The sequence below is a fragment of the Pan troglodytes genome, chromosome X (assembly GCF_028858775.2).
Source record: "Pan troglodytes isolate AG18354 chromosome X, NHGRI_mPanTro3-v2.0_pri, whole genome shotgun sequence".
Lineage (NCBI taxonomy): Eukaryota > Metazoa > Chordata > Mammalia > Primates > Hominidae > Pan > Pan troglodytes.
The window spans coordinates 76,309,626-76,597,983 of record NC_072421.2 but is presented as its reverse complement, the minus strand read 5'-3'; the positions used below and the strand labels follow the sequence as shown (position 1 = coordinate 76,597,983).

The following is a 288,358-nucleotide window of genomic DNA, read 5'->3' as shown; positions in this document are numbered from 1 at the left end:
ATTAATTCCTATTTTATTGAGATTTTTTAGCATAAAGGGGTGTTGAATTTTCATATACAGCCAAACTAAGCTTCATAAGTGAAGGAGAAATAAAATCCTTTATGGACAAGCAAATGCTGAGAGACTTGGTGACCACCAGACCTGCCTTACAAGAGCTCCTGAAGGAAGCACTAAATATGGAAAAGAAAACTGGTACCAGTTGCTGCAAAAATATACCAAATTGAAAACACCATCAACACTATTAAGATACTGCATCATCTAACAGGAAAAATAACCAGCTAGCATCATAATCAAATTCACACATAACAATATAAACCTTAAATGTAATTGTGGTAAGTGCCCCAATTAAAAGACATAGTCTGGCAAACTGGATAAAGAGTTAAGACGCATTAATGTGCTGTATTCACGGGACCCATCTCACACGCAAAGACAACCATTGGCTTAAAATAAAGGGATGGAAAAATATTTACAATACAAATGAAAAGCAAAGAAAACCCCAAAAACAAAACAACAAAAACAAAAAAACCCGGGGTTGCAATCCTAGTCTCTGATAGAACAGACTTTAAGCCAACAAAGATCAAAAATGACAAAGAAGGGCATTACATAATGGTAAAGGGATTAATGCAACAAGAAGAGCTAACTATGCTAAATATATGTGCACCCAATAAAGGAGCACCCAGATACATAATGCAAGTTCTTAGAGACATACAAAAAGACTTAGACTCCCAAACAATAATAGTGGGACATTTTAACACTGCACTGTCACTATTAGACAGATCAACAAGACAGAAAATTAACAAGGATATTCAGGACTTGAACTCAGCTCTGGACCAAGTGTACCTAATAGACATTTACGGAACTCTCCACCCCAAATCAACAGAATATATGTTCCTTTCAGCACCACATTGCACTTATTCTAAAATTGACCACATAATTGGAAGTAAAACACTCCTCAGCAAATGCAAATGAGTGGAAATCATAACAAACAGTCTCTCAGACCACAGTGCAATTAAATTAGAACTCAGCATTAAGAAACTCACTCAAAATCACACAACTACATGGAAACCTGCTCCTGAATGACTACTGGGTAAATAACAAAATTAAGGTAAAAATGAGTAAGTTATTTGAAACCAATGAGAACAAAGATGCAACTTACCAGAATCTCTGGGACACAGTTAAAACAGTGTTTACAGGGAAATTTATAGCACTAAATGCCCACAGGAGAAAGTTGGAAAGATCTAAAATCGACACCCTACCATCACAATTAAAAGAACTAGAGAAGCAAGAGCAAACAATTTCAAAAGCTAGCAGAATACAAGAAATAACTAAGATCAGAGCAGAAATGAAGGAGATAGAGACATGAAAAGCCTTTCAAAAAAATCAGTGAATCCAGGAGCTGGTTTTTTGAAAAGATTAACAAAACAGATAGAATGCTAGCCAGAATAATAAAGAAGAAATAGAGAAGAATCAAATAGACACAACAAAAATAATAAAGGGGATATCACCACTGATTGCACAGAAATAGAAACTACCATCAGAGAATACTATAAACACATCTATGCCAATAAACTAAAAACTCTGGAAGAAATGGATAAATTACTGGACACATAACACCCTCCCAAGACTAAACCAGGAAGAAGTCCAATCCCTGAATAAGCCAATAAAGAGTTCTGAAATTGAGGAAGTAATTAATAGCTTACCAACCAAAAAAAAAAAAAAAAAAAAAGCCCAGGACCAGACAGATTCACAGCCAAATTCTACCAGAGGTACAAAGAGGAGCTGGTACCATTATTTTTGAAACTACTCCAAACAACAGAAAAAGAGGGACTCCTCCCTAACTCATTTTATGAGGCCAGCATCATCCCGATACCAAAACCTGGCAGAGACACAACATAAAAAAAATTCAGGCCCATATCGCTGATGACCATCGATGCAAAAATCCTCAATAAAATACTGGCAAGTAGAATCCAGCAGCACATCAAAAAGCTTATCCACCACGATCAAGTCGGCTTCATCCCTGGAATGCAAGGCTGGTTTAACAGATGCAAATCAATGAACATAATCCATCATATAAACAAAACCAATGACAAAAACCACATGATTATCTCAACAGATGCAGAAAAGGCCTTTGATAAAATTATTTACCTTTTTAAAAGCATATTTATTTGAGAAACATTAAAACATGACAGAACACTTCATGGGATATTTTACACAAGTAAATAAGCAATATTAATATACATATTTGTACAAGTATAAACACTCAGGTATAATGACAGTTGCACAGGTATAACAGTTATAATAAGATAAACTGGATTAAAAATAGAGTCAAAATTGAAATATATAAATTTTTATTATTATAGTTGGTAATTGTTTGCACTCAATTTTATAACTGCCATCATCTGAAATACTCTGATGTATAACCTAAGTCTTTTTATTTCATTTTTAAGTTCTAGGATACATGTGCAGCATGTGCAGGTTTGTTATATAGGTAAACGTGTGCCATGGTGTTTTGCTACACCTATCAACCCATCACCTAGGTATTAAGCCAAGAATGTATTAGCTATTTTTCCTAACATTCTCCCTCCCCCTGCACCTTGATCCCAAGAGGTCCCAGTGTGTGTTGTTCCCCTCCCTGTGTCTATGCGTTCTCAAAGTTTAGCTCCCAATTATAAGTGAGAACATGTGGTGTTTGGTTTTCTGTTCCTGTGTTAGTTTGCTGAAGATAATGGTTTCCAGCTCCATCCATGTCCCTGCAAAGCACATGATCTTGTTCTTTCATATGGCTGCAGAGTATTCCAAGGAGTATATGCAACACATTTTCTTTATCCAGTCTAACATTATTGAGCATTTGGGTTGAGTCCATGTCTTTGCTCTTGTGAATAGTGCTACAATAAGCATACGTGTGACTGTATTTCTATAATAGAATGATTTATATTCCTTTAGGTATATAACCAGTACTGGGATTGGTGGTTCAAATTATATGTGTGATTCTAGACCTGTGATGAATCACCACTCTCTCTTCTACAATGAACTAATTTACATTCTCACCAACAGTGTAAAAGTGTTCCTATTTCTCTGCAACCTCTCCAGAATCTGTTGTTTCTTGATTTTTAAATAATTACCACTCTGACTGGCTTGAGATTGTATCTCCTTGTGGTTTTGATTTGCATTTCTCTAATAATCCAAGATGTTGAGCTTTTTTTCATATTTTTTTGGGCACATGAATGTCTTCTTTTGAGAAGTGTCTGTTCATGTTCTTTGCCCACTTTCTAATGGGGCTGTTTGGGTTTTTTTGTAAATTTGCTTAAGTTTTTTGTAGATTTTGGATACTAGACCTTTGTCAGATGGACAGACTGCAAAAATTTTCTCACACTCTGTAGGTGACCTGTTCACACTGATAATAGTTTATTTATTTATTTATTTATTTTTCCCTGTGCAGAAGCTCTATAGTTTACTTAGTTCCCATTTTTGCTTTTGTTGCAATTGCTTTTGGCGATTTCATCATGAAATATTTTCCCGTGCCTATGTCCTGAATGGTATTGCCTAGATTTTCTTCGAGGGTTCTTATAGTTTTGGGTTTTACATTTAGGTTTTTAATCCAACTTGAGTTGCTTTTTGTATAAGGTGTAAGTAAAGTGTCCCATTTTAATTTTCTGCATATAGCTAGCCAGTTCTCCTAGCACCATTTATTAAACAGAGAATCCTTTCCCCATTGCTTGTTTTTGTCAGGTTTGTCGAAGATCAGATGGCTGTAGATGTGCAGTCTTATTTCTGAGATCTCTATTCTGTTCAACTGGTCTACATGGCTGTTTTTGTGCTAGTACCATGCTGTTTTTGTTACTGTAGCATTGTAGTGTAGTTTGAAGTCAGGTAGCATGATGCTTCCAGCTTTTTTCTTTTTGCTTAAGACTGCCTTGGCTATACTAGCTCTTTTTGGGTTCCATATGAATTTTAAAATATATTTTTTCTATTTCTGTGAAAAATGTCAATGGTAGTTTAATGGGAATAGCATTGAATCTACAAATTACTTTGGGCAATATAGCCATTTTCATGATATTGATTCTTCCTATCCATGAGCATGGAATATTTTTACATTTGTTTGTGTCCTCTCTGGTTTTCTTGAGCAGTTGTTTGTAGTTCTCCTATAAGAGGTCCTTTGCTTCCCTTGTTAGCTGTATTCGTAGGTATTTTATTCTCTTTGTAGCAATTGTGAATGGGAGCTCATTTATGATTTGGCTTTCTGCTTGTCTGTTGTTGGTGTATAGGAATGCTTGTAATTTTTGCACAATGATTTTCTATTCTGAGACTTTGCTGAAGTTGCTTATCAGCTTAAGCAGTTTTTAGGCTTAGGTGATGGGGTTTGTTAGATATAGGATTATGTCATCTGCAAAGACACTTTGACTTCCTCTCTTCCTATTTGAATACCCTCTATTTCTTTCTCTTGACTGATTGCCCCGGCCAGAACTTCCAATAGTATGTTGAATAGAAGTGATGAGAGAGGGTATCCTTGTCTTGTGCTGGCTTTCAAACAGAATACTTTCATCTTATGCCCATTTAGTGTAATATTGGCTGTAAGTTTGTCATAAATGTCTCTTGTTATTTTAAGGTGTGTTCCTTCAATACCTAGTTTATTGAGAGTTTGTAACATAAAGAAAGTTTGAATTTTTCAAAGGCCTTTTCTGCATCTATTGAGAAAATCATATGGTTTTTGTCTTTAGATCTATTTATGTGATGGATTATGTTTATTGATTTGCCTATGTTGAACCATCCTTGCATCCTGGGTATGAAGCCAACTTGATCGTGGTGGATAAGCTTTTGGTGTGCTGCTGGATTCAGTTTGCCAGTTTTTTACTGAAATTTTGTTGCATTAATTTTCATCAGGGATATTGATCTGAAGTATTCTTTTTCTGTTGTATCTCTGCCACGTTTTTGCATCAAGATGATGCTGGCCTCATAAGATGAGTTAGGGAGGAGTCCCTCCCTTTCAATTGTTTGGAATAGTTTTAGAAGAAATGGTACCAGCTCCTGTTTGTACCTCTGGCAAAATTCAGCTGTAAATCCATCCAGTCCTGTGCATTTTTTGGTTGGTAGGCTAGTTACTACTGCCTCAATTTCAGAACTTGCTCTTTTTCTAGTCAGGGATTCAAATTCTTCTTGTTTCACTCTTGGAAGCATGTATGTGTCCAGGAATTTATCCTTCTGTTGTAGGTTTTGTAGTTTATGTGCACAGAGGTGTTTATAGTATTCTCTGATGGTTGTTTGTATTTTTGTGTGGTCAGTGGTGATATCCTCTTTATCATTTTTATTGTGTCTATTTGATTCTTCTCTCTTTTCTTCTTTATTAGTCTAGCTAGCAGTATATGTATTTTATTAATTTTTTTTTTCAAAAAAAATGCTCCTGCATTTGTTGATTTGTTGAAGGGTTTTTCGTGTCTCTACCTCCTTCAGTTCTGCTCTGAGCTTGGTTATTTCTTGTCTTCTCCTATTTTAGGGGTTTGTTTGCTTTTAGTTCTCTATTACTTTAAGTGTTATGTTAGGATGTGGATTTGAAATCTTTCTAGTTTTTTGATGTGGGCATTTAGTGCTATAAATTTCCCTCTTAACACTGCTTTAGCTGTGTCTCAGAGAATCTGGTTCGTTTTCTCTTTGTTCTTGTTGGTCTCAAACAACTTCTTGATTTCTCTCTTAATTTCATTATTTACCCAGGAGTCATTCAGAAAAAGGTTGGTTCAATTTTCATGTAGTTCTGTGGTTTTAAGTGAGTTTCTTAATCTCGAGCTCTAATTTAATTGTGCCATGGTCTGAGAGACTGTTTGTTATTTATTCAGTTTTTTTGCGTTTGCTGAGTGTTTTACTTCCAATTATGTGATCAATTTTAGATTAAGTGCCATGTGGCACTGAGAAGAATGTATATTCTGTTGTTTTGGGGTGAAGAGTTCTGTAGATATTTTTCAGGTCCACTTGATCCAGAGCTGAGCTCAAGTCCCAAATATCTTTGTTAATTTTCTCTCAGTGATCAGTCTCATAAAGAAAGTGGGGTGTTAAAGTCTTCCACTATTATTGTGTGGGAGTCTAAGTCTCTATGTAGCTCTCTTATAACTTGTTTTATGCATCCGGGTGCTCCTGTGTTGGGTTCATATAAATTTAGGAATGTTAACTCTTCTTGTTGAATTGACCCCTGGGCCATTATGTGATGTCCTTCTTTGTCTTTTTTTTATCTTTGTTTGCTTAAAGTCTGTTTTTTCAAAAACTAGGATTGCAACCCCTGTGTTTTTTCTGTTTCCCATTTGGTTGGCAAATTCTCCTCTATCCCTTTATTTTGTGTCTATGTGTTTCTTTGCACATGAGATGGATCTCTTTAATACAGCATACTAATGGGTCTTGACACTGTATCCATATTGCCATTCTGTTTCTTTTGATTGGGGCATTTAGCTCATTTACATTTAAGGTTAATATTGTTATGTGTGAATTTGATCCTGTCATTATGATGCTAGTTGGTTATTTTGCAGACTTGGTTATGAAGTCGCATCATAGTGTCATTGGTCTGTGCACTTCAGTGTGTTTTTGTAGTGGCTGGTAGTTGCTTTTCCTTTCCATATTTAGTGCTTCCTTCAGGAGCTCCTGCAAGACAGGCCTGGTGTTGATGAATTTCCTCAGCATTTGCTTGTCTGAAAAGGATCTATTTATCCTTTGCTCATGAAGCTTAGTTTGGCCAGATATGAAATTCTGGGTTCAAAATTATTTTCTTTAAGAAGTTGAATATTGGCCCCCAATCCCTTCTGGCTTGTAGGATTTCTGCTGAGAGGTCTGCTGTTAGTCTGATGGGCTTCCCTTTGTAGGTGACCTGGCATTTCTCTCTGATTGCCCTTAACATTTTTGTCCTTCATTTTGACCTTGAAGAATTTGATGGTTATTTATCTTGGAGAATTTGATGGTTATTTCTCATGGAGTATCTTACTGGGGTACTCTGGATTTCCTGAATTTGAATGTTGGCCTGTCTTGCTAGGTTGGGAAGTTCTCCTGGATGATATTCTGAAGTTTGTTTTCCAACTTGATTCCATTCTCTCCACCTCTTTCAGGTACCCCAATCAGTCAAAGGTTCGGTCTTTTTACAACATCCCATATTTTTCAAAGTTTTTTTTTATTCCTTTTATTTTTTTCTCTAATTTTGTCTGCCTGCCTTATTTCAGCAAGATAGTCTTCAAGCTCTAATATTCTTTTCTTCACTTTTATTCAGCTATTGATACTTGGGTTTGCATTGTGAAGTTCTCATGTTGTCTTTTTCAGCTCCATCACGTCATTTATGATTCTCTCTAAACTGGTTATTCTAGTTAACAGATCCTGTAATGTTTTATTATAGTTCTTATCTTCTTTGCATTGGGTTAGAACATACTCCTTTAGCTCAGCCAAATTCATTGTTACCCACCTTCTGAAACATACCTCATTCTGTCAATTCATCCACCTGAGCCTCAGCCAAGTTCTGTGCCATTGCTAGAAATTTGTTGTGATCATTTGGAGGAGAGGAAGGGCTCTGGCTTTTTTAGTTTTCAGCATTTTTGCACTAATTCTTTCTCATCTTCATGGGTTTATCTACCTTTGATCTTTGAGGATGTTGACCTATGGATGGGGTTTTGTGTGGTCTTTTTTATTGATGTTGTTGTTGTTGCTTTCTGTTTGTTTTTCTTTTAACAGTCAGGCCCTTCTTCTGTAGGGCTGCTATGGTTTTCTGGGGGCCCACTCTGGACTCTATTTACCTGGTTTCCTCCAACACCCAGAGGTGTCACCAGTGGAGGCTGCAGAACAGAAAATGTGTCTGCCTGCTCCTTCTTCTAGGAGCTCCACCCAAGAAGGGCACCAACCTGATGCCAACTGGAACGCTCCTGTATGAGGTGTCTGGAGACCCCTGTTGGGAGGTATCATCCAGTCAGGAGGAAGGGGATCAGGGATTTAAATAAGCAGTCTTACTGCCCCTTAGCAGAGTGGGTTTGCTGCACTGGGGAAATCCCTTCCTCCAGGCACCCAGACCCACCAGAAATGAGAGGCAGAAAAGACTAAGACTGCTGATCCATGATGCTGCCGCCTCCCCTCTCCCTATGGCCTCGTCCCAAGAAGATCAGAGTTCTGCCTGTAAACCCCTGGGGATGCTGAAAATCCCACAGCGAGGCCCCGCCCAGTGAAGAAGGATGGGTTGGGGTCCCACCTAAAGAAGCAGTCTGGCCACGATCTGTCACAGCCACACTGTGGAGAATTGCTTCCAGTTCAAACCACCCAGTCTCGTGGGAACCTGCAGTGGGAAACTGCCAGCTGGAGCCACAGTGGTTGTGGCCACCACTCCCTTGGGAACTCGATTGTCTTAGGCAGTTTCCAGCCTGCTGCACTGGCCAGTGGGGATTAAAAGCCAGGGGTTTTAGCTTGTGGGGTTCTGTGGAAGTGGGGCCCGCTGAATGATGCTGCTTGGCTCCGTGGCTTCAGCCTCATTTTTTTTTTTTTTTTTTTTTTTTTTTTTTGAGAGGAAGTCTCGCTCTGTCGCCTAGGCTGGAGTGCAGTGGCGCAATCTAGGCTCACTGCAAGCTCCGCCTCCCGGGTTCATGCCATTCTCCTGCCTTAGCCCCCCGAGTAGCTGGGACTACAGGCGCCTGCCACCAAGCCCGGCTAACTTTTTGTGTTTTTAGTAGAGATGGGGTTTCACCATGTTGGCCAGGATGGTCTCGATCTCCTGACCTCATGATCCACCCACCTCGGCCTTCCAAAGTGCTGGGATTACAGACGTGAGCCACCACGCCCGGCCCAGCCTCATTTTTATGGGAATGGATGGATTTCCTGCCTCGCCAGGGTTTCCATAACTAGAGTATGCAAAAACTTCTGTGTCTCAGTGCCTGCTCAAGTGGTTGCCCACTCAAGTGGCCGCCACGAGTGCACAGCTCTTTGCTTGGGACCCAAGGCCTTGGTGGTGTGGGTTCATGAGGGTACCTCCTGATCTGCGGGTTGCAAAGATCCATGGGAAAAGTGTGGTTTACCAGGTGGGTAGCACAATCACTCACCACCTCCCTTGGCTGGGGAGAGGGAGCTCCCTTTGCCCCTTGCAGATCCCAGGTGAGCCCTGGCTCCCCGTGCTTTTTCTTACTCTCCTAGGGTTGTGACAACTACCTAGTCAGATCCAATGAGAGAACCCGTGTACCTCAGTTGAAGATGCAGAATTCATTTGCCATTTTAATTCTTCTTGGTAGGAGCTGCAGATTGGAGCTTTTTCTATTAGATCATCTTGAACCTTCCCCTCACCTAAGTCTTTTGATAAGATCAGTGAAAAACTGACATAGGTCACCACCACACATGCAGTTACCCAAAGAGACAAGATCTTGAAAACTGTTTTCTTTCACAAATGCAGATGGAAATAAAAGGACAGCTCTTCATTTATTGAGGAAGTTTCAATGTTTTTTACATATATGCACAAAACTTACAAACGAAGTCAACATTGTGATAATACACTTTGATGGAGTCAAATTTGCAAACATGCATAACATGAATTTGAAGTTGATAAAAGTCTTTATAAAATGTATACATCCAGTATTGCAAAAGATGCAAAGATAAAATATGTAGCATAGCAAATTATTTTTTTAAATGCTGTCAATTTAAAATAGTGAAAAAAACTAAAAAGAAAATTCAGTAGGTGAAAAATGTATTACAGGGATAGATTATGGACAATTACATGGAGATAGTCCATAAGAGATGGCTGACTTTCACCATTATTAACTATTTTGAAGTCTTGCATCACAATAAATAGCTGCTTTTGTTCTTTTAGAACATGATTCTCAGAGAATACCTTCACATTTACTTTCTATGTGGTGTTGCTTTTCCTGAAATTCTATGATTCCTCTGATTGTGATTTTTGGGATTTTAGGCATGAAGTATTTTAGACATTAGAGATTTAGTTTTAGGGATTTTAATCTGTCAGTATTTCAACATTTGGTATTATGGTATTTGGAATTGTATTTTTTGGCATTATGACCCAAGCCTTCCGTACATGTATAGCTCTCCCCCTTGTATTCCAGGGCTGTATTTTTATATCTAACAGTCCCATAAGAATTTTGAAACTCAACAAATCCAAAACAGCACAGGTGATCTTTGCTATCCTTTAAGAAGCCTGGCTTTTCTCCTATATTGCAGATCTTAATAAATGGCCAACACTAACCCAAACCAAAAACCTGAAGTATGCTCAACCTCTTCTATTCCTTCACCTCTCCAATAAAGTTAGTGACCAAGTTCTGTCAATTCTGTAGATCTTTTGTATTTCAAATCCATGCGAACTTACTCTTTTCATAAATACTACCAGTGTAGTATCACCTGGTTGGGCCCAAATGAGGCCTATTCTACTCTTTACAAGGCAACTTCTTTAGAGAATTGTCTATTCATTTCCTTAGCCCAATTTTGATAAGATTGTTTGGTTTTTTTCTTGCTGATTTGTTTGACTTCATTGTAGATTCTGGATATTAGTCCATGGTCAGATGTATAGATTGTGAAGATTTTCTCCCACTCTGTGGGTTGTCTGTTGACTCTGCTGACTGTTCCTTTTCCCATGTAAAACTCTCTAGTTTAATTATGTCCCTGCTATTTATCTTTGCTTTTATTGCATTTGCTTTTGGGTTCTTGGTCATGAAATTCTTGCTTAACTCAATGTCTAGAAGGGCTTTTCTAATGAATGTTATCTTCTAGAATTTTTATAGTTTCAGGTCTCATTTAAAAATTATTTATCACATGTGAACATTTTTTGGCTTCCTTACTGGACTTTGAGTGCCTCCTGGGTAGAGCCATTATCAAAATAATCGTTGTATTCCCTGACATCATTAGCCTGCAGCCTAACTGAGCGCAATACACTTGCTCAGTGTGAGTATGTATTTGAACTAAAGTAATGGCTCAGAACTCTTCTGAAAGGAAAGAAATAATTTCCTCCATAGAAAATGAGTTTTTATTGTTCCTCAGTTTGTAATATGAATTCTTACTTCCTTGCACAGAGGTGTAAAACAGCCTGATGTGAGTGGACAACTATAAGCAATTTTGTACGACTGTAGCACAGAGTGGGAGGGGAAAGCTCAACTCATAACAACAATGAAAATATTATCCCCAAAGATTCTAAAGCTGAAAAGATTTCAAATTGTGCTGCTATAATATTTATATTTATATATATGTATATATGTGTATATGTATATATGTATATATGTATATATATGTATATATGTATTTATATGTATATATGTATATATGTGTATATATGTATATATGTATATATATTCAAATTGTGCTGCTATATATATGTATATGTGTATATATATAGATATATATAGATATTTATATAATGGAATAATACTCAGCCATAAAAAGGAATGGATCAATGGCATATATATATATATAACATATATCACAGTTTGTTTATCCACTCATTGATTGATGGGCATTTGGTTTGGTTCCACGTCTTTGCAATTGCAAATTGTGCTGCTATAAACATGCATGTGCAATTATCGTTTTTGTATAACGACTTATTTTCCTCTGGGTAGATACCCAGTAGTGGGATTGCTAGATCAAATGGTAGTTCTACTTTTAGTTTGTTAGTTTTATAAAGAATATCCACACTGTTTTCCATAGTGCTTGTACTAGTTTACATTCCTGCCAGGAGTACAGAAGTGTTCTCTGTTCACCACATCCATGCCAACATCTATTTTATTAAATTTTTTTATTATGGTCATTCTTGCAGGAGTAAGGTGGTATTGCATTGTGGTTTTGATTTGCATTTCCCTTATCATTAGAGATGTTGAGTATTTTTTCATAATTTGTTAGCCATTTGCATAGCCAAAGCAAGACTAAGCAAAAAGAACAAACCTGGAGGCATCACATTACGTGATTTCAAACTATATTACATGGCCACAGTCGCCAAAACAGCATGGCACTGGCATAAAAATAGGCACATAGACCAATGGAACAGAATAGAGAACCCAGAAATAAACCTAAATACTTACAGCCAACTGATCTTCGAGAAAGCAAACAAAGACATAAAGTGGGGGAAAGACACCCTTTTCAACAAATGATGCTAGGATAATTGACTAGCCACGTGTAGGAGAATGAAACTGGATCCTCATCTCTCACCTTATATAAAAACCAACTCAAGATGGATCAAGGACTTAAATCTAAGACCTGAAACTTCTTCTACACAATATGTTTCACCAATGCTAATCTATCTAAGTGAGGATGCTAAAAATTTTAGGTGATTAGGGGAAAGGAAGATCACTTAGGGCAAAATGACTCCAAGATAGCTTCATAAGTCAGTAAGTTGCTTTAGACAACACATCTTTGTGGTTCTCTTAACTTATCTTCCTTTCTCAAGTCTAAAAAACCCTGAAGTTGGCTGGGTGCTGTGGCTCATGCCTGTAACCCCAACAGTTTGGGAGGCTGAAGCAGGTGGATTGCTTGGAATCCCTATCTTAAGACTTTGCTTGAGCCCAGGAGTTCAAGACCAGCCTGGGCAACATAGGGAAGCCCCGTCTCAATTAAAAGCAAAAATTAAAATTAGTTGAGCATGGTGGCATTCACCTGTAGTTCCAGCTACTTGGTTGGCTGAAGTGGGAGTATTGTTTGAGCCTGGGAGACAGAATTTGCAGTGAGCCGAGATAGTGGCACTACACTCCAGCTGGGTGACATAGTGAGGCCTTGTCTCAAAAAAAAAAAGACACCCCCCAAAACCTGAAATAACTTGTAGAATGCTGTACATGTGTATTTTATCTAGGGAGAATCCACCGCTTTCATCATATGCTTGTAGAAGAGCATTACTTAAAAAAGGTGAATAATCACAGCTCAAAGTCTTAAGGTAGGAATTTCTAAGAGCATTTTTTCAGCTTGATATAATTTTATTACCCTCCACAAAATGTTTTTCCTGACATCTGCTTGAGCACCCATCATGAAGAGTAGAGCCATGTGTTCCATGCTTGATGCTTTGCAAACATTGCCCATATAATGGGAAGGGGAGTCAATTAATGTAAAGAAGGTGAACAATAGAAAGAAGCACCCAAGATTCTAGTTTTGATTTTGACATACAATAATCCAGTCACTAAACTTCTCTGGGTTCCATTTTCCTCCCCCAAAAATAGAAGCAGAAAAAGGAAAATAATAACCTTCATCTTCCTACCTCACAAGTTTGTTTTCAGGATCCACTGAATTATATGAAAAGAGCTCAGGATTTGAAGTCACCCAGGCCTAGGTTTTAATCTCATTGCTGACATTCTCTAGATCTCTAGCTCATTGGATGTAGGCAAATTAATCATCTGAACCTCCACTTTCTACTCTTTAGCACAGGCATTATATTGTTTACTTAGTAAAGCTTGGTGTCTTGATGAAGTAATATACATAAATAATCTGTTACAGTGCTTGTGTTTAATTACTGCTCCATAGGTATGTCCCCTTCTCTCACTTTCTTCCTCCCATTGAATCCTGCTCTTAGGAAAAAGGAGCAGATGTCTTGTACAGCTCATTTGGAATAAGAGTCAGTTCATGTACTCCCTATCTTAAATGTTTATGTCTGGTATGTGTGTAGTGTGATCTCCATTATAGGCCTAGAGAAGGAGGGAAGAAATTTGGAAAAAATCTGCTTAAAATCCTAAACATCTAGAGTTGAAATAAGAAGGGACTAACATTTGTGAGATTATTACTATTACTATCCCCATTTCAAAGATGAGGAAACAGCTTCAGTAAAGTTAAGTGTCTTCCCCAAGTTTATGTAGTCAATAAGTGAGAGGGCCAGAATTCAAACCTACATATGCTTGATTTCTAATCTCTTCACTTCCTAAACTTATAGGCTATCTATACACATTTTCCATGTTGAACAGGTATATCCTCTATGATATTCCTAGACTTAGCTTTTCTACTCCCTTGCGGTGTCTGCTGTGTTCTGATGCCTTTATTAATCCTCATTTGCTTCTCCCACTCTTTCTTTCCAATGTTCATCCTTTGGATGAGCCTTCGTTTGAAAGCTCAACTGCTTGAAACACCACTACTCATATCTAAGCTTTAGCTGTATAGAGCACCCCAGACAAGGCATCTTTTCCAAGGCTAAGAAATAAGCCACAGCCATAATGAGGCTCTGATGACTTCAGCCAGCTAACTGGTCACACTTGAGAATCATTTGTTTGTACTGTAATGTCACTGAAGATGAGGCAGTATCCAACGTGTGCTAGATTTTCCCTCTTAGGCAAACAAACACATCACAGCAAAGAATAATGAAGATTCCATTCCTCACCCCAATTTAACTATTTTACATGAAAACCTTAAAAAAAAAAGAATCCCAAGCATCTGGCAGATCCATTCCAAATGCCTGGGAATATTATGTTTTGTGCTTGAAACTAGAAACAAAACCCAGATGGCTTTCACCACAAATAGTTCTGTCATCTTTACTTTTTTTGGCCCTAATTTGGCCCATAGTTGTAAGAGGTACTACCTCCAATGGACAAGGCAGAGGTATTTCAATCATTTCTCTGGCTGATGTTTAACTGACTGTTCTTGTCATGCACTTAAAGGCTGATATAATACAGAGAGTCACCTCCAGAAATCATGGTGGCCTCTATTAATTATGATTATGCTACCCTCATCTGCTAAAAAATGCTGCTGCTCAAATGTTACTGGAGTGCTTTTCCCAGTCTTGAGAATGATCAGTACTAATCCATGGACATTCATGCTGAGTCTTGCCTTGAAACTTGTATCGTTGAAATGGCTGGAGGAAAGAGGGGAAGATTAATAGGGTAGAGACTGTGACCAGGAAACAAACAAAACTAATTTGCCCATACGGTAAATGACAATTGCAACTTGGCCTCATTAACTTCATACTCTGAATTTTTACCCAAAAGAGCCAACATACCTTCAAATAGAATGAAAAAAATGCTTAATCCATAAAAACATAGCAAGTCATTCCTACAGATTCAGGAATTTTTTCACCATGGGTAACTGATACAAAATGATGCCAAGCCAAGGCAGATTCAATAACTGATCCATCTTACCAGAATCTTTCAATGTCAAGTTGAAAATTACCTGGAAGGATTATTTTGTCCAGGCCATTTATTTTAAAGATGGAGAACCCACAAAGATGAAAGAGCTTGTCCAAATTATACATCCAGTTAGTGACAGCACCGGGACAAGACACAGGTCCCTTAGCTCATACTTTAATACATAAGGTGTATTGCATTGCAGTACAATGATTCTTTATTCTCATAGGACAGAGAGTGATTTAGAAACATACATTAATTTCAACTGTGACCTGGAAGACCAAAAGGTATTCCAGGAAGTAGTGAGGATCCTGGAGTAGCCAGGCTGCCTCGAGGATCCTGAGGAATTTTGCTCGTCCTTATTCTGTACCTCGTGTAAAATGAGATGAGGACAAAAACTTGAGGCTAACTTCAAATCTAAGGGTACTTTCTTTAAATTTTAGGTTTGGGAGCACATGTGTAGGTTTGTTACATGAGTATATTGCATAATGGTAAGGTTTGTGTTTTTAGTGGATCTGTCACCGAAGCAGTGAACATGGTACCCAACAGATAGTTTTTCGACCCTCAACCACTTCCTACCTACACTTTTTTGGAGTCTCCAGTGTTTCTTATTTTCATCTTTGTGTTCATGTGTATTCATTGTTCAGCTTCCAATTGTAAGTAAGAAAATGTAGTGTTTGATTTTCTCTTTCTGACTTATTTCATGTAGCATAATGGCATCCAGCTCCATCCATGTTGAGGCAAATGACATACTTCCTTTTTTTTAATTATTATTATACTTTAAGTTTTAGGGTACCTGTGCACAATGTGCAGGTTAGTTACATATGTATACATGTGCCATGTTGGTGTGCTGCACCCGTTAACTCGTCATTTAGCATTAGGTATATCTCCTAAAGCTACCCCTCTGCCCTCCCCCCACCCCACAACAGTCCTCAGAGTGTGATGTTCCCCTTCCTGTGTCCATGTGTTCTCATTGTTCAATTCCCACCTATGAGTGAGAATATGCAGTGTTTGGTTTTTGTTCTTGCGAGAGTTTACTGAGAATGATGATTTCCAATTTCATCCATGTCCCTACAAACGACATGAACTCATCATTTTTTATGGCTGCATAGTATTCCATGGTGTATATGTGCCACATTTTCTTAATCCAGTCTATCATTCTTGGACATTTGGCTTGGATCCAAGTCTTTACTATTGTGAATAGTGCTGCAATAAACATACGTGTGCATGTGTCTTTAGAGCAGCAGGATTTATAGTCCTTTGGGTATATACCCAGTAATGGGATGGCTGGGTCAAATGGTATTTCTAGTTCTAGATCCCTGAGTAATCGCCACACTGACTTCCACAAGGGTTGAACTAGTTTACAGTCCCACCAACATTGTAAAAGTGTTCCTATTTCTCCACATCCTCTCCAGCACCTGTTGTTTCCTGACTTTTTAATGACTGCCATTCTAACTGGTGTGAGATGGTAACCTCTGCAGACTTAAATGTCCCTGTCTGACAGCTTTGAAGAGAGCAGTGGTTCTCCCAGCACACAGCTGGAGATCTGAGAACGGGCAGACTGCCTCCTCAAGTGGGTCCCTGACCCCTGACCCCCGAGCAGCCTAACTGGGAGGCACCCTCCAGTAGGGGCAGACTGACACCTCACATGGCTGGGTACTCCTCTGAGACAAAACTTCCAGAGGAATGATCAGACAGCAGCATTCGCGGTTCACAAAAATCCGCTGTTCTGCAGCCACTACTGCTGGTACCCAGGCAAACAGGGTCTGGAGTGGACCTCTAGCAAACTCCAACAGACCTGCAGCTGAGGGTCCTGTCTGTTAGAAGGAAAACTAACAAACAGAAAGGACATCCACACCAAAAACCCATCTGTACATCACCATCATCAAAGACCGAAAGTAGATAAAACCACAAAGATGGGGAAAAAACAGAGCAGAAAAACTGGCAACTCTAAAAAGCAGAGCGCCTCTCCTCCTCCAAAGGAATGCAGCTCCTCCCCAGCAACGGAACAAAGCTGGACGGAGAATGACTTTGACGAGTTGAGAGAAGAAGGCTTCAGATGATCAAACTACTCCGAGCTACAGGAGGAAATTCAAACCAAAGGCAAAGAAGTTGAAAACTTTGAAAAAAATTTAGACGAATATATAACTAGAATAACCAATACAGAGAAGTGCTTAAAGGAGCTGATGGAACTGAAAGCCAAGGCTCAAGAACTACATGAAGAATGCAGAAGCCTCAGGAGCCGATGCGATCAACTGGAAGAAAGCGTATCAGTGATGGAAGATGAAATGAATGAAATGAAGTGAGAAGGGAAGTTTAGAGAAAAAAGAATAAAAAGAAATGAAAAAAGCCTCCAAGAAATATGGGACTATGTGAAAAGACCAAATCTACATCTGATTGGTGTACCTGAAAGTGACTTCTCAATAAATTAGGTATTGATAGGACATATCTCAAAATAATAAGAGCTATCTATGATAAACCCACAGCCAATATCATACTGAATGGGCAAAAACTGGAAGCATTCCCTTTGAAAACTGGCACAAGACAGGGATGCCCTCTCTCACCACTCCTATTCAACATAGTGTTGGAAGTTCTGGCCAAGGCAGTTAGGCAGGAGAAGGAAATAAAGGGTATTCAATTAGGAAAAGAGGAAGTCAAATTGTCCCCGTTTGCAGATGACATGATTGTATATCTAGAAAACCCCGTTGTCTCAGCCCAAAATCTCCTTAAGCTGATAAGCAACTTCAGCAAAGTCTCAGGATACAAAATCAATGTACAAAAATCACAAGCATTCTTATACACCAACAACAGACAAACAGAGAGCCAAATCATGAGTGAACTCCCATTCACAATTGCTTCAAAGACAATAAAATACCTAGGAATCCAACTGACAAGGGATGTGAAGGACCTCTTCAAGGAGAACTACAAACCACTGTTCAATGAAATAAAAGAGGATACAAAGAAATGGAAGAACATTCCATGCTCATGGGTAGGAAGAATCAATATCATGAAAATGGCCATACTGCCCAAGGTAATTTATAGATTCAATGCCATCCCCATCAAGCTACCAATGACTTTCTTCACAGAATTGGAAAAAACTACTTTAAAGTTCATATGGCACCAAAAAAGAGCCCGCATTGCCAAGTCAATCCTAAGCCAAAAGAACAGAGCTGGAGGCATCATGATACCCGACTTCAAACTATAGTGCAAGCCTACAGTAACCAAAACAGCATGGTACTGGTACCAAAACAGAGATATAGATCAATGGAACAGAACAGAGCCCTCAGAAATAATGCCACATATCTACAACTATCTGATCTTTGACAAACCTGACAAAAACAAGCAATGGGGAAAGGATTCCCTATTTAATAAATGGTGCTGGGAAAACTGGCTAGCCATATGTAGAAAGCTGAAACAGGATCCCTTCCTTACACCTTATACAAAAATTAATTCAAGATGGATTAAAGATTTAAACATTAGACCTAAAACCATAAAAACCCTAGAAAAAACCTAGGCATTACCATTCAGGACATAGGCATGGGCAAGGACTTCATGTCTAAAACACCAAAAGCAACGGCAACAAAAGCCAAAATTGACAAATGGGATCTAATTCAACTAAAGAGCTTCTGCACAGCAAAAGAAACTACCATCAGAGTGAACAGGCAACCTCCAAATTGAAGAAAATTTTCACAATCTACTCATCTGACAAAGGGCTAATATCCAGAATCTACAATGAACTCAAACAAATTTACAAGAAAAAAACAAACAACCCCATCAAAAAGTGGGCGAAGGTTATGAACAGACACTTCTCAAAAGAAGACATCTATGCAGCCAAAAAACACATGAAAAAATGCTCACCATCTCTGACTATCAGAGAAATGCAAAGCAAATGACATACTTTCATTCCTTTTAAGACTCCATAGTATTCCATTGTGTATACATATCACATTTTCTTTATCTAATCATACTTGATAGACACCTAGGTTGATTCCATGGCTTTGCTACTGTGAATAGTGCTGCAATAAACATGCAAGTGCAATTGTCTTTTTGATTAAATGATTTATATTCCTTTTGGTAAATATCCAGTAGTGGGAGTGCCAGGTCAAATGGTAGTTCTATTTTTAGTTCTGTGACAAATTTCCATACTGTTTTCCATAGGGGTTGAAGTAATTTGTATTCCCACAAGAGTGTGTCTTGCATTCTGTGTTAATTTTTGTATATGATGAGAGATAGGTGTTAGCTTCATTCTTCTACATATGGCTAGCCAGCTTGCTCAGCACCATTTATCGAATAAAGTGACTCTTGCTTGTTTTCATTTTTTGTTTGTTTGTTTTGTTTTGTTTTGAGACCAAGTTTCACTCTTGTGGCCCAGGCTAGAATGCAGTGGCGCTATCTAGGCTCTCTGCAACCTCTGCCTCCAAGGTTCAAGTGATTCTCCTTCCTCAGCCTCCTGAGTAGCTGGAATTATAGGTGGCTGCCACCATGTCCAGCTAATTTTTGTATTTTTAGTAGAGACAGTGTTTTTCCATGTTGGCCAGGCTGGTCTCAAACTCTTGACCTCAGATGATCCACCCACCTCAGCCTCCCAAAGTGCTGGATTGCAGGGTGAGCCACCACACCGGGCCCATTGCTTATTTTCATCAGCTTTGTCAAATATCAGTTGGTTGTAGGTGTGTGGCTTTATTTCTGGATTCTCCATTCTGTTCCATTGATCTGTGTGTCTATATTTTTACCAGTACCATGTTGTTTTGGTAGCAATAGGCTTGTAGTATTGATTGAAGTCAGCTAATGTGATGCCTTCAGCTTTGTTCTTTTTGCTTAAGATTGCTTTGGCTATTCAGGCTCTTTTTTTGTTTCCATATGAATTTTAGGATTTTTTTTCTAATTCTGTGGAAAATGGTAATTTTTTTCTTATTGCTCAGGAAAACTTTGGCTATTCTGGTTGTTTGTGATTCTATATAAATTTCAAGATTTTTAAATTTTTATTTCTATGAAGAATGTCATTGATATTTTGATTGATAGGAATTGTATTGAATCTGTAGATTGCTTTGGGTTGTATGGACATTTTAATAGTATTTATTCTTCCAATCCATGAACACAAAATATATTTACATTTTTGGTGCCCTCTTCAATTTCTTGCATCAGTGTTACATAGTTTTCATTATAGAGATCTTTCCCTTCTTTCATTAATTCCTAGGTATTTTATTTTATTTTTGGCTATTGTCAATACAATTACTTCTTTTATTTCTTTTTCAGATTATTCACTGTTGGCATATAGAAATGATACTAATTTTAGTATGTTGATTTTGTACCTGCAAGTTTACAAAATTTGTTTATCAGTTCTAATAGATTTTGTTGTAGTCTTTACGTTTTTCCAAATATAATAAGATCATGTCATTTACAAACAAGAATAATTTGACTTCTTCCTTTCCAATTTAGAGGCATTTTATATTTTTCTCTTATCTGATTGCTCTATCTAGGATTTCCAATATTATGTAAATAACAGTGGTGAAAGTGAATACCCTTGTCTTCTTGCAGATCTTAGAAGAAAGACTTTCAGGTTTTCCCCATTAAGCATGATACTAGCTGTGGATATTTTATATATGTCTTTTATTATGTTGAGGCATGTTCCTTCTATACCCAGTTTTTGAGTGTTTTTATCCTTAAGGGATATTGGCTTTTATCAAATGCTCTTTCAGCATCAATTGAAAGGGTAATGTGTTTTTTTTTTCCTTCAGAATGTTCATATGATGTGTCACATTGATTGATTTGCATATGTTGAACCATCCATGCAACCCTGGGAAAAATCCCACTTGGTCATGATGTATGATCTTTCTTATGTATTATTGAATTTGGTTTGCTAGTATTTAGATGAGAATTTTTTGCATCAATATTCATCAGAGATATTGGCCTGTAGTTTTCTTTCCTTTTGAAGTGACTTTGTCTGGTTTTGGCATCAGGGTAATACTGGTTTCATAGAATATAGTTTGAAAATATTTCCTCCTCTCCTGCTGTTTGGAATAGTTTGGGTAAGGTTAGTATTAGTTCTTTTTTAAGCGTTTGGTAGAATTCAGCAGTGAAGTCATTGGGTTCCAGGCTTTTATTTACTGGGAGACTAATTACAGCTTCAATCTCGTTACTTGTTGTTATTGGTCTGTTCAGGTTTTGGATTTATTTGTGGTTCCATCTTGGTAAGTTGTATTCATCTAGGAATTCATCAATTTACTCTAGATTTTCCAATTTATGGGCATATAGATGCTCATAGTGGCCACTAGTGATCCTTATAATTTCAGTAGCATCAGTTGTAATGTCTTCTTTTTTATGTCTGATTTAATATATTTGGATATTCTACCTTTTCTTTTCACTAGATTGACTAAATGATTTTTAACTTTGTTTATCTTTTCAAACAAGTGACCCTGTTTCATTGATCTTTTTTATTGTTTCCTTCATTACAATTTTACTTATTTTTGCTCTGATACCTATTATTTATTTTCTTCTATTAAATTTGGGTTCTCTTTACTCTTGCTTTTCTAGTTCTTTAAGATGTATCACTAGGTTTTTTTTTTCTTTTGTCTCCTCTGATTTTGTATTTTCAAATAGCTTGTCTTCAAGCTCACAAATTCTTTCTTCTGCTTGATCAGTTTTATTAAGAGACTCTGATGCATTCTTCAGTATATCAATTGGATTTTTCAAGTGTAGAATTTCTGCTTGATTATTTTTAATTACTTCAATCTCTTTGTTAAATTTATCTGATAGAATTCTGAGTTCCTTTCTGTGTTATCTTTAATTTCTTTGAATTTCCTCAAAACAACTATTTTGAATTATCTTTCTGAAATCTCACATATCTCTGTTTCTCCAGGATTTGTCCCTGGTGTATTATTTAGTTCATTTTTGTTAGATAGTATTTTCCTGGATGATTCTTTGAATCTTATTGATGTTTCTCAGTGTCTGGGCATTGAAGTTAGGTATTTATTTTAGTCTTCACAGGCTGTGCTTCTTTGTTCCTGCTCTTCTTGAGAAGGCTTCCCAGGTATTGAAATTGACTTGGTCCCCAAGCCCAACAACCCTATGATTTTTGCAGACTCATAGAAGTAACACCATGTGGTCTTGGATAAGATCTGGAAGGATTCTCTGGATTATCAAGCAGATATTCTTGTTCTTTTCCTTTGCTTTCTCACAAAGAAATGGAGTCTCTTTCTTTGTGCTGAGCTGCTTTCAACGTGGGGTGAGATGATGCAAACACCCCTGTGACCACCACCACCTGGACAATACTAGGTCAGACCTGAAGCCAGCAGACTACTAGGTCTCGTCCATGGCCAACTGTAACTAGTACTTGGTTACAACCTATGTTCACTCAAGGCCCTAGGACTCTATGATAAGCTGGCTTCAAAGCCTGCCAGGTTTGTGTCCTTCCCACAAATCACTGCCCACAAATCAGGGCAGTGATTTCCCCCAGGTCCTAGGAGCATCCAGAGATACTGTCTGGGAGCTGGGGATTGGGTTCAAAAACCTTAGAAATTTGCCTGATGTTCTATTCTACAGTGACTAAGTTGGCACTCAAACCACAATACAAAGTCCTTCCCACTCTTTCCTCCCCTTTCCATAGGCAGAGGAGCCTCTCCCTGTGGCCACTACCACCACCAGGTGTTTGGGTCACAGGGCCAGATATCTCTCAAATGGCTTAGTGCTATTCTGACAGTAGTAAGTTCATTCTTGCTCTGATGATCCTAGATTAATCCTCTCAGGAGTGGATTAGGTCTCATGAAATTGGGTTGTGGCAAAGCCAGGATGCTTTTCAGGTTTTGCTCTTCCTACATGCCTGCTTCTCTTTGACTTTCCACCATAATTTTATGCAGCATGAATGCCCTCACCAGAGGCCAAGTGGATGCCAGCACTATGTTTCTTGAACTTCCCAGCCTGAAGACCATGATCTAAATATTATTTTTTCTTTATAAATCACCCAACCTCAAGTACTCTGTTATAGCAACACAAAACAGAGTAAGACAGCGTTTTGTTAATTTTATTCACAGTTCTAGTATCTAGATCAATGATTGCACTCAATTCAGTGCTATATTAATATTTGTAAAGAATGGATTAATCGAATTAATGAAAAATGAATGGACCTATTTATGTGTTGTAGCCTTTCCAAGGTGCATTTGACAGGCCACCTTGCTAAAATTTAGAGTTTTTAGAGGATAATAATAAAAAAAGGGTGGGAAAGAAAGTGGGATGAAATAACTGACTGCCTTTATGGACAGGCTAAAGTGAGATTTTTTTTGTCAGTAGAAAGTTATCAGAGTCACTTGATTTAGAAAGTAATATTATCAAGGCTGTATTGAGAAACATTTTCTGGTAGTAATTCAGAGTATATATGGTAAGGAGAAGTAATTAGGGACAGAGAGATGTCAGAATTATAAACTATTATAGTTAGAATGGAGTTTAGCATTATCTAGTCCAGTCTTCCAACAAGTGCTAGAATCATATTTACTACTTCCCTGACTAAAAGAAGGTCACCTTTTTGCGAAGATAAGCTCCATGAACACAATAACTTTTTATCGTATTCACTTGTGTATACCCACAGTCTGCCACAGAGCTTGGTAAACAGTAGGCATATAATAAATATCTGTTACATGAATGAATGAATCTAGTCAGTGCTTACATACTTACAGTAAGCATGTTCACTAGTTCAAAATTATTCCACTGTAAAGTATCTATGTTAAAAAATTAATCTACATTCCTTGACAAAAGCCTGTCTTCCCAATAGTTTACACCCAATAACTTTACTTCTGCTCCCTCTAACCTACATAAATGACAGTACTAATTACTATCATTTTTGAAGGTATAGAATACACCTAGCCTTACAATTATTTTGGCTTGGAAATGGGTTTCAGTAAGAAGTGAGGCAAGATATGTTAAAATGATTTTAAGAAGTTTTATGAAAGCAGGAAACTTGTCAGTGATTATATCAACTGTGCCTAGCACAGAGCTGGCACATAGTAGATATCCAGTAAATATTTTAAGTGTTTATTTTATTTACTAACAGTATGAGGGAGTCCAAAAAGAATAAGTTGGGGAATCATTTCAAGTTTTTGAATTTTGATGAATGAAGGCACCATTTCCAAAACAGGGAAGTCATGAGGAAGAAGTTAGTTAGAGACATGGGGGAAAAGTGATTAGTGAAATTTTATGAAATGCTGTTTTGCGATAATAGCAGGATCTTCCTAGTTCGCAGTGGTTGTTACAAATGATGCTTAACATTCTTTGCAACAATTAGACTTGCTTGTCTACATAAGGCAAGAGACAGCAATTTGAGATTTATCTACATAGATGATAATCAAACTGTGAAAGTTGATATGTCATTCAAAGCAGGAAATTATTAGAATTGAAGACAAAGTGTTTTAAACTGAAGGTAGGGAAATAGAAAGTGGAACTTACATAAAATATCAAGGAAGAGCAATAATAAAAGTAAAAGGGAAATCCAAATAGTGTGGTGTCACAGGAAAAGAACAGATATAGATGCACTAAATAGACACTATTGGACTGGACTGAAAGGTTACTGATCTCCAAAAGTGTTACTGGGAGACAGTACAGCATAGTTGTAAAGAGCATCAACTCTGGAGCCAGACTGCTTGGATTGTAATCCTAGTTCTACCTCTTACTGTTTGTGTGACTTTGAACAAGTTGTTTGACCTCTTCATGACTATGTTTCTTCATTTATAAAATTTATAGGTGTATTAGTCTATTCTCACACTGCTATACAGAACTACCTGAGACTGGGTAATTAATTAACAAAAGAGGTTTAATTGACTCACAGTTCTGTAGCCTGAAAAGGAAGCATGGCTGAGAGGTCTCAGGAAACTTACATCATTTTAAAAGACGAAGAGGAAGCAAGTACATCTTTACCATGGCAGAGCAGGGGAGAGAGAGAATGAACAGGGAAGCGCTACACACTTCCAAACAACCAGATCTCGTGAGAACTCTATCATGAGAACAGCAAGGAGGAAGTATGACCCCATGATGTCGCCTCCCACCTGGAAACTCCTTCAACATGTGGGGATTACAATTCAACATGAGATTTGGGTAGGAACACCGAGCCAAATCATTTCAATAGGGTAATAATAAATAGTACCTACCACATGGACTTATTGTGAAGATTAATAAGTTAAATTATGTAAAGCATTCACTAAATATTAGCTATGATAACTACGTGGGCATTGAGAAAATGGAAGCAGTAAGTATTTTGGAAGAGTGAGCAAATGGAAACAATGAGTATTTTGGCAATGAAAGAATGAAGACAGCAAACAAGCAAAGGAGCACAAGAAAATATTTGGAGGTGATGAATGTATTTAATAAATTGATTGTGGTGATGATATCACAGGTGTATGAATATGTTCCAAATTATCAAGTTGTATACATTTAAATATGTGCAATTATTTGTATATTCATTGTACCTCAATAGAGCTCTAAAAATAATGAAGGGAGCTAGCCAGAAGGAAGAGGGAAGTAAGAAAAGTGAATTTTTTTCAGGATGTTGAGCATGTGCAAAGAGTAGAGGCCAAGAGGTTTGTGTTAAGGAGAGGGGTAGAATCAAGTATAGGATGTGATTAAAGATTCAGCTCAATAGATTATCCTGAAAGAGGAGGAATACAGATAGAAGAAAAAGGGAAAGTGCTAGGGTAATTTAAAAAGTGAGCATCCATTGAAAGGTAGGTCAATGAATAAGCTTATAGCGAATGGAATCAGTTTTCCCCAAAAAAAAAAAATTAAAAAAGGTTAACTATCAAAGAGAAAGGACTAGGCCCAGGTGCCCAGAAGACACCACAACAAAGGAGGAATACACTAGACAACCACAACAAAGCAGCATTACATTAGAGAATCACAGAGCCTCTTGGTATACCCAACTTACAAAGAGCAGGCTCTCACACACTCATGTTTTGATTAAGTGGAACTTTGAGTTTGCATACTCAGAAAAAAGAGGACTGTGCAATGGCTGGAAATATAAAAAGATATTCTTCATAATTTTTACCTGTATAGTAACTTATTATGTATGTCAAAGTAAATCTCAAGCCAGCCCAAGAAGACTCAATTAGAACTATATGGCTCGGCCAGGCATGGTGGGTCACGCTTGTAATCCCAGCACTTTGGGGGGCGAAGGCGGGTGGTTCACTTGATGTCAGAAGTTCGAGACCAGCCTGACCAACATGGTGAAACCCCATCTCTACTAAAACTACAAAAATTACCTGGGCGTGGTGGTGGGTGCCTGTAATCCCAGCTACTCGGGAGGCTGAGGCAGCAGAATCGCTTGAACCCAGGAGGCAGAGGTTGCAGTGAGCCGAGACAGTGCCACTGCACTCCAGCCTGGGTGACAGGAACTACATGGCTTAAGCAGTACGAACTATATGGCTCGAGCAGTAAGAACTATATGGCTCAAGCAGTAAGAAACACTTGGCACATTTTCTTAGTGAAATGCAGGTGTGTTAATTACCCTTTTGGGATCTGTGCCAGTGTGACCAATTCCTAGAGGAATACTTTGGAGGACATGTCAAAAGTTAACTGAATGGAAATATTCATGTCTTTTTAAAATTTCCTAATTGCTAGTAGATTGTTGCTATTTTCTCTCATTTCCTAAATCAGGTTTTTCTACCTGTGTCATCTCTTACCACTCAATCCTAGAAAAAAAAGACACAACCATTATGCATTTCTATGGCAACAACTTTATGGAAATCAATATGACATGCCTGGGTTTGTGTGGGACTACAATGCAAATGTTTCTTTCAGGGAAGGATTTTTATTAGACCACACCAGCATGCAAAGGCAGGATGACATTATGGCTTGTGCACACAGTAATCTTTTCCATTTTATAAGGTGCAGAATCAGTGGCTTATCATAAACTCAGTTTAATCAGACCTGATGAAAATAATCTCTCTAGTCAATATCAATGTCCTGCTCAAAAGCATTCAATGGCCTTCTACACCCAAGGACCTTAGCCTGGCAACTAAGGGCCTTCACAACCTGGTCCCAAACCACTTTTCAATCTTGCCTCACACTGCTCCTTCTCATCCTGTACACCACCTAATCTAAACTAAAGTATTCAATACTTTCCAAACATTCTCCAAACTTGTCCTTCCATGGCTTTACTTAGGCTCTTCCTTGTGCCTCAAATCTCATGCCTACCCCTCCATCGCTGTTTCTGCATGTCCAAAGTCTGCTATAATTTATGACACAACTCTATTGTCACCATCTACCTAAAGCTTTCTCTCTCTCTCTCTCTCCCCCACTGCCCCCCCTATTCCTTCCCTCCCTCTTTCTCTCACTCTCTCATCAGGACTTCCAGAGCACTTTTGCCATATTTCTCTTATAAAACTTAGCTTTTATTCCTTGCATTATATGGCTTCTCATATATGTGCCTTATAAAGCCTCTTTGAGGACAGGATTGAAAGCGATTCATCACTGAAACTCCCACAGCATAATTCAGCATAGTGGTACATGGTAGCTTTAAGAAACTATTGGTGTCTGCAAACAGGGACAATTTGACTTCCTCTTTTCCGAATTGAATACCCTTTATTTCCTTCTCCTGCCTGATTGCCCTGGCCAGAACTTAAATCTAGAAAACCCCATTGTCTCAGCCCAAAATCTCCTTAAGCTGATAAGCAACTTCAGCAAAGTCTCAGGATACAAAATCAATGTGCAAAAATCACAAGCATTCTTATACACCAACAACAGACAAACAAAGAACCAAATCATGAGTGAACTCCCATTCACAATTGCTTCAAAGACAATAAAATACCTAGGAATCCAACTTACAAGGGATGTGAAGGACCTCTTCAAGGAGAACTACAAACCACTGCTCAAGGAAATAAAAGACGATACAAACAAAAGGAAGAACAGTCCATGCTCATGGGTAGGAAGAATCAATATCGTGAAAATGACCATACTGCCCAAGGTAATTTATAGATTCAATGCCATCCCCATCAAGCTACCAATGACTTTCTTCAGAGAACTGGAAAAAAACTACTTTAAAGTTCATATGGCACCAAAAAAGAGCCCGCATCACCAAGTCAATCCTAAGCCAAAAGAACAAAGCTGGAGGCATCACACTACCTGACTTCAAACTATACTACAAGGCTACAGTAACCAAAACAGCATGGTACTGGTACCAAAACAGAGATATAGATCAATGGAACAGAACAGAGCCCTCAGAAATGACGCCGCATATCTACAACTATCTGATCTTTGACAAACCTGACAAAAACAAGCAATGGGGAAAGGATTCCCTATTTAGTAAATGGTGCTGGGAAAACTGGCTAGCCATATGCAGAAAGCTGAAACTGGATCCCTTCCTTACACCTTATACAAAAATCAATTCAAGATGGATTAAAGACTTAAACGTTAGACCTAAAACCATAAAAACCCTAGAAGAAAACCTAGGCATTACCATTCAGGACATAGGCATGGGCAAGGACTTCATGTCTAAAACACCAAAAGCAATGGCAACAAAAGCCAACATTGACAAATGGGATCTAATTAAACTAAAGAGCTTCTGCACAGCAAAAGAAACTACCATCAGAGTGAACAGGCAACCTACAAAATGGGAGAAAATTTTCGCAACCTATTCACCTGACAAAGGGCTAATATCCAGAATCTACAATGAACTCAAACAAATTTACAAGAAAAAAACAAACAACCCCATCAAAAAGTGGGCAAAGGACATGAACAGACACTTCTCAAAAGAAGACATTTATGCAGCCAAAAAACACATGAAAAAATGCTCATGATCACTGGCCATCAGAGAAATGCAAATCAAAACCACAATAAGATACCATCTCACACCAGTTAGAATGGCGATCATGAAAAAGTCAGGAAACAACAGGTTCTGGAGAGGATGTGGAGAAATAGGAACACTTTCACACTGTTGGTGGGACTGTAAACTAGTTCAACCATTGTGGAAGTCAGTGTGGCGATTCCTCAGGGATCTAGAACTAGAAATACCATTTGACCCAGCCATCCCATTACTGGGTATATACCCAAAGGACTATAAATCATGCTGCTATAAAGACACATGCACGCGTATGTTAATCGTGGCATTATTCACAATGGCAAAGACTTGGAACCAACCCAAATGTCCAACAATGATAGACTGGATTAAGAAAATGTGGCACATATACACCATGGAATACTACGCAGCCACAAAAAGTGATGAGTTCATGCCCTTTCTAGGGACATGGATGAAATTGGAAATCATCATTCTTTGTAAACTATCGCAAGAACAAAAAACCAAACACCGCATATTCTCACTCATATGTGGGAACTGAACAATGAGAAGACATGGACACAGGAAGCGGAACATCACACTCTGGGGACTGTTGGGTGGGGGGAGGGGGGAGGGATAGCATTGGGAGATATACCTAATGCTAGATGATGAGTTAGTGGGTGCAGTGCACCAGCATGGCACATGTATACATATGTAACTAACCTGCACATTGTGCACATGTACCCTAAAACTTAAAGTATAATAATAATAAACAAAATAAAATAAAAAATTTTTAAAAAAAGAAACTATTGGTGAAATGAATGACCATCCTTACAGACTAAGTGTTCTAATCCAGCAGTTTTAAAAGTTTTACTTTAGAAGCAGAGCAATTATGCAAATAAAATCTTACGTGCAAAATCAGTATATAAAATTGATACATTCTCTGGATGAAACTGAGGTAGTGGTGGGCCTTATCCCCTGCCTCCCTCTCACTGATATACACAGCAGCTTCTGAAGTATCTATGCAGAATTGCCATAATTCACCTGAATGCAGTTTGAGAAACATAGGTCTGATTCATGATTAGCTTTATTGTTTTACACACAGGTCCAGCCTTGTAGGTGCCACTGCATGTGACATGAAAGGAGCTTGAATTCCCTTGGATCAAAAATCAATCTCGAAAACAATCCCTCAATGACCTTCCTTATTACCTAATACTCTCACCTTGAAGGGTTTCTAAGAAGCCCCTGTAAAAATACAAATGTTACTATAAATCCCTTTAGCAAATTAACTGTGTTTGCTGCCTCAAATAATGGAATCTCCATTCACCAATTGTTCAAGCCCAAAACCTAACTCCATTCTCTGATCCCTTACAACCAATCAGTCAATAAATACTTTTGATTCTACCTTCTAAATACCTCTCAAATATGTATTTATTTTTACTTGCCCACAATAATCACCTTAGTTGAGATTGCCACTGGCTCTTGCCTAATTACTGCATTGGAAGCTTTCTGATTTGTCTCTGTGATTCCACTTATGACTTTTTCCAATTCATCCTACACGATATAGCAGAAGGAATATTTCTAAAACAGAAATCTAATGATTGTCTTAAAATGCATCAATGCCTTACTGTTATAAATGTAGCTTCCAAACTTCCTAACGTAGCCTACAAGTCTGTATATAATCTGGCCCCTGTCTCTCAAGTCCCATCTGTTGACACTGCCCTCTTCATACTCTTTATCCCAGTCACATGAAAATACTTTTAGTTCCTTCTATGTGCCACGATTTTTTTTTTTTTTACCTCTAGGCCTTCACATATACTAGTTTCTTAGCCTAAACATTCTCTCCTCTCCTTTCCAGATCTCAGTGTTTTACCACTGGCTAATCTGTAATTAATAATTAATCTGTAATTAATCTGAAATTAAGTATCAATTGTTTCAAGAAGACTTTCTTTATCTCAATCCTTTCATCCTTCCGGACATTGGATAGATGATTCCCCTTCCTTCTCCCATAGCACGCATACTTCCATGCTAACAGCACTTAACTCACTTGCTTAAAATTTTTCATTTTCATTTCTTCATCTTCTACCTGAAGGTAAACTCTATGAAAGCAGAGTCCGTATCTCTCTTTTTCACAGTTCTAATTCTAGTTAAAATCAAAGTACAAGCGTGTAATTCTGGCATGTAGTAGTTGCACAATAATCTTTTGTTGGCTGGATGAAGAAACTAGCAGAAGTTTTCTCATGATGGAAACCAAAAAGATGGGACTTGATATAGGAGGGAGAAGATGGGTAGCAAAAGTCTCAGGTACTACATTAAGTGGGATAACCTCAGTAGCATGAGGCCATGAAAACTGGTTTCTTCAAATTAACCATCTCCTTGTATTAATTAAGGTTGTTTCTTTACTACTAGACTGATAGAACCAAAGGAAAAAAAGCCCCCTTTATGGCATACTGCAATCCAGCTGAAGAACTGGAGATGGCAATTATCTACTGTCAAACAGTGTTTTATGTCACTCCCTTTCAGCCTCTTCTTGTGAACAGTACTTTAGTCTCACTCTGAGAGCTAATTGATGATGGATGCAGACACACAAGTACTTAGGTCTTTTTTCCTGCCTCAGGTAACTTTTCTATTCCTCTTTCTCTTCTACCCAGAGCTTCTTTCATCTTGAATAGGTACCCAATACTCTGTGCTGTATAATTTATCATGTTTATCTAAGCCTATTACCTAGTCAAGATGTGACTATAAGCCATTTAAATATTAACATAAATAAAAATAACATCTCACATTGTATTAAGCAGATACTATAAATGAGGCCCTATAGTAAGTGCTTAGCATGTAAAAACTCTCTCAATTCTCAATAACACTATTAGGAAGTTACTATTATCCCTATTTAACAGAGGAGAGAAAAGGGACTTAGAAAGATTAAGAACTTTTCTAAATCCACATATCTAATAAGGCAGATCTGGGATTTTAACTCGGGTTTATTTGACTCCAGTGTTTTAAACAGAAAATATTACGTCTCCCACATAAGATTATTTTAATGTTTCCCAGATCTAGGGATGTGCTTGTGTGACTGTTCTCGGCCTCCTGAATAAAACAAAATGGCTTCATAGAATAAGAAGCAAGTTTAGGAAGAGCAGGAGAGAGTTTTGGAACTACTCAGACCATATATAGCTTATGCGCAGACCCTGCCCTAAAGACAAGAACTTCTAGCCTAAGTCTAGGGCAATGAGAGGGATCATAAGTGAAACACACCAATTCACTTAGTATAAGGGCTTCTCAGGTGAGTAAAGTATACATAGCGTGGGCACAGGGAAGAATTTTATGCAGTGGCTTTGGTCAATTAACCCACAAATCTCTATTGTTAAATCTGCTTTAGTGCCAGGTGTTGGGGTGAACACAGAAGGTAAGAACCATCCCTGGTTACAAAAATTGCATTGAGAAGATATCACTAACAGGGGAAAACTATTAACAAGTACCTCTAGAGTTCTGATGATGTGTTCAAAGTTTCATTGAGCAGGGGAAGATGTAAGCAACACTGGAGTGTGGATTAGACTTCCTTGAGAAGGCAGAGTCTGACTTAAGTCTTGAAGACTGAATTGGGCTGACTGGAAGAGAGAATAAATGAGGGAGTAGAGAGAATGTAAGAACTTTTGAAGGGGAAGGAAAAAGGTTAAAGAAACTACCAGAAGTAAGGGTAGAGGAACAATAAAAGATGGGGGAAGGCTGGAGCTGCGCCTTTTGGGAAACAGCAGGGAAAGGCCAGAATTGCTTGCTGTGTTCCCCGTACTTTTTGATTCAGCTCATTCTCCCATGTGTTCAGATCCCCTTATTTGTCCTCTGGGCTCTGAAAAGCAGCAGCAGACAAGGTTGGAAAATCCATTCGTATGCTATGTAAACATACTGCTACCCACATAAAAGATTCATAGTAGAAATAATGAATGGACTCTCATATGTTCTAAAGAATAGCCCACTCCCCCTCAGTAGCCTACATGTGGTTCCAGCCAGCGCCAAGGCATATGTACTTTCTTAATTCCAAAGCAATAAGAGACTTTCTCACAAAGCACTCTAGTCAGGAGATGTTTCGTGATGTTTCTAGGTAATAGGAAACTATGCCCAAGATGTGCAAGCTTGCTTGAGATAGCATGATATGGAGTGAAGAGTAGCAGTTCATTGATAAGAGAAAGGGAACCTCTAATTATTGAGTGCCTAATCTGGGCCAGCTTCCATGTTCCCTACCTTTACAACCATCATCTTGTTAATCTATCATAACATTGTGAGAAATATATTATCATAATTTTATTAATTGATCAAACAAAATCTGAGAGAGGTTGAAAAACTTACCTAAGATAAAATTCCTAGTAAGTTATAAATCAGAGATTAGATTTGAATTTAAGTCTATTTGGTGAAGGATATTATGGCAATCAATTCATACTGGATTGTTCTGAACTATTCTGCTTTTATAACTGAAAGTTCTGTATTCTGAAAATTCCACTGGTCCCAGATAGACTGGGATGGTTGGTTACCGTAGGAGAGGCATAATATTATTTACTAACCCTGAGAAAGTCACATAGCTTCTTTAAACCTCAGTTTTCTTCTATATGAAATAATGAAATACTGACAGCAATCTCTGCCTTATGTAACTCAACAAGACTGTTGTAAAAATCAAGTGGATAATGAATGTGAAAAGCATTTGAGTATCATAAAGAACTAGACAAATAAAAGGAATCAATATTTTTTTTCCTTACTTTCATCAGAAATAACTAAAAACAACTGAAAATTTTAAAGAGGATTCTGAACACATGCACACACACACACACACATAACACAGAGTATCCCTTCTCCCTTTAAAATACTGGAATTATGAACTAATAATATCCACTTTACAGCCTTGGATGTTGGATCAGGTTTTGCCCATATAAAAGGAAGCATATTTAGGGAAATTGAAGCCTATAAGAATGAAGATTCTACTCAATGTGATTTATGATCCAATCTTGGCTCCACACTTTTTTCTTTTCTGGTCATTTTATTGACATTCACAACATTTGAACAGAAAGAAATTCACATCCCATAATTTCTGTTACTTGAGCTTCAAATCTATGTTTATAACTGCCTACTGGGATTCACCACCTGAATATTCTACAGGCAATTCAACATTAACAAGTCCCAAATTGAACTCTCTCTCTCTGCTTCCATTTTCTCTCCATTCCAACTCTCTCTCCACAAACTAGAAGACTGCTTCTTCTGGATTTCTCGGTGCAGTGAATTGCAATCTGCATTTCTCTCTCTCCTTTAATTTGCCTAAGATGTGATGTCTAATAACTCATCACTAAATCCTACAGCTTCAATCTCCATAACATGTGTCGTTGCTATCTCCCCTTTTCATCCAGTTCAGACCTTCAACATTTCATTCTTCTGCCAGAATGATTTGAATAAGTCACCACTTCTCTGTCCAGGTACATTCAAAGACTTCCCATTGATGAAAGTATGAAATTTTTTCTCTTAAAATGGTATTCCCGGCCTTTCATAAGCTGACTCCTGCCCACTTCCAGCCTCATGCTTCTTTAGTTTTTGAAATAAATTATGTTGTTTCACATATCCATTTTATGCATTTACGCCTCGTGTGTGCTGTTCCTTCTACCTATAATTCCCTTTTCTATGTGTTTGCCTGGAAAATCTCTACTTATTCCTCTAGACTCAGCTTTAACATTATCTCCTCTATAAACCTTTCTTGACTCTCTTGATCTGCCAAACAGATACGATTGATCACTCTTCAGTGCTAGCACAGAACATGGAAGGTCTCACCATCTCTTTGTTGTTTGTATCTATGATGAAACCATGAATTAGTTGAAAAAAATAATTTTCTTGCTTACCATTAATTCCCAAGGCCGAGCACAGAATCTGAAACAGAATATATGTCTAGTAAACGTTTGTTGCATTAAATTTTAATTTAATACAATATACAACATTGTTTTATTGGGAAAGTGCCTTCTAAATTCCAACTTTAAAAGCCAGAAGTATATCTCCATCTCAACCTTGCCATAGAATGAAAATTTCTGGGGCCATCCCTCCAAAAATAACAGAGTAGCATTTTTGATCAATAGGTGCAGGGACTCTATTAAGTGGGCCAAACCAGAAATAGATACCAAGGCACACACCCACATGAGCTTTCACCATCTATAGTGGAAAAATCACTTGCCAAGATCAGTCATTCCTGGAATTCTAATTTGGAAAATTAAAAAAAGGCAGCTTGGGGAGCATCCAGTTTCTAGGCTATAGGATCAAAGTGGCTGCCACTATAAATATCAGCTGTGAGTAGAAACTGGCTAGGTAGCTATATTCTTTGATTATGAGTGAAATTATGTAAGCCCTAGAGTAGTATCACCATATATTCCAACAATAAATATTTATTGAACAACTTTTGTGTTCAGGCTGTATTCTAGGTACTGATGATTCAGTAGTGAATAAGACAGAAAAGAAACCTACCTTATATAACTTGTATTTTAGAGAGTAAAAAGTAAAGATTGGAAACAAATATAAAAGCTCCCTGGTGGCCAAAACCACCAGGCTATAGCAAAAAGCATGGTGAGATACTTCCATGTTCATTGCAGCATTATTCATAATAGCCAAGATACGAAACAGCACTTGTGTTGTTCATGAACAACACAAACAGATGAATGGATAAAGAAAATGTGGTATATACATACAACAGAATATTATTCAGTCTCATAGAAGAAGGAAATCTTGCCATGAGAAATGGCATAGATGAACCTTGCAGACATTACGCTATGTGAAATAAACCAGTCACAGAGGGGCAAATACTGCATGGTTCCACTGATTCAAGATACCTGTAAATAGTCAAACTCATAGAAGCAGAGAATACAATAGGGGTTGTCAGGGTCTGGAAGGTGGCGGAAATAAGGGATTCTTAGTCAATGGCTACAACATTTCAGTTATGCTGTATGAATAAATTCCAGAGACCTGCTGTACAATATTATCGTTAACAGTAGTTATAAGGCACTTTTACTCTTTGCTGGTGGTGAGTCAGAGAAAGCCAAGAGGCAGTACAATGTTGTGGTAAAGCACCTAGGCTTTGGCATGTATCTGTATCCATGACCCTCATCTACCACTTATTAGCTATGTAACTTTTGTAGTTAGTCACATAACCTCTCTAAAACTTAAATTTCTCTTCAATAAAATACCTAACTAATTGGGTTGTTGTGAGGATTAAATAAAATAATCTGGACTTTTAAAAAGGAGGAGAGAGTCTTACATAGGCTTCTAAGATGTGCTATTTTGTCAAGTTGGTCAACTATCATCTATTATAACCATCATTTTATTCAAAAGTTACAATTTTAGCACCAAAATTTGTGGACATAAACCCAGATTTTAAATATTAACTTTTTTCTTTCTGTTTTATTTCATTTTTAACATATTTATTAAGGTATAATTGATCTACAAAGAATTGCACAAATTTAATGTATACAATTTTATGAGTTTGGACAAGTGCATACACTGTGATATCATCACCATGTTTAAGGTCATAAACATATTCAACAACTTCCAAAAGCATTTGGGTCCCTTTACTTTGTTTTGTTCTGTTCGTAGTAAGAACAGTTAACATACGATCTACCCTCTTAAAAAACTTTGATGTGTGCAATACACTGTTAACTATAAGCGCTATGCTGTATATCAGATCTCTGGAATTTATTCATATAGCATAAATGAAATGTTATGGCCATTGATCAAGAATCCCTTATTTCCCCCACTTTCCCCCACCTTCCAGACCCTGGTAACCACTCTTGTATTCTCTACTTCTATGAGTTTTACTATTATAGATACCTCGAATCAGTGGAATCATGAAGTATGTTCCCTTCTGTGACTGGCTTATTTCACTTAGCATAATGTCTTCGAAGTTCATGTATGCTGTTTCTAACGGCAAGATTTTCTTATTCTATAAGGCTGAATAATATTCCATTGTATGTATATACGACATTTTTATTCATTCATCTGTTCATGTTGTTCATGAACATTTGGGTTGTTTCACATCTTGGCTATTGTGAATAATGTTGCAATAAACATAGGAGTGTCAATATCTCTTTGAGATTCTGGTTTCAATTCTTTGGGTAAAAATCTAGTGGTGGGATTGGTGGATAATATAGTAGTTCTATTCTTAATTTTCTTTGAAGAATCTACATACTGTTTTCCATATTGGCTTCACCACTTTCTATTCCCACTGGCAGTGGACAAGGGTTCCAATTTCTTCACATCCTCATCAACACTTGTTATCATTTTAAAATGATAGTCATCCTAACAGGTGTAAAGTGTTATCTTATTTGTAGTTTTGATTTGCATTTCCATGAAAATTAGATGTTGAGCATGTTTTTATATATCTGTTAAGTATTTGTATGACTTCCTTGGAGAAATGTCTGTTCAAATCATTTCCCTATCTTTAATCGAGTTGTGTGTGTGTGTGCATGTGTGTCTGTATGCTGTTGAGTTTTAGGATTTCTAATAAATTTTGGAAATGAACTCCTTAATAGATATATGATTGGAAAATATTTTCTCTAATTATGTAAGTTGCCTTTTCACTCTGTAAATTGTTTCTTTTGCTGTGTAAAAGCTTTTTAGTTTGGTGTAGGCCCACTTATATATTTTTGCTTTTGTTTTTTGTGGTGTTTATGTTACATTCAAGACATTATTGCTAAGATCAATATGAAGAGAATTTTTGCCTATGTTTTTTCTAGAAGTTGTACAGTTTCAAGTTTTATGGTAAGTCTTTATTTTGAGTTGATTGTTGTGTATGGTATAAAGGAAAAGTTCAATTTCATTTTTTTTGCATGTGGATATCCAGTTTTCCCATCAACATTTATTGAAGAAACTACTCTTTCCCTTTTGTATATTTTGGCACCCTTGTCAAAGATCAATTAACCATATATGTGTGGATTTATTTCTGTGCTCTCTCTTCTGTTCCATTGGTCTATACATTTGTCTTTAGGTCAGACTAATATTGTTTTGTAATTACTGTAGCTTTGTAATAAAATTTGAAATGAGGAAATATGAAGACTCCAGCTTTGTTCTCTTTTTGCTAGTTCACTTTGGCTATTCTCAGTCTTTTTGTTGTTGTTGTTCTTATATAAATTTTAGGGTTTTTTTATTATTGCTTTAAAAAAATGCCATGGAGACTATAATGGGGATAGCATTGAATCTGTAGATCACTTTGGATAGTATGGACATTTCAAAATATGAAGTCTTTCCATCCACAAACATTGGATACCTTTTCTTTGTTTGGGTCTCTTTTAATTTCTTTTTTCAATGTTTTGTAGTATTCAGTGTACAGGTATTTCACCTCCTTGGTTATCTTTATTCCGAAGTATTTTATTCTTTTTTATCCTATTGTAAATGGGATTGTTTTCATAATTGTCTTTTCAGACAGTTCACTATTGGTGTATAGAAAAGCTTCTGATTTTTGCTGTTGATTTTTTATCCTGAAACTTTACTGAATTTGTTTATTAGTTCTAACAGTTTTTCTGTGGAGTCGTTATGGTTTTCTACATAAAGAAATAAATGAGAGGACAAGAAAGAAAATTACCTTCCTGTTTCATTTTAGATAATTCCCATTGACCAGAAAGTTTACTGATTATTTCTTCAGCTGTGTCTTATTTGATGGTAAGGCTGCTGAAAGAATGAATCTATAATATCATAGAATTTTGTTGCTTTGTTTTTATCATATTAATTAATTTCTCATAGTTTCCCACTTTCTACTAAAATTCACCATCTGATAATGCATGTGATCCATGTTTCCACTAAATGCCTTAATATATATTCATCATTACATTTCATACAATTTTTAGGTGAAAAATAATTCACATCCCATAAAATTCACTCTTTTAAGATGTGCAATTCAGTAGTTTATATTCACAAAGCTATACACAATTATTACTATCTAATTCCTGTATATTTTCATTATCCCCAAAAGAAACTATGTAATATTTAGTAGTCTCTTCCCAATCCACCTCACAGTCTCTCACAGCTTCTAACAGACTTTGAGTCTATGAATTAGACTATTCTGGACTTTTCACATAAGTGGAATAATGCATTATGTGGCCTTTCGTGTCCAGAATTTTTCACTTGAAATGAATTAGCACTTCATTCTTTCTTATGGTTAAATATGATTCTACTATATACATATACCATATTGTATTTATCAATTCATCTGTTGATGGTAATTTTGATTGTATCTAATTTTGGTCATTATGAATAATGTTTCTACAGAAATGTGTGTAAAAGGCCTTTTGTAGTTGTTGTTTATTTTTATTTATTTTTTTATTTTATTTTATTTTTTTTGAGACCGAGTCTCACTCTGTCAACCAGGCTGGAGTGCAGTGGCACAATCTCGGCTCACTGCAACTCCGCCTCCCAGGTTTGAGCAATTCTTCTGTCTCAGCCTCCTGAGTAGCTGGGACTACAGGCACATGCCACAATGCCTGTCTAATTTTTGTATTTTTAGTAGAGATAGGGTTTCACCATATTGGTCAGACTGGTCTTGAACTCCTGACCTCAGGTGATCTACCCGCCTTGGCCTCCAAAAGTGCTGGGATTGCAGGCATGAGCCACCACACCCAGCCCTAAAAGTTTTTTGGAGGACTAATATATTGAATACCTTTGGTACACACTTAAGAGCAGAATTGCTAAGTCACATGATCACTCTATGTTTAACTTTTTGAGAGGCTACAAAATGGTTTTCCAAAGTAGCTGTACCATTTTACATTTATGTCAGTAATGTAAAAAGGCTCCAATTTCTCCACATTCTTTCTTTTTTTTTTTTTTGTGATGGAGTTTTGCTCTGTCACCCAGGCTAGAGTACAGTGGCCTGATCTCGGCTCACTGCAACCTCCGCCTCCCAGGTTCAAGAGATTCTCCTGCCTCAGCCTCCCGAGTAGCTGGGACAACAGGCACGTGCCGCCACACCCGGCTAATTTTTTGTATTTTTAGTAGAGACAGGGTTTCACCATGTTAGCCAGGATGGTCTCAATCTCCTGACCTCATGATCTGCCTGCCTCAGCCTCCCAAAGTGCTAGGATTACAGGTGTGAGCCACTGCACCTGGCCTCCATATTCTTTCTAACACTTGCTACTGTATGCCTTTCTTATCATAGCTATCCTAATGGGTGTGAAGTGGTATTTCATGGTGCTTTTGGTTTCCATTTCCCTAATGACTAAATGATACCCTGCATACTTTAATATGCTAATTGGACATTTATATGTAACCTTTAGAGAAATGTCTATGCAAATTATTTTCACATTTTGGGTTTTTTTATTGTTATATTGGAATAGTTTTTATATATCTTGAATAACAGTTTCTTGTCAAATATAGAATTTATAAATATTTCCTCTCATTCTGTGGGTTGTCTTTTTACCTTTTCTTAGCATCCTTTGGAGAAAAAAAATTTAATTTTTTTTTTTTTTTTAGACGGAGTGTTGCTCTGTCACCCAGCCTGGAGTGCAGTGGCACGATCTCAGCTCACTGCAAGCTCCACCTCCCGGGTTCACACCATTCTCCTGCCTCAGCCTCTCGAGTAGCTGGGACTACAGGCGCCCGCCACCATGCCTGGCTAATTTTTTGTAATTTTAGTAGAGACGGGGTTCACCGTGTTAGCCAGGATGGTCTCGATCTCCTGACCTCGTGATCCACCCACCTCGGCCTCCCAAAGTGCTGGGATTACAGGCATGAGCCACCGTGCCTGGCCAAAAAAATTTAATTTTTATAAAGTTATATTTATATATCTTTTTCTTTTGTCACTTCTGCTATCTAACAAACTATTACCTAATCCAATGTAATGAAAACATTATTCCTAGGTTTTCTTCAAAGATTTTTATAGTTTTAGCTTTTATATTTGAATCTTATATCCATTTTCAGTTAATTTTTGTGTAATGAATGAGACTGAGATACAAATTTGTTATTTTGAATGTGGGCCAATTATTCCAGCATCATTTGTAATAAAGGCTATTTTTCCCAATATAATTAACTTGACATTTTTGTCAAAAATTGATTGACCATAATCATACAGCGGTATTCTGGACTTTCTTTTTTTAAACTTTTATTTAGGTTCAAGGGTACATGTACAGGCACTTGTGTCACGAGGGTTTATTGTACAGATTATTTCATCACCCAGGTACTAAGCGTAGTACCAAATAGTTTTTTTTTTTCTGCTCCTCTTTCTCCTCTCACTCTTCACTCTCAAGTATGCCCCAGTGTCTGTTGTTCCTCTCTTTGTATCCGTATGTTCTCGTCATTTAGCTCCCACTTATAAGTGAGAACATGCAATATTTGGTTTTCTGTTCCTGTGCTAGCTTGCTAAGGATGATGGCTTCCAGTATCATTCATGTTAATGCAAAGGACATGATCTCATTCTTTTTTTATGGCTGCACCGTGTTCCACAGTGTGTATGTATCACATTGTGTTTATCCAATAGGCCATGGATGAGCATTTAAGTTGATTTCATTATTTGCTATTGTGAGTAGTGCTGTGATAAATACATGTGGGCATGGGTCTTTATGGTAGAAAGATTTATATTCCTTTGGCTCTATACCCAGTAACGGGATTGCTGGGTCAAATGATAGTTCTGTTTTCACTTCTGTGAATTGCCACTCTGCTTTCCACAATGGTTGAACTAATTTACACTCCCACCAACAGTGCATAAGTGTTCCCTTTTCTCTACAACCTCGCCAGCATCTTACTTTTTGACTTTTTCATAGTAGCCATTCGGACTGGTGTGAGATGGTATCTCATTGTGGTTTTGATTTGCATTTTTCTAATGATCAGTGATATTGAGGTTTTTTTCATATGCTTACTGGATGCAGGTATGTCTTCTTCTGCAAAGTGTCTGTTAATGTCATTTTCCCACTTTTTAATGTGATTTTTTTTTTCTGGTAACTTTTTAAAAGTTCCTTTAACTAGATATGAGAACTTTGTCAGATGCATAGTTTACAAATATTTTCTCCCATTCTGTAGAGTGTCTGTTTACTCTGTTGATAGTTTCTTTTTCTTGCAGAAGCTCCTAAGTTTAATTAGATTCCATTTGTCAATTTTTGCTTTTGTTTCTATTGCTTTTGATGTCTTTGTCATGAAATCTTTGCCAGTTTCTATGTCCAGCATGATATTGCCAAGTTGTCTTTCAGGGTTTTTATAGTTTTGGGTTTTGCATTTAAGTATGTTTTCCACCTTGAGTTAATTTTTGTATGTGGTGTAAGGAAGGGGCCCAGTTTTAATATTCTGCATATGGCTAACCAGTTATGCTAGCACCATTTATTCAATAAGGAGGTCTTTCCCCATTGCTTGTCAGTCTTGTAAAAGATTGCATGGTTGTAGGGGTGTGGCCTCATTTCTGGACTCTCTATTCGATTCCATTGGTCTATGTGCCTATTTTTTGTACTGGTACTATGCTGTTTTGTTTACTGTAGGCCTGTAATATAAAGTAGGGTAACGTGATGCCTTCAGCATTGTTCTGTATGCTTAGGATTACCTTGGCTATTCAAGCTTTTTTTGTCCCATATAAATTTTAAAATAGTTTTTTATGCTTTTGTGAAAAATGTCATTGGCAGTTTGATAGGAATAGCACTTAATCTGTAAATTGCTTTGACATATGGCCATTTTAATAAGATTGATTTTTCCTTTTCATTAGCATGGAATGTTTTTCCACTTGTTTGTGTCATCTCTAATTTTTTTAAGCAGTGTTTTGGAATTCTCATTGTAGAAGCCTTTCACCTTCCTGCTTAGCTGTATTTCTAGGTATTTTGTTCCTTTTGTGGCTACTGTGAATGGGATTACATTCTTGATTTGGCTTTCAGCTTGGATGTTGTTGGTGTATAGGAATGCTACTTATTTTTGTACGTCGATTTTGTATCCTGAAATTTTGCTGAAGTTATTAATCAGACAAAAACCACATGATTATCTCAATGGATGCAGAAAAGTCTTTCAATAAAATTTAACATGTTAAAAATCCTCAGTAAACTAGATATTGAAGGAACACCTCAGAATAATAAGAGCCATCTATGAAAAACCCACGACCAATATACCAAATGGGCAAAAGCTAGACTCATTCCCTTTGAAAACTGGCACAAGACAAAGATGTTCTCTCTCACCACTGCTATTCAATATAGTGTTGTAAGTCCTGCCCAGAGTAATCAGGCAAGAGAAAAAAATAAAGGGCATCCAAATAGGAAGTCAAGCTACACATATTTGCATATGACATGATCCTATATCTACAAAACCCCATTGTCTTGGCCCCAAAGCTCCTTTAGCTTATAAGGAGAAGTTCTCTATCAGGTGAGAATTTCCTGGATTACCAGGCAGATACTACTGTTTTCTTTCCTTATTTTCTCCCAAACAAACTGATTATATTTTTCTGTGCTGAGCTGCCTGGAGCTGGGGAAGGGGTGACACAAGCACCCTGTGACCACACTACTTCAACTGTGCTAGGTCATACCTGAAGCCAGCACAGCACTGGGTCTTGTCCAAGGCCTGCAGTGACCACACTGGCAGAACATCTTGAGTCAGGGGCTTCCAGATCATAAGTAGATAATGTCCCTTGCTATTGCCTATGTTCACTCAATGCCCAAAGACTCTACAATCAGCAGGTGGTGAATCCAGCCAGGCTTGTGTCCTTCCATTCAGGGTGGTGATTTCCCCTCGGTCCATGGCTGATCTACAGATGCCATCTGGGAACAAGGGCCATGAGTCTGAAACCCTAGGAATCTACCTGGTTCACTATGCTAGTGTGGCTGAGCTGTCACCCAAGCCACAAGTCAAAGTCTTTCCTACTTTCTCTCCTGTTTCCTCAAACATAGAAGTTTATTCCCTTAGTCACCATCACCCCTGGCTTACAGCAAGTACTGCCTGGCTACCACTGATGGTCAAACAAAGCCCAAGAGTTCTCCTGTCAGGTTGGAGTAAATGCTGCCAGCCCTGAGTGTCTCAGTTCTGGGCAGTTGGCTCATCTTTGGCCCAAAGCAGGTCCAGACATGCCATCCGGGAGCCACAGCCTGGAATTGTGGATTCCAGGAGCTCTCTCAGTGTTCTCCACATAACTATGGCCAAGCTGGTACCCCAAATGCAAGACAAAGTCCCCTTTATTTTTCCATCTCCTTTCCTCAAGCACAGGGTGTCTCCACCATATCTTCCACAGCCAGAAATGTGCTGGGTCACACCTGAAGCCAGCATGACTCTGTGACTCATCCAAGGCCCACAGCAAATACTCCGTGGCTACTACTGATGATTATTCAGGGCCCAAGGGCTCTTTGGTCAGCAGGTGATGAATTCTGCCAGGGTTTTTTTTTTTTTCAAGGCCGATGGTTCTCTTCTGACCCAGGTGTGTTTGAAAATGTCACCCAGGAGGTAGGTCCTGGAATGAAGGCCTCAGGACTCTGCCTGGTACTCCATTTTACTGAGACTAAGCTGGTTTCCAAGTTGTAAGACAAAGTCCTCCTTACTCTCCCCTCTCCTCTCCTCAAGCTGAGGGAAGGAATCCTGGTGTTTATAAACCAAAAGTTATCTGAGTCAGGTCTCAATCAATTTAGAAAGTTTATTTTACGAAGGTTAAGAATGTGCCCATGTCACAGCATCAGGAGGTGCTGACGACATATGCCCAAGGTGGTCAGGGTACAACTTACTTTTAAATATCTTTGGGAGAGATGAGATATCGATCAATATGTGGAAGATGTACATTCGTTCAGTCCAGTAAAGTGGAACAACTTGAGGCAGGGGCTTCCAGGTCATAAGCAGATAAAAGATAAATGGTTGAATTCTTTTGAGTCCTTGATCAGCCTTCCACTGAATACACAATTTAGTCTGGCTCAGTGAATCTACATTTTTACATAAACAATAGGGCAGAGGAAGCAATCAGATATGCATTTGTCTCAGGTGAGCCTCAGAGGGATGACTTTGAGTTCTATCTGTCGTTTGTCCGCAAAGAATTTCATTGTGGGCAAATTGTGCATGAGGTATGTAGCTTTTTATCTTTGTAGCTATCTTGTTTAGCAATAAAATGGGAGGCAGGTTTGCCTGATGTAGTTCCCAGCTTGACTTTTCCCTTGGCTTAGTGATTTGGCAGTCCTGAGATTTATTTTCCTTTAGCAGGTTCAGGAGGGGTGACACAAGCACTCCTTCAGCCTCCCCAGCTGATATCTCACTAGGTCACATGCACCCCAAGTCCACTGGCTCTGAGCCCAGCACAGTATCCAGAATTTGCCTAGGATTTGCAGTCCTTGTGGCCTAGCCTGCATTTCAAGTTTATTTACAACCCAGAGCACTTTAGTCTGCATTAATGGGTCATCTTCTGACCACAGGGATGAATGATTAGCCTCTGGCTAGGGCTTAGCTAAATGCTGCCTCTTTAGGTACCAGCTGAATTCTGCCTGGTGTTGCTTTCTGCTATAACAGGGCAACAGAGTTCCAATGCAGTGTCCCAGTCACTGCACTCTCCCTCCCCAGAACACACAGATTTTCTCTTCCTGTGCCATGTCATACTGCCAGGGAATGGAGAAGTAGTGTAGACAGTTCAAAACTGTATTTCCTACCCTCTTCAGTGCCTCTGTTCTTAATATGATATTAAAGCCTGGTATTGCAATTGCTCACTATTTTTGGTTCTTATGAAGGCACTTACATGTGGGTAGTTATTTAATTTTATGTTCTTGCAGAGGAAACAATTACTGTAGTCTTCTATCTGGCCATCTTGCTCCATCTCCAATATTCTTCAGCTATTATTGTTGAATTGCCGATTTCTCCTTTCGATTCTTTCAATTTTTGCTTTATATATTTTGGAGCTTTCTTATTAGTCCATTACGTGATCTCAATGGACTAAAATTTTATCCATATTTAATGTCTATTTTTTAAACCTCTGGTAATACATTTTTTGTCATAAATTTCTATAACCACTCAAATTCTCTTTTAGTTATGGTTTGAGTCATGTATGTTTTCCCATCATTTTTATTTCATCCTCTTTGTACCTTTTAATCTACAGTGTGTCACTTGTGGACAGCACATATTTGGGTAACGTTTGTTTTTTCTTTGTACCCATTGGCCAGTCTCTGCCTTTTCATTGACATGTTTCTTGAAGCGGAACAAGACCACGGAAAGAGACTCCTTTCATAGCATAGGTATGTACAGACTAATAAATCTAAGGGTAGAATAAGAACCATGAGAAAAGCCTTCTTGAACCACAGATCTATGCAATGATACCTAGGATCAGCTCTCACAGAAGTACAGAAAGTGAATTTATAGGATGCGATTAGAGGGGTCAAAAATTTGGCACCCTGAAGAAATGCTCAAACTCTGTTCTGAATTTTACAGGATGGAGCATACTGGTCCCTCGTGTGCTCTCTGTGATGGGGAGGGGAGTGAGGTACTCTTTGCTCATAAACTCTTCTTCAAGCATCCCTCCATTTTTCACCTTTGGATCCTTACTTTCAAGAAGCAATTATAGTCTGGTTGCGGTGGCTCACACCTGTAATCCCAACACTTTGGGAAGCTGAAGTGGGCGGGCAGATCGCTTGAGCTCAGGAGTTTGAGACCAACCTGACCAACATGGTGAAACCCCGTCTCTACCAAAATATGCAAAAATTAGCCAGGTGTGGTGGTGTGTGCCTGTAGTCTCAGCTACTCAGGAGGCTAAGGTGGAAGAATCACTTGAATCCAGGAGGCAGAGGTTTCAGTGAGCTGAGATTGCCACCACCACCACTGCACTCCAGCCTAGGTAACATCGTGAAACCCTGCCTCCAAAAAAAAAAAAAAAAAAAAAAAAAGAGAACAAGAAGAAGAAGGAGAAGGAGAAGGAGAAACAGTTACCTTCACCATATAGATAAACACTATGTGACTTTAGTTATATCTGATGTGTACTGTTATCCCTATGCTATTATAATACCTTTGGCCATAAGGACAAATTTCTTTAAGAGATATGCAAGTTTCTTTACGGGTTGAGCCTTGTCTACCACTCCAGCCTCATCTTTCATCACTCCCCACCTTACACTCTAATCATATCAAACATCTTGTAGTCCCTAGAATGCATCATGTTATCTCATGCTCTCCCTCCCTTTGCACATTTGCTTGGAATGCCCTTCTCTCTCAAGTTTTTAGCTGCAGTTGACTCAAACTTCACTAGTTAAATGAGTTAATATGAAGATAAAACAAAGTAACTTATGTTAAGCACAAGGTACAGTACTTGATCTTCATTTATTTGCTTATTCATCCATTCAACAAAAGAATACTAAATTTCTGCCATATGCATATAATTGGCCTAGATGCTTTGACTACAGAAATTAATGCATTCTGGTCTCTGCCTTCAAGTAGCTCAGAGGTTTCGAAAATAATCTAACAGGTTAATAAATGCAACAGGATAAGACATTATTTCTGTGCTACCTCTTAAAAGGTGAATAGGAGATTGCTTAAAAACAGATTATAGGGTGTGAATTAAGAGGTTGGGTGGAGGGGTGGACAGTGATTCCCGGCAAAGTGGGTAGCTTGCACAAAAGCCCATTGATTAGAGAGGGGCATGGTGATTTAGGAAACTATACCATATGTAGTATGCATGTGTGGAACTTGGAATAAAGGAGAGTTAGAAACCCGTAATAGGCATTTAATATTCTAGTTTCTTTCTTTCTCTATCTCTATTCCCCCCTCTCTCTCTTTCTGTCTCTTCTTCTATCTCCTTCTTTCTTCCTCTTTCTTTTTGTTTGCTGAATATCTCTTTCATCATGTTACCTCAAAAACCAATGTAACTCCCTATGCATATTCTTCTGATTGCTTGTTAAGTTCCTTCATAATTTGGCTCCTCCTTAACTATCCATTATTTTCTCCAGTTACTCCATAACACATACTCTCTGCTCTAGACAGGCTGGTCTCCTCACCACCTTTAAATGTGTATAATCATTTCAACTCCTGCACATTTGCGTATATTATTTACCCTATGTAAAGTACCGTCTCTGCTTTCACCTACTAGGGATGGCAAACTCTAATGCTTACAAAGATCAGGCAGGTAATATAAATGAGTACAGCTGACCAGGTATAATGCAATAGGGGCTATGGTAAGCTTCAGTTTTCTAATATTTTAAATGGTACTGTAAAATCAACCTAACAGGTTTTTCTTGAGGTTAAAATAAAATTATGAAGGTAAAGCAAGTGATTCAATACAATAATACCAAAATATTTAATAACTGGTAGTATTTATTTTTTGCTGAGATGTTCTACTTTTTATTTGTTTGAAGATAAGTTGTAATTGTTTTTTGAAGCATTTATCACAGCTACTTTGAAATCATTGTTCACTATGTCAACTATCAGTGTCTATCTCAGTGTTGCTGTCAGTTTTTTCTTTTCTTATTCAGGTTGTGATTTTCTGGGTTCTTGGTATGACAGGTGATGATTTTAGTTGTATCATAGACTTTTTGCCTATTATTTCAGTATTCTCTGGGACCTATTGAACCCTTTTATTTTACTAGACAGTCAACCTGTGTAGGGTTAGCATACAGGTCCTGGTATAGCTTTTTGAGTTCTGGTTTCAATGGCACTTTAATTGTCTTAGCCTCTGCTGGATTATTTTGGTCTCCACAGTTTAACTGGTGCTGCTACGGCTCCCACTGTTTCCTGCTGGTGCTGTCTTAGGAGATGGAAAAGGACTAGCCAGGCTGACCCTCTGAGGGGGGTGGCTCTCTACTGAATTCCCTCTGCTGATGCTGCAGTCTCTCTGGTCCAAAGTAGATAGTAGGAGAATCATGACCCAAAAAGACAAAGGGACTTCCCAGGCAGCCACTTGTTTTGGCTATGTCCCTCCCACAAGTTTTGCGTACTATGCCTACCATTCACTGTGTCTCTGGGTTTAGGAGAAGAATCTTGGGGTTGGGGGCGCAGAGTCTTCCTGGACCAGGGTGCATGTGTCTGCCAGACTCAATATCTCTCTGTAGGGGAAGACAGTCTCAGGCCTGGCAGGAGTGTCTCCCCTGGCCTCTTATGTTTGTCTGGGTGCTCATTTGATACTCCTTTTTGGAAGTGTCACATGGACTCCAGATTTTTTTTGTTTCTGTTTTTTGTTTTTTTGAGATGGAGTTTCACTTTTGTCACCCAGGCTGGAGTGCAATGGAATGATCTTAGCTCACTGCAACCTCCCCCTCCCAGGTTCAAGTGATTCTCCTGCATCAGCCTCCCGAGTAGCTGGGATTACAGGTGTGTGCCACCATGCCCGGTTAATTTTGTATTTTTAGTAGAGACGGGGTTTCACCATGTTGGCCAAGCTGGCCTCAAACTCCTTACCTCAGGTGATCCACCCGCCTCAGCTTCGCGAAGTGCTGGTATTAAAGGCATGAGCCACCATGCCCAGCCTGGACTCCACTTTTATCCAAGAAAGGAATGAGCCTACGAGGGCTACCTTCTGTTGCTAGGTGGTAGACAGAACAAAACCAGGTCTAGATGACCTTCTTCTATTGGGTGGTGAAACACTAAACCCTGTTTAATTTCATCTTATCATCTTTCAGAGTTACTCTTTGTTTCTCTTTTTGGCCATTTGGGGGTTTATAATTTTATTTATTAAGGAGAACGGGAAAATAAATATCTATCATTTTATTAGGACAAAAAAAACACATTTCTTCCCAACAAAAGCATAAATGAAAGAAAAAGTAGTGTAGACTGGGTGACAGGATTAATGATAATATTGAGGTTTTTTAGTTGACAAAAAAAGTTATAGTGTACAACATAATATTTTGATATATGTACATATTGTGGAATGGCTATATTAAGCTAATTAACATACACATTACTTTATTTTTCTATTTAAGTAAACTCGAAACTATAAAATTTGTCATCCCAGAAATAATATGATATATTGGAATAAGGTTTGGAATCCTGAATTTGGTTTCCAGCTCTATCAATTCTTGGTGGGGTAATACTGGGCAAGTGGCTTAATTTCTTTTAGTTTCACTTCCCTGGACTTAAAATCAATCTCTTTTTTAGGACTTTGTGGGTATTAAATGAGATAATGTATGTACTGTATTTCGCACAGTGTCTGGTCACTATTCACTAGATGGTAGTTATTGAACTATTTACGTATAATTAACATTACTTTTCTAGAACCTCATTTTCTTCTAGGAAAAGGTCAATTCTTTGACCACTAAGTGACTTTTAGAGTAATTTCTCCATTCTTGAGGTCAAAATTAAGTAGCTTCTTCCTAAGGATAGCCAAATTCCAGCCTATGGGCTGTCTCTGGCCAAGACAGTATATACTGTACTGTATATATCTGTACAAGCACTTAGTTTTTCTCTCCTTTGTCTGCTGAAAGCAGGGATCATCATTTCAGAGTGACAACAGATGCTTCTTTATTAAAACTATATTCAGTGAGAGGAAGGAAAGAGAGACAGACACACACAAGAAGGAAAGAGGCATGGGTCATAGCACCACATTTATTCAGAGGCCACCATGTCAGAAAAAAATGTGCACACCAATTGTAATTTGTTTTTTCCGCTTTATTTGATTTCTTTCAAGTAGGAATTTCTTGTTGCCTTAGATACTAATTAAATCTCAGTTACTGAGAACTTCCCAGTGGACTTTCAATGCTGTGATGAATGGAAAAATACTATATTTATTATACTCCATAGCAGGAAATTTTATAGAGAATTTTGGTTTCAGTGAAGTGGCTAGTTTTGTCTTCATTTGTATGTGCTTGTTTTGTGTTCAGTGCAATCAGAAACATACACCATGGGAGAGATTAAGCTTAGGGTAGTTGTTTGTTTATTTTCATATTTTGGTCTATCTTGTAACTTTCTTATATAATAAGATTATTAACATAAAACTGGTGCCCTTTTAAAGATAATGCTCCATGTAACTCACTATCTTAATCTGTAGATTGTATTTAGATTCATATTTGCTCACTGTTCTCAACTACCATGTTCTAACTCTAGCTGCCTCAACACATTATAAGAACACACCAGTTGAAACAGGAAAAATTTAGTCAAACTAGTGATTGGATATCAAACAGAATAAAAACCCATTCCAAACTGTCTACTTGGATTGAGAATTGTTTTTGCAACTGAACTCAACCACTCTCTTCAGTAGGAGAATGTAAAGACTGGAAAGAAAACTGTGTTGAGAAAAATTTCTGGAGAACTAACCAGAAAGTTAATTCTGTCTGGCACTGAATTCAAGTTCCATTCCTTTGAGGTGTTTGGAGTTTGAATGAGACCAGGAGTAATACAGATCATCCTGGTTAAGTTAACAACTATGCGGCTTAGACATGTATGTAGATGATGAATTATTGAAATATTTGCTAAGCAGAAAGCCAAGTGCTCAGTTGTCCCTCATTAACAAAGACAACCACCTTTAAAAGAGATGTGGCGGCACAGAAAGAACAGGCCTTTGAAGTTAGGCAGACCTGACTTTGAATCGCAATTATTATTTATGTGACTTTGAGGTGGTTACATAATTTCTCTAGATCTCAGTTTCCTTATGTATAAAATGGGGATAATCAAATCTTTCATAATTCAGTTTATTGGGAAAACACTAATAACCTCAAAGGAAAATGACCAAAGAAGACAAGCAACTTATAGAAGAACAAAATATGAATAACCGAAAAGCAAGTGTGAAAAATTTCCAACTCACTAAAAATAAATACACATTAAATGGGATGTCATTTTTCTCTCTATCAAATTAGCAAAGATTTCAAAAATAATAATGCAGTGTTGATAATGATGTGGTAAATGAGCATCCTTGTATACTGCTGGAATGTAAATTGGCCCAATATTTCTGAAAAGCAATTGAAAAACATATCAAAATACTTCAAACAGTTTATGATGTATGACATAGGAATTTCCCTTCTAAGAAGTTGGTCGAAAAGAACAGTAAAAAACCCAACAAATATACAAAGTCATTCATTGCAGCATTATTTATAATAGCAACGTTGAAAACCTACAGGAGCAACAATAGAAAAGAGATCAAGTAAATTATGATGTATCATCTTCAAGAAATATTATGCAGTTTTCAAATGGTATTTAAATAATATTTAATTTTATGAGAATACATTCATAATATGAAGACAAACTATATATATATATGTATATACAGCGTTGCTCCAATTAACAACTATACCTACACTCTTCATGTATGCATGTGTATATCTACAGATATACACATATATATATGAAATAATAAATGACTGGAAGAAAGGAAATATTTCAAATAGCTGGCTGTAAAGAGATTACAAGTCATCTTTTTCTTTTTTGCTTTTATTACACTTTTCAGTAGCTTTCAAAGTCCCTACAATGAACATATTTCCACAACTAGAACAATGTAGCATGATAGCAGGATTGTTGTGAGGATTAAGTGAGTTACACTTTGTCTAGTGATTTACATATAGCAGGTATGTAATTGTTTCTTTTAAAACATTTGTTTATCATTTTTTGTTTTATTTGACTCATATATGTAACTACAGCCAGAATGTTGACATATTCCCCACCTTTTGCTTCCAGTTTCAAATCCTGCACATCTTTCCAGTTCTGACTCAGAGCTCATTTATCTCAAAACTTACCTGTCTCTACGACTCCATTTCATTCTTTCAAAATGTATATATAACATGAAAAGTTGTCCATAAGGAATCTGGTAAACGCAAATTAAAATTACAATTGGATATCACTACACATTTATCAGAATGACTAAAATTTATATTAAAAAATAGTGGCAAAACCACATGCTAGCAAAGATTCAGAAAGCCTATATTATTCATACATTGCTGGTGGACATGTAAAATTGCACAACTACTCTGGAAAACAATTTGGCATTTTCTTTTAAAAGTAAATGTTCAATTACTCTACTACCCAACAATTGCACTCTGGGGCATTTAATCCCAAAGAAATCAAGACTTAAGTTCTTTATTAATATGTAAACCAATATTTGTAGCTAGCTTATTTATAATATCCAATCACTGGAAATAGCCATGACTTCCCTTGATAGGTGAATGGTTAAACAAATAATGTGTATCCTAGGTACACGGTACACCCATACCTTGAGATATTACTCAGAATTTTAAAAAGAATGAACTACTGATACATGCAACAACTTAAATGAAATTCCAGGCTGAATGCTGAGTGAAAAAAAAGACAATATCAAAAGGTCACATACTGAATAATTAGATTTATGTAACATTCTTGAAGGGGAAAAACTATAGAGCAGAGTAGATTAATAATTGTCAGGGGTTAGGAATTGGAGTGGGTGGGGCAAAAAGGTGGTAGGTGTGGCGATAAAGAGCTAGAATGAGGGAGATTTGCTAGATATTTAACATGATCATTTTCTATCTTGATTTTGAGGCAACTCTTGATAAAGAAACCTACATAAATGATAGCACTGTAGAGAACTTCACACTCATATACACACACACACGCATACACACACACAGAGGTACATGTACAAAATGAGTACGAGTAAAACTGGGGACTCTAAATAAGACTGGTGGATTACATCAATGTAAATTTTCTAGTTGTGCTCTTATAGGATAGATTTGCAAAATGCTACTATTGGGGAAAACTTGGCAAAGTGTTCAAGTGATCTCTCTGCATCATTTCTTACAACTGCATATGCATCTATAATTATCTCAAGAAAATTTTCAATTAAAGAATGTATATATGCCCTAGACCCTGCACTATCCCATATATATCTTGTTCCCATGTAGACATTTGTTTCCTGTTTGCCACAACTACCTTTGGGCAGACAGTGTCTTCCATTGTTGTATCATCAAAATTCCTAACACCAGGTTGAATCCATCAATTTCACTGGAAAGCAATAACACTCTGCACCTCAAATATTTTTATGATAGTGATAGAACTTGAGATATTTTATTTTTCTTTATATTCCAACAATTCAGTAGTGTTATTATAATGCTTCAATAAATATTATAAGGGTGTTTTGAGCACCTACCATTCCCTGAAAACTGGTAGAATATTGATCTACCAGCAAAAATACCAATAGATATTCTCTACCTTCTAGACATTATTGAAAGCATTGCCGCATAATGATAAAAAGTGATCAAACTGACCTGATTTGAAGTCCCAGCTTTGCCCCTCACTAGCCTTTGGGTAAGTTATTCAACTTCGTGTTTTTTATTCTATAAAATGATAACAATAATAGTATCTACATCGTAAGGTTGTTATTGACAATTAAATGAGTGTGCAGAAGAATTAGCATAGTGCATGGAATGGAGTAAGTGCTCAATGTTATCTATTTTTCCTATTGCTGATATTCTTCTGTCAATGCCCAGTTTAGATGCTACTTAAGTGCTAAACCGTGTGATACAGGCAAGAGGTATACTAATGTATTAGTTTCCTATGGCTGCCATAACAAAGTATCACAAACTTGGTGGATTAAAACAATAGAACTTATTCTCTCACAGCTCTGGAAGCTAACAGTCTGAAATCAAGAGGAAGACTGATTCCTTTTGGGTGCTCTAAGGGGGAATCATTTCCGTGTTTCTTTTCTAGTTTTTGGTGGTTGCCAGTAATCCTTAGGGTTCCTTGGCTTGTGGACTCATTACTTCAATATTTGTCTCCATCTTCACTTGGTGTTCCCCTTGTTTGTCTCTTCCCTTGTTCTTAGAGAACATATTCCCCTGTTCTTAAAGTAAAACCAGTGATGTTGAATTTAAGGCTTATCCTACTCCAATATGACTTCATCTTAACTTGATTACAACTGCAAAATTTCCAAATAGGTTCACATTCAGAGGTTGCCAGGGTTAGAGCTTCAACATATCTTTTTGGGAAATACAATTCAACCCCAAACACGATTCATAGGAACTAGAAGCGAGGATAATGACAGAAGACTTAAATAATTAATAAAAGTTTTCTTTTTCTTTTTTTTTTTTTTTTTTTTTTTTTGAGACAGAGTCTCGCTCTTTCTCCCAGGCCGGAGTGCAGTCGCGCGATCTCGGCTCACTGCAAGCTCCGCCTCTCCGGTTCACGCCATTCTCCTGCCTCAGCCTCCCGAGTAGTGGGACAGCGCCCAGCTCTTTTTTTTTTTTTTTTTTTTTTTTTTTTTTGTATTTTTAGTAGAGACGGGGTTTCACCGTGTTAGCCAGAATGGTCTCGATCTCCTGACCTCTTCATCCGCCCGCCTCGGCCTCCCAAAGTGCTGGGATTACAGGCGTGAGCCACCGCGCCTGGCCAATTAATAAAAGTTTTCTTTAGGGTGTGGGACTAGAGGTCTTGCTTTGAGCAGGAAAAGAGAGGTAGTCAAGGGAAGGGAAATAATGTCATGGACATAGACGTAATTAGAAATTGTTCATATTATAAACAAATTAACTACTTCATTTTATCTTTATTTAGGCTCTAGGACTCCAGTTGGGCTTATATTAGCCTGCATGTTCCTTACTAGATTGAGAGCCTTTGGTGGATGGGGATAGCTATTTCTTACCTGTCTGTCTCATCTGCATTGCCTTCCCCAGGGTTTGGCATAAAGTATGCAATCAGTAAGGGCTTTCTGAACTGAACTTGTTTGATTAGCAAGGAGTTTATAATTGAAGCAGTCTTCCAATTAATGCAAATAGCCTTTTTCTTATGTAAGGCTCACCAAAAACAAATAAATCTGTTTAAAAGATCAGATTCATATACTATGCCTTTCATGAAGATGCAATAGAAAGAGATCTGAGAGGCTGAACCCCTAACAGATGTATAACTTCTCTCTACTATAAGTGGCTGCCAAACTTCTCTTTAATGCCTTCAAGAATGGCCAACTTAGTACTTCCCATAACTCTAATTGTTAGAAAGATTTTTGTTCTTTGTTTGTTTGTTCACTTGCTTGTTTAACTATTTAGGTGAAATGTCTATTTCTGCAATTAAGGCTCACTGGCCTTACTCCTGCCCTCTAGGAATATACAAATTAAGTACTATTATAAAACCATAGTCCAAGAGTGATATTCAGTGCTGAAAGCCAAGGTAGAGAAAGGGCAGTAATATAATCGGCATCCCCAGAGTAAATAAATTCCACTTATATCTCTGATAACTGCACACAAGCATTTTTCTTACTCTGTCCTTATGTCTTTGAATGTGAATTGGAAGGCACAACAGACAAGATTTCTGTTTGATTTGACTCCAGGATGTAGGATGCACAAATATATTTTTACTCATAAGATGGTTAACTAGGTCAGTAGTCTAATATCTGAAAACGCCCGCTTCCCTCTTCCACTTTCTCAGGGCTCCCGAGCACTGAAATACAGCAGGAAACAGGATTGAGTTCCTACCTAGGGGGTGTAAATCATGCCATTTCCTTTTAGGGGAGTCCAGGCAGCCCTCATTTACACACTACCTTTTACTGGTGAGTACATATTACAAGTGAAGAAACTGAGGCTCAATGGGTTAAATGAAGTGCTCAGGTCACAAAGCTGGAGTGGTAGTCTTTCCTAAAGTCCAGAATTCTTTTTAAGTGGATGCTGTAAATTGAAGAATGGGAAGGCATTGTATAGGACAAGAAAAGAAAGTTAACTGGGCAATTTTACAGTGAACCAGCCGTAATCAACAAGCTGCTGACCTTGAAAGTTTGTCCCAAAAAGTTTGCCCAGTCTTTGTTACTGTTTAATTTTTAGACACATTAAACCTGAGGAAGAGTGGACTCCCAGCCACACTAACATTGGGCAGATAAATCAAATTTCATCTTCTTTCTAGATGCACCATCCTATAAATAAGACCCACTGGCTCTTCCCCACAAAGTTTATGCATTCTATGTTGTACACCTAACCTTAGCCTGCCAGTCTAGTACTTATTTTTCCTTAAGGATTGCTATACCATTAAAGGAAAAAAAGGTGTGCTGTGTGCTCCTTTGGTCACTTGCTTGCTTTCTTGAAGGCACAGCAACCACTGACAGAGACTTAGTCTACTGGGCCACCAGCAGTCTCATCTATATTAGTCATTCTCTTAAAAAAAGAAGTGAAAATATCATATAGCAGTACTGTGTTTTCATGACAATTTATAATAATAATCATTTGTAGCTTTACCTGGGTATTCAATAATGTAATCAGGTTTGGTGACTTTTGAACTCAATGCCTGCCTGGGTATCAAATAAAATAACAGATCAAGATTATTTTATTGCTATCCACAGGAAGGAAGACTTAGTTCTTGCTTCCTACTGAAAGGCATTCTCCCCTTTCCCTAGTTACATTCCCATTTTATTTATATATTCTTTATGGGTTTTGTCAACACATTGTAAAGAAGAAATTTTTAAAAATCAGCATTACATGATTTCTAAGAGACATTTGCCTAATAGTCACAGAGGTCAACATTCAGTATTCCATAACTTTTACATTTCATTTGAGGTTATATGAAATCCATTTCATGAAATGAGAATACCAGACTGGGGGCATAATCAGAATACTCATCCTCAGAACAATGACACACAAAATTAGGCCATTGAAGCTTCTTTCTATAGGAGGATTCGATGGGACTTCTTGGGGAGGGGGGGAAGTAATTACGAAAATTTTGGCACTAAAAGTTAGACCATAGTACACTGGAATTTTAACTGTAGAACTGAAAGGAGAATAAGATAAACTTAACACCTCAGGAGTTTATTGCTGTCTAGGAAGATCACCTTGGGTTGATAGTATGTTGTATCATGCAAATGTTTAGTCCAGGGACTTCTTTTCCTAACTTCCTCAAGAGATATTCCTATAAGAAATGAAGGTAGCAAAGCCACTTTTTACAAGAGCCCAGTAAAAAAATTTATTTACTTAGATGATATAGCAAACTGGAAGAAAGTCTCTCCTCATTCTTTAGGGAGCCTAGTAAGGTTTTAAATTTTGGTGGAAAGATACTCTTACTCTTTCTACAAGAAAGTAACATCTCTGGTAACACAGCCAGAGACAAATAAGAAGGCATGGACAGGGCCATCAACATGAGTAGCATTAGCAAGGTTAAATCCCCCAGTAACAATGTCAAAATCCAACCATCAGGTACAAGTATCAGAGTCTAGAAAATCCACAAGATAACAAAGCAGAGATGGCAAAAGTGGACATAACAGGATAACTTGGCCACACTGAGATACATTAATCTGTCTGTGGCACTACCATAGAAGGGATGAACTTGAGAGCCCTGGGCACGCAAAAAATTCTATGTGGAAACTCAGAGATAGAAATTCCTTTTGTTCCTAATAATATGTTTAGTCACATCTCCTTCTTCTTGCCCAGGTCTTCAGTCCATCTAATGAACATAGGTGTACAAACGCACTTCTCAGGAACAACCCACATCCCAATGACAGCTCTTTGCCAAGAGACCACTTTGTGATTCTTTATACCAAACGATATAACATCATGGTATAGCACCACCTAAAATCTTTGGCAATTTCTCTAGGATGACCTCAGAGGAAAAAAGTGAGACGAAATGTCAATTCCATCATCTTTCCTTAAAGACATCTCCATTTGATCTATTTTGTACATTTATTTTTATACAAATTTTGTTTCAAGAGAAAAAATCTGCTTCTAAAAGTTTAAGACTACTAGACTAGTAAAACTCTTTTGGGCATCAGTCTCTTTTCTAGTAAAACTGTAATAATAATAATACTCTACAACCTAAAGCATATTACATTATATATTTTTACTAATCTGTCTCTAACCAGGAAATAAAAGAACTCCCTGAGAGGAGGTAACTGTCATTCATTTATAAGACAAGAACACATTGAATATCTTTTTGTATCAGGCATGGGGAATAGGCAATAAGGGATTCATATGAGCAGACTCTTGTCTTCGAGAAGCTTACTCTCCAATCATTCCAAAGACCTTACAGCAGCCTAAAAAGCCCTGCATGATAGTCTACTCAATCTTTCTGACCTCATTTCCTGACACTCAACCCCTTGTTCTTTGTGTTCTAGCCATACTGGCCTTTTTACTATTTAATGAATAATTCAGGCATGACCTAGCCTTGGGACCTATGCATTAACTGTACCCTTATCTGGAATATTTTTTGCCTAAATACATACATGGTTAACTCTCTCTTCTCTTCAAGTATCCTCTAATGTTACTTTCCCAGATTAAGCCTATCGTGACCAACCAATTTACAATTCTAACAAGAAAGATTGGTCTTTCAATGTCTGCAAGTCTGACAATAGAGCAGTATCAAACCAATTACCAATTAGGCCTAATTTTGAGAAAAAAGATGTGTTTTTTAAAAATTAGGTATCCTCTGGAAGAAAACTCAAGCTGATTCTGAAGATTAGCAAAAAATTGCAAACTGAGAATCTCATTCTCATTATCTAGCTGATGGAATCATTAAGTGAAATATTTTCTTCGGCTAGGTCTCCCATGTTAAATTCTTCAAAATTACTTTAGAGTACATTATAGCCTTCAAATAAGTAACAGCTACAATGAAACTATGTCCACCTGGTTCTCTAGACCAGCCGCATATGCTCTTAGTGACCTCTATCTTCCCTCGTCTGTAAATTGCTACCTGCTTGGATCTCTAATTTACCACAGAAATTGCAAATTTTACCCTAATTTTCTTATAATTAAATTTCATTCATTCACTTATTCATGTAACATACACTCAATAGGCGTTATATGCTGGGCCGTGGAGATGCAAAGACATATGAAGCCCAATGATTTCCAAGTGAAAAAGGAGTAGGAAAGAGCATTCCAGATAAAAGCACTAGCAGATGCAAAGGCTCAGAGACATAAAACCTTTAAGTTGTTTTGAAAAGCTGAATGTTGCAGGAGAGCTAGGCAGAGGTTTGTGTAAACCATAATAGGAAGCTGGAACTTGTGGCTATATAAAGTTATCAATGAGCTTTTTGTTTGGTTGGATAATGTAGAATTGTTCATTGGCAAATAAAGTTATATATAAGATATTGTTAGGTTAAAGATAAAATTATAAAATAGTAGATACAGTGTGATCCTATTTTATAATAAGAATGACTATGTATTTTGACATGGAGAGATTCCTAAAAGAATCCAAAATGTAAATAGTGGTAGGATAAACACTGGATTATTGATAATATTGTATTTTCCCTGTACCTCCATACTATCTGAATTTTTAAAGTAATAGCATTTATTTGATTTATTATTTTCTAACTTAATAATCATTTTTATTTTAGAAAATATCAAATGGACATTAAAACTACTATTTTTCTGTCACAAAACTTCATTTGAATAACTACATTTGGCCTATAATATCCAATTAGAAAGTATTAGAAGCAAACTTGATTTGTGAATGCAAACAAAAATGTTTGCTTATATGCACTTTGATGCTATTTCCAATCATAGTGGGCCTCTAATAAAAATTATTTTAATTATCCTTTCATTTCTGTGTCACAATATTTTATTTTTCTGCTCATAGTTGCCTATTAAACTATTATCTCTCCTCTTATGCACTTTCAGACTCAGGATACAGAGAATGAAATAGTCCTCATTTTTTTCCATCTTATCCTTTTTTAGCTGAAGGTCAAGAACATTAAAAGGTGGCAGATGTCTGAATGAAAAAAAATGTCAGATGTTGCTAAATTTAAATACTTACCCTCTTTACACGAAACAAGTTTGCTAAAGTGTTTCTTTCCGGCAAAACACCAAAATATTACAAAAATTCTAAAAAGTTTGTTCATTATAAACAAACCCCTTTAATGATCTTACTGCTTGTAAAACTATAATTATTTTATATGATTAGCTCATAGGTTTTCTGTTTTAAAAACATCAATTTGTGTAAGAAACTTGTTGATGGTCTGTGAATATACTCCAGTATATCTTTTTTTTTTTTTTTTTTTTTGAGACGGAGTCTCACTCTGTCGCCCAGGCTGGAGTGCAGTGGTGCGATCCCGGCTCACTGCAAGCTCCGCCTCCTGGGTTCATGCCATTCTCCTGCCTCAGCCTCCCGAGTAGCTGGGACTACAGGCGCCTGCCACCACGCCTGGCTAATTTTTTGTATTTTTGGTAGAGACGGGGTTTCTCTGTGTTAGCCAGGATGGTCTCGATCTCCTGACCTCGTGATCCACCTGCCTCGGCCTCCCAAAGTGCTGGGATTACAGGCGTGAGCCACCGCGCCTGGCCAGGTATCCTTTAAAACAAGTGGTCTCTCAGACAACAGGAAGAAATAGGCAGCTTTATATATATATTTAAACTGTGGAACTCTTCTAAGCAGTCCAAAAAGAAAGTGAGGAATAATGGACAAAATCTTTTTGCTTATTATGGGCATGATTCTAGCTGCACATACTCCATAGTATTACTCAGACTCAGAATAGAGCATAGCTGCGTTCTGTGGCCAATTGTGTGCCACCATTCCTAAGCATGCCCTTAAATCACAACTATCTTTTCCTTTGTCTATCCTTCTCTATGTCTCCATGAATTTGTAGGCCTCTGCAAACTTCACCTAGTGCTTTGATCTTTTAAAACACATCACCTCTGGGGTTAAGGCTGTTTTTTGTCTCTAGGATATTAAAAAACTATCACTGGAATTTCTCATTGGTAGAGTCCATAACCTTCAACTCCCAAGTATGGAAAGTCGGGATGCATGTAAGACACTATTGAAAATCTCCAATTTGACTTCTTGCTTTTCCTTTATCTCCCTTTTTGTTTTCAGGATTTGTGCTGGAAACATATGTAGAACACTTGGGCTGTAGTATTTGCATATTTCTAATGCAATCATGATGCCTGCACACAGCCTAAATTGGGACGAGTATGGGGAAGCCATCCAGTATCCCTTTTTTTCTGGGCTGCTCTACAAGAATGCACATTTCAGTGATGCTTTCAGCAAGTAGGAACATGATTTTCATTGCACCATCATTGGGACTCCCTGAGTATAGATCTTTGCCAAACTGGTTTGATTCTTTTCCAAAGTCAAAACACAAGCATTTTGAAATTTTTCTAAGTATGCACTCCAGGGAGCAACATTTTGGGGGAAAAAATTACAAACACTTAGGGGCAGGGATAGTAGAACCTTCTTTCCTACTGTCAGAACACCAGGAACTTCATGCTGTCTGTATTTTTTCTACTTATCATGAAAATTGCTTTCCTAGAACCATTCCTCATAGCTGGCATTATTGATCTAGGTGACCTCTGATTTTGGCACTACTCCCCATTCCTAGAAGGAACCCTCCTTTTCCCAAATAAACAGGATCTCAATGAACAGTGGGCAGCTTTGTGCTCTGTTTCTATCATGGTGGAGATGTGAGGATTACCTGCTGGCTATAGGGAATTTTAGTAATATATATTCAATGGGAAGGAGCAACCTCTGCAATCCTCAGTTATCATGGCAGTCTTCACCCTTGCTGTCTTCTCAGATCTCAAGCCTTGCTTCAGTGGAGACAGAGAAAGGTAATGACATAGGCAAAATTTTAGAAAATTTTATGTTCAATGTTGGCAGAGGAACCTCACCACCACTATCACTACCAGCACCACAGCAGGATTCCATCTACAGACACTTGTAATTGTTCCAAATTCTCTTGTTGAGCTTCCTCCAAAACCCCTGCTAACTTGGGCCACAGGCTTGCCCACAACCTTTGACTCTTTGACCATGCTCCAATTTGTCATCTCCTTCTCTGCAAGACTGGTAGCTGAGACTGACCAATCTTCAGCTTCATTTTGGCTCCACATCTTGAATTTCAACATCCTGTCTATGCCTTTCCAGGACTCCCACCTCAGGCTGCTTCTATTTTTTTGCTTCAACAGTGAGCTGATGAACAGTTCAGCTAACTACACATCTGTGATAGAATGGGTTAAAAATAAATCCCTCTGAGATTTAGGAAATCATCTGGAAGCAGAAGCAAAAAGCAAATGATCTTTTACAGACCCTCTTAGAACAAAGAGTATTTTAGGAGAGAGAGAGATTAAACTATTACATATTTATTGTAAATCCAAAAGTTTGAAAATATCTCATTTGTTGTCAGAACCCCTGTACTTAATGCAGTCCGCTATGGATTTATATAATGTTTTCTGACTGCTTTGTCTATTCTTAAACTCACTTACAAAATCCATGAAGGCAGGGATCATGGTGGCCCACATTTATCTTACTAGTTTTAGTATTTGGATCCATTACTGTACAATTCTCAACCTCACACATAATTTCTTTAGAGTAATTAACACAAATTATCACACTCTCCTCCTGGGAATTGTTACTTTGATTTCCGTGATATCATTCCCTTTGGTTCTCTGCATCTCATTCTGAAAAGTCCTTCTTTATCTCCTTTAATGGCTCTTCTTACCTTGCATATCCCTTAAATATGTTGTTCTTTTCGTTCTCATTTTTTAGTACCATGCTCTTGCTCTATGTGTTCTAATTTATGCTATGGTTTTAAATACCACCAACACACAACTGACTCCTATATGCAGCCAAGAGCTCATTTCCAAACTTCAGACCCATTAAACTGTCTACTGGACATCCCCAATTGTTTGTTCCGCAAAAATATCCAAGTAAGTCAACATGTCTGAAGTTGAATCCATCAGCTCTTATTTCCATTCCAAATTAATCCCCTTTTGGGCTTTTCTTTAATATGAAATAGCAACCGCCATTAATAAACACAAGCCAGAAACCAATGATTCATTCTAAGATTTTTGTTTTAGTACAGTGTAGAATTTCCTTCCTTCCTTCTTTCCTTCCTTCCTTCTTTCCTTCCTTCCTCTCTCTCTCTTTCTCTCTCTCTCTTTCTCTCTCTCTCTCTTTCTTTCTTTCTTTCTTTATTTCCTTCTTTCTTTCTTTCCTTCTTTCTTTCTTTCTTTTTCTTCTTTCTTTTTTGAGACAGGGTAACTCTCTTTCACCTTGGCTGGAGTACAATGGCGCAATCACAGCTTGTTCACTGCCGCCTCCACCTCTCAGGCTCAAGAGATTCTCCCACCTCAGCTTCCCAAGTAGCTGGGACTACAGGCACGCACCAGGACGCCTGGCTAATTTTTGTACTTTTTGTAGAGATGGGGTTTTGCCACATTTCCCAAGCTGGTCTCAGATTCCTGAGCTCAAGCAATCTGCCCACCTCAGCCTCCCAAAGTGCTGGGACTACAGGCATGAGCCATTGCACCTGGTGGGATTTTCTTAAACAGTTTTATTAAGCTCCAATTGACATATAATAAACTGCACATATTTAAAGTGTATAACTGAATACTTTTTTATATATAATACACCAGTTGAAATATTACCATAATAAAAATAATGAACATGTCCACCAATCCCAAGTTTTCTCATGCCACTTTCTTCCCACTCCTTTCCACGTGCCCACATTCCTACCACTAGTTTACTTTCTGTCATGATATATTAGTGTCATGGGTTAAACTGTGTCCCCCCAAAAATGTATGTATCAAATTCCTAATTCTAGAACGTCAGAATGTGACCCTATTTGGAAATCTGATCTTCACAGAGATAATCAAGTTAAGATTACGGTGGGCCTTAATCCATTATGACTTACATTACAAAAAGGGAAATTTGGACACAGAAGCACACACAGGAAAATGCCATGTGACAATTAAGGCAGAGATCAGGGTAACCCTTCTACACACAAAGGAACACCAAAGATTGCCAGCAAACCACCAGAAACTAGTGGAGAAACATGCAACCGATGCTTCCTCACATCCCCTAGAAGGAACCAACCTGCCCACACCTTAATCTCATATTACTAACCTCCAGAACTGTGAGACAATAAATTTCTGTTGTTTCAGCCAGTCATTTTATGGTACTTCATTATGGCAGCCCTAGAATATTAATACTTTTAGTTTGCATTTCCTAGGCTTTTATACAAATGGACTCATACAACTATGTATGCTTTTTTCTAGTTTCTTTCACAGAAAAATTATTTAGAAATTCAAGTATGTTTTTAGGATATAAATAATTCATTCTGTTTTATTGCTTAGTAGTATTCCATTGTATAGACATACCACAATTTGGTTATCCATTCACATGCTGATGGACTCTTGGGTTGTTTCCAGTTGGGATTATTAAAAATAAAGATGCTATGAGCATTCAGGTACAGTATTTTATCAACATATGCTTTCATTTCTTGGGTAAATACAAAGGAATGGAATGACTTGATATATGGTGGGTATCTTTAACTTTCTAAGAAACTAACAAATTATTTTCTAGAGTATTTTGCAAAGTACCATTTTACACTCCCACCATGAGTGTATAAAAATGTCAGTTTTGCCATATGTTTTTCAACACTTAGTATGGTCAGTCTTTTAAATTTTATCCACTCCAGTAAATGTGCAGTGTTCTTATTCTATCTGTAACTTGCATTTCTCTAACGACTAGTTACATCAAACATTATTTCCTTATTTATTTGCCATTTATGTTTCTTATTTGATGACGTCTGTTCAAATATTTTCCTCTTGTTTTTAATTCCAGTTTGTTTCCTAATTATTGAGATTTGAGAATTATTTAGAAATTGTATATTTAATTCCTTTACCAACTATTTATTTTGCAAATTTTCTATTCCAACCTTTGGCTTGTATTCTCATTCTCTTAACAGCACCTTTGGGAAAACCAAAGTTTTTAACTTTGATACAATCCAACTTATCAATTTATTTTTCATAGATCTAGCTTTTCACCATGCATGTGACCATCTAGAAACATTTTTTCTAAACCTAAGTCACAACGATATTCTTTTATATTTCCTTCTGGAAATTTTTACAGTTTTAGTTTTTATATTTAGCTCTACGACCCATTTTGAGCTAATTTTTGTGCATAATGCAATGTATGGATAAAAGTTCTTTTTTGCAGGTTTTGATATTCAGTTGTTTCAGTGCTGTTTGTTGAAAAGGCAATCTTTCTCTACTAAGTTGTCTTTTCACATTTGTAGAAAATCTATTGTTCATATATGTGTGGGACCACTTCCGGATTCTCTATTCTGTTCCTTTGGTCTACTTTATATCAATATCACTGTTTTGATTGCTGTAGCTTTATAATAAATCTTGAAATCAGATAGCGTTAATTCTCTAGCTTTGTTTTTTATATTCAGATTTGTTTTGCCTATTCCTATGTCCTTTACATTTCCACATCAAATTTAGAATCAGCTCATACATTTTTATGAAAAAAAAAAACCCTGCTGGAATTTTTATCTGAATTACTTTAAATATATAAGTCAATGTGGAGAGAATTGGCACGTTAATAATATTGTATCTTCTATCAGCAGATTATAGCTCTCTTTTTTTTAGATCTTTTATTTCTCTTAGAAACTTTTTGAAATTTTCAATATGTAATTCTTTTTTTAACATCCTGCTATGTTCTAATTCACACATTTTTCAAGTTTTTCAGTATTCAACCCTTTTGTCAGATTTATCCTTGTTTCTTTTTTTTTTTTTTTTTTTTTTTTTGAGATGGAGTCTCGCTCTGTCTCCCAGGCTGGACTTCAGTGGCGCGAACTTGGCTCACTGCAAGCTCCACCTCCCAGGTTCACACCATTCTCCTGTCTCAGCCTCCTGAGTAGCTGGGACTACAAGCGCCCGCCCCCATGCCCGGCTATTTTTTTTTTTTTTTTTTTTTTTTTTTTTTTTTTTAGTAGAGACAGGGTTTCACCATGTTAGCCAGGATGGTCTCGATCTCCTGACCTCGTGATCTGCCCGCCTCGGCCTCCCAAAGTGCAGGAATTACAGGCATGAGCCACCACACCTGGCTTATCCCTAACTATTTAATATTTTCAAAGCTATTGTAAATTTTCTTTTTATTACCATTTCTTATAGTTCATTGCTAGCATATGGAAATACAATTGATTTCTATATATTGATCTTATATCCTGTAATCTTGATAAGTTTATGAAATAATTCCAGTTGTTTTCTTGCACTTTCCTTTGCATGACTGCACTCTCTACCTATATTGGCATGCCTCTGTGAATAAAGATAGTTTTCCTTCCTTCTTTTTAATGTGTCTTTTATTTTTTTATCTTGCCTTATTTAATTGGCTAGAACCTCCATTTGAAGGTTGAATAGAAGTGGGGAGAATGTACATCCTTGTCTTCTTTCTGATCTCAAGTAGAAAGCACTTAATCTTTCTCCATTAACTGTTATATCAGCTATTGAGTACTTTTAATCTTTATGGGTACATAGTAGGTAAATATATTCATGGAGTACATGTGATATTTTGATACAGTCATATAGTGGATAATAATCACATCAGGGTAAGTGGGTTATCCATCACCTCAAGTATTTATCTTTCTTTATGTTGCAGATATTCCAATTATACACTTTTAGTTATTTTTAAATGTACAGTAAATTATTGTTGACTATAGTCATCCTGTTGTGCTATCAAATACTAGATCTAATTTATTCTATCTAACCCTGTTGATTTTTTATAGATACCCTTTATTTGTAATTTTTGGTAGTTTAAAATTCATGGGTAAATTCAATTCCTATTACTCCAGTTTGATAAGAAATAAAAGTATATCCCCTTGCCACCAATTTTTTTTTTTTTGAGACGGAGTTTTGCTCTTGTAGCCCAGGCTGGAGTGCAATGGTGCAATCTCTGCTCACTGCAACCTCTGCTTGCTGCAACCTCCGCCTCCCGGGTTCAAGCAATTCTCCTGCCTCAGCCTCCTGAGTAGCTGGGATTACAGGCGTGCGCCACCATGCCCGGCTCATTTTTTTGTATTTTTAGTAGAGACGGAGTTTCACTATGTTGGCCAGGCTGGTCGCGAACTTCTAACCTCAGGTGATCCACCTGCTTCGGTCTCCCAAGTGCTGGGATTACAGGCGTGAGCCACCGCGCCTGGCCTACACCACCATTATTTCTTATCTGAACTTATTTCTTACCTGAACCAGCCTTCTGACAAGTTTCCTTGCTTCCAGTCTTGCCCTAATGTAATTCAATCTCTACGCTAGAATAAGTTTTAAATGTGTAAATTTAATCATGGTATATCTCTAAGTAAATTCTTTAATTATCCTTGGCCTTCTCACCATGGTCTGCATCTCACTGACATGGCACCAAAGTCCCTTCCCAACCTGGTCCCTGCCTCCCTTTCAGCCTCACTTCTGCTCCTCTCCACCACTCCAATATTATATGTTCCAACAACCCCAAACTTCAGGTTATTATCCACAAAAAACACATACTTTTCCAAAGGGTGCAACTTTTCACCCACTCATACTACTCCTTCTGCCTTCCTCTTTGACTGTTTAAAATCATTCATTTTTCAAGACTCAACTCAAGCAGCAATTACACTATGAAGTTTTCCCAGTTCCCACAAGTGTTAGTCTTCCTTTTAGTTTCTCCGAGACAATTTGTTCAACGCGCTTTTGTAGAATTTCCTGTGTTTTATTATAAATATTTGTTCACATATCCTTGATGTACTAAAGTGAGGGTTGTGAGTGTCAAGATGAATTGTGTTTCTATTTGCACACCTAACCTCTGGCGCTTGTGCCTAACACAATGCCTGATACAAAACATCTGCTCAGTAAATAGGTGTTGAGTGGATAAGTGAATAATTAACTAGATTCTAAGTTTCCTTCTAGGTTTAGAAATATTTCTCAAAATTCAGCTATTCCATGGCCACTTTCACAATTTTCTCATGTCGCATACCATCGCTATGATTGCTTACTTTATGTTTTACTTTAAGTCAATATACATTTTTACTTCAATACCTAGGCCAGCCTGTTCTAAGCAACTGTATCTGTGAATTCAGAAGCATTGTTTTAGTGATAGTTTTTTATAAAGTGTTCAGACTTCTACTCTTGGTGATAATTGGCAACAGATGGCCCTTGCTCAAAAACATAGCTACTATGAATAAGTATTCTTGTATGAACCTTTTTTTGATAAATAATAATTGTACATTTTATTGGGCATGTGTGTTATTTTGATACATGCATACAATGTGTAATGACAATATTGGGGTATTTAGGATATCCATCACCTCAAAAATGTATCATTTATTTGTGTTGGGAGCATTTTAACTCTTTTCTAGCTATTTTGCCATATACAGTCAATTCTCCTTAACTATAGTCACCTTCCTGTGCTATTGAACACTAGAAGTTTTTCCTTCTATCTAACTATATGTTTGCACCTGTTAACCTCTCTTCATTCCCCCACCCACCCTTCTCAGTCTCTATTAACCACTATTCTACTCTCTACTTCCATGAGATCAACTTTTTTTAGCTTCCACATATGAGTAAGGACATGTGATATTTGCCTGTCTGTGCCTGGACTATTTCACTTAACATAATGTCCTCCAGTTTGCTGCAAATGACCGAATTTCATTCTTTTTTATGGCTGAACCATATTCCGTTGTGTATATACACTATATTTTCTTTATTCATTCTTCTGTTGATGGACTTAAGTCAGTTCCATATCTTGACTATTATGAATAGTGCTGCAATAAACATGAGGTTGCAGGTATCACTTTGATATACTGATTTCTCTTCCTTTGGATAAATACCCAGTAATGGGATTGCTAGATCTTATGGTAGTTCTATTTTTAATTAAAATTGTCATTACACATTGTATTTCTGAAAAGAATATCACTGGTATTTTGATATGGATTACATTTAATCTATAGATGGCTTTGAGTAATGTGGACATTTTCACAAAATTAATTCTTTTGATCCATGAACACGGGTTATTTTTCCATTTGTGTCTTCTTCAATCTCTTTCATCAATGTTTAGTAGTTTTAGTTGTAGAGGTCTTTCATCTTATTCTTTAAATATATTATTATATTATATATTATTATGTTGTCCGAAAAGAAGGATAATTTCAATTCCTCTCTTCCAATTTGGATGCCTTTCATTTCTTTCTCTTGCGTGATTTCTCTGGCTAGGAGTTTCAGTGCTATGTTAAATAAGAGTGGTGAAAGTGGGCATCCTTGTTCCAGTTATTACAGGAAAATATTTCATCTTTTCCCCATCCAATATGATATAGGCTGTGGGTTTCTCATATGTGGCCTCTGTTATGGTTAGGCATGTTCCATCTATGCTTAATTTGTTGAAAGTTTTTTATTATGAAGGGATATCAGATTTTAGCAAATGCTTTTCCTGCATCTATTGAGATAACTATATGGCTTTTGTCCTTAATTCTGTTTATATGATGTACCACATTTATTGATTTGCATATGCTGAAACATGTTTAGATTCCTGAAATTAATCCCACTTGATTATGGTGTATTACCTTTTTGATGTGTTGTTAGATTCATTTTGCTAATATTTTATTGAGGATTTTTGAGTCTATATTTATGAAGGATGTTGGCCTATGCTTTTCTTTTTTTGTTTTGTCCTTTCTGGTTTTGGTAGTAGGGTAATTCTTGCAGAATGAGTTAGAAAGAATTCCTGTCTCTTTAATGTTTTGGAATACCTTAAGAAGAATTTGTGTTAATTCTTCTTTGTAAGTTTGGTGGAATTCATATGTCAATCCATTTACTCCTGGTCTTTTCTTGTTGGGAGATTTTTATTATTGATTCAATCTTATTCCTCATTATTGGTCTGAACAGTTTCTTAATTCCCTTTCTGATTCAATCATGGTAGCTTATATGTGCCCAGTGATTTATTCATTTCTGCTAGATTTTCCAATTTGTTGGCATATTGTTGTTCATGATCTCTAATGATTCTTTGTATTTCTGTGACATCAGTTTAATATTCCCTTTTTATCTCTGATTTTATTTATATGTGGCTGTTTTTCTTAGTCTAGCTAAGGATTTGTCTATTTTGTTTATATTTTCAACCAACCACCATTTTGTTTTTATGATCCTTTCTATTGTTTTTAAGTCTGTATTTTAATTCTACTCTGATGTTTATTATTTCTTCCCTTATACTAGTTTTGAGTTTGGTTTGTTATTAATTTTGTAGGTCCTTTAAGCACATCGGCAGGTTTTTAATTTAAAATATTTCTACTTTTTTGATGTAAGTGTTCAGTCCTATAAACTTCCGTCTTAGCAATGCTTTTGCTGTATTTCACAGGTTTTAGTATGTTGTGTTTCCGTTTTCATTTGTTTCATTTAAGTTTTTTATTTCCTTCTTAATTTTTTCATTAACTCAGTGGACATTCAGGAGTATGCTGTTTAAGTTTTTTTTGTTGTGCAGTTTCCGAAGTTCCTTTGCTTATTAATTTTTAGTTTTACTCCGTTGTGGCTTGAGAATATACTGAATATAAATTTAATTTTTTTAAAAAATGTTGAGACTTGTTTTGTGTTCTAATATATAATCTGTCCTGAAGAATGTTCCATGTACTGAGGAGAAGAATGTGCATGTCTCAGCTTTTGGATGAAAGTTTTGGATAAATGCCTGTTAGGTCCTTTTGGTTTAAAATGAAGTTTAAATTCAAGGTTTCTTTGATGGTTTTTGGTCTAGATGATCTGTCCAATGGTAAGAGTGGGGGGCTAAAATCTCTAACTATTATTGTATTGTAATCTATATCTTCCCTTTTAGGTAATAATGTTTGCTTTATATATCTAGGTGCACCAGTTTTGAATACATATTTATTTCAAATTCTTATATTCTCTTGCTGAATTGATCACTCTACATAATGACCTATTTTTCTCTTTTTACTGTTTTTGACTTAACATCCGTTTTATCTAAGTATAGCTACTCCTACTCACTTTTGGTTTTCATTTGCATGAAATATCTTCTTTTCATCCCTTTATTTTTATTCTTTATGTGTCTTTAGAGGTGAGATGAGTTTATTTTAGGTAGCATATAGTTGCGTTATGACTTTTTTATTCATTCAGCCAGTCTATATCTTTTAAGTGTAGAGTGTAATATATTTACATTCAATGTTATTATTGATATGTGAGGGCTTATTCCTGCCATTTTACTAATTTCTATTTGTTTACGTGTCCTTCAGTTGTTTCTCTTTCTTTTGTTTTTAATCATTGTAGTTTGGTGGTGTTCTGTAGTGGTAACATTTGAGTTTTTTCTCTCCCTTATTTATGTGTTTGCCATACCAGTGGATTTTATACTCCCATGTGTTTTAATGATGGTAGATATCCTTTCATTTCCAGGTGTAGGGCTCCACTTAGCATTTCTTGTAGGGTTGGTTTAGTGGTTATGAATTCCTTCAGATTTTGCTCATCTGGCAAGAACTTTATTTCTCCTTCATTTTTGAAGGGTAGTTTTGCTGGCTGTAGTATTCTTGGCTAAATGATTTCTTTTTCTTTCAGCAACTTAAATATATCATACCTTTCTCTCTTAGCCTGTGAGGCTTTTGCTGAAAAATACACTGTTAGTCTAATGGGAATTCCTTCATATGTAACTTTATGCTTTTCTCTTGCTGTTTTTAGAATTATCTCTTTGTCTTTGACTTTTGACAGTTTGACTATAATGTGTCTTAGAAAAGCCCTTTTTAGGTTGAATCTATTTGTGAATATACTTTGAGCCTCCTATATCTGGATTTCTATAATTCTTGCAAGATTTACAAGTTTTCAGCCATTATTTCATTAAATAGGTTTTTATGCTTTGTCCATCTCTTCTCCTAGGAATTCCAGAATTTAAATATTTGGTCACTTTATGGTGTTCCATTGATGGCAGTGGCAGCCTGACTTGAGTAGCTCCTGCAAAGACACTGCTCCAGCAGGGGAGGTGTAGCTGGGGATGCACACTCCACAGAGCTGGTGGGAGCCAGGAACAGGCAGGAGCCCTGCCCCTTTCTGAGATGACAGGGTGGGAGCACTGCTCTCCTAGGCACAGCTGCAGCTGCAGAGCCATGGCTATGAACCCACGCATCCCTGTGATCTTAGGAGCCCAGGAAGTCCCCCTTCCCCCACAGGTTCAGAAGTGCCTGCTCCCACTGACTGGCCTCTCCCTGCTCCTGGTGCCTGCTCCAGGGTGGAGCAAAGTTGTGGTCAAGCCTGAGTGCTGTCACAACCCAGCTTGGTGTGCACACACTCAGGGTGATACTGGTACACCAACCTTCTGCTGCCTTGGCCCCCTCCTAGCTGACAGGCATGGGAGGGAGAACAAAGTAGGGCTGAGGGTGGCTCCATGCAGGCCTGCAGGTGCCCCTCAGCACAAACAGCCTGGGCATGGTGGATGACATGTAGATGGCAGCACTAGGCAGACAGGCTCCTTGGTGGAAAGGGACAGGTCCCTGGTGAAGCCCACCTTCAAGCCAGTGATGGCCTGAAGTCTAGGGTATGGGCTATCTGTTCCAGGTGGAGTCTACGGCCCAGATTAAGAACTTATGGTGCTTTTGCCGGGCCCACCCATGGCCACCCATGGACCAACCAGCACACACTTCCTCCCTTCTAAAGCCCATACAAACTTCAGACTCAGCCAGACTTACAGAGAGGTCGGGACTACCAGATGTGGGAAAGAGCTACTCACTTTGGGTCTCCTTGACTCATCAGGATGACCTGCCTGCAGAAAGGAGCTACTCACTACAGGTCTCCTCTCTTCTGAGAACTGGACACTCTTCTGGGACACTCATCAGGAGACTTTGGGTCTCCTGAGAGCTGTTCGGTCATTCAGTGAAGCTCCCCTCTGCCTTGCTCACACTCCAGTTGTCCACCTACCTCATTCTTCCTGGACATGGGACAGGAACTCAGGACCCACCAAATGGCATGACTGAAAGAGCAGTAACACAAACAGGGCTGAAACACACCCCTCACTTGCCACATTGTGGGCAATGAGAAGGAGAGACAAGCTGAAGCCCTTCACGGAGCTCAGACCTAGGGGTTCCCCAGGCCAGGGCTGTCTTCACAGTTCCTGACATCTCCAAACTTCCAGGTTCTACCTCATTCCTTGGCACCCACGGTGGAAGCCACTTGTGGTATGCCTGGTCCAGCCACAGCCTTGCATGAAGCGAGTGTCTGTACTGGCTCCTGGAGCAGCCCACCCCACTGCAGCTGGCATGTCTGGATGTGTGCAGTAGCAGGATTCCATGCTCACTCACACACCACTTGCCACTCTATGCCTGGCTCACCCTTGGCAGGCATGGGATCCAGGCCAGTAGTACAAGCTGATTGCAACTTGCTGGGCTGAGTGGGTGGAACAAGCCCAGTGAGCCTGAGCAAAACTTGGGCAAAGGCACCACTGGCCACAGAAGTTTCCAGCTGGAAAAGCAACACACAAAGGATTCTGTGACACTATATTTTACATAGGCTCTTCATTTTAAAATAATTTCACCTTTTTTATTGATGGGGTCTCACTGTGTTACCCCAGCTGGAGTGCACTGGTAGGATTAAAGCTAACTGGCACCTTAAATTTCTGACTCAAGCAATCCCTCAACCCCAGCCTCCTGAGTAGCTGGGACTACAGGCACCCAGAATCACACTCAACTATTGCATTTTAATTTTATGTAGAGATAAGGGTCTCTCCATCTTGCCCAGGCTGATCTTGAACTCCTGGGCTAAAGTGATCCTGCCGCCTCAGCCTCCCAAAGTGCTGGGATTACAGGTGTCAGCTACTGCACCTGACCCACATAGGCTTTTTACATTCTTTTAATAATTTTTCTGTTTTTCTTGTCCAACTGAGTAGTTTCAGAGGACATGTCTTGAAATTCAGAAATTCTTCTGGTTTATCTAGTTTATTGTTTAAGGTCTTGAGTGTGTTTTTCTTTTCATCCATTGAATTCTTCAGTTTTAGAAATTCTATTTGGTTCTTTTTCAAATTTCTCATTCAAATCATGAATTGTTTCCTGATTTTGATTTCTTTGTATTTCTGTGTTCTATCCTATCTTATAGAGATTCTTTAGTACCAGTGTTTTTAATTCTTTTTTTCAAGCATTTTATAAATTTTCTTTTCTTTGGAGTCTATTACCAGAGAATTACTGTGTTCCTTTGGAGAGATTATCTTTCTTTGCTTTTCCTTGTTTCTTTTGTTCTTGGTTTGGTATCTGTGCATCTGGAGTAATACTCACTTCTTCCAATTTTATGTATTGGCTTTCATAGGGAAAGACTTTTTTCTATAGATGTATCTTTCATGTTGGTTGGGTAGAAATATATTTGATGCTGATTATGGGTGAGTAAAGCAGTGTACTCTCTGTACAATTTCTTCAGCTGTAATCAGCATCAGTTGTGTTGTTAAGTTCTGAAGTGTCTTAGACTGTGGTTTTTAATGGATGCTGTTGTAAGGCTTTGCTGGGGACAGGAACATTAGGTGGGCTGATCCTCGGGCACTAGCGGTGGTGGCATCAGGCAAGACAGACCTTTCTTTAGTCCCCCCGATGGTATGCACAGGCACCAATTGGGGCAGACAGGGCAGGTCAATCCACAGGCTCCCAGATTGTGTGTTTGGGTGCTGGCTGCAAGCAAAAGTGGTGGTGGGCAGAGCAGGTCTGTCATCAGACCTCTTGATAATGTATTTGGGCACCAGCACTGGTGGGTGAAGTTGGTCAATCCCCAGACTCCCAGATGATGTGCACAGGCACCAATGACAGGGATGAGAGGAGGGTCAGTCTTGTCCTCAGTCCCCTAGATGGTGCACTCAGGTACCATTTGCAGTGTGCAGGACAGTTCAGTTCCCAAACCCTAGACTACATGTTTGGGTATTGGTGTCAGGCAGGGGAAGCCCTAGAGACAGCTTTTATAATATTAGTTGAAGACATGCTCAAATTAATATTCAAATTAAAAGTATTCATCCATGTACCAAGTATAATCAACTTACAAACCTATCAGTGGTACACATTTCACACTTTAGGAGCCACTGAGTCATATAATTGTGCAGTTCTGTCTCTTTCTCAGGGTCACACAGCTAGTGGCAATACTAGTACTTGAACCCTGGTCTTCTGGCCACCTACCCAAAAAATGCCCTACTAGATTGATCTACATCTTCAAAAACCCACCCAATAAAGAAATGAATGGATAGATGTGTACCAAGGAAACAGATGGAGAAAATAGGAAAGCCTAGTTTAGTGCAAATTACTGAAGATATTGCTTGTTCCAAACAAATATATGCAAGATACAGAAAATGGAAGGTGAAATATGAGGTGACTATTGGCTCAGTAAGGTGATTCATATTATCTTTCAGAGGGTCCTAATGCCAGATGACTAAGGAAGTCACAGAAGCATTCATGTCTAGCTCCAGAAAATTCTCTCTTTGTAATTTATCTCTGGATTCTCTCATTTAGTAGAGCTTATGCTTGGCAGTATAGCCTAAGGCTGTTTTCCATCTGTCTTACCGTATGCACAGACTGGTCATCAAGCATGAACTCCCAAAAGGCTAAATTTCTGAGTTATCAATTTATCTCAGGAAATGTGAAGATTATTTTTTCCAAAAAGAGAGAAAACAAAGGTGGTGAGAAAAACATTAATGTACTGAGTGCAAACCTGGGAGTCAAAGTTTCTGAATCCCCATCATTGTCCTCTCATTGATTCGGTTTTAGAAAAACAAGTATGTTTAAGAAGTTTCCAGAATAAACGTTTACCTTGGTTTAATTCAGGAATAGATTCATCATTAAGGTTTATTTTGACAAGCAAAAGAGTAAATATGTTGGCATTCATACAGAATGGACACCCTTTAATGAGTCCTTTTAATAGATCAGCTCAGCAGAAACACTGGTTCTGGACCAATTTCTTTGCAGAATCTACCCTGTAGAAGTTTTTTCCTTGAAATAAGTGACTGCATATTTATGATATAGTTTTATGGGTGCTATTGATTCCACTAGAGCTGTAATGTCCCATCTAGAAGTACAGCAATCTAAATTACAGAGTGCAAGATTGAACACTGCTGAGGAAATTCCACTAAAGCAGTTATCAATCCAACATTGTAAATCTACCAGAAAAAGGAGAATAAGTATATGTTTTTACTAATTTATCCAAAATACTTTGGAAAACTTAGAGTTGAGGCCTGATTGACCTGCTAAGTCATGTTATTTCACCACCACCACCAAGCATACACTTGCACATTTTCTACCTAAAACTGGCAAGTCTAATTTGAAGAAATAGCAGCTACAAAAATATGTTTGGATATTGATAGATTTGACAGTCCCATAGGCGGCCTTCTTTAATCTTTTAGATTTTCATTGTGGTTAAAAAACAATGACAAGATATTGTATTTGTTTCAAGGTTCTCTGAATTAGATCAGTTATTCTCAATACATGGCACCCACCTCATCAGCAGCATCAGAGTCTCTTGGTAATTGAAAATGCAAATTTTCTGGCCCCACACAGACCAACTAAATTGAAACTCTGGGAGTGGGGTTCAGCAGTCTGTATTTTAACAAGCTTTATAGACATTTCTATTCATCTCATTTTATCCAATGTAGAATGTCTCATTGTAATTTAAGTAAGATTGTCACCGCAGTACTTTTTCTCCTTCTAGGGTGTTCTCCTCATAGTCTTATACACATCTGTTTGTATACCTTCATGTTTTTGCTCATGTTATGAACCTTTCCCTATCGCTGCCTAATTTCATCATCACTTATCTATCCAACTTCTACCCATACTTAAGATATCATTACCTTACCCCTTTAAGCCTTTTTGTATTACTCCATTCTAATGATGCTAACAAAGACATACCCAAGAATGGGTAATTTATAAAGGAAAGAGGTTTAATTGACTCGCAGTTCAGCATGGCTGGGGAGACCTCAGGAAATTTACAATCACAGTGGAAGAAAAAAACAAACATCTTTCTTAACATGGTGGCAGCAAGCAGAAGTGGTGAGCAAAATAGGGAAAAGCCCATTATAAAACAGCCAGATCTCATGAGAACTCATTCACTATCATGAGAACAGCATGAAGGTAACTGGCCCCATGATTCACTTACTGCCCACCAGGTCCCTCCCACAACATGTGGGGATTATGGGAACTACAATTCAAGATGAGATTTGAGTGGGGACACAGCCAAACCATATAATTCTGCCCCTATCCCCTCCCAAATCTCATGTCCTCACATTTTGAAACACAATCATGCTCTTCCAACAATCCCCCAAAGTCTTAATTCTTTTCAGCATTAACTCAAAAGTCCAAGGCCAAAGTTTCATCTGACACAAGGCAAGTCCCTTCCACCTATGAGCCTGCAAAATCAAAAGCAACTTAGATACTTCCTAGATAAAATGGGGGCACAGGCACTGGGAAAATACACCTGTTCAAAAATGTGAGAAATTGGACAAAATGAAAGAGCTTTCTAGTTTATTAGCATAGAGGTGTTTGTAGTATTTTCTGATTGTAGTTTGTATTTCCGTGGGATAGGTGGTGATATCCCCTTTATCATTTTTTATTGCGTCTATTTGATTCTTCTCTCTTTTCTTCTTTATTAGTCTTGCTAGCGGTCTATCAATTTTGATGACCCTTTCAAAAAACCAGCTCCTGGATTCATTAATTTTTTGAAGGGATTTTTGTGTCCTATTTCCTTCAATTCTGCTCTGATTTTAGTTATTTCTTGCCTTCTGCTAGCTTTTGAATGTGTTTGCTCTTGCTTTTCTAGTTCCTTTAATTGTGATGTTAGGGTGTCAATTTGGGATCTTTCCTGCTTTCTCTTGTGGGCATTTAGTGCTATAAATTTCCTTCTACACACTGCTTTGAATGTGTCCCAGAGATTCTGATATGTTGTGTCTTTGTTCTCGTTGGTTTCAAAGAACATCTTTACTTCTGCCTTCATTTCGTTATGTACCCAGTAGTCATTCAGGAGCAGGTTGTTCAGTTTCCATGTAGTTGAGTGGTTTTGAGTGAGATTCTTAATCCTGAGTTCTAGTTTGATTGCACTGTGGTCTGAGAGACAATTGGTTATAATTTCTGATCTTTTACATTTGCTGAGGAGAGCTTTACTTCCAAGTATGCGGTCAATTTTGGAATAGGTGTGGTGTGGTGCTGAAAAAAATGTATATTCTGTTGATTTGGGGTGGAGAGTTCTGTAGGTGTCTATTAGGTCTGCTTGGTGTAGAGCTGAGTTCAGTTCCTGGGTATCCTTGTTAACTTTCTATCTCGTTGATCTGTCTAATGTTGACAGTGGGGTGTTAAAGTCTCCCATTATTATTGTGTGGGAGTCTACGTCTTTTTGTAGGTTACTCAGGACTTGCTTTATGAATCTGGGTGCTCCTGTATTGGGTGCATATATATTTAGGATAGTTAGCTCTTCTTGTTGAATTGATCCCTTTACCATTATGTAATGGCCTTATTTGTCTCTTTTGATCTTTGTTGGTTGAAAATCTGTTTTATCCGAGACTAGGATTGCAACCCTAGTTGTTTTTTTTTGTTTTCCATTTGCTTGGTAGATCTTCCTCCATCCTTTTATTTTGAGTCTATGTGTGTCTCTGCACGTGAGATGGGTTTCCTGAATACTGCACACTGTTGGGTCTTGAAAATCTAGAAGAAATGGACGAATTCCTTGACACATACACCCTCCCAAGACTAAATCAGGAAGAAGTTGAATCTCTGAATAGACCAATAACAGGATCTGAAATTGTGGCAATAATCAATAGCTTAACAACCAAAAAGAGTCCAGGACCAGATGGAATTGCAGACGAATTCTACCAGAAGTACAAGGAGGAACTGGTACCATTACTTTTGAAACTATTCCAATCAATAGAAAAAGAGGGATTCCTCCCTAACTCATTTTATGAGGCCAGCATCATCCTGATACCAAAGCCGGGCAGAGACACAACAAAAAAAAGAGAATTTTAGACCAATATCCTTGATGAACATTGATGCAAAAATCCTCAATAAAATACTGGCAAACCGAATCCAGCAGCACATCAAAAAGCTTATCTTTTCCTTGAGGCAAGCAGTGGACAAACATGAGGCAAACATGAGCTATTTACACAAGGCACGGGGATATTCAGGAGCAGAATTTGGAGTGAGTGAAAGCACATGTTGGTTTCCACAGGCCTTGCACATATATGAAGGGTTCCACACATAGCTCATAAAGCTGCCTCCAGAGAAAAGTATAACTAGCAGATTTTCAGAGGCCCAGAACTCAATCTCTTCTCCACTTCTCACTCCCCATGACCCCACTTGCACGGTGACATTTAGAAGCAACCTCCAGATCCCACCAGAAAACGTGAATACTCACTGACACTTTTGATTACTTGCTGAGGTAGCAGCCTGATCTCGAGCTACAAGAGTCCAGGAGTGCTGTTTTTTCTGAGAGTTCTTTTCCTGACAACTCCAGTGTTAGAGGGGTGGCAAGTTCATGTTTTACAGGTCTTACAATCTGGATGGCAGTAGATATATAGTGAAGTATGTCACTTGCAGTATCAATGGCGGGCTTGCTCCTGGGCGTTGCTGAGAAATGTCTGAGTCCTGTGATAAAAGGGAGGGAGTCCATTATGGAGGAGGCAACCATGGCCTGGCCCCCTTTGGGTATAAGTAGAAGAAGAGACACGTGTGGGCTCAAAATATACCCAAGAATGGCTGGGATTTGAAAGAAAACACAGTAAGTGAGTGTCTGTGTCAAGCATTAGAGTTATTACCCACCAACTACGTAACCTAGACAAATTATCTAATTTCTTTTTAACCTAAGGGACCTCAGTTTCTCTGGCTATAAAATTCAGAAAATAATATATACCTTGCAAGATTGTTTTGAGGAAGTGTATTAAATGTGGTAAGCTACATACAAATTTCTATCAATGTGTTTAATACATGGTAATGTCTGGCCCAGAGACTGTAACCATCTCTTTGGCGACCTCAGCCCTTCTTTGACCCTCATCCTGTCAGATAGATTCTCTAAGAAGGAACCCCCGATCCAGCCGCATGCCTGTCTTGTCTGCTCTTCATCATTTGCTTTCAATACATAGACTTGTATTAATTCAATTCGTTAAGCGGTCACCAAAGTACAATGGATAGTTTACGCACCTCGAAGTAATGTAAGCCTAACTTTGAAGTGTACCTCTACCCTTTTTGCAGTTATTCAGGCTGAGATGGACTCCCAACTCCAACCCTCTCAAACCTTGGTCTAGCCATTTTCAAAAACATGATTATATGTGTACCACAGAATGGTTGTAAGGTAAAATTACATGACATAAAGTACAGTAGAGTCTAAGTACAGTGCTGGGCACATAATAGGCATGCAATAAATATTAACCCCTCCTCCTGTCACATCTGCCAAAGCCTGTGGCTGTCTGACTGATTGGTGAAAATGCATTTTCTGTGCATGCAGAAAATAATGTATTTTATCCTTTCTATGTAAAAATATTCCAAAGAGTGAATTTTATGTCATCTGGGCTCACTCCATATATTTCTGTACTTCACAGTCCATGGCTGCAATATCCCTGGAGCATTACCCATCTTTCTGGGAGAATAAACCACCAGCCTTCACCCTACAATGGAGGATTGTTCACATTTATCAGATCAAGTGCATGCTCTCTAATCTAAGTGTTCTTTAGATTCTGCTTCTATGGCCGCCATACATATCAGTTTTTCCAGGACAGACCCAACTTCAAGTATTGTATCCTATGTCCTTATAAATCACAGAGAAGTCCTGGAAATTACAATGCTTTGTATTTCAAAATACATCTCCTACCTCTGCCACTTTTACCCATAAGCAGCATAAAATCATTTGATAGGCCATAGGACCTGATAATATACTCAGAAATTATGGTCACTGTACCCAGAGTTTTTTGCAGTATGTGCCACATGATGTAACACCTTCCCACTCACTCATTCTTTCACACAACAAGCATTTAGTGAGAAGCCACTATTTGCCAGGTGAATGGTCCCACAGAGGTAAATATGTTTTACAAGAGAGGCAAATGTAAAAGAAAATAAATTGTAATATAATATGACAAAGGGGATGCTGTGGTAATCAAGAGTAGAGAATGGCCAGCTAGTTCTACCTGAGGATAATAAAAAGACTTTCCAAGAAGGAAAAGACATTTGGACTTGTACTTAAATGATAATTATAAATAATAAATGAATGATAATTAGCTACAATTTTGCTAAACAGGTGCTGTTGGGGAGTTGAGTTGGGAGGTATTCCATTATATTATTGACTTTCATTTTAAAAGCTCATATAATATTTTATATAATATTTGTTTCTTTAGAAAGCAACACAGCAGAAATATTCCCATTATAATAACCCTACCCTCACTCCTATCTTTCATTAAAGAGGAATTTATAATACCTACTGTCTGTGGCCATCAGATAGCTGAAGTTGCTCTTCTGTTAGAAACTGTCCTTTTCAAATATCATTACCTACTCACAAAACATGAGTTTTAAGGAAAGACATATGATATACATACCTCATATGGAGATACATGTCTGTAACATATAATGGATATTCTATGAGTATGTGCACATACTACATATACACATATACACACACACAGTAAACTCCATGTGCAGAAACAAAATTGACAGCCGGGACTTCTTGAGTACAGTGTTTTAATTGGGGCTTAAACAACACTGAAGTTGATTGTTAAATGCTATTTAAAATTTTTAAAGGTTAGCTAAAAACAATTACATTCACTAAAACAGTTTTGATGCCTTTGAATTCTCTGACTTTATTTTAAAAAGTATTAATTTCATTGCTATTTAACTCACCATCTGTTAATTGAATGAAGATGGCCCTTCTTGTTAGCCTTAATTGTCATGCCCTTTTTTCCAACCTAGTAAAAGGGTTTTTTTCATTTACTTTTTTCTCTATAGCCTCAGCCCCAGCTTGCTGCCTAGCAAAGGCATGCCATTTGTCACAGCGGGCCAGGCAAGACAGAGTGAACAGCTCATTGAAATCCATCTCAGCTTGTGAGAACAGCTAATCCCCAGGCATGCCCTGCTTTAGGGAGGGGTGTGTCAGGCACTCCCTATATTAAGGCTTAAATGTGAAGCCAAAAATGCCCCAGAACAAACCAAAACTGTGGACAGAAACATAACAGCAAGTGTTTCAGCAGGAAAAAAACTGGTGAATTAACAGTGGAATAAAAAGTCTTCATGACCAAGAAGATACTACTATTGGTTTTGCAATTTTCATCTTTTTCTTCTTGAGAATGAATCCGGGAGCAAATTTGGAGACTACGGTCAGAAATGAGTTAACTCCTGGCCAATATTCAAAAGCCAAGCACCTTAAACTGTCTACAGAGATAGCCAATATGGAAGGTGAAAAAATAACAAAAACACATCCAGCTCTGCTTAACCAACACAGAATTTCTCTGTCCTTCAAGCCCTGGTCTGCTCTCACAATTCACCTTTGTTAGGAAACAGGCAGCTATACATATCCCATATAAATTCCAGCTAGCCACTGCTCATTTGCATCTCCTCCTTCAAACTCAGTAATTCCAATTCCTCTGAGGTTAGCTGACCAGCAGCCGAGAAGAGACCTTTTCTCTATGAATGCATAACTGGTCATTGATGAACAAACAGACACTCAGTCTATCTGACCTAGGAAAAAAATCCCTGACCATCATTCCAGATGTCCCTGTCGGTCAACACAATCTCCATATAATTTATAAGGTATTAAATATCAAAAATAATGGATCTTTTCACTTAGCATCCTGGCAGATGATGATAGCAGTACGTTTTATTTGAGAAGCCAGCACAGACTTCTCCTAGTAAAACTGCAAACAGAAAACTGTGAGGACTGGCCCCAGAGCCTCCTAGAAAAAGGCTGCCATTATACTCCATTACAGTTAAAGCTATGTAAGCACTTCCTGGATGACATCCAGTCACATAGCACTTTCTCCTTCCTTCTTGCTCACTTTTTCTTTTTTTTTCTTTTTTAGTAAAAACATGTTCTTTCAATGGCTAGACAGTGGTTTCTAGTAAAGAAGTAGACTGCAAATCAACCAGGGGAATGTGTGCTGAAAGGAATGACATATTTTTCAGAATCACCAGTAACAAGATACTTCTTTGTAGTCAACTTTATGTGCTGTGTGACATGCCATATGGACCGAGAGCTCTAATATATAACTCAAAAGTGCCAACAAATACCAGAGGGCACAAATTAAATGACAGGAAACTGCAAAAGGAAAAGTGGAGTTTTTTACTTGGGACCTGAATATAGTTTAAGAGTTTCAAATATGTTCAAGATCTGTCTTCTTTCTTTTATATCTTCCTTGAACATTTGGATATTTGGGAACCCCTATAATCTGCAAAATACTCCAAAGTAAAAAAAGATAGTGTGACGAAAATAGCCATCTAGGAAATTAAGTATGTACTTTGCCAACTGTATTGTAAAATGAAAACACTTTGCTCTTCAACGTTCATATTCTGCTAAAAGTTTGCATAAAGCAATGTGAAGCGCATTTTGGTGTAAAGAGAAGGTTCAAGTGATAAGTTGAGAAGCAGTAGAGTATAGAGTTAGAGGATTAAAGCCATACAGATGTGATTTCCCATCCCAGATATGCCACATTGATTCACTGAACAAATATTATTTGAGTGTCTATTTACTAGATACCGTATTGAAAAAGAAAAACGTGGTTTCTACCCTGATGGAGCTTAACTTTTATGTAGGCGGAGGGAGCGATGTAGACAGACACTGAACAAATAAATCAAAAAGATGAATATCTCAGAGTAATATGAAGAATATTAAAATAGGGTAATGTGATAAAAGTAACTGGGTGTCTACTGTAGATTGGATGATCAAGGAAGTCCTCTCTGAAGAGGTAGCATTTGAACCTAAATGATGAGAAGAAGCCAGCCACATGAAGACCTGATGGGAAAGTGTTCTAAACATAGGAAACAGCAAAGACAAAGACCTTAAAATAAGAATGAGCTTCATTTAATATAATAAGAGAATGGAAAGAAGACTAGTGTACCCAGAGTTCAAATGTGAAGGACAGAGTAGTAAGAGATGAGGCTGACCACTTTTTAATGTTTTTTTTTCTTGTAAATTTGTTTAAGTTCCTTATGGATGCTGGATATCAGACCTTTGTCAGATGCGTAATTTGCAAATATTTTCTCCCATTCTGTAGGTTGTCTGTATGTACTCTGTTGATAGTTTCTTCTGCTGTGCAAAGCTTTTTTAGTTTAATTAGATCTTATTTATCCATTTTTGCTTTTATTGCAATTGCTTTCGGCGTCTTCATCGTGAAATCTTTGCCCACTCCTACGTCAAGAATGGTATTGCCTAGGTTTCCTTCCAGGGTTTATACAATTTTGGGTTTTACATTTAAGTCTTTAATCCACCTTGAGGTGATTTTTTTGTCTACAGCGTAAGGAAGAGTTCCAGTTTCAATCTTCTGCCTATAGATAGCCAGCTATTGAATACAGAGTCTTTCCCCACTGCTTGTTTTTGTCAACTTTGTCAAAGATCAGATGGTTGTAGGTGTGTGGTCTTATTTCTGGGCTCTTTATTCTCTTCCTTTTTGTGTGTCTGTTTTTGTGTCAGTACCATGCTGTTTTGGTTACTTGATCCTTGTAGTATAATTCGAAGTCAGGTAACATGATGCCTCAAGCTTTGTTCTTTTTGTTTAGGTTTGCCTTGACTATTTGAGCTCTTTTTGGTTCCATATGAATTTTAAAATAGATTTTTCTAATTCTTGGAAGAATGTCATTGGTTGTTTGATAGAAATAGTATTGAATCTATAAATTTCCTTGGGCAGTACGGCCATTTATTTATTTATTTTTTATTTTGAGATGAGTTTCGCTCTGTTGCCCATGCTGGAGTGCAGTGATGCAATCTCAGGTCACTGCAAGCTCCACCTCCTGGGTTCATGCCATTCTCCTGCCTCAGCCTCCCTAGTAGCTGTGACTACAGGTGCCCACCACCATGCCCAGCTAATTGCTTTTGTATTTTTAGTGGAGACAGGGTTTCACCATGTTAGCCAGGATGGTCTCCATCTCCTGATCTCGTGTTCCGCCCACCTCGGCCTCCCAAAGTGCTGGGATTACAGGTGTGAGCCACCGCACCCAGCCCAGTATGGCCATTTTAACGATATTGATTCTTCATGTCTATGAGCATGGTATATTTTTCCATTTGTTTGTGTCATCTCTGAATTTTTGAGCAGTGTTTTGGACACTTTTCAAAAGAAGACATGCATGTCGCCAAGAAGCATATGAAAAAAAGCTCAACATCACTGATCATTAGGGAAATGAAAATCTAAACCACAATGAGATACCATCTCACACCAGTCAAAATGGTTATTATTAAAAAGTCAAAAAATAACAAATACTGGTGAGGTTCCAGAGAAAAACGGACATTTATATACACTGTTGGTGGAAGTGCAAATTAATTCAACTATTGTGGAAAGTAGTGTGGCAATTCCTCAGAGAACTAAAAACAGAACTAGAATTCAATGAGAAATCCCGTTAGTAAATATATACTCAGTGGAATGTAAATCATTCTATCATAAAGACGCATGAACATGTGTGTTCATTGAAGCCCTATTCACAATAGCAACAATACGGAATCAACCTAAATGCCCATCAATGGTAGACTAGATAAAGAAAATGTGGTACATATACACCATGAAATACTATGCATCCATAAAAAAATGAGATAATGTCCTTTGCGCAAACATACGTGAAGCTGAGGCCATTATCCTTAGCAAACTAACATAGTAACAGAAAATGAAATACCACGTTTTCACTTATAAGTGGTAGCTAAATGTTGAGAGTACATGGACACATTGAGGGGAACAAGAGACAGTTGTGTGTGCCAGAGAGTGAAGGGTGGGGGAAGAGAGAGGCTCAGGAAAAATAACTAATGGGTACTAGGCTTAATACCTGGGTGACAAAATAATCTGTACAACAAACCTCCATGGCACAGGTTTACCTATATAATGAACTTGCACATGTACCCATGAACTTAATATAAAAGTTAAAAACAGAAAGATGAGGCTGAGCAATAGGTAAGGGCCAGATCATGGGGCCTTTGCCTCGATTAGATGTTGTATTTCATATCAAGGCCCACTTACTATTTATGATACTTTGGGCACATTTCTTAACTCTTTGTCTCAGTTCCGCCACTTGTAAAGTGGAGACAGTAAGATTACCTACTCCTAAGGTTGTTGTAAATATTAAAAGAGATAATATATGTAAAACTCAAAGTCTAAGACATAGAAAGCATGCAATAAATGTTCCTTGTTGTTATTATTTATTAGAAACAGTCTATCCATGGCTGATAGGGGATTAGAATCAGATAGCCTGTGTTCAAGTCTTGGTTTTGCCACTTATTGGCTATGCAAGTTACTTAGGCTTCCTAAGCCTCATTTTTGTCATCAATAACAATAACAATATTAATAAATACATTTTCAAATGCTCAATATGCATCAGAAAGTAGCACACAAAATTCTATGGCCTCATATTGAGCATTTGAAAATGCATTTATTAATATGGTTATTGTTATTCAAACTCCTTCTGGCCTCACATATAAGTGAGAATAGGTAGCCATTTTTGTGAAATGTTTTCCAAAAGTTTGACCTCAGAGATCACTGAGTCCAATCTGCTTATTCTGCTAACAGGGGAACTCAGGCACAAAGAAAGGAAGGGACTTGCCCAAGCTTACACAGGGAGTAGGAGAACTGAGTACAAAACCAGATTTGAGCTTCCAGCCCAAAGCTCTTTGTTACAGCACAGAGTTTGCACTCAGATCCTTCCCTGGGAGCATGTTCTGCTTAAAGGAAAGGTGGGGAGGCAGTAAGGGAAGGAAGAGTGGAGAGAAAAGAGACAGCAAGAAGGGGGAGGGTGTGTGTGTGGGAGTGGGGGTGAGAGAAAGAGAGAGAGAGAGAGTCTTGCCTAAAGCAAGAGAAAGCACAAGAAAGGTGATGCTGAGGCCATTACATGATCAGCACTGCTGACCAGAGGTTGCCTAGGCTTGGGCCTTCATTAGTCTCCTGGAATCCCTGTGGCTTGAACCAGAGCATAAACACCCCAAAATGTATTAACTAAGCACAAATTTTGGACAACAGCACTTCAGGCCCTCATAACCCATTTAAAAACAAACATTAGAAATGTGATATTTAAGAATCAACTTTTTTGTACTTCCTTACATGCATTGATAAATTTAGTATTGGTTTTCATTTTATGTATTTATTGAGAATGGAGCATCTTCATCTTATGAATGCTTACAACCATTAAAGTTAAACCCAGTCCTGCTGTGGAGCAGGGAATTTTGTTTCATGTATGTGTTTGCTCTATTTTTGCCTATAGCACTTATTATCATCTGTTCTTATTACATTTTTTATTTCAATCTGAGAGAAGATACTGCTTATTTACTGACCAGATTAGAAAAAAATAATCATGGTAGACACCTTAGTTCATTCTCCTAATAAAACTGTTGATCTAGTCCTCCTGTTGCCAGCATCTTCACCTTCTACAAAATAGGTGGTCTTTTTCTTCATTCCACCTCATGGAGAGGATAATTTGAAAGGCCACAAAAAGTTATTTGCTTCTTTGAAGTATTTTTCAACAGTAATCTCATGAATCAGATCCCCCATGCAAATGATGCCTTATTTACCAAGAGATCAAGCAGTCAAAGTGTTATCTGTCAAAGCAATTTGCTTCTCATTGATTTTGCCATAAGCACACTTGTAGATTAGTTCATTTACTGACTTCAGATTTGGGTACTCCCATGCAATATATGGTTCTACAATCCTCAGCATGTTAACTGAAGCCTTGTTGAGCTTCACAAAAGTTCCATTGAAGATGTGTCGAAGGCAAAGAAGCTGCAACACCTTTCAGACCTTTGGCCTCATACCATTAATACATCTGATCCTGATGACAAATGCCAATTTGGGTTCTGCAGGCACATAAAATTTGCCAGTTTGTCTTGCCATCCTAGCCATTTGAATTTCAGTTCTGTACACCTGCGTATATTCCTCGTGATAGTGCTTCACTGTTTCGTAGATAAGCTTCCTCCTTGTTTTTCAAAGCACCTTTGTGTAAACTTCTTTCTCAGGTGATTGATCTTCAGCTTTGCGAAATTACTTTACTTTTATTTAAGGGTTTCTGGCACAACAGAAACCTTCTTCTTCTCTTTGACACCCTCCATGGTTCCAGCCAGAAAACACTGTTATTACTTTTTAACTTGTTTATTTGTTTGTTAGTGGCTTTGCTTGCTCTGACTCGAGAGCTTAAGTTTTAAAATGACAAGGATTTTTTTTTCTGTTATTGTCGCCATTGTACCCCCAGTACCTAGAAGAATGTCTGACACATGGTTGGTATTCAAGAAATTTGTTGAATAAGTAAATGAATGAATTCTGGATCCCTAGGAATTCTCCCAGCCAATTTGTTTCTCAGGAACTTCAAACTGCCTTGAACTGGGTCTAGTCAAGAAGTTCCAGGCTCCCAATTGGGGAAAGCGACCCATAGTTTTGGCTTTGCTACCGCCAACGTGAGGAGGAAAAGCGATAATGTGAGGAGGAGACAACTTACCTTGGAACATCAATATAAGGCATGAGGCCTCTTTGTGACTACCTTTCTATCTATAAGGTCTGAGCTGCTGCATGATAAACAGGAAGGAAAGCTGGCTGCTAGGGCCACACAAGGCATGCCAACTTGAGAACCTGTTTGACTTCCTTCACTGCCACATTTTAGGCCTCAAACTAGACCTGCTCCTCTGACATCCTGAACTCAGTATCTCTCTGGATATTTGGTAAAGAAGAGCTTCATTCTCCAGCCCTCAGAGAGGGAAGGAAGCAAAACAGTAGGCAGTATATGGTTCTTTTTTTTTTTTTTTTGGCTTTACTCAGAATATAGCTTTTATTTTAGGCTTAATTACAGTACACTATAGTATAAATTAAGTACAAGGATAAATCTGTACTTTTCCAGATCTGTTTGGCCTTACATTTTAAATTAGGCTACACAATGCATAGATTGCACTGGGTTTTATTGAAGCAATGGATTGCCCGTTAAAACTCGAAGAGAACCAGGGCTTCCACAATTTAATATTAATTTTTGAAATTTGCATACATTTAAGGCTTTTACTGGCCTTGAAATTTCAGTTGTGCTTTGCTCTTACTGAAATTCCTACTGCATGCTACTTGTCTGTTGCTTGCTATCCTAGTGACCAGTAATATTGTGCCTTTGTCACCCAACCAGTTTTCAGGGTCACTTTCTCTGAGTTGGAAAAAGCATTTTATAAACTGTGGGGAGAGTTGGGTCCTGCTTCTGCCACTAAACTTGTTTTCACTTTAGTAGAGTTACCCAACAGCTCTGCGCGATTTAAAAAGAGTTGAATTGGAAGTTTTCTTCTAAGATCCCTTAAGGAATCCTGAAATTCTGTGGCTGTGCATAAGTGTACTTTAACATTTTTTTTGATTCTTTGTATCCTTTATTTTTCCAGTTTTCAAATTTTTTTTAAATTTTATTTTATTATTATTATACTTCAAGTTTTAGGGTACATGTGCACAATGTGCAGGTTTGTTACATGTGCCATGTTGGTGTGCTGCACCCATTAACTCATCATTTAGCATTAGGTATATCTCCAAATGCTATCCCTTCCCCGTCCCCCCACCCCACACCAGTTCCCGGAGTGTGATGTTCCCCTTCCTGTGTCCATGTGTTCTCATTGTTCAGTTCCCACCTATGAGTGAGAACATGCGGTGTTTGTTTTTTTTGTCCTTGCGATACTTTGCTGAGAATGATGGTTTCCAGTTTCATCCATGTCCCTATAAAGGACATAAACTCATCATTTTTATGGCTGCATAGTATTCCATGGTGTATATGTGCCACATTTTCTTAATCCAGTCTATCAATCATTGTTGGACATTTGGGTTGGTTCCAAGTCTTTGCTATTGTGAATAGTGCCACAATAAACATACGTGTGCATGTGTGTTTATAGCAGCATGATTTATAATCCTTTGGGTATATACCCAGTAATGGGATGGCTGGGTCAAATGGTATTTCTAGTTCTAGATCCCTGAGGAATCGCCACACTGACATCCACAATGGTTGAACTAGTTTACAGTCCCACCAACAGTGTGAAAGTGTTCCTATTTCTCCACATCCTCTCCAGCACCTGTTCTTTCCTGACTTTTTAATGATCGCCATTCTAACTGGTGTGAGATGGTATCTCATTGTGGTTTTGATTTGCATTTCTCTGATGGCCAGTGATGATGAGCATTTTTTCATGTGTTTTTTGGCTGCATAAATGTCTTCTTTTGAGAAGGAATCCAACTTACAAGGGATGTGAAGGACCTCTTCAAGGAGAACTACAAACTACTGCTCAATGAAATAAAAGACGATACAAACAAATGGAAGAACATTCCATGCTCATGGGTAGGAAGAATCAATATCGTGAAAATGACCATACTGCCCAAGGTAATTTATAGTTTCAATGCCATCCCCATCAAGCTACCAATGACTTTCTTCACAGAATTGGAAAAAAATACTTTAAAGTTCATATGGGACCAAAAAAGAGCCTGCATCACCAAGTCAATCCTAAGCCAAAAGAACAAAGCCAGAGGCATCATGCTACCTGACTTCAAACTATACTACAAGGCTACAGTAACCAAAACAGCATGGTACTGGTACCAAAACAGAGATATAGATCAATGGAACAGAACAGAGCCCTCAGAAATAATGCCGCATATCTACAACCATCTGATCTTTGACAAACCTGAGAAAAACAAGCAATGGGGAAAGGTTTCCCTGTTTAATAAATTGTGCTGGGAAAACTGGCTAGCCATATGTAGAAAGCTGAAACTGGATCCCTTCCTTACACCTTACACAAAAATTAATTCAAGATGGATTAAAGACTTACATGTTAGACCTAAAATCATAAAAACCCTCGGAGAAAACCTAGCCGTTACCATTCAGGACATAGGCATGGGCAAGGACTTCATGTCTAAAACACCAAAAGCAATGGCAACAAAAGCCAAAATTGACAAATGGGATCTAATTCAACTAAAGAGCTTCTGCACAGCAAAAAAAACTACCATCAGAGTGAACAGGCAACCTACAAAATGGGAGAAAATTTTCACAACCTACTCATCTGACAAAGGGCTAATATCCAGAATCTACAATGAACTCAAACAAATTTACAAGAAAAAAACAAACCACCCCATCAAAAAGTGGGCGAAAGATATGGGCAGTATGTGGTTCTTAAAAATCTGCCTAAGGTGGAGATTTTGACTCAGTAGCCTGTGCTCTTTTGCTTCCTTGTTCATAAAATATAAACAATCTGCTTCTTATTTTACCTAATTTCACCAAATCCACCAGAATCAGGAGACATTTGAGGGAAATAATCCATGCCTATATGAAATGAGAATACAGGCTCCCAGTCACTTCAGGTGGTTTTGGAAAAGAGGGCTGTCTAGAAACAGGTGGTATATGGTTTGGAATCAACAGAACACAAAGTGAGCTCAAGGGAGCAGGACAAGAAAGTCTGCAGTGCAGAAGCTCCACCGCAAGGCAAGAGAGGCTGAGGCTTAGATGATTTACCATTTACCAGGACAATCATCTCTTCCCATCCTGACCCTCCTTCAGTCATTTGAATTAACTGGACTCCTTTTCTAAGATGCGAACACCAAAAGGTTAAAAACAGGCAAGGAGAGAAAAATGGGGGATCAATCATTCACACCTTAATGTAAATCTGTTCAGCCTGTCACTGTCTTGATAGAGCTTTATGTGTTGTCTTTTTGTTCAGGAAGAAACGATATTTCTGGAGAGGGTGGGAAGAGATGTTGGAGAACACAAAGACCACATGTAATACAGGGAGAAAGTATGAAGTTTGGGAAACCATATTAAATATAAGGTACAGGGATTGGGGGTGAAGACAAAAGGTAGAAGAGGGCAGATAGGGATGTGAAACCTACAGCTTCTGTCCCTATGTTTCTGGGGACCTGACCTAGGGCATCATTAATGGCAAACTTCCTCTAGTTTTAAATGTGGCCTAAGTCTGATCATGCTAGTCATGATCAAAAATGCAGAGTTTGCTGTCATCTCATGGGGAACTAACACAGCATATGGTGCTTGAGATGCTGACATTGCCTTCCCTGAGAGTTAGAGGCATGAGCATGATGACCAGAAATTCCCTGTTTTGCTACCTCGGGACCATCACCTGTTCTAGGTATTAATCTGCCAGCCACTTAGCTCTGCATTCATCTTATTGTTGTCAAGATGATCTGTTTGCCCTATCTTTTCCCAGGCTTCCCAGTTGTTGTCCTAGAATATTTTGTCAAATCCTAGAAATTAAAATCTGAAGTCAGCTTGGCTAGCAACCCCAAATAAATCAAACCCAAGTTAGAAAAATCAGGAAAAGAGGTCATTAGTCTTTCATCTTGATCCCTGAAAAGTTACCCAGGAATTTGCCATTTGCCATTTCTGCATTAGTCTTCATATAGCCTCAGAAATGAGTTATTGAAATTAATTTGAGAGCAAATATAGTCTAATAATTCCTTTGTGAAAAGATGGAGGGAAGATAAAGGAGAGATGGCTTTGGGTGGCCACAAATAAAGAAAGTTGAATAATTGATCAAAGTATGACTGCTAGATAATTCAAATATATTTTATTACATTTAATAAACATTTAAAATCCAAGTTGCAATTACAGCTGCAAAATTGCTTTTCCTTTCGATGTAACATAGTCGCTTTTATATTTAGTTATACTTTACATTTTCTTGGTTACATTGTTAATGTGACAAGTTTTATTATTAGCAATTTATATTAACTATAAAAATGGAAATTTGAAAAGTGAAATATAAAAAAATTAAAACTAAACACGGAAATTACACAAGAAACATTTAATAATATAATTTCAACTTAGTTAATATCCCATTAAATGGTTTGGTGTCATAATCATAAAATTTTATAATGTTAAGAAGCAAGGGCACAAACAAATGTTCACATATATTTTATACTTAACAAGAACTGGAAAAACATGAATACTGAAAGAAACAAAAGATTATTCATGCTTTTATTACTGATTTGATCTTACCATATAATCTAACAACTGAACTTATCTTAACCTAATTTTATTTAACTGAATCTAATGCCTTATATATTCCATCTATAGCCTCTTTTCATAAGACTACATAATGCATAATTACTTTTAGGACTTTCATTGGGAAAAAGTAATGCCAGTTTTAAGAATTTATTTTTACTATTGTTTTAGCATTTTTTCACTTCGTTCCTAACCCAGACACAGATTTTACAGTTTTTACAGTTACATTATGCTAACAGATTTTTACTTAAAAGTCTCAGTATTTTTAAGTCTGCATATCATCAGAAAGAAAAACAAGTTAATGAGTTTTAAAAATTTGCTTATTGTTTTAGAAGTTTTACTTTTTTGTTATTGTTCTGTGCTTTATAATTGTTTAACCACTTTCTGGCACAAGTTCAGCAACTTGCAGGATACATTTTTCCTGGAAGTTTTGTTTTAAAATTCTTAGCATTTTTAAATTGCCATGTTATCCAAATATTTTAAAAATTGATTAATGCACATTTTAAAATATTTTTGTTGTTTTTCAGGGTTTAACATTTAATTTTGGTTTTTGTTGTTGCTGCTGCTGTGTATGTGTGTATACGAGGGTTTATTTCCACTGCTCCTGACTTGAGCACAAATGTAGCATCTTTCAAGCTCAGAAGTTATATTTACAAGTTCTAATATTCTTAAATATCCACTTTAGTTTAAAAACTAGTAAGAGTTTTAAAGATTTTTGCGGTTTAAGTAAATTATAAAAAAATTTTCTCTTTTTTTGTAGATTTTAAAATACTGTTTTTAATTCCTTTTAAACTGGGTGCCATTTTAGCAGCTTCTTAGTTGCAATTTGATCCAAAGCATTATATGAATGTTATAGTGTTTTGTAAGTTTCGCAGATGCTCAGAAAATGCAAGTTCTAAATTTTGTTTGTGCTTGTTTTGTTTGTTTTATCGCAGTTTGATTTTTGACCTTTTTTTCCCACAATTTGTTCCTAACCAGGAGACGAATTTAGCCACTTGGTAGCTGCGTTGTGCTTCAAAATTTTATGCAAATGACATAGTATTTTTACATTTACAGAACCTCAACAAATAGTAATGAAAGTGTTACAAATTATTGTTGAGGTTTTTTTATTTTTATTTTTCTTGGGGTTCTGTAGTTTTTTGGTTTTGGTTTGGTTTAGTTTATGTGTTGTTTTTTTTTTTATTTGCTTCCAATCCAGGGGCACAAATTCAGCAGCTCCTGGCTATATTAGGCTCCAAAATTCGATAAGAAAGAATAAGTATTTTCAGGTTATATATCTCTACTCCTCCCTCCAAAAAGGATTAATTCAGGTTTTAATAAATGTTTTTGCTTTATAGTTTGATTTTTTTGTATTACTTTATTTTTTTTTTCAATTTGCTCCTGACCTGGGCACAAATGCAGCCCCTTTCTGGCTGTGCTGTGCTCCAAAGTATAACAGGGAGGATAAATATTTTATAGAACCTAGTTTCCCAAAATGAAGATAACGTGACATTTTAAGAAAAAATATGTTGGTGTTGCTCAAGTTTTTTTATTGACACTTTCCTGTTTTAAGTAATTTTCCAGCTTTTACCTGCCAGACACGTATTTAGCAGCTTTCTGGCTTTGAAGTTTGACATGAAAATTTTAATTTGGTGTGAAAACAACGAAGTTTTTTAAACTCACACTGCTGGTGATTATAATTGTGTAAATCCCGTTAATTTTCTTTTTCTTCCCACCCACGTACATGCCAATGCAATTTGTTTTCTGTTTTCAAAATGCACATAACGTATTTTACCAATGTTAAAAATTTGACACATTTCTTATTAATAATGTTAGGCTAAAAATATTCTTGTGCTAAAATAAACTCAATGACAATTCAAAAAAATAAAATAAAACTAGCATATATCAGTAGTAACACAATTTTTTAAAAATCCCTGAATTTGTTCTATATTTATAGGCCCAACCTAATTACCAAATATCATTGGAATAGAAATACCTCTTTGAAAGTTTCAAAGTCATCTGTATATTATCAAATGCCACTGGCCACCTGGATAATGCGATACAATGAAATTCCAACCAAGCAGAAGAGTTTGGCAATCCATCTTGGTTGTTGTAATTAGATTTGACCTATAATTACTGAACAAAACAGCAATAAAAACTCTACAGTATACCTTCAAACAAATGTATCTCACTGGATTTGGTGCATTATTCTCAGTATCATTAGCTTCAAATCTTTAGTCTATAGCATAGGAAAAATTATAGGAGAAACCATATCTGGACCTGAACACATTTCTCATACCTAAAAGGTGGATTCTAGCATTAATTCACCACCATTATTTGTTGTTTGATCACTCACTTCCTCTTGAATAGCTGGAAGGGAAGGCTTTGTGGTCAAAGGTGTTTCAGTCTTAAACAGGGACTCCATTCTGATGTGGGCATTGATGTAGAAGGACTTCTGAAAGGACTCAAGGGTGAAGTAATAGATGAAAGGGTCAAAACAACAGTTCAGAGTTGCAAGGCACAAGGTGATTGGGTACATGATCTTTGCAAATCTTTCCAAAAAGCAATTAGTAATAGCTTGGGAGCGCACCAGGGCATACAAGAAGAGGACAGAGTTGTAGGGTACAAAGCATACCACAAAGACTGCCATATGTACTGTGATCATTTTCAGTACTTTTTTCTTATTGGTCCCAATTTGAGACAGAGTAGCAGGCTTGCGAAGAGTTCTCAGCACCACAGAAGAGCAAGAGACATTCAATATTAGAGGAATGATAAACCCAACAACTTCAATAAATATTGTGATCTTGGATAAATAAGTCTTCCAGACACGTTTGGAGAAGCCTTCAAAGCAGGTGGTGGTTGCATTGTTGACATTAGTGGTGGAAAACAAAGAGGCTGAAATACCGCCACTGAGGACTAGGATCCAGACACCAGCACACACAATGGCAGAATTCTTCCTAGTCCTAATAGTACGAGATCGAAAAGGATAGACAATGGCCAGGAAACGATCCACACTAATACAGGTGAGAAAGAGCATGCTCCCATAGATGTTGGTAAGGAATGCAGTTCCAGAGATCTTGCAGAGGGTGTCACCAAAAGGCCAGTGGCGGTTGAAGTTGTAAAATATTTTAAAAGGTAGTGTACAGACAAAAAGCAAATCAGAGACAGCTAGATTGGTGATAAAAATAGCAGTCTCACTTCTCATTTTCATGCGGAAACAGAAGACAAACAGAGAGACACTGTTGGTTATCAGACCCAAGATGAATACAACACTGTAGACAGCACCATTGAGATTATACTTGAAGGAATCATCAACAATGCAAGTATTATTGGCAGTAGCATTGCCCAACCTGGGTCTGAGGCTTGAATTTGAATCTTGGAATTGGAAGTCAATGAATCTTCTGTCACCCATGGACTTTTTTTTCAGGAGGCCTGCTGGCTGCAGGGGTTCACCACTCTGACACTATGGACCGGTAGGAAATATTTTCCTCCTATGAGAGACAAGATGGAACAAATAATCAAATTTGCCTTCCATCCATGATTTCTGTGTAATAAGATATTCTGTCCACCCAGATTGGAAGAAAACATGCATATTCCATTTGGTTTGACAAGTATTTTTTGAACATCTATTATATATTTAAAGGTACTACAAGAGTATGTTGCAGGAGCAGGAAAGCTCACACTCAATACAATAAGTGCAATACTATAGCATTGCAAATGTAATTAAGGTGTAGGTCACTCAAGAGTCCAAAAATATAAAATGATAGTTAAAACAGCATTTATGGGACTGCAAAACCTCTAACATTAAAGTCAGGCTTTATTCACTATGATCGGCTTGAACTTATCTTCTACAATAAGTACTGCCAGTATAATTATTTTATTTGGAAAATGCTTTTATAATGGAAGGCTTTTCCCTTCTGCCCAGAGTCCCTCCAGTCTGCCCACTAGTGATCCTTTTACACAGCATGATTCTAGCTCACTGGCTATATATTATTTTGTGAGTCTCAAGTTGATACATTTCACATAGATCTCCCTAGTTTTCCATTCAGATTTTTTATGATTTCAATCATTTTATTTTTTATTTGCATTATGTTTAACTGACAAATCATAATTGAACTACATTTATGTAAGTACGAGGCGATGTTTTAATATATGTATACTACATGAGGTGATTATGTCAAGCTAATTAACACATCCATCCCCTCACTTCAGTTTTATGTTTCCAGGAACATATATATTATACCCACAGCAAGCAGCCTGCAAATGCCTGGCACTTCTGCTCTGCTGCTCTGAGTAATCAAACTTTGTGGGAGAGAAAGGACAGACAAGAAAACATTACATTCTCAATCCTGAAGAGAGGGCATGGGAAAACTGCCACTGTGGCCCTATTCATAGCTCCCATTGCTTGAACACACAACCACCTTTGCCGTCTAGAAGTGAGGGTGTGGTGCTGGGACTTAACACAGCATTAGAAGCAAGGAGTTCTATTTCTGACTCAGACACTGGTTCACTCTGTAACTTGGCTATACTCTCTCTCTTCCTTGTATAAACTTTACCTCTAAGCCTCACAGCTAAAGCTAGGAAGATTCAATAGGGCTTGTGAATTGCTTTATGAGCTTGCTAGTATTCGGCCCTACCTAACTACAGAGAAACATTATGTAAGTTTGTTTCCTCCTCCCTTCCTGAAACAACTGTAACTTTATATTTCTGTCTTTTTTGGTATACTGAAGTTCACATTAGGAACACATCCTTCTAGTGTCATGTATACCTTGTGCCTCAGAAAGCTCCCCTTGAGTTTCAGCCTTAACTACACAATTTACTCAAACAGGACAATGCAGGAGTGTGCCCTCAAGGTAATATTTCCCATACAGGTATGATTAAAAAACCAGAAAGACATTTGGCTCTTGAGATGATTCTGAAGAAGAATCAATATTAGCCTCTTTTCTTACTGGCTTCCTTTCTTTTGACTAAAAGAAACAGCGTTTCTAACTATTAGATCTTCCTAAATAGCCAACATATTGTGCACTAAATAGAGGCAAAGGACCAACGCTTGAGCTTCAGATGAAATGAAGAAGGAAAAATATATGCTGATGCAGTTAATTACATTTTCCACTGCAAGGAGCATTAAACTACTGTCTTCTGCAAACCTCTGCTCCCAATTATTCTGACAATTAATCACCTAAGGGTGTCAGAGAGTGTTGGGTAGCTGCATTTTTATTGACAATGGACAGGAAGCAGGTCCCGTGGAGGTTGACCAAAAATAAATCTGACCCTCAACTTTTAACTTCAATCTACACCTGGAGCTAATTCAGAGTGGCCACAATTGTTTCCTCTTTTTTAAAAAATTTCTAATGATAGTAAAATACAGGTATACCATATTTGGGGCCTTAAGGCTCCTGGAAGAAGTAAAGTTAGCCTTTTGGCCCTATAAGGATAAATAACCAAATCACTTCACTTCATGAAGTGCTAAACTTTCAGATCATACATTGAAAACAAAGCTCCAACTTCTGGCATAAATATGCCCGGTACCCTAGAAAAGCTGACTTGCTTTTGCTCCCTACAGAGGACAGTCCAGAGCTCAGGAAGACAAGGCCTTGAAGGCAGAGTATACTAAAATTATTTTTGCTTTGCTCCATTTTTAATAAGCTCAGGCCAGGTCAGAGTGCTTCTGATCCCCAGAGCATTTCCTTGTTCTACTCTGGTCAAAGTTTATGAAAGTTGACACAGTAGTTTTCAGAGGAAGATGAAATCTATTGTGTTCTTATGTATAGATACTTAGCAGTGAAGCAGATTTAAAAATACACAAATGTTGTGAAAAATACAGCTCAAAACAATCCTGCTGGAGCGATAGGGAATATGTTCAGACTGTTGCTTCTCAAATTAGTGGTTTCTAACAGATAAGACTCCTTAAGGAAATTTTCTAGGTCAAGTCACAGGCATAGGTCACAATCATACAGGTTTTATATCAGTGTTCCTATACTTGGTTGATGCTTCATAATAGTTTTTGAAACAAAACCTAGCTTTATGGCATTCCATATGGAGGGAACCATAGATAAATGTTTCACTCAAGATTGGAGCTAGGAAATTGATCTAAATCAACCTCTTTTATTTTTTATGCAAGAAATATCCTTTTAAAAGTGGCTTATCTACACCTAATCTGGTTTTCACTAAGATTATTAAGGCTGCTTTGTCTCTCCATTTTATTTGAGGAAAACAGGAAACTGATATGGGCCTCAATTTGATAAAATCCTGTTCTCAGTGATTAACTTGATATTTTTTTTCTTTTCATCAAAAAAGAAAAAAAATACTTCAGTCTCTTATTAACACTTCACTTGATAACACAGTCCAATCTTTGGGAAATAATGTGGTCTGGTGCTCAACATGATGGGGCCAAAGATTGCATCAGCCCTACTAAAGTAGAATTTTCCCTAGTACTTAGTTACAGAGTAAGAAAACTACAGGTAAATTGCTCAACCTAATATTATAAAATTGTCTTGAGTCTTGAGACTCAATATCTCATCTCAGCAGAAGCCCCAGATCTTTGGGGACAATTTTTGGGTGTTCCCAAAATAACTCATTTCCAATTTCTGTAAGGGTCATATATACCAGCCAGGATTTTGACATTATTCCATATATTTGAACAGGCAAATCAGTTATCAATTTGGACACCAATTCATGTGACATACTTAGACACTGAAACTGATAATAGCAATAAAAAGAGTCTCCCATATCTAAAGGTAAATCCCAGTGGCAGAGAGGGGTTGAGCTAAAGAATCAATATTCATCTTCATCAAAATTGCCTGGATTATAACAAATTACAATTCTTCCATCCATTCTAGATCTTCGGATGATACAATCTTTAAAAAGTTGGAACTATTTGTTACAACAAAAGTTGGAGAATTAAATTAGGAATTTGCAGTTTCTCTACACATTTTCAGGTTATTATTATTATTTCAGTAATTTTCAGGAGGGTAGGACTCACCACATTAGTTCGAACCAAATCCTGGCACCAATTTTATCTAAGACTGGAATAACCAATGAGCTTCCTGGAGGCACTGTAGTTAGAGATTTCCTCCAATGGGTACTGTGAAATAGAAATAGTCATAATAGTGTGCCATAAAGAGAGCTGATAGCTTTTCAATAAAATGTATATTTTCAATAAAATGATCTTATAGAAGATCATAAGACAGAAAAAGTATTATATGATATAAACCAGAGTAAATGAGACCCAATAAATTTTAAAATGGTATTTACATGCATTGGATTTCATTATTACAGAATTGCAGATAACAATGTATTTTCCAACCTGTCACTGCTGTGCTATATTTTTTTAGTGGTATTGACTAAACACTAATGCATAAAATCCATATGTGGTAACCTATAATAATTTAAAGATAATGAGTGACAAAAGACATAAAAATATTTCCTCCACTTCCATAAGGTAATGCATTACATTAAAAATACCAAAACAAAGGAGAATTTTGTTTTGCCATGAACTTACATTGGGTCTTTTTTTTTTTTTCTTTTTTTCTTTTCTTGGCAACAACTGTTACCATTGGGCAGGGTCCTTAATAAGGGAAGAGGGAAGAGGAAAGATGACTGGAACAACAGGTGGAGACTCCACTGTCTTGTTTTTTACCTACACCCCACACAATTTCTCTCTCCACTGAACTACAGTGATATGATCAAGGCTTCAATTCAAACACTGACTGACAATCACTGCACCTTTACCAGGATGTCCTAGGCCTACCCAATATAGCATGTCTGTAACATCTCCAATTCAAACTCTGCACAAAATATTTGTATAGAACCAGAAATACTCTGCGATGGAATTCTTAGGAGTAGCAACCGCATTTAGAATTTACCCATTACAGTGCTTCCATCTGTAAAGTAGAATCATCCCCTAGCTCCAAACGTACACTATTGTTACATCTCATCCTTTTCTAAACAGAGGTAGCCTAAAACAAAGCAAACTTCTAAATAGTATTACAACTCTCCTGAAATGATTTTTCTATAATCTAAAAAAACAAAATAAATACAATGATTAGATAATTTAAGATACATTGAGATCACCTTAATATTAAGGAGAGTTGATTTTCACACTCCTCCAGAAATCTGTCTTCCTGGAATGAAATGAATATTTTATTCCATTTTATTGGTTTATCGTAAAGGAAAACAGAAGCATTAACATTATTTTATGCCTTTCACAGTTGATAACGATTATACAGAAAACCTTTTATTGAAAATCCAAGCAAATTAGGAAGTTCAAATACCCAGAAGTTTTTATAACTGATATTAATTAAATATAGACACATCCAGCCCCATCACGAGCTCTGTGAGAGCAAGTCACAGTCCATTTCTGAGTCTCAGTTTCTCTTCTCCTTTAATCTTCAGTCTTGACTGACAGAAAAGCAACCTTCAATGAGTGCCATGCTGGTGGCCTTACTGGCTGTTCTTTTCCATCATTTATTTTCACCTGCTTACATTGGCCACTGTAAAACATTTTTTATTTCCTCAAAGTCTGCAAGCAAGGAGGGTCATTAATTTTTATTAGACTTAATGAAATGATTGCTAGATTTATTTGAATATTAGAAATAAATAGTATTAATTAATACCGGAAGCTAAGAATCACAGAGAAAGATGCCACTAATATCCTAAAGTCTTCCAAATTCCCTTATTTTCCTCATCCTCTGTCCTTGTGCTCATTTCAGCAGGCATATCACCTCTAATTGTTTAGGTCTCAACCCTCAACCCTTCCCACCTGCTTCCTGGTCACTTCACCCCTCAGAATATGAGGTTATTGGCATATTTCAGGACATAACCATGTAGAATCATTAGATCATTTACCCGTTACATTGTTCTGATAACTGATTATTTATCCGCTTAAAGTAAAGGTGGATTCCCAGTGGTAGGTAACCTTTTATTGGGCTCCCAATTTTCAGTACTAATATTCGCAAACACATTACAGGTTTTGTTCTTCCCCCAACAACAAGGCCAAGGGCAGACTATATATGATGACCATATACACAGACAAAAGGTAGCTACACAATTAGGCACTGAACAAACCACAGCAAGGGCAACAATTCTCACTGCATTTTCCCAAAAGGCAATTGAATAGATCAAGCTTTAGCTAAGCTTGGCCTGAATGTTTCTGTGAGGCATCTTCCTGGTTCTCCCTTTAACTTGCAGAGAGCACACATTCTGAAAGACTGGCCTGATTGTTCCAATAAGGCTTTCATTCCCATCTCTGATTGGCAGGAGAGACTTTAGAATGTAGATGCCATCAAGTTTATCAGGTGAACTCATCCTTCTTGGCAAGAGTGCAACTTTTCATCTGTGACAAGGCAAAAGGTTTTATAATCTATGTTGATGGGATATGATGTTGGGAATTTTGTTCTGAAAAATAAACGTGTTGCAAAGCCATTGGGTAATCTGGATCTCAGGTTATTATTATTGTCTTCATGTTAGTCAAGATAAAGAAAGATGGTATAATTTTGTAAGGTAGCAAAGTGAATAACCCCACCAAGCTCTGAAATATTCTAACCTTTGAATTTGTCTGGTCTTTTCCACACTGAAATAATGATAAATTACATTGCTGAATTTCCTTTTAAAAGGTAACTGAAATACTGTATTTAGCAACTCAATAAGACCTTTTTACTGAAAATATTTAAAATTTACAAGAAGAGAGTTTAAAGATGACACATTGATGCATTTGTATGGCAAACAGCAATTAATTTCACATATAATTGCAAATTCAGTTTATGACAGAGTTTTTCATTCAAACATGATTCTTCCTTTATGGGTAAGTTCATGAATTATTCAATATAGCAAATGTCACATTCTCCATAAATCAATTAAGCATCAAAGACATGTCATGTATAGTTTTACTAGAAGAAACCTCATCATAATACAAGCCACGTTAGCTCACAATAAACTGTAAACCAAAGAAATACAAAGCTAGTCGACATACTTTTTAAATTGTTCTACACTGTGATTTTAAATTAGCTCTTTAGAACAACTGTGTTTACATGGAACAGCAGCCTGAAAATCCTGTATCTCTTCCACGGAAACAATATTATTGCCAAAACAATGGAAATTCTCGTTTTTTACCATTCATCACGAAGATCCTTGTTCAGTACTTCAGAGTTGAAGTCTAACTTCTTTCCTTACACTCTCAAAGCATCAGTGTTTCCACTGTAGTTTGTTATGCTATCCCCCACCCCCAAACGCCAAAATCAAATCTTTTTAAAAGAGAAACTTACCCCAAGAAAGAGTGTGCTAGATGAGAGAATGTGCTGATGCCTGTAGATAATTAGCTAATAAACATGTAAATGGGCAACTCGCCCTTTGGAAGTGCATATTTTTATCCATTTTTTTTTTTTTTTTTTTTTTTTTTTTTTTTTTTTTACAGGGAAAGGTTAGCCCAGCCTAAAGTAGCAGACTCTGGGCTGCCGCAGCTTTTTACTGCAAACCGCTCATTCTGTAAATGTGAGCTTATTTACATTTATCTCTTTCCCTTTGTTAACGACTCCCTCTCTTGAATGCTGTAGCCCGCATGCCTTTAGCAAACAGGACACAAAAAGGCCTGAAGTCCGAGCTGGAGCCGACGGCCAGGGGAACTCTTGGGGGTCTCAATAGGAAATGCTTTTCATTGGCTAAGGAGGCATTATTAGGAGTCTAGATCCCGCCCAATTCCCTGTGCTCCATCGTTCCCTTAGTCACCAGTCACTGGACTGAATAAGTTTTTCCTTAAAGAGCATTGCCCAGGAAAAGCAGTTTCACAGTCAAGAATTAATGGCTTAAGTGCCACTTGACAATATAAAAAGTGTCTTTCCTGACCAATTAATCCACAGAGAAAGCCTGTGTGCCTGTCTTTGCCGCAGGACTGCAGAGGAGGAGACAACATTTCAAACAAGGAGGAGTGTTTCAATTATGCATACCATGTTCGCTCCTACTTGTTTAAAATAATTACAACAATATTGATAATAATAAGTAGGGGGCAAGGAAAAGGCAAAAATGAAAGGTACCATAAAAATATTCCTATCACACTGTGCAAAATTCAATCTCCCACCATCACAAAAATATAAAGTAAAATTTAATACTACACTCACTTAAGCCAGATAAGTGCCCTCAGATAGAGATGTACTAGGGTCCCAGAGCTCTGACACCCACCTTCCAAGGACTAGGGAGTGTTCTGTAGCAAAAGGAGGGTCTACACTTCTCAAGTAACTGCCTCGCCGTAAGTTTCATTACCATGAAAATTTCAGAGATTTGCTAAAATACAAAATAAATAGCACAGATGCAATCTATTTATAATAGAGAGTTATCTGCAACTGTATATCTCCGCCCACCTCCCCCATGGCAAGATTTTCTTTTCTAATTTTCTACAGGTTTACTGCCTTGGTCACTCACAATTCTTTTTTTTTCCTCCCTATATTTTCCTCTTCACCTCCCTCTCCTTGATCTGATTTTGTGGCAGAAACCCACTCATCCATCTGTAACTTCATTGTTGGCCCTTCCCCTCTGCCAGCCCACCCCTGCAAGCCTTCTCTACTCTATCTCCACCCACTGCAAAAGCCACCAACAGCAGCCCCTCCCCCTCCTCTGGAATGAAATTCTCTGCCCAGGGATAAGGTGCTTTCTTTCTCTTGGCAGAGCAGAGCCCCTGGAGTCTTGGAGGATCCTCTATTTGCTTCAAAACTTCAGTTTGTGTAATTAAGCTGCCTCCCAAGTAGGGCATGTTTCAAGCTTGTTTATTCTCCCTATTTGTTCAGCTCTATTGTGGCTCTTCTCACTATCAGTGGAGGCCAGTAAACAAGTTAGTGTGAAGCTGACACTAGCCTTATTACTTGTAACTGGCTCTAAAAAAACACTTTCTCTGTTGCTTCCTCTTCTCCATCCCACCCCCAATCTCTGTTCTTTTTATTCCCCTCTCTGCTTATCTCAAATATGTCTATTTCTGTCAGTTGCTGACATTGTCTGTGTCTTTATAAATGGTCTTTTACCAACTCTCATCCTAGACCAGTACTCGGTGCATTTGTCAGTCCACAGGCGAAAGATAAAGTCTCTACCCTGCAGTATGCCAGAGTCTAGGTAGGGACACAAAGACACATGAAAAAAGTGGGATACCAAAGGTAAATTTTGAAAAAAAAAATACCAAGGCAGTTATATGGAGATTGAGTTCTGTAATAGATCAGAGGATGGAGATGAAGTCCCATGGATAGGGCCAGGAGGGTTTCTTAGAAGAAGTGGGATTTGTGCCACATTTTGGTGGATGATTCAGTATTAAATAAACCAAGAATGGAAGGGGATATATTTCTAGGTGGGCAGAGCAAAGTGATCAAATGCAGAAGATGTAAAGTGAGAGTAGGTGAGAGGGAGACCAGTTTGTAAAGGGAAAATAAGGGTAAGGAGAAAAGCTTTTGAGAGGAGTACTTTACTGTAGCAACTCAATGCACTATAGTGATTGAAGGGTTAACCTATAGTCATGATCACTGTCTGTCTATATGATCAGCTCACTACCTTTCTCCTCTTCAAATTAATACCCATAAGTTTTCCAATTCTTCTGTCTTCATTTCTCCCTCAAGGACACAAGTACTTTGCTGATTAATCTCACCAATGTAGCAGATCTTTTACAATGTCACTGGGTCACGTGCTCTTTTAGCATCAGTCTTCCTCCCTTCTGAGTTTCAGCCTCATTGATCCTCTTCCAGCCCCTAGAATGAGATAGGATCACTCATGCCATGGATATTTCTAAGTGCTATTTCCTCTGCCTGGAACACTCTCCTCCCTCTCTAATCTTCCTTTCACCAGTTTAATCCTTATTCTCCCTTCAAATCCTATCCCAATAATCACGCCTTCAGGGAATCCTTCCTTAACCCCTCATTTAGGTCATATCCACATACTATATGTCCTATAGCATCATGGACCTTTCATGTATTGCATTTTTTACTGGTATAATTTTACATACTGTTGTGTAATTTGTTTGTGTGACAATTTTATTAACATTGATTTATCCCAACTGTAAACTCCAAGAGGATAGGATTAATATCTGCTTAATCCAAAATGGATAGTGGTGTTTGCAAAAAATTATTCTCCCTGACCTTCTGTTTTACCCAACCAAAGCAACAACTAGATTTTTTTACTTATCAGCTGAAAACATGCATCATTTTGCCCATTTTTGCACAAATTTACACCAAGATATTATTTTAGGCCAAAGAATACACACAAATAAAGAAAAAAAATCCCATTAACAAGAAAGTACTAAGGCTTATCCACTACCATCCCCTTTTTCCTTTAACTCACTTATTGCTGCAAACCTTATAGTTTTGCTTGCTCTAACATTTGTAAGGTGGAAGGGGGAAAACAAAAGTCTTCCCATGGTTTTCTCCAATCAGCCAGTTTATATCTGTAAAACTTAACTCAAAATGTTCTTTAAAAAAAAGACACTCGTTGAGTTTTTGATGTCTATGCTACTGGGGGAGGAAATGAATATGTCGCTTAAAAAGTGCATTCAGAACTATCTGGGGGAATATGCATTTCATTTTTTTATCTGTTTGAAAAGAAAGTAACTGAAATATGACTAACTTCCAACTGGAAATTTACACATTTGATTAAGAACAACCAGATGCTTGGGGCCTTCACACTTCAAACCCAAATTAATTTTTCTTTCTGCCAACAATATCAAAGGACTGGGTGAAATCACCCATAGTGCAAGTAGTTCAGCACTATGCCAGGTTCCCTAGAAACAGTATAAATGTAACCAAAGGATTTTAACCATGCCTGTATCATTCCAGCTAACAGTTTTGGTAACTCTGATAGTCTTTAAGTGAACACAGTACCTGGACCATGTTCTAGGGAAAGGGAGCCAGTTAATTACTAACTTTGCATTAATTAGTGGATGTCTTTTTTTTTCTGAGACAGGGTCTCATTCTGTTGCCCAGGCTGGAGTGCAGTGGTGCAATATCTGCTCACTGCAACCTCTAATTAGCGGATATATTGAAGTCTTCCAGGAAACAAAGAAAGGCAAAATCCTGGATCCTGCAGCCATTTCTTTTTTATACAATCTTCTTTTTTGCTTCAGTGGAAAAAAGGATCACAAGGCCAAGTTCCCCATCAGCTCATTTAGGACACTAAGTCTCTGAAAGGGGGTAAAATTTATTTTCAAGCAAATTCCCTACAAGATTTTTAGCTCATCCTTAACACTGGATTACCTTTACTTCCTAGTGTTTTCTCAAACAACTGAGCTTTCCTGCTCACTCACTGAACCAGCTTAGGAAACAAGTTTCCATTGCTAGAAGTGGAGTTGGTAGTTACAGAAAATGAACACTTTAACCTAAGAACCTTGGGAAAAGCCCAGGAACTTTGCATGTTTGATATAGGTTAGAAAAATTTCAAGGTAACAATAAAAATAATGACTGTAGAAAACATTTTGTCAGCATTATTACATGTCAGGTAATATTCTAAGTCCTTTACATATATTTATTTACGTAATTTGCACAACTCCATGATGTAGTCACTGTTATTCCTATTTTATACTTGAGAAAAATCAGGCACAGAAAGTTTGAGTAAATTGCTCAAACTCACACAGCTAATAATTCCTCCATTAATTCTGATAATTTCTAGGCTAATAGTTATAATCATACCTTCATTTGGTAGTACACTCAGAACTCTGTCCAAATCATCTTGTTCATGAGCAAATATAAGGATTCTATCTTTTGTGATGCAAACTCCTCACTAGAAGTCGACCAACCTTGCTAACAAAATGTGTAGCTTTTGAACTGTTCAAATGTTTGAAAATCTGTTAATATGAGACCTAAAATTACAATCTGCATGGGAGGAAAGTGACTTACCTAAGACAACAAAGCTAATAAATACTACAATCACATCAAAATGCAAGTGTTTTGGAATTATGTTTATGTAAATATGAAGTCAATTTTGATAAGTTAAGCTACATATTCAAAACCCAGGAGCAACCACTATAAAATTTCAAAAATATAGTTTAAAATTATTAAAGTAATGAAAAAGTTGCACAGAAAATAGCCGCTCAAGACAATGAGACGAATACAGGACAAGAGTAGTCATTACACATATAGAAACAAAAAAGGACAATTGCATGAAAACATAAAGCCATGTCAATTATAACATTACATATTATTGATTACATAATTGAATCAAAAGACAGATTGTAAGACTGAATTATAAACAAGGTTGAGATATATGCTATTTGTAAGACAAATTTAGATTCAAATACACAAATGCATTGAAAGTAGAAGGATGGAAAAAGATATTCCTTAAAACAATGGCCAAAAAAAGGAGCTGGAGAGGCTATGTTAACACTGACAAAAATAGATTTTAAAATAAATAAGCACCTATTACTGAGATTTTAAAATAAATAATCACATATTACTGTGGTATATTTTATAATGATAAAATGATTAACCCATCAGTAAGATTTTATGATTATAAATATATATGCACCCATACACAGAGGCACTAAATACATGAAGCAATAACTTATATAATGGGAGGAAGAAATAGACAATCTCATAATAATAGTTGGAGACTGCAATATCCCAATTTCAATAATGGAAAGACCAACTATACAGAAGATCAAGAAGAATACAGAATAATTGAACAACACTATACCCCAACTAGACCTAACAGAGCTTTATAGAACATTTCACTGAACAACAATAAAATATATTGTACATTCTTTTCCAGTGCCAATGGAATACATGGCAAGTGGACCATATAGTAGGCCATAAAGAAGCCTCAATAGATTTAATAAGATTAAAAATAATACGAAGTATGTTGAAGATCCACAATGGTTTTAAATTATAAATCATCAACAGAAAGAAATTTGGGATTTTTTTAACATGTGGAAATTAAACAATACACTCTTAAATACCAGTGGGTCAAATAAGATATTATAAGAGAAAATAAGATGAACAAACATGAAAATACAGCTTACCAAAACTTATGAAGTTCAGGAAACTTATAGTTGAAGTAAACTTATGGTTGAAGGAAACTTATGGTTGAAGATACCTATATTAAAAATGAATACAGGCCAGGCACAGTGGGTCACGCCTGTAATTCCAGCACTTTGGGAGGCCGAGGCAGGCGGATCATGAGGTCAGGAGATTGAGACCATCCTGGCTAACACGGTGAAACCCCATGTCTACTAAAAATACAAAAAATTAGCCAGGCGTGGTGGTGGGCGCCTGTAGTCCCAGCTACTTGGGAGGCTGAGGCAGGAGAATGGTGTGAACCCAGGAGGTGGAGCTTGCAGTGAGCCGAGATTGAGCCACTGCACTTCAGCCTGGGTGACAGAGGGAGACTCCGTCTCAAAAAAAAAAAAAAAAAAAGAATACAAACATTGATTCTTTGACAAAATTGACAAATCTTTGGCTAGACTGACCAAGAAGATAGAAAACTCAAGTTACTAAAACCAAGAATGAAAGAGTAAACATTATTACTGACCTTATAGAAATAAGAAATTATCATAAGGAAGCATTATGAACAATTGTATTCCAACATATTAGATTACATAGACTAAATGGATAAATTTCTAGAAATGCACAAATTACTCAAACTGACTTGAGATAAATGGAAATATAAATGGACACATAACAAGCAAAGAGACTAAGTTAGGAATAAAAAAAATCATGCAAAGAAAATTCCAGGAGGAACTGGCTTCACTGGTGGATGTTCCAATCCTTCACAAACAAAACTTCTCCACAAACATTTCTTAAAAATAGAAGAGGAGAGGCCAGGTGCGGTGGCTCACACCTGTAATCCCAGCACTTTGGGAGGCTGAGGCAGGCCGATCATGAGATCAGGAGATGAAGACCAACCTGGCCAACATGGTGAAACCTCATCTCTACTAAATATACAAAAATTAGCTGGGCATCGTGGCATGCGCCTGTAGTCCCAGCTACTCGGGAAGCTGAGGTAGAAGAATCTCTTGAACCCGGGAGGCGGAGGTTGCAGTGAGCCGAGCTGGTGCCACTACACTCCTGCCTGGAGACAGAGTGAGACTCCGTCAAAAAAAAAAAAAAAAAAAAAAGGGAGAAGAGAAGAGAGAACACATCCCATTTCACTTTATAAGGCAAACACTATTGATATATTTTGGATCTGTATCCCCACCAAATCTCATGCTGAAATGTAATCCCCAGTCACCCCAGCCTGTTTGAGGTGATTGGATCATGGGGGTGGGTTTCCCATGAGTGGTTTAGCACCATCCTATTGGTGCTGTCCTCACAATAGTGAGTCCTCCTGAGATCTGGTTGTTTAAAAGGTGTGTGGCACCTATTTCTGCCCATGGTTCCTCTCTTGCCATGTAACATGCCTGCTCCTGGCTTAGCTTTTGCTATGAATAAAAGCTCCCGAGGTTTCCCTGGAAGCTGAGAAGATGTCAGAACCATTCTTCCTGTACAGCCTTAATTTCATGAGCCAATTAAACCTCTTTTCTGTATAAGTTACACAGTCTCAGGTATTTTTTATAGCAATGCAAGGATAGTCTAATACAGAAAATTGGTACTAGGAGTGGGGCATTGCTACTACAAATACACCTGAAAATATGGCAGTGACTTTGGAACTGGGTAATGGGCAGAGATTGGAAGTGTTGGAAGGCTCAGAGGGCAGGAAGATGAGAGAACATTTGGAACTTCCTGGAGATTGGTTAAATGGTTGTGACCAAAATTCAGATAGTCATATGGACTTCACCAAGTCCAGGCTGTTGAGGAGGTCTCAAATGGAAATAAAGAACTGTTTGGCAACTGAAGCAAAGGTTACTCTTGTTATGCTTTAATGAAGAACTTGGCTGCATTGAATCATACTCTAGGGATCTATGGAAGTTTCAGCTTAAGAGTGATGACTTTGAGTATCTGGTGGAAGAAATTTCTCAGCAGTAAAGCATTCAAGAGGTGGCCTCGCTGCTTCTGATTGCCTATACTCAGAAGCAGGAACAAAGAAATGGTCAAGTTGGAACTTAGATTTAAAAGAGAAGATTGTAAAAGTTTGGAAAATTTACAGCCTAGCCATGTGGCAAAAAAAGAAGAGCAAATTTTCAAGGGAAGAATCTAAGTAGGCTGTGGAGCAACCACTTGTTAGAGAGATTTACATGACCAAAAAAGAACCAGGTGCTGATAGCTTAGACAATGGGAAAAAAGCTTAGAAGGCATTTCAGGGATCTTTGTGGCAGCCCCTCCCATGATAGGCTCAGAGGCCTAGGAGCGGGTCCAGGCCCAGGACTCCACTGCCCTGTACAGCCTTGGAACACTACTCCTTGCATCCAGGTCACTCTGGCTCCACCCTTACCTCAAATAGCCCCAGATATAGCTCCAGCCACTGCTTCAGAAGGTGCAAGTTACAAGCCCTGGCAGCTTCCATGTAGTGTTAAGCCTATAGGTGTGCAGAGTATAAGAGTGAAGGAGACTTGGTAGCCTCCATCTAGATTTCAGAGGATGTATGAGAAACCCTGGGTGCCCAAGCAAAAGCCTGCTGCAGGGGCAGAGACCTCACATAGAACCTCTACTAGGACAACATCAAGGTGAAATGTGAGATTGGAGGCCCCACACAGAGTTTCTACTGGGGCACTGCCTAGTGGAGTTGTGGGAAGGAGACCACCATTCTTCAGACCACAGAATGGTAGAGGTATCATCAGCTCGCACCCTGCACCTCAAAAAATTACAGGCACTCCACTTCAACCCATAATGTCAGCAATGGGAGCTGTACCTGCAAGGCCATGGGGCAGCGCTGCTCAAGGCCTTGTGAGTCCACCCCTTGCACCAGTGTGCCCTGGATGTGGAACATGAAATCAATAAAAACTATTTTGGAGATTTAAGATTTAATGACTGTCCTGCTGGGTTTTAAACTTGCAAGGAACTTGTAGCCCCTTTCTTTTGGCTGATTTCTCTCTTTTGGAACAGGAATGTTTACCCAAAGCCTGTATCTCCATTGTGACTTGGGCAAAAATAACTTGTTTTGATTTTACAGGTGCATAGATGGAAGGAACTCATTTCCACATGGCACTTAGGAATTGGGACTTGGGACTCTGAGTTACCGTCAGAATAAGTTAAGACTTTAGGGGACTATTGGGAAGGCATAATTGTATTTTAAAACGTGAGAAGGGCATGAGATTTGTCAGTCTAGGGGCAGAATGATATGGTTTGAATTGGTGTCCTTGCCAAATCTCAACTTGAAATGTAGTCCTCACTGTTGGAAGTGGGGCCTGTTGAGAGGTAATTGAATCATGAGGGTGAATTTCTCATGAATGGTTTAGCACCATCCCGTTGGTGCTGTCCTCATGATAGTGAGTTCTCACAAGATCTGGTTGTTTAAATGGGTGTGGCACCTTCCTCCTCTTGATGCCTCTCTTTCCATGTGATGTGCTTGCTCCTGCTGCTCCTTCTGCCATGAGTAAAAGCTTCCTCAGGCCTCCCCAGAAGGTGAGAAGATGCCAGTGCCATGCTTCCTGTACAGCTGACAGAGCTGTAAGCCAATTAAAACAATTTCTTTATAACTTACTCAGTATCCGGTATTTCTTTATAGCAATGCAAGAACAGCCTAATACAATTGCCCAGATACCAAAACAAAGATTTCCTATGAAATGAAAGCTACGTATTATTATCACCTGTGAATGTAGACATAAAAATCCTTTGAAAATATTAGCAAACCAAAATCTAGAAACATATAAAGAGGATTATAGACCATGACTGAGATTTACCCCAGCAATGAAAAGTTAGTTTAACATATAAAAATCAAAGTAATTCTTCATATTACTAGGATAAATGACAAACTACATGAACAACTCAATATATGCAGCAAAAGCAGTCGAAAAAACTAACATCCTTTCAAGATAAAAACCACTGAACATACTAGAAATATAAAGAAAATTCCTTAATGGGATAATGACATCTATAAAAAATCCACAATTAACATTATCCTCCATGGTGAAAAATCGAAAGCTTTTCCACTAAGATCAAGGACGAAACAAAAATGCCTGTTTTCACCACTTTTATTCAATATTGTACTGGAAATTATAGCCAGAGCAATTAGGCGAGAAAGAAATAAACAGCATCCAAAGTGGAAAGGAAAAAGTAAAACTATGCCTATTTATTGATGATATAATTTTGGGAAAAAAATCTAAAGAATCTAGAAAATAACTATTAGAGATTGTAAACAGGGTAAGCAGGTTGTAAGCTACAAGATTAATACACAAAAATCAGTTTAATATCTATTTGCCAATAACAAACAATCTGAAAATAAAATTGAGAAAAAATCATATTTATAAATGAAACGAATAAATTTAAACAAAGAAATGCAAGACTTGTGCACTGAAAACTACAAAGGATTGCTAAAATAAATTTAAGAATATCTCAATGTTAGGAAAACAACTCATGTTTATAAATTGAATAGCACAATATTTTGAGGATAGGGATACTACTCAAATTGATCCACAGATTCAACACATTTTCTATCAAAACCCCAGCTGACTTTTTTGTAGAATATTAAAAGATGAAATTTATATGAAAATGCAAGGAACCCAGAATAGCCAAAATAATCTTTAAAAAAGAATTAAGTTGATGGACTCACCCTTAATCAATTTCAAAACTTACTACAATCCTATAGCAATCAGTATTGTGGTACTGGCATAACAACAGACATATATATACATATATATATAGGTCAATGGAATAGAAATGAGAGCCCAGAAACAAACCAACACTTGTATGGTCAATTTATATTTGACAAGGGCACCAAGAAAATTAAATGAGAGAAAGATTTTTTTTTCATGAATTGCAGTGGGCCATCTGGATATAAACACTCAAAATAAAAGATCCACACAAAAAATAAACCAAAGTGGACTATCTGCCTAAAATTATAAAACTCTTAGAAGTATAAATCTCCATGATTTGGGGTTAGGCAATGATTTCTTACATTTGGTATTAATAGCATAAATTACAAAAGAGAAGATTGAAAAGTTGAACTTCATCAAAAGTAAAACTTGTTTGCCAAGAACTTAGTGAAGTGAAGGGTCTTAAATTGCCAAGGCCACCCCACCCCCAACCCCTGGCAGTGGTGGCAGCATGGTGCAGAGAGCATCTCTAGGCATGGGGAGGCAGAACACAACAATTTTGCGACACTGAACTCAGTACTGTCCAGTTAGAGCAAAAAGGAAAACCGGACCAAACTCAGCCAACATCCATCCACAGAGGAAGCGTTTAAACCAGCCTTAGCCAGAGGGAAATAGCGGATCCCACTGGGTGGAATTTGAGTTCCCACAAACCTTGCCACCAAGAGCTAAAGTGTTCTATGTCTCCAAGTAAACTTGAAAGGAAGTCCAGGCCATAAGGATTGCAACTGTTAGGCCTCCTAGTGCTCAACTAGGTTCAGAGACAGTGGACTGGAGGGGGGCAGATGACATACTGAGATGCCAGATGGGGTGTCTAAGGGAATGCTGACAACATCCCCCCCAACCCCAGGCTGCACAGTTCATGGGTCCAAAAGAAACCCCTGCCTTCTGCTTGAGGAGAGGAGAGGGAAGAGTAGAAAAAACCTGGTCTTCCATCTTGGTTATCAGGCCAGCCATATCAGGATAAGACACTGGTCAGAGTCATAAAACCCCCATTTCAGGCCCTAGCTCCAAATGACAATTCTAGACACACCCTGGGCCAGAAAGGAATCACTGCCTTGAAGAAAAACATCCAGTCCTAGCAGCATTCATCTCCTGCTAACTGAAGAGCCTTTGGGCCCTGAATAACCAGCAGTGATACCCAGGTACTATGTTGAGGGCCTTAAGTGAGGCTCTGTTACTTCCTAGATTCAGGTGAAACTCAGCTCATTACCAGCTGTGATGGCTACAGGGAAAAACTCCTTCTGCTTGAGGAAAGTAAAGGGGATTTTGTCTTGCACCTTACAAACCAGCATGGCCACAGGGTGATAGAGCACCAAGTAGGCTCTTGAAGTCCCTGATTCCAGTACTTAACTCTTGGATGGCATTTCTGGACTGCCCTGGGTCAGAAGGGAGCCCACTCTTCACCACCACTCAGTGGTGACGGATGAGTCCCAGGCCAGGTAGCATTCATCACAAGCTGACTGAAGAGCCCTTTAGACTTAAGAGAACATCGATGGTAGTCTAGCAGTATACCTCCTGGCCTGGGTTGTTGGTGGTTAATGGGCGAGGCTCCTTTGCTTTAGAAAGGGGAGGGAAGAGTGAAAAGAACTGCATGTTGTGGTTTGAGTACCAGGTCAGCTGTATTACAATGCAATGCCAGGTAGACTTCTAAGATTTTTTTACTCCAGTCCCTGATTTCCAAACAGCATGTCTTAACACACTCGGGCCTCAGGAACCTCACCACAACACCCTGAAGGGAAGGACACAAACCTGTTTGGCATCACCACTGGCTACTTGTAGAGTGCCAGGGCCTTGGGCACACATAAGCAATTGCCAGAGAGTGGTGAGAGCAGGGCTTGTGTGAGATCCAGTGCTGTGCTGGCTTCAGGTCTGAACCAGCAGAGTCACAGTGGTGGTGGTCACAGGGGTGCTTGTGTCATTCCACCCCCAGCTTTAGGTACCTCAGAACAGAGAGACTCAGTAAGTTTAGGAAAAATAAAGGGAAGAGAGCAAGAGTCTCTTCCTGGTAATCCAGAGATTTCTCCCAGATCTTGTCCAAGACTATCAGGACGATACCTCTACAAGTCTGCCAGAACCACAGAGTTACTGGGCTTGAGGTGCCTCCTAAAGCAGATACAGCTTAGATCACAACACCTAAGTCCTTTCAAATACCTGGAAAGCCTTACCTAGTAGGGCAGATAAAAATAAGTCCTGAAAGTGAAGACTACAATGAATATCTCAATGTCCTGACACCAAAGAACATCTACTAGCATCAACACCATCCGGGAAAACATGACCTCACCACATGAAGTAAAAAGGCACCAGAAACCAATCATGGAGAAACAGAGATATGTGACCTTTTATACAGATTATTCAAAATAGTTCTGTCAAGGAAAATCAAAGAAATTCAAAATAACACAGAGAAGGAATTCAGAATTCTACCAGATAAATTTAACAATGAGATTTAAGTAATTAAAAAGAATCAAGCAGAAATTCCCCAGCTGAGAAATGCAGTGGCATACTAAAGAATGTTTTGGAATTCCTTACTAGCAGAATTGATCAAGCGGAAAAAAGAATTACAGAGCTTGAAGACAAGCTATTTGAAAATACACAGTCAAAGGAGAAAAAAGAATAAAACACAATGAAGCAACCCTACAGGATCTAGAAAGTAACCTCAGAAGGACAATTCCAAGAGTTATTGGCCTTAAAGAGGAGATAGAAAAATAAATAGGGATAAAAAATTTATTCAAAGGGGTAATAACAGAGAACTTCTCAAACCTCAAGAAAGATATCAATATCCAATCACAAGAAATGTATAGAACACCATGCCAATTTAACCCAAAGACCACCTCAAGACATTTAATAATCAAACTCCCAAAGTTCAAGGATAAAGAAAGGATCCTGAATACAGGAAGAGAAAATAAACAAATAACATATATAGAAACTCCAAAACATCTGGCAGCAGACTTTTCAGTGGAAACCTTACAGGAAAGGAGAGAGCAGCAGGACACATCTATCGTGCTAAAGAAAAGAAACTTTTACCCCAGAATAGCATATCTGCTGAAAATATTCATCAAACTTAAAGAAGAAATAAAGACTTTCTCAGACAAATAAAAGCTGAGGGATTTCATCAACGCCAGACCTGTCCTACAGGAAATGAAATTGGGAGTACTTCAATCAGAAAGAAAAAAAACAGTTATGAGCAATAAGTACAGCTGAAGGTACAAAACTCACTGGTAATAGTAAGTACACAGAAAAACAGAATATTTTATAAAACTATAAGTTCGCTGTGGAAACTACTCTTATCGTAGGTATTAATAGAAAGACTAACTGATGAACCAACTGAAACTCATAAGTATTCAGGACATCATACAATGAGCTATAAATAGAAATTACAAAAATTAAAAATCTGGGGTACAAAGTTAAGACATTGAGTTTTTATTAGTTTTCTTTTTAGTTGTTTGTGATTTTTTTTACTATAAAAAGTGTTAAATTGTTATCAGGTTAAAATAATGGGTTATAAGGTAGTAGTTGCAAGCCTTTGGTTTGATGTTACCATCAAACCAAAAAACATAAAATGGATACACAAAAAATAAAAAGCAAGAAACTATATCATACCACCAAAGAAAACCACCTTTACTAAAGGAAGACAGAAATGAAAGAAAGAAGGAAAAGACCACAAAACAACCATAAAACAAATAACAAAAAGGCAAGAGTAAGTCCTTACTTATCAATAATATTGAATATAAATGGACTAAACTCTACAATCAAAAGACACTGGCTGGATGAATGAATAAAAACACAAGACCCATTTATCTGTTATCTGCAATGAACTCATTTCTCCTATAAAGACACAGATGGACTGAAAATAAAGGGATAGAAAAAGACACTCCATGCCAATGGAAACCAGAAATGATCATGAATCACTATGCATAGACAAAATAGATTTTGAGACAAAAATAAGAAAAGACAAAGAAGGTCACTATATAATAATAAAGGGGTCAATTCATCAAGAGAATATAACAATTTAATGTAACTATGCATGCATCCAAGACTGGAAAACTTAGATGTATAAAGCAAATATTATTGGAGCTAAAAAGAGAGATAGGCCCCAATACAATAATACCTGGAGACTTCAACACCCTACTTTCAGCATTGGACAGATACTCCAGACGGTAAATCAGGAAAGAAGCATCAGACTTGAACTGCACTATAGACCAAATGGATCTAATAGATATTACCAGAACATTTCATCCAATGGCTGCAGAATACACATCCTTTTCATCAGCACATAGATGATTCTCAAGCAGAGACTATGTGTTAGGCCACAAAACAAGTCTTAGAATATTCAAAAAATTGAAATAATATCAAGCATCTTCTTTGACCACATGGAATAAAACTAGATATCAATAAAAAGATGAATCTTGGAAACTATACAAACACGTGGAAATTAAACAATATGTTCCCAAATGACTAGAGGATCAATTAAGTAATTAAGAAGAAAATTGAGAAATTTATTGAAACAAATAATAATAAAAACACAACATACCAAAACCTATGGGATACAACAAAAGCAGTACTAACAGGGAAGCTTATAGCTATAAGTGCCTACATCAAAAAAGAAAAAAAAACTTCAAATAAGTAATTTAACAATTCATCTTAAGGAACTAGAAAAGCAAGGGCAAACCAAACCCAGAATTAATAGAAGAAAATAAATAATGAAGTTCAGATCAGAAACAAATAAAACTGAAATGCAAAAAAAAAAAAATACAAAAGATCAATGAAGCAAAAAGTTGAGTTTTTTGAAAAGTTAAACAAAATTGACAAACCTTTAGCCAGACTAAGAAAAAAAGAGAGATGATCCAGATAAATAAAATTAGAAATGAAAAAGGAGGCATTACAACTGATACTGCAGAAATTCAAAGGATCTTTAGTGGCTACTATGAGCAACCATATGTCAATAAATTGGAAAATCTAAAAGAAATGGACAAATTCCTAGACACATACAACCTACCAAGATAGAGCCAGAAAGAAATCCGAAACCTAAACAGACCAATAACATAACAAGATCAAAGCCATCATCAAAAGGCTCCCAGTAAAGAAAACTCCAGGACCCAATGGCTTCACTGCTTAATTCTACCATACATTTAAACAACTAATATCGATCCTACTCAAACTATTCTGAAAAACACAGGAGGAAATACTTCCAAACTCATTCTACGAGGCCAGTGTTACCCTCACACCAAAAACAAGGACACATAAAAAAAAATACAAACAAAAAACACTACAGGCCAATATCTCTGATGAATATCAATGCAAAAACCCTCAGCAAACTACCAGTCAACAGAATTCAACAATACATTTGAAAGTTATTTATCATGACCAAGTGAGAATTATCTCTGGTATGAAAAAATGGTTCAACATATGCAAATCAATCAGGGGGACACATCACATATGAATGAAGAATAAAACTACAATGATCATTTCAATGGATGGTGAAAAAGCATTTGATAAAATTTAACATCCCTTCATGATAAAACCCCTCAAACACCTGGGAATATAAGGAACATACCTCAACATAATAAAAGCCATATACGACAGACCCACAGTGAGTATCATACTGAATGGGGAAAAACTGAAAGTCTTTCCTCTAACATCTGAAACACAACCAAGATGTCCACTATCATCACTGTTATTCAACACAGTACTGGAAGTCCTAGCTAGAGCAACCAGACAAGGGAAAGATAAAAAGCTTTCAAATTAGAAAGAGAAAAGTCAAATGATTCTTGTTTGCAGATGCTATGATCTTATATTTAGAAAAAAACTAAAGATTCCACATGAAAAAACTATTAGAACTGACAAATGGAGTAAAGTTGCAGTATACAAAATCAATATGCAAAATCAGTAGCATTTCTATATGCTAACAGTAGACAATGTGAAAAAGAAATCAAGAAAGTAATCACATTTAAAATAACCACAAATAAAATTAATTATCTAGGAATTAACCAAAGAAATGAAATATCTCTATAATGAAAACTATAAAATAGTGATGAAAGAAATTGGAAAGGACACCAAACAAAAGAACAATAGCCAATGTTCATGGATTGGAAGAATCAATATTATCGAAATGTTCATACTACCCAAAGCAATCTGCAGATATAATGAAATGCCTATCAAAATACCAATAATATTCTTCACAGAAATAGAAAAAAAATCCTAACATTCATATGGGCCCACAAGAGACCCAGAATAGCCAAAGCTATCCTAAGCAAAAAGAACACAATTGGAAGAATCACATTTCCTTACTTCAAAATAGCCTCCAGAGCTAAAGTAACCAAGCAGCATGATACTGGCATCAAAACAGAAACATAAATCAGTGGAACAGAATGAAAAACCCAGAAAGAAATCCACACACCTACAGTGAACTCACTTTCGACAAAGGTGCTAAAAAAATATACTGGGGAAAAGGCAGCCACTTCAATATATGGTGCTGGAAATACTGGATATCCATAGGCAAAAGAATAAAACTAGACTCCATCCCTAGCCATGTACAAAATCAAATCAAAATCGACTAAAGACTTAAATATAATACCTCCAACTATGAATCTACTACAAGAAAACATTGGAAAAATCCCTCAGGACATTGGTCTGGGAAAAAATTTCTTGAACACAAGCACAGGCAACCAAAGCAAAAATGGACAAATGGAATCACATCAAGTTTAAAAGCTTCTTCACAGCAAAGGAAACAATAAATAATGTGAAGAAACAACCCACAGAATGAGAGAAAATATTTACAAACAATCCATCTGACAAGGGATTAATACTCAGAATATATAAGAAGCTCAAACAACTCTATAGGAAAAAAAATCTAATAATCTGATCAAAAGACGGGCAAAATATTTGAATAGACATTTCTCAAAAGAAGACATACAAATGGCAAACAGGCATGTGAAAATGTGCTCAACATCATTGATCATCAAAGAAATTTAAATCAAAACTACAATGAGATATCATCTCACTGCAGTTAAAATGGCTTAGACCCAAACAACAGGCAATAACAAATGCTGGTGAGGATGTGGAGAAAAGGAAACACTCATATACTGTTGCTGGAGATGTAAATTAGTTAAAACCACTATGGATAACAATTTGGGGGCTCCTCAAAAAACTGAAAATGGAGCTACCACATTATCCAGAAATCCCACTGCTAGGTATATCCCCAAATGAAAGGAAATCAGTAAATAAAAAATATATCTGCACTCCTGTGTTTGCTGCAGCACTGTTCATAATAGCCAAGATGCTGAAGCAACCAAAGTATCCATCAACAGATGAATGTATAAAGAAAACGTGTGATATGGTTTGGCTGTGTCCCCACCCAAATCTCATCTTGAATTGCGTTCCCATAACCCCCATGTGTGGTGAGAATGACCCCGTGGGAGGTAATTGAATCATGGGGGCGGTTTTCTCCATGCTATTCTCATGATAGTAAGTTCTCACAAGAACTGATGGTTGTATAAGGGGTCTCCCCCTTTGCTGGGCTCTCATTCTTCTCCTTCCTGCCACCATGTGAAGAAGTACATGTTTTCCTCCCCTTCTGCCATGATTGTAATTTTCCTGAGGTCTCCCCAGCCATGCCCAACTGTGAGTCAATTAAACCCCTTTCCTTTATAAATTACCCAGTCTCAGGTATGTTTTTATTAGCAACATGAGAATGGACGTATACAATATGGTACATATACACAATGGAGTACTATTCAGCCATAAAAATAAATGAGATCCTGTCATTTGCAACAACATGGATGGAACTGGATACAATTATGTTAAGAGAAATTAGCCAGACAGAGAAAAAGAAATAACACATATTTTAACATATTTGTGGGATTTAAAATTCAAAACACTTGAATGATGGATACAGAGAGTAGAAGGATGGTTACCAGAGGTTGGTAAGGGTAGTGGTGGGGGACGTGGGGAGGTGAGGATGGTTAATGGGGACAAAAACTGGTGGAAAATGATGAATAAAACCTACCATTTGATAGCAAATCTGGGTGACTATAGTCAATAATAACTTAATTGTACATTTAAAAAATAACTGATACCAATGTAATTGGATTTTTTCTAACCCCAAAAATAAATGCTTGAGGGGATGTGTACTCTATTCTTCCTGATCTGCTTATTTCACATTGAATGCCTATATGAAAACATTTCATGTACCCCCAAAATATATACACTTAATATGTACTCCACTTACTATATACCCACAAAAATTAAAAATTAAATGAGTTATAGCAGAAAAAAAGCCAAAAAACTCCTTGAACACTCCATGCAGATGGTTCCCAAGCCCACCTCAGTGGGAAAGGAGAGTTTCTACAGCATTGGACTTTTTAATAATGAAATTGAACCTAGAAATCTGTGTTTCAATTCTGTCAAAACTTTCTCAGCTTCAGATAGTCAAGTGTAGAGGAAACATACATGAACCTTCTGTAATTTGCAGAGCTTTAGGGGTTGGTGTTCCAAACTCAGTTTTCACTCTTTATTAAACTTTCCCTCATTGTTTCATCAATAGGCACTGGGTAGATACTCTCTGTTATTATTAATGATTTTTTTATCGGATGACATACCTTTCCAATTAGGTTGGCAACTCTTTGAAGGCAGGGATCCTATTAATCACATTTATTTCTCCTTTATGGTATCTGGTATGGCAACTTACTGTTTCAGTTAGGTCTCTTTTGTTTGCAAGGAGAAAGACCCAATAAATCTAGCTCAATTAAAAGGGGACAGTGGGTGGGTTGAAGATATACAGGAATCCCAAAGAAAGTGAAGGGCACAAACTATTTATATCCAGTTGGCAGGAATTGGAGCTTGGATAGGAGTAAAGAAGTTACAAGTGCTAACTCTGGAGTTAGACCACCTGTGTTCAAATCCTGGTTTTGCTACTTACTAGTTGTGTGACCTTATGCAAGTCACTAACAAATTGGTGCTTCAATGTACTCATCCGTCAAATAAGAATAATAATTATACTTACATCATAGTAAGTGTGTGAAGCCCAAGTAAATTAATATATGTAAACAGCTAAGAAAAGTGGCTGGCACATAATGAGTGTTTTATAAATCTTAACTATTATTATTATCAAGTGCCAAGGTGTAGGTGTAGTTCTCTCTCACTCACTTGCTCTCACTCTCTCTCTCCTATCTTTCTCCCACCTCTTCTCTTGAGTTTTATAGTATTTTCTTTTTTGACATCTTCCTTCATCTATGGGTTTCCACAGTTCTCTCTCTGTGAATCATTTTACTCTTCTCCTACTCTATATTATTACTGCTCTCTCAAAATGTCAGCTTGAATGTTGTCCTTTAGCTTAGTATAGTTCAAAGCCATGCCTGTGTGTTATAGCAATTAAGAGCACCGACTCTAGAGCCAGACTGCATGGGTTTCAATCTCAGCTCTGCCATTCACTATCTGTGTGGCCCTGAGTAAATTACTTAGTTTTCTGTTATTTCATCTCCTCATTTGGGGAGACTTATGTGATATTTATCTCCTCATTTGAGGATTCTCTCCTCCTTAAATTAGTGATGATAATAATAGAATCTACCTCGTAGACTGTTGTGAGGATTAAATGAGATAAGACTTTATCTAGTAGATACAGAAAGTGCGACATGAGCATTTGTCATCATTATTATGGCAATTCTCAAAGCATTTCTTGGCTTCTGTTCCTGCCACTAACTGCTTCAGAGCAGAGTTTCTTTGGATTAGCTCATCTTTTGTATGCTGGGATTCATGGGACACAAATTGATGCCAAACCTAGGAATAGAATTCCCTTGCTTAGGTACCCATGTATGGTCCAGTTATGGGCAGGGCAATGGGGTCAAAGAATATAAAACATGGCTACTACCCTTGCTGGGATAGCAAGGGTGAGAAGTTTATATTTCCTTTAGAGTGTGAACAGTTAAATGCTGTAGATATATCTAATACACTTGCATAGAGTTCCCAATAAATATTGCTGATGCTAAATAAGCTGGACGAATAATGCAGATATACATTAGATTTAACATGTATCGGGTCCAGAGCTCTCCCTGGAAATATGTTTGAAACTAAATCCTGGAACCACAGAATGTCGAAATTGGCTAGAGTCTTAAAGAGATCTCCCAAATGCAACCTTTCCTCATTTCCACCATCTTTACCCTACGTTTTACGGCTTGAAAAACTGAACCCCTGAGACTAAACATGACAGCCCAAATCATACAGTGACTTGTCAAGAAACTTTAGTTATGCCAGAATTATTGCTACACCATTAATTGACAATTTAACGCAAGTACTTCTATAAAACCATTTATCCCATATCTCAAATCATACTTCCCACTTAATTTTGTCAGTCCTATGGCCAACACTTAAGCAAATGTCTATCTTTATTTGGGTTCCCATACTCTTTCGTATTGGTTTCTACCTAAAGATAGTACCTCATAATATAATATTTTTTAAAGAGTCTTCCAACCTGACCCCTGCCATGTCAAGGAACTACAGCCAGAAATATTGGAAGAGCCAAGTTATGACATAATCTCATCCATAATTTAGCTTCGATGCATAGGGCACCTGTGTATTATATATTGTTATATCTACCAAAATGATTAAACAATTAAAGGAAAATGTAAAATATTTATTTAATAAAAAGGACTACATTTCAATAAAAGGTTCTACCTTTGAGGTTTTATTTCATCCTTCACCTGATTAGATATATTATAGCACTTAATCTTATTTCCTTATTCTTCATGTATTATCATCTGTAAACTTGTGACACTGAAGATAACATTAAATGCAAAAAGTTCATATAAGTATAACCATAATAATGGATAAAGGTAAATATAATCAACTCTCCTTCAATCAAAGCCCTTCAGTTCCCTCAAACACCCTTGTGCATAGCTGCCTCTACATCTTTCCCTATCTTAATGCACAAATTCCTTTTTCCCTGATCAACATTTCTTCTGATCTGAATTAACAAATCTTCTCATTATTTGAAAGAGGAAAGCTATAGCATCCATTAATTAATAACTTTCAAATAATTTTGTCTTCAATAAAATACCCAATACATTAAAATAATACTAACATAAACAAGTCTGTCTGTGATATATTCACATAAACAAACTCCTTGGCTTTATTTTTAAAGGTACTGCAAAATGGCTTGAACCCATCATTCTAAGCTTCTCATGCAGCACTGTCCTCCATGAATCTGTCACTCAAGTTGGAAAAGCTTACTTGTTTCTCTGTTAAAATGCCTTGCACATTTCAGCCTCCCTAATGATACTCACTTACAATGACATCCCTGCCCCTCACTGAGGATTTTAACCATCTAAATCCTACTGGTTGTCATAGGAGTTTGGCAAAGTACGAAAACCATGTGAATTGGCTACTACACAGAAAGGCTTCATAGAGGAGAAGAGGCATTAAATGAGCCTTGAAGCCAAAGTAAGGTTTGAAGAAATAGAGAGTAGAGGAAAAAGCATTTGGTTTGGGCATTAAGATAGGCAAAGCTGTGGGAGTAGAAATGCACAACAATGAGCCAGGCACGGTGGCTCACGCCTTGTAATCCCAGCATGTTGTGAGGCCAAGGTGTGTGGATCACCTGAAGCCAGGAGTTCGAGACCAGCCTGGCCAACATGGTGAAACCCTATCTCTACTAAAAATACAAAAATTAGCCAGGCGTGGTCGTGGGTGCCTGTAATCCCAGCTACTCGGGAGGTTGAGGCAGGAGAATCACCTGAACCCAGGAGGTGGAGTTTGCAGTGAGCTGAGATGGCACCACTGCACTCTAGCCTGGGTGAAACTCCATTTCAAAAAAAAAAAAAGAAGAAAGAAAAGAGAGGGAGGGAGGAAGGAAGGAAGGAAGGAAGGAAGGAAGGAAAGAAGGAAGGAAGGAAGGAAGAATGTTTGGGGGATGAAGAAATCAGTTTTGCTAGTGAGAAAAAAATGAGGGTCTAAATCAAACAAATGTATCAATTATGTAAATCCTGCCTTCTTCCACAAGCTGTCTGAGGCAGGAGAGAACACTGGAGATAGAAAAGAAATTATGGATCTGAGCAATAGGAGGAGGGCGAATCAATGAAAGTTTCAGCGTTTTAAGCCTAGAAGTACAGTGATTATATTTTCACATTAGAAAGATTGCTATGGCAACAGTGTAGAGAATGCAGTGGTTGGAAGCAAAGTGATTAGTTAGGAGACATTGTAGCAGTTCAAGCATGAGTTGATGAGGGCTCAGCCTTGACTGGGGTAGTGAAAGTGATAGGGAGAAGGAAATGCAAGTAAGAAAATGTGCAAGAAAACTGGAAGAATAAGATGTCACTGATGAAAACAAGAAAGTTTCAAGAGAGAACCAATCTGAGGGATAATAAAGAGCTAAGATTTGGTCAATGTATGAAGGTTATAGCACACGTGTGTGTTTGTGTGTGCATGTGTATATGTGTGTAATATGATTTTTTCATAAGATACACTAGATATATATTAAATTGTATAAATCCTAACTTCAAAAGAGACTGGTAGAAGGAGATTCAGAAAGAGGGAAGGGAAGAACTGGGAGAGGTAGTTTACCATCTATCAAGATATAAAAATGGAGCATCCCATTTTTCACCAGCACAAAACCACCAGCTTTTTAGACATGTTAAGATTTAGGTGACAACAGGACCTCAGAATGAAAATTTTCTGGAGATGGTTTGAGAAACTGTATTGGAGCTCAATTAAGAGGTTTGAACTGTAGATAGAAGATTCCAGACTTATTTCTATGGGGAATAATTAAAGCCTTGAGTCTTCACAAGAGAAAGCACAGGGGATGAAGAATTAGTTTGGTGAATTACCTGTATTTAAGTGTGAGGAAGAAAAAGATGAAGGAGTCATTGGAAAGATTGAGGTACACACTATTGACCCCAAATCAACCAAATACTTTCAAGAAAGGGAGGTCAACCAGCTGTGTTTGTTAAATGCTGAAGAAGGTTCCTGATTTGCTTAGGTTTGACCATTAGGGCTGTTGATTAGGAGATAATTGATGGCCTTTGAGTTCACTAATTCTATAAAGCCACAGGAAATAAAGATGAAATGCAGTGTGTCAGGGGACAGAAAGAGCTATGGAAGGTAACTCTAGGAGACTGACAGGGTTAAGTAAAGGAGCTGCTTCCCCAATCCAAAAAGTGGATGAGGCCCCGTGAAAACTCCATTAATTAGCATTGCATCTTGTTGCAAAAATAATCTAATTATTTTCACTTAACATTGTTTACATAATGCAAATATCTGAATTTATTGTAACATATTTGAAATGTTCACTGGTATAAATTGAAAAATAAATGTCAATTTGTTCTATTACAATAGGTTAAGTCAAAATAACCTTAATTATGCTCGCATGTATTTTAAGGAACTGTCAGTAAATTATTTATGAATGGTCTATTGGGCAGCTATATAATAGCATGCATCTTTGTGTCTATGTGTGTATACATGTGTACGTGTGAACATGCATGTGTGTGTACCCTCAAAATATAAATTGTTTGTTAAATGCCAAATTCAAATTTCACCTCTTTCATAGATCTTTCATTGATCACCCCAGTCTGCATTCTTGCAACCGCTAAGCTGACATCTGTATGTTTTATTTAGCTTTTATATTAACTGCCTTATCATATCTCTTTTGATATTTTCTGAAACAGCCCTCTAAATGTTGCTTTTGAGATTTTATTCAGTTGTCCTGTCTCCCCCTCCCCTCCATTAATTTGTAAGGTTCTAAGACAAGAGCTCTTATTTTATTAATCTTTGTGTTCTTCATTTAGCATAAGTTTTGCACATAGTAGAAAATTAGTAATTATTTATTGATTTCATCCTTTATTGTTTAAATAGCCTGAAATTTTGCACATAAGTTCCATGTATTTTCATATTATTTGTTCATGTAGTGCCATCATTTTATACAGTATACTAATATTTAACAGAAGTCATTTGTAGCCTTCATGCTCTTTTACATTTTAACTTACTCTATATTTGAAAGGTAGTAGACTTTGGAAGCCCTGAATCATTATTGATCTTTTTGGACAGTATTCTCTTTGTGTTTTCTGGCAACTTTTACCCTTCATCTGTTACAGTAATTTTACTCTTAGCTTCTAAATATGCATCAATGATTCAGTCAACATTTCTGGTTCTCCACTGAGGTCTAAATCATTTTCAATCTGCTCCACTCATGTACAGATAATTTTTCCAAGTTAGTTAGAAAGAAACACAGACGAAATGGAGTGCCCAATGTCATTAGACTTTATAAGCCAAGGAATTATGCATTTGGGAGGATAGCTACAAATCCAAGGATCAATCTCGTACCTCCTCCCCGCACCACACATGTGTGTACCTAAAACATAGCTGCAGTTTTATCACAAGGACCTAGGGTGAGGGATTCTGAGAGGTTGGCAAAGGAAGGATGGAAAAAACAAATGAGAGAAGAAGTAGCAAGTAAAGCAGAATTCAAATAGCGAGAAAAGAATTCAAGACAAGAAGGAAAAAGGAGAAATCTTGTCTTTTTAATGTTGAATACTTATTAGGCATGTGTTCTACTTTTATACGAAGCTCTCATTTTTAGGAAAGGAATCAACTAGGAGAAAACATTATTCTTCCCTCTACCTAAAAAACAGTTTTCTAATATAGCTATTTCAATAAAAAATGGAACATTAAATATGATCAACTCATCTCTCCTATAATATAACTATTTACTGGTAGTTACAACACAAGAATACCACAGTACTTGTTCTCACAAGGTGTCACAATGACTTCCACTGGGTGGTTACTATATACCTAACAGGACCCATTATACTCTGGCTATCCCTCTCTGGGCCTCAAAGTACCCTTTATAAAATGAAATGTTTAGATTCGATGAGGACTAAGGTGTTTCAATTTCTATCAATCCCTTGGTTGATGGTGTTTGTTGGTATTCTTCCCCAATCCTATTACTTTTTAAACATTGACACAATATGATAGCATGGAAAGAACACCAGATTTGTCCTCAAAGGAGCTCAGTTCCTATCTTAGCACTGCTGTTAAGTGATCTTCAGAAGATAACATCATATTGCTGCACCCAATAAGTAAGAGAGAGGAGACATTTCAACTAAGTACATTTCATTTTTTAATGTTTTTAATCACTCATTTTTTTTTAACTTTTAAGTCAGGGGTCCATGTGCAGGTTTGTTACATAGGTAAACTTGTATCCTAGGGATTCGTTGTACAGATTATTTCATCATCCAGGTGTTTAGCCTAGTACATTAGTTATTTTTCCTGATGCTCTCCCCGCTCCAAAAGGCCCCAGTGTATGTTGTTCTCTGGGTGTCCTTGTGCTCTCATGATTTAGCTCCCACTTATAAGTGAGAACATGCGGTATTTGGTTTTCTGTTCCTGTGATAGTTTGCTAAGGCCTCCAAGTACACACTGGTTCCTGCAAAGAACATGACTTTGTTTAAAAAAAAAAAACATATTTTAAGTTCAGGGGTACAAGTGCAGGTTTTTTTTTTACATAAGTAAATTTATGTCTTGGGGTTTTTTTGTACAGTTTATTTTATCTCCCAGGTATTAAGCCTAGAGAAGGGAGAGGATCGATAAAAATATTTAATGAATCTCCTTCTTTTTCATGGCTGCATAGTATTCCATGGTGTATATATACCACATTTTCTTTATCCAGTCTATCATCAATGGACATTTAGGTTGATTCCATGTCTTTCCTGTTATTAATAGTGTTGCAATAAATATACACGTGCATGTAACTTTAAAATATAATGATTTATATTCCTTTGGTTATATACCCAGTAATGGGATTGCTGATTCAAATTGTATTTTTGTCTTTTTACTTATCTTTTTTAAAATTTCAGTAGTTTTGGGAGAGCATGTGGTATTTGGTTACATGAGTAAGTTCTTCAATGGTGCTTTCTGAGAGTTTGGTGCACCCATCACCTGAGTAGTGTACACTGTTTCCAGTGTGTAGTCTTTTATCCCTCACCCGCCTCCCACCATTCCCCCTTAGTCCCCAAAGTCCACTGTAGCATTCTTATGCCTTTGTGTCATCATAGCTTAGCTCACTATTATAAGTGAGAACATACCATGTTTGGTTTTCCATTCCTGAGTTACTTCACTAAGAATAATGGTCTCCAACTCCATCCAGGTTGCTGCAAATGCCATTGATTTATTCTTGTTTATGGCTGAGTAGTATTCATATATAAATATATATATATATATATATATATATATATATGCACACATATTCTTTATCCACTTGTTCATTGATGGGCATTTGAACTGGTTCCATATGTTTGCAATCACGAATTGTGCTTCTACAAACATGCATGTGCAAGTTATTTTTCATATAATAACTTCTTTTTTCTCTAGGTAGATACCTGGTAGTGGGATTGCTGGATCAAATGGTAGATCTACTTGTCATTATTTAAGGAATCTCCATACAGTTTTCCATAGTGGTTGTACTAGTTTACATTCCCACTAGCAGTGCAAAAGTGTTCCTTTTTTGCCACATCCATGCCAACATGTATTTTTGTTTTATTTTTAAAATATGGCAATTCTTGCAGGAGTAAAGTGGTATCACATTGTGGTTTTCATTTACATTTCCCTGATCATTATTGATGTTGAGCATTTTTTTATGTTTGTTGGCCATTTGTATATCTTCTTTTGAGAATTGTCTATTCATGTCCTTAGCCCACTTTTTGATGGGTTGTTTTCTCTTGCTGATTTGAGTTCCTTATAGATTCTGGATATTAGTCCTTTGTCAGAGGCATAGTACACAAAAATTTTCTCTCAATCTGTGTGTGGTATGTAGCATTTTGCTGTGCAGAAGCTTTTTAGTTCAATTAAGTCCTACCTATTTATCTTTGCTTTTGTTGCATTTGCTTTTGGGTTCTTGGTCATGAAGTCTTTGCCTAAGCCAATGTCTAGAAGAGTTTTTCTGATGTTATCATGTAGAATTTTTATTATTTTGAGTCTTAGATTTAAGTCTTTGATCCATCCTAAGTTAATTTTTACATAAGACAAGAGATGAGGATCTAGTTTTATTCTACATGTGGCTTGCTAATTATCCCAGCACCATTTGTTGAATAGAGTGTTTTTTACCCACTTTATGTTTTTGTTTGCTTTGTCAAAGATCAGTTGGCTATTAAAATTTGGCTCTATTTCTGGGCCCTCTATTCTGTTCCATTGATCTATGTGCCTATTTTTTATATCAGTACCATGCTGTTTTGGTGACATTAGCTTTATAATATAGTATAAAGTCCGGTAACGTGATGCTTCCAGATTTGTTCATTTGCTTACTCTTGCTTTGGGATGCGGGATCTTTTTTGGTTGCATATGAATTTTTTTCTTTTTTTAATTTATTATTATTATTATTATACTTTAAGTTTTAGGGTACGTGTGCACAATGTGCAGGTTAGTTACATATGTATACATGTGCCATGCTAGTGTGCTGCACCCATTAACTGGTCATTTAGCATTAGGTATATCTCCTAAAGCTATCCCTCCCCCCTCCTCCCACCCCACAACAGTCCGCAGAGTGTGATGTTTCCCTTCCTGTGTCCATGTGTTCTCATTGTTCAATTCCCACCTATGAGTGAGAATATGCAGTGTTTGGTTTTTTTTTCTTGCGATAGTTTACTGAGAATGATGATTTCCAGTTTCATCCATGTCCCTACAAAGGACATGAACTCATCCTTTTTTATGGCTGCATAGTATTCCATTGTGTATATGTGCCACATTTTCTTAATCCAGTCTATCATTGTTGGACCTTTGGGTTGGTTCTAAGTCTTTGCTATTGTGAATAGTGCCGCAATAAACATATGTGTGCATGTGTCTTTATGGCAGCATGATTTATAGTCCTTTGGGTATATACCCAGTAATGGGATGGCTGGGTCAAATGGTATTTCTAGTTCTAGATCCCTGAGGAATCGCCACACTGACTTCCACAAGGGTTGAACTAGTTTCCAGTCCCACCAACAGTGTAAAAGTGTTCCTGTTTCTCCACATCCTCTCCAGCACCTGTTGTTTCCTGACTTTTTAATGATTGCCATTCTAACTGGTGTGAGATGGTATCTTATTGTGGTTTTGATTTGCATTTCTCTGATGGCCAGTGATGGTGAGCATTTTTTCGTGTGTTTTTTGGCTGCATAAATGTCTTCTTTTAAGAAGTGTCTCTTCATATCCTTCGCCCACTTTTTGATGGGGTTGTTTGTTTTTTTCTTGTAAATTTGTTTGAGTTCATTGTAGATTCTGGATATTAGCCCTTTCTTTGTCAGGTGAGTAGGTTGTGAAAATTTTCTCCCATTTTGTAGGTTGCCTGTTCACTCTGATGGTAGTTTCTTTTGCTGTGCAGAAGCTCTTTAGTTTAATTGGATCCCATTTGTCAATGTTGGCTTTTGTTGCCATTGCTTTTGGTGTTTTAGACATGAAGTCCTTGCCCATTCCTATGTCCTGAATGGTAGTGCCTAGGTATTCTTCTAGGGTTTTTCTGGTTTTAGGTCTAACATTTAAGTCTTTAATCCATCTTGAATTAATTTTTGTATAAGGTGTAAGGAAGGGATCCATTTTCAGCTTTCTACATATGGCTAGCCAGTTTTCCCAGCACCATTTATTAAATAGGGAATCCTTTCCCCATTGCTTGTTTTTGTCAGGTTTGTCAAAGATCAGATAGTTGTAGATATGCGGCATTATTTCTGAGGGCTCTGTTCTGTTCCATTGATCTATATCTCTGTTTTGGTACCAGTACCATGCTGTTTTGGTTACTGTAGCCTTGTAGTATAGTTTGAAGTCAGGTAGCGTGATGCCTCCAGCTTTGTTCTTTTGGCTTAGGATTGTCTTGGCAATGTGGGCTCTTTTTTGGTTCCATATGAACTTTAAAGTAGTTTTTTCCAATTCCATGAAGAAAGTCATTGGTAGCTTGATGAGGGTTTTAATCATAAAGAGATGCTGGTTTTGTCTAATGCTTTTTCTGCATCTATTAAGATGGCCATACTGTTTCTGTTCTTAATTATGTTTATGTGGTGTATCACATTTATTGACTTGTGTTTTCAAACGATTCCTTCATCCCTGGTATAAACCCACTTGATCATGGTGGATTATCTTTTTTGGCATGCTGTTGATTTGGTTAGCTAGTGTTTTGTTGAGGATTTTTGCATCTATGTTCATTAGGGATATTTGTCTCTAGTTTTCTCTTTTTGTTATGTCCTTTCCTGATTTTGGTATTAGGGTGATACTGGTTTCATAGAATTATTTAGAGAGGATTCCCTCTTTCTCTATTTTATGGAATAGTTTTAACAGGTTGGGTACCAATTCTTTGAATGTCTAATAGAATTCATCTGGTCCTGGAGTTTTTTCATTGGCAATTTTTTAGTTACCATTTCAATCTCACTGCTTGTTACTGGTCTGTTAAGAGTTTCTATTTCTTCCTGGTTTAATTTAGAAGGGTTGTATATTTCCAGGAATGTATTCATATCCTCTAGGTTTTCTAGTTTGTGTGTGTAAAGGTATTGATAGTAGCCTTGAATGATTTTTTTTATATTTATGTGGTTCTAATACCTCCTGTTTCATTTCTAATTGAGCTTACTTGGATCTTTTCTGTTATTTTCTTCATTACTCTCACTAATGGTCTATCAATTTTGTTTATCTTTTCAAATAACTAAGTTTTTGTTGTATTTATTTTTTGTATTTTTTTGTTTCAATTTCATTTAGTTCTGCTCTATTTTGTTCTTTCTTTTCTTCTGCTGGGTTTGGGCTTGTTTGTTCTTTTTTCTCTAGTTCCTTGAGGTGTGACCTTAGATTGTCTATTTTTGCTCTTTCAGACTTTTTGATGTCGGCATTTAATGCTATAGTCTTTCCTCTTAGCACCTCTTTTCTTTTATCCTAGAGGTTTTGATAGGTGGTGTCACTACTGTCATTCAGTTCAAATAATTTTTTCATTTCCATCTTGATTTCATTGTTGACCCAAAGATCATTCAGGAACAGATTATTTCATTTCTATTTATTTGCATGGTTTTGAGAGTTCCTTTTGGAGTTGATTTCCACTGTGATCTGAGAGAGTACATGATATAATTTTGATTTTCTTAAATTTATTGAGACTTGTTTTGTGGCTTACTATATGGTCTGTCTTGGAGAATGTTTCATATGCTGATGAACAGAATGTATATTCTGCAGTTATTGGATAGGATGTTCTGTAAATATCTGTTAAGTCCATTTGTTCTAGGGTATAGTTTAAGTCTATTGTTTGTTTGTTTACTTTCTGTCTTGATGACTTGTCTAATGCTGTTAGTGGAGTATTAAAGTCCTCCACTGTAATTATCTTGCCATTTTTCTCATTTCTTAGGTCTAGTAGTAAATGTTTTATAAATTTGGGAGCTTCATTGTTAGGTACATATATATTTAGGATTGTGATATTTTCCTCTGAGACTAGTCCTTTTATCGTTATATAATGTCCTTCTTTGTCTTACTTAATTGTTGCTGCTTTAAAGTCTGTTTTGTCTGATGTAAGAATAGCTATTCCACTTGCATGGAGTATCTTTTTACACCTCTTTACCTTAAGTTTGTCTGAGTCCTTATGTGATAAATGACTCTCTTGAAGACAGCAGATACTTAGTGAATTCTTATCTATTCTGCCAGTGTGTATCTTTTAAGTGGAGCATTTAGGCCATTTGTATTCAATGTTAGTATTGAGATGTGAGGTACTATTCTATTCATCATGCTAGTTGTTGCCTGAATATCTTGTTTTGTTTTCATTATGTTATGGCTTTACAGGCCCCATGAGAGTTATGCTTTAAGGAGGTTCTATTTTGGTGTGTTTCAAGGGTTTGTTTGAAGATTTATAACTCCTTTCCATGGTTTCTGGAGTGCTGGCTTTGTAGTGGCAAATTCTCTCAGCATTTGTTTGTCTGAAAAAGACTACTTTTCCTTTGTTTATGATTTATTATGTTTACTTTCACTGGATACAAAATTCTTGGCTAATAATTATTCTGTTTAAAGAGGCTAAAAATAAAACCGCAATCCCTTTTAGCTTGTACGGTTTCTGCTGAGACATCTTCTGTTGATCTGGTAAGTTTTCCTACGTAGGTTACCTGATGCTTTTGCAACACAGCTCTTAAGATTCTTTCCTTCATTTTCACTTTAGATAACCTAATGACTATATGTCTAGGTGATGATTTTTTACAATGAATTTCTGGGGTGTTCTTTGAGCTTCTTTTATTTGGATGCCTAGATCTCTAGCAAGGCTAGGGAAGTTTTTCTTGATTTTTTCCTCAAATAAGTTTTCCAAACTTTTAGATTTCTCTTCTGCCTCAGGAACACCAATTATTCTTAGGTTTGATTATTTAACATAATCCCAAACTTCTTGGCAGCTTTTTAATTATTTTTTTATTTGTCTTTGTCAGATTGGATTAATTAGAAAGCTTTGTCTTCGAGCTCTGAAGTTCTCCTTGTTTGATTATATTGTTGAAACTTTTCAGTGTATTTTGCATTTCCCTAGGTGCATCTTTCATTTCTAGAAGTTGTCATTTTTATTTATGATATTGAATTCTTTGGAGATTTTTCATCTATATCCTGTATTTTTTTTTAATTTAAGTTGGTTTTCACCTATCTATTTTGCCTCCTTGAGTAGCTTAATAGTCAATGTTCTGAATTCTTTTTCTAACAACTCATAGATTTCCTCTTGGTTTAGATCCATGTCTGGTTAGCTAGTGTGATCTTTTGGGGATGTTATAGAAACTTGTTTTTCTGGTCTATTCTCTTTTTGGTAGACTAGGTCACAGGAAAAATCTAGAACTCAAGAGCTGCTGTTCAGATTCTTTTGGACCATGGGGATAAAAGATTCATGATGTGGTGCTCTCCCCCTTCCCCTGGGGATGGGGCCTCCTGAGAGCTGGACTGCAGTGTTTGTTATTGCTCTTCCAAGTCTAGCCAACCATTGGAGCTACTGGGCTACAGGCTTGTTCTGCAGAGTGTGTGCATATAATCCTGTGATGTGATTTGTCTTCAGGTCTCTCAGCTGTGGGTACCAGCACCTCCTTTGGTGGAGGTAGCAGGGGAGTGAAACAGACTCTGTGAGAGTCCTTGGTTGTAGTCTTGTTTATTGTGCAGGTTTTCTTGAATGCTGGTTATTCCAGCAGTGAAGTTGTCATGTGGACAGACTCAGGACCTCTGTTTAGCCAGGATGTTACAAGCAGTGGAATTATCTGTTGTTTTCTCCTGACTTGGAGCAGGATAGTTCTGTTAGGCATTGCAGTAATGGCTTCAGTTGATTGGCCTCCAGCCAGGAGGTGGCACTTTGAAGAGAGCATTAACTGTGGTAGTATAGGGGGGATACAAGCTTGCTCTAAGTTTGCCTGAATAAGTATTTGGGTTTCTCAGGCTATGGGTGAGGCCACAGAGTTCCCACGAGTTTATGTCTTTTGTCTTTGGCTACCAGAGCAGCTAGAGAAAAACTATCAGGTAGGGGCAGGGTTAGGTCTGCCTGAGCTCAGACTCTCCTTGGGTGGGTCTTGCTGTGGCCACTGCTGGGGGTGAGGTGTGGTTCTCAGGCTAATAGAGTTATGTTCCAAGGGCGATTATGGCTGCCTCTGCTGCTTTGCACAGGTCACCAGGAAAGTGGGGAAAAGCTGGCAGTGACAGGCCTCACCAAGTTCTGATGCAGCCAGCATGGATAGTCTCACTCCCGCTGTGCTCCCTCAACAGCCAACACAGATAACTTTAAATCCAGACCTAAAGTGCTCAAGGCTGAGATCTTGTCCCTGGCTACGAGCTTCCTGGCTGAGAAAGCAAGCAGGGCTTTCAGGCCCCATTCTAGTGCCATTTGATCTCTGTGCTCATATCTGTACTTCCTGTTCACCACACCACTACTCCCCCAGATTCTGCCTAGGAAAACTGGTGCTCCGTTTAAATTATTACAAAATTCAACTGGAAGTCTCTTTCTCCCTGTGGCCCTTCCCCAATACTACTGGCTGCCCTCCCCAAGGACCCCTGTGATATAAAATTAGAAATGGCTTCCCTGGGTACCAGGAGTGCCTCCAGGGCTCTTCCTGCTGCTTCTTCTACTTTTATATTTTGCTTGGCTCTCTAAATTCATTTCAGCTCTAGGTTAGGTTAAATTTTTCTCTTGTGATCTGGATTTTAATGTTCCCCAGTGATGATATGTGTTTGGAGGTGGACTTTCCTCCTCTCATACTTTGGGCACTCACAGTTTTTCAGCTATCTCACGGAGATTGCAGCAGCAAGCTGCTTTATTCAAAAGGTCTGTGAATTCTTTGTTTTCCTGATATCTTTCTGCAGTGGCTCTTGAAGCAAAAACTCATGATGTGAGTCTCCACACACTGTTCTGTTCATCCAATTGGAAGCTGTAAGTTAGTCCTGCCTCCTTTCTGCGTTTTTTTTTTGTTTTGTTTTGTTTTGTTTTTTGGTGTTTCTGTCTTTAGGTCCTTGAGGAATCACCACACTTTCTTCCACAATTGCTGAACTAATTTACACTCCCAGCAAGAGTGCATAAGCATTCCCTTTTCACCACAACCTCACCAACATCTGTTATTTTTTGACCTTTTAGTAATAGCCATTCTTACCGGTATATGATGGTATCCCATTATGATTTTGATTTGCATTTCTCTAATGATCAGTGATGTTGAGATTGTTTTCATGTGATTGTTGACCAAATGTATGTCTTCTGAATCCTACTGAATTTTTTAGCTTGTATATTGACAGAACCACTTTACTGATTAGCCAAGATTTCTAGAATTCCCTATATCCAGTCAGTAACTAAGTCTTCCCAAATATCTCTTGCAAACACCTCCTTCTCACCTCCTAATATTTACTGACTCACTTAGGTTCTCATTATATTTTTGGACTATTGGAACAGTCTCTTAACTGGTTGCTCTGCCTCGAAGTTTAACCCTGTCAAGTTCTTCCCTTGCACTGTTGCCAGAGCAATCTTTCTAAAGAACTTCTTGAAATACGTCATTCTAGTGCTCAAAATTCTTCGGTGGCTCCCCATTGCATCCAATAAAATGTCCAAAGTGTTTATCCTTGCCATTCAGATCCATGCTACCATTCAACTAATGTATTCACTCTTTCCTGAGTGTGTCTTGCACTTTCTCACTTCCATACCTATATTCAATGCTGTTTCCTCTATAAGACACACACCCTCTCTACATTATTCCTTTTTGCTTATTGGATTCCAACCATCCTTTAAGGTTCAATTTACATTCTTACTGCTTCCATGAAGCTTTCTCTGATTTCTCAAATAAATATAATTTCTCCCTACCCTGTGCTCCCACAGCACTATTTCTAAACCTCTCTAATCATGCTTATTACATTCTTCTGTGTATCAACTCATTCATGTCCATGATCTTGTGTCTCACTGGACTGTAATTTATTTAAGGACAGGGTTCCTGTTTTACTCACTTCTACTGCTGCTCTGACATGCTCAGTATAGCCTAATGCAGGATCCTGCTGCTCTGCACATAATCAGAAAACAAAGAAGTTTAAAATGCATGGAGCTGACTCCAAATAAAGAACAGAAACAGTTTTAGTACATCAATGTACTAGAGCTGTCACAGATCAAATGAATTCTTACTCTCACCACTAAGAAGAGAGAAAAATAAGACATGTCAAATCTACACAAAAGGCAATGACTGTAACCTGAGGATCCTAAAGAGTTAGCTAATGCACTGGGAATTCAAGGGCAAGGAGCTTTATAAATTACAAGAGACCAGAAGAGTGAATAAATAAATGTAAAAAGTGAGTTTCACTCCCATCAAAATGAAGCAAGATGTCTCCTGATAGTTACTCCTTGATAGGTAAAATCCAGAAAAAAAGACAGTCTTTCAGGCCTAACACAAAATTAAATCACAAGCTATCAGAATTGTAGATACTAACCAAAAACACATTGTACTAAACAGATTAATCACTTTACCTTGGAACAAGTTAGAGTAATTAACAAATTACTTCATAAAGTATCCCTGGATTTAGGTAAAGCAATCAACAGGACTTTCTGGTTTGACCTTGGGGACACAATTAGTTTCAGGGCTGATTGGCTGTGAGGGCCGTATGTGTGCTTAGATGAATAAGAAGGGAAACATTCTGATAATGGTTTCAAGTACCACAGGGTCAAATAACGTCCAGGATTTATGGCCTAACTTATGAAAAAAAATACAAACCCTCACATGCACAAAAGCATTTCTCTAAATCCCAATTTGGCCATATTAGTAGAAGATAACAACAAGCAAATTTATAAAAAGACACTATTGCCTAAAGCCAGTACTGTGGAGTTGGCTGAGCATATATTCATTGGCCATGCATTGCTATTTTCTATTCCCTCTCTCATTTTGTGCTATCTGTCTCTTCTCTATAGCTCCCCAAGTGCCTTATAGCTTCAAACTGCCCCATAATGACCCAGAATCTTTTCTTATTACCATCCTCCCCATCAGTCAGGGCCTTGGATTTCTCTCTTCCCCACTCAACTCAAAATTGTCTTGTCTTTCATTCACCACCTTACTCAGCCTACAACTGGCTCTCCAAAGAGAGCCTGAGAACTCACAACAGAATGAGTTAGCTACTTCTTCTAAGAATATCAGTATATTAGTGGATAGTGACTAAATCCAAAAGTGTGAACCTCCAATTTTCAGGCATATCAGCAAGTGAGGTGAATAATTTTTTCCTCTTAAAACAAGGGAACCTAAAATAAAGATATAAGTTCTAGTGCTGTCTGTCTTGCTCATTGACACCGTGGCTTTGAAATGGTCACTTGGTTTCTATGAAATGTGGTTTTCCTCTCTGAAAAACTGAATAGTTTATGTAGATTTCTTCCAGTTATAATAATCTGTACTCAATAACTCTCAGCACATTCACTACTCTACTTATTCAACCTCTGCATAAGACTGGCCCTAGTTGTCACCAATCACATTGACAGATGGAAAAACCTATATTTCTATTTCTTGCCACTGCTACCAAATATATTTGCACTCAACTCAATAGAACTAATTCCACCATAGTGGGCACTAAGTAAAACATTACTGATTAAAGTGATATAAGATTTTATCTGCACATAAGTACAAAAGAGTAGCTGTTGAGTAATGAGTTTTTATTCTATAATGGGAAGAATATTGGACTTAAAGTCAAGCGACTGGGATACAAATAGGTCTACTACTTATTTGCTCTGTTTTCAGTTATAGGTAAGTTTCTTAACTTCTCAAACATCCATTTCTCTGGTTTGTAAAACAAAATGCCAAATATTCTTAATTTCTACATCTGGGAGCTACAGCAAGGGTTAAGTAAGAAAATATATGTGAAGTCTGTGGCATAGGATATGGAAAATAGCAGGGACCCAGTTTACAATGCTCTCAGCTGGAAACTGTAATTGCTCAAGATTTTATCTAAAAAATAAATCTTGATGCAAATTGAATGTGCATAATCAAAATTAACAGGCTCATCTGGAAGGATTGATCCGTGAATGAATATCCATAAGTGCATATTCTCCTCATAAAATTATGAAAGAGAATGAGGAAAACTGTTTTTTTGTTTTTTTTTTTTTTTTTTTTGAGACGGAGTGTCGCTCTGTCGCCCAGGCTGGAGTGCAGTGGTGCGATCTCGGCTCACTGCAAGCTCCGCCCCCCAGGTTCACGCCATTCTCCTGCCTCAGCCTCCTGAGTAGCTGGGACTACAGGTGCCCACCACCACACCCGGCTAATTTTTTGTATTTTTAGTACAGACGGAGTTTCACTGTGTTAGCCAGGATGGTCTCGATCTCCTGACTTTGTGATCCGCCCACCTCAGCCTCCCAAAGAAAAACTTTTAACCACTGTGACATCCAAAGAAATGTCACTAGGATATTCATGTGTACATTTTTTTTTTCTGCTTAGAGACAAGGAGAAGAAAAAGGAAAAGGAGCATTTTATTCTTATATATTGTCTACTTCTCCCCTATATGTCCCAGAGGCAATTACTATTGTTCTTATTTTGTATTTATGAAAATAGAACTGTGGAATGCCTCCTGAAAGAAGTAATAGAAAGCCATATTGGAAGCATTTGCATCTAGCTAATAGTTGACTAGAGCCTCTAAATTAAAAATTTCTGCTGCTTTTAACAAAGAACTTTTAGAGGTCTTCATTAAGACACAAGAAGTTTTGAATCTCTAAACCAGAATTTTGCTTACAAAGATATGTAGAGTGAGGCAGAGGTTATACAATTCCTTTTATTTCTATGCACACTCAAGTATTTTAAAAACAAAACAAGAAAGATGCTTTTAATCATAAATAAATCATGCATAACTTGGGTTTCATGTCAAGTAAGAATTTCATGAAATAAGCAATTTAACCACACATGAGCTAAACACATTGTTATGTATTTCTTTGTCTGTATGGTAACTTTATCCTTGCACTATATTTAGCCTCCAATAGCAAGTTCCCATCAATTCAACACATTTTTATTATGTGAGAGCCTGGGCTAATGGCTATGGGACCCAGAAATGAATGAGACTTTATCTCTGCCTTTCATGAAACACACCAATTCCTTGTTTTGGAAGTCAATGAGCATGACTCTACATATCCTAGCTTAAATGACTGAGTGATATCATTAGCTAGGAGTAGAAAGGATGGAGGGAGAACAAATTTGGAGGGGAAAAGATGAGTTTGGTTTTGAATAGGTTGTATTGACATGCCTATAGGACACCTACCTGGAGAATTCTAGTACCATATACAGATGGCCTGATGATCAGAAAAAAATTCACAATGGGAGATATATATTATTGAGTCATATTCATAAAGGATGCAGTTGAAGCCAAGGGAGTGAATGTGATCACACAAGAAGAACAGGTAGAATGAAATGAGAAAGGAAGCTGAGACATCACTGATTGAACCTTAGTATCTACTTTTGTTCCTTCCTCAAATTCCTCTAATACAGCAGTATGGATTTTTAAAAGCCATGAACCCACAGATGCAAAGTGAGAAAGAAAGGAGACAACCATATAATTTTAGAAGCTGGAAAGCAGGTGGTTTCATGTTAACTAATTTAACAGCTAGAAGAAAGTGATTGCCTCTGGAAAGCAGGAAATGTTAGGGGAGAGATGCAAGTGTACTACTGATTTTTATAACTCTTTTGTGACAAGCCTAGCAGAAAACTGAATACATGTGGGTTGAGAAGTAAATTCAAGAAGAAGAATTCGAGACACCAAATATTAACTATGTTTACAAGAAGTTTGGTTATGAAATGAATGAAGCAGATATAGCTTGAAGCATTGGGAGAGGAATAAAGGATTTGTAGTTTGTGTAAAACAGTTGATACTGGAACACATTTGCAAGCTGTGAGAAAAGGTGAGAAGAATTAAAACGAGGTTCAATGATATAGGAGAGGAGAAGAAAAAGAATGAATGACTACAAGAACATTGGATGGGGAAGTAGGAGAGAATTGTCACCTGATGGCATTTTTAAAAGATAAACAGAAATGTAGGTTATCTGCTCAAAATGAGAAGGCCAGAAGTGTGGGCCTGAGAAGAAAAATGAAGGTTTGGAACAGCTGCTGTGGGAAAAAGTAGAAGAAGCCAACTATGGATGAGAAACGGATTAAGGATAAGAGTTGAGGGCCGAGCTGAGGTTGGAAAGCATGCATTTGTCATGAAGCCAATGAACATGAATATGTAATTTTCCCCAGATGGGTCTTCAGCAGCCTGGGAACAAGAACAGGCAAAGTGGACCACTGAACTGAATCAAGCCTGGGCAGGAATTGGCAAAGCTGTGAGATAGAAGGTGAAGAAATCAAAGGAATGGAAAATGCTTGTGAAAGTGTCCTTGAAATGGGGCCCAGAATAGAGAGGAAGGGAGAAGACAGGTTGTGGCTGCTTGCCTAAGAGATTAAGTAAGAGAGAAGAAATTGAAGGCCAAAATAAAAACAATTCGATTAATCACAAGACCATTCCTTGGTGTTTCAGATACAAGTTCAGGTGACTATTGCCTCTATGACCAAATTTCTGAACTCTTTTAGCTGGATAGCTGTTGATTTTCCAGTAAGTGCACTGTTAATTAGGTTCAAATGATTGCTTTCTACCATGAGTTATTTCACTGTGGTGATCCAGTTTTCCCATTGTTTTTAATGTATTTCTCTCAACTAATCTTGAGGCACAATGAGGAGAAGTATGTATTTAATAATCTCCTTTCACATGTGGCTCTAAGTCTGGCTCTGCCTCAGAGACCCATTACTGTAGGGAACACAAAGAACATTTGGAAGCTATCAATTTTCTGAGCATCCCAACGTGTGGCCTGCCCTGCAAAGAAATCTGGCTAATCCCTTTTGCAGTCCTCCTCTAGAGGGCAGCTGCTTCCTTCATCAGTTTGGAAGCACAGCTCCTTGCCCAGATGGCTGTTCACCATTTGCAGGTTCCCATTTTACAAGTAGGGAAGTGGGAGTTGGTGGGTGGTGGGTATTCATTCACCAGAGAATACAGAAGACGTAAGGCCTGTCAATTCCCAATCCATACAGGCCTCCTCTAGCCTTCTGGATAATGTCACCAGGGTTTTAAGAGAAACTTTTACTTAAGTCCACAAAGTTGTGGATTCAGACATGTTTGCATCAATAGTAATTGCCCCTAGCTAATGAAAAGAGTAGAAGTAACTTCTTTAGCTTCCCTTTAGTTAGGGGAAAATGTCGTATACCTCCTGCCTTAATTTATTCATTATTAAATGATTTACTTAAGATAAATATTTTTGTGGGGAAAATATTACCAGTGATTTTAAGATTACCACCTACGATAGATGGCAACAAAACATTTAATTGACGTACCTTACATTCTCATGGAAATAAAGTTTATGCTCACAGAAGGTGTAACATAATTAGAGTCCATTATATTGGTCTCCTGCTCCTTACTATTGGAAAACATAAACTTGTTGGGGCTCCTTGATAGATTATCTGTGCTACTGCACATTATTCATCAAATGGGAATTTCACAGAAATTGATACTGTATCATTTGCCTTAACACAGCCTTTCTCTGTTCTTACGCCCCAAAGCATAAAAGTTCTGAATGTTTGTTTGGCTATTCCATTCCCATTGAAGCCCCAGTATTTTTCCTAAATATTGCAACTTTACTATTATGTATCCAACTGGAACAAAAATCCAATGAGAGAGAGACTTGAAAGCCAACATCAGTTGTTCATAGAGCAAATGTTCAAGAGCTGTGTAAAGTACTGGTTAAACAAGCGAGCTAACATAGCTTTGACTACAACTCTTTCCCATCTTTGTTTGAAATATAAAGAACCAATTTTGGTACCAATATCTCAGTTTTGTTAGCAGAAAAAGCTTTTAGACTAACATTTGTAAGAATAATTCAGTTATCATAGAATATATAGGTCTGCTAGGCATTTTCGGGAATCTGTAACTAAAGGTACAGAAATATGACTGTTAACCTACATAAAAGTGGCACTATTTCTAGTTTCATAGGTTTAAACCAAACCAAAATAATCTAGTTCTGCTTAAAATGAAAAATAAAATATAGCCTTTGGCTTACCTTGGGACTAAATTATATTTACTGAAAAAGTCCTTCAAATACTTAATTGAATGCTTCTTGGAATGAGAAATTGGGTCTGTATATGCATATGACTTCAGCTAGTTCTTTGCTAATTTTAACTTGTACTTATTTTCTAACCTCAATCTTATGTCGCAAAAATGATTGTGCAAACTATATTCAGTGAAGCTCAATTGTAAGACACTTGTTCTTTAGGTTTGAGATGGAGAAAAAACATTTGCTCTTGCCATACCTCTGGAAAGTTCTGCTTCTGTCTTTAAATGAACTCAGCTCACTAAAACTATCCACAGCAACTTTCATTTCACTGTTTTTTCTTTTATTTTATATTTTACTTTTTTGACTCTTATATCCTGTTACTTCCTTCAGGTAAATATTTGTGACCTTGACATCTTTTTCCAGAGCCTTTGGTTTATGGGCTTTCATTCCACAAAGTACAGCACACCAGGAAGAAAATGTTGTTTCAAAAGTCTGACATATTTTTTTTTACACTAGAGAGACTCATTCTCTGAAATATTCATTAAAATAAAATCCTTCCTTACCGTAAACCAGAATATGACAAGGGTTAAGGGTAGGTAGGAGAATCTCCCCAGCTGAAATTTTTGTAACAGTAAAGAAAGAAAGACAGCAGCCATTTTTAGATAGATACGTGTATGTTACAGTTTTTGTCAGGCTGAGTGTGCAGCTCAAAAAATTAAACAATTCTAGTATGTTACAAGGATTAACTACTATATTTCAAAATATGTGTAGGTTAGTTTTGCAGGAGAAAAAGAACAGCTTCGTCTAATGGAACAAGGATATTTACTGCAGAAGAAGCCAAGAAATCTGTTTTTTAAGCATATTTGCAATAGGAAAAAGTACCCAAAAGAGAGCCCTTTTTGTAGAAAGACTGGAAACATTTTCTGGGTCATTTAAAATGCTGTCCAGTCAACCGTGGCCAATTTATGATTAAAAGCAGAAATGAAAACTGAAATAAAACGGCAAAGTGTCCTTTTGGTAGGATTTTCTTTCTCAGAAATGTATAATAGATGTGATTTATGTATTATCCACGTCTGATGTGCTAAGTCACTGAAATTCCCTTTAAAGAGGCAATTTATTATTAAGGACCCAGGCCCTAGCTGTAAGGCCACAGTAAACTGGAATGCAAAATAACTGTTAGTCCAGTTGCTAGCAGTCCATTTTAATACCTCAGAAATGGAGAAAACAGTATATCTTAACAAAACGCAACTCATTGTTTTGGCCCAGTAGGTAATCATGTACATGTGATTTCAAGAACTTTAGAAAAACCATCTCGATCCAAAATATTTCCCTTGAAGCCTATTTTGTTGATTGAAATTTCTACCACGACAGTATCTCTTTGGGTTAGAATGCTGTTAAAATAGGTCTACCCTTGAGAGGTAATATACAAATAGCCATGAACAGATTAATGTGGCTTCATTATCCATTCCTTGGTAGAGAGAAAAGTTCTGACAATGTTGGGAAGACTAAGGATGTGCATGTACAATACAACAATGAGTAAAAGAAGATACTGGATTTTTGTTGGATCCCACTTGGAAGGGGAGCTTGAGTGCTAAGGACATAGGGACTGGATAAACTCTAAAAGGAAAGGCGGCACACCATAAACCATGATGTGGTAGAAAGAACACTGACCTGGAAGTCAAAACACATAGTATCGGTTCCTTTTCTAGAAATATCCCATGACCTTGAGCAAGTCCTCCCCCTCTCTAAATTCAAATTTCTACGTCTATCAAAAGTGGAAAAGATAGATGGAATAAGTAATCTCTGAAGTCCCATGCAGCACTCTCTAATCCAAAAAGATACGGCAGAGTACAGCTGAGGGTAAGGTGGCTATTTCACCATTTTGTTCAGCCCCAGTCTTAACCTCTGGGCTCCAAATAAATACCTGTGAAGATGTTATGGAAACAGTAAGAAGCAAAGTAGACTTCCCCTTAAAGGAACTCATTACAAGGAATAACAACATTCCTTATCAAAAAATAATTCTTTTTTCCCATTGCTCCTCCTACTCTGTCATTATTGCGATTGCTAAAACCAACTGACTGCCTATTAAAAAATTATGTGCCAGTTTTCTCTATCTAACACAATATATTTTTAACTTTTTTAAACTTTATTTTCCACATTTCATTTACTAAAGACTCAAAGCTTACCAAACCAAGTTTCTTTTTAATTTTTCTGGCTAGCTTTTCAAATATGTGTTGTAACACAACAAGAAAAAAACAAAACAAAACATGAAAATGATCATTATAAGGGTGAGACACCAAATGAAAAGATGGAAAGCATTTAAAGGGTAGTACAATCCTTCCTCTTACCAGTATGAGATTGCTTTCTATGATTAGCCTTCACAAATATTGCACAGCCCATATTTAAATACCATAAATGATGCTGTCACATTCCACTGGAGACCACGCCTTAGTCTAAAAAGATTTCACTGTCAAGAACTTTGTAACTGTTACTAAGCCTAAACTCTCATCTTTTACTCCCATGCTTTCTTATTAAACATTAAGTAACAGTAAAAAGGAAGTACCCACCAACACCATCACCATTTTGTTCACCAATTTCCACATTTCGAAGCCACAGTTGAACCCACTTTCTTTGGCCTGTTCTTTCAGCCCTTTAACCTAAGGTGTTTTGTTTTTGTTTTTGTTTTGCTTTGTTTTGTTTTTTGTTTTTAGACTAGAGTGCAGTGGTGCGATCTTGGCTCACTGCAGCCTCAACCTCCCTGGCTCAAGCAATCCTCCTACCTCAGCCTCCCAAGTAGTTGAGACTACAGATGCACACCATGATGTCCTGCTAATTTTTATATTTTTTTGTGTAGACAGAGTTTTGCCATGTTGTTCAGGCTGGTCTTGAACTCCTGGGCTCAAGCGATCCACCCGCCTAAGCCTCCCAAAGTGCTGGGATTACAGGTGTGTTCCACTGTGCCTGGCCAACCTAAGCTGTTTTAGACCAACTTATTCTGTTCAAATTTGCTTGAGCCTCTTCTCATTGGACAATAAGGCATTTCTGGGTTCATTCACTGCCATTAGCAAATGACTAGTTTCTTTTGGCAACTGTAGCTTGGTTTCAGCAAAGGCATTTCTTTGGGTCACACCACTATACTCTAGCTGCCCGACTTGCGTAGGAAAAGCACTCCCAATGCTTTCTTTATCAGAACAGAGACAAACCTAACGTTTTGGGTAAGATGCATCTTGAAAAATGGTTCCATCTTTGAAATGTTACTCTCCATGTAACACAAAGTTACCTTTGGCCTATTGGAAATCTGGACTCTAATTGCTTGTTTTGGTGTAGTCATACCTGCCTAAAAAAATGGAAATTTGTTTTGGAAGTATTATTTGTGTAAAGTACAAAACATTTTTAAATGGCTCCCTCTGGCAAATGTGGGCCTCATGAGAAAATCACAAAGGAATCTGGCTGTGTTTAATCTTGTGACTCTCCTGGAATATTATGGAAATAATAAATTTGAAACAAGGGAAATAGAGGAGTTCTGGAGTTCCCTGGGGACTTTAGGAATTGTCATATATATATATATATATATATATATATATATATATATATATCTCAGCTATGTTGACATTTTTGTGAGATATATAAATAAGCATGGTTTCTGCCTTCATAGTGCTTAAAAAAGATAAGCTATTTGTCCTGAAAATCATAGTCTGAATATGGTCAATATCATTAAAAATACATAAATTAATTGCTAAAGGAATTTGGAGATTACAAATTATTTCCAGCAACAGGAATCTGCAATATCTGATTCAATAACAAAAATTAAATATTTGTTGACTGAATGAATGAATGAGTGAGTGAGTGAGTGAAAGATTGTGGGCAAAGGATAGGGCAGCTGCTTGAGTTGAACCTTGAAGAACATAAAGGATTCAAATAGACATAGATAGAAATAGTACTTTCCAAGAAAATAAAAAACACAAGCAAAGATGGGAAAGCCCAAGGGGTGAACTTAGAGTTGGTTGATCCAATTTGGATGGAGGAGAAGCTTCCTAAAGAGAAGATAGGATCATACTGTGGATAGACTAAAATGAAAAGGTAAACATGTGTGTGTTTTCACACCAGCCACTTCCTCTCTGGCACATTTAACACTGTCCTTGTTATTTTCTGGAGCTCCTCCATCTGTCTGAATCCTTCTCAAAAATACACAGTATTTAGCTTCCACTCCAAAGCAGGGTTGGCATCAAAAGGAAGTTCATGCCTTCATCTTCGGCTCCTGATACCTGAAACATACCCGCACCACCAAGGTGTACCCTGACCTTGATTATGGCCTTGTTGTAATGATAATCTGAAAATGAACAGTCCCGGCCTTAGCAGGCTTGACTTTCATAATTATCCTTCAAATTGCCTACTCTAGCACTCCTTTTCTTCACATACAATATCTTTCTCCACTCACTTCCTGCAAGGTCAAACCGTGAGTTTCTATCTTCATGGAAGTTAAATATAGTCTGGGAAAATAGGGATAGACCTTAGCCCTTCCCATTCTGGTCATTTCATTGAAATTAATATTATCTATTCATGAGTAAATCAATCAAGGGAAGTCATGCTGAATTAGAATCAGAAGCAGCATTTGTTTCACATGCTTTGCACAAATGTACATTCATGGGGACAAATCATTCTACATGTCCAGGGAATTTTTAAGCCTCGGTGCTTCAATGAAAAGAATGATTATTTCATTTCTAAGCTTTCTATAAGTGAGTTTTCTGGACTTTCAGTTTTCCACTGTGTTCCACAACTCTAAGAAATCTTTCCAATGTAATATAGTATACAGAGCATGTATAATTCTGAACTCTTTGGAAATCTCATGTTTTGTGACCCTAACTATTCTAGGTGTCAAAGATGATTGAATGATATAAAGTTGCAGGCCCAAACATTTCCCAACTTAGGTAAATTTCCTTGTAAGCGTTAAGTGGCATGTATATTTCATAATTGCAAATGTCCAACTCCTCAAAAACAAGATCCATGCCTTATTATATTCTACATCTCCAGTACATAATACATAGTAACTGCACAAAGATAAGTTGCTACTGCTGAATGGTGCCGAGGAAAGGAGATAATCATTCTCAAAAATATACTGGTGAAACACATTTGATTATCTCCTTCCATTTAATCCATTCTTAATTTTCCACTGTACACTACTTTTTCCTTCATTTGGGGACATTGTATAAATTTTAAAAAGATATTTCGTCCTTAAGTAAAAATAAAGAAATCAGTATATTATTGCACAACCCGATCAACCATACATGGCTGCCCTACATGGAGGAGACAGGCATGGATGAATGCACAAATACATCCATACTCTTGCCAGCTCTCACACACCTTGGATGTGCTAGGATACACATTCTATAGGAAATGCTTGCATTTTGAGCCCCTCTCACTGATGCACAGATAAGGTGACTGTATCAGGTTTGGAATATTTCCGGGAGTTTAGTTTAGAATCAGACTGTGAGAGTGGTGAGCAACAGAGAAAAGCATCTTCAGGGGATACATCTGAATTGCAGCCTGGATAAGGGGTAGCTTCATACATATGTATTTGTCAGCGAATGTGTCCATGTGTGCTCTCCCAAGTGTGTAAAGCAGATGTATGTGCTACTATGAGTTTTCATTGGATGGTACTCTTCTCTGCTGCCTTAAAACTTGCTTAATAGGTGTGAAATCTCCATGCTTCTGTACCCTTCTCATATGTTAGTATCTATCCATAATATAAAAAGTCTCCCTTTTAGGTAGAACATCCATTGGCACTGGACAACCTGAATACCTATACATAGCAGCCCTATCCTCATCACTGAGATTTTATCTGACCTTTGTGCAATCAACAATATTGAGGAAAATCTGGGCATCTGGTAGTCCTTTTTGTTGCTGGTGTTACCTTTGGGTAGTGGCAAGTAGGAGTGGGCTTTAGCCCTATTCAACTTGCCTCTCTAGAACAACTGCAGCTGATATTGCCAACCATGTACTATTTGGTGCTTGATATGCTCCAAGGTCACTTTCATTGGACATTACAAAATATCTGTTCACCAGAGGGAAGTTAAATTTCTCTGCATTATTCACAGATTACTACGATTATACCAGAACTTCAGCTGCAGACTAACTCATTTTCCTAAATGGTTTTGTCTAATAATGTTTCTTCTTCTATCTAAATGCAGTATATTCTAGCTAAGCCAAACATAAACAGAGCCACTAGTATATTTTATACAGACAATATTATTCTCTTATCAGAAGTAATTAATGCCTTTTCAGAAGAGAATGAATTAGCTTCTATTTTGCAATTTGGTCGAGTTAATCCATGAGGCTAATTGCATTTTTTCAATGAATCCCACTTCCAGTTGATGCTTTCTACGTAATGAAGCCTTCTCTTTGGAAGTTCACTTTGTAGACTCACTCAATCTGATGAATATATTATGCATTTTCTGGACACCTACAAATATAAATGATTAATACTAGTTACTACGAAAGATGAGACAATAAAGACAGTTCATAGCTATGAATGAGGTGAGGTGATTGAGGGCATATGAGACACACCTGGATTTTACTTTATGTTATGTGTATAATGAAAAAACTGCTAGGTTTTTTTCATTTTACAAATATTAAATTATATTCTAATGTAATTTTTTTCAAACTAAGATTCACAAAGATTTTGATATTCCTCCCATAACTAAAGAAAAAAATTAAGAATAAAAGAATCTAGAGATGGTTTTGAAAGTTGGCAAGCCTTCAATGGCCAGGAAAATATAACTACGCAGCAAGAAATGGGTCTCTACGAGGAGAAAAATGGTAAGAACAGGGCTGGAAAATAAGAAAGCAAATGGCCTATAGTGGGGCATTAAGGAGGACATTCTCGGCCAGCGGTTGTGTTCTCAAAAGTGGAGTTGCCTTGGAAGGCTAAAACCAGACTAAAGAGACTTTGAACAGTAAAGTTAGTTATTAGATCTCCTGTGACCAAATCTCACATCCTTTCCCCAACTTCATTCAACTAAGGGGGAAATCAATTTAGTTCAATAAATTTCTGCAGTGAATTTTTCACTTCTCATATCACTCCCTTTTTGCCTGTAATAGATTTTCCCCTCCCAATCAAGCTTTTCCTTCACTTACTGATTTTTCTATTTATCTTCTTTTTTATATAAAATGCAGAAAAAACCCTCTTGCTTCAAAATATAAAGAGAAGGGCTGGCTGGAACCCAGACCCTGGCAGGGGTAGTGGGTCCCTTAACATGCTTTCACACTATGGCAGTGAGAAGACCAAGAGGAATGTGGCATATTTGGTACGTTGACTCAGGAGAGTGGCCCATGCAGTTAGACGTGCAACATATAATCACCGTTGGACACGTGGATCCACAGCACCAGGATCAGAATACTGTTAATATTGTACTTAGTGTTGGGATCTTGATGCCTACCTTCAACACACACAAAGGAATGGGTCTTGCAAATTATATCTTTAAAAAAGACAATTTAAAGAAATTATACATTTCAAATCCTGAAATTGGACAAATGAGGTACACAACTGAAAGAAGGTGAATTGTCCAAAATTTCATGAGAAAACAGTCGTGGCACATATTGGCGAACTGATAAATGTTACTCCATTAAGGGATAAAGCTTCTATGTCATGGTATTAATTGGTCAACAAGTTTTGATAGTGAAAGGATTACCCACTTACTGGTGTATTCTCCTCAGGAATGAGATGAAAGTTGACTGAGAAGCAAAAATTAAAAACTTACTGAAGGTGGCATTTCCTTTCTGTTTAGAGAACTTCTTCTAACCATTATTTTAGAGTAGGTCTGCTGGTAACAAATTGTCTTAGTTTTTTTTCATCTGAGAATGTTTTGATTTTTTTTCTCTGCTTTATTCCTGAAGGATATTTCAGCTGGTTATAGGATTGTGGGTTGACAGTTTTTTTTTCCTTTAACACCTGAAAATTGTTGTGCCACTACCTTCTGACTTCAGTGATTTCTGATTAAAAAAAAAAAAATTCCATCATTCAACCTGTTCTCTCCCTGTATGGTAAAGTATTGTTTTTCCTCTGGCTGCTTTCAAGATTTTTTCTTTGTCTTTAGTTTTCACAAATTGAATCATGATGTGACTTGACACATATTTCTTTGGGTTCCCTTGTTCCAGATTTGCTCAACTTCCGAATATATGAGTGCATGTTTTTCTCCATGTTTGATAACTTTTCAGCCATTTTTTTCTTTGAATACTCTTTCTGCCCCACTCTCTCCTCTCCTCTGCTCTCTGTTTGTTACTCCAATGATACTAATGCGGAATATCACTATTATTCCACAGGTCCCTGTGAGCTCCATTAGTTTTTTTTGTAAAGTCTGTTATCTCTTCGTTATTTGGCTTGTGTAATTTCCTCTCTTCTATCTCCAGTTCACTGATTCTTCCCTCTGACTCCTCCATTCTGCTCTTAAGCCCATGTACTGAGATTTTTATTTTGGTTACTATATTTTCCATTTCAAAATTTTCCATTTGATTCTTTTTATCAAATGGAAAAAAAGTCCTATTTCTTTGCTGATTCTTTCTATTTATTTGCTTCAGGTCTGCTTATAATTGCTTGTTGAAGCATTTTTATCAAAACTGATTTAAAATATTTGTCAGCCTTACTACTGTTGGGCGATGTTGAAGGAACTGACTCTCCACTAGGCCTCAGCTGACATCACCCCAGCAGGGAGTCAGACCAGCACCTTGTGCTGCCAGGTGAGAATGGAAGCCCAGGCTCCCCAAGTGTTCTTCTCCACTGATGCTGCTGAGGGAGAAACTTCTAATCAGCCAGTGGGGATAAAAACCTTGGCTCCTTACTTGGCCTTCTGTAACACCAAAGATGTTAGAGCACCTCATTACAGGCTCACACACAAGTTAGTCTAGGTGCCCCACTCAGCCTTAGATGAGTGGAACTATAGCTTTTTCTGTATTGTTTGGCTAGAGTAGAGGTATTATTGTCTCAAAGTTTTCTGTCTTATTAAAACTCCTCCTTTCTTGTCCTTTGGCTAGAGAGAGAAGATTTTTCTTGGGGCTTTATTTTGTCTGTTCCCACTGGCATTCCAAGATCATCTGTTTCTTCAAGTCTGGGATATATGAAACCAAAATAAAATGCAGGAAAGTCACCACTATGTAGTTCCTCAAGTCCTGAGGTCCTATCTCGTCTACCATCTTCCCTCTTCCTTTTAGTTTTCCTATGTTCTATATATAATGTCCAGGGCTTTAAGTTGCAGGAGGAATAGAAAAAAGTACTTTTTTTTACTCTTTAAATTTTATTTATTTAAAAAATTTTTTTATTATTATTTTACTTTAAGTTCTGGGATACATGTGGAGAATGTGCAGGTTTATTACATAGGTATACACATCCCATGGTGGTTTGCTGCACCCATCAACCTCTCATCTACATTAGGTGTTTCTCCTAATGCTATCCCTCCCCTAGCCCCCTACCTCCAACACGCCCTGGTGTGTGATGGTCCCCTCCCTGTGTCCATGTGTTCTCATTGTTCAACTCCTACTTATGAGTGAGAACATGCAGTGTTTGGTTTCCTGTTCCTGTTTTAGTTTGCTGAGAATGACAGTTTCCAGCTTCATCCATATCCCTACAAAGGACATGAACTCATCCTTTTTTATGGTTGCATAGTATTCTGTGGTGTATATGTGCCACATTTTCTTTATCCAGTCTATCATTGATGGACATTTGGGTTGGTTCCAAGTCTTTGCTATTGTGAACAGTGCTGCAATAAATATATGTATACATGTGTCTTTATAGCAGAATGATTTATAATCCTTTGGGTATAAACCCAGTAATAGGATTGCTGGGTCAAATGGTATTTCTGGGTCAAATGGTATTTCTGGTTCTAGATCCTTGAGGAATCGCCGCACTGTCTTCCACAATGATTGAACTAATTTACACTCCCACCAACAGTGTAAAAGTGTTCCTATTTCCCCACATCCTCTCCAGCATCTGTTGTTTCCTGACTTTTTAATGATTGCCACTCTAACTGGCGTGAGATGGTATCTCATTGTGGTTTTGATTTGCATTTCTCTAAGGACCAGTGATGATGAGCTTTTTTTCATCTGTTTGTTGGCCGCATAAATGTCTTCTTTTGAGAAGTATCTGTTCATATCATTTGCCCACTTTTTGATGGGGTTGTTTATTTTTTTCTTGTAAATTTGTTTAATTTCCTTGTATATTCTGGATATTAACCCTTTGTCAGATGGATAGATTGCAAAAATTTTCTCCCATTCTGTAGTTTGCCTGTTCACTCTGATGATAGCTCCTTTTGCTGTGCAGAAGCTCTTTAGTTTGATTAGATCCCATTTGTGAATTTTTGCTTTTGTTGCCATTGCTTTTGGTGTTTTAGTCATGAAGTCTTTGCCCATGCCTATGTCCTGAATGGTATTGCCTAGGTTTTCTTCTAGGGTTTTCATGGTTTTAGGCCTTACACTGAAGTCTTTAATCCATCTTAAGTTAATTTTTGTATAAGGTGTAAGGAAGGGGTCCAGCTTCGGTTTTCTACATATGGCTAGCCATTCTCCCAACACCATTTATTAAATAAGGAATCCTTTCCTCATTGCATGTTTGTGTCAGGTTTGTCAAAGATCAGATGGTTGTAGATGTGTGGCATTATTTCTGAGGCCTCTGTTCGTTTTCGGTGGTCTATATATCTGTTTTGGTACCAGTACCATGTTGTTTTGAATACTGTAGCCTTGTAGTATAATTTGAAGTCAAGTAGCATGATTCCTGTAGCTTTGTTTTTTTTGCTTAGGATTGTCTTGGCTATATGTGCTCTTTTTTGGTTCCATATTAATTTTAAAGTAGTTTTTTCTAATTTTGTGAATTAAGTCAATGGTTGCTTGATGGGGATAGCATTGATTCTGTAAATTAGTTTGGGCAGTATGACCATTTCCACGACATTGATTCTTCCTAGCCATGAGCATGGAATGATTTTCCATTTGTTTGTGTCCTCTCTTATTTCCTTGAGCAGTGGTTTGTAGTTCTCTTTGAAGCGGAACTTCACATCACTTGTAAGTTGTATTCCTAAGTATTTTATTATCTTTGTAGCAATTTTGAATGGGAGTTCACTCAAGATTTGCCTCTCTGTCTATTATTGGTGTATAGGAATGCTTGTGATTTTTGCACATTGATTTTGTATTCTGAGACTTTGCTGAAGTTTCTTAGCAGCTTAAGGAGATTTCAGGCTGAGACAATTGGGTTTTCTAAATACACAATTATGTCATCTGCAAACAGAGACAATTTGACTTCCTCTCTTTCTATTTCAATACAGTTTATTTCTTTCTCTTGCCTGATTGCCCTGGCCAGAACTTTCAATACTATGTGGAATAGGAGTGGTGAGAGAGGACATCCCTGTCTTGTGCCAGTTTTCACAGGGAATGCTTCCAGCTTTTGCCCATTCAGTATGATATTGGCTATGGGTTCGTCATAAATAGCTCTTTTTATTTTCATATATGTTCCATCAATACCTAGTTTATTAAGAGTTTTTAGCCTGAAGTGGTGGTGAATTTTTATATCCAGCCAAGCTAAGCTTCATAAGCAAAGGAGAAATAAAATCCTTTACAGACAGTCAAATGCTGAGAGATTTTGTCACCACCAGTCCTGCCTTACAAAGCTCCATTTCCGTGTTTGAAGGAAGCACTAAATATAGAAAGGAAAAACAGGTACCAGCCACTGCAAAAACATACCAAATTGTAAAGCCCATTGACAATATGAAGAAATTGTATCAACTAATGGGAAAAATAGCCGTGCTAGCCTCAGAATGACAGAGTCAAATTTGCACATAACAATATTAACCTTAAATGTAAATGGGCTAAATGCCCCAATTAAAAGACACAGAATGGCTAATTGGATAACGAGTTAAGACCCATTGGTGTGCTGTATTCAGGAGACCCATCTCATTTGCAAAGACACACATAAGCTCAAAATAAAAGGATAGAGAAATATTTACCAAGCAAATGGAAAGAAAAAAAAACAGGGATTGCAATCCTAGTCTCTGATAGAGCAGACTTTAAACCAACAAAGATCAAAAAGACAAAGAGAGGCATTTTTCACTGTTTTTATTTTGTTTCATTGACATGTCTTTAAAATGGAAAAGAGTATTTTTGTGGTGTGGTAATTTTACATATTTCTTAATAATTCTCCACATGACTTTTTATGTCATGAGTTTCTAAAGTCTGAATTAAGTTTTGACCTGTTGGATCACAAATATTGTTTAGTTCCTTCAAAAATAATGTAAATTAGGTATTATAAACTACGGAAAATCTTAAAATGTGTTTTCAAGGGTTATATACTGACTAAACTAAGCCTACATTTTGTTCTTTCCTTTTCTTTCCTTTTTTTTTTTTTTTTTTTTTTTTTTTTTGGTGTGTGATGGAGTCTCACTCTTTTCGCCCAGGCTAGAGTGCAATGGTGCAATCTTGGCTCAGTGCACCCTCTGCTTCCTGGGTTCAAGCAATTCTCCTGCCTCCGCCTCCCAAGTAGCTGAGATTACAGGTACCCACCACCAAGGCTGGCTAATTTTTGTAGTTTTTTCTTTTTTGGTAAAGATGGGATTTCATGTCGGCTAGGCTGGTCTCAAACTCCTGACATCAGGTGATCTCAGTGTCCCAAAGTGAAGGTATTACAAGTGTGAGCCATTGCGCCTGGCCTAAGCCTACATTTTCATTAATGAAATGGAATGTTGGAACTTAATAGAAATAATTATTATCCCTAATATAATGCATAGTGTTTGCCAGACACTTTTCTAAGCATTTTCAGTATTTTCTTTTTACTGAATCCTTGTAACAACCTTATGAGATTGGTATTATTATTATCTATATGTTGCAGATAAATAAACCAACATAGAGAGGCTGAGTTATTTCTCACACAGTTAAGTAAATGATGTAATCAATATTCTAATTCAAGCAGTCTCAAAGCACAGTTTCTTTTCCATGCTCATCTAGCCTAGTAAGGAGCTCTCCTGCACTTTCTAAAAGAATGTATTGAAAAAGGCCAAACAAAGCCTAACAAGTTGGGAGTAAATATCAGAAATATGGTCAAACAAAAATTAAAAGAGTAGAGCATACTCAGTTAGAAAACAGTCTTTTGTGTACACAGATTAAGCAAATTGTCAATGCCTACATGGGGAAAATATCTTCCCAAATGGAAATTGTATTATTAGCAACTCATTCCCTTGGCTGAAAACTTAGATCTCTGAGAAAATGTAAATCCATCCTGGAAGAGATAACCCAGCAAGATTTTCCCTTTAGTTACATCTCAATGCACATCCACTTATTTGATTCTTTACAAAATGTCCGTCTTGATAGTAGAACAAGAGAATGTGGAGAGTATGAGATCACTGTGGACAAGAAAGAGAAGGCTGGATTGAGCTCAAACAGTGCTGCTTTTACAACTTGGACAAGGGCCCACCCTGGAAAAAGTGAAGAGATAGAAACTGGTGCATTACAGTTCAGCCGTGAACATCAATCTTTGTTAAAGCAGAAAGCTTTGGCAAAGAATAAAATAATATTAAGCTAATGAGGGATGTTGAGAGAGATTCAGACATACGCTAGGCCAACAGACTTTATAGCAGGAGGTACAAAGGCTCACCTATAGATGCCCCAAAACCCAAGAGGAAGGGAAATAAATCCCTAGCTATAAAAAGAGAGGGAAGTAATGGCAAGATTTGTAACCAGATTACAAATGTTATATAGGGGAATGTTTTCTACATTATTCAATATTTTATCTTTCTTCTAGTAAGATAAAATATAAGCCTATATGTGAAAAAATTTCAGGTTAAATACCCAGTCATTTAATGTTGCCCAAAATATAAGCAAGCAGTTTTTCCAGAAGGACACCCTAGCCTCAATTTGTAACAACATCCTTAGTTTATTGCATGGATAGTTTTCACAGCTGGAAGACATTAGGGTTGTCCAAGTCAACAGTTTTCCATAAGCCAGAAAGAAAAGAATTTTCAGTGTTTGTTAAGACATACGAAAATTGGAGTCTTAAATCTTGCTTAGAATTAAAGGGACTTAACATGAAAGGAAATGAGTAGGAAAAAATGTTAAAGTGTTATAAAAGGGTAATCACTGTTGGACCATGTTGGAAACAGAACCAAACAGAAAACCACTATAGGTTCATAGGTAACATGCAGCAAAAAGATGTTGGAAAGGCTAATGAATTTTATATTAGACCTAAAGGTTTCATTTTGTTTGTAGAGAATATTTGCCATTAGATCTTTCACTTCATTGCTGCCTGCTCTTCTGCTCACATGCTTACATTCAACAGTGCCTGAGGAATTACTCTATCCAGGGAAAATCCTCTACTAGATTGTGGGAGTCAGCCAAGTTTTATGTCAGCACTCTTTATTTTCTTCTCAGGGTTCTTTTTGTTCCTTTTCATTCCACTCCATTTTCACTTCCTTCCACCCTACCAGGTCTAAGATTTGTTCCTGTGAAGCTGTACATGTTAAATGCATTTGTTCTTTCAAGAGTAACTCATCAGTACCTTTAAGGAGAACCCCAGTGACACGTACTTGGGAGAGTAAGTAATCCAGACCTGGATCTTACCATTAAAAAGTTTATAATCAATGGCAATCACATTTCCTTGCATCAGTCTCTAAAATGCTAAACATGAATATGTCTATTTCTTGGGGACATCTTTAAATAAACCATAAGCAGTCATGTTCAGTCCATGGACAATTCTGTTTAACAATATTATATTAAGACCTGAGATTAGTAGGTTGATGCAAAAGTAATTGCAGTTTTTCCTGTTACTTTTAATGGCAAAACCCACAATTACTATTGTATCAATCTGATATCATCTTAACTGTCCATGTTTCTTTATTCATTTTTGAAGACGAAATTGGAGCTGCTGCTTGTAAACTTTCTGAACAACCTTCAAACATAGAGACACTGAAACAGAACTCTTTAAAAACAAAAATCTTTAAATGGATATAATGGAGCTGGGTATTGATATGGCTGTCTGTACTAATGAATGAGTAAATAGTTGATGGAAACCTGGTATTATCGTATGATTTTAATGTTTCATTTCAGTCACTGTAAAAAAAAGGAAAACCTGGCCGGGCATGGTGGCTCAAGCCTGTAATCCCAGCACTTTGGGAGGCCGAGGCAGGCGGATCACCAGAGATCAGGAGTTCAGGACCAGCCTGGCTAACATGGTGAAACCCCGTTTCTACGAAAAATACAAAAAATTAGCCAGGCGTCGTAGCACGCGCCTGTAATCCCAGCTACTCAGAGGCTGAGGCAGGAGAATAGCTTGAACCTGGGGGCGGAGGTTGCAGTGAGCCAAGATCATGCCATTACACTCCAGTTTGGGCAACAATAGTGAAACTCCATCTCAAAAAACAGAAAAATAAAAAAAGAAAAACCAACAAGTGAAATTTAGATGTTCTATTATTTGCAGATGGCATTACAGATGGAAAGGCAAAAAGATAAAATTAAACATTTTAATTTTATGGTTTTTCAGTCCCTGTTTAAAGATTTGCTGAGGTATGATTGCTAAAAGAATGTGGAGTGTTGAAAAATTATATTCTAGGGACTTAAGAATTACTTGAGAGAAGTACAGTTCTGATCAGAGCAAGTTTAGGAATTTTAAACAATTTCCATCCTTCAATAGAAAACGGTAAAATAAAACTCAGCCCTCAATTTTTCATGAAGTCATTCAGCAAAAATTCACTGAGCACCTACTATGTGCCAAGTGTGGAGTTAAATTGAATTTCATCTCGGATTTCTTTGAGTAATGTTTTGTAATTCTCTTTGTAGAGATCTTTCCCCTCCTTGGTTAGCTGTATTCTTAGATATTTTACTCTTTTTGTGGCTACCGTGAGTGGGATTGCATTCTTCATCTGGGTCTCAGCTTGGATGTTGTTTGTGTAAAGAAATGTTATTAATTTTTGCACATTAATTTTGTATCCTGACACTTTGCTGAAGTTGTTTATCAGTTCCAGGAGCTTTTGAGGGGATGCTATGGTGTTTTCTAAGTATAGAATAATATCATCTGAAAACAGGGATAGTTTGACTTCCTGTATTCCTATTTTGACACAAACAAATGAAAAAACATTTAATGCTCATAGATAGAAATAATCAATATTGTTAAAATGCCCATACTGTCCAAAGCAATTTACAGATTCAATTCTATTCCTATCAAAGGAGACACTGACATTCTTCACAGAACTATAAAAAACTACTTTAAAATTCATATGGAACCATAAAAGAGCCTGAATAGCCAAGGCCATCTAAGCAAAAATAACAAAGGTGGAGGCAGCACATTACCTGACTTCAAACTATACTACGAGCAAACAGTAACCAAAACAGCATGGTACTGGTACAAAAACAGTTACATAGACCAGTAAATAGAACAGAATAGAAATCAAAGAAATAATGCCACACACATACAACAAAATTGACAAAAACAAGCAATGGGGAAATGTCTCTCTATTCAATAAATGGTTCTGGGATAACTGGCTAGCCATATGCAGATGATTGAAATAGGATTCCTTCCTTACACTATATACAAAATCACCTCAAGGTGGATTAAAGACTTAAATGTAAAACCCAAATATATAAAAACCCTGAAAGGCAACAAGCCTGAACATAGAAACTGGCAAAGATTTCATGATGAAGATGACAAGAGCAATTGCAACAAAAACAAAAATTAACCAATGGGACCTGATTAAACTAAAGAGCTTCTGCACAGCAAAATAAACTATCAACAGAGTCAACAGATACCTTACAGAATGGCATAAAATATTTGCAAACTATGCATCCAACAGAGATCTAATATCCAGCATCCGTAAGGAACTTAAACAAATACATGAGAAAAAAAATAACTCCATGAAAAAGTTGGCAAAATATCTAAACAAATACTTTTCAAAATAAGTCATACATGTGGCCAAAAGGCATATGAAACATGCTCAACATCACTAATCATTAGATAAATGCAAATCAAAATGAGATATCATCTCACACCGTTCAGAGTGGCTATTAATAAAAGGTCAAAAAATAACACATGCTGGCGATGTTGTGAAAAAAAGAAAGCTTATACACTGCTGGTGGGAGTGTAAATTAGTTCAGCCACTGCGGGAAGCAGTTTGGCGATTTCTCAAAGACTTAAAATAGAATTACCATTTGACCCAGCTATCCCATTATTGGGTATAAGAATCTTTCTACCATAAAGACACATGGATATGTTGTTCATTGTGACACTATTTACAATAGCAAAGTCATGGAATCAACCTAAATATCAACAGTAGACTGGATAAAAAATGAGGTACATATACACAATGGATTATTATGCTGCCATAAGAAACAATGAGATCATTTCCTTTGCAGCAACATGGATGGAGCTGGAGGCCATTATCCTTAGTGAGCTAACACAGGAAAATCAAATACTGCAGGTTCTCACTTATAAGTGGGAGCTAAACTTTGCATACATGTGGACACAAAGAAGGAAACAACAGATACTGGGGCCTACTTAAGGGTGGAGTTGGGGAAGAGAGAGAGGATTGAAAACTGCCTATCGAGTACTGTACTTATTACCTGGGTGACAAAATAACCTGTACACCAAACCTCCATGGCACATAATTTATCTATATAACAAACTTGCACATCTAGCCCTAAACCTAAAATAAAGGTTAAAAATATAAATTGAGTTTCAAGCAAGGAACAAGGCAGGTTCCACATGTGGGTTTTCTGCCGCTATTTCACTGCACTTTTGTTGAGAGAGCAGAAAAGCCTCTCCTGTCTCAAGATTCAGCTTCTACCCCTTCTGTTGTATTTTCCTCCTTCTTACTTAAATTATAGTGATTCATAAATATTTCACTGTAAAGGGGCTGAATGATTAAACATATCAGCTTCATCAGTATCAAAGGCCTTGTAATAATACCCCAAATAGCTCAAATTTAATGAGCATTGTATAATGCTTTATGTGTATTTGTTTCGTTTAATCCTACAAAACCCTTATAAGGAAGGCACTGTTATTATCTTCCCATTTGGCAGATGAAGATATCAAGTCACAAAATGGATAAGTAACAGTAAAACTAGCTGAGCCAGGACTGAACCTAGACAATCTGGCTCCAGAACCTGCATTTGTAATCACGAAGATATACCATGCTTCAAAATAGAAAATTATATCAGCATTAGAATGTATAATAAAAATCACCCGCTCTCTTCCCTCTCTTATCTCCAAATCGGGAGGATTCAGCTGAAATGCTGCCTCCTGTACTCAGTCCCAGCAAGAAGTCATTATTTCCTTTTCTGATTTTCCATTGCCCCATTTATAGACCTCTCTAAAGGCACTTTTCACTTTCAACCTAGAGTATAGGACTGCATGAAAACAAAGGCCAAGATGTCATATATCTGCTCTATTTATTTTCTACCTCAGCCACAATTAGCACATTGCCTTGAATATTATGGTTGTTCATTAAATTCCTGTTAAGTGAATTTATTGGATAAAATGGGATAGCATATAAATTGATCAATGGCAGTTATCTCTCTCTAGACCATATGATTTTTTCATTCCTCACAATGTCATGCACAAGTAGAAACTTAGTATTTCTTGAAACTGTTGAAAAGTCTCTAAATTCCTATACTCAAATGAACACTAGCTCAGAAGTGGAAAAGTATACTGACTACTCTGTAAAATTGATCTGAAGGCCACCTCCATGTAGAGTCAACACTAAGCAGGGGTAGGAATCATGAAGCAATGAAATCTAGAAGTATATTCTTCATGTTAATATTTTCCCTATCTCCCAAATCTGTTAAAATTTCAATAATAACAATAACAATAATATCAGCAAATATAATTTTAACAGTTACCATGCATTTAATACCTTCTCTTTTTCAAACACTTACAATCCATCATCTTATTTAATCCTTATTGCAACTCTGTGAGGTATTTTTATTTCCAATTTACAGATAAGGACAACCAGGCTCAGGGGTTTAAATGACTGACAATGTCACCCAGCTCGTAACTGGCAGACCTGGGATTCAAACCAAGGTCTCTTTGATTCTAAAGCCTGGGCCCTTTCTACTTCATCTAATATATCACTAAACAGACTCATGAGGCTTTTTATTCTCTTCTCTAACCTACTACCCAAATACAGATTTTGTAGACGCAGCATCAAATTTTATCTCTTTTTTTAATTTGGAGACAGCATGGTTGTACGTAAGATCTCAGACACAGGATCAGGCAGACCTGAGTTTGAATACAAGCTCCATCACTAATAAGCCATATATCATTGGACAAGTGTATTAGTCTGTTCTCACACTGCTATAAAAAAAGACCTGAAACTGAGTAATGTATACAGAAAAGAGTTTTAATTGGCTCATGTTTCCTCAGGCTGTACAGGAGGCATGGTTGGGGAGGCCTCAGAAAACTTTCAGTCATGGTGAAAGGGGAAGCTGGCATGTCTTACATAGTCACAGCAGGAGAAAGAGAGAGAAGGGGAAGGTGCTACACACTTTTTTTTTTTTTTTTTTTTTTTTTTTGAGACGGAGTCTCGCTCTGTCGCCCAGGCTGGAGTGCAGTGGCGCGATCTCGGCTCACTGCAAGCTCCGCCTCCCGGGTTCACGCCATTCTCCTGCCTCAGCCTCCCGAGTAGCTGGGACTACAGGCGCCCGCTACCACGCCCGGCTAATTTTTTGTATTTTTAGTAGAGACGGGGTTTCACCGTGTTAGCCAGGATGGTCTCGATCTCCTGACCTCGTGATCCGCCCGCCTCAGCCTCCCAAAGTGCTGGGATTACAGGCGTGAGCCACCGCGCCCGGCCGGTGCTACACACTTTTAAACAACCAGATCTCATGAGAACTCACTCACTCTCATGAGAACAACAAGGGGTAAATCCACGCATACCCGTGATTCAATCACCTCCCACCAGGCCTCTCTTCTAACATTGTGGATTACAATTTGACATGAGATTTAGGCTGGAACACAAATCCAAACCATATCAACAAGTTACTTATCCTCTCTGAGTCTCAATTTTCTCATCTGTTAAAGGGGATTAAAACTAGTACCTCACTGGGCTATTGTGAGGAAAAATGAGACAATGCATATAAAGACCTCAGAAATAATAATTACTCAGCAAAGGTTACTAATCTTTGCTATTGCAAAAATAGCCTTGCCTATTTGTCATAATTATACCACATATTGATAATCTGTCAACTTTTTTGATATGGAGGAGATAAAAGAACACTGGTAACTGTTGACTCTTTCAAGCCAAGGATGAAAGTAAAGATAATCAACTCTGGTGAATGGTAAAATGGAGACATCATTGCAGCACTATTCACAATAGCAAAAACATAGGAGTCGAGCACAGTGGCTCATGCCTATAATCCCAGCACTTTGAGAGGCTGGGTTGGGAGGATTGCTTGAGCCCAGAAATTTGAGATCAGCCTGGGCAACTAATTGAGGCCCTGTCTCTCTATTTAAAAAAGTAAACAGTAAAACAGCATGAAATTGACCTAAATGCCCATCAGTGGTAGACTGGGTAAAGAAAATGTGGTACACATACATAGAATACTATGCAGCCATAAAAAAGAATAAAATGACGTGCCTTGCAGCAACATGGATGAAGCTGGAGGACATTATCCTAAAGAAACTAACACAGGAACAGAAAATGAAAGACCGCGTGTTGTCACTTATAAGTGGGAGCTAAACATTGAGCATATACAGACACAAAGAAGGGATCAACAGACACTGGGGCTTACTTGAGGGTGGAGGGTGAGGATGAAAATACTACCTGTCAGTACTATGTTTATTCCCTGGGTGACAAAATTATCTGTGCACCAAACCCCCATAACATGTAATTTATCTATAAAACAAACCTGCACATGTACCCCTGAACCTAAAAGTTAAAAAAAGAAATCATTATGTCAAGAAGATACCTTTGTGTGTATGTTCATCACAGCACTGTTCACAATAGCCCAGATGTGGAATCAATCTAAATGTCCATCAATAAATGAGTGGATAAAGAAAATAGTTTATGCACACAATGGAATACTGTTCAGCCATTAAAAAGCATAAAATAATGTTTTTACTAGCAACATGAATGGAACTGGAGGCCATTATCTTACTTGAAACTCCGGATTCTTAGAGGACTAGCATAAGTATCAAATAAGTTGGGTTCTAGTCCTGGCTCTCCAACTTACTAGCTGGGTTATTTTGTTAAACTCTTTAACCTTTCTGTGCCACAGACTCCTTCAACTAAAATATTCTTTCTAATTTAAAATGTTATGGGGTAAATAATATGCTACACTTAAATAGAATTTCTAATTTATAAAATGTATTTCCGTTTTCTCTCATTTGTTCCTTATAACATCCATGGGGGATGCTCGGGAGGTGTTTCTACTCTGTTTGAACAAATCAGAAAACTATGGCCCAGAAAAATTACAGGATTTGCTTAAGGTTGAATGTTCTTTCCACCACACCATGTTGAATTTAAAACTGAGGCTTTATGGTCAGTTTAATAATCTACTTTTTAAAATCCAGACATCCATGCTAACATCCGTGGAAGGAAACCAAATTCAACATGGCATGTTTTCATTTACCATTAGCAAAAAAAATGATGAATCTTCATGGACAAATTTGGGCATGCCTTTATGAGTACAAATTTCTGAATCTAGTTGAAATGTCCCACCCAAACCACATAGTCTCAGCCTGTTATCTCATTGCACAAATAAAGACTTGAATAAAAGGAGGTTAAAAACCTAAATGAAAGCAAAAATATGAGGTTAATCCTGTTGCTTAAGACCTAGCCAGAAATCAATAGTAGGTCTAGTATTAGGGAGTTGCAGTCTAAATCCCACGTATTTGACAAAATCCACCATTTTACTTCCAACCTACATCAAGGCACTTGGCTACAGGGAGTTCTTTCAGTTTTATAATTGCAGTAGCTTTTAATCATGATAACAAGTTAAAGTCTAAGGAGGCTCATTATTCTGCTTATAAGATAATCCTACTTTATTTTACTATATTGAGAACTCAGGGTAAAATATGGTGATAACTATGAGCAAAGGCAAAGAAAAGCACTATCCAAAGTTATCTGTTGTCCACTGAACAGCTAACTCAATTCATTTTCTTCCAAAATCAGCAGCAGAGCATTTTTGCTCTCCTATAACTATTGAAAATCATAGTTTCTATCAAAACTGAACCAATAGAAGGACACGGTGTTTCTCCAACCATTTAATTTCACAAGGAGTACTTAGTATGCTGCAAACTTTTCCCTTTGAGGGTCAATGCAAATTTGTTCTCCTTTTGCTTCCTCTGAATATTGAAAAGTGAGCTCCAATGCTATAAAATTTTTCTTGAGTTCATATTGTTGTGACAGGAGTGTGCATTTTCACAGAAGAGGAAATACATTCTCTAAGGAAAAATGAAAATGAATTTCTCCTTAAAGAAGAAACAAACAAGATCTGGGCATGTCATCAATTGATGACAACGACGTCTCTCTGGAAATACCTTGTTAACATTCTATTAAAATCATAGGCAACTCCCAAGATTCTAAACAGTTTCTGAATCTTTAGATAGTGTGATTTTTGTGAAAACTTTTCCATCAAAATCAAAAAACAACTGAAATTTATTCTCCAATGTTCTTTCATCTTCCCTCATTAATATATTTCTCTAACATCTCACATTTAGTTTGCACCTCTTTTGGAAGTGTCAAGAATGGGAAAGAGCTTTTAGAAAAGAAGAGAGAGAAAATTCACAGACATACTCAAATCACTCCAGTTCTGGGAATGCCTCAGATAATGAATCTCACACCTTGATATGTGTCAAATGTAATACAAAAATGGCTTCAAATAAGGGGTATCTTTGGCTGATTGGCATTGTAGGCTTCATAAATATTTTTGCTTTCATAAGTATAGAAGAAAGTTCAAAGATCTAAATTCTGAACTAATTTAGATTTGTAAGTCTTTGAAGTTCCATAGCAAAAGCTATAGATATAGATATGATAAAAATTGATATTCATTTCATTGACAAACCTAACTCCCTCATTCATAAGAAATGAGACCGTTTTAAGCTGTAACTCAATCCCAGACAAATCTGCCATTCACTTGCAAAGCCCATCATTGGCTTTTTGCAATCCCCATTCACATGGTTCCATTTATGCTGTTTTGTTGGTGGTGGTGGTGGTGGTGTACTGTGTTTGCTTGTTTTTTTTTTTTTTTTCTATGTGATCCTCTTCAGAGTTTTTTTTTATTATTTTATTTATTTATTTATTTATTATTATTATTTTTTTTTTTAACGGAGTCTCACTCTGCCACCCAGGCTGGAGTGTAGTGGCTGTATCTCGGCTCACTGCAAGCTCCGCCTCCTGGGTTCACGCCATTCTCCTGCCTCAGCCTCCCAAGTAGCTGGGATTTCAGGTGCCTGCCACAAGGCCCGGCTAATTTTTTGTATTTTTAGTAGAGACGGGGTTTCACCGTGTTAGCCAGGATGGTCTCGATCTCCTGACCTCATCATCCGTCTTCCTCGGCCTCCCAAAGTGCTGGGATTACAGGCGTGAGCCACCATGCCCGGCCTAGAGTTTTCTTAAAGTGCATAAAACAGAAAGAAAGATATTTGAGCATAGGAGATTTTTCTTATTTTTTATTTTTAAAATTTGTTTGTTTTGGATTCAGGGAGTACATGTGCAAGTTTGTTACATGAGTATATTGCATGATGCTCAGGTTTGGGCTTCAATTGAACCTGTCACCCAAATACTGAATATAGTAACTAATAAGTAGTTTTTCAACCCTTGCTCCCCTCCCTCACTCCCCCCTTTTAGAGTCCTGAGTGTCTCTTGTTCCAATGTTTATGTCTGTATGTACCCAATGTTTAGCTCTCACTTATCAATGATAACATGCAGTATTTGGTTTTATGTTTCTGCTATAATTTGCTTAAGGTAATTTTCTCCAGCTTCCATGTTGCTGCAAAAGACATTATTTCATTCTTTTTATGGCTGCATAGTACTCCATGGTGTATATGTGCTGCATTTTCTTTATCCAATCCAGTATTGACAGACACCTAGGCTGACTCCAATTCTTTGCTATTGTGAATAGCACTGCAATAAACATGCAAATGCAGGTGTCTTTTTGGTATAATGATTTATTTTCCTTCGGGTATATGCCCAGTAATCGAATAGTTGGGTCAAGTAGTAATTTTACTTTCTGTTCACAAAGGAGATTTTATTACAGATCAAATAAAAAGTTATCTTCATAAAGAATGAATATTAATTTATCTTAAGAACTTGAAAATTCAAACTCTTTTAAGTGCTAGATGATCACAAGTTTTCTATTTGACTCTAACCATTTCTTAAGTATAATGCCCTTGGGGCTTAAGTACTCTCAAAGTTGCTGGAATCATTATGCTTTCTGTAAATTGTTTATTCATATTTTTGTGAAATATTCAATATAGCTTTGCTATAACTACCATAGTCTTCTACTATGTCTTAATTTTAATTAATGAAATATTTTTGCAGTACTAACAGAGAGATGTGTTTTCATATATAATTCTCCTCCATAACTACACAGGGATTTTCCTCTGAATTCATTCTTATGAGAGATAACTTACTTCATTTGCTTGAAAAGCTTTGTAATATTTTTATTGCTAAAGAAAGAGCAGCTCTGAGCATTGTTTGGCTTTAAAGAATGAAAATGGTCTGGCACAGTGGCTCATGCCTGTAATCTCAACACTTTGGGAGGCCAAGGTTGGGGAATTGCTTGAGGCCAAGAGTTCAAGACCAGCCCTGGCAACACAGTGAGGCCCTATTTCTACAAAAGAAAAAGTTCAGCCAGTCGTGGCGGTGTTATCTTACAGTCCCAGCTACTCAGGAGGCTGAGGTGGGAGAATTGTTTGAGCCTAGGAATTCGAGGATGCAGTGAGCTATGATTGTACCACTACACTCCAGCCTGGGTGACAGAGTGAGACCCTGTCTCAAAAATAAATAAATAAGAATGAATGAATAAAAGAAACCTTAAAAATCATTGAGTCCAACCTTCTCATTGCACTCATGATGGAAGTGAGGCCTAAAGAAGAGAAAGTATTTGCACATATGGGAGGCTAAAGAACTATGAATCTTTAAGAATGTTTTCATGGATGAACAAATGGATCAATTAATTGATTGATGGATGATGGATGGATAGATGAGTGATGAATGGGTGCATAAACTGGGGGACCAATATATATATATATTTTAAAATAATAGTATTTGCAAAATGATCTAGAAGAGAAACTATAAGTTTTCAACCTAGGCAGAACTGGGTTTGAATTTCAACTCTGCCACCTGATAGCTTTGTGGCCTTCGGAATGTTAGTTAACTTGCTGAGTTCCATTTTTTTAATCTGAAAAATGGGGATAATGAAGCAATGATGAAATTGAATAAGATGATATCTGTATAAAGTATCTAGCAAGTGCATCCTACACAGTAGGTGTTCAGTAAGTGTTTGACTCTATCCTTTTCTGTGACTCTTGCATTTTAATTTATAGCTTATGGAAATGCCAATGTTATTTCATAGAAATACCATGGAACTTCTTTACCATAGGTGACTCTAATCCAGTGTTTCTCAAAGTGTGGTCCCTCAGACCAACAGCATCAGGAACACCTGAGAACTTTTAGATTTGCAAATTCTTAGGTCCCATACTACACATACAGAGTCAGAATCTCTGGAGCTGGAGCCCATACATTTCTCTTTTATTAAATCCTTCAGGTTATTCTGATACATATTGAAAACTACTAATCTATATAATTGATATCTCTAGAACTGCTCGGTTTTCTAGAGCTACATAAATGCATAAAGACTGTATGAGTTAGTTTTCACACTGCTATAAGGATACAACACAAGACTGGGTAATTTATAAAGGAAAATGGGACTCATAGTTCCACATGGCAGGGGAGGCCTCAGGAAACTTACAATCGTAGCAGAAGGGGAAGCAGGCACTTCTCACATGGCAGCAGGCAAGAGAAAGAGACAGAGAGAGAGAGAGAGAGAGAGAAAGAACACAACTTATAAAACCATCAGATCTCATGAGAGCTCACTCACTATTATGAGAACAGCATGGGGGAAACTGCCCTCATGATCCAATCACTTCCCACCAGCTCTCTCCTTCAACACATGGGGATTATGGGGATTACAATTTGAGATGAGATTTGGATGGGGACACAGAGCCAAACCATATCAAAGACCTTTGATTGTGTTTTTTCCTGCGGTCTCTTCTAAGTTATGACATTACATGTACATGCCATATTATGTCAACCATGATCCAGGAGGTGACATTAATTGACCCTTGAGCTCCAGTGACAGCTTTCTAATTAAACATAAACTTCACCGTGTCCGTGCATTGTGAGAATGTCCTTGTTTTATAATGATAACTCTAAACTGTCTCAACAGTTTTTAGAGGAAGCCACTATATGTCTTTGTTAAAAACCAAAACCTTCATGTTTCTTTAAATCTTACTTTAAATTATGAATTATTCTTTATAATAGTAATTCAAGACTAGTGAATACTCATGCTGGTAATTCAGTGAAGAGTGTATTTTTGTTTGAGTTTATAAAGAGCAGAATTAAGCATGGGCAAACAAACTCTAGGTCCTTTGACATGATTAAAGAAAGTTTCGTAAGTTGACCCATACAACCTTACCCAAGAAACTCTGATCTGTGGACACAGTGCCTAAGAAGAAACAAACATTTTTTTGGAGATGAAACTGCTTTTGCAACTTAAACCTTTAGAGTGATAACAATACCATTATCTCCTTTGCCATTTCTTGACCCAGGAGCTGGAGAACCAAAGGGTTCATTGATCACTGTAAGAAAGATAGAAGAGATAGCTACTGAAAGGTTTTGAAGGATCAGCATAAAGTCCTTAGGCCAATTAAAAGTTAATCACCTGGACTTGAGCATTAGAGATTCAACTATACTGAAGTTTCAAACAATTTCAACTGTACTCTGAATATTATTATTTCAGCTGGGATAGCAAGCCAAAAGTAGCTTCCACAGACCAAGTCATTTGGGCCGTGAAGCTAAAACAACTGAAGTTCCATGTCAACAGTGAGAAGAAAATTCATACTGCTTTTTTAATGCTATTTGCATTATGCTTCTATCATGTTCCAGTCTAATATCTTCAAGAGCAAAAGGTAAAATTCTGCAAACTTTTCAAGGACTTTTTACCATGCATATAGCAGATGGCTGAGTTTTGAAGGAAGAAAATTGTAAAACTGGCATAGCAGGAGATGAGTAGGGAGAAAGGTGATGAGCAGACAGAAACTCCTTCATCTGGTCTCATCAGCAGCTCTCTCATCCCTCTGTCCCACAAACACATTTGACACTGGGTAGCGCTGATCCAATTCCTGGTACCTATATTGTAATGAAATTTTAAATTTCTGAATATATATAAATAAAGACTATAGTCAATTGAGTCAAGACTGTAGAATACTGTCAGAAGGCAGACTGTGTAGTTAGAAATGTATAATACACATAATTCATAGAAAATTATAGTACCTAAACAATTTTTTAAAAAAATATTGAGCATATCAAGCCCATGATGCCAACAAACATAATGTTGAAAATGGATAACATACATATTTAAGCTTTAAAAGGGAGTCAATTTAAAGAAAAATGGTAAGCAATCAATAATAATGGTGAGGAGGTTATGGCATATATTAGAAAAGTAGTGAGAAAATAACTAAGATTTAAGCTTAAGGAAAACTATTAAAATCCAGGCCTTAAGCAAGCAGAATACACATACACCATCCCATGACTGAAACAGAAAGAAACTGAATCCCTGAACAGACCAATAACAAGTTCTGAAATTGAGGCAGTAACAAATAGCCTACCAACCAAAAAAAAGCCCAGGACCAGAGGGATTCACAGCTAATTCTACCAGATGTTCAAAGAAGACCTGGTACCATCTCTACAGAAACTATCCCAAAAATCTAAAAGGAGGGACTTCTCCCTAATTCACTTTCTGAGGCCAGACTCATCCTGATACAAAAACCTGACAGAGACACAACAATAAAAGAAAACTTTCAGCCAATATCCTGGACGAACATTCATGCAAAATCCTCAACAATACACTGGCAAACCAAATCCAGCAGCACATCAAAAAGCTAATCCATCACGATTAAGTAGGTCTGATCCCCAAAATGCAAGGTTGTTTCAACAGAAACAAATCAATAAATGTGATTCATGAAATAAACAGAACTAAACAAAAAAAAAAACATATGATTATCTCAGTAGATGCAGAAAAGACTTTTGAAAAAATATTCAACATTCCTTCAGTTTAAAAGTTCTCAATAAATATTGAAGGAACATACCTCAAAATAATTACAACCATATATGAGAAGCCAAGAGGCAACATCATACTGAATAGCTGAATAGCTGGAAGCATTTCTCTTGAATATAGGCACAAGACAAAAATGCCCTTTCTCACCACTCCTATTCAACATAGTATTGGAAGTTCTGGCTGGGAAAATCAGACAAAACAAACAAAGGACATTCAAATAGGAAAACAGAAAGTCAAACTATCCTTGTTTGCAAAAGACATGATCCTATACCTAGAAAACCTGATAGTCTCAGCCCAAAAGCTTCTTAAACTGATAAATAACTTCAGAAAAGTCTCAGGATACAAAATCAATGTGCAAAAGTCACTAGCATTTCTATATATAAAAAACAGTCAAGCCAAAAGCCAAACCAGGAACGTTGTGCAAATTATTTCATCATCCAGGTTTTAAGCCTTGTACCCATTAGTCATTTTTCCTGAACCTCTCCCTCCTCCAAACCTCCATCCTCAGAAAGGCCCCAGTGTGTGTTGTTCTCCTTTATGCATCCATGTGTTCTCATCATTTAGCTCCTACTCATAAGTGAGAACGTGTGGTATTTGGTTTTCTGTTCCTGTGTTAGTTTGATAAGGATAATGGTCTCCAGCTCCATCCATGTCCCTGCAAAAGACATGATCTCGTTCTTTTTTGTGGCTGCATAGTATTCCATAGTGTATATGTACCACATTTTCTTTATACAGTCTATCGTTGATGGACATTTAGGTTGATTCCATGTCATTGCTATTGTAAATCGTGCTGTAATGAACATACATGTGCATGTGTCTTTACAGTGGAATGATTTATATTCCTTTGGTTACATACCCAGTAATGGAATTGCTGATTCAAATGGTACTTCTGTCTTTTGGTCTTTTAAGAAATCACCACACTGTCTTCCACAATGGCTGAACTAGTTTACACTCCCACCAACAGTGCATAAGCATTCCCTTTTCTCTACAACCTTGCCAGCATCTGTTATTTTCTTACTTTTTAATAGTAGCCATTCTGACTGGTCTTAGGTGATATCTCAGTGTGGTTTCAATTTGTTTTTCTCTAATGATCAGGGATGTTGAGATTTTTCATGTGATTGTTGGCCTCATGTATGTCTTCTTTTGAAAAGTGTCTGTTCATGTCCATTGCCTACTTTATTATGGGGTTGTTTTTTCTTGTAAATTGGTTTAAATTCCTTATAGATGCTGGACATTAGACTTTTGTGGGATGCATAGTTCGCAAATATTTTCTCCCATTCTGTAGGCTGTTTACTCTGTTGATAGCATCTTTTGCTGTGCAGAAGCTCTTTAGTTTAATTAGATTCAATTTATCAATTTTTTCTTTTGTTGCAATTGCTTTTGGTGTCTCTGTTATGAAATCTTCATCTGTTCATGTATCCTGAATAGTAATGTGTATGTTGTCTTCCAGGATTTTTATAGTTTTTGGTTTTACATTTAAGTCTTGAATACATGTTGAGTTAATTTTTGTGTGTGATGTAAGGAAGGGGTCCAGCTTCAATCTTCTGGATATGGCTAGTGAGTTATTTCAGCACCATTTATTGAATATGAATTCCTTTCCCCATTGCTTGTTTTTTTTTTCAGTTTGTTAAAGATCAGATAGTTGTAGGCGTGCACTCTTATTTCTGGGTTATCCATTGTGTCCCATTGGTTTATATGTCTATTCTTGTACCAGTACCATGCTGTTTTGATTACTGTAGCCCTGTAGTATAGGTTGAAGTTGGGTAGCATCACGCCTCCAGCTTTGTTCTTTTTGCTTAGGGTTGCCTTGTCTATTCGGACTCTTTGTTGATTCCATATCAATTTTAAAATAGTTTTTTTTCTTGTTTTGTGAAGAATGTCAATGGTAGTTTAATGGGAATAGCATTGAATCCATAAATTGCTTTGGGTAGTATGACTATTTTAACAATATTGATTCTTTCTATCTGTGAGCATTGAATGTGTCTCAATTTGTTTGTGTCATTTCTGATTTCTTTGAGCAGTGGTTTGTAGTTCTCCTTGTGAGACCTTTAACCTCCCTGGTTAGGTGTATTTCTACGTATTTTATTCTTTTTGTGGCAATTGTGAATAGGATTATAAGTATAAGAATGCTTATACACTGTTGGTGGGAGTGTAAACTAGTTCAGCCATTGTGGAAGACAGTGTGGTGATTTCTTAAAAGACCAAAAGACAGAAATACCATTTGAATCAGCAATTCCATTACTGGGTATGTAACCAAAGGAATATAAATCATTCCACTATAAAGACACATGCACATGTATGGGTATGTAACCAAAGGAATATAAATCATTCCACTGTAAAGACACATGCACATGTATGTTCATTACAGCACAATTTACAATAGCAATGACATGGAATCAACCTAAATGTCCATCAACGATGATAGACTGTATAAAGAAAATGTGGTACATATACACTATGGAATACTATGCAGCCATAAAAAAGAATGAGATCATGTCTTTTGCAGGGACATGGATGGAGCTGGAGACCATTATCCTTATCAAACTAACACAGGAACAGAAAACCAAATACCACATGTTCTCACTCATGAGTAGGAGCTAAATGATGAGAACACATGGATGCATAAAGGAGAACAACACACACTGGGGCCTTTCTGAGGATGGAGGTTTGGAGGAGGGAGAGGTTCAGGAAAAATGACTAATGGGTACAAGGCTTAAAACCTGGATGATGAAATAATTTGTACAACAAGCCCCCTTGATGCAAATGTACCTATGTTCCAAACCTGCACTTGCTCCCCTTAACTTAAAATAAAAGTTAAAAAAAGAATAGAGCAGCATATATATTTCTAACCTAAACTCATCAAAATTTTATAGTAAATAATGAAATATTGGTTATATTTAGACTGTACTTAATGAATCAGTTTTTGAGCTGTCAGGGACCCTAATAATCAAATTGGCCAATGATCTTAATTTGAAGCAAACACTGTACTTTATTTGAGAGAGAGAATTTGAATTCGTATCAGTTTCTAAACATACTTCCTTTTAGTAAGTTCAAATGTTTTATTTAATTTGATGAGGGTCTCTTTTTATTGTCCTAGGTTTTAAGTTACGACTAGATGCCTAGTTAATCTGTGACTCAGACCAAAATATATTTTATCTCTGTCTTTCTCAGAAAGCCAGAAATATCCAAAGTGAACTTACGCAATGCGGTTGTATTCACTCACACAAATAATTAATGTTACCTGTAGAAGTTTGCAGAGCAAGGACTCTAAGCATAAGTCTTCCTCCAGTTTTCCTGCAGACTACCTTTTCTTGGATATGTGTTTCACTGGAGAGAAAAAAGGTGAAAGAGAAAAGTGTTTTTTAATCAGTTTTTTTTTTATTAAAAGGTTCCAAATAGAACCCAATGTATTGTTACATGTTTGAGTCTGTCTTGCCATAATGAAACAATATACCAAGGGGAGTTTGCATTTGGCCTGCTCATCTTGCTAAGGCACTGACTTAGAAGTCTAATTATAAAGATTTATTGTCAGTACCAATAGCATTAACTATGACCCCACTGATTCTCCAGCCAAACCGATAAAGAATATATACATATCACCCACATTCCAAAGTATGTGTGTGTATGTATGGATTTTCATCCACCAAGGAGACACTAGCTGTAATACATTGCACACATGCCAGACTGTAGTATTGGGACAGAAATAGGTGGACACAGAAGAGTGCCAGGATGATGAGGGGTAGTCTAAATCTTATCACATGAGAAACAGTTAAAAGCTATTTCACCTAAAGACGAAGAAGACTTAAGGAGAATATCAGTGCAATTTGTATAAATTTGAAGGGCGATTTGTACTGAGAAATTAGAACTTATTTTGTATGGCTGAAAGAGCAGGATAAAGACTAAGGAGACAATTTTCATAAGGCAGACTTGAAGTCAACATAAGGAAGAACTCTCTGGCAATAGTAAAATGAGCTGTCTGAGTAAATGTTAAGTTCTCTTTTCCTGGAGAGACTTGAGTCTAGATTGGATGAGTGTTTGTCAGGGATGTTAGAGAGAATGTTAGTGTGAGAGTGGGTTAGATAACCCTTATAGCTTCTCAAAGTCGTTCACTCATTCATTCACTCTTTACACAGATATTTACTAAGCCCCTACTAAGTTCCAGGCACCATTGTAAGCACTAAAGAAACAGTGGAGAGTAAGGCTTTTTTTTTGGTCTAATGAGGTAACCTTCTATGAATTCAAACAAATAAATATTTCGTGTAATGTCTGATAGTGAAATTGTTAGAAAGAAAATAACATCTGTGAATCACATGCTCCTCTGAAATGGAGATCTTTTGATTTAGAGACCAGCACTATGCCCATTAAACTTTTCTTTCCCCAAAGACTTCAGGCCTGGGCTCTGTCAGACCAAATTGGAAAAGAGAAACTAACACTGGTGATTCCCTTTAAAGCATATTACAGGATACTACAGGAGGCTGAATTAATAGTGGGAGATTCACAGTTAGCAAAAAAACATGTTTCTTGACTCCTAAACCAGTAAATTTCTCATTCTTCCTTCCAGAAAAGCATGGCTTTAGTAACCAAAATGTAAACAAGGAAAGCAATATATGCTAGTTAATGCTCTTCAATCACCATTATAAATTATTGTTTCATAGACATTGTGTGGAACTAAGAACAAAACAATTGAGGCATACCTGAGCACGCAGCTGAATGCTACTGTCATGTCAACCATAGACAAAATTGTTAAGTAAGCAGCTTTTTGTTTTCTTTGGTGCAGAGATAAGAAAAGGTATCTTTGCCAGTCTCTTCATGTCATACCAACAGCTCTCTTATGTGGCAGGTCTCTACATTCATTTTTCACATATCTACCTTAGAAACCATGTTCCAGGTTAGTGAAGGTCCACTATGAAGACAGGGGTAGCAAAATTGCAACCTACAAAATTGGATATAATACAATCAGATATATCTGTACTTGTGACAAGTCTGTACCTGTGATGTTCACCCACCTACCCTGATGCTCAGACAAGATAGAGGTGCTTGAAATGTGAAAATGCAAACAAATGAGAGGACTTTCTCAGGGAGATAAATTATACCAACAGCCAACTGTAAAATGAATTAGAAACAGCCACCCTGCTCTGGCCTAATCAGCAAAAAGTAAAGCAGAGCCTAAGACCCCTGGTCATCCCCACTCCCCTGGGTATTGCGTCGAAATGAAACATCACTTGATGCAGAAAACAAAACCAAGTCTAGTCAAGTCTAGAGAAGCATTGCTAAAACATGCGATGGAGGGGAGCAGGGGATGGGTAGTAAAACAGATAGATGAATGTTCACAAAGACAAACAAACAAATACAAATGGCAATTTAAAAAGATAATAGTAAATTTTCCAATTCTGATTGAGATAGAGGAATAGGGGCCACATAGAGAGTATTGTCCTGCCTGCCAAACTCTTTGTAAGCATGTAAATCACCCTGAGAACAAGACATTTACAAGTGATGATTTCAGAGGAGGGAAAAGACTGGCCAAGACAAGACAAGGGCTCTTGTCTCCAAGGTGTGCAAGTTGTTTTCAACTCCTAGTTCCTGAGCACTTAGCCAGGGCAACAGTTGCTCACTGTTGACTCCATATTGGTATAGGACAGAAAGCTGGCCTGGGTCCAGGCATTTGACAGAGTCTTTGGTGATTACTCTCTACAGGGCTGGTCTTCAATTGTGCAATAAGCAAAATGTGATCATCTTTCCTCTCCCCTTCCTTGTTTCCTGTTCAAAGGCCTTTTATCCCTCCTAGTGATTCCTACCTGTTAATCCAGTGCTTTCCCACTGAAGTGCCAGTGACTTCATAGAATGCCCCATCCAGGCACCTGTCTTCAAGGACTTGATGTAAGAGGCTGTATCAATTTCCTAGGGATGCCATAACAAATTACCACAAAATATGTAGCTTCAAAAACAGAAATGTATTCTCTCAAAGTTCTGGAAGCTGAAAGAGTACAATCAAAGTGTCAGCAGGACCATGTTCCCTCTGAAAGCTCTAGGAAAGAATTTTTTTCCCTCTTCTAGCTTTTCATGGCTCCTGTAATTTGTTGGCTTGTGGCTTGTCAATGCATCACTCTAATCTCTGCCTTCATCTTCACATGGGCATCTTCTCTGTGTGTGTCTCTTTGTCTTCACATGATCTTCCTATAAGGATACCAGTCTTTGAACTTAGGGCCCATCTTAATCCGGTATGGCCTTATCTTAACTAATTACATCTTCAAAGACCCTATTCCAAGTAAAGTCACATTCTGAGGCTCCAGGTGGACATAAATTTCAAGAGGTCACTATTCAACCCCAGAGAGAGACAATGTTTAATGCAAAAGAATATATTTCCTTAGTAAAAGAGAGATATTAAATATAAAATGGCAAATTTCAGACAGTGGAACTGAGGCGAAGGTGACAATTTAGGAGACAGGATAGACATCTGAAGACCCACAGATCCCTTCTAAAGTAGACACATATACCACCAGAGTTGATTTTATTTTTGAAAAAATTAGAATCAAACAAGTTTTAGTTATTCCATAAATGTTAGAATTTTGGAAATATTGAAATTACATTATTCATTTTCACTCCATCGTTAATGAACATTCTCTAATTACAGGGTTTTTCAAGGTACAAAATGCAGTGAAAAAGCTATTCTATGTTGTAACCTTAGAAACTGTCGTATTTTGTGCAGTCGGGCTTTAAAATATTTTGCAAACAGATCTCAAGCAGAACTCCAGTTGTAAAAAACCAACTCTTTTCAGGGGCAAAGTGAGGGACACTGAAGGCATCAGAGAAATAGGTCCTGGATATATTAATAGACTTGGGTTCAAACTCTCCTATGTGAATTGCACATTGCATTTTGAGCAAGATACTTAAAAAGCAAACTCTGCTAAGTTATATAAGATATGCTGTTTCAGGGCTCTGACTCTATACATCTTTAATCAACAAGTAGGGATAACACTTTGCCCATAATGACTGTTTTTAGAAGGCAATGCACTGTCATGGAAATACCTGGTCTTTGAAGTTAAGTGGGGCTGTCTCTAAATCTGTATCCATCTTTTGCTAGTTTTATCACTGAGGTTAAGTTCCTTGATTGTCCCAAGCCTCAGTTCACTTCCATGTATAATAGAAATAATGATACCTATCTCATGTGTTGTTCTGAGGAGCAAATAAGACGTTTGCTTACACTTCTCCAAAGGTATTCAAGAGGGTCCTGACAAGTGTCATTGAGTCAGCTAGACCAGCCAACTTGTTAAAATACATACAATCTCAAGGCCCTACCTACAGAGATTTTGAATTAGTATGTCTTACCTTGGTCCTGGGAATTTGCTTTTAAGAAAATATCTCATATACCTAATGTAAATGATGAGTTAATGGGTGCAGCACACCAACATGGCACATGTATACATAAGTAACAAAGCTGCATGTTGTGCACTTGAACCCTAGAATTTAAAGTATAATAAAAAAATTAAAAAAAGAAAATATCTCAGATTATTCTGATGCCACCCTTTGAGGACTAGCATTTGGAAACCCCTGGACACCATTGCTTTTTAAGCATCTTGCTCAAAATGCAATGTGCAATTCACATACAGTACAATGCACAAATCTTCAGTGACTTTTAAGATATGTGTATACCTATGTGACTGCCACTCAGATCAACATATAGATTATTTCCATCACCCACACTGAGAAAAGTTTCTTCTGCTCATTCCCAGTCAATACTCCCTCATCCCCAGAGGTAACTACTCTTCTGACTTGCAGCACTATTGAGTGGATCTTCCTGTTCTTTTTTTTTTTTTCCAATTTCAGCTTTTATTTTATTTTATGCATGTGCTGTTTTGTTCCATCGAAGTAATACATGATGTTGAAGTTTGGAGTATGGATCCCATCACCAAAATAGTGATCATATACCCAACAGGTAGTTTTTCAACCCACACCTCCCGCCTTTCTTTCCTTCTACCCTCTATTAGTCTACAGTGTGTATTGTTCCTATTTCTATGTTCATGTGTGCTCAATGTTTAACTCCTACTTATAAGTGAGAACATGGGGTATTTGGTTTTCTGCTACTGCCTTAATTCACTTAGGATTATGGCCTCCAGCTAGCTCCATCCATGTTGCCACAAAGGACAGAATTCCATTCTTTTTATGGCTGCATAGTATTCCATGGTGTATATGAACAACATTTTCCTTATCCAATTTACCATTGATGGGCACGGGGTTGGTTACATGTCTCTGCTATTGTGAATAGCACAGCAATGAACATACAAGTCCATGTGTCTTTTTGGTATAATGATCTATTTTCCTTTGGGTACACCCAGTAATGAAATTGCTAGGTCAAATTGTAGCTGTGTTTTAAGTATTTGAGAAATTGCCAAACTGTTATCCACAGTGGCTAGACTAATTTACATTCTCATCAATTGTATATAAGTATTTCCTTTTCTCCATAGTCTCGCTAGCATCTGTTGCTTTTTGACTTTTTCATAATAGCCATTCTGCCAGGTGTGAGATGGTATCTCATTGCGGTTTTTATTTACATTTCCCTGATGGTCAGTGATGCTGAGCATTTTTTCATATGTGTGTAGGTAACTTGTATGTCTTCTTTTGAGAAGTGCGTGTTCATGTCCTTTGCCTGTTTTTAATGGGGTTATTTGTTTTGTGCTGGTTGATTTGCTTAAGTTCCCTATAGATTCCAGATATGCCTTTGTCAGATGCATAGTTTGTGAATATTTTCTCCAATTCTCTAGGTTCTCTGTTTATTCTGTTGATAATTTACTTGCTTTGAAGAAGCTCTTTAGTTTAATTAGGTTCTGCTTGTCTATTTTTGTTTTTGTTGCAATTGCTTTTCATTACTTAGCCAAAAATTATTTGCCAAGGCCAATGTCAAGAAGAGTATTTACTAGATTGTCTTCTAGGATTTTTATAGTTGGAGGTCATACATTTAAATATTTGATCTATTTTGAGTTAATTTTTGTATATGCTGAAATATAAGGGTCTGACTTCAGTCTTCTGCATATTGCTAGCCAGTTATCCCAGCACCATTTATTAAATACAGAGTCCTTTCCCCATTGCTTGTTTTGTCAGGCTTTGACTGTTCTTGAACTTCAAATAATGATAACATTTACTCTTTTGTTTCTGGCTGCTTTCATTTGACATTATGTCTTAAAGGGTCATCTATGCAGTTATGTGTATCAGTAGCAACTACAGTAAGTTTTTAACTACACATGGAAACATTAAATTTTCAAGCTAAAAGAGACTGTAAAAGTTATATAACAGGGATATTAGAGCTCCGGCTCAAATGTATACAAGGAATCAGGTAGAGAAAGCAAAAGAGTAAAGCAGGTAGTTTTAATGCAACTAGGGAGTGGTAGAACCATAGAAAACTAGAGTTGTTCCCCAGCTAAAGGAAGCAACCAGTATATACTAAGTTCTTGTTGGCTCTTGCTATGTGGGAACACGGGCAGAGTATGGCCAGATTTCCCAGCTTTTCAAGAGAAATTGGAAGTATGGATTGTTTTGTGGAATCCCCTGATGTTTAATCAACTTTAAGATAAGTACAGACAGATCAAAACATATCTGCAGGCTACATCGAGCCCATGGGTGATCAGTTTGCAATCTCTGACTAATTTAATCTCTCCACTTTTAGAGACGCATATAAGACTCAGAAAGAAAGGGGCTTATCCATGGTCACACAGAAATTTGAGAGCAGAGTTGAAAGCAGCTTAGCTTAATAGCTTAGAACAGAGAATATGAAGACAGATTTCCTGAGATGAAGTCCCATCACTGCAATTTACCAGCTATGTGACCTCTTGGCACATTATTTAGCCTTTCTGGGCCTCAGTTTTTTTCATCCATGAAATGGAAGGGGAAATGCTTACCTTACAGTGTTGTTGAGAGAACTGAATGAATATATGTAAAGAGCTTAGGATAGTACCTAGTGCAAAGTAAGTGCTATGGAAGTGTTAGCTTTGTTGTTGATGATGATAACGTTGTTATTCCCATAGATAATGCATGGGGACAGTAATATTATTTGTCATTTCTGAGGAGTTAATTTCTTCAGGAAAGATTGCCAATATATGATACTAGGACATTTCTAAATTGTGAGGCTTGATGTAAAAAGGGCATTTAAATGGTTCGTTAATGCAAATTCTACATTAATCAAAATATGTTCAAGTGATTGTCAGCTCAAAAATGAAAGGCAAAACTGACAATAGAAGAAACATGTTCAAATCTGTGTCTCTAATATGTGAAAAATATACTTTCTTTTGTGGAAAGTTGGACTTTAGTTCAAGCCAAAAAGAATTTTTATTAAATCTTAAGACATTTTGTACAAACAGTTTGTCAGAGATACAGGTATTTTACTTGGTAACGTAAGAGCTGCAGGAAATACAAACAGTATAATTCTAATACAAATTTTTATTGTATAGTGCTTTGGAATTTTTAAAGTCTCTTTCACAAATATGAAAATCCTAGTTTGTTAGAAATAGAAAGCACTTAGGAGATCTCCCAACATCCCTCATTTTCTAGATGAGGAAACACACCCAGAGAGATTGCTACATGCCCAGAATCACACAGCTAGGCTGTGGCAGAACAAGAATTTGGCTCCTGTAACTAGTCAGAAAATACTAATACAGGAAATAATTAGGTACTAACTGAGAACTACAATCAATGTGGCTGCATTTGCAACATTAGCACAGAATAGATAGAGGGTGAGTGGTGGGCTAAAAATCTCTCAAAAGGTTGCTTGGAAGAGGCAGCTTCTGTGGTAGGCCTAGAAAAAAGGATCAAATTTCTAAAGGTCGAAAGCCAGTCAGAGGGCATAGCCATGTAAAAAAGGTAGGGTGAAAGTGCCATGTGGGTGGCACAATGTAGAGACTAACAAGACTAGTAGTGTATAGGTAAAAGTGAAAGGAAGCCTTGCCAGAAAGGGAATATAGGGCTGCATTCTAGAGGGTTTTGAATACCAAATAAATAAACTTGCACATGAGGCCACAGCCAGGTACTAAGGCTCCTATTTTCCATAAAAGAAATGTGTACTCATATTTTTAAAATAATTCAACTGCTGCAGAAAAACGTAAATAAAAAGTAAAAGTCTCTTCAATCTCCACTACCCAGAGTCACCATGATTAACAGTTTCTGCTGAAACTTGCCAGAAAAGTCTCTAAGTAGTTCTTTTAAAATCACAATCTTTATTTTTTATACTGTTATCTACTGCTGTGGCCCTGATGTAGCACAGTGACTGCATTGCATTATAAATGGGTTATACAAATGCTGAAAGCAAAAAGTGCCCATGAGTACTGCCTAGCCTGCTTAAAGAGAACTGGAAAAAAGAAATCACTAAGTTCTCTCTAAAAATTTAGAAAACCGAAATGCCTTTTCACTTTTTGACAAATAATTCATCAGTGTAATCCTTCCCTTTTGCACATGCTGATAGAGTCAACTCTGCTGGCACCCATAAAGAACATACAAATGTCCCAGGAATCTGATGTGACTCCTCACTAATGATATTTTCTGCTTCAGTCTTTCAGCCAAGAAATAATCAGAAACTAAGAAGAGGCCTCTCTTTCTGTCAGGGGTACACACAAAGAATGCAGTTTTAGATAATCCAGTTCTGCTAAAAAATAAAACAGGGTAGTGACAAGAACAAAATAATTCAGAAATGGAGTGGAAGGAAAGGGGGAAATGGAATTTGGTTATGTAAATATTCTACAGGAAGAGATTGAGATAAAAGAGCTAAACCAAGAGGTCCATGCTGGGGTTAGCATGGGACATCTATGCCTGTTTAATACCTGACTCAAAGGTGAAGGAAAATTTAATCATTCTGAACATGAGGGAAATCACAGCCAGGATTACAGTGTTAAGAAAACATACGTTCAAAAGCTCTAGGAAACATTAAAAGAGAAGATCACCTGATAGATCATATTAAAAATCTACCAGGTGTTCCTGGGTGTGAGGGAGTATTAATGGATGCTAGGATCTTAGTAAATTAATAAAATATTTAGAGCAGTTAGAAATTGCCAGAATCACATATTTCTTGACCATGAACATATAAAATATTTGCTTTTTATTGTCATCTTTCTGCTAAAACTCAACTTTCTCTTTGAGTAGCTCTGTATTACATTTTATGTCTATGAACTTACACATTTCCTTCACGTACCCTAGGTTTTATCCAAACTGAACTGTTGCTTCCCCCATTCACAAGCTGAAGTTCCTAATCTCTTTGCTTTTGTTCTCATGATTTCTTTCATTGGAGATTGTATTAGTCTGTTCTGATGCTGCTAATAAAGACATTCCAGAGACTGGATAATTTATAAAGAAAAGAGGTTTAATTGACTCACAGTTCCACATGGCTGGGGAGGCCTCACAATCATGGCAGAAAGCAAGAAGGAGCAAAGTCACATCTTACATGGTGGCAGAGAAGAGAGAACTTGTGCAGGGGAACTCCCCACTATAAAACCATCAGATCTCATGAGACTTATTCACTATCATGAGAACAGCACTGGAAAGACCCACCCCCATGATTCAATTATCTCTGCCCAGGTCCATCCCACGACATGGGGGAGTTATGGGAGCTATAATTCAAAATAAGATTTGGGTGGGGAGACAGCCAAACTGCATCATTCCACCCCAGCCCCTCTCAAATATCATGTCCTTACATTTCAAAAGCAATCATGAGTTCCTAACAGTCCCCCAAAGTCTTTAATCATTTCAGTATTAACTCAAAAGTCCATAGTCCAAAGTCTCATCTGAGAGAAGGCAAGTTCCTTCCACCTGCGAGCCCATAAAATCAAAGCCAAGTTAGTTACTTTCTAGATACAGTGGGGGTACAGGCATCGGGTAGATACACCCACTCCAAATGGGAGAAATTGGCCAAAACAAAGGGGCTAGAGGCCCCATACAAGTCTGAAATCCAATAGGGCAGTCATGAAACCATAAAGTTCCAAAATGATCTCCTTTGACTCCATGTTTCAAATCCAGGGCACATTGATGCAAGAGGTGGGCTCCCACAGCCTTGGGTAGCTCCACCCCTGTGACTTTGCATGGCACAGCTCCCCTCCTGGTTGCTTTCATGGCTTGGTGTTGAGGGTCTGTGGCTTTTCCAGGTGTACCATGAAAACTGTTGGTGGATCTACCATTGTGTGGTCTGAGGGATGGTGGCCCTCTTCTCCCAGCTCCACTAGGCAGTCCCCCAGTGGAGACTCTGTGTGGGGGCTCCCACCTCTTATTTCCTTTCCACATTGCCTTAGCAGAGGTTCTTCATGAGGTCTCTGCCCCTACAGCAAACTTTTGCCTGGACATTCACATGTTTCTACACATCTTCTGAAATCTAAGCAGAGGTTCCCAAACCTCTATTCTTGACTTCTGTGTATCCACAGGCTCAACACCATGTGGAAGCTGCCAAGATCGGGGCTTGCACCCTCCAAAGCCACAGCCTGAGCTGTACCTTGGTCCCTTTTAGCCAGGGCTAGAGAAGCTGGGAAGCAGGACACCAGATCCTTAGGCTGCATACAACAGAGGGGCCCTGGCCCAGCCCACAAAACCATGTTTTCCTTCTAGGCCTTGAGGCCTGTGATAGGAGGGCCTTTAGCAAAGGCCTCTAACATGTCCTGGAGATATTTTCCCTATTGTCTTGGTGATTAACATTCAGCTCCTTGTTACTTATGCAAATTTATGCAGCAGGCTTGAATTTCTTCCCAGAAAAATTGGTTTTTCTTTTCTATTGCATCACCAGGCTGCAAATTTTCCAAACTTTTATGCTCTACTTCCTCTTGAATGCTTTGCCGCTTAGAAATTTCTTCTACCAGACACCCTAAATTCTCTCTCTCAAGTTCAAAGTTTCACAGATCTCTAGGGCAGGGGCAAAATTCCACCAGTTTGTTTGCTAAAACATAACAAGCGTCACCTTTAGTTCCCAAAAAGTTCCTCATCTCCATCTAAGACCACCACAGCCTGGACTTTAGTGTCCATATCACTGTCAGCATTTTGGTCAAAGCCATTCAGCAAGTCTCTAGGAAGTTCCAAACTTTCCCAAATCTTCCTGTCTTCTGAGCCATCCAAGTCTCTAGGAAATTCCAAACATTCCTACATTTTCCTATCTTCTTCTGAGCCTTCCAAACTATTCCAACCTCTGCCTGTTACACAGTTCCAAAGTCGCTTCCACATTTTCAGGTATCTTTACAGTAGCAGAGTTGCTTTTTTTTCTTCATCCATTCTAAATTCACCCTCATACTGGGATGATCAAATCTTACCCTTCTCTCAAATTCAAATTCAAATTCAAAAGCTCAACTCAAAAACCACCTCTTCTATTAAGCTTTCCAAAATTTCACCCCTCACTCCTCTCTACCACACCCCACCACATCCACAAGTTTTCTACCTTTGGAGGACTTTATCTTTATCTCTCACATAACATTTAGCACTGAGAGATTTCTGCATATTAATAGGAAAGTACATATTTTTCCTGTTCCACTGGCCTGTAAACTCCTTGAGAAAAAGCTCCAAGAGCATTCATCTTTGTATTCCTCACTCAGCATACGCATCACAAACACATACATCACACCCCCTCACACATACATACACCCACACGTGCATATAGACAACCACAGCACAGTGACTTTAACCACCTGAATACTCAATAAATATTTGAAGAAAGAAAGTGAGAAAGAAGAAATGTAGATTGACATTATGGAAAGCAAAATACAGATAGTCCCTGATTCATGATGGTTCAACACACGATTTTTTGACTTTACAATGATACAAAAGCAATATGCATTCAGTAGAAACCGTACTTCCTATACTCACACAATCATTCTGCTTTTCACTTTCAGTGCAATATTCAATAAATTACATGAGATATTCAACACTTTGTTATAAAACAGGCTTTGTATTAGATGATTTTGCCCAACTGTAGACTAATGTAAGTATTATGAGCACATTTGAGATAGGCTAGGCAAAGTTATGATGTTCCGTAGATTAGGTATGTTAAATGCATTTTCAACTTATGATATTTTCAACTTACAATGGCTTTACCAGGACATAACCCTATTGTAAGTCATAAGATAAGGAGCATCTACATATTGGAGCAATCATATTATGTTGAGTTTATATGGAAAAAATTGAGAAGAATTTTGCTTGAATGCACTAGATAAGCTGACATGAAAATCAATGACAATTTTTTCCAATGTCAATATGATTTTTATCATAAGCTACAACTCAGAAAATGCCTATTATTAAATACTAACATTATTTCTAATCCTCGCAGCAACTCAGTAATTACCCATTGTTATCTCCTATTTTCCAAGTGAGGAAAATGAGTTTCAGAGAATTTAAGCAACTTGGACAAGACCATACAACTAGCAAACAGCAGAGGTGGGAATTGAAACTAGTCCTGCCTTACTTCAAAGCTTGAGTTATTTCCATTAGCACATTTTTAAAGCACTTTAACAACTGATATCGTATTTGTAGCACACAGAAAAATGGCCAGTTTTGGTATTCTTTCTCCTCAGCACCACAGTCACTCCTACATCTTCCACTTCTATACTCTTACTGTCCTCTTCAGTCCCACTGAGGCTCTACCATCACTCCTTCAGCAGTCTGCAAACCTTTAAAGACCATATCACCCACTATGGACTAATTAAGACCTGTAGAGGTAAGCTTAAGCACTTAAAAGATAATGCTTCATTATTTTATCTAATTTTTAAAATGCTAAACTATAAAATTAAATTTTATCTTTCACTGACCAAAATGTACCTATGCTGAGGTTTTAAGCTCCTTTCTAGATTTCCTGATATTATCTTTCCTTCTCCTCGCCTTCTCCCCTACCCTCTCTTTCTCCCCATATCCCTCCCTCTTTTTTTCTCTCTCCCTTTCTCCGTCTCTCCATCTGTAGCCCCTCATCTCCCCGCTTCTCCCTCCATCTTGTCTTTCCCCATCTCTCCTGCTTTGCTGGTACCATCAGCTTAAACTTAGTCTGACTTGTGGGTGAGCCAGCATTGGTAGGCCTCAGAGAGTAAGAGGTCCAGGAAGTAGAGGAGAAGGACAGATCTCTACAATAAGTGCATCCCCAGAAGTGGGGTTATAGCAAAGTCCCGCATTCCGTGGTTAGGCTGTGATGGCAGTTTCCTCAGCCCTGGTGAGGAAACTAAGGCACCCTGGTGCCTTCACAAGGATTTAGTGAAATCAGAGCATTAAAATCATTAAGCATATCTGCTGCTAACACTAGGGGCCATATTGGGTCAACTTTATAAGGAAATCAAATATAAGGCCACTGACAAGGTGTAATCTGAAGGACACCAAAATGATATCTCTGACCAAGGGTATCTCTCCTAACAGAAGAGTCTTGAATGGATTGCAGTCTTTCAAAATATCCTATGAAAATGCACACACCCCCAAGAAAGATTTTTTAAAGTCTTACGAGTTAGTATTTCAGTAGGGCCTTACTTTCCCAGTGTGACAGCTGATCAAGCGGAAAAGCCTCCCAAGTATGGGATAAGAAATAAAGTGAGAAGGTTGTAAATTTTGTAAAGGGAGATGAGTGACAAATTTTGACTCCTGTGTGGGATAGACTCTGTTTCCATACCATTACTAGGTCCTCTGGGTCCTGGCCTTATGAGTAAAGAGAATTTTTGGTCAGCCTTCTAACTTCCAGAGAAATTGGGAACTCCTGCTGCCCCAGTGCTATATTATGGGGTGTTGTTGACAATGAAAAGTTTCAATCTGTACTAATCACATTATAGGTTAAATTTAAGAAAGTGTTGCAAGCTATAATGTAACCATAGGAATAATATGTTAAATAAAACACACACCAGGATGGGACTGCCCCCAAGGGGTGACTGGGCCTTGCGCCAGAGACCTGTAGGGTAAACTGTCCCATTGACTGTTTTTCAGAGTGGGAAAAGGAGGGACAGAAGCTGGAGTTGCTTAAAGATGCAGCCCAGCCAGCTTAGGGGAGGAAGACCCTGGGAGAGACCTAAAACATTTAGTTTGTATATTTGCTGACGAATGAGCCAGTGGAATGTACAAAGTAGAACTGCATTGCATTCAACCTTTTCTTTCCTTTTCTCCCTAAGCTAACAATCAGCATATGTAGCTTATTAACATAACTGAGCCTGAATATTTCTTATTAGTGTGTAGTCTTTTTATATCTGTTAAATGAGCATATTTGTCTCTTTTCTCCCTGAAATATTCATTTGCATAGTTAACAAAATCTCATTTACTTAAAATATTTTCATGACCGTTCTAAAGGATCCATACATTCCATCATATTGTAAATGTATGAAGAAGAATTACAGTGTAGGGGAAACATGATGAAAATTTGGATGTGATTACTTTCTTATTCTTACTTTCCTGTTCTCACTTAACTAATTCAGGATGCTGAAACCACTTTAGGCGTTTTGACAAAAGTCTGTGTAGCTCCCTTTTCCACCCAGAAAAGAATAATTCTCTATGCTTAGGCAGTTTGAACTTGTACTTAAGGACGGTGAATTCGGTCTTTGCTGTTTAGTGTAGGGGGTTGGGAAGGAAAGGTTTCTGTGTTTATACACTGAATAAATATTCCTGTAGGCAAGACACTTTTCAGTGCTTTAGTCCATGAACTTTTTAAACATCTATCTTGGCTGCTTCACAATTCCAATTTTAATCTTCTAATCTTCCTGCTCAGGTGCCTCCAGTCCTGATTCTAGAGTACTATCTGGAAACTAAACCATCTATATCCCAGCAAGGAAGAATAGATAAAAGTTCCCAAGTGGTGAAAAACCAATGCTGTAAAATCGATGCACTGTAGATTTCTTGGTATGAGACCCCTTTCTCAGCCTCTACACAACTCTAGCATGTTTACCTATTCAGTTTCCCAATTCACAGGTGATTAAAAAGAATAAATTAAAATGAGATTACTGCTGCTACAGCTTATTATTATTATTATTATTATTAACCTTTATTGGGTGTTATTAGCTGCCAGACACTGTGCTAAGCCTTTTTTCACACATTATTTCACTGAATTTTTGACAACCCTATAAAGTCAAATAATATTAATAACTTCATTTTACAGTTTCATAAACTAAGGTTTAGATTCTAACTATCAGAAGGATGAAGTAATTTGCCAAATTTGTATAGGGTAAGTATAGACAGGCATATAGGTATAACATGAAGGGCTATGTTACAACTTGATTGCAAAAGAGTATAAAAATATAAAGGAAAAGAAAATACAAGAAGTCGCAAAACATAGCAATTTGGAAGTTTTTAATTTGAAGACAGACCACTTTATACCTCTCAGTAGCTTTCAGAGGGCAACACTGTGTTACAACAGGGTAAACTAGCTGGTTTGTGTAAGTATGAATCCAAACCATTAAAACTGGATTAAATTATATGCAAAATCATTTCTTAAGAATGGACAAAGAGGTATAACATATGCTATAAATATTTCTCTGACTTTTTTAAATTGAAATACTCTTTATTAAATTTCAACTTGATGTCCAGTATTGAATCTTCAAACTCATTGTTACAGAAATTGCTAAACATTAGGAAAGAGTTTCAATTAATAGTTGTTCCCTAACTAAGCCCGTTACAAATTCAGTTGTTGGAAGTTCTCTTTTCTTTCTGGATAAAATAAATGTTAACTGTGTGTTTTGGCTTCTTGGAGGGCAGGAAGGCTTCAGTTATCTGAAAACTTCACATAAATAGATCACATCATCCCTGATGATGGTGGTATTTTTATATGTGTGGTGTTTCTAGAAAAATAAAACTTTGAAAGGTAAGGAAAGAATAAACTCGATTTGCAAAAGATTTTGTTTTTACTTTCAAAGCTTCTGCATTCAGATTCAGGTAGCCCAGTCTGTCAATTTGCTATGTTTTGGGCCTATTCCATCACTAGGGTTTATCCCATTATGCTGACTAATGCAGAACTGACCATTTGTAAAGGAGACATGGGACTGTGGTTGACATGATGCGTGATTTGAAATGGCCAAATGCAAACCTCAACCCCACTCCTTACTTCGATAAAAATAGTTGCCCCTAAGCCTTGCCTAAAATGGTCACATAGCCCATACCCAAGGCATAACTGTGATCTGGCATGAGAAGAGAAAGTGAGATTCTGAGCAGGGTTACTTCCCAAGAGGCCAGTCTTTAGTGAATGTCCTGAGTGCTACCTGGAGCACCTGATCAGTTCAGGGAAGCATGAGATCCTTGGTCCAGGACATTCAGAAAGAGCCAGGGACTCTGTAAGACTGCTATAAGTACCCACCAACACAATTGGTCTCCCTGACATTTGTACCCTTTTATACCTTTTCTAGATCTGTCCGTGGCAAATTTTCCAAGAAAACATTGCAAGGAAAAACCCTAGGGACTGAATAGGTAGTAAGCAAGGGAAGGGGCTGAGGGTTTGCAGGCTGTTCCCTGAGTGAGAAGTAAACAAATGGCCCAATTTGGACAGAGTAAGAGTAGGTTACATGAGACAGACATAAAAAATCACATCCCAAACCACTGTGGTCATTCAAAAATGTTTGCAACTTTTCACAAGGGCAGTGGTATTACTCACAACTTCCTGGCCAAATATTCATTAAAGTAACCAAGGACTGAGTACATGAAGCTGCTTCACATCAGCACAGCATCCTACTTTCCTTGCAGCTCTGAACTGTGAGGTACTGTCAAAAAACTCTTCCACACTTTAAAAAGCTATGTTAGAGGAGAGTTGGAATGTGTTCTGGGAGTGGGTGTGTTTGCTTGAGTTCAGTGTGTGCAGAAAAGGCAAGCCTCCACAGCCATTTACACATTTCCCTCCTCAGCGATGGGTACACAGACAGCCAAGCTCCTGGACTAAGTCTCTGAATGGTAACGTACATTTATAAAGATTATCTTCTTAACTATTTTGAGGCATTTTATAAATAATATGCATGTGTCTTCTGAGGGCATATATATATATATATATATATATATATATATATATATATATTTAGTCGACTTTTGCTTGTTTTCTCCTGAGGCTGGTCTTGTGTGGTTACTTATGTGGTATGATTTCTGAGGTGTCAGAAAGAGCTCCCTCCTACTTCCTACCACCCTAGTCACCCAAAAATATCTCTTGGGCTGGCCCACCACAGAGCCTAAAATTCCCACATTGCTCAAACATTTGATTTAGTCACTGAAAGCAGCTGTTAAAATCCAAATGTTACATTGGGATATTAGGCAGATATTCAAGATTAAAGACTATATAAAACAGAAAATAATATTAAAAAGTTGCTTTTGATATAATGTTAAGTTTCAAAGGATAAATGCAAAATGACATGCGCAGTTTGGGACAGATGCTGTTCTTAAAATGTCGTGGAGTCAGATCCAGCATATATACCCCAGCTCATGAACATAAGCCTATGGTAAAAGAAACCCAGCATTGTTGGGCAGATTTTGTTTTGATTTATGCTGAATGTGTGCTTTCCACAGTTTCTGATCCTCAGCTCCCACTCTCTTCGCAGTGTATCTGACACTTCCCCTTACTGAGCTCCGGAGGCTCCTTCTTGCCGAGCTCCGGAGGCTCCCAGTGACCTCTTGATAATCAGCCTTGGCGGGGCCCAAATACCACCCCTTGGAAAACTCACTGAGCCTGACATCTGCCTGTAAGCAGCTTTCAGGAAAGATCTCACAAACACCCACCCAATCTCTCTTGGTAGCAAATTGTCAAATCATACCCATTTCCTCAAAAGATGGTGGAGGACTTAGCAGCCTCCTATATTGTTCTGAAATTGGAGAATGAAGTTCGGCAGGCTCAAGTGCAGTGGCTGATGGAAGAAAATGCTGCTCTCCGGGCCCAGATCCCAGAGCTTCAGAAGTCCCAAGCAGCCAAGGAGGATGATCTACTCCGAAAGTCCTCAGAGGCCAAGGAGCCCCAGAAGCTCCCAGAGCACATGAATCCCCCAGCAGCCTGGGAGGCCCAAAAGACCCCAGAGTCCAAGGAACCCCAGAAGCCACCAGAGCCACAGGATCTTCTACCCTGGGAACCCCCAGCAGCCTGGGAACTCCAGGAGGCCCCAGCAGCCCCAGAGTCCCTGGCGCCTCCAGCAACCCAGGAGTCCCAGAAACGTCCAATGGCCCATGAGATCCCAACAGTCTTGGAGGGCCAGGGGCCTGCAAACACCCAGGATGCCACAATAGCCCAAGAGCCCAAGAATTCAGAATCCCAGGAGCCCCCAAATATTGAGAAGCCCCAGGAGGCACCAGAATACCAGGAAACTGCAGCACAGCTAGAGTTCCTTGAGCTTCCACCTCTCCAGGAGCCTCTGGAGCCTTCAAATGCCCAGGAATTCCTAGAACTCTCAGCAGCCCAGGAGTCCCTGGAGGGTCTAATAGTTGTGGAGACATAAGCAGCTTCAGAGTTTCCACAGGCCCCTATTGGGTTAGAGGCTACAGATTTCCCCCTGCAATACACTTTAACCTTCAGTGGAGATTCCCAGAAGCTTCCTGAGTTCCTGGTTCAGCTATATAGTTACATGAGAGTCAGAGGGCACCTGTATCCCACTGAAGCAGCCCTGGTGAGCTTTGTTGGCAATTGCTTCTCAGGTAGGGCAGGATGGTGGTTCCAGCTCTTACTGGATATCCAAAGCCCCTTACTGGAGCAATGTGAAAGTTTCATACCTGTGCTCCAGGATACTTTTGATAATCCAGAAAACATGAAAGATGCCAACCAGTGCATCCATCAACTCTGCCAAGGGGAGGGTCATGTAGCAACCCACTTCCACCTCATTGCTCAAGAGCTGAACTGGGATGAAAGCACTCTCTGGATCCAATTTCAAGAAGGTCTTGCCAGTTCTATATGAGATGAACTGTCTCACACAAGCCCAGCCACCAACCTATCTGATCTCATCACTCAGTGCATCAGCCTGGAAGAGAAGCCTGATCCCAATCCATTAGGGAAAAGTTCCTCTGCAGAGGGAGATAGACCTGAGAGTCCACCAGCTGAAAACCAACCTATGCAGGCTGCAATCAACTGCCCACACATCAGTGAAGCTGAATGGGTCCGTTGGCACAAAGGCCACTTATGCCTCTACTGTGGTTATCCTGGTCATTTTGCCAGAGATTGCCCTGTCAAGCCTCATCAGGCCCTGCAGGCGGGAAACATCCAGGCCTGCCAGTAAGGGGGACCCCAGGTGGGCCAATCTACAAATATGCGTCCCCCTCTCTTCCAATATCCATGTCTCATACACTATGGCTTACTGTTGAAATTCAACTGGGAAGACGACAATTCTTTGAGCAAGCAATGGTAGATTCAGGCTCCTACAGAAACAGCATTGATCATACTGTGGTTCTTCGAGAGAAGCTGCCCATCCGCAGTAATATCTTCCCTCTGATGCTGGAAACTGTCGACGGCCATCCACTTATTAATGGACCCATAACTAAGGAAACATCACCTGTCCAAGTTCAAATTGGAAACCATGTTGAAGAGCTCCAGTTTGACATTATTCATGCACCACGATACCCTCTGATTATTGGAATCCATTGGCTTGAGACACATGACCCAAACATAGAATGGAGTACCCGCACTGTGTCCTTTCTATCACTTTATTGTCACTACAATTGCTTCAGGCACAGGTGGAATAGAAGAAATCGTGATGAAATAATTTCTGGGTAGATCCTCTGTCCTAGTGACTGTTCCTGGCAACCTGTCTTCTGTTACCTCAGCTGTCATCAGCATTTGCTGCTCCCTGAATCTTCTACTGAACCTCTTGCTATGAACTAAGGCTACCTGTACAACGACTCTGCCTCTTAGATGATAGACTGAACCTGATGACTTTGAGCTGCTTTTTTTTTTTCACTAACTCTGCATGCCTCTATCTCAGAACTCTGCATCCTGTGGAACTGTTTTAATTACAATTATACTAACAATACACATGAGAATAGATATTAGAAACTAATAATGAAAAAGCATAGCTGTTAAACTGACTTGATTTTTTTCTTATCAATATTTTCTATATCACAAAAATGGCAACATCTTTTACATAAAGAAAATAAGTTTGTAAGTGATATTTCTTAAAAGAATCAATAAATATTAGCAATTTCTACTTGTGTTTGAGTTATTTCTTGGCTTAGCTAGAGGAAGAGATAACGAACCAGTACATTGGGAGGGAGAGAGGGAATTAGAAAATGTTCAATGTTTAGGGAGGCTCCTAAACATTCCGGGTGTAGTGATAGGTCTGCAGATGATGGAGAAATGATGTAGAGGGTAAGATGGAGAGAGTAGGGAATGGTTAGGGCTGAAAGTGAGAGTAGGGAATGGTTAGGGCTGAAAGTAAGTGAGGTATGGAGGGATTAGGGGAAAGGTAGAGGTAAGATTGAGAAGAGGGTTTGGGGGAGATTGGGAGGAGGTTGAAGAGGGTTTAGAGGAGGGTTGGGGTGCTGAGAGGTAGAATCTCCAGGTGAGGTGTGAGGAGTGGTCTAAGCAGAACCTAATGCTTTTCCTCTGTGTTTTCAGCTTTCCCTTAGGAGCCTCTCTCATTGAGGCTGCTAAAAGCGGACTCTTTCCCTCATTTAGACAAATGTAGACAAAATATCAAATAAATGATTATAACCCTAGAAGGTAATAGGGAAGGGGCTTACCATTCACTGGACCACTAATATGTTCAGCTACAATGTCAGACATTTAACACACATTAATCATCTCATTACTCCTCAGAACAATCCAGTGAAGTAGTTTGCTCCTGTTTTAGCAATGAGCAAACAGAATCCAAGCAAGGCTAATTCACTTGCCCAAAGCCGCACAGCTACTAAGTGATGAAGACCTGTTTGGCCTACAAAGCCTTTGCCCTTTCCCCTACAGCATGCCAACCTCCCTAATGCAGTGGTAAGAGCCAAACAAAATTATGGCAGCAGAGACCTAAGTGGGTCCCTTAAGTTTTCCCCTAAAACTGAGGGGAAAACTCAAAACAAAAACTTCTAAAGAGTTTGGCTAATAGTTCCATGTCCTATGCTTTGGTAGTACTTCCACTTCCCTGGTTCTCTTATTCTACTGCTAACCCTGTCATCACCCACCAAACTCCCTTTTTCATTTCTTGGAAATTTTTCGTTTGTATACCTAATGTCTCAGACCTCTTTCAGATTCCAAGGTGTTTTTAATGAGAGTTGGGAGTCCAGAACAGTTATCTACAGGACCTGTACATTACATAGCAGCACCACCCCTTGGACTGTCTACCTAGCCACTTCCATAACCCATCCAAATCCTCTGCAGCCTTAAATTCCACCTCTCCTAGTCCTCACTGGCCTTCCCTTCCTTTCCTGAACAGTCAAATGTACTTCGGCACTACAATTGCTTTGTGATACGTGGGGGTTCTTTCCCTAGGTACATGTCCTGTATTCCCCCCCTTCCACCCACACACATACATACTTAGCTTGGGTGAAGGAACAGAATGATCTACATCCCTACCCTGGACAGTTAAGTTTAACACAGTGTCTTATACATAAAAAGTTTGACATAGTGACTGATTCGATGACATTTTATTATCAGAGAAAGGGGCTTATTTGTATACTATATACAGGCTCTTCTTGCATTTTCTCCTACTCAGTTGCTCATCTTTATTCCTAAAACCAAACACTATTTGTCAATGTGGAATTAAAGAGAGAAAAAAAACTTTAAGCAACCATAAAGAAAAAATGCCTCTTATTGGTCAAATTACCCTGGACCTAGGAAGATCAACTGTGCTTGGTTTCCCTGGGACTGAGAGGAGTCATGGGACATAGGGCTTTCTGCACCAAAACTGGGACAGTGCTAGACAGACTGAGACGGTTGGTCAACCTACCTGGACTCTACATTTTTCTATCTGGCTACAGAGGCTTATTTAATTAGAGTACAATTCTTTATTTTACAAACAGGAATAATTATCTAATCACAGAATCACAGATGCTGTATGTTGAAAAAGACTCAATAAGCTCTTGTCTTAATTTTACAGATTAATGAGCTGAGGACCAGAGAAAGGAAAGTCACTTAACAAAGCTCAGTGTACCCCTACCTATTGTTTTTAAATCCTTTGCTCTCTTTTCACCGTGATCCACAATTCTAACCCAAGAGTTAAAAATCAAGTCTGTGGCTACCATTCAGTCAGGTACTGTGGACAGTATTTAAAGTATAACATGAGAGGTTTAAATGTGGTCAAGAACAAAAAAATTAGCAGGCGTTACACAGCTAGCATAGATAGCCAAATGCTAAGTTATGTGATGGCAACAAATATACTAAACTGAAACATACCAGCTAATGAGACTAATAAAAATTTCCATTTAGTGAGCACTTGCTCTTTGCCAGATATTGTGTTGGGCCATTTAGGTCTTTTCAACTGTCTGCAAAGTAGATATTGTTAGCCCCATTGTACAAATCAAATGATTGAAGTCCACTGAAGTGAGGTTACTTGCCAGAGGTCACACTGCTAGGAATTGATGGATTCTAAAAACAAACTCTGATCTGTCTCATTCCAAAGCTGGAGTGTCATCCAACGTACCACACTGCTTCTCAGTATGAACGACCTTTACTCTATTAACCACCTTAATAATATTGATTCACTAGACATGAGTGCTAGTACCCTAGAAAAGATTTTAATTTATTAAATTAATCATTACTTTACTCACTCAACAAGCATTTATGGAATGCCTTCTATGCATCAGAGACAGGCAGGAGAGAAGAGGAGGGAAAAGAGAGAGACAGAAAAGGAAAAATATAACTAAAGCATGACTCATTGTTTTTGCTCTGACCACAATTTAAAAGGGGAAGCCGTTGGGTAGTGCAGCACTGTGACATACAAAGGAGAGAACACTAATTCTGCTTGAACTGAAGTGGTGCATTTTGAGCTGGTTCCTGGAGAAACCTCATTGGAAGCAAGAGGAAAGGCAGGGCTTCCTAGGTTTAGTATGGTGCAAACGAAAAATCAAGCTGGAGGGAAAAAGCAAGGTGTCTTCAGAAATGATAGTTCTATGTCACTGGAGAGTAAAGATGTGTGTGTGTGTGTGTGTGTGTGTGTGTGTAGGGTGGAGGTGAGGAGATGAAGCTTTAGGTTAAAGACATTATCTATTAATAGCTAAGGAGTTTAAACTTTATCCTGTGAGTGATTTAGACTAAGATATTTGTTTTTCTTTCTTTTTTTCTGTTGTAGATATGATTGTATTTTTCTCTTCTGCTATGAAATACTGCATACTTATTTCAACAAATTCATATGTATCAGGACTTTATAACATAAAAATTGAAGGTTGGCCCCTTTCTCTTTCCCCATCTCATAAACTCAGAGTAGGAAAGAAACATGATTACTTTGTATTTTAATAATTTTATGAGAATATCAAAAATGATAAAAAAGTAAGCGATAAAGTGTGCCTATTCTTTTTATCTTCTTAGATTTGATGAAGTTGAGTTCAAACCATCAAAAGCAAAATATTAAAAGTAAATTAAGCTCAACTTTCATCAAGTATTTATTTTGAGGGCTTACTATAAGCAAGGCACTGAAGTACACATAAACATATGCAGGACAACATTCCTACCATCAATGATTTTACAATCTAGTAATGGACAAAGGATCATGAATAATAAGAAACTACCATTTCATTTGGGCCTCATCAGTTTCAAACACTTTAAAGAGTCTCTAAATGAAGTTGTTTTTAAAAAATAAATATTTTGTAATATTTGGCACAGATGAAAACAGTCCCCTCTTTAGCTAACTTTTCTAAGTTGACACTTTAAGAAGAAAATGATGTCTATGTATTTTTGTACTCTCCCTTTCTGGTTTGCTTTTTTAAACAAATATTTTGTAGTTTATGATATTAAAGTGTGCCTGGAATATTTATGGTCAGTCTGTAGAAGGATTTACATGTGTTTCAGTTCATAAAGTACCTGTATAAGTCTGTTTTTAAAAGGTTTTGTAGGAATAGATAATTTTTAAAATTCTTAATGCAGTAAATTTTGATATCTAACATTCTACAAGATATCAAATATTGAATGACAAGAACAATATAGGGATCAAAGTACTAGGGATCAAGATATTAAGATTAAACTCCTAGGTTTGCCACTTACTAGCTGTACAACCTACTTCATTTAATAAATGAGGATAATAATATTTGCTTTCTCTACCCAGCAAAGTTCACAAAAGCATCAAATGAGAAAACTCATGATAAAAAGCATTTTGAAAATTGACAATGCTGTATAAATAAGAGATATCATTATAATAACTGATCTTTGTTAAAGTGACCACAAGCATCTTGAAAATACCAAAATGCCTGTTTAAATTTATTTCAACTCCACAGAAATCTATACCTAGTAAATACCTCCTATATGTCAGGTACTCTTTATTGTCAATCAAAGCAAGATTCAATTAGGATTTATATAATTATCATATTGAGTAGTTTTTTAGTATTCCTACAGTCAAAGCCCTGGCACATATAACAGCAGTCTCCCAGAATACTTTACGATCTAAAATGCCAATTTCTTATTGGGGCATGACAACTAGATGTTAACTTACTCTAACTGGTCTGAACTTATTGTTTTTTTTTTAAATCTATTTAGCACAACATAGAGAAAACATGTCAGCACAGACTAATTTGTGTGTTCCCATCGATAAAAATAACTTTAAAAATTAAAACTCACCGTTATCTTTTTCACTTATAGTTTTCTAAGTAAAAATAATTGAAAGTTAAAAGGTCAAACCATACTGGCCTCTAAATAAATCACAATGTCTGCAGGGAACAATTGCCATCATCATTTAACATGACTAACAGGATCTCACCTCGGTTATTATTTTGCCTCAAAGCGATTCAGATGTGTGAGAAAGTTTGGTGAAGGGTTTTAGTCTCGAGAATGTGGAACATATTCAAACTAGGTCTGTAGAGAAGTGGGGGAGGGTAACAAATGCCAACAGTAGTCAACTAAATGCATTTGACTTGGCTCAAATGTACTATTATGTATTCCAATACAGATGAAAATGGAATACGGCACAGAAACAGAATGGCCATGTGTGCACAAGACATCTGGCAACCTAAATTTCACTTAAGTAAAAGAAAGCATGAAATTTTGTAACCACAAAGAGCAGAATGTCTGAAATGCTATAGCTCAGTTCACTGCTTTTCTTAGTCTTTCACATTGCATTTTTCCTGTCAGTTACACCACAGATACCACATAATAGTCTGCAAGTGAATCAACTGCACTACCAGTGAAGTTCTGATTATTAGAAGAAAAGCTGGCTGAAGACCAGTAAATTAAAGGAATTCCCAAACAGCTAAATACCAAATATTATCCTTAAAATTTCTAATTAAAAATTGCAATAAGAAGCATTTCTCCTCACTGATTTTCCATAAGGGGGAAAAAGAGTGGGTCAGAAAGCCTTACACTCATTTAATAACTGTGAAAAGCCTTTTTTGAACAATAAAGATACTATTTTACAGAGGAAGAATGGACAGACAGACAAGAGCTAAGTAACTTTAATCAGACTACATGATGAAGTCCAGTGAAGAGCAGAGGAACAATCAGGATTCCTAGATTTTAGTTTTAGTTTTTAACTTGCCCTATGACCTTGGATTAGTTAATTGATCTCTTTTCTGAAGCTCAGTTTCTTTACAGGAAAACTTATGATAGTAATGTCCATGCTGTTTACCTTTATAAAATATTGCAGAGGATAATTTATTCAGTGAACATTTGTTAAATTCCAATTATATGTCAGACACTGGGATAAGCTCAAATGAGATAACAAATATGAAAACAGCAACCCCAGATATAAGTGAGAATATTATTATTGCTCTAAAGGCTACCTAACACTCCAATGGAATGTAGCTTTTGCAGAGAGAATAAATAAACCGAGACTTCAATATGACATTTCCTTTTGTATTTTGTATTCTAAGAAATTTTGATTATTACCTCATAGCTGTCTAACCTATAAAAATTAACAGAATTACATAAGATTTTTTTCCTCCCTACCAGATGTGCAAGCTCTCAGGTTGGTTATCATTTAAAAGAACGCAGACATGTACACTGCATAGCAACTATCATTGTTACTACTAGGTCTGTTCAGTCTTTTTTTTTTTTTTTTGCATACTCATAAATAAGAGAAAAGGGACCTAACAGGTAGTGAGCCCCTATTGTTGGCCACACTCTGCTGGGTAATTTACCTGTAAAATCTCATTTAATCCTAACAAACATTTAGCATGGTATATATTATTCTTCCCATTTTATAGATCCAGAAGCTCAGTCTTAGGGACATGAAAGTCACTCAAGAAGGACTGGTGAAATCCTAAGACAAACTCAGGTTTGTCTCTCTCAAATCCTATGCTTTTCCTAGCTCTTAGAAAGAATACTGGAGCTGGAATGGCCTATGTTTACAGATAGAAACACTGCAATCCAAAGAAGTCAGATTCTCCACACAGGCCACACAGCAAGTTAGTGGCAGAACCAAACCTAGAATGCATGTCTTTTGTTTTCCGGTCTAAAGTATTTTCCCATTAAATTTCACTAAATTAATATTGTGTCAACTTAAACATATTAACCAAATATAAATAAGAAGTTAAGTAGTATTATCCTTAAAGTTTCTAATTAAAAATTGTTTTGCACAGAAACAAAATTTAAAAGGAAAACACAATTTTTATATATAAACCAAATTTAAAAGGAAAACAATATTTTATATATGAATGAAGTTTTTCATTTTTATTTATATTTCAGTTCAGCTAGTAGTTTCCTGCTTTTCTTTGTCTATATATATATGTATATATATATATATTTTTGATAAGGTTTTGGGGAACAGGTGGTGTTTGCTTACATGAATAAGTTTTTTAGTTGTGATTTCTGAGATTTTGGTGCACCCATCACCCAAACAGTGTACACTGTGCCCAGTGGGTAGTCTTTTATCCTTCACCACCCTCTCACCCTTCCCCCTGAGTCCCCAAAGTCTATTGTGTCATTCTTATGCATTTGTGTCCTCATAGCTTAGATCGCACTTGTAACTGAGAACATACGATGTTTGGTTTTCCATTCCTGAGTTACTTCACTTACAATAACGGTCTCCAACTCCATCAGGTTGCTGTGAATATCATTGTTTCATTCTTTTTTATGGCTGAGTAGTATTCCATGGCACACACACACAGATAGATAGATGATAGATAGATAGATAGATAGATAGATAGATAGATAGATAGATAGATAGATATCACATTTTCTTTAACCACTTGTTGATTGATGGGCATTTGAACTGGTTCTATATTTTTGCAATTGCGAATTGTGCTGCTACAAACATGCATGTGCAAGTGTATTTTTCATATAATAACTTATTTTTCTCTGGTTAGATACCCAGCAGTGGGATTGCTGGTTCAAATTGTGGGTCTACATTTTGTTCTTTAAAGAATCTCCATACAGTTTTCCATACTGGTTGCACTAGTTTACATTCCCACTAGCAATGCAAAAGTGTTCCCTTTTCACCACATCCATGCCAACATCTATTAATTTTTTTATTTTTAAAATATGCCCATTCATCCGGGAGTATAGTGATATTGCACTGTGGTTTTCATTTGCATTTCCCTGATCATTAGTGATGTTGAGCATTTTTTCATGTTTGTTGGCCATTTGTATATCTTCATTTGAGAATTTTCTGTTCATGTCCTTAATCCAGTTTTTGATGGAATTGTTTGTTTTTTTTCTTGCTGATTTGTTTGAGTTCCTTGTTTATTCTGGATATTAGTCCTTTGTTGGATGCATAGTTTGTGAAGATTTGTCTTTTTCTGTGGGTTGTCTGTTTACTCTGCTGATTATTTATTTTGCCGGGCAGAAGCTTTTTAGTTTAAATCTGATATATTTATCTTTGTTTTTGTTGCATTTGCATTTGGGTTCTTGGTCATGAAGTCCTGCCTAAGCCAATGTCTAGAAGGGTTTTGCCAATGTTATCTTCCAGAATTTTTATGGTTTCAGGTCTTAGATTTAAGTCTTTGATTCATCTTGAGTTGATTTTTGTATAAGGTGAGAGATGAGCATCCAGTTTCATTCTCCTACATGTGGCTTGCCAATTATCCCAGCACCATTTGTTGAATAGGGTGTCCTTTCCCCACTTTATGTTTTTGTTTGCTTTGTCAAAGATCAGTTGGCTGTAATTATTTGGCTTCATCTCTGGGCTATTTATTCCGTTCCATAGGTCTATATGCCCAATTTATACCAGTACCATGTTCTTTTGGTAACTATGGTCTTATAATATAGTTTGATATCTCCAGCTTAATTTTTTTGCTTAGTCTTGTTTGACTATGCAGACTCTCTTTTGGTATCATATCAATTTGGGGATTGTTTTTTCTAGTTCTATGAGTAATGATGGGGGTATTTTGATGGGAATTGCATTGAATGTGTAGATTGCTTTTAGCAGTGTGGTTATTTTCACAATATTGATTCTAAACATCCACGAGCATGTTCTGTGTTTTCATTTGTTTGTGTCATATATGATTTATTGCAGGAGTATTTTGTAGTTTTCTTTCTAGAGGTCTTTCACCTCTTTGGTTTCACATATTCCTAAGGTTTTGTTGTTGTTGTTGTTGTTGTTGTTGTTTGCAGCTATCATAAAAGGGGTTGAGTTCTTGATTCGATTCTCAGCTTGGTCATTGTTGGCGTATAGCAGGGCTACTGATTTCTGTATATTAATTTTGTGTCCTGAAATTTTGTTGAATTCATTTACCAGTTCTAGGAGGTTTTTGGAGGAGTCTTTAGGGTTTTCTAGGTATACAATCATGTCATCAGCAAACAGCAATAATGTGACTTCTTCTTTACCAATTTGGATGCCCTTATTTCTTTCTCTTGTCTGATTGCTCTGTCTAGAACTGCCAGTATTACATTGAATAGAAGTGGTGAAAGTGGGCATCCTTGTCTTTTTCCATTTCTCAGGAAGAATGCTTTCAATTTTTCTCCATTCAGTATAATGTTGACTGTGGGTCTGTCATAGATGGCTTTTATTACCTTAAGGTATGTCCCTTCTATGCTAATTTTGCTGAGGGTTTTAATCATAAAAAAATGCAGGATTTTGCCAAATACTTTTTCTGCATCTATTGAGATGATCATGTGTTTTTTGTTTTTAATTCTGTTAATGTGATATATCACATTTACTGACATAAATGTTAAACCATCTCTGCATCACTGTTATGAAACCCACTTAATAATGGTGGGATTATCGTTTTGCTATGCTGTTGAATTCAGTTAGCTAGTATTTTGCTGAGGATTTTTGCATCTATATTCATCAGGGATATTGTTCTGTAGGTTTCTTTTTTGGTTATGTAGTTTCCTGGTTTGGGTATTAGAGTGATACTGGTTTCATAGAATGACTTAGGAAGGATTTCCTCTTCCTCTATCTTTTGGAATAGTGTCAATAGGATTGGCACAAATTCTTCTTTGAATGTCTGAGAGAATTCAGCTGTGAATCTATCTGGTCCTCGACTTTTTTTCCCTGTTGGTAACTTTTTAATTACCATTTCAATCTCGCTGCTTGTCGTTGGTCTGTTCAGAGTTTCTACTTCTTCCTGGTTTAATCTAGGAGGGTTGTATATTTCCAGGAATTTATTCTTCTACTATAGGTTTTCTGGTTTATGCACATAAAAGTGGTCATAGTAGCCTTGAATGATCTTTTGTATTTCTGTGGTATTGGTTGTAATATCACCTGTTTCATTTCTAATTGAGTTTATTCGGATCCTCTCTTTTTTTCTTGGTTAATCTCTCTAATGGTGTCTCAATTTTATCTTTTCAAAGAGCTAACTTTTGTTTCATTTATCTTTTGTATTTTTTTTGTTCAATTTCATTTAGTTCTGCTCTGATCTTTGTTATTTCTTTTCTTTGGCTGGGTTTGGGTTTGTTTGTTCTTGTTTCTCTAGTTCCTTGAGGTGTGACCTTAGATTGTCTATTTGTGCTCTTTCTGACTTTTTGATGTAGACATTTAATGCTATGAACTTTCTTCTTAGCACTGCCCTTGCTGTATCCCAGAGGTTTTAATAGCTTTTTCACTATTATGGTTCAGTTCAAATAATTTTTTAATTTCCATCTTGATTTCATTGTTGACCCAACAATCATTGAGGAGCAGGTTATTTAAGTTCCATGTATTTGCATGGTTTTGAGAGTTACTTTTGAAGTTGATTTCCAATTTTATTCCACTGTGATCTGAGAGAGTACTTGACATAATTTTGATTTTCTTATATTTATTGAGACTTGTTTTATAACCTATCATATGGTCAATCTTGAAGAATGGTCAATGTGTTGATGAATAGAATGTATATTCTGCAGTTGTTGGGTAGAATGTTCTGTAAATATTTTTGAGTCCATTTGTTCTAGGGTATAATTTAAGTCTATTGTTTGTTGACTTTCTGTCTTGATGACCTGTCCGATGCTGTCAGGGGAGTATTGAAGCCCCCCATTATTATTGTGTTGCTATCTCATTTCTTAGGTGTAGTAGTAATTGTTTGATAAATTTGTGAGTTCTAGTGTTAGGAGCATATATATACACACACACACACACACACACACACATGATTGTGATTTTTTCTCATGGACTAGTCTTTTTATCATTATATAATATCCCTGTTTGTTTTTTATTACTGCTGTTGCTTTAAAGTTTCTTTGGTCTGATGTAAGAATAGCTATTCCTGCTCACTTTTGGTGTCCATTTTCACAGAATATCTTTTTCCACTCCCTTAACATAGGTTTGTATGAGTCCTTATGTGTCAGGTGAGGAAGACAGCAGATACTTATTTGCTGAATTCTTATCCATTATGCCATTCTGCATCTTTTAAGTAGGGCATTTAGTTCATTTACATTCAATGTTAGTATTGAAATGTGAGGTACTATTCTATTCATTGTGCTAGTTGTTATCTGAGTACCTTTTTTTTTTTATTGTGTGGTGTTATAGGTCCTGTGAGATTTATGCTTTAAAAAGATTCTGTTTTGGTGTATTTTGAGGATTTTTTTCAAGATTTAGAGCTCCTTTTAGGAGTTCCTGTAGAACTGGCTTGGAAGTGGCAAATCTTCTCAGGACTTATTTCTCTGAAAAAGCCTATCTTTCCTTCATTTATGAAGCTTCATTTCACTGGATACAAAATTATTGGCTGATTATTGTTTTCTTTAAGGAGGCAAAAGGTAGGACCCAAATCCCTTCTTGCTTGTAGGGTTTGTGCTGAGCAATCTACTGATAAACTAATAGGTGTTCTTTTATAGGTTATTTGATACTTTTGCCTCACAGCTCTTAGGACGCTTTTCTTTGTCTTTGCTTTAGATAATCTGATGACTATGTGCCTAGGAGATGATCTTTTATGGGATAAACTTTCCAGGTGTTCTTTGAGCTTCTTATATTTGAATGTCTAGATATCTAGCAAGGCTCGGGAAATTTTCCTTGATTACGCCCTTAAGTATGTTTTCCAAACTTTTAGATTTCTCTTCTTCCATGGGAACACCAATTATTCTCAGGTTTGATCATTTAACATAATCCCAAACTTCTTGGAGGCTTTGTTTACTTATTTTTTATTCTTTTTTCTTTGTCTTTGTTGGATTGGGTTAATTCAAAAGCCTTGTTTTTGAGCTCTGAAGTTCTTTCTTCTACTTGTTCAATTCTATTGTTCAGACCTTCCAGTGCATTTTGCATTTCTCTAAGTGTGTCCTTCATTTCGAGCAGTTGTAATTGTTTTTTATTTATCTATTTCACTGGAGATTTTTCCATTCATATCCTGTATCCTTTTTTTATTTCTTTCAATTGAACTTTACCTTTCTCTGGTGCCTCCTTGATTAGCATAATTGACCTTCTGAACTCTTTTTCTGGCAATTCAGGGATTTTGTCTTAGTTTGGATCAATTGCTGGTAAGCTAGTGTGATTTTTTTGAGGGTGTTAAAGAACCTTATTTTGTCATCACATTACCACAATTACCAGAAATCTTTTTCTGTTTCCTTCTCATTTGGGTAGACTATGTCAAAGGAAAGATCTAGTGCTCAAGGGCTGATGTTCAGGTTATTTTGTCCCACAGGGTGCTCCCTTGATGTGGTTCTCTCCTCTTTTCCCTTGATGTGGTTCTCTCCTCACTACAGTGTGGCTTCCTAAGAGCCACACTGTAGTGATTATTATTCTTTTCTTGATCTAGGCACCCAGTGGGGCTACCAGGTTCAGGGCTGGTACTGGGGAGTGTCTGTAAAGGGTCCTGAGACGTGATCTGTCTTCAGGTCTTTCAGCCATGGATATCAACACCTGCTCCAGTGGAGGTAGCAAGGGAGTAAAGTGACTCTGTGAGGGTCTTTGGTTGTATTTTTATTAAGTGCACTGGTTTTATATTGGTTGGCCTCTAGCCAGGATGTGGCACTTTCAAGAGTGCATGAGCTATGGTAGTATAGGTACCAGGTGGTGGGCAGGCCATAGAGCTTCCAAAAGATTATGTCCTTTGTCTTCAGCTACCAGGTAGGAAGAGTAAGACAATCAGGTATGGGAAGGTTAGGCATGTCTGAGCTCAGATTCTCCCTGGGTGGGGCTTGCTGTGGCTGCTGTGGGGGATGGGAGTGTGGCTCCCAGGCTAATGGAGTTGTGTTCCCAGGGGGACTATGGCTGCCTCTGCTGTGTCACACAGGTCACCAGGGAAGTGGGGGAAAGCTAGCAGCCACAGGCCTCATCCAGCTCCCATGCAGCCCACAGTCTGAAAGGCCACTCTCACTCCCACCATGCCCACCCCCACCAGTACACTGAGTTTATTTCCAGGCTGCTGGTGAGCAGGGCTGAGAACTTGCTCCAGGCTACAAGCCTTCCAGCTGAGAAAGCAAGCAGACTCACAGTTCCTCAGCTGTCCCACAGAGCCTGCAGCAGCAATCCACCTCCTTCAAAGGGTCTGTGGATTCTCTCAGTTTTCCTGGTATTTCCTGCAGTAGTTCTTGGAGCAAAGTTCACAATGTGAGTCTCCACATGCTACTGGATTTGTCTGAGTGGGAGCTACAAGTTAGTCCTGCCTCCTACCCGCCATTTGTTTCCTCTTCTGCCTTTCTTAAAAGGTTTTATAAACTGATTTATTAGTTTTTTAAGAGAAATAAAAAGCATTGTCAAAAAATGCAATTTAAAGACATGCCACACAACATGATCTGCCAATTAGACATAAAAGACAACTATACTACATCCAACAACAGTAGAATACACATTCTTCAAGTAAACATAGAACATTCTCCAGAATAAACCATATGCTACGTCATAAAATATGAAACAATAAATTTAAAAATATTGAAATCATAATTCATGTGTTTTCTGGCCATAATAAAATGAAATTAGAAATCAATAAGAGAAGAATATTAAGAAATTTCATAAACATGTGGAAATTAAACAACATTCTCCTAAATAATCAATGCATCAAGAAGAAATCAAGAGGGAAATTAGAAAACTCTTTCAGGTGAAGAAAATGTAATACATATCATAACAAAACTTAAGAGATGCAACAAAAATAGTCATTAGAGAGAAATTTATGGCTGGGATAGCTTATATTATTTTTAAAAGGTCTCAAACCAATAAACTAACTTTCTGCCTTAAAAAACAAATCAAAGTAATACAAACTAAACTCTAGCAGGCAGAAGGAAGGACACAACAATTAGAGCAGAAATTAATTAACACAGAACAGAAAAACAATAGAGAAAATTAATAAATCCAAAATTTGGTTATTTGAAAAGATCAAATTAGCGATCTTTTAAATAGACTGAACAAGAAAAAAGAACACTCAAATAATTAAAATCTGGAACGAAAGGGGGCATTACTATTGACTTTATAGCAATAAAAAGTATTGTAGGAGAATGAAAAATTGCATGCCAATAATTAGATAACCTAGATGAAAAGCACAAATTCCTAGAAAGACACAAACTACTGGAACAGATTCAAGAAGATATTAAAAATCTGAATAGATTTCTACTATAACAAGCAGAGAGGTTGAATTGTGAATTTTAAAACTTACCACAAAGGAAAGCCAAGTACCAGATGGCTTCACTGCTGAATTCTACCCAAACATTTAAAGAAGAATTAAGACCATTCTACAAAAAGTCTTCTAAAAAGTTAGAGAAAAGGCAGCACTGTTCAACTCATTTTATGACAGTCTTAAACTCATATCCAAACCACATGAACATATAAAAAGAAAACTATAGACTAATATCCCTTATCAATATAGATGCAAAAATTTTCAATAAAATACTAGTAACCCTAATCCAGCAACATATAAAAAGGATTATGCTACACAATTTAGTGAGACTTATCCCAGGAAGGCAGGACCATTTCAACATCTGAAAATCAATAAACATGATACATTATACTAATAGAATAAAGAACAAACACTGCATAATTCTCTCAGTAGATAAAGAATTAGTATTTGACAAAATCCAGCAACTCTTAATGATAAAACAGCCAACATACTAAAAACTAAAAGGGAACTTCATCAAGATTATAAAAGGCATCTATAAAAATTCCACAGTAATCATCACACTTAATGGTGAAAAACTAAATGATTTCCCTCTAAGAACAGGCAGCAAACAACAATATTTTCTCTCATCACTTCTATTCAACATCGTAGTGGAGGTTTGAGAAAGAGAAATGAGACAAGAAAATAAAATAAAAGCATCAATATTAGAAAGGAAGAAGTAAAACTGGCTCTAGATGACATGATCTTTTGTATATAGAAAATCCTATGGAATGCAATAAATGTATTAGAATTAATAAATGAGCTCAACAAGGTTGGAGGATACATAGTCAATATAAAAAATCAGCTATAATTTTACACACTGGCAATAAATATTTCTAAAATTAAGAAAATGTTCTTATATATGTAATAGCAGGAAAAATATCTAGGAATAAATTTAATGAAATAAATGCAAGATCTGTATGCTGAAAACTACAAACCATGGTTGAAAGATATTTTAAAATGCTGAAATAAATAAAAAGACATACAACATACATAGATCACAGCACTTAATATTGTTAAGATGAAAATATTCTCCAAATTGATCAATAAGTTCAACACAGTCTTATATAATAAAAGGATCCCAGATGTCTTCTTTGCAGAAATTAACAAACTTATTCTAAACAAGAGTACCAACACAGTTGATTGGGGAAAGAAAAGTCTTCAACAAATGGTACTGGGACAATTGACTATCCACATGAAAAAGAATGAAGTTGGACCCCTACCCAAACCATGCATAAAACTAACTCAAAATATATTGAAGACCTAAATATATGAGCTAAACTGTAAAACAGAAGAAAATATGAGTAAACTTTTATGATGATGAGTTAGGTAATGGTTTCTTTGAGATTACACCAAAAACATAAGGAACAAAGTAAAACAAAGGAGAAATTTGTCTGCATCAACATTGAACATTTTGTGTTTCAAAGGAAATCATTAAGAAAGTGAAAAAAACAACCACAGAGTGAAAATGTAAAATGGTGCAGCCACTTTGGAAAACAGTTTGGCAGGACTTCACAAAGTTAAACATACAGTTACCATATGACCTAAAATTGAAAACATGTTTACATAATGACTTGTACTGAAACGTTTGTGGCAGCAGTATTTATAATAGCCAAAAAGTGGAAACAACCCAAATGTCCCTAACTAATGAATGGAGAAGCAAAATATATAATCTATAAAATGGAAAATTATTCAGAAGCACCAAGATGACTGACTAGAAGCAACTAATGTGTGCTGCCCTCAGGGAGAGGAGGAAAGTAGCTAATAAACTCTAACTCTTCAAGTGGATTGTCCAGAAGGCCATATTGGGGTTCACCAAGTCAGCAATGTGACCGACAAAGAGCAGAGAAGAATGAGACAAGACAGCAACCCACCAATTTTGGTGCAGATCCAGGGAAAACTCCCTACCATTGGGAAAGGGTGAGTGAGTGAGAGCCCCTTGGGACCCACACTTGTGCCATGGACCTTTGCAAGCCTGGGCACAGGAAATCTCCCCTGACACCCTTGTGCCTCCAGAGTGACACAGAGAGATGTCTGAAGTCTAATCAGAGTCACCACTCATGCCTATATGGCACCCCACAGGCTTTGGATCCCTGAGCATCCCAGTGCCAACTGCTGTAGTTCCACCAACAGGGAAGGTTGTGCTCTCTTATGTGCCCCTTGGATAAGAACCACATTCACAGTGCTGAGGAGCAGATAGATTGTAGGCCCCACCACCACTGCACCTTATCAGACCAGGCTCATTAACCTGGGACACCAGTGAAGTTACCCCACCTCCCCACCCCCACACCTGGAGCCCTTTGGCTGGTCACAGCTCTCCATTGCTCTGGGATGGAGCAAAGAGCCGCAGAACAGCCCTGGGCCTCCAGCACATCGCAGCTGCCATATGCAAAATCAGCCAGACTCTTCTCCCTTGACCTGGTTCCCCCCCAGGCTAGGGAGGGAACAAAGAGCCTGATTGCTTTGCTGGCACCTCCAGCATGTCACCACTGCTCTACAGAGAGGAGGTCATACTGACTTTCCATTGAACCCCTGCTCTCACTGCTCTTTGCCAGACAGTGCACCTTTACCACATCCTACTTGGCCTCGCAGCACAGCCATCCCACCACCAGTGATTGTCTTCATTGGTAGTGTCTCTGTGTTTCTCTGGGGTGGAGTTCCTGAAGACAAGTGAAGGCCCCTATGCCATCACCACTGCTGAGGTCTCTGCCCCTGCTGCTTCCAAGCTGGGAAAGAAACAAAAAGCCTGAGTTCACCCTAAGGCTGCGTTGCACAGCTCAGGAGTGCTGAGCCCTGATCTGTGGCTGGCAATGGAGGAGAGGAGCCCATACTATGAGAGCACTGAGAAAGGAGAGTCACATGGGTTTGTGGGTTGCCACAGGAATTGGACATGCCTCCCTCTATGGGGAGGGTCCAGAAAGTGGCCTCTCTCCCCTCCTTGGCCTTTGCACAAGGGATCTCCATGGTGCATAATATCTAACAAAAGAAACATGGGCACAGTGTCAGTGAGAGGAGGGGCATCCTTAAGTCTCAGGAGTGGACCTGGTGAAGGAGTCACCTTTCTCCAACTGCACCACAGAGCACAACTGTAAACATAAGGAAATATGAAAGAGTCATGTCTCTAAATAAGATCCTATCTGCCAGCCATTACTCTTTAGCACAATCTATTGAATTGCACCACAAACTACAACACCAAAAATACTTAGCTAATATATGCTTCTGTAAAATTAAGGGCAAGAACTCAGCAACAAAGCAGCAAATAAAGATACTACACAGAGCCTTGGACCTCTGAAAACATACAGAAATAAAGTCAACGGACTTTACTCAACTTACTTACACCACACTTAAAAGAACACTGATCCCCCCACATGAGAAAAGAAATCCGTTCAAGAACTCTGACAATTCAAAAAGCCACAGTGTCCTCCTACCTTCAAACAAGTATACTAGCTCCCCAGGAATGTTTCATAACTTGTTGAAAATGACGAAAAAGACAGTCAGAATTCAAAATCTGGATGGCAGGGAAGTTCATCGAGATTCAGGAGAAAGTTGAAATCCAATCCAAGGAATCCAGGGATCCCAGTAAAACAATCCAAGAGATGAAACACAAAGTAGCCATTTTAAGAAAAAAACAAACTGATTTTCTATAAGTAAAAAACTCAGAGAATACTATAAACACCTCTACACTAATAAACTAGAAAATCTAGAAGAAATTGATAAATTCCTGGATGCATACACTTTCCCAAGTCTAAACCAGGAATAAGTTGATTCCCTGAATAGAACAATAACAAGTTCTGAAATTGAGGCAGTAATTAATAGCCTAACAACAACAACAACAAAAAAAGCCTAGGACCAGACGGATTCGCAGTTGAATTCTACCACAGGTACAAAGAGGAGGTGGTATCATTCCTTCTGAAACTATTCCAAACAACAGAAAAAGAGGGACTCCTCCCTAACTCATTTTATGAGGCCAGTTTCATCCTGATACCAAAACCTGACAGAAACACAACAAAATTTCAGGCCAATATCTCTGATGAACGTTGATGCAAAAATCCTCAATAAAATACTAGCAAACCGAATCCAGCAGCACATCAAAAGTTTATCCATGAAGAACAAGTCGGTTTCATTTCTGGGATGCAAGGCTGGTTCAACATAGCAAATCAATGAATGTAATCCATCACATAAACAGAACCAATGACAAAAACCACATAATCATCTCAATAGATGCAGAAAACACCTTCAACAAAATTCAACACCCCTTCATGCTAGAAACTCTCAATAAACTAGGTACTGATGAAATGTATCACAAAATAATAAGGGCTATTTATGACAAACCCACAGACAATATCATAGTGAACGGGCAAAAGCTGGAAGCATTCCCTTTGGAAATTGGCACAAGACAAGGATGCCCTCTCTCACCACTCCTATTCAACATAGTATTGGAAGTTCTGGCAAGGGCAATCAGGCAAGAGAAAGAAATAAAGGGTATTCAGTATAGGAAGACAGGAATTCAAATTGTCTCTGTTTGCAGATTACATAATTGTATATTTAGAAAACCCAATAGTCACAGCCCAAAATCTCTTTAAGCTGATAAGCAAACCAGCAAAGTCTCAGGATACAAAATCAACGTGCAAAAATCACAAGCATTTTTACACACCATTAATAGAAAAACAGAGAGCCAAATCATAAGTGAATTCCCATTCACAATTGCCACTAAGAGAATAAAGTACCTAGGAATCCAACTTGCAAGGGATGTGAAGGACCTCTTCAAGGAGAATAACAAACCACTGCTCAAGGAAATAAATGGAAAAACATTCCATACTCATGGATACAAAGAATCAATATCATAAAAATGGCAATACTGCCCAAAGTAATTCATAGATTCAATGCCATCCCCATCAAGCTACCATTGACTTTATTCAAAGAGTTAGGAAAAAAACTACTTTAAATTTTATATGGAACCAAAAAAGCACCCACATAGCCAAGACAATCCTGAGCAAAAAAAAAACAAAGCTGGAGACATCACACTACCTGACTTCAAACTATACTATGATGCTACAGAAACAAAACAACATGGTACTGGTACCAAAACAGATATATAGACCAGTGGAATAGAACCCTCAGAAATAACACCACACATCTACAACCATCTGATCTTTGACAAACTTGACAAAAACAAGAAATGGGGAAATGATTCCCTATTTAATATATGGTGTTTGGAAAACTGGCTTGCCATATGCAGAAAACTAAGACTAGAGCCTTTCCTTACACTTTATACAAAAATTAACTCAAGATGGAGTAAAGACTTAAGTATAAGGCTTAAAACCATAAAAATCCTAGAAGAAAACCTAGGCAATACCATTCAGGACATAGACATGGGCAAAGACTTCATGACTAAAACACGAAAAGCAATGGCAACAAAAGGCAAAATAGACAAATAGGATCTAATTAAACTAAAGAGCTTCTGCACAGCCAAAGAAACTATCATTAGAGTGAAACAGCAACCTACAGAATGGGAGAAAATTTTTGCAATCTATCCATCTGACAAAGGGCTAATATCCAGAATCTACAAGGAACTTGAACAAATTTTCAAGAAAAACCAATCACATCAAAAAGTGGGTGAAGGATATGAACAGACACTTCTCAAAAGAAGACATGTATGCAGCCAACAAACATATGAAAAAAAAGCTCATCATCACCGGTCATTGGAGAAATGCAAATCAAAACCTCAATGAAATGCTATCTCACGCCAGTTAGAATGGAAATCATAAAAAAGTCAGGAAACAGCAGATTCTGGAGAGGATGTGGAGAAATGGGAACGCTTTTACAGTGTTGGCAGTAGTGTAAATTGGTTCAACCATTGTGGAAGACAGTGTGGCAATTCCTCTTTACAAGAATTTTTAATACAATCAGCACTATTAACAGCAGAATAGACCAAGCTGAGGAAAGAATCTCTGAGCTTGAAAACAGATTCTTCAAATCGATTAGTCAAAAATAAAGAAAAAATAATTTTAAAAAGTGAATAAAACATCCAAGAAATACAGGATTATGTAGAGACCAACTCTTTGAATTGTTGGCATTCTTGGGAGATAAGGAGAGAAAATAAACAACTTGGAAAATGTATTTTGAGGATATGGTAACAACCAGCTAACAACACAATGACAGGATCAAAATTGCACATATCAATACTAACCTTGAATGTAAACAAGCTAAATGCCTCACTTAAAAAACACAGAGTGACAGGCTGAATAAAAAGACAAGACCAAATTATCTGTTGTCTCCCTGAGACACATTTCATATGTTAGGGCACCAATAGGACCAAAGAAAAGAGATGGAGTAAGATCTACCATACAAACAGAAAACAAAATAAAAAAAGCAAGAGTTGCTATTCTTATATCCCATAAAACAGATTTTAAGCTAATAAGAAGCATGAATAAGGGCATTACATAATGACAAAGGATACAATCCAACTAGAAAACATAATTATACTAAATATATATTCATCCTACATTGGAACACCCAGATTCATAAAGCAAGCTCTTCTTATCCTACAAACAAAAATAGACAACCACACCACAATAGTGGGAAACATCAGCAGCACATTAGACATATCATTGAGGCAGAAAACTAGCAAATAAACTCTGAAATTAAATTCAACACTTTACCAATTGTACCTAATAAGCACCTGTGGAATTCTCCACAAAATAATCAGAATATATACATTCTTCTCATCTGCACACAAAACATATTCTAAGATAAATCATAAACTTAACCATAAAGCAAGTCTCAATAAATTTAAAAAATTGAAATTATACCAAGCATACTCTCAGGTCACAGTGCAATAAAAATAAAAATGAATATAAAGAAGATGTCTCAAAACTACAAAATTTCATGGAAATCAAACAACTTGCTCCTGAATAACTCCTAGGTGAACATTGAAATTAAGGCAGAAATTTTAAAATACATTGAAGTTAATGAAAATAGGGACACAACGTACCAAAATCTCTGAGATGTAGCTAAAGCAGTATTAAGATAAAAGTTTATAGCACTAACCACCTCCAACAAGAAGTTGAAAAGACCTCAAATTAATAATCTCACGTTGCACCTAAAGGAAGTAGAATAAAAAGAACAACTCAAAATCTAGCAGAAGAAAATAAATAACTAAAATTAGAGAAGAACTGAATGAAACTGAGATGCAAAAATTTATTTAAAAGGCCAATGAAACCAAAAGTTGCTTCTTTAAATAATTAATATACTGCCAGCTAGATTAACAAAGAAAAAAACAGAAGATCCAAAAACATGCAATCAGAAATGACAAAGATGACATTACAGCTGAACCCAGAGAAACAGAAAAGATCCTCAGAGCATACTATAAACAACTCTATGCACACAAATTAGAAAATCTAGAGAAAATGAACAAATTCATGGAATCACACAATCTCCCGAGACTGAACTAGAAAGAGATTGAAACACTAACTTTACCAATATCAAATTCGGAAATTGATTTAGTTATTAAAAAAAATACCAATTAAAAAAGAAAGCCCTAGATGAATTTACAGCTGAATTCTACCAGATGTACAAAGAAAAACTAGTACCAATCTTACTGAAGCTATTTCAATAAATTGAGGAGGCTCCTCCCTAACTCATTCTATGAAGCCAGTATCAGCCTAATACTAAAATCAGACAAAGACACAACCAATAAAAAGAACTTTAAGACAATGTCCCTGATGAACATAGATGCAAAAATCCTCAACAACATATTAGCAAACCTAATCCAGCGGCATATCAAAAGCAAATCGACTATGATTGTGTAGACTTTATTTCTGGAAAAATATTCACAAACTGTGGATCTGTGAAAGGTCTACTATCCAGAATGTATAAGAAACTGAACACATCAACAAGCAGAAAACAACTCCATCAAAAATATGCTAAGAAAATGAACAGACACTTCTTTAAAAAAAACACACAAGTGGCCAAAAACATGAAAAAATCCCCATTATCACTTATCACCAGATAAATGCAAATTAAAACCATGATGAGGCTGGGCACAGTGGCTCACGCCTGTAATGCTAGCACTTTGGGAGGCCAAGGCAGGTGGATCACGAGGTCAGGAGCTCAAGAGCAACCTGACCAAGATGGTGAAACCCCATCTCTACTAAAAATACAAAAATTAGCCATGCGTGGTGGTGGGCTCCTGTAATCCCAGCTACTCAGGAGGCTGAGGCAGGAGAATCGCTTGAACCTGAGAGGCAGAGGTTGCACTGAGCCAAGATAATGCCACTGGACTCCAGCCTGGATGACAAAGTGAGACTCTATTAAAAAAAAAAAAGAAAACAAAAAAACCACGATGAGACACCAGTCAGAATGACTTTTTATTAAAATATTATACTCTTTAGAAAGGCTATTATTAAAAAGTCAAAAAACAACAGATGCTGGTAAGGCTGTGGAGAAAAGGGAATGTTTATACACCATTGCCAGAATGTAAATTAGTTCAGCCGTTCTGAAAAGCAGTTTGTAGATTTCTCCGAGAAATTAAGCTTCACATTAAAAAAAAAAAAGCTGAAACAAAAACAAAAAACCAAAAAAAGCAAAAAACGAAGAAACTGTCTCTGGATTTCTGCTGCAGTTTTATAATTTTATAATATATCTAGTATAAAAACAGAATGTATAATTGGATTCTTCAAAATATAGAAATGACATTTATGTCTCAAAAAAAATTAAAAGACAGTTACTATTTGACCCACAATCTCATTACTGGGTATATGCGCCCCTTCCCCCTGCAAAATAGATCATTATACCAAAAAGACACATACCTTTATATGTTCATCACTGTGCTATTAATAATAGCAAAAACAGGGAATAAACCTAGGTGCTCATCAATGGTGGATTGAATAAGGGAAATGTGGTACATGCACACCATGGAATACTATGCAACCATTAAAAAAATGAGATCAGGTCCTCTGCAGCAACATGGATGCAGCTGGAGGCCATTATCCTAAACAAATTAATGAAAGAACAGAAAACCAAATATTGCATGCTCTCACTTATAAATGGGTGCTACATATTTGGTATTCATAGACATAACAATGGCAACAGTAGATACTGGAGACCACTACAGTGTTGGGGGAGGAAGAGGAGAGTGGGTTGCATACTCTGCTCACTATATGGGTGTAATATACCAATGTCACAAATTTGCACATGCATATCCCTATCTAAAATAAAGTTAAATTGAAAAAGAGAAATGCATTATTCTTGTTCCCACACATAAAAGTAAATTATTCAGTCTTATAAAGAAATAAAGTACTGATACATGCTACGGAATGAATAAACTTTGAAAACATTATAAGTGAAAGAAGTCAGTCACAAGAGACCAAAAACTGTATTGTTTCATTGATGATAAATGTCCAAAACAATCAAATACATGAAAATATTAAAATAAACTAGTGATTGGGAAGCAGGGTAAGCAGAGATGTAGTGGAAATGAATGACCGCTAATGACTGTATGTGTATTATTCTATGCTCTCACTGCTACTAAAGTCATACCTGAGACTGGGTAATTTATAAAGAACTTTAATTGATTCAGAGTTCAGCATGGCTGAGGAGGCCTCAGGAAATTTACAATCATGGCAGAAAGAGAAGCAAACATGTCCTTCTTCACAAGGTGCCAGCAAGGAGAAAAGTGAGAGATGAGCAAAAGGGAAAGCCCCTTATAAAACCCTAAGATCTCATGGGAACTTACAATCATGAGAATAGCATGCAGAAAACCACCCCAAAACTCAATTACCTCCCACCGGCTTCCTCCCACTACACGTGGGGATTATGGGATTACTATTCAAGATGAGATTTGTGTGGAAATACAAAGCCAAACCATATCATTCCACCCCTGCCCCTCCCAAAACTCATGCCTTCACATTTCAAAACACCATGCCTTTCCAACAGTCCCCCAAAATCTCAACTCATTCCAGCATTAACCTAAATGTCTAAGTAAGTCCAAATTCTCATCTGAGACAAGACAAAACCCTTCCACCTATAATACTGCAAAATCAAAAGCAAGTTTGTTACTTCCTACATACAGTAGGGGTACAGGCATTGGGCAAAAATACCACTGTGAATGGGAGAAACTGACCAAAACAAAGGGGCTACAGGTCCCATGCAAGTCCAAAATCCAATAGGGCAGTCATTAAAACTTAAAGTTTTTAAATGATGTCCTTTGACTCCGGGTCTCACATTCAGGGCACACTGATGCAAAAGGGGGGCTCCCATGGTCTTGGGCAGCTCCACCCTTGTGGCTTTGCTGGGTACAGCCCCCCTCCTGGCTGCTTTCATGGCTGGCATTGAGTGTCTGAGTCTTTTCCAGGTACACGGTGCAAGCTGTTGGTGAATCTACCATTTTGTGGTCTGCAGGATGGTGGCCCTCTTCTCACAACTCCACTAGGCAGTGCCTCAGGGAAGACTCTGTGTGGGGGCTCCAACCCCACATTTATTTTTCCCACTGCCCTAACAGAGGTTCTCCATGAGGGCTCCACCCTGGCAGTAAACTTCTGGCTGGACATCCAGGTGTTTCCATACATCCTCTGAGAATTGGGTGGAGGTTACCAGAGCTCAATTTTTGACTTCTGTACAGCTGCAGGCCCAAAACCATGTGGAAGCTGTCAAGGCTTGGGGCTTGCACCCTCTGAAGTAACAGCCTGAGCTGGAAGAGCTGGGACATAGGGCATCAAGTCCAAAGGCTGAACACAGCAGGAGGTCCCTGGATCCAGCCCATGAAACAATTTTTCCCCCTAGGCCTCCAGGCCTATGACAGGAAGGTCTGCAGCAAAAGCCTCTGACATTCCCTGGAGACATTTTCATTATTGTCTTGGTGATTAACCTTCGGCTCTTCATTACTTATGCAAAGTTCTTCAGCTGGCTTAAATTCTCCCCAGAAAAAGGAGTTTCCTTTTATATTTCATCATCAGGCTGCAAATTTTCCAAACTTTTATGCTCTGCTTCCTCTTGAATGTTTTGCCACTTAGAAATTTATTCTGCTAGATACCCTAAATCTTCTCTCTTCCGTTTAAAGTTTCACAGATCTCCAGAGCAGAGGCAAAATGCCACCAGTCTCTGCAAAATAAGAGTGATCTTTACTCCAGTTTCCAACAAGTTTCTCATCTCCATCTGAGACTATTTCAGCCTGGACTTCATTGTCCATATCACTATCAGAATTTTGGTCAAAGCCATTCAAGAAGTCTCCAGGAAGTTCCAAACTTTCCCACAGTTTCCTGTCTTCTTCTGAGTCCTCTAAACTGTTCCAACCTCTGCCTGTTATACAGTTCCTAAGTCACTTTCACCTTTTTTAATATTCATATAGCAGCACACCACTCCCTCAGTACAAATTTACTTTATTAGTCTGTTTTCACACTGCTAATAAAGACATGCCAAGACTTGGTAATTTATAAAGAAAGAGGTTTAATTGACTCACAGTTCAGCATTGCTGGAGAGGCATCAAGAAACTTACAATCATGGTGAAATGGGAAACAAACATGTCCTTCTTCATGTGACAGCAGAAAGGAGAAGAATGAGAGCCAAACAAATGGGGAAGCCCCTTATAAAACCATTAAATCTCACCAGAATTTCCTGACTATCATGAGAATACCAAAGGGGAAACCACCACAATTATTCAATTACCTTCCACCAGGTCCCTCCCACCACAGGAGGAGATTACAGGATTATAATTCAAGAGAGATTTGGGTGAGGACACAAAGCCAAACCATATCAGTATGAAATTTATTTTAGAGGTGTTGACAATTTTCTAAACTAATATAAAGGTTATGACTGCACACAATTCTTTTAATATTCTATAAACCATTGAACTGTATACTTTAAATTTAGAGTGCATTTTATGGTATGTGAAATGTACCTGAATAATTATGGAGGAAAAAGCTTGAGAAAAATCATAACATTGATAATGCATTTGATGGCATTCATCCAAGTTCAACCATTTATCAGATGTGTATTTTTAAAAAGCTATTTAATTTTCTTGAGTCTCAGGTTCGTTTTCTATGAAACACAAATAAGAAGTCCCTAGAGATCAATGCAACAAGAAGAGCTAACTATCCTAAATATATATGCACCCAATACAGGAGCACACAGATTCATAAAGCAAGTTCTTAGAGGCCTACAAAGAGACTTAGACTCCCACACAATAATCATGGGAGACTTTAACACCCCACTAGTCAATAATAGATCAACAAGACAGAAAATAAACAAGGATATTCAGGACTTGAACTCAGCTCTGGACCAAGCAGAACTAGTAGACATCTACAGAACTCTCCACCCCAAATCAACAAAATATGCACTCTCAGCACCACATCGCACTTATTCTAAAACTGACCACATAATCGGAGGTAAAACACTCCTCAGCAAAATCAAAAGAACAGAAATCATAACAAACAGTCTCTCAGACCGCAGTGCAATAAAATTAGAATTTAGGTTTAAGAAACTCATTCAAAACAGCAAAACTACATGGATATTGAACAACCTGCTCCTGAATGACTACTGGGTAAATAATGAAAATAAGGCAAAAATAAATCACTTCTTTTAAACCAGTGAGAACAAACATACACTGTATCAGAATCTCTGGGACACAGCTAAAACAGTGTTTACTGGGAAATTTATAGCACTAAGTGCCCACAAGAGAAAGCATAAAAAATCTAAAATTGAAACCCTAGCATCACAATTAAAAGAACTAGAGAAGCCAGAACAAATAAATTCAAAAGCTAGCAGAAGACAAAATACAACTAAGATCAGAGCAGAACTGAAGGAGATGGAGACAAGAAAAACCCTTCAAAAAATCAATGAACCCAGGATCTGGTTTTTTGAAAAGATTAACAAAATAGACCATTAGCCAGACTAATAAAGAAGAAAAGAGAGAGAAATCAAGTAGAAAAAATTAAAAATGTTAAAGGAGATCTCACCACTGATCCCACACAACTACAAACTACAATCAAAGAATACTATAAACACCTCCACACAAATAAACTAGAAAATCTAGAAGAAATGGATAAATTCCTGGACATATATAACCACCCAAGACTAAAACAGGAAGAAGTCAAATTCCTGAAGAGAACAATAACAAGTTCTGAAATTGAGGCAGTAATTAACAGCCTAACAACCAAGAAAAGCCCAGGACCAGATGGATTCACAGCCGAATTCTACCAGAGGTACAAAGAGGAGGTGGTATCATTCCTTCTGAAACTACTTCAACCAATAGAAAAAGAGAGACTCCTCCTTAACTCATTTTATGAGACCAGCATCGTCCTGATATCAAAACCTGGCAGAGACACAACAACAACAAAACAAATTTCAGGCCAATATCCCTGATGAATATTGATGCAAAAATCCTCAATAAAATACTTGCAAACCGAACCCAGCAGCACGTCAAAAAAGCTTATCCACCACGATCAAGTCGGCTTCATCCCTGGGATGCAAGTTTGGTTCAACATATGGAAATGAATAAACGTAATCCATCACATAAACAGGACCAATGACAAAAACCACATGATTATCTCAATAGATGCAGAAAACACCTTCAATAAAATTCAACATCGCTTCATGCTAAAAACTCTCAATAATGTAGGTATTGATGGAACATATCTCAAAATAATAAGAGCTATTTATGGCAAACCCACAGACAATATCATAGTGAATGGGCAAAAACAGGAAGCATTCCCTTTGGAAAGTGGCACAAGACAAGGATGCCCTTTCTCACCACTTCCATTCACCATAGTATTGAAAGTTCTGGCCAGGGCAATCAGGCAAGAGAAAGAAATAAAGCGTATTCAAATAGGAAGACAGGAAGTCAAATTGTCTCTGTTTGCAGATTACGTGATTGTACATTTAGAAAACCCCATCATCTCAGTCCAAAATCTTGTTAAGCTGCTAAGCAACTTCAGCAAAGTCTCAGAAAACAAAATCAATGTGCAAAAATCAAAAGCATTCCTATACACCAATAACAGACAAAGAGTCAAATCATGAGTGAACTCCCATTCACGATTGCTACAAAGAGAACAAAATACCTAGGAATCCAACTTACAAGGAATGTGAAGGATCTCTTCAAGGAGAACTACAAACCACTGCTCAAGGAAATAAGAGAGGACACAAACAAATGGAAAAACATTCCATGCTCATGGATAGGAAGAATCAGTATTGTGAAAATGGCCATACTGCCCAAAGTAATGTATACATTCAATGCTATCCCCAGCAAGCTACCTTTGACTTTCTTCACAGAGTCAGAAAAAAAATACTTTAAACTTCATATGGGACCAAAAAAGCACCCACATAGCCGAGACAATCCTAAGCAAAAAGAACAAAGCTAGAGGCATCACGCTACCTGATTTCAAACTATACTACAAGAGTACGGTAAACAAAACAGCATGGTACTGGTACCAAAACAGATATATAGACCAATGGAACAGAACAGAGGCCTCAGAAGTAATGCCACACATCTATGACCATCTGATCTTTGACAAGCCTAACAAAAACAAGCAATGGGGAAAGAATTCCCTATTTAATAAATGGTGTTTGGAGAACTGGCTAGTCATATGCGGAAAACTGAAACTGGACCCCTTCCTTACACCTTATACAGAAATTAACTCAGGTGGATTAAAGACTTAAATGTAAGACCTAAAATCATAAAAACCCTAGAAGAAAACCAAGGAAATACCATTCAGGACATAGGTATGGGCAAAGACTTCATGACTAAAACACCAAAAGCAATGACAACAAAAGCCAAAATAGACAAATGGGATCTAATTAAACTAAAGAGCTTCTGCACAGCAAAAGAAACTATCATCAGAGTGAACTGACAACCTACAGAATGGGGGGAAAATTTTGCAATGTATTCATCTGACCAAGGGCTAATATCCAGAATCTACAAGGGACTTAAAAAAATTTATAAGAAAAAACCAAACAACCCCATCAAAAAGTGGGGAAGGATATAAACTAAAGAGCTTCTGCATGGCAAAAGAAACTATCATCAGAGTGAACAGGCAACCTACAGAATGGGAGAAAATTTTTGCAGTCTATCCAACTGACAAAGGGCTAACATCCAGAGTATACAAAGAACTTAAACAAATTTACAAGAAAAAAACCAACAACCCCATCAAAAAGTGGGCAAAGGATATGAACAGACACTTCTCAAAAGAAGACATTTATGCAGCCAGCATATATATGAAAAAAAAGCTCATCATCACTGGTAATTAGAGAAATGCAAATCAAAACCACAATGAGATACCATCTCACACCCGTTAGAATGGCGATTGTTAAAAAGTCAGGAAACAACAGATGCTGGTGAGGATGTGAAGAAATAGGAATGCTTTTACATTGTTGGTGGGAGAGTAAATTAATTCAACCATTGTGCAAGACAGCATGGTGATTACTCAAGGATCTAGAACCAGAAATACTATCTGACCCAGTAATCTCATTACTGGGTATATACCCAAAGGATTATATATCATTCTACTATAAAGACATATGCACACGTATGTTTATTACAGTACTATTCACAGTAGCAAAGACTTGGAACCAACCCAAATGCCCATCAATAATTAGAAAATGTGGCACATATATCCTGTAGTAGTATGAAGCCATATTAAAAGGATGAGTTCATGTCCTTTGCAGGGACATGGATGAAGCCAGAAACCATCATTCTCAGCAAACTTGCACAAGAACAGAAAACCAAACACCACATGTTCTCACTCAGAAGTGGGAGTTGAACAATGAGAACACCTGGACACAGGGAGGGAAACATCACACACTGGGGCCTGTCAGGGGGTGGGGGGCTAAGGGAGGGATAGCATTAGGATAAATACCTAATGTAGACGACAGGTTGATGGGTGCAGCAAACCACCATGGCACCTGTATACCGATGTAACAAACCTGCACGTTCTGCACACGTATCCAAGAACTTAAAGTATAATTTTAAAAAAAAGTCCCTAGAGTTGTGACAACTAAACAAGGTGATGCATGTAAAGAACTAAGTATAATGACAGGCACATAGTAAATGCTCAGTAAATAACAGTTATCATCTTCAAGTTTCAATAACTTTGTACTAGCCCTAGCTCTTGAATACCCCAATGTGTTCCCAGTTTTTCCACAATAATCTCAAACAAGCAACATCACTTCTCCAATTATTTTCAAGGTTGGTTGTTAGATAAGCAGATGAGCATATTTCCTAGTCATTTCGTTTGTTTGCCTGCCTGCTTGCCTTCCTGAATTTTGGTGATGGGAGTGAGAGTTGACACATTAACAAGAAGACTTGCAAAGATAAGAAAAAAACAGGATCTATATCTTCAGATATTATCTAGAGCATGTTTCCATTTTCTGTTTCAGGACCTGTACTAAGGCCTCACAGCCCTCTTAGGCAATGCTCAAAGAAGTTTAAGTGAGTTAAAACCACTGTGGGCAATCCTAAACTACCCCTATTTCCTCCATAAAGAACTTCAATAATGCTTTCCTAATACTGGCATTTCTTTCTGCCCTGTCTCATGCTCCCTGCTGTCTTATTTTTGCTTCTTAGGCTCACCTCCCTAATAAACCACTGACTCTCAAGTCCTTATCTCAGGATCTGTCTTGTGGGGAACCCAAAGCAAGACAAGCAGGGGTCATAGTACTCTACACTGAGTACGTGTCATATCCCTCAGTTATGAGGGAGCAATTTATACAAGGAAGGCAATTGGGATTGTTTTTTTAAAATGCAGGAAGAGTTTATTTGTCTGCCTGAAACTCACTGAAGTTTCAGGCAGACAAATAACATATGTGTGTTGGATTCAAATGCTAAGGGAAATAATTGTGAGGGAGTGGAAAGAGTGTTCCAAGTTTGAACTTTTTCAGTGTCCCAGTTCTGCCATTTATTTATTATGTGATCTATTTCAGTTTCACAGTTTCTTGGCCATCAATTGATAGGAAGTGCAATACCAGAAAAAGAACACTAGATTTGGAGGCAGTAAACACAGGTTTTAATGAGTTCCAGCTTTGCATTTTCACAGCTGTGAAATCTCAAGAAAGTCCCTTAGTCTTTCCAAGCCTATTTCTTCATTTGTAAAATGAGGAAAGTTACACTTCCCTCAAGAGGCTGTTGATAATACCAAATGAAACAAACAAAAAAAGTAAGCATACTTTGTAATTTCCAAAGTATCATCCAAATGTGATATTTTTAAAATAATTTTGAAGCAAGTAGAATACATCACTCTTAACTGACAGGTAGCTGTGAAGACATTGTTTTTCTGTGTTTTAATTGAGGTACAATGGAGCCAAGTTTGTTGTATTAGGCCATTTTATACTTACTGAGAAGTATGTTCTCACACTTTAACAGGGCTGATACTTTAAGCCATCCAAAAAAAATTTGAATATCTACCTCCTTAAACAGCTGTAGAGGATAGAATAGCTCCCATTCCTCTGGCTACCAGCTGGATGGTATGGGACAGCCTCCATATGACCTTGTGTGCCCACAAACATCCAAGCCTGAAGGTAGCAAGTCTAATACGTGTTGGTCATAATTTTCACCTAAGAATGCATTGCTAAAAGGCAAATCTATCAGGAAAATCTCAAATGACAGGACTTATTCTCAAATCTACTACAAGTTTTCAACATCTGGGTGAGCCATTTATCAGTGAAATAGCAGGCATGCAAGCAAGAGACTTGACAAATAAATTTGGGAACATCACACAGCTATATCTAATCATAATTTCATTATCAATATCGGCCATTAGCATTTCATGGGAATAATATGTAAGAAATTCCACCAATAGGAAACATTTGTTAGTAATAACTCAAACTCTTTTAAAAATTGTTTCATCAAATCTTAATTGTAAAAATTTATACAAAGCCTTAAATAAAGAAGGGCATCACTAAGGAAGGAGTTAAATAGGAATAAAGACTCAAGAATGTCTCTCTTTGGGTTCAAAATGAAGCCTCAATAGGACTATATAACAGGTCCATATGTAATCTCTTGACAATCCACTCCTTTCTTTCCAGCCAAATAATGGGTTTCTTGGTGTCCTTCAAATACCTTTTCACCTTATTGTCATACAAAAGCAGATAATTCTGTCTTCTTTTTTAAACTTTTATTTTAAGTTCAGGGGTACAAGTGCAGGTTTGTTACATAGGCAAACTTGTGTCATGGCAGTTTGTTATACGGATTATTTCATCACCCAGGTATTAAGCCTATTACCCATTAGTTATTTTTTCCTGATTCTCTCTCTGCTCCCACTCTCCACCCTCTAAAAAACCCCCAGTGTGCATTGTTCCCTTCTATGTGTCCATGCATTCTTATCATTGAGCTCCCACTTGTAAGTGAGGACATGTGGTATTTGGTTTTCTGTTCCTGTGTTCGTTTGCTAATGATAATGGCCTCCACTCCATCCATGTCCCTGAAAAAAAAAAAAAAAAAACCATGATCTCATTCTTTCTTATGGCATTCTTAGGCTTTCTTCTCATTTTAGGAACCATGGAAGAAATACATGCTGCCACTATGATCGGCCAGAAATATAGAAACCCTTGATTATCTGCCTTTCTTATTCCCACCCCTACCAACCATAATCTCAGCATGGCTGTAGCACTAAAATCATAAGTAGGTTTTTTTTTCCATCAAATGCTACTGACCCAAAATAGGGAAAAAATTATTCAAAGGTCAACACATAAGTTAAAACCATCTTTACTAACTCAGATTTTTTGAAGAGTGAGCAGAGTTTCAGGTCCTCTGATTTTTAAGTTCAGAAAATAAAACAAAATTTTCTTAAAGTAAGTAAAATATGCATATATATATACGTACATATATACATATACATATTTTTTATTTAAAGAGAAAGAGAGATACATAGAGTGCAGAGCATCAGAATTTGGGGGTAGGCATATGATAAAAATTGAAATAATAAAATAAAGGAAAGAGACAAGCATTCATTTCTCCCGTCCTGGAACACATCCCCACATCACTAAATGCTGTGCCTCATCAGGAAGCCTCCCTACTCCCACTTCTACTCCCATCCTACGTTCCTAGAAATTCTGACCCACCCTCTCCCCTGAGCCCTACTAATTGTGTGCTTCCCTGTTCTCTGAATTTGGACTATCTTTCAAGTATTTAAAAGATGCCTTCTCTCCATGCAATAGTCTCTTTGATTTGGCCAGGTAGTTATGTTGTGGTTGCTTTTTTTTTTTTTTTTTTCAAATCCCTGATACTTTTGATCTCCAGCCACATCTATCCTGGGTTTTAGATAGTTTCCAGCCTTTTTCTCAGTTATTAACTTTTGAAATTCTACTGTCCAGGTTGTTTATCTACTCAATGTCTGCATTTTGTCAATGTTTCATTTTCAAAATCAGAAAAACTATCTAATAGATTTCTTTGGTTTTTCATCTCCCTATATAATGGTGAATTTTCTGGAATTTCAAAGTTGAAAGCAATTATGAAGGCCATCAAGTCTACCTCATTTGTTAGAACTTTAAGCTTCCCCAACCCACATCCCTTCTACCCAGACTGTGGACCCTCTGGCTATTTAAAAATTTTTTCCTTAGATTTAGCTGATGTCTTTCTTGATGCAGTTTTCTCCAAGAGACCACACGGAACAAAATTGTCACTGTTGCCCTGTGACAACCCTTCAGCTCTCTGAATAAAGCTACCTTATCCCCTACCTCACTGAAACCCCAAGACGTTTCCAGATTAAACAAACCCAATTCCTTTTACAATTGGTATACGCCATATTTTCAAAGTCGTACAACAGATATTCTTATTGTTTTCATCAAAATAATTTTATTATCATTATTAATATTACATAGTTTCTGTCTACAAGGAGAAAAGACTTTTGTCTTGGAATACCGTGTTTATCTTAAGGGCATTTAGAATATAACTACTGAATATGCTTAAATTTATGATAATGTTTTAGTTTGTATCATAAAAGAGTTTAATAATTGAACAAAAAGCTACTGAATAACATGTTTAAATGTCAGGGAAGTCTTTCCTGATCTCCTCTCCCTGCCAAGTAAGCTAGATAACCTTGGATTTTTCCTCTATGGCATTTTCATCACCGTAACTTATTTTTCAAATTAGCTGTTTAATTACATCTCCCTCAACAGACTATAAGCTCTAAGAAAGCAAAGAGTAAAGATTAAAGTTTGCAACCTCAGGTTCAGTGCCTGGCACATAATGGAGCTCTTAAAAATATTTGTTGATAGAATGCCTGAATCAAAGAACTTTGTTACAGTCTTGAAACTAAAAGATACTTTAAAGACTTTATTTTTCAGATAGGTAAACTGAGGCCCAAGGAGGTCAAGGGATTTACCCAAGGCTACACAGCTGTTTGGTGAGATAACTATAATTTTACATTTTGACAACCCTCCTAATCCACTGATGTCCTATGATTTTAGGATATGCTAATATAGTTAATACAGTGGCTCTAACTATGCTGGTGGCCAAACTGATAATCCTCTATCCATTGATTTCCTCATTATCAAGCTGAAGCAATCTACACATAAAACTACGTTTTTAAAAATAGAGTATAAAATTGTTACATTACATTACTGCTGGTTTGAATTGAGAATTCACAATACTCAGATTAACTATGTTATCCTGTTCACCACGGGAGCTTCATAAATATTAAAGAAAAAAAAATAAGACAACTCAAGTTTTTTGGTTGAGAGGAGGCTCAACTGTTTCTTTCCTCAGGTTTTGCCACTTTAGACCTGCTCTGTCCAACACGCTAGCTACTAACCTCATGTTGTTAGCATAAATTGGGATGTGCTGTAAGTGTAAAATAAACACCAGATTTCTAAGACTTGATGCAAAAAGGATGTAAAATATTTAATAAAAATTTTATATTGATTACATGATGAAACACTAATACTTTGATATACTAGGTTAAATAAAGTCTATTAAAATTAATACTACTTTTATTTGTATAAATTTGAGGGGTACAAGGGCCATTTTGTAACATGGACATATTGCCTAGTGGTTTAGTCTGGGATTTTACTGTAACCATCACCCAAATAATGTACATTGTACCCATTAAGTAATTTTTTATTCCTCAATCCCCTCCCAGCATCCCACCCTGAGTCTCCAATGTTTTTTTAAATACTTTTTACAGGACTATTAGAAAAAAATTAAATTATATATGTGACATGCATTCACAATTTAAAACTCTCAGAAAGTTAGGAATAGAGGCAGACTTCCTAAACTTGATAAAGAACATGTATAAAAAAACCTATAGCTAACACCATATTTAATGGTGAAAGGCTGAGTGTTTTTCTGATAATATAAGGAAGAGGCCACAATATCAGTCTCACCACTCTTATTTAACATAATACTAAAGTTAAAGCCAGCGCAGTAAGCAAGGCAAACATATATAAGGCATATGAATTGGAATGGAAAAAATAAAACTGGGAAGGCAGAGCAAGATAGCTGAATAGACGCCTTCACCAATTGTCTCTCTTACAGGAACATCAATTTACACAAATTTTACATTAAAAGAATCTTAATGAGAACCAAAAATTAGGTCAGCAATTACAGGACCTGGTTTAACTCCATATCACTGAAAGAGGCACTGAAGATGGTAAAAAATAGTCTTGAATTTCTGACAGTGCCCCTTCCCCATCTCCTGCCAGTGGCCATGTGGCAAAGAAAATCTGTGTGCTTGGAGGAGGAAAATTGTGGCAATTGTGAGACCCTGCATTGAACTCAGTGTGGCCCTGCTCACAGCAGAAAGCAAAAACAGGCTAAACTCAGCCAATGTTTGAACACAGAAGGAGCATTTACACCAACCCCAACCAGAGGGGAATTGCGCATCCCAGCAGTGAGAACTTGAAATTCAGCAAGCCTTACTACCATGGGCTAAAGGACTCTGGGGTCCTAAATATATCTGAAAGTCCATCTGAGCTGCAAAGACTACAATTCCTAGGCAATTGCTAGTGCTGTTCTGGGCTCAGAGCCAGTGGACATGGAAAACCAGCCAGGGCAGCAAAGGAAGTACTTGAACCACAACTCCCTCAACACCAAGCAGTGCAGCTTGAAGCAACAAAAGTGACTCCTTTCTTCTGCTTGAGGAGACGAGAGGGAAGAGTAAGGAGGACTTTGTCTTGCACCTTGGATACCAGCTCAGAAACAGTAGGATAGGGCACCTGGCAGAGTCATAAATCACTGAGTCCAGGCCCTAGCTGCCAAAGAACAATTCTAGGCACACCCTGGGCCAGAAAGGAACCCAACGCCTTAAAGAGAAAGGCTCAATCCTGGCAAGATATATCACTGGCTGACTAACAAGCCCTTGGTCCTGGAAGAACCATCGGAAATACACAAGTCATAAGTTATAGGCCACTGATAAGACACTGGGACATGTTGGCTTCAGGTACCAGCTCTGCCACAGTAGGGTAGAGCACCAAGTAGGCTCTTGGGGTCCTTGATTCTAGGTCTTGGCTCTTGGATGGCATTTCTGGACCTACCCTGGGCCAGAAGGGAGCCCACTGTCCTGAAGGGTGAGTCCCAGGCCTGGCAACATTCACCACAAGCTGACTGAAGAAGAGCCCTTGGGTGTTAAGTGATTATTGGCAGTAACACAGCAATAGCCCCCATGGGTCTGTGGTGGTGGTGGCCATGAGGAGAGGTTTCTTTGCCTGTAAAAAGGGGAGAAAAAAGGGGGGAGGAAAAAGTACAAATGACTTTTTCTCATAATTTGAGCCCAGCTTAACTGCAATAGAAGAAGGCACCGGGTAGATTTCTAAAATTTTAGACTTCAGCCCCAGGCTCCTAGAGAGCATCACTGACCAGCCTAGGGTCTGGGGAAACTTGCAGCCATAAAGGGAAGAACACAAACCTGGCTGGCTTTACCATCTGCTGATTATGGAGCCCTAGATCCTTGAGCAAATATAGGTGGTAGCCAGGTACCAGTTACACTGGGCCTTGTGTGAAACCCAATGATGTGCTGCCTTTAGGTTTGACCCAGTGCAGTCCCAGTGCTGGTGGCCCCAGAGGCACTTGTGTCCTCCCACCCCCAGTTCCAGATGGCACAGCACAGAAAGAGAGAGACTTCATTTGTTAAGGAGAAAGTAAGGAAAGAGAACAAGAGTTTGCCTGGTAATTCAGGTAATTTTTTTGGATCCTATCCAAGACCAACAAGGTGGTACCTCTGCAGGTTTGCAAGAATCATAGTGTTCCTGGGCTTCGGATGCCCTCTAATGCAGATACAGCTTAGATCACAACACACAAGTCCCTTTGAATACCTGGAAAATCTTCCCAAGAAGGACAGGTACAAATAAGCCTAGAGTATGAAGATCACAATAAATACCTAACTTTTGAATGCCCACACAGACAAAAATTCACAAACATCAAGACCATCCAGGAAAACATGATATCAAAAAATGAGATAAATAAGGCTCCAAGGACCAATCCTGGAAAAACAGAGATATGTGATCTCTCAGACAGAGACTTCAAAGTAGCAGTTTTGAGGAAACTCAAAAATATAAGAAAACAAGCAGAAGGAATTCAAGAATAATATCTGATAAATTTAACAATAACATTGAAATAATTAAAAATAGTAAAGAAGAAATTCTTCCATTGAAAAATGCAATTGGCATACTGAAGACTGCATCAGAGTTCTTCAATAGCAGAATTGACCAAGCAGAAGAAGCAGTTGGTGAGTTTGAAGACAAGCTATTTGAAAAACAGAAAGTCAGAGGAGATAAAAGAAAACAAATAAAAACAATAAAGGACACTTATAAGATCTAAAAAATGGCCTCAACAAAGCAAACCTAAGAGAAATTGAACTTAAAGAGGAGGTGGAAAATGACTTAGGAGTAGAGAGATTATTCAAAGGAATAATCACAGTCAACTTCCAAAACCTAAGGAAAGGTATCAATATTCAAGTACAAGAAAGTTGTAGAACACCAAGCAGATTTAACCCAAAGAAGACTACCTCAAGGCGTTTAATAATCAGGCTCCCAAAGGTCAAGTGTAAAGAAAGAATCCTAAAAGCAAAAAGAGAAAATAAACAAATAACACAATGGAGGTCCAATACATCTCACAGCCAACTTTTCAGTGAAAATCCTACAGGCAAGGAGAGAGTGGCATGAGATAAAGTGCTGAAGGAAAAAACGCTTTTACCCTAGAAAAGTATATCTGGTGAAAACATCCTTCAAACATGAAGGAGAAATACATTCCCAGGCAAACAAAAGCTGAAGGATTTCACCAACACCAGACCTTTCCTACCAAAAATGCTACAGGGAGTTTTTCAGTATGAAAGAAAAAGACGTTAATGAGAAACAACAAATAATCTGAAAGTATAAAACTCACTGATAATATTAAGTACCACAGAAAAAAAACAGAATATTATAAGGTTGTAATTGAGGTGGGTAAATTATTCTTATCTTAGGTCGAAAGACTAAAAAATGAACCAATGAAAAATAATAACAACAAGGTTTCAAGACACAGACAGTATGACAATACAATAAGATATAAATAAAAACAACAAATACCAAGGAAGAAACTTAATGTGTAGAGCTTTTATTAGTTTTCTTTTGCCTTGTTCATTTATACAATCACTGTAAAGTTGTTTTCAGTTTAAAATCAGAGACTGCAAGATTGTATTTGCAAGTCTCATGGTAACCTCAAATCAAAAAATATATAAAAGATACACAAAAAATGAAAAGCAAAAAATTAAATCATACCACCAGAGATCACCTTCATTAAAGGGAAGACAGTAAGGGAGAGAATACCACAAAACAAACAGAAAACAAATAACAAAATCCAGGAATAAGTTCATACTTATCCCTTACAGTGTTGAATGTAAATGGACTAAACTCGCCAATAAAAAGTTGTAGAGCGGCTGAATAGATAAGATAAGCAAGACCCAATGATCTTTTGCTTACAATAACCACATGTCGCCTATAAAGATATACATAGATGCAAAAAAGGAGATGGAAAAAGATATTTTATGTCAATGGAAACCAAACAAGAGGTGGGGTAGCTATGCTTGTATTAGGCAAAATAGGTTTCAAGACAAAAACTATAAGAAGAGACAAAAAGGTCACTATATAATGCTAAATGGGTCAATTCAGCAAGAGGATATAATTGTAAACATATATGCACCTAATACTGGAGCATCTAGATATATAAAGCAAATATTATTAGAGCAAAAGAGAGAGACAGACTGCAGTACAATAATAGCTGGACACTTCCACACCCCACTTTCCACATTGGGTACATCTTCCAGATAGAAAATCTGCAAACAAATATCAGACCTCATCTGCACTATAGACTAAATGGACCTAACAGATATTTAGAGAACATTTCATCCAATGACTGCAGAATACACATTATTTTTCTTAACTTATGATTAATTCTCAAAACACTATATATTAATTCACAAAATTAGTTTTAAAACATTCAAAAAAATTTAAATGTTATCAAGCATCTTCTCTGACCACAGTGGAATAAAACTAGAGATCAATACAAAGACAAATTTTGGAAACTGTACAAACACATGGAAATTAATCAATATATACTTAAATGACCAGTGGGTCAGTGAAGAAATTAAGAAAGAAATTTAAAAATTTCCTGAAACAAATGATAATAAAAACATAAAATACCAAAACCCATGGGATACAGAAAAAGCAGTACTAAGAGGAAAGTTTTTAGCTATAAGTGCCTACATCAAAAAAGAAAAAAAGAACATTCAAATATATAACATAATGATGCATCTTAAAGACCCAGAAAAGCAAGAGCAAACCAAATCCAAATTAATAGAAGGAAGAAAATAATAAAGATCAAACAGAAATACATAAAATTGAAATGAAGAAAACAATACAAAAGATCAACAAAATGAAGAGTTAGGTCTTTTTGGAAAGATAAACAAACCTGACAAGCCATAAGCCAGACTAAAAAAAAAAAAGAGAGAGAAGACACAAATAAATAAAATCAGAGATAAAAAAAGGAGACGTTACAACTGATACTGCAGAAATTCTTAGGATTACTAAGAATTTCTATGTAGTGGCTACTATGAGCAACTGCATGCCAATAAATTGGAAAACCTAGAACTGGATAAATTCCTAGACACATACAACCTAACAAGATTGAACCATGAAGAAATCCAAAATTTGAACAGACAAACAACAAGTGATAAGATAGAAGCCATAATAAAAATTTTCTGAGCAAAGAAAAGCCAAGGACCTGATGGTTTCACTGATGAATCCTACCAAATATTTAAATAATAACAATTCTACTCAAACTATTGTAAAAAATAGAGGAAGAGAGAATATTACCAAACTCATCCAAAGACACCAATATTACCCTGACACCAAAAGCAGAAAAAGACACACACACACACACACACACACACACACAAAACTATTGGCCAATATAACTAATGAATATTGTTGCAAAAATTCTCAACAAAATGCCAGGAAATTGAAATCAACAACACATTAGAAAGATCATTCATCATAACCAACTGGGATTTATCCCAGAAAGGCAAAGGTGGTTGAACAGACACAAGTCATTCAGTATAATGCATTATATCAACACAATGGAGGACAAAAACCATACAGTCATTTCAATGGAGGACAAAAACCATACAATCATTTCAATCAATGCTGAAAAACACTTGATAAAATTCAACATACGTTTGTGATAGAAGCCATTAAAAAACTGTGTATAGAAGGAACATGCCACAACATAACAAAAGCTATATACAACAGACCCACAGCTAGTACTATACTGAATAGGAAAAAACTGAAAGTCTTTCCTCTAAGATCTGCAACACAACAAATATGCCCGCTTTCACTGCTGTTATTCAACACAATCACAATACTTGAAGTTTCTTAGCTCAAGTAATCAGACAAGAGAAAGAAATGACAGCCATCTTATCTGAAAAGAAAGAAGTCAAAATAGTTTTGTTAGCAGATAATTTGTTCTTATATTTGGAAAACCAAAAATATACCACAAAAAAACTATCAGAATCCATTAACAAATTCAGTAAAATTGCAGGATAAAAATCAATATACAAAAGTCAGTAGCATTTCCGTATGCAAAGTGAGCATTCTGAAAAATAAATCAAGAAAGTAATCACATTTACAGTAGCTACAAATAAAATTAAGTTTCTAGGAATTAACTAAGCACAGAAGTGAAAGATTTCTATAAATAACAAAAACTATGAAATATTGGTGCAAAAAATTAAACATGATACAAAAAATGAAAACATATTCAATGTTCATGCATTGGAAGAATAAATATTGTTAAAATGCTTATATTTTCCAAAGCAATTTACACATTTCAATCTCTATCAAAATACCAACAATATTCTTTATAGAAATAAAGAATATATACATTTTTATGGAACCAAAAAAACACCCCAGAATAGCCAAAGCTATTCTGAGCAAAAAGAACATAACAGAAGAGATCACATTATTAGACTTAAAATTATACTACAGGGCTATAGTAACCAAAACAGCACAATACTGGCATATTTATTTACTAAGTATTTAAAAACTAAGAACTTACTCATGTAAGTAAACACCACCTGTTCCCCAATAACTTGTAGAAATACAAACATATAAAAAAATTTTAAAAAGACTGTCAATATTTTTAATAAAACAAGAAAACATTGGAAAAAACCCTCCAGGACATTGGATTAGGTAAAGATTTCTTGAGTCATACCCCACAAGCACAGGCAACAAAAGCCAAAATTTACAGATACAATCACATTAAGTTAAAAAGCTTCTGCACAGCAAAGGAAACAATCAACAAAGTGAAGAGACAACCCCAGAACAGGAGAAAATATTTGAAAACTACTTATCTGACAAGAGATTAATAGTCAGAATATACAAGAAGCTCAAACAAATCTGTAGGAATAAAAATCTAATCATCCAATTTAAAAATGGGCCAAAGACCTGAATAGACATTTCTCAAAAGAAGACATACAAATGGCAAGCAGGTATACGATAAGTTGCTTAACATCAGTCATCATCAGAGAAATGCAAATCAAAACTACAATCAGATATCATCTTAGCCCAGTTAAAATGTCTGTTATCCAAAAGAAAAGCAATAACAAATGCTGGTGAGGATGTGGAGAAAAGAGAACCCTTGTATACTGTTGGTGGGAATTTAAATTAGAAAAACCACTATGAATAAAAGTTTGGAGGTTATTCAAAACACTAAAAATAGCATTACCATATGATCCAGCAATCCTACTGTTAGGTATATTACTCAAAAGAAAGGAAATCAGTATATCGAAGAGGCATCTGCACTTCCATGTTTATTGCAACACTCTTCACAATAGCCATGATTTGGAAGCAACCTAAATTTCCATCAACAGATAAATGGATAATGAAAATATAGTACACATACACAATGAAGTACTCTTCAGCCATAAAAGAGAATGCGATACTGTCATTTGCAACAGCATGGATCGGACTGGAGATGGTTATGTTAAGTGAAATATTCCAGGCACAGAAAGACAACCTTCACATATTCTCATTTATTTGGGGAAGCTAAAAATTCAAAGAACTGAACTCATGAAGATAGCGAGTACAAAGATGGTTACCAGAGACTGGGAAGTGTAGTGATGATTGTGCAGGGGAAGCAGGGATGGTAAATGTGTACAAAATAGAAAGAATGAATAAGACCTAGTATTTGATAGCACAACATGGTGACTATAGTCAGTAATAGTTTAGTTGTACATTTAAAAATAACTAGAAGAGTATAATTGGATCGTTTATAACACAAAGGATAAATGCTTGACCAATGGATATCCTGTTTATCCTGATGTGATTATTACACATTGCAGCCTATATCAAAATAATGATACAGGCATGTCAAAATATTCACATACCCATACATATATATATCTACTATGTACCCACAAAAATTAAAAATTTCAAAAATTTAGAAATTTTTTCAACCCTATAAAAATAAAAAAGAAAACTATCTCTTTTTTCAGATATAATTGTTTGCATCAGAAATCCCAAATAATATATTTAAAATTCTGGAACTAATAAGTGAGTTCAGCAAGGTCACAGAATATAAGACTAACAGAAAATATCAATCATGTTTCTATACACTAACAATGAACATATGAAAACTAAAATTAAAAACACAAGACCATTTATAGTTACTCCAGAGTAAATGAAGTACTTAGGTATAGCCTTGAGATACATGTACTAGATCTATATGCTGAAAATTTCAAAATGCTGATGAAATAAATTGAAGAGGACGTAAATAAACAGAGATACACCATGTTCATGAATTGAAAGTTTCAACATAGTAAAGATATAAATTCTTCCCAAATTAATCTACAGGTTTAATGCAATTCATATAAAAATCCCAGCAAGGTGTTTTAGAAACACAGGCAAGCCCACTCTCAAATTTATAGGAAATGCCATGAGCCCTATAATAGCGAAAACAACATTGACAAAAAAAAGTGGGAGAAATTACTCTACCTGGTGTTAAATGTTACTGTTCACTTACAACAACTGAGACAATGTGCTTTTGGTGGAGAGATAAACATAGGGTCAATGAACAGAATTGAGAATACAGGAACAGACCCACACAAATATGCTTAACTGAATTTTGACGAAGATGCAAAACCCAATGAATTGGTGCTGCAACAATTGCAAACCCATGGGGGCAGGGGAAATCTTCACATCTTATACAAAAGATAATTTGAAATGGAACATAGATTTAAATGTAACACATAAAACAACAAAACTTTTAGAAAAAGGTCATAAGAGCAAATTTTCAGAATCTAGAGGTAGGCAATGAGTTCTTAGAGTTGAAACAAAAACACGACACATAAAAAGAAAACTTGAGCTATGCATAGTGGCTCATGCCTGTAATCCTAGCACTTTGGGACACAGGCAGGAGGATTGCTTGAGCCCAGGAGTTCAAGAGAGCCTGGGAAACTTAGTGAGATTCTGTTTCCACAAAAAAAATAAAATACAGTAATTAGCCTGGCATGTCTGTAGTCCCAGCTACTCAGAAGGCTAAGGTGGGAGGATTACCTGAGCCTGGGAAGTCGGGGTCATGGTGAGCCACAATAATGCCACTGCACTCCAGCCTGGGTGACAGAGTGAGACCCTGTTTTCTTTGGGCTTTGGTTTTTTTTAAAAAAAGAAAAATTGACAAATTAAATCTCACCAAAATTAAAAACTTTTACTCTTTGAAAGTCCGTGTGATAAGACAAGCTACAGACTTGGGGGAAATATTTTCAAACAACATATCTGACAAAGAACTAGTATCTAGAATATATAAAGAACCCACAAAAGTCAACTAAAAGAATGCTATTAAAAATCGGCAAAAGGCATAAAAATATATTTCACAAAAGAGGATATACAGATGAAAGATGACAAACACATGAAATTTGTTCAACGTAATTAGCCATGATGTACATAAAATTAAAATTACACCTATCCTATAAGAGTGGCTAAAATAAAAATAGTGACAACATCAAATACTGGATGCAGAGCAACCAGATCACTCATACACTGATGGTAGGAATGTAAAATAATACAGCTATTCTGGAAAACAGTTTTTCAGTTAACTATAAAACTCAACATGTGTTCATCATATGACCCAGCAACTACACTCTTAGGCATTTATTCCAGATAAATAAAAGCTTATGCTCATAGCTGTTTTATTTGTAACAGCAGCCAAAAGATGAGAACAAATTATATGCCCTTCAGTGGGTGAATAGTTAAATTGTGATACATCAACACCACAAATTACCACTCCGCAACAGAAAGGTATAAACTATTGAAACACGCAATAACTTAGATTAATCTACAGAGAATTATGCTTTTATTACGTCTTTCCTTAAATGTCACAAACTATGTGATTTCATTCATATAACATTCTTGAAATGACAAAGTTGTAGAGATAGCGAAGGTATCAGTGTTTGTCAGGGGGTGGAGGTGGGCGGGTGGGAGGTAAGTAGATATGGCTGCAAAAGTGCAACACAAGGAATCTTTGTGGCGACAAAACTGTTCGGTATCTTGACTGTTGAATATATAAACCTACATGTGTAATAAAATTGTATATAGCTAAATACACACACACAAAACAGTACAAGTTAAACTGGAGATCTCAGGAAAACTGATGAATTATATGCATATCAAAATGCAGGTTGTGCTATTTTACTGCAGTTTGGAAAAATGCTATCATTGAGGGTAACAGTATTTCTCTATATTTGTTCTTACAAATGTATGTATATCTATAATTATCTCAATAAAATTTCAATTAAAAATCACTTATGTGGCTCACATTACATTTCTATTCAAGAGCAATGCTCAAGAAAATTATCTTTCTACTTTTTAAATAATAGCTAGTCCTCAAAATGGAAATCGATTCAAGTGTTAAAACTTTAGCGCTAAGTAAAGCCCTCTGTGATCATGTTGAACTTAAAGGCTATTTGCCTTAATGCATTCTAATTTAAATATTCAATATTAGAATTAGATTCTTAAAAGACTGCCTATGGCATGGATATTCTGGCAGTAAATTTTGATCTAGATTTGCAATGTAAGTCTCCAGAGACTGAAAATATGGCTATGCACCTGAATCTATACAATGCATGCTTGTCATAACCTATATTGTATACAGTTTGCACACCTCAAAGCATCTCACATATATTGTCTAATTTGATAATCAAAAGAGTGCAATCTTACCTATAGGTATCAGTCTTCCCGCTTAACAGACAAGGATATAGACTCAAATTACTTGACATTAAATGACTTGTCCAAGGTCACCTCAGCAGTAATTGATGGAATCAGAACTTGAATCCAGGTCTACTGACTCCAAGCATACCACAAAAATCACCTAACCTCAAGTGAAACATTATTCCTCTTCCTGTTTCTTTCTCTTTTTGGGGGGCGGGGAGGGGAGGAGACAGAGTTTCCCTCTTGTCACCCAGGTCTTGGCTCACCGCAACCTCTGCCTCCTGGGTTCAAGCGATTCTCCCACCTCAGCCTCCCGAGTAGCTGAAATTACAGGTGTCCGCCACCACACCCAGCTAACTTTTGTATTTTTAGTAGAGACGGGGTGTCGCCATGTTAGCCAGGCTGGTCTTGAACTCCTGACCTCAGGTGATCCACTCACTTTGGCCTCCCAAAGTGTTGGGATTGTAGGCATGAGCCACTGTGTCCCAGTCCTTCTTCCTGTTTCTAATCTCTATGACTAGCTACCTAGTTCCCCACGCTATTTCCTCAACCCTTCCCCTTTTCTCTTTTACCAAATTCCTCATCTCCAATATTATCACCTTTCTGTTTAAACCAACCATCAACAACTCTCCCTCACGCTCTGTCGTGTTTAATTTTATGTCTAGATTCTTTTTGTAGTCCCTTTTGGATTTGATTTTGGATGTTTTCCTCAGTTCTTATTTAGAACTTCCAAAGATATTTCCTCTAGTCTGTTTCTCCCAATTTGTTTCTTTAGGGAAAAGAAAAAAAAAAAACCTCAATGACAGTTTGACCCATTCAAGATAAAGCCTGAACAATTTAGCATGGCAAATAAGTCTCTCTCATGATCTAGTTCCCAAGCATAACTGACAGCTTAGTAACTTTGGGCAAGTTGCCCAGCCTCCCGAATTCTCATTTTCTACCTCTGTGCAACTGGGATAATAGTAATAGATAGTATTGTTTCAAGGTTTAAATAATGTACATAAAGCATTTATCTACATCCAGTACTTGTAAGTGCTCGGTAAATATTAACTACTACTGCTACTTACTACTAATAACTACTGCTACTACTTACTACTAGTAGTAGTTTCTAGTAGTTGTAGTGGCGAAACTCTGCCTCCTCCCCTCCCCGCCCCCAAAAAAGAGAAAGAAACAGGAAGAGGAATAATGTTTCACTTGAGGTTAGGTGATTTTGTGGTATGCTTGGAGTCAGTATAGACCTGGATTCTACTACTTACTACTACTAGTAGTTTCTAGTAGTTGTAGTAGTAGTAGATAGTAGTAGTAGTAGTAGTTAGTAGTAGTAGTATTTTCTCCAGCCATTTCTCACCCACCCTTCTACAAGGCACTCTATGCTCCCAGCCTTTCCTCCAATAAGATATACTCTCATGTGTATCCATTCTCTTGTACATTTGCACATACTCGCTCCTCTCCCTGAATTTGAAAAGCGAAGGATCCTCATCTTTACCTAGCCAAATTCTAAGATATCCTTCTAGGCTCATGTCAAGCACAACTTTCTCTGGGACGCCTTCTTGGTCCTCTCACATCCTAGATAGAGTTAAATATTCTCTTCTCTACACTAAGAAAGCACCTTATACATACGCGATCACTTTTTTCACACAATATTCTAAGGATTTATTTCCATGAAAACATTCCTTATTGGACTGGGCTGTAAACTTGCTGAAGGCCAAACTCATTGATACAAAGTAGAAACTCAATACATATTTCCTAAATTAATAAATGGATTGAGATACATTGGCAACAAGGGGTAGTAAGTAACAAACACAGTCCTGAGGAAAAACAGAACCACAGATGTTCAGAGTCACAAGTTACAACATAGCAGAATTGTCAATATTCAACCAGACTTGTCAGAAAAGTCAGTTAGCATTTGAACTATCAACAGCCTCCAACAATCAGCCTGAGTTCTTGGGCATGTTGGCAGGGAAATGGAACAATATTACGCATATGCATACATGTATATCCTTCTGTGCCTGACCATGTGTTGTCTGGGGACAGCAAGTGGGATGTCTCTGCTTTGATTTCAAAACTAAATATATTTTGATAATTCTTGGATATCCTCTCTCAACAAAAATAATTGAAAGCCGACTGTACAACTAAGGCTTTTTTAAAAAAGGTAGTAGACACATGTGCTTAAATGGAATTTGTGGTGCTCTTTTCTATCATGTTCTCATTCTGAAGCTGGTCAAATTTTGCTTTGCACAACTGCCTTACATCTGTTTAATCTAGCTTGTTCAGATTAGAAAAATGTATATATTTCAAACATGTCTTCTTTTTCTTTCTTTTTTTTTTTTTTTTTTTTGAGACGGAGTCTCATTCTGTCGCCAAGGCTAGAGTGCAATGGCATGATCTCGGCTCACTGCAACCTCTGCCTCTGGGTTCAAGCAATTCTCCTGCCTCTCAGCCTCCTGAGTAGCTGGGATTACAGGTGCGTGCCACCATGTCCAGCTAATTTTTGTACTTTTAGTAGAGACAGGGTTTCACCATGTTGGTCAGGCTGGTCTCGAACTCCTGATCTTGTGATGTCTTGTTTTTTAATGGTGCCATTAATCACTTGGAGCAAACAGTGACTTATTTGGAATATTTAGAAGTGGTTATAACCAATTTTTTAAAAGAAATTATCAATATAATTTTAAAAATTGCTCTATTACCGTTGCTTGCTTGGCTGAACAAAATAGCGTATAAAGACTTCTTTTTATAAAGGTAAAAAATAAATCGCTGATACGTTACATTCTGTTTGAAAAATAATTTTATTTTGTACCAATTCATCTCCAATAGGTTTGCATTAGAATAAAGTATAACTTTGAGTACATCGTTGATTTGAGACCTTTATTCCTTTCTTAGTATATGTATTTTGATGCTATAAATTCCCCTTTAAACACTGCTTCAGCCACATCTAACAATTTTTATACATTGTATTTTCATTTTCATTTATTTCAAAATATTTTAATATTTCTTATCATGTCTTTTTTGACTCAGTGGTCAAAAGTGGTCAGGGGTCTTGTTTAATTCCCAAATGTTTTTTGGATTTTCCGGATATGCACCTGCTATTTTTTTCCAGTTTAATTCAGAGTACATTCTTTGTATGATTTCACTTCTCTTAAAATGTATTTGTGATGTTCCTGCCTGTATTTAGACTTAACTCTAACTTATCTCTAATCTAAAGGGACTAGAATGAAGTCTTCTATTGGTAGACTACCACTGTGATTAGGGCAACAATGTTGGGCCACCGTAACCTCCTCTATCTACACCTTTTAAGCAGGCAGCTTCCCTGTGCGCCATCCTCAGAAAGTTGTGTTTCTGATATAACGTATTAAACCACCTCCAGTGGATTTTGCCTGATCGGGATTCCAAGTGCTTTCTCTACCAGAGCTAACTACATTTTCCCAGAGAATTCCAGGAGATCTAAAGGAATTACCCTAATAGTAGAATAGTAAGTTTGCAGTTCTTTATACCAAGTGTTGTTTTCAACACTAAAATCAATAGCAGTTAACTTGAATAACTGCTGGCCACACTCCAGGTGGACTTCAACAACAAATATTTATTGATCTCTTACCATGTTCCAGACATTTTCAAATACATTGTTTCATGCCTTTTCTGGAATGTAGTCAAAGCCTTTGTTATTAAATCTATTTTAAAAATGAGGACACTGAGGCCCAGGGAGTTTAGTTGCCATTCTCAGGACTACATAGCCAGTAAATAACAGTGTTGGGAATTCAAACAAAGACTGCCATATTTCAACGTTGTTGTTTTTCTACTACATGTAGTACGTGGTCTTAATGACATCACAATGACTTAAAAATTACACTGAGGTATCAATTAACTAGCCCTGAGAAAAGTAGGTAAATACTGCTCCCCATAGAGCCCCTGACAGACTGGTGGTTGGTTAGGGAATGAACAGATGTCATAGGCTTTTTCCACTAAGAATCTGTCCAAGAAGTCAACCTGTCTATAAGCCACAATGTTTCTTCTGTTAAACTCATCTTCATGTCTAATGTAGGAGAGGGCCCCATGATAGGCCTTAACCCAATAAAAATACTTTCCCTGGCTGCTGGTTAAGGCCTTCAGTAATTTTCTCCATGGTGAACGTTTAATATAAGAGATCAGGATTAGAACCCTGATGCCCTGGGCAAAGAAGGGAGTAACTTCAATATACTTTAAAGGAAAATGAAGATTTTGAAGGCCTTTTCAAGAGTAGATATGGGAATATGCTGATAGAAATATCAAAGATGAGCCAAATCCTTCCAATTTTTTAAAAACATATTGATATATCATTGTTGTACATCTTTGTGGGGTACACGTAGATATTTTGATAACCATACACAATCTGTAATGATCAAACCAGGCTAACTGGGATATCCACCACCTCAAATATTTATATTTTCTTTGTGTTGGAAACATCACAATTCTTCTCTTCTAGCTATTTTGAAACATAAAATAAATTATTGCTAACTATAATTTCCCTACTCTATTGTCAAATACTAAAACTTATTTTTCCTATCTAACTATTGTTGTACCCGTTAACCAACTTCTCTTCATCTCTCCCTCCTACCTTCCCTTGCTAGCATCTGGTAATCACCATTCTGCTCTCTACCTTCATGGGATCCACTTTTTTAGCTCCCACATATGAGTGAAAACAGGCAGAATTTGTCTTTCTGTCCCTGGCTTATTTTACTTAACATAATAACCTCCAGTTCCATCCATATTGCTTCAAAAAACAGGATTTTATTCTTTTAATAGCTGACTAGTATTTCATTGTGTATTTATACCACATTTTCTTTATTCTTTCATCCATTGATGGGCATTTAGGTTGATTAATAACTTGACTATTGTGAATAGTGTTAAAATAAATATGGGAGAGCAGAAATCTCTTTGACAAAACAATTTCCTTTCCTTTGGATATATATGCAGCAGCAGGATTGTTGGATCATATGGTAGTTCTATTTTTAGTTTTTGAAGAAGCTCCATGCTGTTTTCTATAATGGCTGTACTACTTTACTTTCTCACCAACAGTGTAGGAGCATTTCCCTTTTCTCTGCATCCCTGTCAGCATTTGTTATTTTTCCTCATTTTGATAATAGCTATTCTAACTGGAGAGAGATGATATCTCACTGTGGTCTTGATTTGCATTTCTCTAATGATTAGCATGTAAATATTCTGAAGACCAGAAAAGGAAAAAGAACTACCCAAAGCCACACAGTGAGATGAAACTAGAATCCAGGTGACTGACTCTCCATCACATGCAAATACAGGTATTAAGAACCTGGAGGTAGTGTTTGGGCAGCAGTGAAAGGAAGTGGGTGGGCCAGATGGAGGAAGACTACAAAAAAAAACTGGGGATTACCTACATCATAGTTTAGAGATGGGCTGTTTGGCCTTAAGTAACTGCCAAACTTAAATAAGTGGAATAATAATACCCCTCACTAAAAGGATTAAAAGAGATAATATACATTGAAGAATGTTTAAAGTTTGGCCCAGAGCAGTTATATAATAAAATACCATTTATAAATGATAATAAAAATTCCTAAATTTTATTATGCATCAAAATCACCTGAAAATCTTGTTAAAACACAGATTTTAGGCCCTGACTACCTTTTTTCTGATTGAGAATTTGCATTTCTAATAAGCCCCAGGTGATGCTGATGCTAATGGTCCAGAGAACCATGCTTTGAAAACTTTTGAGAAGATGAATCAGTGAAAACCTGGGTGAACCTCCCTTTTAGTTGCTATCCCAAATCTGGAAAAAACAATACATGTCGTCTGAAATATAAAACAAACAAAAACAAGTAAACCTATGGTTTTTCGAAAACCCTCCTTTTTGGACCTTAAAGGGTGTATAAAAAGGGTTTTTGGATTTGGTAAGTTCTAATATCTATGGCTCTGAAACGTTAAGATCCTATGAAAACTATTAATATTGTAGAGATTGAGCATTTGCACAACACAAATCCCAAGTAGCCAACCCATTCAGGTAGGTACTAGGTCTGTTAGGCTTTTATTGCAGCCCCTTTGGTGACCCCCCACAACCACTCGATAAAACAGAAATCCGTATATAAGACACTAGACAAAGTCCCAACTGGCCTCAATAAGAGTTCTTACCTAAGGATTAATCTGGAATAACAGCCATTGCTCTTCTGAGTGCTGAAAAGATCACATCATTAAACTATGTCTAGTGAGGAAAAAAGAGGCTATTCATGGACTCTGAACACATGCTTACGTTTTAGTTCCAACTGCTTATGCATTTGCATCTGTTTGCATTCTTGGAAATTTCATTGCCTTTTCTAGGATTACGGCAACAGACAAATATTGTACTGTGATGATCTTTCTATTGCTCTTCTGAGTCGTATACTCCAGAAACATCCTTGGAACATTTGGGATAACTAATAGTTTTGTGATTATATTTCACAGGAATGAACAATGGAACTGAACAGGTGTGGAGTAATAAAAAAAGTACTGTATGAGTATAGAGGATTTATTTCCCCAAACTGCTTCTGCTACAGGCTGTGCCTAAATAAGCTAATTCACTTTTCTGACCCATTTCTTAATCTATAAACTTAAGGGAGTCACACAAACTCAGAGTGGCTGACCTTGCTTTGTGAACCAAAGTGAGTTGTATAATACCCATAAAAGTGGGAAGAAGTAAAAATAACTCTCATAACAAAAGAAAAAACAGCGTAGTACAGAGGGATGTAAAATTAAAATCACCCTCTTTACTCCTACCTCTTTTCAACTCCTCAGAAGTAATCAGTGTTAACAGCTCTTTGTGTAGCTTTTTGGACATTTTCTGTACATATATTAATATACATGTAATCTCTTTTATATTTTTAAATGATAAATATATAAATGTGTATACAAAACCAGTTTTTTCAGTTTAGACCCCATTTCATGCAATTATTTATTTCTTAGCTTTTTTTAAACTTACAAGTAATTTATTTGTCTTGATGTACCAGTGTTCTTTGCAGTTTATCAAAAAAGACTCAAATGCTTTAGATAATTGAGTGTAGGTGGCAGTTAATGAGTTTACCACCTTTAATGAAATTTAGGAATTTGACTTGCCATCTGTTTTAGTTAGGATACAGACCTGGCTACTATGACAGAGAAACACACAAACACAAAAGCCTAACAAGTTTTCAACAACATCAAAGTTTATTCTTCCTCATATACTAGTCCATAGGTGAGTAGTTCATAGTTGACAGGTTGGTTTTTCCATCCTGAAAACATTACTTTTATCTCTGGGTCTGTTTCAGGTCTTGTCATCTCCTAATCAGCAGAAGGAAAAGAAAGTCAGGGATGCACAGGTATGTTACTTTAAAAAAAAATCATCCTTACTTTTTGTTTATATTCTTTAGTAGAGCCTAGGATAATATTGTAAAGTTATCTATTGCTATGCAGCATGTCTCCAAAACTTAGTGACTTAAAGCAATAATGATTTATTATTTCTCACTGTTTTGTGGGGTTGACTGGGTAGTTCTCTGTTATCTCCTGGGCTCCATCATGTAGCTGCACTCAATTTATGAGTTGGTTAGTGTCTGGGCTCAGCTGGACCTTTCTCTCTACGTCGTCTTTATTCCAGTATTTTTCACAGTTAGGTTGGTTCAGAGCTCCAGGATAATAAATGTAATCACAAGGCCTTATCTTATTTGCCATGTCCTATTGGTCTAAGCAGGTCACAAAGCCAGTCTAAATTCAAAATTTGGGGAAATAGATAGCCTTTTTTTAATAGTAAGTACATAAAGTCACATTACAAAGGTGCATGTACAAAAAGAGGTATGATTAATTGGGAGGAATTATTGTAAAAATCTACTATAGCCTGTTTTAGCCCCAATGATTCACACCTCTCCCACATGAAAAGCACATTCTGTTTCCTCCAAAGACTCCCAAAGTCTCCTCCCATCACAGTATCAGGCACTAACTCCCTGATCTTATGATGTACATCAGGGTGGGATGTGGATGTGACTCCTTGGATACAGCTCCTCTTGATCCATAGACCTATGAAGACAGGTTGTATACTTTACCCATACTCAACATAAAATGGTGAGACAATGACAGAATAATAATAGACATGTCTACTGCAAAAAAAATAAAGAAGAAGGTAGAAGTGGAAAGCATATAGCAGTCACTAGCCCACAGCAATTCCAAATGTCACAAAAGACTTATTACTAGGACTCCCTTCTCCAAGAACAACGTCTAGGACTAGAAAGTTTCCTTAATTAAGACAGTTCTGTTCCTTGAGAGTGGCTGCCTAATCCAATGTTCTTCGCAGCTCTGTTTTTTAATACTTTCAAAAATTATTTTATATTCAAGGGGTACATGTGCAGGTTTGTTACATGTGTAAATTACATGATGCTGAGGTTTGAGTATGATTGATCCTGTAACCCTGGTAGTGAGCATGGTACCCAATAGATTTTCAACCCTTATCCCCCTCCCCCTTCTAATAGTCCCCAGTGTCTATTGTTGCCATTGCTATGTCCATGTATTCCCAATGTTTAGCTCTCACTTACAAGTGAGAACATGTGGTATTTGGTTTACTGATCCTGCATTAATTCACTTAGGATAATGGCCTCCAGTTGCATCCATGCTGCTGCAAAGAACATGATTTCATTTTTTATGGCTGTGTAATATTTCATACTGTATATGTACCACATTTTCTTTCTCCAATTCACCATTTATGGGCATCTAATTTGATTCCATGTCTTTATTATTGTCAGTAGTGCTGCAATGAACATATGAGTGCATATGTCTATTTAGTAGTATGATTCATTTTTATTTGGATATATACCCAGTAATGGGAATGCTGAGTCAAATGGTAGTTCCAAGTTCTTTGAGAAATCTCCAAACTGTCTTCCACAAGAGTTGAACTAATTTATGTTCCCACCAACAGTGTCTAACTGTTCCCTTTCATCCTCAGCCTTATCAGAATCTGTTGTTTTTTGACTTTTCAATTATAGCCACTCCAACTGATGTGAGATGATGTCTCCTTGCGGTTGGTTTTGATTTGCATTTCTCTAATGATTAGTGATGTGGAGCATTTTTTATAAGTTTGTTGATAGCTTGTACGTCTTCTTTTGAAAAATGTCTATTCATGTACTTTACCAAGTTTTTAATGGGATTATTTGCTTTTTGCTTGTTGAATTAAGTTCCTTATAGATTCTGCGTATTAAACCTTTGTGAGATGCATAGTTTGCCAATATTTTCTCCCATTCTGTAGGATGTTTGCTCGTGCTGTTGATATTTTTATTTACAGTGCAAAAGCTTAGTTTAGTTAGTTGCAGTGCAGAAGCTTAGTTTAGTTAGATCCCATTTGTCAATTTTTGCTTTTATTGCAATTGCTTTTGAGAACTTAGTAATAAATTATTTGTCAAGGGTGATGTCGAGAATAGTATTTCCTACATTTTCTTCCAAGTATTTTTATAGTTTGAGTCTCACATTTAAGTCTTTAATCCATCCTGACTTAATTTTTTTATACGGTGAGAGGTAAGTGTCCAGTTTCTTTCTTTCACATGCGGCTAGCCAGCTACCCAGAACCACTTATTTAATAGGGAGTTCTCTCTCCATAGCTTATTTTTGTCAACTTTGTCAAATATCAGACGGATATAGGTGTGTGGCTTTACTTATTCTTTCTCTATTCTATTCCCTTGGTCTATGTGTCCATTTTTGTACCAGTACCATGCTGTTTTGATTACTTTACCCTTATAGTATAGTTTGAGTCAGCGACTGTGATTCCTCCAGCCTTGTTTATTTTGCATGAGGTTGCTTTGGCTATCCAGTCTCTTTTCTGCTTCCATATGAATTTTAGACTAGTTTTTTCCAATTCTGTGAAAAATGATATTTGTAGTTTGATAGAAATAGCATTGAATCTGTGGATTGCTTTGGGCAGAATGGCCATTTTGACATTGATTCTTCCAATCCATGAATATTGAATGGTTTTTTGTTTGTTTTTCATTTATTTTATTTTTTAATTTTATTTTTCCATAAGTTATTGGGGTGCAGGTGGTATTTGGTTACGTGAATAAATTCTTTAATGGAGATTTGTGAGAATTTGGTGCACCCATCACTCAAGCAGTATACACTGCACCATATTTGTTGTCTTTTATCCCTCACCCCCTTCCACTCTTCCCTCCAAGTCCCAAAGTCCATTGCATTGCTCTTATGACTTTGCATCCTCATAGCTTAGCTCCCACATATCAGTGAGAACATATGATGTTTGGTTTTCCATTCCTGAGTTACTGCATTTGGAATAATACTCTCTAATCTCATCTAGGTCATTGCAAATGCTGTTCATTCCTTTTCATGGCTGAGTAGTATTCCATTTTATACATATACCAGAGTTTCTTTATCTACTCATTGATTGATGGGCATTTGGGTTGGTTCCACGATTGTGCTATTCTGAATTGTGCTGCTATAAACATGCATGTGCAAGTATCTTTTTCGAATAATGACTTCTTTTCCTCTGGATAGATACCCTGTAGTGGGATTGCTGGATCAAATGGTAGTTCAACTTATTGTTCTTTAAGGAATCTCCACACTGTTTTCCATAGCGATTGTACTAGTTTACACTCCCACCAGCAGTGTAGAAGTGTTCCCTGATTGCCACATCCACACCAACATCTACTGTTTCCTTTGTTTGTGCCATCTATAATTTATCTTAGCAGTGTTTTGTAGTTCTACTTGTAGAGATCTTTCACCTCCTTTGCTAGGTGTGTTCCTAGGGGAAGGTGTGTGTGTGTGTGTGTGTGTGTGAGAAACTATTGTAAATGGAATCGCTTTCTTGATTTGGCTCTGAGCCTGAATGTTATTGGTATATGGAAATAGTACTAAATTTTGTACATCGATTTTGTATCCTGAAATTTTACTAAAGTTGTTTTTCAATTCTAGGAGCCTTTTGTCATAGTGTTTAGGGTTTTCTAGGTCATCAGTGAAGAGAGATAAATTAACTTCTTCTCCTATTTGAATGCTTTTTATTGGTTTCTCTTGACTAAAAATAAATTTTAAAATTAAGTAAATATTCTTGTATTTTTTCAATATAGCATTGTGTATTTTTGCACTTGTGTTAATCTTATATGGGATAAGTCCCTTGAGTAGAATTAAATGAATGTCTTGTATTTTAAACTTTTAGCAATTATGTTTTAGATGTATTTTCTATACATACAAAAATTAACTCTTTTGCACAAATGTATACTTCGTATTCATGCTATTAGATTAGTGCCCCTTCAGGATACACACACACACATAATGCACACACACATTTTATGTAGTTTTATTTTTATTTCAGTTGTCCCACCCACAAAAATCAAGTAAACTACAGGATTAAATTATATTTAAGATCCCATTCAGAGCTACAATTCCACTAGTTTCACATAAGTCTTCTTACTACATAAAGCCTTGGAGCATGTGTGTGTGTGATAATTTTAAAAACACAAGTCAACTTACACTGTTTCTATGTTTTATCCACACTGTGGCATGTACTTTATTTATTGTTATGGCTTGATAACGTTCTATTGTATGGCTATTCCATACTTTGTTTATCCATTTATCACTTGTACATCTGGGTTGTTTCCACTTTTTGGATATTACAAATAAGGTTGCTAACAAACATTAGTGCACAAATTTTTATTCAAACATCTATTTTCAATTATTTTGTGTATGTACCTAAAAGCTGAGGGAAAGACATCAGACACAAAGGGCCACATATCATATGATTCCATTTATATGAAATAAAGAGAACAAGTAAATCCAAGGAGCAGGTTAATAATTTTTAAGGCCTGGGAGGAGCAAGGAACAGAGACTGATTGCTTAATGGTACAGAGTTTCTTTGTAGAGCAAGGAAATTATTCTAGAATTAGTTGTGATGATGATACAACACTATAAATTACTAAAATCCACTGAATTGTACAACATAAACATGCTTAAAATGGTGAATTTTGTGCATAAATTTATTTCAAAACAAGTTTAAAAACAAAATTATGTGGCATAGTATAATGTTACATGAACTATATGGATTTATATTTTTGAGTAAGATTCACACACAAAATTCAAAATGTAAATCCATATAGTTCATGTAACATTATACTATGCCACATAATTTTGTTTTTAAACCTGTTTTGAAATAAATTTATGTGAATGTTGACTAAATAGCAAAGAGTTTCCATATACCCTTTACTTAGCTTCTCTTATGTTAACATCTTACAAAACCATTGTACAATTATCAAAACCAGTGTACTGTACTATACTACTATTATCTAAAAACTTCATTCAAACTTCACCAGTTTTTCTACTTATCCCCAATTGCATGTAGTTCTCATGTACCTTTAACATGCTTAAGTATAGGCCAGGCAAGGTGGCTCACGCCTGTAATCCCAGCAATTTGGGAGGTCGAGGAGGGCAGATCACCTGAGGTCGGCAGTTCCAGACCAGCCTGACCAACATGGAGAAAAACCATCTCTACTGAAAATACAAAATTAGCCGGGCATGGTGGCGCATACCTGTAATCCCAGCTACTCGGGAGGCTGAGGCAGGAGAATTACTTGAACCCGGGAGGCAGGGGTTGTGGTGAGCTGAGATTGCACCATTACACTCCAGCTTGGGCAACAAGAGCGAAACTCTGTCTCAAATATATATACATACATATATTTGCTTAAGTCTGTAAGAGCTTTCCTATCTTTGCCTATCTTTTAGGACCGTTTTCATGCCTGTCTTTTGACACTTTTGAATTGCTCAATTATTTATAGAATAGCCTTCAGTTTTAGTTTGTCTGGTTTTCTCTTGATTAGATTGAAGTTATCATTTTTTAAAAGAATATCACAAAAGGGATATTATGCTCTCTCAATGCATCACTTCAAGGAATCCAAGATGTCAACATGTCTCATTATGAGAGACATTAACCTTAAGCATATTGTTAAGGTGTTTTCTATTGCGTTTCTCCATCTTAAACTTACTAGTTTTTCCTTTTTATTTAAAAAATATTCTGCTTATTCAATCATCAGCTCATGGACATGTGGGTTGTATGTGTTTTTTTGTTTTTTGTTTTGCTATGAATATTCGCATGACTCTTTGTGTAGACATATATTTTCAATTCCATATATTTTCTTGGTTAATGCCAAGGAGTGGAATTGTTAAGCCATATGATAACCTGTTTAACTTTTTGAGGAAATGTCCAACTGTTCTTCAAAGTGGTCACACCACTTTACGTTTCCTTCAGCAGTGTATGAGTGTTCCAATATTTCCACATCCTCACTAACATTAGTTTTTGGCTGTTGTTTTTATTCATACAAGTGGATATAAAGCTTTATCTCATTCCAGTTTTGATTTGCACTTCTTTATTGACTGCTAACACTGAGAGCTTTTTATGTGCTTATTAGCCATTTCTATAACTTCTTTGGGGAAATGCCTATATTTTGTTCAGAAGTAAGAGTTTGTTTTTGTATACTCTGAATACTAGACCCTTGTCAGAAATATTATTATGCAAATATTTTCACCCATTCTGTGGGGTTACTTTTCATTTTCTTAACAGTGTCCTTTTGAAAAATAGATAAATTGGATTTCATCAAAATTAAACACTTTGAATCACCAAAGTGGTGATTCAATAGATAAATCCAATTTATCTATTTTTCCTTTTGTTGCTTGTACTTTCAGTGTTATATCTAAGAATTCATTGCTAAACACATGGTCACAAAGATATGCCCTAAGTTTTGTTCTAAGAGTTTTAAAAATTTAGCTCTTATATACAGGTATTTAATCCATTTTGAGCTAAATTTTATATATAGGGTGAGGTAGTAGTCCATTGAATTTGGATAGCCAGTTGACCCAGCACCTCCTATTGAAAAGACTATATTTGTCCTTACTGAATTTTCTTGTCTCCCTTGTTGAAAATCAATTGACCATAAATGTATGAATTATACCCTATGTCACTACAACTTGTCCCCTCTCCACTGGGCCAGGGGAGAACTCAGTGCTCTGAAGTAAGAAACACAAGCCTGGCTGGATTAAACACTTGTTGACTGAAGAGCACTTGGGCCTCGAGTAAAGATCTGTGGTAGCCAGGAAGTGGTTGCTGCAGGCCTTGAGTAAGAACCAGTCTTACACTGGCTTCAGGGCTCATCTGGTAGTATCTCAGTGGTGGTGGCCAATGAGGTGCTTGTATTACCGTTCCCCAAGCTCCAGGGATCTCAGCACAGAGAGAGTCCCCATTTGTTAAAGGAAAAGTAAGGGAAAAAACAAGAATCTCTGCCCAGTAATCCAGATAATTCTTCCAGATCTTTTCCAAGACCACCATGAAGGTACTCTAAGGGTCTCCAGGGACCACAACATTACTGGGCTTAGGGCGCCCCCTAATGCAGATACAGCTTAGATCACAACACCCAATTACTTTCAAATCTGGAAAGCCTTCTCAGGAAGAATGGCTACAAGTAAGCCTAGACTGCAAAGACTATAATAAATGCTTATCTCTTTAATACCCAGACAGTAATGAACATCCACAAACTTCAAGGTCATCAAGAAAAACATGACCTCCCTCACAAAGCAAGCTAAATAAGGCACCAGGGATCAAACCTGAGAAAGACACATATGTGATCTTTCAGACAGAGAATTCAAAATAGCTGTGTCAGACAAAACTCAATTAAAAATAATACATAAAAGGAATTCAGAATTCTATCAAATAAATTTTTAAAAGAAATTGAAATACTTTTTTAAAAATCAAGCAAATATTCTGCAGCTGAAACATGCAACTGACATACTTAAAAATGCACCAGTCTCTCAACAGAAGAATTGATCAAGCAGCAGAAAGAATTAGTGAGCTTGAAGAGAGACTATTTGAAAATACAGTCAGAGGAGACAAAAGAAAAAAATAAAAAAGAATAAAGTACACCTACAATATCTAGAAAATAGTCTCAAAGGGGTAAATCTAAGAGTTATTAGCCTTAAAGGAGAGGTAGAGACAAAGATTGGGCTAGAAAGTTTATTTAAAGGAATAACAACAGATAACATCCCACACATAGAGAAAGACATCAATATTCAAGTACAAGAGTATTGTAGAACACCAAGCAGATTTAACTCAAAGAAGACCACCTCAAGGCACTTAATAATCAAACTCCCAAAAGTCAATGATAAAGAATGTATCCAAAAAGCAGCAAGAGAAAATAAACAAATAACAAAAAAAGGCTCCAGTACATGCGGCAGAAGACATATTAATAGAAACCTTACAGGCCAGAAGAGGGTGACATGGCATATTTAAAGTGCTGAAGGAAAAATACTTTTACCATAGAATAGTATACCTGGGGAAAACATCTTTTAAATGTGAAGGAGAGATAAAGACTTTCCCAGACAAACAAAAGCTGAGTGATTTTATCAACATTGGACTTATCATACAACAAATGCTACAGGGAATTCTTCATTTGGAAAGAAAAGGAAATTAATGAGCAATAAAAAATCATCTGAAGGGACAAAACTCACTGATGATAACAATAAGTACACAGAAAAACACATAATATTATAACACTGTAATTGTGGTATGTAAAGTACTCATATCTCAAGTAGAAAGGTGAATAAATGAACCAATCAAAAATAATAATAACAACAACTGTTGAAGATATATACAGTACAATAGGGTATAAAAAGAAAGAACAAAAAGTTAAAAATCAAGGAGACAAAGGTAAAGCACACACTTATTAGTTTTCTTCTTGCTTGTTTGTTAGGTTCTTTGTTTTCACAATCAGTGTTAACTTGTCATCAGTTTAAAATAATGGGTTGTAAGATGTTATTTGCAAGTCTTATGGTAGCCTCCAATAAAGAAATCTACAACGGATAGACAAAAAATAAAATGCAAGAAGCTCAAACATACCAGCAGAGAAAATCATCTTCCTCAAAGAAAAACAGGAAGAAAAGAAGAAAGAGAAGACCAAAAGAGAACCAGAAAACAAATAAGAAAATGCAGACGTGAGTCCTTACTTATAACATTGAATGTAAATGGAATAAACGCTCCAAAAAAAAAGTCAAAGAATGACTGAATGGATTAAATAAAACAAGCCCCAACAACCTACACAGCATGAAAATAAAGGGATAGGAAAAGATATTCCATGCAAACAGAAACCAAAAATGCAAGAGTAGCTATACTTATATCAAACAAAATAGATTTCAAGACAAAAATTATAAGACGAGACAAAGAAGGTCATTAAATAATGAAAAAGGTAGCAATACAGCAAGAGAATATAACAATTGCAAATATATGCAACCAGATGTATAAACAACCAGAAGTATAAGCAACCAGATGTATAAAACCAATATTATTAGAGCTAAAGAGAGAGACAAACTACAAAATAATAAAAGCTGAAGAGTTCAAAACTCCACTTTTAGCACTGGACAGATTATCCAGACAGAAAATAAACAGAGAAACATGTAACTTAATCTGCAATGCGAATCAAATGGACCTAATAGATATTTACAAAAAATTTTATACAACAGCTGCAGAATACACATTTTTGTCCTCAACACATGAATCATTCTCAAGGACAGATCATCTATTAACCCACAAAACAAGTCTTAAAACATTCAAAAAAGTAAAATTATACCATGCATCTTCTCCAACCACAATGGAATGAAACTAGAAATAAATGACAAGAGGAATTTTGAAAACTATACAATCACATGGAATTTTTTTTCATTGTTTCTGAGTGAACAGTGGGTAACTAAAGAAATTAAGAAGACAATTTAAAAATTTCTTTAAACGAATGAAAAAAAACACAAAGCTATTGTATACAGTAAGTGCGGTTCTGACAAGAAAACTTATAGCAATATATGCCTACATCAAAAAAGTAGAAAAGGAAGAGGTGGAGCAAGATGGCAGAATAGAAGACTCCAAGGATTGTTCCCTCTGCAAGAACACCAAGTTAACAGCTATCTACCCAGAAAAAAAAAAGAAAAGAAAAAAGAAAACCTCCATAAGAGCCAAAAATCAGGTGAGGATTCACAGTACCTGTTTTTAACTTCGTATTTCCAAAAAGGACAATAAAGAGATAGAAAAAAACAGTCCCGATTCACCAATGCCATCTCTCCACCACCCCAGGCAGCAGCTCTGTGGTGCAGAGAGCTTCTCTGGGTGATGAGGGAGGGAGAACATAGTAACTGTGAGGCATGGATCTCAGTGCTGTTCTGTTAGAGCAGAAAAGAAAACCAGAACAAACTCAGCTGATGTCTGCCCCAAGAGGAAACATTTAAACCAGCCCTAGCCAGAGAAGAATTGCTAATCCCAGCAGTCTAATCCTGAATGCCCACAAACCTTGCCACTGAGAGGGAAAGTGTCCTCTGTCTCTAAACTTGAAAAGCAGTCTAGGCCATAAGGACTGCAACCCAGGCAAGTCTTAAGTGTTAGCAGTGGCAAATCCAAACAAGTCTGCTGCAACTTCAATTCTTGCCTCCTCAGAAGAAAATTCAACTGAGAGCCATAAGGCAGAGGGAGAGATTGAGGCCAGTTTTAGGGTAGGAGTGAAAGTTAATTAAAAATTTTTAGAGCAGGAATGAAAGGAAGTAAAGTACACTTGCAAGGGGGCCAAAAGAGCGACTTGAGAGAGTCAAGTGTGTCATCTGACCTTTGACTTGAGGTCTTATATGTTGGCATGTTTCTGGGGTTGCATTAATTATCCCCTGATTCTTCCCTTGGAGTGGGCTGTCCATATGCACAATGACCTGTTAGCATGTGGGAGGAGTCACATGCACAATGTGTTTACTGAAGTTATACACATGTGCACTTGAGGTGTTCTTCCTTTACTAGTCAAGTATCCTAGAGGAAGGTCATATACTAGTTGAATTCCACCACCCAAAATTTCATCATGAATTATAATCCCCATTATCCCTATGTGACAAGGGCAGGACCAGGTGAAGGTAATTGGATCATGGAGGCAGTTTCCACCATGCTGTTTTTATGATAGTGGGTGAGTCTCACGAGACCTGATGGTTTTATAATTTCCCCTGCTTGCACTCACTCAGTCCTACTGCCCTGTGAAGAAAGTACCTGCTTCACCTTTGCCTTCTGCCATGATTGTAAGTTTCCTGAGGCCACCTCAGCAATGCAGAAGTCTGAGTCAATTAAACCTCTTTCCTTTCTAAATTACCCAGTCTCACGTATTTATTCATAGCAGTGTGAGAATGGACTAATAAAAGTTCTGACTCAGCATATTCATAGTGGTGGTGGCCACAGGGGTGCTTGTGTCACTCCACCTCCAGTTTTAGGTAGCTCAGAACAGAGATAGAAACTTTGTATATTTAAGAGAAAGTAAATGAAGATAACAAAAGTCTCTGCCTGGTAATCAAGAGAATTCCCCCAAATCTTGTCCAAGGCCATCAATGTGGCACCTCTACAAGTATTCAAGAACCAAAGCATTACCGGGCTTGGGGTGCCGCCTACACCAGAAATAGCTTAGATCACAACATTCAGTGTTTTTCAAATAGCTGGGAAGCATTCCAGAGAAAAACAGCTACAAATAAGCACAGACAGTGAATACTACAATAAATACCTAACTCTTGAAGACCTAGACACAAAACATCTACCAGCATCAACACCATCTAGGAAATTATGACCTCAAAAAATAAACTAAATAAAGCACCAGGGACCAATTGGAAGGAAGAGACACATGTGAACTTTCATACAGAGAATTCAAAATCGCTCTGTTAAGAAAACTCAAGGAAATTCAAGATAACACAGAGTAGGAATTCAGAATTCTATCAGATAAATTTAACAACGAGGTTGAAATAACTAAAAAGAATATAGCAAAAATTCTGGAGCTGAAAAATACATTTGACATACTGAAGAATGCATCAGAGTCTTTAATATCAAAATGAATCAAGGAAGGAAAGAATCAGTGAGTTTGAAGACAGGCTATTTGAAAACACAGAGCCAGAGGAGACAAAAGAAAAAAAAAACAATCAGATCTACATGATCTAGAAAATAACCTCAACAGGGTAAATCTAAGAGTTATTGGCCTTAAAGAGGAGGTAGAAAAAGAGATAGGAATAGAAAGTTTTTTCAAAGGGACATTAACAGAGAACTTCCCGAATGTAGAGAAAGATACCAATATTCAAGTACAAGAAGGTTATGGAACACGAAGCAGATATAACTAAAATAAGACTACCTCAAGGCATTTAATTATCAAACTTTCAAAGGTCAAAGATAAAGAAAGGATCCTAAAAGCAGCAAGAGAAAAAATAAATAAATAAAATACAAAGGAGCTCCGATACATTAGGCAGCAAATTTTCAGTGGAAGTCTTACAGGCCAAGAGACAGTGGCATGACATATTTAAAGTGTGGAAGAAAAAAAAACTGTTGCCATATATCATATAATAAAATATCTGAAAAAATTCTTCAAACATGAAGGAGAAATAAAAACTTTCTCAGACAAACAAAAGCTGAGGGATTTTATTAATACCAGAGCTATCCTACAAGAAATGATAATTTCTTCAATCAGAAAAAAAAGTCATTAATGAGCCATAAGTAATCACCTGTAGGTACAAAATTTACTGGAAATAGTAAGTACACAATAAATACACAATATTATAACACTGAACTGTGGTTTGTAAACTACTCTTACCCTAAGTAGAAAGACTAAATGATAAACCAATAAAAAATAGTAACTATAACATATTTTCAAGACATAGTACAATCAGATATAAATAGAAACAACCAAAAGTGGGACAAAGTTGAGAGGAGTTTTTTATTAGTTTATTTTTGTTTGTTTGTTTCTCTACACAAATAGCCTTAAGTTGGTATGAGGTTAAAATAATGGGTTCTAAAATAATATTTGCAAGCCTCATGGTAACCTCAAACCAGAAAACATACAATGGATACACAAAAAATAAGAAGCAAAAAACTAAATTATATCACCAGAGAAAATTATCTTCACCAGCAGAAGACGGGAATAGAAGAAAAAAAGAAAGAGAAGACCACAAAACAACCAGAAAACAAATTACAAAGTGGCAGGAGTAAGTCCTTATTTATAAATAATAACATTGAATGCAAACGGACTAAATTTCCCACTCAAAAGACATAGAATGAATTATATATATATATATACATATATATATATATCCCTTGATCTTTTGCCTAAAACAAACATACTTCACCTATAAAGACACACACAAACTGAAAATAATGAGATGGAAAGGATATTTTATGCTAATAAAAAATAAAAAAGCATGAGTCACTATATTATATCAGACAAAATAGGTTTCAAGACAAAAATTTACAAGAGATAAAGAAGGTCACTATATAATGATAAAGGGCTCAAATCAGCAAATATATATGATTTTTTATATATCATTATACAATTCTACCTATATCATTTATTATATATGATATGTATTTTATATGTCAGTATAAAATCATATAATTTTAAATATATATGCTCCCAACACTGGAGCACCCCGATATATGAACCAACTATTATTAGAGCTAAAGAGAGAGATAGGCTCTAATACAATAATACCTGGAGGCTTTAACACCCCAATTTCAGCATTGGACAGGTCTTCCAGAAAGAAAATCAAGAAACATCAGACTTAACCTACACTATAGACCAAAATAATCTAATAGCTATTTACAGAACATTTTATCCAAGAGCAGCAGCATACACATTTTTCTCTTCAGTGCAAGGTATATTCTCAAGAATAGATCGTAACTTACAGTATACAGCAAAAGCAGTAGTAAGAGGGAATTTTATAGCTGTAAGTGACAACATCAAAAAGAGAATAATCTTCAAATAAACAATCTAACAATGCATCTTTAAAAACTAGAAAACCAAGGGCAAACCAAACCAAAATTACCAGAAGAAATAATAAAAATCAGAGAAGACATAAATGAAATTAAAATAAAAAACAAAGAAAATTAATGAAACAAAAAATTGTTTTTTAGAAAAGTTTTTAAAATGACATATCTTTATTCAGACTTAAAAAAAAGAGAAAAAATGCAAATAAGCAAAATCAGGAATGAAAAAGGAGACATTACAATTGACACTGCAGAAATTCAAGGAATCATCAGTGGCTACTATGACAAACTATATACCAATAAATTGGAATATCAAATTTCTAGATGCATAAATCCTACCAAGATTGAAACATGAAGAAATCCAAAACATGAACAGGCCAATAACAAGTAGCAAAATCAAAGCCATAATAAAAAATCTCCCAGTAAAGAAAGTCCAGGACCTAAGGGCTTCACTGCTGAATTCTACCAAACATTTTTAAAAAATCTAATACCAATCTTACTCAAACTATTCCGAAGAATAGAGGAGAAGGGAATATTTCCAAACTCATTTTACAAGGCCAATATTACCATGATACCAAAACCAGGCAAAGGCACGTCATAAAAATAAAGCTGCAGGCCAATATCTCTGATGAATATTGATGCAAAAATCCTCAACAACACACTAGCAAACCAAATTCAACAATACATTGGAAAGAATACTCATCAAGTCAAAGTGGATTTATCCCTGGGATGTAAGGATGGTTCAACATATGCAAATCAAACAATGTGATACATCATATCAATAGAATAAAAAATAAAACTACATGATCATTTCAAAAACATTTGTTAAAATTCAACATCCTTTCATTATAAAAAACCTTCAAAAAACTGGGTGTAGATAAAACATACCTTAACATAACAAAAGCCACACAGGACAGACCCACAGCTAATATTACCCTGAATGTGGAAAATGTGAAAACCCTTTCTATAAGATCTGGAACACGACAAGGATGCCTACTGTCACCACTGTTATTCAACATAGTACTGGAAGTTCTAGCTGGGACAATTAGACAAGACAAAGATGTAAAGGGCATCCAAGATGGAAAGGAAGAAGTAAAAATATCACTGTTTGCAGATAATATATTTGGAAAAATCTAAAGATCCTACCAAAAAAAATTAGAACTGATAAATAAATTCAGTGAAGTTGCAGGATACAAAACCAATATACAAAAATCAGTAGCATTTGTATATGCCAACAGTGAACAATGCAAGAAAGAAATATAAAGTAATCTCATTTACAATAGAAACACATAAAATTAAATACCTAGGAATAAACTTAACCAAATAAATGAAAGATTTATATAATGGAAACTATAAAACACTGATGAAAGTAATTGACAAGGACACAAAAAATGGGAAAATATTTCATGTTTATGGATTAAAAGAATCAATATTTTTTAAATGTCCATACTACCCAAGGCAATCTACAGATTCAGTGCAATCCCTTTCAAAATATCAATGACGATCTTCACAGAAATATTTAGAAAGAATCCTACAATTTGTATGGAACCACAAAAGACCCAGAATAGCCAGTGTTATCCTATGGGAAAAAAAAAAAGGAAAAACAAAACAAAGCTGGAGGAATCATGTCACTTGACTTCAAATTATACTACAGAACAATAGTAACCAAAACAACATGGTACTGGCAAAAAAACATACACATAGACCAATGGAACAGGATAGCAAATGCAGAAACAAATCCACACCCTACAGTGAACTCATATTTTGACATACTTGCCAATAACATACACTGGGGAAAAAACAGTCTTTTCGATAAATGATGCTGTGAAGACTGGATATCTATATGCAAAAGAATGAAACTAGACTCCTATCTCTGATTACATAAAACCATTAAATAAAAAATAAAAATGGATTAAAGACTTAAACCTAAGACCTCAAGCCATGAAACTACTGCAAGAAAACATTGGGGGAATACCTAGGACTTTGGTCTTGGCAAAAATTTCTTGAGGAATACCCCACAAGCACAGGCAACCAAAGCATAAACAGACAAATGTGATTACATTAAGTTTATAAAGCTTGTGTACAGCACAGGATACGATCAACAAAGTGAAGAGACAACCCACAAAATATGAGAAAATATTTACAACCTACCCATCTGCCAAAAGATTTTTAACAAGAATACATAAGGAATCCAAACAACTCTATAGGAAAAAATATAATAATCCAATCAAAGGATGGGCAAAGATTTGAATAGATATTTCTCAAAAGAAGACATACAAATGGCAAACTGGCATACGAAAATGTGCTCAGCATCTTTGATTGATCATCAGAGAAATACAAATCAAAACTACAATGAGATATCATCTCACTGCAGTTAAAATGGCTTATATACAAAAGAAAGTCAGTAATAACAAATGCTGATGAAGCTATAGAGAAAAGGAAACCCTTGTGTACTGTTGGTGCTAATGTAAATTAGTAAAACCACTATGGAGAACATCTTCATGGTTCCTCAAAAAACTGAAAATATAGCTACGATATGATTCAGCAATCCCACTGCTGGGTATATACACAAAAGAAAGGAAACCAGTCTGTCAAAGAAATATCTGCACTTTTATGTTTGCCACAGCACTGTTTACAATAGCTAAAATTTGGAAGCAAACTAAGTGTCTATTATTAGGTAAATTGATAAAGAAAATGTGGTATATATACACAATGGAGTATTATTCAGCCATAAAAAACAGTGAGTTCCAGTCATTTGCAGCAACATATATAGAACTAGAGATCATTGTTATGTGAAATAAACCAGGCACAGAAAGACAAATGCTGCATGTTTTCACTTATATGTGAGATATAGTAATTAAAACAATTGAACTCATGGAGCTAGAGAGTAGAAGGATGGTTACCAGAGGCTGGGAAGGGAAATAGAGGTCCAGAGGGGAGATTGGGACGATTAATTGGTACACACAATAGAAAGGATAATAGAAACCTACTATTTGATAGCAAACAGAGTGACTACAGTCAACAATAACTGTACATTTTTAAATAATGAGTGTAATTGGATTGTTTGCAACTCAATGGAAAAATGCTTAAGGAGATGTATACCCCATTATTTATTATGTGCTTATTTGACATTGTATGCCTGTGACAAAACATCCCATGTGCCCCATAAATATATACACCTACTATGTACACACAAAATTAAAAATTTTAAAAATTTAAAAGTAGACAAATGTCAAGTAAATGGCTTATTAATGCATCTTAAAGAACTAGAATAGCAGCCGGACGCGGTGGCTCACGCCTGTAATCCCAGCATTTTGGGAGGCCGAGACGAGCAGATCACGAGGTCAGGAGATCGAGACCATCCTGACTAACACGGTGTAAACCTCATCTCTACTAAAAATACAAAAGAATTAGCCAGGCGTAGTGGCGGGCGCCTGTAGTCCCAGCTACTCCAGAGGCTGAGGCAGGAGAATGGTGTGAACCCAGGGGGCGGAGCTTGCAGTGAGCCCAGATCGCACCACTGCACTCCAGCCTGGGCGACAGAGCGAGACTCCATCTCAAAAAAAAAAAAAAATTATTGAACAGACAACCCACAGAATCTAAGAAAATATTTGCAAACTGTTCCTCTGACAATGGATTAATAACCAGAATATGTAAGCGGATGAAACAGCTCTCTAGGAAAAAAAATCCAATAATCCAATTAAAAATTGGCAGAAGATTTAAAGAGACATTACTCAAAAGAAGACATACCAATGACAGATATATGAAAAGGTGCTCAGTGGTATTAATCATTAGATAAATGCAAATCAAAACTACAATGATACATCATCTCACACCAGTAAAAATGGCTTTTATCTAAAAGACAGGCAATAAGAAATGCTAGTGTGGCTGTGGAGCAGAGGAAACCCTGATACACTGTTGGTGGGAATGTAAATTAGTACAGCCACTATGGAGAACACTATGGGGGTTCCTTAAAATGTAAAGATAGAACTACCATGTAATCCAGCAATCTTACTTCTAAGTACATATCCAAAAGAAAGGAAATCAGTGATCTTTACACTCCATGTTTATTGCAACACTATTCACAATAGCCAAATTTTGGAAGAAACTTAAGTTTCCATCAAGAAAGTAATGGGTAAAGAAAATGTGTTACATATACACAATAGAGTACTATTCAGCCATAAAAAGAATGAGATCCTGTCATTTGCAACAACTTGGATGTAACAGAAAGACAAATTTTACAGGTTCTCAGACATTTGTGAAAGCCAAAAATTAAAATAATTGAATTTATGAAGATAGAGAGTAGAATAATGGTTACCAGAGGCTGTCAAGCATAATGGGAGACAGGGATGTGGAAATTGTTAATGAACGCAAAAATATAGTTAGATAGAATAAATAATGTCTAGTACTTGATAGCACAACAGGGTGACTACAGTCAACAATAATTTATTATACAGTTTAAAGTAACTAAAAGTATACTTGAAATGTTTTTAACCCACACAAAAAAAGTAAGTGCTTGAGGTAGTGGATATGTCATTTACCCTGATGTGATTATTAAGCAGTCTATTCCTGTATCATGTACCCTATAAATATATACACCTAATATGTATTATAAGGTATATTATCTCATGTACCCTATAAATATATATACCTAATATGTACTCATAAAAATTAAAAATAAAAAATATTCCTTTTTTCCTCTCCAATCTGAATATTAATTTCTTTTTCTTTCTAATTGCCTTGGTTAGAACTCCCAGTACTATGTTAAATAAAAATGGCAAGATAAGACATCTTTGGCTTGTTTCTGATCTTACAGAGACAGCATTCATCTTTTTAGCCATAAAATTTTCAAATGCCCTCTATCATAGTCAGGAAGTTCCCTTCTCTTAATTTCTTAAATATTCTTGTCATGAAATGATGTTAAATTTTGTTAATGTTTTCTCAACACCTATTGAAATGATCAGAGGTTTCTGTTCTTTGTTTTATGAATATAAATATTACGTGATTGATATTTATATGTTTAACCAACTTTGCATTTACTAGTACAATCCAACTTTGTCATGATGTATAATTCTTTTATATGTTGCTGGATTCAGTTTGCTATTATTGTGTTACAAATTTTTGAATTTATGTTCATGAGGTATGTTAGTCTTATTATTGTAAGGTTTGCATAACAATAATATTGGCTTCATAAATTGAGTTTAAATGTGTTCCTACATATTCTATTTTTTGGAAAAATTTGGGGAGAATTTGTATTAATTTTTGTTTAAAAATTTGTAGATGGACATAAGCTGTTTTACACTTTGGCTATTATGAATAATGCTGCAATAGACACGAGGGTTTATATAACTATGATTTGTCATTTGTTAAAAAAAAAAAACACAAAATTCACCAATGATGTCTGCATTAGGCTGTGCTCACATAGATATGAAGAAATCCCTGAAGCAGGGCAATTTATAAAGAAAAGAGGTTTAATTGGCTTACAGTTCTGCAGGTTGTACAGGAATCATAGTGCTGGCATCTGCTTCTGGTGAGGGCCTAAGGGAGTTTACAATTATAATGGAAGTTGAAGAAGAAGCCAGCATAACACATGGTGAGAGCAGGAGCAAGAGAGAGCAAGGAGGAAAGGTGTCACATACATTTAAGCAACCAGATTTTATGAGAAATAATTTAATATCACAAGGATACCTTCAAGGAGATTATACAAAACCATTCATGAGAAATCTGTGCCCAAAATCCAATCACCTGACTGCAGGCCCCACCTCCACTAGTGGAGATAACATTTCAACATTAGATTTGGCAGAAAAAAATATTCGAAATATATTATCCCACCCCCAATCCCTCAAATATAATATTCTTCTCAGATTGCAAAATACAATCACCTTCTTCCAATAGTCCCCCAAAACTCTCAACTCCTTTCAGCATCACACAAATTTCTGAAGTCTAAAGTCTCATTTGAGACAAGGCAAGTGCCTTCCACCTATAAGCCTGTAAAATAAAAAACAAGTTGTTTACTTGCAAAATACAATGGGGGTACAGGCATTGAGTAAATATTTTCAATCCAAAAGGAATAAATTAGTCAAAATAAAGGGTCTACAGGCCCTACACAAGTCCGAAACCCAGTAGAGCAGTACTTAAGGCTTACAGCTCCAAAATAAACTCCGTTGACTCCATGTCCTGCATACAGGGCACACTGGTGTAAAAGGTGGGCTCCCAAGGCCTTGGGCAGCTCCACCTCTGTGTCTCTAAAGGGGATAACCTCTACAGCTTTTCTCACAGGTTAAAGTTGAGGTGCTAGAGACTACTTGGAATTGGCTATTAGCCATCAGCTATTAGCATTGTTTTGGCTATTAGCACTTGGCTCCTTTTTAGTTATGCTCATATCTCTAGCAAGTAGTTGCTCCACAGTCTCCTTGGATTATTCTCAAAATAGTGCTTTTCTGTCTTTGCCACATGGCCGGGCTGCAAATTTTCCAAGCTTTTATGCTCTGCTTTGCCTTTATATATAAGTTTCAACTTTAATTTTTTTTCTCCCAAAGCTGAGCATAAGCTATTAAAAGCAGCCAGGCCACATCATGCATGCTTTGCTGATTAGAAATTTCTTCCACTAGTTACCCTAAGTAATCACTTAGAGTGATTAAGTTAAGACTTCTACAAACACCTAGGGTATAAACAAAATGTGTCCAAGCTCTTTAATAAGTTACAACATGCATGACTTTTGGTCCAGTTTCCAGTAAGTTCCTCATTTCTATCTGAGACCTTATCAGCCTGTACTTCACTGTCCATATCGCTATCAACATTTTCTTCACAATCATTTAACCAGTCTCTAAGAAGTTCTAAGCATTCACTCCTGTTCCTGTCTTCTTCTGAGCCCTCCAAACTCTCCCAACTTCTGCTCATTACACAGTTTTAAAGCCACTTCCACATTTTCAGGTATGTTTATAGGAATGTCCCTCTCCTCAACACCAACTTTTTGTGTTATGCTGTTCCCACATTACTATAAGTAAATACTTGAGGCTAGGTAATTTATAAAGAAAAGAGATTAAATTTGCTTATGTTTCTGCAGGCTGCAGAGGAAACATGGCTCCAGCATCTGCTTCTAGTGAGGGATTTGGGAAACTTACAATTATGGCAGAAGGCAAAGGGGAAGTCAACTTATCACACGGAAAGAGCAGGATCAAGAGAGAGAAGGAGAGGGTGCCACACAGTTTTAAACAGCCAGATCTCATGAGAAATTATTTAGTATCACAAGGACAGCATCCAGGAGATGGTGCCAAATCATTCATGAAATACCCAACCTCAGGATCAAATTACCTCCCACCAGACCCAACATCCAACATTGGGGATTAAATTCCAACATGAGATTTGGTGAGGACAAATACCCAAACTGTATCAAGGCAATCTATTCATGGACTTTTTATTATGGAGAAGTTTTTCATTATCAATTGGATTGCTTTAGTTGTTACAAGCTTCTGTTTCTTCTTGAGTCAGTTTCAGTAGGGCTTTTTCCATTTTTTATAAGTTATATGTTAGTGTATTATTGCTTGTACAATAGCTTATTTATTTCTTTTTTTTTAAATTTTACTTTAGGTTCTGGAATACATTTGCAGAACATGCAGGTTTGTTACATAGATATACATGTGCCATGGTGGTTTGCTGCACCTATCAACTCGTCATCTAGGTTTTAAGCCCTGCATACATTAAGTATTTGTCCTAATGCTCTCCCTCCCCTTGCCCCCCAACCCCCAACGGGCCCTGGTGTGTGATGTTCCCCTCCCTGTGTCTATGTGTTCTCACTGTTCAACTCCCACTTATGAGTGAGAAATGCAGTGTTTGGTTTTCTGTTCCTGTGTTAGTTTTCTGAGAATGATGGCTTCCAGCTTCATCCATGTCCCTGCAAAGGACATGAACTCATTCTTTTTCATGGCTGCATAGTATTCCATGGTATATATGTGCCATATTTTCTTTACCCAGTCTATCATTGATGGACATTTGGGTTGGTTCCAAGTCTTTGACAATAGCCTATTTATTTCTGTAAGCGCCACAGTAAATGCCCCCTTTTCACCTTATTCGGTATTTCCTTTTTTTTTTTTTAATTCTTTAAGTTCTGGGATACATGTGCGGAATGTGCACATTTGTTACATAGGTATACATGTGCCATAGTGGTTTAATGTACCCATCAACCCATCATCTACATTAGGTATTTCTCTTAATGGTATGCCTCCCCTTGCCCCCACCCCTGACAGGCCCTGGTGTGTGATATTTCCCTCCCTGTGCCCATATGTTCTCATTGTTCAACTACCACTTATGAGTGAGACTATGCAGTGTTTTGGTTTTCTGTTCCTGTGTTAGTTTGCTGAAAATGATTGCTTCCAGCTTCATCCATATCTCTGCAAAGAACATGAACTCATTCTTTTTTATGGCTGCATAGTATTCCATGGTATATATGTGCCACATTTTCTTTATCCAGTCTATCATTGATGGGCATTTGTGTTGGTTCCAAGTCTTTGCTATTGTGAATACTCAAAGGATTACAAATCATTCTACTATAAAGACACATGCACACGTAGGTTTATTGATTTGGTAATTTTAATATTCTCTTTTTTCATTCTAGATAAAAGTTTGTCAATTTTGTTCATCTTTTTAAAAAAATTTTGAATTATCTCTTTTATTGTTTTTCCCAGCCTCTACTTTATTATTTTAAATCTAGCCTTCACTATTTTCTTCTGCTACTTGTTTTGGATTTAGTTTACATTTATTTTTCTAGTTTGTTTTGTTAGGTTATTAATTTAAGACATTTCTATTTTAAATGTAGGCATTTACGGCCATAAATGTCATTTTGAGAGCTGTTTTTGCTGTGTTCCATTATTTTTGGTACATTATTTACTTGTTTTTCTTTCAATGTAGTTTGCAATTTCTTTTTTGATTTTTTCTTTAATCCATTGGTTATTTAAGAGCATGTTCTTTCATTTTCACATAATTGTGAATTTCTCAAATTTCTTCTGGTAATTGATTTATAATTTTATTTTATTTAGTTAAAGAATATACTTAGTATGACTTACATCTTGAAGTATTTTGAGAATTGTTTCATGGCCTAACATATGTTCTGTTATAAAATTATTTAAGGTGTACATAAAAAGTATATTCTGCTATTGTTGGGTGGAGTGTTCTATAGATGTCATTTAGGTCTAGTTGGTTTATTCAAGTCCTATATTTTCTTGTTTACTTTATGCCTAGTGATTCTACCCATTCTAGAAGTGGGATATTGAAGACTGTAAATACTATTGTAGAATTGTCTATTTCTCCCTTTAATTTTGTCAGTTTTTTCTTCATATATTTTGGGACATTGTCGAAAATACACATGTATTTATGATTCTTACATATTGTTGATAAAATGACCCTTTTATCATAAAATAGTATTCTTTTCATCTAAAAACAATTTTTAAAAGTCTATTTTGTCTGATATTAGCATAGATACACAAGCTCACTATTAGTTATTGGTTTCATGATATATCCTGTCTCATCCTTATACTTTAAATCTATTTTTATTTTTGTATCTAAAGTGTATGTCTTGGAGAAAGGTGGAGAAAGATGGTCAAATTAAAGGCTTCATTCATCATTTCCCTGTCAAGGACACCAATTTAACAGCTATCTACATAAATAAGCCATTTCATAAGAACCAAAAATCAGCTTGATCACAGAGGGGTAGAGCATAAAATGGACTCTTGGGGGTTCAAGATTCCAGGCCTTGGCTCTTGTATGGCATTTCTTGACCTGTACTGGGGCAGAGGGGAGCCCACTGCTCTGAATGGTGAGTCCCAGGCCAGGCGGCATTCACCACAAGCTGTCTGAAAAACAATCGGGCCTGAAGGGAATATCACTGGTAGCCTTTCAGTACTCCCTGTGAGCCTACAGTGGTGGTGGCCATGGAGTGAGCCTCCTCTGTTTGTTTAAATTGGTGTGAAGAATGGGAAGAATGGCATCTCGTGGTTTGAGTGCTAGTTTAGCAGTAGTTCAATAGAGTACCAAGTAGGCTAAAGTATTTTACTCCAGTCTCTGGCTCCTGGATGGTACTTCTGAACCTCCCTGGGGCCTGGGGCAACTTGATTCCCTGAAACAAACAAACAACAACAACAACAACAAACCTAGCGACAACAACAAACAAGCCTAGCTGGATAGCCACATGATGATTGCAGAGCACCAGGGCTTTGAACAAAGTAGGTGGTAGCCAGGTATTCGTTACAGGCCCAGGGCTCTACAAGCCACAGGTGGCAAAGCCAGCTAGGCCTGTATCCTTCCCCTCAGGGCAGCAAGTTCCCCCAGGCCCTGAGTGGGCCCAGAGGTGCCATCAAGGATTCAGGGACTAGAGTCATAACCTTAGAAGACTACCCAGTGTTCAATGGTACTGTGGCTGAGCTGGCACTCAAATCACAAGACACAGTTCTTCTCACTCTTCTTCCCATTTTCAAAGGCAGAGAAGCCTCACACCATAGCCACTGCCATCAAAGGCAACAAGGTGTACTGCCAGACTACTGGTGATTTTCCCTTAAGAACCAAAGTCTCTTAAGTCAGCTTGTGGTTAATGTTGCCTAGCCTAAGACTCACCCTTCAGGGAAATGGGCTCCACTCTTACCCAGAGCAGGCTCAGAAATGCCATTCAAAAGTCAAGTCCTGAAATCAGAAATCCCAAAACCTCACTTGATTCTCTACACGACTATGGCCGTGCTGGTACCTACAGTGCAAGACAAAGTTCCCTTTGCCCTCTGCTTTTATCAAGCAGAAGGAGTTTTACCCCATAACCACCATAGCTGGTAATGTGCTGAGTATCAACTAAAGCCAGTAAGACTCAGAGGCTTACCCAAGGCCCACAGTGTGGTACCTTAGTATCGCTGCTGGTTATTCAGTTCCCAATTAGCAGGTGATGAGTGCTGCCAGGAATAGTTTACTCCCTTTAAGGCAGCAGGTTCCCTTCTGACTCAGCGTGTGTATGGAAATGTGATCTGGGATCTAGGGCCTGGAATGGGGGGCTCACTACTCTATTCTGCTGTGGCTGAGCTGGTATCCAAGATGCAAGACAAAGTCCTTTCCACTCCTTCCTCTCCTGTCCTAAAACAGAAGAAAGAGGTCTCTTGGAACTATGAGCTGTGCAGTCTGGGGTTAAGAAAGGAGTGATCCCAGCACTCTCTTAGCTGCCCCAGCTGATATCTCATTAGGTCACATGCCCCAACTCCTACATCCACTGTCTCTGGGCCCAGTTCAGCACTAGAATTAAGAGTTGCAGTCCCTATGGCCTAGACTGCATTTCAAGTTTAGTTAGAGACACAGAGGACTTTAGCCTTCAGTGGCAAGGTTTGCAGGAACTCAAGTTCAGAGGGCTGGGATCAGTGATTTTTCTCTGGCTAGGGCTGATTTACATGCTCCCGCTGTGGATAGGCATCAGCTGAGTTTGGTCCAGATTTCCTTTCTGCTCTAACAGGATAGCACTTGTGTTCTCCCTTCCCCAGCACCCAGAGACACACTCTGCACCAGGTTGCCACTGCTGGAGAGTAGGGGAGGGGAGACATCAGCAATTCAAGATGGTTTTTTTCTACCTTTTCCGTGCCTCTCTCAGTGATACAAAGTTAAAACCACGTAATTTGAGGCCTCATGTAATTTTTGGTTAGTATAAACGTGTTTTCACTCTGTAGATAGTTGTTAAATTGGTGTCCTTGTGCAGGGGGACAATCAATGGAGCCTTCTATTCTGCCATCTTGCTCTTGTTCTGCCTCTCCTACCATATTTTTAAATTTGTGTTATCTGTGATGTGCATAGGGATTCAATTTTACATATTATCAGAATCTAGTTCATATTAATTCCAACTTAATTCAATTGTATACAAAACATTTTCATTATATAGAACTCCATTATTTACCATTCCTTTGTGCCATCATTGTAATGTAAATTATATCTGTACACATTACATACCCATTAAACAGATTTAAAATTCTTGCTTTATGCAGCTGTCTTTCAATACATTTATACCATCACTTACAATTATTTATGTAGTCACCATTATCAGTGCTATTTATTTCTACATGGGGATTCAAGTTGCTTTGTAGCATTGATTCATCTTAATCTAAAGACTCTTTTTATATTTATTGTAGGTAAGGCCTTCTAGAGATTTTATTTTTGTTAATAAACAAAATGAATATCTTAATTTCTCTTGCATTTCTGAAGAGCTCTTTTTCTTGACATAGAATTATTGGTTTATAATTATTTTATTTTAACACTTTAAATGTGTTACCCCATTGCCTTCTGGCCTTTATAATTTCTCACTATCTTATTTTGAAGATCCTTTTATACGTAATAAAAATCTTCTCACAAGCTGCTTTCAAGATTCTCTTTATCACTGAATTTTAACACTGTTATTGTGCCATATCTAGGTGTGGCTGCCTTTGAGTTCATGCTACTTGGAGTTCATTGTTCTTCTTGAATGTACAGATCAATGTTTTTCATCAAAGTTCGGATTTTTTACCATAATCCATTCAAATATTTTGCATTCTTCTTTGTCTCCCTCCTCTACATCTGGAAGTCACATTATACATATATTGGTGCATTTGATTATGTCCAATGGGTATCTCAGACTTTGTTCATTTTCCTTCATTCTTTACATTCTTTATTCTTTCTGTACTTCAATCTGAATAATTTTATTTGACCTATCTTCAAGTATGCTGATTCTCTCTTCTTGCTGCTCAAATCTGCTGCTGAACCACTGTAGTGGATTTTTCATGTCAGTCATTGTACTTTTCAATTTCAAAATTTCTACTTGTTGATAGACAATTTCTGCTTTATTTGTATTTTCTGTATGGTAAAATAACATTATAATTATTTCATTTAGTTATTTAAACATATTTTTCTTTAGTTGTTTGAACATACCCATAATAGCTAAATTAAAATCTTTGTCATATGAGTCCAACATCTGGACTTCCTCAGGGGAAAAATATATTTTTAACTGTGTATAAGCCATACTTTCTTATATCTTTGCATGTCTCATATTTTTATCTGGGAAAAAGAACATTTTAAATAATATTATGTTTAATTTTTGGATGTTAGATTCTCCTGCTCCTTCCCTGGAGATTATTGTTGTTTATGCTTGTTTATTTTCTGACTTTTTGAAACTAATTTTGTAAGGTCTGTATTCTTTGTCTTGCATGGTCACTGAAGTCTCTGCTCAATTAGCTTAATAATCAGCTAATGACTGAAAACAGATTTCCTTAAACATATTAAACCAATAAGTCCTCCAGTCTTTTCAAGAGACTCTTTGTGTGTGTGTGTGTGTGTGTGTGTGTGTGTGTGTGCGTGCATGCATGTGTGATGGCACAACTTCTTCACTTCCTGCTTGCACAAGTGTCAAAGTATGCCATAAGTGTTAAAGTAGAACACTTGGGTCTTCTCTGAGTATGCACAACATCCTGGTCATGCACACAGCCCAAAGGATGCATGTGGCCTCCTAGATTCTCAGAAATATGTTAGAGTTTTTCAAAGCCTCTACAGACATGTCATTCTCCAGATTTTCTTTTTAAGATGTTTGGTTATCTTATTGGCTTTTCCTTCTGTTATCCACTGCTGCATACACCTGTGAAGTTAAACCATTGTCTGTAAGTGTTTTCAACAAATGTCCCTGAGGGGAGGGGCTTTTTTCCACTGAATAAACTCTTGAGTCAAGTCAAATATAGTCTTCCAAAGGGGTGTCTTCCAGCGAACCATCACACAAGTTGAATAGTAAAAATCCTCTGAAAATGAAAGTTAAAAGAGCTCCATCTCCAAACTTCCATTTCTAGTGGCTGCCAGGCTGCTGGTTTTTACCCTAATTTTGAGTTGCTGATTTTCATAGCTGCTGCAGAGATGGAAGCAGAGAGTGAAAATAGGGCAAGTTATAGTTCCACAAAGCTCACTATTCTTCCTGAGATTCATCTGCTTTTCTTAACACACAGCAGAATTCTCTATTAAGTAGATAATGCGGTCAATACAGGTGACCACACACGTAATTTCTACCTCTCCATATTTTAGAATATGTTATCAGTTGTCCCGAAAAAAACTGTTTACTCTGCTCTAGAATAGAAGTGTAGGAATAACATGTACTACGATTTCCTTTGGAATAATGGTACAGTGAAAGGTACAGCATAGACACGACCTCTGGAACCCTATCAGCCTGTCATCTTTCAATAGGCAGGCTTGTTGTGTGGAGGTCCTAGAACCTAGGTGTGGGAAGAATAGAAGGGGAAATATATAAAACAGCTGAAAGCAAGTCATGGTTTTTGTCCTAATTCTAATTCCAATAGACTTTGCTGTAACTCAGTAAACTCTATTTCAGTTGTTTTCCAACACTTCTCTTAGTTATCCACAGTATATTAAGGGATTTGCAGGTTTCAACAGGGATCAAAATCAGGCTAAAGCTGGAATATACTCTTAGAACTGCTATCCAAGTACCCTTCCAGATAATAGCTTCCTAAAAGTCTTATTGCTCAAAATCCTTTTCTATTACTTAGAAAACAGAACAAATAAGAATTGAGTTGGGAGGGAACACATATTCAAAACAGTAAATTTGCTTCAATAAGTATTTGTTGAGTCACAATGTACATAGCATTATACTAGGCACAGCTGTAGGGGCTGAATGGAGGAAATAAATGCAGATATGAATTATATAAAGCTACTGCCCTCCGGAAATATACACCTAAGCAAGAGAAGTCTAAAATAGAAATATCAAAAGACACACGTCAAAATAAGGAAAGTGCCTATTAAAGAGTACTAGCAAAGTACTCCAAAGATGCAGAAGAGAGTAGAGCACCACAAGGCCATTTGAAATGGACCACAAAGGGTGAACAGGATTTTTCACTAAAGTGAGCATAGGCACTACATGCTGAAGGAAAAAGAATCCAATGTCACTTGTTAATTCAATACTTGTAGGGTAGAAGTGTCTACAATTCAGAAACTAGTTGAGAGCAGATCATGAAGGACTTTGAATGCAAGGTGAAAGGGTGTATTTTTTTTCTGTAAGCAATAAAAATCCAAAGGCTGATATTGTTAAGGAAGTGTTTGACATGAATGAGGTTGTACTTCAGGAAATCAAACCTTGAAGTCATGTGCAGAAGGAATTGCGGAAACAGGTGGTGGTTGGGCAGGGAAGATAGCAGTAAGAAGTCTGGTGAGATGTTGCAAGGCTCTGGATAATAAAGTATTATCATAGGCCAGAACAACACCACAAAGCAATAAAATGTTGGTTTTGGTGCTAGGTTGTCCTAGTCCATTCTTATCCACAGCCCTTTATTCTCCCACATCTATTGTCATTTCACCACGTATTTTCTGGTGATATTTGTTCCAGGTTTTTTTTCTCTCTCTCCTGATACTAACCTACTCTCAACCCCCAGGACTTCTTGTTAGTATCAGTACCCCTGGGCCTTGCTCTTTGTTGTCCGCACTTAATTATAAAATGTTGGAGCTAAGATCACGCAACTTATAGAAGAGCCAATTTGACATCAGGTCAAGTTGACTCCAAGTTTTAAAAATTCTGTATACATGATGGGGAAACTGAAGTGCAGAAAGGAAAGTGATTTGTCAAAAGTCACATATGAAATCTTTGTCTCAACTGAAGCTTGCAGAAAAGAGACTTAAGAGATTAAGGTCACTCCAATGTTTCTTCCGCTGGATTACATTGCCAGGCTCCCAAGCTGTTATTTATCGCTGAGTAAACTTTAGGCTACAAGGTGTTGGGTTGGTGGTATCTGGTTAGTTACAGCCATGCTGACTGGACTTAGGCCAAAGATCTATGTGTACTCAGCCTCTTCCAGCAACACCACACTCCCCTCAGTTAATCTTAGTCCCCAGCTGTCAAAACAGGTGGTACATGGAAAAAGCCTGAGAAAGCAGCACTGCTGAGAGAGGAGAACAAAAATGCTGAAGTCTGAGAGAAATTAGGTTACTAAGAGGGCTGACTGAAGAAGGAAGCCATAGAGCCTCTTTCAGGCAGGCAGAATATATGGGGGTAAATGAATAGTAAAATGTACATACAAGAAAATGCAGAATGAGGTAGAGCAAGATGGCCAAATAGAAGCCTCCACTGATCATCCTCCCTGCAGGAATAGAATTTTTTTTATAACCACCTATTCAGAAAGCACCTTCATGAAAACCAAAAATCAGATGAGAGATTGCAGTACCTGATTTTAACTTCATATCACTGAAAGAGGCACTGAAGAGGGTAGGAAGGACAGTCTTGAATTGCCAACACCACCCCCCCGCCAACCTGGTGTCAGTGGCCTCATGGCATGGAGAGAGAATCTGTGCATTTGGGGGAGAGTGAGCAAAATGAATGTGGAACTTTACATTGCAATGCAGTGCTAACAACATTGGGAAGAACTCAGCTGATGCCTGTGGAGGGAGCATTTAGACCAGCCCTATACAAAGGGGAATTGCTCATCCTAGCAGTTGAAACCTGAGTTTTGGTAAGCCTCACCGCTGTGAGCTAAAGCACTCTAGGATCCTAAATGAACTTAAAAAGCTGTCTAGGCCAGAAGGACTGCAATTCCTAAGCAATTCATAGTGCTGCGCTGGACTAGGGGAGTCACATGACCTAGCGAGACACTATCCAGGGCAGCTAAGGGAGTGCTTACATCATCCCTCCCCAAACTCCAGGCAGTGCAGCCATCAGCTCCAAAAGCAAACCCTTCCTTCGGCTTGAGAGGAGAGGGAAGAGTGAAGTGGACTTTGTTTTGCAACTTGGATTCCAGTTCAGCCACAATAGAATAGGGCACTAAGCAGAGACAGGAGGCCCCAATTCCCAGCCCTAACTCCTGGATGACATTTCTAGACACACCTTAAATTGAAAGGAATCTGCTCTCTTGAAAGGAAGGACCGAGTTGACAGGATTTGTTACCTGCTGATTAAAGCCCTCATTGGACCTTGAATAATCAGCACCGATAACAAGAGAATACATGTCATGGGCCTTGGGTGAGACTCGGAGAGATGCTGGAATAAGGAGTAACCAAGCATATTCACAGCTGTGATGGCTATGAAGATGGATAGACTCCTTCTGCTTGAGAAAAGGAGAAGGAAGTATAAAGGCAAATTTTTCTTGCAACTTAGGCGCTAGCATTGTCACACTGGGAAAGAGCACCAAGTGCGCTCTTGGGGTACTCAATTCCACATCTTTGATCTTGGATGGCATTTCTGGACTTTCCCTGGGCAAGAGGGGAGACCACTGCTGTGAAGGTGAGTCACAGACCTAGCAAAAACTGCTTGACAAGCCCTTGGGCTTTAAGGAAACATTGGCAGTACTTCCTGTGGACTGGTGGTAGTGGTGGAAGAGGTGAGAAACACCTCTGCCTGAGGAAATGGGAGGAAAGACTGAGAAAAACGTTGTCGTGTGGTTTCAGTGCCAGCTTAGCCAAAATAGAATAGAGCACCAGGTAAAATCAAAGGTTTCTGACTCCAGGCAGTGGCTCCCAGATGGCAATTCTGGACCTGTCAGGGGCCTAGAAGAACTTGCTTTCCTGGAGGGAAGGACACAAGATTAACTGGCTTAACCACCTGGTATTTGTAGACTCCTAGGTCCCTGGACAAACATAGGTGGTAGCCAGGTAGTAGTTACAGCAGGCCTCAGGCAAGGTCCAGTACTGTATAGGCTTCAGATCAGACCCAGCACAGTCCAAGTGGGGGTGGCCACAGGGATGTTTGTGTTATCCCTCACCCCAGCTCCAGGCAGCTCAGCAAAGAGAGTGAGACTCTGTTTGTTTGGGAGAAAGTGAGGAAAGTGAATAAAAGTCTGTTCTTGGAAATCCAGGAAATTCTTCCAGATCTTATCTAAGACCACCAAGGTGGTCCCTGTACAAATCTTCAAGAAATATGATGTTACTGGGCTTGGGGTGCCACTAATGGAAATACAGATATAGTGCCCAAAAATTTAAATCACAACACCTAAGTCCCTTCAAATACCTGGAAAGCCTTCCCAAGAAGAATGAGTACAAACAAGCCTAGACTTTGAGGACTACAATAAATACCTAATTATTCAATGCCCCCAAATCACCAAATATTCATAAGCATCAACACCATCCAGGAAAACATAACCTCAGAAAATAAACTAAATAAAGCACCAGGGACAAACCTTGGGGAGACATAGATATGGTGACTCTTCAGGCAGAGAATTCAAAATAGCTGTCTTCAGGAAACTCAAAGAAATTCAAAATTACACAGAGAAGAAGTTTAGAATTCCAGGAGATAAATCGAACATGGGAATTTAAATAATTAAAACGAATCAAGCAGAAATTCTGGAGGTGAAAAATGCGAGTGACACACCGAAAGATGCATCGGAGTCTCCTAATAGCAGAACTGATCAAGCAGAATAAATAATTAGTGAGCTTTAAGACAGGTTATTTAAAACTACACAAAGGAAACAAAAAAAAATTGAGGCACGCCTAATAGATTTTTAAAAGGGCAAATCTAAGAGGTATTGGACTTAAAGAGAAGGTAAAGAAAGAGATAGATGTAGAAAGACTTACATTTCACATAATGGGTGTTGAATACACATTCTTCTCAACACATGGATTATTTTCAAAGATAAACTATTATGTTAGGCCACAAAACAAGTATTAAAACATCCAAAATATTAAATAATATTTAGCATCTACTCTGACCACAATGGAATAAAACTAGAAATCTATAATAAGAAAAATTTTGGAAACTATATAATCACATGGAATTTAAACAATATTCTCCTGAATGACCAGTGGGTCAATGAAAACAGAAAGAGAAAATTCATAGGAGAAAAGAAATAAAGATCAAAGAAGAAATAAAGAAAATTAAAATTGAGAAAATAATACAAAGATTAACAAAACAAAAAGTATTTTCAAAAGATAAAAATAATAAAACATTTTAACCAGACTGAGAAGAAAAAGACAGAAGACAAAATAAATAAAATCAGAGATTAAAAGGGAGACATTGCAACCAATTCTGCAGAAACTCAAAGGTTTATAGAGGTTACTACGAGCAACTATGTGCCAACACATTGGAAAACCTAGAAGAAATAGGTAAATTTCCAGACACATAAAATCTACCAAGATTGAACCATGAAGAAATCCAAAACATAAATAGAACAGTAACTAGTAAAAAGATTGAAATCATAATGAAAAGTCTCCCAGCAAACAAAAGCCTGGGACACAATGTCATCACTGCTGAATTTTATGAAACATTTAAATAAATAATACCAATTCTACTCCAATTATTCCAAAAAATAGAGGTAAATGGAATAATTCCAAACTCATTCTACAAGATCAGTATTACCCTGATAACAAAACCAAACACTTATCAAAAAAAGCCAAAATCTCTGATGAACATTGATGCAAGAATTCTCAACAAAATAGTAGCAAACTGAATTCAACAACACATTAAAAAGAACATTCATCATAACCAAGTGAGATTTATCCCAGGGATTCAAGGATGGTTCCATATATGCAAATTAATTAATGTGATATATCAACACAATGAAGGAAAAAAACCACATGATCATTTCAATTGATGCTGAAAAACCATTTGATAATATTGAACATTTCTTTATGATTGAAAAAGAAAACCTCAAAAAACTGGGTATAGAAGGAGCTTACATCAACAAAATAAAAGTCATATACGATGGCCCACAGTTAGTATCATACTGATTGGGGAAAAACTGAAAGCTTTTCCACTAAGATAGGGAACATGACAAAGATAACCACTATCACCATTGTTATTTAACATAGGACTGGAAGTCATAGCTTGAGCAATCAGAAAGGGAGAAAAATAAAGGGCATCCAGACTGGAAAAGAAGAAGTCAAATTATTCTTGTTTGCAGATTATAGGATCTTATGTTTGAAAAAATCTAATGATGCCAGCAAAAAATTAAAACAAATAAGCAAATTCAAGGAAGTTACAGAATACAAAATGAACAAACAAAAATTGACAACATTTTTAATATGCCAAAAGCAAACAATCTGAAAAAGAAATCAAGAAAGTAATCCCATTTACAATAGCTACAAGTAAAATTAAATATCTATGAAATAACTTAATCAAATACTTAAAATACCTGTATAATTAAACTATAATTTACTGATGAAAGAAATGTAAGAGGACAAAGATGGAAAGATATTTTACGTTCATAAATTGAAATAATCAGTATTGTTAAAAAGTTCATATTGCCCAAAGCAATCTATAGGTACAGTGCAGTCTTTATCAAAATATCAAGGACATTCATCACAGAAAGAGAAAAGGCAACTATAAAACTTATGTGGAGCCACAAAAGACCCTGAAAAGCTAAAGCTATTCTGAGCAAAAAGAACAAAACTGGAGAAATCACCTGAGTTCAAATCATACTACAGAGCAACAGTAACCACAACAGCATGGTACTGGCATAAAACCATATGCACAGATCAGTGGAACAAAATAGAAAACTCATTTTTTGGTCATTTCCTTCATTAGGGTTTTATCGTTTTCATTGTAAAGATATTTCACTTTGGTTAAGTTAATTTCTAGGTATTTAATTTTACATGTGGTTATTATAAATGGGATTACTTTTTAATTTCTTTTTCACATTGTTCACTGCTGGCATATAGAAATGCTACTGATTTTTGTATGTTGATTTTGTATCCTGCAACTTTACTGAATTTGTTTATCAGTTCTAATAAAAATAAAAACAGACTCATGAACATGGAGAGTAGAAGGATGGATACCAAAGGCTGAGAAGAGTAGTAGCGGGCTGAAGGGTAGGTGGGGATGGTTAATGGGTACAAAAAATATAGAAAGAATAAATAAGGCTTACTATTGATAGCACAAGAGTGACTACACAGTCTGTAATAACTTTATTATGTATCTTTAAATAGCTTAAAGAATGCAATTGCTTAGTATTGTTTAGGCTATGCAGGCTCTTTTTGGGTTTCACATGAATTTTAGGATTGTTTTATTCTTGTTCTGTGAAGAATGATGATGGTATTTTCATGGGAATTGCATTAATTTGTAAATTGGTATGGGAAGTATGGCCATTTTAACAAAATTGATTCTACCTGTTCATGAGCATGAGATGTGTTTCCATTTGTTTGTGTCATCTGTGATTTTTTTCAGCAGTGTTTTTTAGTTTTCCTCATAAAGACCTTTCACTTCCTTAGCTAAGTATATTCCTAAGTATTTTATTTTTCTGCAGCTGTTGTAAAAGGGATGGAGTTCTTGATTTGATTCTCAGCTGGTCGTTGTTGGTGTATGGCAGCGCTACTGGTTTGTGTACATTGATTTTATATCCTGAAACTTTACTGAATTTATTTATCAGATCTAAGAGCTTTTTAAAGGAGTCTTTAGGGTTTTCTAGGTATGCAATCATATTATCAGCAAACATTGACACTTTGACTTCCTCTTCTTCAATTTGGATTTCCTTTACTTTTTTCTCTTGTCTGATTGCTCTGGCTAGGACTTCCAGTACTATGTTTAATAGAAGTGATAAAAATGGGCATCCTTCTCTTATTCTAGTGCTCAGGGGCAATGCTTTTGGCTCTTCCCCATTCAGTGCTGTCGGTTTGTCATAGATGGCTTTTATTACTTTGAGTTGTGTCCCTTCTGTGCCAATTTTGTTGAGAGTTTTTATCATAAAGGATGCTGGATTTTGTCAAATGCTTTTTCTGCATCTATTGAGATGATCATATAATTCTTGTTTTTAATTCTGTTAAGGTAATGCATTACATTTATTGATTTGAGTATATAAAACCATCCCTGCATCCCTGGTATAAAACCCACTTGATCATGATGTATTATCTTTTTAATATATTGCTGAATTTGGTTAGCCAGTATTTTTGTTGTGGATTTTTGCATCTATGTTCATGAGGGATATTTGTCTGTACTTTTCCTTTTTGTCACGTATTTTCCTGGCTTTGGTGTTAGGTTGATATTGGCTTCATAGAATAATTTAAGGAGGATTCTCTATTTCTCCATCTTTTGAAACAGTTTCAGTAGAATTGGTACCAATTCTTCTTTGAATTTCTAATAGAATTCACTGGTGAATCTGTCTGGTCCTGGGCTTTTTGTTTTTGGCAATTTTTTTATTACTGATTCTATCTCGCTGTTTGTTATTGGTCTGTTCAGAGTTCAATACTAAACAAAAAGAATAAATCTGGAGGCATCACATTACCCAACTTCAAACTATACTACAAGGCTATAGTTACCAAAAGAGCAAGGTACTGGTATTAAAAGAGTCATGTAGACCAATGGAACATAATATAGAACCAAGAAATAAAGCCAGATACTTACAACCAACTGATCTTCAACAAAGCAATACATAAATAAATAAATAAACCATAAACTGGAGAAAGAACACCCTATTCAACAAATGCTGCTGAGATAATTGGCAAGCCACATTTAGAAGAATGATGCTGGATCCTCATCTCTCACCATATAAAAAATCAACTCAAGATGGATCACAGACCTAAATATAAGACCTGAAATTATAAAAATTCTACAAGATGATATCAGAAAAACTCTTCTAGACATTGGCATAGGCAAAGAATTCATGACCAGGAACCCAAAAGCAAATGTAACAAAAACAAAAATAAATAGATGGGACTTATTTAACTAAAAAGCTTCTGCACAGCAAAACAAATAATTAGCAGAGTTAACAGACAACCCACAGAGTGGGAGAGAATCTTCATGAGCTATACATCCAACAAACAACTAATATTCAGAATCTACAAGAAATTCAAACAAATCATCAAGGAAAAAAATAATTCCATCAAAAAGTGGGCAAAGGACATGAATACACAATTGTCAAAAGATATACACACAACAAGGGTATAAAAAAAACTCAACATCACTAATTATCAGAAAAATGCAAATTAAAACCACAATGTGACAGAACCTCACTCCTGCAAGAATGGCCATACTTTCTTAAATCAAAAAATAATAAATGTTGATGTGGACGTGGTGAAAAGGAAACACTTTTACACTGCTGGTGGAATGTAAACGAGTACAACCACTACAGAAAACACTATGGAAATTTATTAAATAACTAAAAGTAGTTGTAACATTTGACCCAGCAATCCCCTCACTGGGTATCTACCAAAAGGAAAATAAGTCATTATATGAAAGAGACACTTGCACACGCATGTCTATAGCAGCACAATTACAAAAATATGAAACCAACCCAAAACCAACAAGTGGATAAAGAAAATATGGTATATATACACCATGGAATGCTACCCAGCCATAAAATGGAATAAGACAACAGCATTTGCAGAAATTTGGATGGAATTGGAGACCATTATTCCAAGTGAAGTAACTCAAGAATAGAAAACCAAATATTGTATGTTCTCACTTATAAGTGGGAGCTACTTCCATGAGAATGCAAAGCATATAATGGACTTTGGAGACTCAGGGAAGAGTGGAAGGAGGGTGAGAGATAAGAGACTACATATTGGGTAGAGTGTACACTGATTAGGTAATGGGTGGACCAAAATCTCAGAAATCATCCTTAAAGAGCTTATTCATGTAACCCAAAACCACCTGTTTTCAAAAAATTATTGAAATAAAATTATTAAAAAAGAAAAAATAAAACCACAAAATAGTAATTGGATTGTTTGTAACTCAAAGGATAAATGCTGGAGAGAACAGATAGCCCATTCTCCATGATGTGCTTATTTCAAATTGCATGCCTGTATCCAAACATACAGTGTATCTTCTAAATATATACACCTACTATGTACCCACAATTAAAAAAAAAAGAGTAGAGAACCAGAGATAAATTCATATATCTACAGTGAACTCATTTTCAACATAGGTGCCAAAAACATACATTGAGGAAAGAGCAGTCTATTTAATAAATGGTTCTGGACAAACTAGAGAAACATATGCATAATAATGAAACTAGACCCTGTCTCTCACCATATGAAAAATCAAATAAAAATGTATTAGAGACTTAAATCTATGAAACTACTGAAACAAAACACTTGGAAAACTCGCCAGAAATTGGACTGTGCAAAGATTTATTGAGTAATACTTCACCAGCACAGGCAACAAGAGCAAAAATGTCCAACCAGAATCACACAAAGTTAAAGAGCTTCTGCATAGCAAATTAAAGAATCAATAAAGTAAATAGACAACTCACATAATGGGAAAAAGTATTTGCAAGTTATCCATCTGACAAGGGGTTAAAAATCAGAATATATATAAAGAGGTTGATATGGCTTGGCTCTATGTCTCTACCCAAATCTCATCTCAAATTGTAATCCCAACCTGTTGAGGAAGGGGCCTGGTGGGAGGTGACTGGATCATGGGGGCTGTTTCCTCTATTCTGTTCTCATAATAGTGAGTGAGTTCTCATATGTTCTGATGGTTTTAAAAGTGTTTGGCAGTTCCCCCACCCCCTACCCTGCTGCTGCCACCATGAGAAGATGTGCCCTGCTTCCCCTTCACCTTCTGCCATGATTGTAAGTTTCCAGAGACCTCCCCAGCCATGTGGAACTGTGAGTCAATTAAATCTCTTTCCTTTATAAATTACCCAGTCTCAGGTATTCTTCATAGCAGTTTGAGAATGGACTACTACAGACATCAACCAACTCTATAGGAAAAAATATCTAATTGTCTGATTTTAAAATATGCCAATGATTTGAAAAGACATTTCTCAAAAGAAGACATACAGATGGCAAACAGGCATATAAAAAGGTGCTCAACATCATTGACCATCAGAGAAATGTAAATCAAAACTACCATGAGATATCATCTCACCCCAGTTAAAATGGCTTTTATCCAAAAGTCAGGCAATAACAAATGTTGGCAAGGATGTGGAGAATAGGAAACCTTTGTACACTGTTGGTGGGAATGTAAGTTAGTACAACTACTATGAAGAATAGTTTGGAGATTTCTCAAAAAACTAAAAATAGAACTACCATGTGATCCAGAAATCCCATTAACAGGAATATATATGAAAGAAAGGAAATCAGTATATCAAAGGGACACCTGCCCTCCCATGTATACTGTAGCACTATTCACAATAGCCAAGATCTGGAAGCATCCCAAGTATTCATAAACAGATGAATGGATTTAAAAATGTGGTACATATACACAATGGAGTACTCTTCAGCAATAAAAATGAATGAGATTCTGTCATTTGCAACAGCCTGGATGAAACTTGAGGTCATTATATTAAGTGAAATAAGCTAGGCACATAAAGACAAACTTTACATATTCTCACTGATTTGTGGGAACCACAAATTTAAACATTTGAACTCATATAGATAGATAGTAGAAGGATGGTTACCAGAGACTGGGAAGAGGAACAGGAGGTGATGGGGAGTGGGGATGATTAACGGGTACAGAGAATAGTTATAAAGAATGAATAAGATAGCGTTTGATAGCACAACAGGATGACTATAGTGAATAATAATTTAATTGGAAAAAGTCAAGGGGGTAGGGGAAGATGGCCTAGGAGAAATAGCTCTGGTCTACAGCTCCCGGCCAGACAAACACAGAAGACAAGTAATTTCTGCATTACCAACTGAGGTACCCAGTTCATCTCATTGGGACTGACTAGGTGGTTGGCGTGACACATAGAGAGCAAGGAAAAGCAGGGTGGGGTGACGGTTCACCTGCGAGCTGTACAGGACAATGGGACCTCCCTCTCCCAGCCAAGGGAGGTGGTGAGGGGCTGTGTTACCTAACCGGGATACTACATTTTTCCCACGGATTTTTGCAATCCGTGGATCAGGAGATTTCCTCATGAGCCTACACCACCAGGGCCTTGGGTCTCAAGCACAAAAGTGGGCAGACCCACAGCAGCTGCTTGGGCAGGCACTTAGTTGCAGGAGTTTTTATGTGCTCCGATGGTGCCTGGAACTCCAGTGAGGCAGGAGAACCGTTCACCCCCATGGAAAGGGGACTGAAGCCAGGCAGCCAAACGGCCTCCCTCAGTGGGTCCCACTCCCATGGAACCCCACAAGCTAAGATCCACTGGCTTGGAATCCCCACTGGCCAACACAGCAGCCTAAAGTCTGCCCAAGATGACCGAGCTCCTGGTGGAAGAGCGGACCACCATTACTGAGGTTCTAGTCGGTGGTTTTCCCTGGTCAGTGCTAGAGATACTGGGAGGTTTGGACTGAACGGTACTCCTCACAGTGCAGCACAAAGGCTGTGGCAGATAGTGGCGAGACTGCTTCTTTAGGTGGGACCCAGATCCATCCTCACTGGGCAGGGCCTCCCTGCAGGAATTTCGGCAACTCCAGACAGGGGCTTACACACAGAACTCTTATCTCCCTGGGGCAGAACACC

General features: G+C 37.2%; 2 protein-coding genes across 4 annotated transcripts; one reads left to right on the top strand and one right to left on the bottom strand.

The window, feature by feature from the left end:
• Nucleotides 1–94,493: 94,493 nt before the first annotated feature.
• On the bottom strand, nucleotides 94,494–200,497 carry LPAR4 (lysophosphatidic acid receptor 4). The gene is made up of 8 exons (XM_009439288.5): nucleotides 200,460–200,497; nucleotides 177,417–177,655; nucleotides 175,964–176,049; nucleotides 103,576–106,029; nucleotides 101,387–101,436; nucleotides 100,815–100,880; nucleotides 100,296–100,397; nucleotides 94,494–96,804 (listed from the first exon to the last, which is right to left on the bottom strand). The coding sequence occupies exon 8, from the start codon at nucleotides 96,723–96,725 to the stop codon at nucleotides 95,613–95,615; it is 1,113 nt and encodes a 370-aa protein (XP_009437563.1). The 5' UTR covers nucleotides 96,726–96,804; nucleotides 100,296–100,397; nucleotides 100,815–100,880; nucleotides 101,387–101,436; nucleotides 103,576–106,029; nucleotides 175,964–176,049; nucleotides 177,417–177,655; nucleotides 200,460–200,497; the 3' UTR covers nucleotides 94,494–95,612.
• RTL3 (retrotransposon Gag like 3) lies at nucleotides 192,306–248,639 on the top strand. Of its 3 annotated transcripts, none has more exons than XM_063804898.1 (2): nucleotides 192,306–192,365; nucleotides 193,191–195,768. In XM_063804898.1, the coding sequence occupies exon 2, from the start codon at nucleotides 193,419–193,421 to the stop codon at nucleotides 194,073–194,075; it is 657 nt and encodes a 218-aa protein (XP_063660968.1). In that variant the 5' UTR covers nucleotides 192,306–192,365; nucleotides 193,191–193,418; the 3' UTR covers nucleotides 194,076–195,768. The 3 variants fall into 3 exon arrangements, 2 of the variants coding, with proteins under 2 accessions (XP_063660968.1, XP_016798525.2); XR_010154909.1 differs by lacking the exons at nucleotides 192,306–192,365; nucleotides 193,191–195,768 and adding exons at nucleotides 192,467–192,555; nucleotides 248,565–248,639; XM_016943036.3 differs by lacking the exon at nucleotides 192,306–192,365 and adding an exon at nucleotides 192,484–192,555.
• Nucleotides 248,640–288,358: the final 39,719 nt, after the last annotated feature.

Coding starts and splice junctions, on each gene's coding strand:
- LPAR4 (XM_009439288.5), bottom strand. CDS start 96,725: ATGGGTGACAGAAGATTCATTGACTTCCAATTCCAAGATTCAAATTCA.
- RTL3 (XM_063804898.1), top strand. CDS start 193,419: ATGGTGGAGGACTTAGCAGCCTCCTATATTGTTCTGAAATTGGAGAAT.